At 42.4% G+C, this 288,358-nt stretch overlaps 4 protein-coding genes and 1 non-coding gene across 16 annotated transcripts; 2 read left to right on the top strand and 3 right to left on the bottom strand.

Annotated features, from left to right (window-relative positions):
• The first annotated feature begins 38,731 nt into the window (after positions 1-38,731).
• On the top strand, positions 38,732-38,804 carry TRNAK-UUU (transfer RNA lysine (anticodon UUU)). Its single transcript has one exon. It is a non-coding gene; the product is annotated as a tRNA-Lys (tRNA).
• Positions 38,805-69,368: 30,564 nt separating this feature from the next.
• On the bottom strand, positions 69,369-151,457 carry ZZEF1 (zinc finger ZZ-type and EF-hand domain containing 1). Of its 3 annotated transcripts, none has more exons than XM_077837006.1 (55): positions 151,015-151,457; positions 144,294-144,438; positions 142,310-142,504; positions 141,307-141,478; positions 140,193-140,392; positions 138,811-139,021; positions 134,800-134,916; positions 133,322-133,500; positions 131,649-131,747; positions 129,522-129,613; positions 126,247-126,395; positions 125,623-125,734; positions 124,183-124,395; positions 123,400-123,500; positions 122,032-122,201; positions 120,731-120,864; positions 119,721-119,791; positions 119,120-119,234; positions 118,284-118,443; positions 117,119-117,240; positions 116,888-117,010; positions 114,917-115,083; positions 114,183-114,264; positions 113,310-113,511; positions 111,441-111,589; positions 110,896-111,136; positions 109,410-109,489; positions 107,940-108,033; positions 106,942-107,458; positions 106,035-106,199; positions 104,749-104,868; positions 103,657-103,818; positions 102,782-102,911; positions 102,347-102,485; positions 101,232-101,397; positions 100,420-100,679; positions 99,275-99,447; positions 98,543-98,705; positions 95,836-95,972; positions 94,529-94,806; positions 93,192-93,366; positions 92,469-92,601; positions 90,175-90,371; positions 89,445-89,564; positions 88,246-88,431; positions 87,809-87,909; positions 87,078-87,213; positions 83,900-84,280; positions 82,035-82,178; positions 80,749-80,917; positions 78,575-78,673; positions 77,547-77,712; positions 75,842-75,995; positions 73,917-73,988; positions 69,369-72,556 (listed from the first exon to the last, which is right to left on the bottom strand). In XM_077837006.1, the coding sequence occupies exons 1-55, from the start codon at positions 151,372-151,374 to the stop codon at positions 72,482-72,484; spliced, it is 8,973 nt and encodes a 2,990-aa protein (XP_077693132.1). In that variant the 5' UTR covers positions 151,375-151,457; the 3' UTR covers positions 69,369-72,481. The 3 variants fall into 3 exon arrangements, with proteins under 3 accessions (XP_077693132.1, XP_077693133.1, XP_077693134.1); XM_077837007.1 differs by having other exon boundaries at positions 83,900-84,259; XM_077837008.1 differs by lacking the exons at positions 69,369-72,556; positions 73,917-73,988; positions 75,842-75,995 and adding an exon at positions 76,003-76,674.
• A 179-nt stretch (positions 151,458-151,636) lies between these two features.
• CYB5D2 (cytochrome b5 domain containing 2) lies at positions 151,637-172,222 on the top strand. 6 transcript variants are annotated; one of them, XR_013348307.1, is made up of 6 exons: positions 151,791-152,102; positions 152,435-152,575; positions 154,012-154,195; positions 162,075-162,186; positions 162,307-162,440; positions 171,632-172,222. XR_013348307.1 is itself a non-coding variant. In XM_077837001.1 (5 exons), the coding sequence occupies exons 1-5, from the start codon at positions 151,847-151,849 to the stop codon at positions 171,670-171,672; spliced, it is 756 nt and encodes a 251-aa protein (XP_077693127.1). In that variant the 5' UTR covers positions 151,794-151,846; the 3' UTR covers positions 171,673-172,222. The 6 variants fall into 6 exon arrangements, 5 of the variants coding, with proteins under 5 accessions (XP_077693128.1, XP_077693129.1, XP_077693127.1 ...); XM_077837001.1 differs by lacking the exon at positions 162,075-162,186 and having other exon boundaries at positions 151,794-152,102; XM_077837002.1 differs by lacking the exons at positions 151,791-152,102; positions 162,075-162,186; positions 171,632-172,222 and adding an exon at positions 151,637-151,779 and having other exon boundaries at positions 162,307-163,637.
• ANKFY1 (ankyrin repeat and FYVE domain containing 1) lies at positions 166,171-224,177 on the bottom strand. Of its 4 annotated transcripts, none has more exons than XM_077836998.1 (25): positions 224,136-224,177; positions 209,753-209,945; positions 207,923-208,041; positions 202,827-202,962; positions 200,715-200,838; positions 198,610-198,759; positions 197,420-197,585; positions 194,403-194,607; positions 193,464-193,532; positions 192,191-192,390; positions 191,166-191,263; positions 190,518-190,743; positions 189,097-189,195; positions 186,920-187,073; positions 185,565-185,733; positions 182,663-182,781; positions 181,592-181,748; positions 180,133-180,333; positions 177,985-178,161; positions 176,866-177,013; positions 176,529-176,619; positions 175,963-176,087; positions 174,900-175,046; positions 174,139-174,229; positions 166,171-171,063 (listed from the first exon to the last, which is right to left on the bottom strand). In XM_077836998.1, exons 1-25 carry the CDS (start codon positions 224,143-224,145, stop codon positions 170,931-170,933), a joined length of 3,507 nt encoding a protein of 1,168 aa, XP_077693124.1. In that variant the 5' UTR covers positions 224,146-224,177; the 3' UTR covers positions 166,171-170,930. The 4 variants fall into 4 exon arrangements, 3 of the variants coding, with proteins under 3 accessions (XP_077693124.1, XP_077693126.1, XP_077693125.1); XM_077837000.1 differs by lacking the exon at positions 224,136-224,177 and adding an exon at positions 213,453-213,470; XM_077836999.1 differs by lacking the exon at positions 224,136-224,177 and adding an exon at positions 211,517-211,538.
• Positions 224,178-231,680: 7,503 nt separating this feature from the next.
• Positions 231,681-272,283, bottom strand: UBE2G1 (ubiquitin conjugating enzyme E2 G1). 2 transcript variants are annotated; one of them, XM_077836671.1, is made up of 6 exons: positions 271,979-272,283; positions 249,784-249,886; positions 241,453-241,550; positions 240,052-240,230; positions 235,547-235,671; positions 231,681-232,797 (listed from the first exon to the last, which is right to left on the bottom strand). In XM_077836671.1, exons 1-5 carry the CDS (start codon positions 272,022-272,024, stop codon positions 235,585-235,587), a joined length of 513 nt encoding a protein of 170 aa, XP_077692797.1. In that variant the 5' UTR covers positions 272,025-272,283; the 3' UTR covers positions 231,681-232,797; positions 235,547-235,584. The 2 variants fall into 2 exon arrangements, with proteins under 2 accessions (XP_077692797.1, XP_077692798.1); XM_077836672.1 differs by having other exon boundaries at positions 241,453-241,545; positions 271,979-272,268.
• Between the last annotated feature and the right edge of the window lie 16,075 nt (positions 272,284-288,358).

Genomic DNA, 288,358 nt, shown 5'->3' with positions numbered 1-288,358 from the left:
CTGAGCTCCACCTGCAATTCAGGGAAGTTGTATGTTCTCCTCCCACCCCTTCTATCAAAGAGGAACCCCCATTCCCGATCTATGAAAATTAGGAGGAAACTCACTAATTTTTCAGTCTCTTGCACCAGTTAGTAGCTACACCATTAGAGATGTAAGGGAGGACCACAGACCCTCTATCCTGGTAAAGGCCAATTTGCATTATTATTAATTATTATTATTATTTATTATTTGTATTGTCATAGGACCTAAGTGCCCCAGTCATGGACCAGGACCCCCTGCATCAGGTGCTGTACAAACGCAGAACTAAAAAGGCAGTCCCTGCCCCAAAGAGCTTACAATGAAAGTATAAGACAACAGAAAACAGATGGCTAGAGACAGACCAACAGCAAAGCACAAGGAAACAATAAGACAATAATATCCTTACTCATGTTGAGTGGTACCTTAATCCTCCACAAGCCCTACTGATGTTAATGGACGAGAAAGGTGCTATCAATGCAAGGTAACCTTCACTGGTTATCACTATCTGGCCCTCAGAAAGGATGCCAGGAATAAGATGGAAAGAAGAGCGGGAGGGTGGCAACTAAAATCTTGCCTAGTGTTAAACAGAATTTGCGAAGGGTTTCTTGCCATTGGCAAACATGTCACAAATGAGCCCTAACAGGAAGCTCAGTGGCTTATTTTCAACTGCGGGGCTTAGAGAAATGACCTTTAGCAAACACGGGATCCCCGGCCGAGTGAGCACTGCTATTTTTAACCGTGTATCAAGCCCATTGGTGTCTGCTTCCTTCCTCTTTCTTACGGGCTTGTGTACTGAGCAAAACACAACCAGATAAACTTGCAAAAAACCTCTGTTCCGAGGAAGGGAAGCCCACAGGCAAAAATACAACTCAACCAAGTCGCACTTGTAGTCACCTCTAGGGGAGGATGTTTATTTTACACTGACATACAAAAAACTGTCCATAGGACAACTTTGGATCCAAGATTGATTGTATTCAGTGGTGGGGCAAGCAAGAAAAGACAGACTGGCTAACTTTAAAAGGACTCTTTCAATGCCCACAGGCGTGGTCCTACCAAATAAAAGCCCTAATTCGATTTGCCCCTTTTATGGACTTTAAGTGGAGGAGGAATGTTTATCTAGTTCTTGCTTTAAAACAGCAGGGAACCTTGGTGGCTCAGAGGGTTGGTGATGGGCTATAGAGGGTTCACGGCTGAATCTGGCCCATAGTAACTAAATGTCTTCACCAGCTTCTGGCTCTTCGGGGGACTATATGAAATTAGTCTGATGAATGCTCAGCTGCCCACATTAGAAAGATGTTGCTGCTGGGTCAGTGAAGTCATGGTTCTCTGCAGCAGCTCATGCTACCTTAGGGATAGTAATTCTCAAGCGTGACGTCTTTTGGCTTTGGCTCAGTTTCTGAAAGTCTTCAGGATAACTTACGTGAACAACAACATTGGGGTAGCACGTAGAAACCCAGTCACAATCTAGGATCCCACTGTGTTAGGTGCTGTACAAACACCGAATAAAAAGAGGATCCCTGCAATCAAAATGTAAATGGTCTGTATCTAAATCTGTAGATGGATCTGCTCTCGGCTGCTACTATAATTATAGTGTTCACGTCTTATGAGAGAGAATGTGTGTTGCAGGTAGTCCAGAAAAAACGGAACATTATCACACTCTCGTTCCAAATATATATCTAAAGCTACCCATGCACAACATACAAAATGTGTTGGTTAAAGGCAGAACATACTGATGCTGGTTTCTTTGCTTCTCTTCCCTGCAAAGATTAGATTAAACAAAGGCCAAGTATAGATATAAACTATAAGTATCGGAAAACCTTTTGGCTTCCCAAGTTGAGAACAGGCAAAATTGCTCTGTTCCTTTTGATAATGGTCCTGTTATTGAGCCAAAAAAATGATTGGGGATTAAGATCTACTCTCTATATCCTGATTACTTGGTGGTGTCGATCTGAGTAAGTTCAACTACATGTGAAAGTTAATAAAACATGCAAAGGTCTTCCACCCGCCGAGTAAGTTTCACCACCGTTCACGGTGTCTTTCTTGTTTGAGAACTTGGCCAAGTGACTAGTGTAGTATTGCCAACCCCAAGCATACAGAAATCGTGATCCAGGCTCCCCCAAATCATGATTTTTTTTTAAAAAAGAGTTGGGTTCTTCTTATTCGCCTTGAGTCTTTAAGGTTCATGCTTTTAAGCCTCTATCAGCAACCATGAGGGCTAGAAACTTACCTTTTAAAATAAAGAGGAAAGACGAGATTCTCACATATACTGTAAGCTCTTTGGGGCACGGACAGTTTTTTGTTCAGTGTTTGTACAGCACCTAGCGTAATGGGTCCATGACTGGTGTGCCTAGCTACTCTCACAAAACAAATAACTTAAAGGGTGAGTGCTCAGCACTCACTGATACTCAGGCCCCTTTAAGGTGTCAGGTTCAACATCTAGAATCACCAGCCATTTCTGAAAACCATGATTCTTACCTTTGTAGGCAAATCATATTTATGAAATCCACCTACCATTTTGTATACTCTGTCCGGCTTTGTCACTGGGAATGAATTAAATGTCATTATTCTAAAACGATAAACCATTTTGTTAAAGGCATCGCACTACTGTTGACATGCTGCATGGGCCAGATCCACAGCTGGTGGAAATCAGAGCTACGCTGGTTCACACCAGCTGGGGATCCGGCCGTATGCTTTTAGTCTCAGCAGAGAGACCAAAGAGCCAGGACATGGTGGCTAGATTAACCTTTCAATCCTAGCAGATGGCAGGAATGGCTCTTTAACCTGGATTTAGGATATGCACTATTCATTCACATGTAATACTCGGCATTCCAGGTTAAGTACAGCTGGCAGCTCATGGATTACTGAAAGACATGGGAGGGTGGGGGCACAGAAGGGTGCGGATATTGGGGGCAAAGAGGTCACTGTAGATAGAAAAGAGAATGTACATGATTTTCCCAAGGTATTCAAGGTAGCTCTTCAACTAATGCAAATCTCTGAAATATGCTGTGTAGGCGCATGTATTTTTGAAGGGCCAGTTACGTTGGTGAACACTTACTCACATAAGTCAACCCATTGAAATCAATGCCTCATACGGAGGCTCCATAAATCCAGGTGGAAGTTGACGGGAGTTTCTGACACAAATAAGTGCCCCCCAGCATGTGTGAGAGTTGTTGGATGCTGGAGCCCAAAAGCAGCACAGAAGCTGGTTAGGCTGCCTCGTGGGAAGCGCTCTTTTCCTCACCTAACTTGAGGCTGCTTATTCCACAGTGAATTAAGAAGTACATTCCCGTGATACCGCTGCCTCCAGGCTGCAGTCAGGGTGCCAGGGACCAAGGTTTTGAAAGTAAAAATATAATGTATGACTTCAGCCTTGCTAAAAGGATGATGGATTGGTCAGAGGGAGAGTAGGGGGGAAATCAAACAGGTTGACTCAGCCGTGGCAGTCTGGTGTAGGGACACTCCTGGTTCTACTGCCACACCATTTGTCTCTTCATTTGTAAGGGTGTAAAATGTACGCATCACAACACCTCAGCATGCGGGAACGATAATAAAAACCCTATTCTCACATGACTAATTATCTATTGCTAATTAAACAAGCGTCCACCGTGACATAGAACTTTCCCAGCCGCTCCAGCTCAGGAACAAGATAGCTCTCACACTGCCCTCAAGTCAACTCACTTTGGCTCTAACCATTGGGACTGATAGAGGAACCAAGTTCCAGGATAGAGGGTCTTCCACCAGCAGCGCTCTGCCTCTGCTCGGCTGCGCTCATATTGATGGACGGTCTGCAGAAACATCCTAGCTGAGCTCAATCACTGAAATTATGTTTATTGAGAGAGATGGGTCTCAAGCTGCAGGGAATCAAACTACATGGGACTAACCAGGTTGAAATCAACACCCTGAATTGCCCCCAGAAACAAAGTGGAAGCCATAAGGAACAGATGAAATATGTGGCATGTGAAATGTGTGTGCAGGTGCATTCTGCACTAGCTATAGCTTTCTCAGTGGGAACCCCATATGAAACCCGCTGCAATAATTTACTCTAGAGGTGATAAAGGCGTGAATACCCTTGGCAGGTCCTCATCTGAGTGGAAAAACCTCAAGCTCCTAGTGAACTGCAGAAAGTAAAAGGCACTTCTGGCCATCATCCCTACCTGAGGCTCTAGGAACAGTCAGGGATTCAAAAGCAAACGTGAGCCACGAATGTCATTAACAAAATAACTGAGAAACTAATTCCATAAAGCGAGCACAATCCATGCCTTCAAACCCACTTCCATGCCACTCTCAGCCAGGCAGAGCAAAGGGACCACATCTGATTGTAGGAGGAGTGGGGGGAGAGTGCGAGCTCGGGAGACCAATGACTGCCACACAAACCATCTCCCATAGCAGCTTGTCTCCTTCCTGGGAGCTCTCACAACATGAAGCCTCAACTGGAAAAAGGAGGAAATTCAAAGGCCAAAAAAAAGCATCAATCCCTTGCCAAGCAACATAGGCTTAGGCTCTTTTCTGAAAAATATTGTCAAATTAACCTGGGCTCCTCCAGGTCTGGCTCACTTCAGGAAAGCCTGCTTGGGTTGGGGCTTGGTTCGGTTTTTTTAGTATCTCGGAGCATTATTTATTTACCAAAAGTGAGCCACTGCAAATGGAGCTGGGAGGGAACAAAAACAAGGATACTCCCCTAACTTCCCTTCCCAACAGAGGTGTAGCTAGCAATTTGAAAATGGTGCATTTGCGGACTGAAGCGTTGCTAAGGATGGCAGAACCAGTGATTATATAGTAACGCCACAGAACAACAGCTCCTTAGTTGTCATATTACATTTTATTTACACTCCCCAGTTATAATTGTAATGTAACAATTCTGCTTCCCTTGTTAGATCTGAACTCCCCCTCTGCAGGCTGGATGATATAAGCAGCGGTGCTGTGTGCATTTTGCACAGAATATGGTCTCCCTAGTTACAGTCTTATCAACCTTGCAGGATTTGCAAGGGACAATGAATTTTCCTCCCCAAACCTGAGATAAGGGTGTGGAATACTTGCAGCCCCAATGACAGGGAGGCGCAGATGCCCAGGATGTCAGAGGCTGTGCACTATCCATTCCCGTGTAATACTCTACATGTGAGTAAAGCAGATGATCTTGAAACTCACCTGAACTCTACAAGCAATAAAGGGAGCGTAAAGACTCAGTGTTGCCATCCCTCACGATTTTATGGTGAGTCTCGCAGTGTTTCATGTTTTTCTAAAAGCCCCAGCTACTGGAATCATCCTCTTGCCTGACAACCTTGGCTTTCAATTTAAAAAATAATAAAAAGCCAGTTTCTAGCCAACATGACTGCAGAGCTAAGACTGAAGATGATGATTACTATTATTTGTATTATCATAGCGCCTAGGAGCCACAGACACAGGCCAAGACCCTGTTGTGCTAGGTGCCGTACAAACGGAACAAAGAAACAGAAAGCAAATGCACACCGAAGGCTCAAAAGGCACCAGGTAAATAAAAAGAACCCAATTAAAAAAAACCTCATTATTTTAAGCTAATCTCACAATATTTAGTGGTCTCAGGCTCGTGATATTTGAACACTTGAGGCTGGCAATACTGAAGACTATGAAGTGCATCCCTCATTAATAGCGTGCTTAGTGACCGTTCATGTGTTACTGAATGTGCACATTGGAAAGGATTGGCGTTCTTAACCTTCCCTACACACCACAGAGCTGTCGTTTCTCAGCCTAGAAGCTTAGGTGTGCTGGAAGCTACTGCACCTTTGAGTTATCTGCAAGGAATCTGACTTCACCAGTTTCAGCATTATGGTATTTCTCTCAAAGCCTCTGAGCTGGGTGTCTTTCTTTCTTTCTTTCTCCTTTTCTTGTCCTAAACATCTCCAGATAGGCTAAAAGACAACTGAGATCACTTTCCCTGTTTAACAGCAGAAAACCAGCATCTTGCAATCGCCCAGTGCTGCTCTCACGACACACCCACTAGACAATACCCATAAACCTAGCATTATTTGCATAGTAGGAGAGTCCAGTTTAGGCATAACTGAAGATAATATAGCTCTGTGTCGGCTACATGGCTTATACCACCAGTGTAGATCCTAACAGAATATTTAATTCAATATGGATTTTTTTTTTCTGCTGACCAAACCAAGACTCCTTACAGCCAACCTCAAACATTCAAAAATCCTGAGTCGGGCACCCCAAATCATGCAACTGACAACTGGCAATTGGCATGATTTTACAAATAATAATACATTTGGAATTCCTTTCATTTACTTCCTGGTTTATGAGGCTTACGGGTAAACTTAGATCACACTTTTTATGTAACCACAAAGGCTAGAAACTCACTTTCTTTTTAAAATGAAAGCTCAGATTCTCACATCACATGACTCCACGACCTGAATCGTCAAGTAAAACGAGGGCCAGATTTACAAAAATATTGAAGAACCTAAAGGTGCTAATGCAGATAGTTGGATTTACGAAAGCATCTAAGCAGGTTAAGTGCCTAACTCCCATTGTAAGTTAATGGGAGTTAAGCCCGTAAGTCCCCTATCACAAGTCATGAGATCTGGCAACTCTGTACACTGTTAACAGAAGGTGGACAATACCTAGAAAGAGTCTGCATGACACTCTGTGCACCTGGGAATATTCAAAGGAAGGGAAACAAGAATGAATACTCCACTGTCCAATACTAGGGCTGATATCCTACCATCTTTGATGAGAAAGATATGAAGGAGCAATATCCATTTTGGTACGTGGCTATGATATACTTTCCAGAAGGTCTGTCATGCTGTACAGTTTGAGCAACGATCCATGTTCTGGTGCGGGTTATGCTGGCTTGGGAGGCAGACCTGCAGAGAAACGTAAAACAAACAGTTAAGTAAATTTAATTTTAGCATCATGAGTGGGAGGCTCTTACAGATGGCATCAGTAACAAATTTACTGCCAGCTCCGCAGTGTGTCATCATTTCTGCTAATACTTAAGTGATGCAAATATAGAAAACAATGTAATTGTTGCTAGGGTTTTCATTCTTTAGCTGATAGGCCATGTTGAATGCCTTGCACAGCAGTGTCCAGGGAATCACTTGAAATGAAGATTCTTGAGTATGTAGTTACTTGAGATGAATAAGAGAAAAAGTAACATTTTCAAAGGCTCCTAAGTCATTTAAGAGCTTACGTTGCATTTTCAAAAATGTCTTCAGTACTATTGACTTTCAATAAAACAGGCTACTAAATCACTTTTGAAAATGGGACATGGGCCAAGACTTTCAAAGGTGAACAGTGATTCTGAGAGCCCTACCTGAGACACCGTGAAGGTTTCATCACCCATGCTCTGAAAAAAATCAGGCCTCCTTAAGGCATCTCAATTTTGGCATCCAAAATTTAGGCACTGAAAAATCGTGAGTCACATTTGAAAATGGGACATAAGCTCCTAAATCATTGACCCACTTTTGAAAATGACACCCAATAACTAGCTGATGCTCATATCATTGTGGCATTGAGGCAGTGCTTGGAGGGGGACCCTAATACAAATTCTATCACCCTATCAAGCAGAAGGTTGGGGTACTTTCATTGCTTGTGATGGAGCCACTCCTGCTCTGCTGAACCATTGTGGACAGATATGATGACCTCATCAATATACTTCCAAAGAGCAAGTTAGAATGGACCAGATTGCATCCAAAGCCAGGTATTCTGAAGTTTCCGGGGGGGCAGGGGGTAATGTGACTGGTCTATATCCCCATCCCACTTCACATTATTAACACCGTGCTGAGTTATCTACATAGAGGAGATATTTTTCAGGAACAGAGCGTAACCGTTTCCAGCAAATGCATTTGCTATAAAGCGTGCTTGCCTGGTTGAGTTGCCACATAGACAGCTTTTCTATTTCAACTGGAAAACAAATGAAGAGATTCCCTAGTCTCTATTGCAGCAGTCTTGTCACAATGCATGATCTAAGAGCGGGTGTGTGCGCACGCATGCCCACACACACCCCCCCCTTGCAAAGGGGATGTTGGACTTCACTTAGACTGTCTCTGCTATCTTCCATTAAAATTTCTGCCTCAACATTCCTATTAGTTGACATTGTTTGTTTTAGTATTTAATATGAGTAGACTTCCTAGTCTAGTGATAATTCTTAGTACATAACCCATTTCATGCATTGGTCTCAGACCACTTTACAAAGGAAGGTCAGTATTTATCCCCCTTTTACAGATGGGAAAACTGAGGTACAGAACAGTGAAGCGACTTTCCCAAGGTCACCCAGCAGGTCAGTGGCACAGCTACAAACAGCTCACAGGTCTCCTGAGTGCAGGGCCCTAAAACAATTGGCTGTATACATCAAAAGGCTCTTTATAGACTATTGTTCTGTACTGTCACAAGAGTCGCACCCGACTGCTGTATTATGGCACAGTTAATATCAGGAGTTTATTCATCACTCCACCTTTTGCAGGTGGAAACTTTTCAATGTCACCCGACTATCTGTGTTAACCTTTGCTTGGGATCCCTGTAAAGGGAGAGAGTCAGCTCTGGCAGCCATCCTCTCCCTACCTTTTTCCAGTATGACATCACTTTTCTAAAACATTTAATGTTAATATGCAGCCAGGAGGCCGAAATATTGTTTTTGACTAAATTTCAACAACAGCTGGTGAGAATTTTGCAGAACAGAACGGTGGGGCTTTTTTTTTTCCCCCCATCTGGAGTTCTCTCTTTTTATGGACATTAGCATCTTTCTTAGATAGCAGCTGGGAGACGCGATTCCCAGCTGGGGTAGACGTATACTCGCTAGCTTGAGCGGAGCTAGCATCTAAAAATAGCAATGTAGCTCCAGGGGCACAGGCCAACTCCCGGGCTAATTACCTACATACAATCCCACTTGAGCCACCGCCCCTGCTACTGCAGCCACACCACTATTTTTAGGTGCTAGCTTGAGCAGAGCGAGTGCAGATATGTCTACCCAATTGCTGTGTGGACCCACCCCTAGTTTAAACAAATCCACGTGAAGAAGCCAAGAAGAAGCAAACAGAAAATAAAACACCACACTCACCTTCGCTGAGGACCCAGAACTAGGTCCCTGATCCTTCTGCTCCAAAACCCAAAAGCTTCTGCTACTTGATCTCAATCAGATCTTCAATAATGAGCAGTAGTTGTATATCCTTTATCCTTTCTGTGGGTCAGCTACTAGAGGACAAGAGAGAAAAACTCTAGATTATCTATGTATTGTACTTATATGGCCATCAGCACTGTAGTATCTGAGTGAGTGCCTCACAATCAAATACGTTTATCCTCACTACCCACCTGGGAGGCAGGGCAGTGTTATCTCCATTTTACAGATGGGGAAATGAGGCAGAGAGAGGCTAAGGGCCAGATTTTCAAAGGAATTTGGGGACCTAGAGATGCAGATGGGCACCTAGGCCCAGGTATTTAAAAGCATTCCTGCACTCAATGTTGCAATGCCTAACTCATTTGGGAGCCAAAGTTTCATTTTTCAAAGGGATTTAGGCACTTAGGAGCCAAAATCCCATTGACTGTCAACTAAGTGCCTAAATCCCTTTGGAAAATAAGACTTCAGCTGATAAATCAGTTTGGCATTGCAATGTTGAGTTCAGCAATGCCTAAATACCTATAAAAATCTGGGCCCTTGTGAGATTCTCAGAAATACCTAAGCTTTTGAAAATCCCACTCGGTACTTACCTGTATTTTCAGGCCTCAAAATACCTTTGAAAATCTGTCCCTATGGGACTTGGCTAAGGTCACACATGATGTCCATATCACAGCAAGGAATTGAACCCTGGCTTGCCCTAATCACTGGATCTTTGTCTAACTCACTTGGTGGTGGCAGCAGTACTCATCCAAGGACAGGGAAGGATTTGTGCCTTGGGGAAGTTTTTAACCTAAGCTGGTAGAAATAAGCTTAGGGGGTCTTTCATGCGGGTCCCCACATCTGTACCCCAGAGTTCAGAGTGGGGAGGGAACCCTGACAGCTACAAAACTGAATCCTTTGTTAAATGGATTAGAGAGGGAAAAATGGGAAGTGACTTGCGGATAATGCAGAACTGTCTCTGCTTCCCAATATGGGTCCAAAACCTAACCTCCTCAACTCAGCTGTCACCAAGGCCCACTTCCTATTGAAATCAATTGAGGCTGCTTTGTCTAAGCCCTGATAGAGGAATTCAGAATGTGGCATACACAGAAACACCATTCCAGGTTCACACTGGAGATGCTCTTGTGTTTCAGATCTGGGCTGAGGGAAGGTTTCAGGAATAACAAGTTCAGATAAAGTAAGAATTAACCTGAACTGTTCCCTAGAGCCTGAACTGAAGTTACAAGCTTGTTTGGTTTTTTTAAACTTAAAAAACCAAGGGTTTTTTTTTCATTTTTTCCAAGTCATTTTTTCATTTTCATATTGATTCTGAACTTCCTGATTGTAGCTAGAAGCAGAAGTGCTTAAATTCTCCGGAAGAGGTAGCAGTCATGCACAGACTTCAGGATAACAGCACGAGCGGAAACGGAGGCTAGTAAAAATGCTAGGGTTTGGGGCATTTTGTTACTATGGTTAGATGTACCCATGTATCTCCTGCTTTAAATTGCTAAGGAGTCAAAAGCAGGCTCATTAGGCAACTTCAAAATGCAATTGTATTCTCAGTGCAAAGCTAGCCAATTTTGTTGAACTTGGTAGAAAACAGAAATTTGAGGGCTCACATATCCCCCCGAACTAACGCCCCAATCCTTCAATTAAATAAAATTTTCCCCAAGGTACTTTGCATCTGCTTTGGAACTCTGCTTAACATTCATCGCAGGATCAAGCCCTGCATCTGAACATTGCGGTGTGAAAGCTTGTGGAAATATTGTTTTGTGCACCTCAACTTGTAATATTCCCGGTCGACACTGACATCTCACAAGATGGCCAACCCAATGATGCAGAGGCAAGAGATTCAGACGAACCATTATACACCATCTGAATGGGGTGTTAAGAAGGGAAAGAGAGGAACATTTCTTCTGCAGGGATAAGCAGCAGCAGAATACATTTTCCTTTGGCATTGACACACCAGCTAATGGGTGGGCTCTGACATTGATGGATCGTGCTTGCAGCAGTACCATGGATAGCAGGATATATTGTACTAGGGGCAAGAAGCCTAGATGGGGAGGAAAGGGAAAGAAGACAAGAAAATTACTGTACAGGGAAGACAGTGGGAGTCGAAGTCCAAGTAACTGCCACTTCAGTCACAGTCCAACACGGCTTTTGTACCCAAGAACGTGCAATCAAGTTCTATTTCCAGCCACTGTAAAAGGCATTTAAACCCAATACCTGATAAATGAATACAACACACAAACCATTTCCTCCCTATTTCCTTCCACTAGGACTGAAATGCTTCAGTTAATCATCGATAAAGAAATCAACCCTAAAATGAATGACTAGGGAGCATATTATTCAAATAACTGTCCAGCCCCACCCTATTTCTCATCCTGCAGGCAGCATTGCTTGGTGGTCTAAAGCAGAGACCTGCAATCCAGGAACACCTAGTGTTAATCCTGACTCCACTAAGGAATCCCTTGATGGGTTTTGTGGAAGTCACTTCACCTTTCTCTCTCTAAACCTCACTTTGCCCATCTATAAAATAAAGATATGGCATGCTGTAAGGTCTAGTTAGCTGATGTTCATGCAGCCACGAAAACTCCGAGGCAGATAGGGCAACTTCCGACAATATCTTCGGGAGCCCATATTGTGAATGGTTTATGTATCACTGTGGGCTAGGGACTGTATGCACTCCAGGAGGAAAAGTCTACCACAGCTCCAGCAGGAAGCGAAAACAGAAGGGGATAATTAAAGCAAATCTCTCAGGTTACAGAACACCTCTAGAGAGGTACCACCACATGGGGAGGGTCACGTATTTTGGTTCAAACTGGATTCTCCAGACAGCAAACAGACAAAGAAAGGACTTTTAGGATAAAAAGCCCTGCGGCCTTGGTTCCAGTTCCTGATCTAAAGACTGATATGAACTTGTAACCACAGCGAAAACCCAGTTGCGGGATTTGAAGGACTGACTCCTGCACCTAGGTTGGAATTGGGGTGATCGCTGGTAAGCTTTTTATCATGTGCATAGATGCTTCTTTTGTTTTATCTGCAATCTCTCTCTAATGCTTTTACCTTAAGAATAGATGTGCTTGCTTAGAAGGAGCTGTGTAACCGCTGGCAATACACTGGTCACAGCCCATGGAGAGAAAGCAAAACCCAGATGCTGGCCTTTTAGGAAAACTGGCCTGCTGGGGATATCAGAGTGCAGCTCTGGGAGCTGTGCAGCCTTAAAAACCCCAGCCAGAAGGGAGAGAGATGATGGCTAGGAACTAGAAACCTTTCAGAAGGTGCCCTCAAGGGACCATGGAAAAGAAAATACAGGTGCATTTACCCTTGAAACTATGACATGCACTCAGTATTACTATTTCAAAACAGCCTTAAAATAATGGAAACCAATTTAAGACAGGTGGGATCAAACTTTCAAAAGGGCTATGGTATTGCCAGCCTTTATTTAGGTACCTGAATGGTTTTGAAAATCTAGCTCCATTTGTGGATCCTATGAGCTTCTGAAAATTCTAGCCTCAGATACTAGTTCTTTGTGCTATATACAGGGTCCTTCGGTATGTGTGGGGTCTCATCTGAGTGATCTTGAGCAAATGACTCAGTAAAGTTTTACACCTTCTAAATGGATACGTAAATTGTACACTCAATAGAATATAATGTCCTGGGCCCAACTGTTTATTTGAGCAATTTACACTTTATTAGCTTTTAGACAGAGTCTTTCCCTGACTAATATGTGACTCTGCACTGAAAAATGGTACCTTCTTACTCAACAGATCTGGTCCCTGCATGTATTAATTTCAAATTCCGATCTGCTGATTTATTTCTGTGAAGCTTTTACTGGTTTTCACTCCTGTTAGCCCTGCAGAGTTAACAGATCAATGGGAAAATGAGCTGGGTTCTATTCTTTTTTTTTTTTCTTGTCCATCATCAACAGGATTGTTCACTAAGCTCTAGTTAGTTACATTTGTGCAACATCTCTGAATACAAATGGAGTTGCCCAGATGGCAATGAAGGCCTAATTTGACCTGTCAGTAGCAATGTTGCATGAGAAGGAAGTAGCCCAGCTTGACTTACAGAGCCCAGGTTGAGTCTGCAGGGATGGGATTTAGAGAAGTATCTTTATATTAGGTTTCAGAGTAGCAGCCGTGTTAGTCTGTATTCGCAAAAAGAAAAGGAGTACTTGTGGCACCTTAGAGACTAACCAATTTATTTGAGCATGAGCTTTCGTGAGCTACAGCTCACTTCATCGGATGCATTCCGACGAAGTGAGCTGTAGCTCACAAAAGCTTATGCTCAAATAAATTGGTTAGTCTCTAAGGTGCCACAAGTCCTCCTTTTCTTTATATTAGTAAACTAAGCATATTTGATGCAGAAATCATTGAGAGGCAACAGACATGGAACTCCACAATGTCATTTGCAGTCTCCTCTCAGAGCAGATTCACCATTTAACTGCTTCCTAGTGACACTATGCAAAGTTCTTAGCAGTGCAAATTCCATAGGGGTATTTTTCTTCTTTCAGCCCCAAGAATGTGGGACTTCTCTCTCTTCTTCTACTGCTTACGAAAGGTTCACATGGCTGGTATCTTGGGTTCATGACAAACAAGCAAGGTAAGGAAGGGGGTTATCATCTGATTGGGTGGGAAATGACTCACTTGAATGCTAGCATAACTCACACTAGAAAGGATGCATCTCTGTGCCTCTCTAGGGACTGGTCCCCATCAGAAGTTAATGAGCCTTTTTCCGCTGCTGCTTGCGGGGGCTAGTCCTCCCATTGTGACAGGGAGGACAGTTCAGTGGTTAGGGTGCTGGATTGGGATTCAAGAGAGCCTGGTTCTGTTCCCCAAGGACTTCCCCTATGACCTCAGGCAACTCATTGAGGCTGAGCTCCCAATCTGTAAGATGAGGATGACTCCCTACCTCACAGGGGTGCTTTATGGGGATAAATACTTTAAAGAGCGAGAGATGCTCCGGTACTACAGTGATGGCTCTCAGATAAGTACCTTAATCCTTCAATGTAGGCACAGCAGAGGTTCATGCTTTTAGCACTACAGGTCCCAAGGTTTTATCCTTACCGATGGCCCAGGGTTACACAAGGGTTGTCTACCAAACACCTAGTATGAGACTCGGGTTCTGTCCTCCGGCGGGGCTGTACAGAGCCCAGACAGGAGACGCAGGTGCGTGGAAGGGCTGGGGGCAGTACAGCCATGCTGGAGGAGCTGCTGGCACGGGGAGCTGGCTCCTGGGAGTGACAGCCCCACGTTTTGCTTCTTTTGCCGCTGCGGTTCCCGGGAGAGCCCTGCGGTTCTATCTGCGGATATCTGCATCCGTGGGTATAAATTTGTATCCATGCAGGGCTCTAGTCAAGGAACATTTTTTGTGAGGGAGGAGGGTTGGGTTGGGGGGTGGGGGGTCAGTACGGTACCGGTAAGAGTTAAAATCTACTTGCACCATTGGTTATCCCACTCTCTGGGGATGTTCCCCTGGAGTCCAGGAAGAAGACTGAAAATCAAGCTCTCAATGGCAAATCAGCACTCGCTCTAAGGGAGCCTCCACGCAGTACATGCCTGCACCTGATGCAAAATCAGACAGGGAAATCTGTCCTTATTTGAATATTTTCCTTCTCCTATTGCCATAGTACAAGAGCACAATACAAACAAACAGTGTAATCCACTAAACCACTAATTACTCCCTGCCAGAGGGTAATACCTAGATCTGATAAAGGCTTTGCAGGCCCTGTCTGGCTTGTCATTGTAAAAGCCTCAGAGCTAAAAGGAGAAATACACACAACTCGCTTGACCAACTTCCTGTTCTTGCCTCTTATCTTTTTGGGCCAGACTGCCTCTAGGAAGCAGAACACCCACTTACATAGTTACTTTGTGGCCTATTTCCAGGGAGTATTAATATTTCACATAAACGTTACCAGGTTTGTCATCTGCTGCAACATTATATGTACAGCTGAACCCTACAATCTATGTTTGTTGGGGGGGATGGGAGGAGGGAATCCTGCACGTAAGCCTGTTTCTCTGGGAGAAAACTCCTAGACTTTATTCTGCACTCCATTATACTGCAAGTAAATCCAGAGCATGTCAGCGGATTTTGCAAGGAATGCCCTGAAAGTTGTAGGATTCTGCAAAATAAGAGTGAAATTCATGCCCATTAAAACCTAATTGGAAATCCACCCTCCCCAGCCGAGGACAGGGTTCCACGGCTGCAACATGTTTACCTCCCAGCACTCATTCCTTCTGCTACTGCTGCTCTAGCCTAGGAGCTAGAGCAGCACCTCTCCACCCTCCGCAGCACTTGCACGGGATAGTAGGACAATTGAGTCTGTATAATCTGATCCTGACGCTATCAACAGTCTTGGTCTACATGGAAGTCAGCACAGAGACAGCTCCATGGCATGCGCGCTTCCGAGCGGCCACTGTGCGGGCAGCCTCACTGCACAACAGCCCTGTCATGGGGCTAGCGGTACGGAGAGCTCTCTGCACCAGGCTAAGGAGAGGAAACAAAACTGATCACTAGTAATAAACAACAACGCCCCCGACCACCTTGCTTTTATCTAGTGCTTTTCATCAAGACCTCTCAAAGTGCTTTACAAAGGAGGTAGGGATCATTACCCATTTTACATTCAGGTAAGCACCGAGAGGTAAAGTAACTTGTCCAAGGTCCCTCAGCAGAGCAGTGGCAGAGCCAAGAACAGAATCCAGGTCTCCTGTGTCCCAGTCCAGTGCTTTATCCCTGAAACTGCATTGCCACCATTTCTTTAGACCCTCGTCTCACTTGGCCGGACACCTGAAGGGCAATAGGAAGAAGTGCCCAGAGAGGCTAAATCCTGCTAGCCTTACTGCACCAGCTCTGTGACTTTGAGACCGGCAGGGTTTGGGCCCAGATGTTTCACTGACTGGTGAAACTGCTCCTGCACGGCTGTCACCAAGCACTGGGCTGCCGTGGGGATGCCACAGGGCAGGAAGGGCACCTGCAGCTCCTCTGGCAGGGGAAGCATGGGTGTAGCAGAACAGACCGAACATAAATATTTTTGAGTTGATCTCATTCTTGCATCATTCAACTCTGTATTGATATGTCCTTATCGTGCTCTGGGCGCTACCTAATCCTGTTTACCTAAGAGCCATAGATGTCTCATGGAAAACTCTGAGCAAACATTCTGCTTCAAAACCTTTCTGGCTCACCACCTGCTCCAGGATTTTATGTCAGCTGGGCCTTTTGGGACAAATTGCTGCTTTGTGAATATTTTGCATGATTCTGCTCATGTCTGTGTTATCTTCTCCACTTCCATGGACACTTATCATGCCCTCTGGTTCTCTGGCTATGATGTTAGGACAACAAAAGCAGAGACTGCCCCCCAAATAATCCATCCAGGTTCCACAGTGAACTCAGTTAATACTGGGACAGGACCTTGGGTGCTTAGTCTGGACAGCATGGACTCTCAAGAAGCTCTGAAATGACAGATCAAGCTCGCAGTTATGAATCCAGGATGCACCAGCAGACAAAGATATAAAACTCCGATACTCGTACACAATACAAAAAACTCTTGCCAATGCATCCAACAGTGCTTCCAATTTCCATGTCAGTCACCCTACTACCTGCAGTATATTAGACTCCGTAGTGGGTGGGTGTGCTGGGGGAGGGGTCACCTTACTCAAACTTTAAACGGACAGTACAAGGGACAGGAACTAAGTGTCAAGAGGTTGGAGCATATAACTGGGTGGAGCAGGAGGGGTTAGGAGTTCTGGATTCTATTCCGGGCTCTGTAACCCTCTTTGGATAAATGTATTACAGCATTGATTGAACACTGCAGGGCTTGGGGAGAATACTGGAGAGCTTAGTGTTTTGTGAGGATAAGTATATCGCATAACTCCCTGCCTTGCTTTTCCCTTCTGTAAAATGAGGCTAAATGATGCGGACCCATCTCAGAGAGGGTGTTGTGAGGATACATGTATTAGATGTCTGTGAAGTCCTCTGAGAATCTGGATGAAAGATTCTCTAGAAGGGCAACATTTTACAGATAGGACATAAACCTCAGACTGTTTGGTTCTGCTGGATAATTTCAGACCCTGAGATGGCAGAATAGAGTTGAATTGGACAGGAATGGTTTCCTTTGAAGCTTATAGATATACTTAGAATAATGTGCATTCCTCAGTTTGCAAAATTTCCCAGTAGTGATTTATTTTTTACAAAATCTTTCCAGGCCCTAGAAGTAAAGGGACTTGCTTCTCTCACACAGCACATCAGTACTCAGCTCCAGAAGAGAAGGAGCCAGCGGAAGTGGGAACCATCAAAGGGTTTCAAATGCAAGACCCCCATAGTCCATGAAAAACTGAACAGAGAGTGCAGAAGCAGTTTCTTGCAGTTCCGGAGGACCCTCCGTACTTCATGCTGAAAAATTGGAGGGGCTTAATATGCTGCTGTTTTCTTTAATGAAAGTGTTGCCATGGCGACTGTCTCATCACATTAGTGTGGTGTGCAGATATATGCAGGTGTCTGAACACTCACTAACAGCCTTGACCCAAGGGGATCAGCAAAACACAACAGCCGGAGTAACCAAAAGGTGAGGTGATGCTGGCGATGGGCTTAGGCCTAAGAAATGTAAGTAGCACTGGGGCTAGGACCAAAACAGCACCTGCGGCTATTCCACATGATACTTTACCTTCGGGGGAGGGGGGCGAGGAGGGGGAAGGGAATCGCTCTGCACCTGTCTTGCTGCTTCCTAGGCTGATGTCACCACCCCACTCCTCCCTGCACATTCCCAGAAGCCTCCCCTAGCACTGTACATTTCTGTGATCCACGAGCTACTTGTGCCTTTCTAATGCACCAATTAAACTTGAGCCTTTAAAGTGTCATGGTTGACTAGACAGGGTTGCTGAGTTGCTCACTAAATACATAATGCTGGGGTAGAGAACACCCTGAGCCAAACTCCCACATCTAAATGCTGAGGCATGAAGCGGGGAGTCTGCATTGCCTGTGTGCCAGGCCTTTACATTTTTAAAGAACTGAACCTTGTCTGCAGAGAGAGTGGCCATTTTGTTCTTGGAGCTGCTGTGGTTTACTGGGAGAGGACACTGACCGTTCTCTCTCTCTCTCATATGTAGATTTCAATCTCTGTCTTTAACCTACAGATCAACTAGCTTTGGAAGGATTGGAGTGGGATTCAAGAGACCTAAGCTCACTTCCCAGCTCAGCTACAGACTTCCTGTGGGCCTTGGGGAAGTCACTTAACTTGCTTGGTGCCTCAGTTCCCCATCTGTAAAATGAGATAGTTATTTCCCTATCTCAAAGGTGTTGTAATGATTGTGAGGTGCTCAGGCACTGGAGTGAAGAAGTCCATACAAGTACCGAGACAGATAGCTACTTTTGTATATGGGAAAAGTCTGAGCATTAAAGCTGAGCAAATCATGAAAAAAAATGTTTCCTGTAGTGTTCATTTACATTTTAAAATGAATTCACTCCAATTACATTAGAACCTTCTTTGCATTTGCTTTCTGTAGATATTCTAGCAAACAAGTTAACTGGCAGCAATGTTCATAGAAACTGGCTTTTAAGAGAACATGTACAGAAAGCCAATCTTTAATACAAATACATGAGTGTTTACACCGGAAACCTGAGCATAAGAGTTACGCAGATCCATCTTCAGAACAAGAACTATACCATGTGCCCTATGTATCCAGTCAGAACTAACCAATGCAGCTAGAATTTTGAATTCCAACAATTAACCGTTTGTGCAGTACCTATTTACCAAGAGCTATTCATAGAAGGTATTTGGGATATAACTTTAAGCAACAGTAGAATGAGAAATTAATACACTGGTAGAAGATCAGTGAATTTGTGAATCGAACTGGGAGGAGTTTGCTGAATAAATCATATGCTGGTAATTATTACACTAAACTCTCCTGGAATACGCAAACTTTAGGGGGCAGTGTTTGAAATCCAAATTCAGACCCCCAAGTCTATTATGCAATTTTTAATTATTTTTTTTTAAAGTGAACTGAACCAAACACCTAGGTTTGACACACACAGCCCTAAAACTTTGAGGTGTACAAAATCTTTTTGTGCGTGTGTGTGGGGGGGGCTTTACTTTCTTTCTACATGGAGGGTAAAGGATCCCTGAAAACCACATCCAATTTCTAGAGGAAAAAGATTGGGGTTTAAGAAGTATTTCATGCTATTCCTTAAAGCAAACATTCACCGCATTAATCGTGTCATTATACAGCCACCACAGCATCACTCCCTAGCTATTTAATTATTAAATTCACTGGATTTAAACTGCAATCTGACTGATTTAAAGAGACTTTTCCAAAACTCTGGGCCTACACAGTCTTCTCACTGACCAGATCAATTGCAAGTTTTTAATTAAGAGAAACCATTAACATAAGAATTATTAGAATTTTTGCAATTCTTTTAAAGGATAAACCTGAAATTCATTTGCAAGCCCAGGAACCTTTAGAACAGTGTAGGAGGCTGCTCCCTTCATTAGTGCAGAAACTGCACTTTCTCCTGAGTCACTTTTTTAAAATTCCACTTTTCTGTAAACTTTTAGAGATCATTAAAGTCAGCACCAGCTATTCATATTTATTATTTGCATTACAGTACTACCTAGAAGCCCCAACTGAGAACAGATCCACATTGTGCTATGCCCTATGCAGACACAGAGTAAGAAAGCATCTCTACCCTGAAGAGCTTATAATCAGGTTTGAACATAAGAATGGCCATACTGGGTTAGACCAAAAGTCCATCTAGCCCAGTATCCTGTCTTCCGACAGTGGCCAGTGCCAGGTGCCCCAGAGGGAATGAACAGAACAGGTAATCAAGTGATCCATCCCCTGTCGCTCATTCCCAGTTTGGCAGAATTCCATTTTTTAAAAAAATATATATAATTTTGATGGATAATCTCAATATTTATTTTTAAACTCTCTCTACTTTTAGCTGTTTACATTTTCACAGTTGCAGGAAATTATGGGGAGGTCAGACAATTATTTCATGACAGAAGACACTGAGATTCAAAAAGTGTAAAGCTTTTTAACCATTAACGCACAAATTGTCAACATCACAGGTTAAAATTTACAAAGTCAACCTCCTTAAATCAAACCTTAAGTTCTCAAAAGCAGCATTTTTTTTCTTACTTTCTTATCTTTAAATTTCAATTATATTAAATGGAAATAGTTTTTCCACTGTAAACAGTCAAACCGACAATCTACATTTACAGATAAAAATCTAATCTTTCCAAGTCTACTCTAATGTAAATAAATAAAACAGCAAATGGTGGGAGAAAAGCATGATTCTCATTTTACAGGTGGGAACTGTAAACAGAGAGGATAAGTAACTTGCTTGAGGTCACACAGGAAGGGTGTGGCAGAGGTAGGAATTGAATTTAGATTACCTGAAACCCAATCCAATGTTTTAAGCCCAAATCCATCTGTAGTTGCTTTACAATTCCTGTTAAACTGTTAATTTACTAACATTGGTTAGTAGAAGCTTTGGTAGAAGTAAACAACAGAGAAACACTACATCTAGAAATTCAACTGTAAGTCCTCAGGGCAAAATGAGAATACACAGTAAAACCTTGTGCTGAAGGCAACACTCCCTATCGATGCTGATTTTCTTTGCCGATAGCTGCCTTTGAGGGACTAGATGTGGTAGGTACAGGAAAGTATGACACTGCACATGCAAGCCAGGGAGGACAAGTGATGAGACTGTCTCACAGATGTTTGCATCTGGATCGACAACTGGTATTCTGAGGCTCAGGCCAAAAAGCCAGAAAGCCTGAGTTTGGAACTGAAGGACGATCTCGTCTTTAGGGCATGATGTGGCTGTAAAGCACCTGTTTAACAAGTGCCTTATGTCAAGGCTCTGGCTGGCCAGATGAGTCAGATGACCCAGGGTCAAGGGAAAGCTCAGAGGCAGAACTTCCTATAAGGGTCACGGGAAGGACGAGGATGAGCTCTGCACCAACCAGGTGGAAGGTCTGAGAGGAGATGGGAACAGTGGGAAAAGCCTCAACAGAGAGAAAAGCCAGGCAGCAGGTTCTGGGTTTCAGAAAGGAACTAGAAAGTCCATTACAGTTTTGTTTACAGCTGACATTAAAGTGTTAAATAAAGACCACCCTAAAGGAAGGGACTGGAATGCTTCTGCTGTTGGAGGCTTTGTTCAACATACTGATCCAGGGATAGGGCACTGGCTTAGGATTCAAGAGACCTGGGTTCATGTCCTGGCTCAGCTACAGGTGCATCAGCTTACAAGCACCTTTCTCAACCTCCCAGTGGGCCTGTGCATTGTATGTGCTTATTTTATGGACACCAGCAAGTTTTTGCACGTCGACTTGGTCTAGACAGTCCCGCTAAAGGAGAACGCACTGAATTTCATTGTGCTTCACATACCAGCCACCCAAGAGCTAAGGATGCAACTGCAGAATATTTAAGAGGCAGAAAGAGAAGAGGTGGCTATTAGAGAAACCATCTTCTGATTTGTAACAAGGCAAATTTGATCTGGAAGCCACAAATAAATAGGGAGCCCTCACTGTCTATTCTTAGCTATTTTTCTAATTGCGACTGTACTTAAACTCCAGTAGCCTTATACTAAGCACTGCATTTACCATTTTTCTTAACAGCACAGAGTAGCAGCCGTGTTAGTCTGTATTCGCAAAAAGAAAAGGAGTACTTGTGGCACCTTAGAGACTAACAAATTTATTTGAGCACAAGCTTTCGTGAGCTACAGCTCAAAGTGAGCTGTAGCTCACGAAAGCTTGTGCTCAAATAAATTTGTTAGTCTCTAAGGTGCCACAAGTACTCCTTTTCTTAACAGCACAGTAATCCTTATGCTTAGCTCTTTATGTCTTCAACGTCCTGTGCAAGCCAGGGGTGTTGCAAGCAGCAAAATTCAGAACTCATCTGAATCCCAGGATGTTGAGATCTGAAGTGCTGGTTCAGCCCACTGTAGCGATGGGTCCAAATAGCAAAGCTGTGATCTGGATCAGCGTTCAGGGGAGGGTGATTTGCACCTTACAGTCCAGCTCAGGAACGTCTAAGTCAATCAAATTCAAAAAGAACTTGAGACTGAAAGATACCAGGACTGGCCTGTTTGTTAGTGTTCCCCTTCCTTCCGCAGCCAACTGTTCTAATGGTAACAGATCAGGCAACGGTATGGCAATTAACTACAATGTGGCAAAAGCGGTGTCCTTTGTTGGCAGGGGTGTTGGGGTTTTGTTTTGTTTTTTGTTTTGTCAGCATCATTTTTTCTCCCCCAACCCCCACTTTATTCCCTCTTCCAGCCTGGCTGTAACAAGAATCCATGTCATTTCCTGTGGCTCTCTCTTCCTCCAACAGCCTGGATGAGCTCATGCACAAGACTGTGTAACCGTTACCATTCCTCTGCCACTTCATGATGACTACAGAAGAAAGACCCACTCTACACTGTTAGCCTCACGCTTCACAACTGTCCCCAGCAATGCAGAGGGCACAAAGGTAGAGGTCATTAAGCCAGTCCCCAACACTCTACCTTGCTGGGGCCAAAATAAGAAGGAAATGGCGAAGAGGTCAGAAAAATTGTTTTCAGATAGCTGCTTGATTCACTTCCTGGCACACCATGGGAATAAATACAAATGCAGAGGACTCTGTTCACTATAGGGACAAAGTACTGTAAGAGTGCATGACCCCCAGAGCCCAAGGACCTATACACATACATGGCAGTGTAATGGGGTATGTCTCATGGGCCATTGCCATTTGAAACTAGGGGATGCTACACACAGGACCCACCCTTAATACAAGCCCTGTTCAAGCAACGGCGTTTTGTAGATTGGTCTGTGGCACCTCCTAGGAACTTGCCTGGGTTCAATTTCTCATCAGTTGTTCTGCTATCCAGCTAACCTGCACCAGCTGTCTGTGGTTCTAAAAGGACCACCTGGCTTCTGGGGATTGTCAGAGCACATTGCCCTTTGGCCCCTCCCCTTGTCTGCCCCACCGGGGGGCTGCAGGGAAGGAGGCCCAGCAGCAGGCACAAAGGGGGCAGCACAGGGCTGGAACATGTCCTTTCTTTCCCAAGCTGGGGCTGACAGGGATAGCATAACTCCACGGGCTCATTCCTGACTGCCAATTCTACGCTTTGCGCGGACCTGGGGTACGTCTGGGCAGCTTTGGAGCCGGGCGCGCTTGGAATGAAGAAGTGCCAAGTGCATGTTAGCCTCGATAAGGTCAGTTGGTAGGAAGTCCTGCCGAAGCTTTTTAATTTTATACGTCCCTTCACAATAGAGTGGAGATCTGCCAACTTTCCTTTCACATTGTGAGCAACACAAGAAGTCAGCCTTCATGCACTGCTTAGCCTGGAAAATTTATACCTCCCTCAAAGAACAGGTTTTTTAAAAAAAAAAAAAACAACAAAAAAACCAAAAACAAACAAAAAAAAAACAACCAACCCTGGCTGCTTCTTGCCTGGGACCCAGGAGGCAATTTCTGTGTTTAATCTAGCTGTGACCTTCCCTGCCCCTTCATTAGTTTCAAATGTTATGTTATTTTAGGCCTGAAATGAATTGGCATTGTCCCCCTGAAGGTACAGAGGAACCCGCTCCAGTGCTCGAGGCCGGGCAGTGTCATTCTTAGACTGGCTTACGCAACAGGTGATGCAGGCTTCCCTGGATCTGCTTTTAGTTATTGTGATGGCAGACGGGGGAACTAAAATCGTTCCCCTCGCCTCTCCCTCCACGTCTGAACACTCGGTTCTACCGAGAAGCGAATTCAATAACCCACCGTCTTCTCCCTGCTCCATGTCTGAGTCAGTGCAGCCTGCGGGGCTTCTATATAGTCACAGATGCCACAGGGGAAGATGAGAGAGAAGGATGTTCCATAGACCCTGTCTACAGAAGCACTTCCCCAACTGAGATCAGAGCCCCCTGGTGCTAGGTTTTGTAAAGCCACATGCCCACTGGGGATCCCCCTCCCCAAAGGCATAGGAGAGAATGAGATTGTAAGGGTTATAAAACATCATTAAAAGCACCTCAAGAGGAGCTTTCACCCGTCAGCCAGGACTGGCTACATGTGTCCAAGTGGGTTATTCTCAATACCTACCTCACAAGGGGAGTGGGGCTTCTATACCTGGGCCCAATTTTCGGCATACAAATCCCCACAACGTCTGTGCAAATCAGAACTCTGGCACAAGCCCAGTGCATGAAACTGTGGCCACACTGACATCAAAGGCAAAACTCCTGTTTAGTTCACTGTGGCCAGGATTCCACTCAGCACGCATACACAACCCCTCATTGTGAGCACACTGGAGATCTGCTCACAATCACACCCACACTCTGGCTTGCAGGGGCCAGGGAGGGATTTATCATATCTTTGGCTCTGCCTCCCAGGTTGCGGGATGCTCAGGGGTAATGGGCACCACTGTTTTATGGGAAAAATTACTACAACTGATAAAGAGAACGCCCCGACAGGCTGCAGAGAAGGCAGTTCTGCGCTCCACTGGTGTCCATATTCATTCAGAAGAGAGAATGTTATCTGGATTTGGGGGTTGGGAGGGTATACTGTTTTTTATTTTCAATTCATATTTTTTTTCTACCACAGAAAACCCTGGGGGTAGGCTGGTCAACAGAGGAAAGCTCAGGGTTTTCCATTCTCTGGCATTATAGACAACTATTACCAGAATAAATATTTAGGCTGAGTTATAAACTGCAGAGAAAAGGGACATTTTAAAATGGAAATATCCACAGAGCCATCACACACTGCAGTTCTATGACAATTTAGCTGCTTCTATAATAAATAATAATACTTGGCTCTTACATAGCACTTTTCATCAGTAGATCTCAAAGCACTTCACAATCTAACGCATTTATTCCTGCAACACCGCTGTGAGGCAGGGCAATGCTATTATCCCCATTGTACAGCTGGGGAAACCGAGGCACAGAGACAATAAGTTACTTCCCCAGGGTCACACAGGAAATCTGTGGCAGGGAATTTGAACCGAGGTCACCCAAGTTCTAGGCTAATGCCCTAACCACGGAACCATCCTTCCTCTGGTAATGGATAGGCAAGCCCTGCATTAAGTGTCAAAAACTCACTGATCCTTTTACATTTCAAAGTTGAGATTTTCCAAGCAAATATGGCAGGGAAGCTAAATCCAGACCCCACATCCTGCTATTTCCTTAGTGAACACACACACACACTCACACACTTCATACCTCCAATGGCACTGAGCCTTCAATTTGCCTGTGTGTAAATCACTTTGACCTTCGGTATCCTGCCTACATGTCTCCTGCAACATGCATATTATATATAATTTTTATATTTAAAAAAAAATGGATGGATGGATGGAAAAAAACAGCAAAAGCTACACCCAAGCAGAATAGTGTGAAGAAGCAATTTCTTATTTAATAGGCTGTAAGGGAGTTTGTAACATAAATGGCGAGCGTTAGGTGTCATGTCAGTCAGCATGTTGGGTCCAAATCAGAAAAAGGCAGCATTAGTTTAACTGCAGTGTCTGCATTTAACAGGAGTTAGGGCCAGATTTGCCAAAGAGCTCAGCCCAGCAGGTGCAAGCTGACTGCTGAGTGATTCTGAGGATCTGGCCTTCTCTCAATGGGCGCTGCTGGGTCTTGAGGACTTTGGAAAATCTGGCTCCAACTACAAGTGCTCAGCACTTGAAAAACCTGCCACTTAGAGACCTAACATGCAGAGGATTGCACATAACCATAGCCAGCATGAGTGAGCTCAGTTACACCAAACACAAGGGCAGTGCAATGCAGCAGATAACATCAGCTCAAGCACGTGTACAGACAGCGTGAGAGGAGGAAGAGGCGGACAGTAGGTGCACCACTCACCATTTTCGGAGAAAAAGGTCATAAAATCATTACACTTATGAAGGCAGATGCTGTATCTTGGAGATAAGGATGCAGGAATTTCTTACCTGTCACTCTCGGGATGCAGCCGTGCCTCAGTTTCTCCACTGGTCTATAGTCTGCCTGTCAGTGGCTGGGTAGTTCAGCTCTCTAGTCAAACCCCAAAACTGTTCATCTTCTGGGAGTAAACTAGAGTCCAAGAGAAGTACAAAAATTCATCCCCCCTGGCCCAGGCACTCATAAGCAGTCCTCGACCTATGTGGAGAACTGTACCTTTAAGAAGCTCGTGTTATGTAACACACAGACAGCAGGAACTGAGCCACTGCATGAAGCAGGTCTCTGTCCAGCACCTTGTCTGTGTTCTTCATGAGCACCCCTCTCCGGACTTTTTCCATAGCCCTTTGATGGAGACCCACAAGCAGCTCCAACTCTCCATTTTACCCCTTAGGGTGTCACATACTCATTTTTTCAACATCAGGTGTGGCATGCTTTGGAATGATACCACCGTCCACGTTTAATCCCTGCACCCCATTGGGATAAGTACTAGAATCATGTCCAGGGCATCGTGTGTCTTGTTAACCTGGAAGAAGTGGGGAAATCCTGCAATAAAGTCCTTTCACCCCACAACCTCCGTCATTGATGAGATGATCAATTTGGGCACAAAATGGTCATTGGGACTAGTGGGAATGCAAAGGAATTATCTGCAGAACCCCTGTGTTTCAGGGTAGAAAAGTCACCCTCTGTGACTGCATAACCCCCAGATGGGGCAAGTTAAAGATAGGTATAAACACCTTCCCACTATTGGATGCTCTGACTAGCACAGTGTCCACGTTGCCTAGCATGAGTCCTCTTTGTGCTTTGGTGAGGAACACGAAGAGAAGGGGCATGCCAAAACCAGGGTTTGATGGCTGGCTTATGGACAGTGTTGTGCTGTTCCCCTCAGACCTGTCCTGACTACCTCATTTCCTTTAGCAGCTTTGCCTAGTTAACAGCAGCTCCGGCTCCAGCAATCAACGTAAATGCAAATCACTTGGTGTGCCAAGTGCTTTGCGACATTTGCCCTTGATTAAAATAAAGTGCTATTAAAATAAAGCCATGCCAGTCCCGTAGGATGACACAGCTTCTCCCATGGGCAGGGCAGGTGTGATCGGGCCAGGGACCCATTGTAGAGGGGAAGGAAAGGACCACACGAACTATAAAGGTTATCTGAATTTAAAATTAAGGGGATTTTGTGCGGACAGCCGATTTGTGGGAGGCTGAATTTAAGCCAAAGCTAACACAACATTTTCATTATAATTTGCAGGGCTTGTGGGCTCTTTGTCTTCCTTGCTTCAGCCTGGTATTTGTATATGGAAAACAGAAAGATTAAAGACAACAGAACAGCTCCACCTGGATAAATAGTTAACCAAGTAGTCAAAATAGTGTGTGTGGTAAGAAACAGCTGCTGAACAGGGGAACAGCAGAAGAGAAAAAGGGGAGAGAAGCATCAGTAGGAGAGGCATAGGAGGAAAGAAGAGCTAAAAATGGGGCAGCTGTCAGGAGAAGATGAGGGAATGAGCACTGCATGAACCACCAAAGATTTGGTTCCAATAAGCCATGTACCCTGAAAGGCGCCTGAAAAGTACTGAAAATCCTTGTGGTCTGGATAGCAGGAGAACTAGGCTTTCCACCTGCAATATGGACATTTACTATAACTAACTAAGCCTGTACCCAGGACATAAAAGCCTGTATCTCAGCATGTATATGTACAAAGCGAGAGAGACCTAGTCCCTGCACTTGCTTAGCAGTGATAGCATGGAGGAGGAAATATGGACCAACATGAGGATGTTGGGGAGGGCCCACATACAGGAGCAGAGGGAAATGGACGGACCCCTTTAAGTCAGGTGTGGCTCCCTAAGACAGCAGGCTGTCCCCAAATTCAGCACAGCCACCGTCTGTCACACAGAGAGGACATTCTCTCCTATTTCCTCTTGCAGTTTGCTTATTGTGTGTAAACATTTGTCTTGGTCTAGAGGCTAGATTGATCCAGGCAAACCATGTGTGCACAGAATGCTGACTCTCCAGAGGCATTTCAGAAGCTCCAGGGACAATACTTGAGCGTGCGGCAGCAACTGGCTTGAAAAAAAGACTCCAGAAGCCAGAATGACACCATTTTGTCCAGCCTCAAAATCTGTAAACAGAACAGACTCAATAGAATAGAACTGGCATTTCTAAAGTGCCCGTAGGGCCTAAAGCTCATATTAGAAAACCATGAGCTCTACTGCTAGTGTGGGGTGAATATGTAGCCACTCATGAGATTTTCAAAAGTCCCTACATCGCTTAGGGTGGAATTTTCAAAAGTATATAAGTACTCTGCAAAAGCTCAGAGTCCCTGAAGATGCAAGCACTACAGTACTGTGATAGTGGTTTTGTTTCACAGTGGTACAGGCCAGATCACACCCCCAACATGAAGTTCAAACACAGTATTAGTGAGACCACGGCTAGAATACTGTGTCCATTTCTGGCATCCATGCTTTTAAGAGGAGGTTGACACATTGGAAAGAGTTCAGGAAACAGCTACTAGAATTATCCAAGAGCTGGAAAACCTGCCTTACAGGGAAAGACTTGTCCTCAAGATGGTTAAGAGGACTTGATTATGGTCTATACGTATCTGCATGGGGAAAAGATTGGATAAAGCAGATGAAGGCAAAATGAGAGTCAATGGCTAAAAGCTGAAAGGTAGACAAATTCAGACTAGGAATAAAGGTGCAAATTTTTAACAATAAGGGTAATTTAACTGATGGCACAATTTACCTCAGGATGTGGTAGATTCTCCGCTATATATATATATATATAGCCTCTAACTCAGGACTGGATGTCTTTCTTTCTACAAGGAACTGTTCTAGCTCAGTCCAAAATTATGGGTTTGATGCAGAATGCCTGGGTCTGTGTTATACAGCAGGTCAGACTAGATTCATAGATATTAAGAATCTAGTCTGATGATCACAATGGTCCCTTCTGGCCTCAAAAATCTATGACTCTATGGAAGTCAGGGTGTCAAAGCACAGCTCAGCTAAAGCCATGAAATTTTGCCTGGCTTTGGGATGGAAACTAAAGACAGTTGGGGGGGGGGGGGCGGGGGGTGAGAAAACCTGGATTTGTGCTGGAAATGGCCCAACTTGATGATCACTTTAGATAAGCTATTACCAGCAGGAAAGTGGGGTGGGAGGAGGTATTGTTTCATGGTCTCTGTGTATATAACGTCTTCTGCAGTTTCCACAGTATGCAGCCGATGAAGTGAGCTGTAGCTCACGAAAGCTCATGCTCAAATAAATTGGTTAGTCTCTAAGGTGCCACAAGTACTCCTTTTCTTTTTGCAAATACAGACTAACACGGCTGTTACTCTGAAACCTAAAGACAGACTTGATCTTCATCTTTGAACTCAGACACTCTCTCGTTCTCTCTCTCTCTCACTTTCACAAGCTGCAGCAAAATACCAATTTCAAAACACTCCCAAACCTGGGAGTTCAGATACAAATTCAACCTTGACCAAGTTTTGGAGCATTCAGATTCAGGCCTTTACAGAGAAGCTCAAACTGTGAACTCTGATTGCAACCTGGATCCAAGGATTTGATACAGCCTCTCTCTACTAACAACTACACGGGACTATCACTTATTGCATGCTTTCCACCCTGAACCATTAATCAACCCAGATTCACATGAAATACTCCAAAGCTGGAGAGTTCAGAACTCAGCACAGGCTGACTGAAATATTGATCATTTATTTTTCAGTGGTACCTAGAAGCCTCAAACAACCTATTGTGCTAGAAACACAGTTAGTAAACAACAATCCCTGTCCACAAAGCTTCCAATCTAAAAGACTGTTTATCTGTAACAGGTGGATAAAAAAATAAAGGGCAGATAAACAAAACAGGATGTGGTGGTACAGACTAAACTGCATGGAGAATTCAAATCGGTAGTAGCGATCACTGCTCGCCCCACGCCACCTCTTCTTCAAATGGCAGTTTTCTGAGCCTATTATGGAAGGGATAGGACTTCAAGGAAATGAAGATGGTGGCTTACATATTCTCTTGAATTTTGGGTTCCATTACACAAAAGTTTTGCCTAGCTATGAATAAGGCAGAGTAAAAAATGGGATAGATTTAAAGACCACAAGAGACCATTAAAAATCATCTAGTCTGACCTCCTGTGTAACACAGGCCAGAGCATTCCACCCAGTTACCCCTAGAACGAAGGCACTAGCTTGTGTTTAATTAAGCATATCTTCTAGAGAGGCATCCAGTCTTGATCTGAAGACATCAAGAAATGGAGAATCCACCACTTCCTTTGGTAGTTTGTTCTGATGGTTAATCACCTTGGCCCTGGACAACGGTGTTACCCCCTTTTCTTTCTAAAAGTAACTATGAGGTTTATTTCCAGGTGGACAGCCCACTAGAGATGGGCAAGTAGCACTGGGTTTAAACATTTCTTGCTAAGGAAAGGACGGAATACTGCAGATATGCTGTACTAGAGTAAAGTACTCATGCATCTCTTCATATGCTTCTGGGCATTACACAGGAGCTCTGATGTCAAAATGGTTCACAAAGGCAGATTCCCTTCATGTAACAGCCAGATTTAAGACCACAACCCTGTCGTAAGACTTCTTCATTCTTTTGGGGCTCTTATACCTCTCCTCATGGCTTTGACTAGCCCAAATTAAAGCACCTTTGTCTTACAATAGAGTATGGATGGTTGAGACCAAATTGTGTACAACGAAAAAAACCTAAATCTTCACCCAAAGCTCAGTGTTGTTGCTTTAAAAAAAAAAAAGTGATAAAGTCATGGATTAGGCAGTTTAGAAAAGTTTAGTCGCCTTCACCCCTCATCTCTTCCTCTGCACGTCTAGGATCAAGTTTGGCCTGGAAGCACTGGAAAAGAGACTAATCTTCTTCTGTGCTGTGTTGTTGTAGCCATGTTGGTCTTCTGTTCTGGGATTTCTAATCCAACCCAAACCAGGAAGTGCTAGTAATCACGAAAACCTGTTTCTCATGGGCCTCCCACCCCATTTCTGCAGACCCAAGAGTTTTGGAGACACACCTGAGTGTTTTAGTGCTTAACTGAACCTCCCAACACAAACAAAACCCACTCATTCCCCAGAGTGCACGTGAAGGGAAACTGAGCTCTCTCAGAATGCAGTGCCTCTTGGGTGCCTCATTTGAGGCTGTTTGTTTACTACAACATCATGACTATATGCACCCCCCCCCGACACACACACACACACACACACACAGTTTGCAATTCAAATCTTGTCAGATGAAGGGACAGAGTTTTCCACAATTAGATTCCCATCTTAATCTATGTGAACTAGTCCTAGTAGCAGGCAGATGACAGGTGACCAAAGGTGCTCAGAGGTGGCCTCCATGCAGTAAGGTGAGAGTCAAGGTAGCAGCTATTTCCTGCAGTAGAATAGCAGCAAGGTGAAACGGGCCATCGGAGAGTTCCATCTGGGTACGTTTTTTCCATGAGCAAAACTCAAGGACCAGCTAATAAAACATAAATCAGTCGGCCAAGTAATTTCCACAGGAACTGGGTAGAACCGGCCAGTAGTTCAGGCTTTATTCTCTGCAGTCCCACTTAACAATATAGCATTGTTTGATGTCTGCTGGGTACTGTGGGGCTGCAAAGTGCAAAGCGATGTTTTCTCAAGGAAATTCCTGTGAAGAGGAAGTCTCAAGTGGCTGATAACATGCTTTCAAGCTTTCCTCAAGAGCAGGCTGCCATGAAGCTGGGGCCTTCCCTAGTCACAACATACTTGGGTGTACATATTTGGATACTAAGTACAACAGAGCACTTCTAACTTCTTTCACCAACTGAAGGGACACAAATCCATCATGAAGTCCCCATTTGAGAGTGTTGTCTGCAATTCTCCAAAACGGAGGGCCTCACGGGAGACAGAGTTCTTGGAAAATTAAAGGTGCAGTACACAGAGTCATAGTGTGTACTGCACACAGTACAACCCTGAGCTGGGTGCACCTGGCATTATTTGTGCTACTTTCATTATTTGTATTGGTGCTTGTTAACCTCCTCTTCAGCTTAGTGGTTTCAAAACTTCACCACTATTATTACCACCACACAGATTTCCCTGTCGCAGAGGTGCTGTGAATATTAATTCATGTTTAGAGCACTCAAACAGTGCTAAATATGATTCACTCTCTCTCCAAGTGCTCCCTTTCCTACTAATATCAATCAATCCTTGAAGTCAAGGACCACTGGTAAAATTAGGTAAAGTTCTGTGGTCTGCATCATGTAGGAGGGCAGACCACATGATTAAACATCCACAAAGCCTCTTAGTTGTTCTCCTTCAAATCCCACCTTAAAATTCCCCTTTGCTGTGATGCCTACACAGAACTTAACAGGGAGGCTGCTGATGTGCTGAGACCATTAGGTTAGCAGAACAGTCAATGGTCTCATTGTTTCTTTGTGCTGCTGTCTCTATCCATATTCATCTGTTGTCTCACATCTTACACTTAGATTGTAAGCTCTTTGGGGCAGGGAGCATCTTTTTATCCAATGTTTGTACAATGCCTAGCCCCATGGGATCCTAGCATGTGACTGAGGCACCTAGGTGCTACAATAATGCAAATAATTAATGAATCCTACTACTCAATCGTCCCTTGTCGCCCCAGAATCTATGAAACTAGGAGTTTCCCCCACCCTATGTTCAGAGTAAACACTGCTACAGAAAACAGTATTCCCCCCTCCCACTTCCCGAAACTTCTGTCCTAACAGAGATGGAATGAAATGACAAACATGAGGCCAATGCGATATTCCCTAATACAGATTTGGGGCAGGAAGTACAACAAACCCAACTTCTGCAACTGTAGCAAAGCTCCAGGCATTCTGCAGCCCGGAAAACAGATATGGCATCACTTACTCATAGGTCAGTTGTCGTCAGCTATTCCTTCTCCTCCACCCTGGTTAGTATTTTATGAATTGTGCACATTCGCTTAATTGCTGCATGTGTGTCTGCGATCCAAGTGACTGTTCAACACCAGTGACTACTGCAGAATGATCAGAAAGGCTTCACCTTGCTAGAAATAACAAAAGGTGGCATATGAGGCTCGCTCACACAGCAGGGGAATGAGAAACTGACTCACATTCAGGGGGAGGCAGCTGCAACTCACACAACTCAGGCTTCACAATCACTCCTGGCAATTTCAGATCATTACAATTTGCTTTCTGCTCAGTTCCTCCCACTGTTGTAATTTATATGAAAGCAGCAGCCAAGGGCAATGACTTCATCTGTGTCATGCACTGCTTCTATTGCTGAAGAAACACCACCCCCACGGTAGGATCGTTGAGTGGCTCAGGTGAGCAAAAAACGGGAAAGCACAGGTTCAAATCCAGCACAGACCAGTATCGATGGAGTCAAAGTTACCATCTGATAGGTGTTCTGTGGCTTGTGTGAAATAACCTGCCAACCTTAGCCTTGGATCTTAAAAGCAAAAGTTTCCCTTCCTTTCATTAACTAGCTACCATTTGCCATTCTCAGAGGAAAAAGAAAAGGAGTACTTGTGGCACCTTAGAGACTAACAAATTTATTTGAGCATAAGCTTTCGTGAGCTGTACGAAAGCTCATGCTCAAATAAATTGGTTAGTCTCTAAGGTGCCACAAGTACTCCTTTTCTTTTTGCGAATACAGACTAACATGCCTGCTACTCTGAAACCATTCTCAGAGGGAGGCTAAGGAGTGAATGAACCTAGAGTTATCCCATAGGGAAAATGGGAAGCTGGTAAAACTGCCTGGTTTGGACTCTTTGTGGATGGCCCAGCTTGGTGCAGTCTAGATGAGTGTGAAATACCCACCCAAAAGAGATAACGTCTACTGCACCGGGCAGCACAGCCTGGGTAGGAGGTGACCAGTCCTCTGTGAAGAAAGAAGTGGTTTGGGACTATTTAGAAAAGCTGGATGAGCACAAGTCCATGGGGCCGGATGTGCTGCATCCGAGAGTGCTAAAGGAGTTGGTGGATGTGATTGCAGAGCCATTGGCCGTTATCTTTGAAAACTCATGGTGACATGGGGAGGTCCTGGACGACTGGAAAAAGGCTAATGTAGTGCCCATCTTTAAAAAAGGGAAGCAGGAGGATCTGGGGAACTACAGGCCAGTCAGCCTCACCTCAGTCCCTGGAAAAATCATGGAGCAGGTCCTCAAGGAATCAATTCTGAAGCACTTAGAGGAGAAGAAAGTGATCAGGAACAGTCAGCATGGATTCACCAAGGGCAAGTCATGCCTGACTAATCTAATTGCCTTCTATGACGAGATAACTTGCTCTCTGGATGAGGGGAAAGCAGTGAATGTGTTATTCCTGGTGTAGCGGGGTGGACACCCACTCGGGCCCAGAGGGCTTTAAGATAGCCCTTAGAGAGGGCTGGGGCAGGGGAAGAGCTGGGCTGATTAGCAGAGCAGCCGCAGCTGGGGGCCACACCCCAAACAGACCCAGCGGGCCTTATAAAAGCCAGGGAAGCCAGGAGCAGAAGAGCACTCTCTCTCTAGCTCTGAGAGGGAGGGACCTGGCTGCAAAGACCTGAATAGACGACCTAGTTTGGAGCAGGGCTGGGGAAAGGCCAAGGGAGCCTGGGGAGCTCTGGCCTAGGAAAGCCCCAGGCTGCAGGCCTGGTAAGATCTATTAGGTACAGAGGTTGCAGGGGCAGCCACAGGTAGGCAGAGGCAGCAGGTCCAAATCCAACCTTGCCTGTGATGAGTGGCTCACACTGCAGTCTGCCCCAGGGCGTGGGGGCTAGCTGGTGACTGGCAGGAGCCTACAACTGAGGCAAGATAAGGATAGTGGGTGGGGGGGTTCCCCTGGGAGGGGGAGACCCAGAACTGTGGGGTACTGACAGGAGGCAGCACCCAGTGAAAGGGGCACCGGGGTCCTGGGAGGGACATGGGAGCCAGCAGCAAGGTGGGAAACCAGCCTGAAGAGGGCGCTCCAGAGGCTGGAACGCTAATTCCCAAGGACAACCAGCAGGAGGCGCCGCCGGTGGGTCTGCATCCAGTTACACCTTGACTTTAGCAAAGCTTTTGATACGGGCTCCCACAGTATTCTTGCCAGCAAGTTAAAGTAGTATGAGCTGGGAATAATGGACTATAAGGTGGATAGAAAGCTGGCTAGATCATCGAGCTCAACAGATAATGATCAATGGCTCCATGTCTAGTTGGCAGCCGGTATCAAGTGGAGTGCCCCAAAGGTCAGTCCTGGGGCCAGTTTTGTTCAATATCTTCATTAATGATCTGGAGGATGGCGTGGATTGCACCCTCAGCAAGTTTGCAGATGATACTAAATTGGGAGGAGTGGTAGATATGCTGGAGTGTAGGGATAGGATACAGAGGGACCTAGACAAATTAGAGGATTGGGCCAAAAGAAATCTGAGGTTCAACAAGGACAAGTGCAGAGTCCTGCACTTAGGATGGAAGAATCCCATGCACCGCTACAGACTAGGGACTGAATGGCTAGGCAGCAGTTCTGCAGAAAAGGACCTAGAGGTTACAGTGGATGAGAAGCTGGATATGAGTCAACAGTGTGCCCTTGTTGCCAAAAAGGCTAACAGCATTTTGGGCTGTATAAGTAGGGGCATTGCCAGCAGATCGAGGGACGTGATCATTCCCCTCTATTCAACATTGGTGAGGCCTTATCTGGAGTATTGTGTCCAGTTTTGGGCCCCACACTACAAGAAAGATGTGAAAAAATTGGAAAGTGTCCAGCAGAGGGCAACAAAAATGATTAGCAAAAAGAAAAGGAGTACTTGTGGCACCTTAGAGACTAACAAATTTATTTGAGCATAAGCTTTCGTGAGATACAGCCCACATGCATCCGATGAAGTGAGCTGTAGCTCACAAAAGCTTATGCTCAAATAAATTTGTTAGTCTCTAAGGTGCCACAAGTACTCCTTTTCTTTTTGTGGATACAGACTAACACGGCTGCTACTCTGAAAAATGATTTGGGGGCTGGAGCACATGACTTACGAGGAGAGGCTGAGGGAACTGGGATCGTTTAGTCTGCGGAAGAGAAGAATGAGGGGGGATTTGATAGCTGCTTTCAACTACCTGAAAGGGGATTCCAAAGAGGATGGATCTAGACTGTTCTCAGTGGTACCAGATGACAGAACGAGGAGTAATGGTCTCAAGTTGCAGTGGGGGAGATTTAGGTTGGATATTAGGAAAAACTTTTTCACTAGGAGGATGATGCAGCACTGGAATGGGTTACCTAGGGAGGTGGTGGAATCTCCTTCCTTAGAAGATTTTAAGGTCAGGCTTGACAAAGCCCTGGCTGGGACGATTTAGTTGGGATTGGTCCTGCTTTGAACAGGGGGTTGGACTAGATGACCTCCTGAGGTCCCTTCCAAGCCTGATATTCTATGAACGTTGTGTCCTCTGAGCTCCGATCCCAACTGGTCACTCCCAGCAAGACACGTGCATGAGGTGTAGCTTCAGTGTAGCTGAACTTGCATAAGGTGCACGTATCACACGCAACATTAGCGACCTCTCAGGGTATGTCTACACTGGGGGGAAAGACCCATGGCACTGCCCCAGCTGGCCCAGGTCAGCTGGCCCAGGTCAGCTGACTCAGGCTCATAGGGCTAAAAATTGCTGTGTAACTGTTCGGTCTCGGCCTCCAGCCCACGTTCTGTGACCTTCCACCCGCGAAGGGTCCCAAAGCTCAGGTTCCAGCACAAGTCTGAATGTCCACAGAACTATTTTCCAGCCCTGGGAGCCCCAGTCAGCTGACCCAAGCCAGCCGTGGGTTTTTTATCCTCATGTAGCCATACCCTCAGAGGGCCAGATTCATGGGTGGCATGTGAACCCCCACTTTGGGGAAGCTAGCCCTGTGGTCCCGCCCCTACCATCACCCTCACCCGCCAGAGCCCCGAGCTCCCCCCTGCCATGGCCAGAGGAACCCCATCCAAGCTGCCCCAACCCCTGGCATGCCCACCCTAGTCCACCGGCCAGCCCGACCCCAGCTTTAGGCCGCCGGCTGGCCAAGCCCCAAGCTCCAGGCTGCCAGCCCAAGCTGAGCCCCCGCCAGCTTCAGGGAAGAGGGGGAGTGGCCTGTTATACCCACCACCCATGGCCAGATTCCTGTGCCCTTACTCATGCAGCATAACACCTTACTCCTCAATTAATCACCTTGATTTCAGTGGGGCTACTCAATGAGTAAAACACTAAAACTACTCAATCTAGCCTAAAAGGCATAACAGTAGCCTGGCCACTTTTCTGGACCAGAGATACTAATGGCTCAGTTTCTATTGTTCCGGGCGCTGAGCACTTGTGACAATCTGGTTATTAGGGCTGTCCCTTCAGGGTCTGCCTTCTGACGGTCCATAGAGGAAGACAGACTCGGCAGGTGATAGCACGCACAAGCTTTTATTGCCATGGAGAAGCTCCTTGGAGTGATGTATGGAACCCTGCAGAATTCTAGCATTACCCTGCTTTTTCTGTATGGCAGGGGTTAAGCATTCAGTTCCTGGTGGTGGATACTTTCCCTACTTACTGTAAATTAAGCTATTCTTTGTTCCTTCCTCACTCATTTTTCACTCTTGATGATAGCAACTCAGAGCCTGTGATTTTATTTTGGTCAGTGTTTATTTCCAGACTTAAATGTTCCTTTTTTTTTTTTTTTTTAAACTTTTCTCTTCCCCCCCCCACCCCCCCCAATCAAATAAACAGCAGAGGTTGTTCAGACCAGAACACGTTTTCTCTTCCCTCGGAAAGGAATATCCTCCCATTTGCAGTGTTGTGTAACTTGCAAATGATGGGATGCAAGATGCTGGATATACAGATACTTGTACCTACTGCCAAAGGCCTTGAGAACTATGAATACAGAAGAAGCACTTAGGCAGAGAACGTAAATGACTTGCAAGTATTCTCCTTAAGTACTGTGTGTTACATTCATGGCACATGCAGAGAAGTTAGATAAAAACAAATTCACATGCTGTAAGGTTGCAACATAATGTTATTTCTTAGAATTCAGAATGATATTACACAAGAACCCAAAAAGACAGATACACAAAGCAGGCTGCTCTCCAAAACACAGAAGCAGAACTCACCCGGCACCTAACTATTGGCTGTCTGCAGACTGGCTGCTGCTAGGACCAGACCATACATTTCCCTACAGAGTTCCCTAACCTGCCAACAGGACCAGAAAAACCCTGTTATTTCATCTAGCCTACAATTTGAACAGAGTTTTCAGTACACTGCACCATAAGCTGGTATGTTGAGACAATCTTCAAGGAGCAGGCTCTTGCGTTTAGACAAATCAATTCAACAGGGAAAGAAGGAAGATTTCTGACACACTGAACAAGTGTAATCTACTCAAGTGATGGATAAGTAAACAAACAACCCCCTCCCCCCCAAAGTTATCTGACCATTGATGAGAATTTGAATATGCAGGACCAGATGGATCCCAGGTTATATGACTTTACGATACAAACATTGAAGCAAATCCTGGTCCCATTAAAGTCAGCAAGAGTTTTGCCAGTGACTTTAACAGGCTGCTACCAGTTCTACTAAATAGCTACACTACTATTTATACACATGCTAGCTTGAGGAGAGCTAGTGGATGTGTACACGAGGAGGGAAATTACATTCCTAGCTCGTAGTGTAGATGTAACCTGAGGGAGAGAGATTAGTTGATTCTCCATACACATTCAGTGCTAGTTCTCACCTTCACAACAGAGAGGACAGTGAGATAGTTAAAAGAAAGGGAGTACTTGTGGCACCTGATTTACCTCTCCAACAGGAACCAATCTGGCTGCCAGGAACCAGATGGCTGCCTGGGTAGCTCAGTTGGCAGAGCATCAGACTTTTAATCTGAGGGTCCATGGTTCAAGTCCCTGTTTGGGTGATACCAATGACTTTGGGGGGGAGGGATAGCTCAGTGGTTTGAGCATTGGCCTGCTAAACCCAGGGTTCTGAGTTCAATCCTTGAGGGGGCCATTTAGGGATCTGGGGCAAAACTTGGGAATTGGTCCTGCTTTGAGCAGGGGGTTGGACTAGATGATCTCCTGAGGTCCCTTCCAACCCTGATATTCTATGATTCTATGATTCAATCCAGGCACAGGCACCAACTTTCCAAAGTACTGGGGGATGCTCAACCCCGGCTCAACCCCATGCCCAGCCCCCACTCCACCCCTTCCCCCAAGGCCCCACCCACACCATGCCTCTTCCCGTCCAGTTCCACACCCTCTCCTGAGTGTGCCACGTCCTTGCTCCTTCCCCCTCCCTCCCAGCCTCCTGCAGGCAGCTGAACAGCGGATTGCGGGGAGGGAGAGGGAGGTGCTGACCTGTGGGGCCTGCCAGCAGGTGGGAGGCACTAGGAGGGTGGGGAGGAGCTGATGTGGGGGCTCAGCACCCACCATTTTTTCCCCGTGGATGCTCCACCCCCAGAGTGCCCACAGAGTCGGTGCCTATGAATCCAGGACCACTAAACTCACTTCATACAGGCTACTCATCAGCCATCAGATGGTAACATTTCTCAGTCAGTACTGACCTGGGTTAATCGATTCATAGATTGTAAGGTCAGAAGGGACCACAGTGGTCATCTAGTTTGACATCCTATATACCATAGGCCATAGAACTTCATGGACTTAATTCTGGTTTGAACTAGCTAGAGCTGATCTTTCAGAAAAAGATCTAATCTTGATTTAAAAATGACCAGTGATAGAGAATCCACCACAGCCCTTGATTAGTTGTTCCAATGGTTAACTGCCCTCACTGGTAACAATTTGTTCCTTCTTTCCAGTCTGAATTTGTCTAGCTTCAACTTCCAGCCAATGGGTTGTGTTATGTCTGTCTTTGCTTAAATTATCAAATTTTTGTTTTCCATTGTAGGTACTTATAATCTGTGATCAAGTCATGCCTTAACCGCTTCTTTGTTAAGATTAGATTGAGCTTCTTGACTCTTATCACTATAAGGCATGTTTTCCAATCATATAATCATTCTTGTGGCTCTTCTCTGAATCCTCTCCAATTTACCAATATCCTTCTTGGACTGTGGACACTAGAACTGGACACAGTATTCCAGCAGCAGTCCTGTCAGAAGCAAACAGAAGTAATAGAACTTCCTGATTCCAACTCAATATATTCCGCTGTTTATACCTATAATCTCTCCTGCACTGTACATGGAGAGCCAGTACATATTAAATGATAATGACAGGCACATTTACTGCAAATCAGAGATAGCCAGAAACTCAAATCACAATAACGCAAATTTTAAGGGGATGACAACCAAACCCATATCTACATTCCACAATTTGGGCCTGTCTTTTTAAGGGGCTGAACCAGAACCACAAATCTGATTATACCCAAAAACCCAGAGCTGAACCCAACTTCTGCAGCTCAGGTTCATCTGTACTGTAAATCACATATACAACATTTTGAGCCTTGGTAGGGAGCCTTCAAGGTCCGATAGGTCACTAGACTAGAAACAGCCCACTAGACTAGGCCCTTCATCTCTGCCACTGTTTTGCTATGTGTCCTTGGGCCCTCACCTTTCGATGGAGACAATAATGCTTTACACAAAGGTGGGTAAGTGCTTTGAGACCAACAGATGAAAAGTGGCTATAAGTCTAAGAGGTATTATCACAATGACTTCAGGAAAGGTAGAAGAAATACGCAAAAAAAGGGGTTTGGGTATTGATCTGCCTTTTGTTTCAGATACTAGAGTTGAGAGATGGCTGTTTTAAGAAATCTCCTGTAAGAAAACTTGCGCTAATTAGGGATTTTGTATTCTTGAACCGTATAAGCTGGGTGGTTTTCAGTAAACTGGGGGTGGGGGGTGTTGATCCTTTATTTGCCTAGTGGGAGATTGTTAGTGCTAGAATGAGCCTGATGTCTGAAGGCATTTCTGTAGAAACAATGACAAAACGGTAATGCTACCCTTCATTTTGGCTGCCAAAATAGCTTGCTTTTCCAGAACCTCTCATAATTCAATAGACTGGAATCTGCAGGAGAAACAATTATGTAAACAGGAACTGGTTAAAAGATTCACTGTTAAAAAAAACCTGCTTCTGTTGCAAATGCTGCATAGTGAGAGCCAGAAACAATCAACAACATCACTCCTTGGCGCGCGCGCGTCTGTGTGTGTACACACACATATATCCCAAATGGAAAAATACTACAATAATATATTCTCCACCATAATGTTATTACTAGGCCTCAATAAGGAAAAAGGGATTCATTATGGAAGGCACAAATACATAGGAAGAGACAGTCCCTGCCCTGAAGAGCTTACAAATGAAATTTACACGTCACTATGAATTTAGCTCTAAGCCTTCAACATAAGCCAGCAGTGCACAGATGCAATTTAGATTTCTATTGACATGTACAAACAGGCACTTAGTTCCAAAGACTTTAAAGGCCAGAAGGGACCATTAGATCTAGTCTGATTCCCTGTATAACCCAAGCCTTTATCCTGCACTGTAGGTTCCTTTGATACAAATAAAAATACAAATAAACAAAACACAACCAGGAACAAACGTGTGTCCTGTCTACTCTAGAATTACAATTGTGTTCAACATGTATTAAAATATGAATAAAACTTTAAGTGGAGACACACACACAAAGAGGAACTGGAATCCCAGCAAGGAATTTAAGCAGATGATCCAACCAAAGACCACAGAAACAAAACAGAAAGAAGACATACAGACTCCCACTGGTTTTCTCTGAGTCACCATGTTCACACAGAAAGGATGTTCAGGCCCAAGGCTAGAGAGGGGAGAAGCACAGAAGGAAAGACGAACCTCACACTCTGCCACAACCAGCCGCAGTTCAGAGACCTGAGCAGCCACCACAAATAAATTGGTTAGTCTCTAAGGTGCCACAAGTACAGCAGGAGAGTGGGCTTGTGTGGGGGAGGGAAGGGGGGGGGGTGAGAAAACCTGGATTTGTGCTGGAAATGGCCCAACTTGATTATCATGCACATTGTAAGGAGAGCGATCACTTTAGATAAGCTATTGCCAGCAGGAGAGTGGGGTGGGGGGAGGTATTTTTTCATGCTTTGTGTGTATAAAAGATCTTCTACACTTTCCACAGTATGCATCCGATGAAGTGAGCTGTAGCTCACGAAAGCTTATGCTCAAATAAATTGGTTAGTCTCTAAGGTGCCACAAGTCCTCCTTTTCTTTTTGCGAATACAGACTAACACAGCTGTTACCCTGAAACCAGCCACCACATAGTGAACCAAAACAAGGGCTGGCATTGCACCCGGGTCCAGCATGATGAGGGAGCATTTCAGAAGCAAAGGCTCTGTGAGGAGAGGTGGTGAACAGGAGCAGCTTTGGCAGATCTCAGTAGTAGTTACACAGGAATAGGGAATGACCAGAGGGATTGCACTGCTCTAGACTCAGGCTGTTTTCCAGTGCCCTAGGTGCGTCCTTGGTTTATTTCCCCTTCTGTTTTTCAGACTACCACCCAGGGAAGGAGGGGCTTGGAGCTACCTCCATTCAGGCTAATAATTTAGGCTGAGAGAAAAGTACCAAAAATTCATTCATGACACTGCAAGGAAAAAAAAAAAGAAAACTCTGCAAAAGCTGGGCAATATTGTTTTATCGAGACCCTGTGTCAAACGGCAGGAGGCAGGCACGGGTAGAGCCGCGTCTGCCCATTTGGCACCTGGTTGACTCAGTCATGCCCATGCTGAACTGGAGACACCGGAAGAGGCCTGATATTCAGGAAATGCCAGCCCTCCACCCTGTGGGCCAGGCCCCTTTAAAGCACCTCAGGTTGCGTACCCAAAATTTCAGGCACTGAAAATCACTAGTCGCTTTTGAAAATCTCGGTCCCAGGGTCCGTCCGGCATCCCAGAGCAAGTCAGTGGCGCAGCTGAGCAGGGCAGCCAAGGTTCCCTGACGGCAGGCAAGAGCAACCCCAGTCACCCCGGCAACAGGGTGTCGGGGTTTCCTAAGACGGCGTGCGGTTTATTTGCAGAGCAGGGCCTCTTCCGACATCTCCAGTTCAGCATGGGCATGACTGAGTCAACCAGGTGCCAAATGGGCAGGCGCGGCTCTACCCTGTGCCTGCCTCCTGCCGTTTGACACAGGGACTCGATAAAGCACAAAGGCGGGGAAGAAAGTCTAGGCAGAGAAAGGGAGTGATGCAGCAGCAGGGCAAGAGGGAGGGGACGTGTGCCAGTCAGTTGTTTTTTCACTGGGGACTGAAAAGAGGGGGCAAGATGTGGGGGGGGACGACACAGTCCTGAAGGACGAGGCTCAAGTGCAGCCCCCTAAAAGCCACCTGCAAAATGTGTGTACTAATATTAACGTAAGGAGATTTGCTCAGTGATACGGGGGAGCCAAATTTGCACATTCTCAGACCATAGGATTTTGTTCATATGAAGCTCTGTTTCCCACAGAAATGCCCAGCTTCACGCACTTCAATACGCAAGGTCTAGTTTCAGCTGTAAATACGTACGTGGCGAACTGGCCCACAGCAAAACTGTGACATTTTTTAGGAGTCAGACCAGTGTGCTGTGGCAGGACAGGAAGCAAAAGAAAACTTCCTTCCCCTATGCCATAACATTTGCAGCGTGGTTAACCCTGTGCATCTCCATTCAGTTATGGTTGAGACTCTTGCTCTGGGGAAGTCTCCTGCAATTCCGTGGAGTGAAATTGCTCAGATCTGCATTGAGCTGTCTGTTTCCTTGGTGACAGAGCAGGGGTTAATGCTGTGTGTCCTTAGCTGGTGTCTGCATCTAGTGGGGAGGCTGGGGGTGGCTCCAGGCTCCACAACCTACCTCCTTCCTGGCTGGTGAAAGCCAATAAGGAAGTCCAGGGTTGCTGGTAAAGGGACCTCATTCAGAGAGAAGGGGCAGGGTGCTAGCTGCCCTTGAGGAAATTATTGTAAGGTTTCTGCTCAAGAGAGTACTTGACGTTGACCATCTTGCTAGTGACCAACCGGTATACAGTCTTCCTATTCTAGGATTGGAGAAGATTGTGGTAGGGCAGTGCTGGAGGTATTCTGTGGAGCTTTTTGATTTTTTTACCCCTGTGAATCATGCTTCAGAACTAAACATAGAAACTATGCTGGTTGCATTGGTTATTCTCCCCTTGGGGCAGATGAGGATAAACAGCCCATGCTGAATTTGTTAAGCCTTCCAAGCTGCCTTTGATACTACTAGCCACCAGGAGCTGTGGATTTACTTGCAAACCCTAGCAGAGGGGGATGGAGTCTCTCTCAGTGGATCTGCTCCTTTTCATGTGAAAGGTCCCAGAAGGTAAGTTTTGGGAAGTTACGCATTCACCTCAGGGGTCCCTTCAGTTGAGATGCTGCAGGGTTCTCGTTTGTTGCCACTCCTGTTCATTATGTATGCGAGGCCCTTTGCGGGCTTGGTGAGCAAATGTGGAAAACGGTGTCTTTGCAACGGTGACACCTACCTCTCTGTCCATCATCTACCCCATTTTATTCAGTGGAACAAATTACGCAGTCTGAATGAGAGCAGGGCTTGGATGAGGGCTTGTTGGGTCATGCCAACACTCCCCAGTGCAGTAGAAATGTAGTTACATCATACCCATGTAAACTACAGGGAAACTGAAGCACAAAGAGGGCTACATTTTCAAAGTCACCCTCCAAATTTGGGTAACTCAGTACTCACCATGATCCAGACTCCAATTCGGAAGACAGGATACTGGGCTAGATGGACCTTTGGTCTGACCCAATATGGCCATTCTTATGTTCTCACCGATCACCTCCTACGGCTAGAGGGAAGCAAGGACCTGACATTTCAGATACAGAAACCAGGAAAAACTATGCTCTACTGAAAGGAGTTGAAGCCTTTTCTAAATATAGAGAAGCCACAGGGGAGAAAGAAAAGGAGTACTTGTGGCACTTTAGAGACTAAGAAATTTATTTGAGCATAAGCTTTCGTGAACTACAGCTCATTTCATCGGATGCATTCAGTGGAAAAACGGGGAGGAAGTGTATTGGGATTAATCATATCCCCACAGACTATTGCCTAAAACATGACGCTGTGGGAAGGATACTGTGTATATGAGCACACGGTGCATGAACTTGAGCCCCTGCTCATACTAACAGGAAGCGCTTGTTAAATTCTGCCGCCCGTCCACAGAGTTTAAAGAAATTCACAAATGTGAATTCTACTAAATCTCTATGAAACAAATCCTTGGCATCCTTAGATGGACATCTCCAACTGCAGGGTTCAAAAGCAGCCTCTACCTGTTAACATTTCTTCTCTTGGGGCTTTATCCAAAGCCCATTGAGGCATCTGTCAAGGGAAGTGGTGGATTCTCCATCTCTTGATGTCTCCCGATCAAGACTGGATGCCTTTCTGGAAGATAGGTTTTAGTTATACAAGTTATTGAGCTCAATACAGAAGAAGTAACTGGATGGAATTTTATGGCCTGTATTACCACAGGAGATCAGACTGGATGATTTAATCATCACTTCTGGCTTTAAAAATATATTTAATCAATTGAAAGGCTCCCATTTGATTTCAATAGGCTTTAGATCAGCCTCTTGAAGAGGAAAGCATGGGAAAACCCAACCCTTGGGATACCAGGTGTCTCTGAAGCAGTCTCACATATAGTAACACAGACATTTGTATTTTTCTTATTAACCTGGGTGAGGTTAACCATGCCCACCATCCATCTCCGGGATATTTTCTCAAAGCCTGGTTCCTTCCACCATTTGCTCAATGAAAATTATTTCCTCGGTATTCTGAAGCCACTTGTGAGCTTTAATACCCTCCATCTGTAAGATGGCTCAGTCAGTCACTTGTAGCTATATTCCCATCACTCTCTAGTCGAATCAGTTGCCCACTCACTGCTTAAGTCTATCCATCAAATAAAGAGCAAAAAAGAATTTGAGCTACTCATACACCTTGACTGGTTCTAAATGAAGTGTAACCACTCAGGAAAAAACAGATGTCCTTGTGAACAGACCTCAGTGAAAACACTAAGGAATTTTTTTTTACAGAAATTTATGTGGGAAGATTTTTTTTAAAAGATGCCTGTAAGATTATACTGGTCATATTTTATATTAAGGTTCATTTACTGATGATTTATAAGGGTTTATAAATGTTACGAGCATGTTACAGTCCTGAGCAGCATGAGTTCTAGAGAGTTAAGCCCATCAGTACACAGTGTTACAAATGGCTATGAGCCAGAGTTATCAAGCAACTTATTTGGCCCGCTGGACTCTATAGCACTTGATTTGCCATTTATTAAAACATCTATTAATAATGTATTAACTCTTTGTAAACTATTAATAAATTGACCCTGACTGTAAAGTATGACTGATATATTTGTGAGAAGTTTGGCATCTGATTCAGGTTTCACTCAATGGCAACAGCAGATTGGTTTATTTTACATAGCTATTGTTTCAGGATCATACAATACACGTAACAATTCTCCACTGCAGAGTTGGCCCCTTGCTACTAAAAAGGGTTTTGACCATTACCCTCTTCCCTTCAGAGTTACACTGCAGGAGAGAAGACTACTTGCGTCACCTGCTTTAGATTGAAAAGGCTGCCCAGATGTGTGTGCAATCCAGATGTGTCTTTTTGGTGAACATACTGAACTCCTCATGCATTGCTGGAAATTTTGCATAAATGCAGGACTGTATCTAAGCAAACAGATGTGTTATATTACTGGGTTTATTTTACTGCAGCTGGCAGCTCCGAAGCAGTTAGACTTTTATATAGTATTTGACAGATTTCTATTTAATAGAACACTCCAGGGCATATATTATTGGGGATTAACACGTACCTTGTGGTGGTGTTCAGCACAGGGCTGAGTGCTATATGAGAACCTAGAGGGCTTTCTTAGCCCCAGAGTGCGCACACCCAGGAGTGCTTTATGGAGATAAAACAAACTAATCAAAAATACTATTTTAAACTTGTGAAATATTTAGAAATTACTCTGAGGAAACAAGACAATAAAAAGCAAATGAAATTAATGTTAAACAGGGTTCTAAAAAATTATTTATTTTGGTGCTGATTTGCAGATTTCCAGCAGAAACAGGGCTCAGTTCCTGGAAAATAGGGCCAGACCAAGGCTGTGATCCAGCAAACTGATCCATGCAGGCCAAACCCTGCTTCCATTGATTTCAACTGGGATAAACAAGGTTCCCTTTCTGTGGATCAGCTTGCAGGATGGGGAGCTGAATGAATAAGTTGTGACCAAGTTGCGATCCTGAGTGACAAGGGAAGGAATCCCTCAAGCCCCAGTGGTTTCCCTGGGACAGAATGGTAAGTCCACGTTGTTGCAGACATACCTACCTGTGCCCATGCGAATCCAAACTGAGCCCCTGAGTCCTGCCACATACTAGTGCTGCTGCCCCAGAATTTCCCTCCTTGGTCTGGTCTGCATTTGTCCATATGCAAAGAGCTCAGATATTTCCACTCTGAGTGCCATTTTAGATTAAGGCAAAGAGCAACAGAAAGAAAGAACAAAAATAAAGTCCCCCTATGAGAGCGCTCAGTGTGCCTGTTGCCTCTATGTCGTCTCAGCCTCACAAAATGGCAGCTGCCTCTGCAAAGAGTAGATCCTCAGGTAGAGTAAACTGTCATAGTCCCCGGAAATTTAAGAGATTCCATACACAGAACACAAGATCTCACCCTCGCTACTTGCCCCACATTGATGCTTCTCTCCTTTCCTTTTTAGCATCTGCTACATTCATTTGGAACTTGACCTCATCTGCATTCGTATTAGGCCTTAAAATTTCTACTTGCTGCTCTCCACGAATGCTTTTTCCCCTGTGAAACAAAGGAAATCAAAATGCATTAAGAGGTCCAGATTTACAGAGAGCTTTACCATCTTTTCAAGTCGCTGCTGATAGTCAGGAAGTTGTTGAATTAATGCAGTACATGTAGTGATCAATTTAAGGGGGTCAGACTATTCAGCTTTTGGATTAACTAAGTCAACCTCACAGCACAGCACCTGGTGAATTTCTTTAACCCACTTTGCACATTTCTTTAAAATCTTTGCTTTAATGTGAGTCGATTGGAGAGTATAAAAAAGAGACTAAGAAGTTCCACAAATAAAGGTTCAATATGCAGAATCAAGGTAGGCTAGAGTTGTGGCACAAGAGGGTATAAATATTAGTTACTTCTCGTCAAAAATGGTAAGTTTCACCCCCCTAAAATGTAAACAAGTTTTAATTTAATTTGAAGAAATTTTTCATTGTGTTTTAGCAGGGAAAAAATCCCACTATTTTAAAATTTCTCTCTCCTCCCCCCACTCCCAGACCCCAGAAAAATGGGGGTGTCTGTGAAAAGAAGTGGGATTTTCCACACACCTTTAATATGAAAAAACTTGATTTTGTCAAAAGTTTTCATTGGGAAGTTGTCAAAGAATGAAAAATTCCAACAAAAATGAAGTTTTACCACCAAAAAAACCTGTTGCTGTGGAAACCAATTTTTTCAGGAAATACTTTCTTCATGGGAAGTTTTTTGACCAGATCTGCTACCAATATTATGAGATCCTCTTATGCAAGAGGACAGAGCACTTTTGGATACTTGAATTAAGTGTCACAACATCCCTGTGAGGCAGGTTAGGATCATTATCCCTATTTATAGACAGGGAAATTGAGGCATGGAGAAAACTCATCCAAGCTCATGCAACTGAAGCATAAAGTTAGCCCACATCCTTGCTGAACATTAGACTGTGAAAGGCTTTCATTCTCACATGGAAGTCTTGTTGCAGCCTATAGCAAATTTTCATCTTAACGAACACCTTGCCATTAGCACTATAACCCAAATTTGGTTTCACACTAAAACAGAAGAGAGCTCCTGCTATGGAAGCAGTTCTTTGCTAGCAGACAGCAGATTTACCAAACCAAGGGCTGGTGTGTTTTCAGGGCGTCCTTGTAGAATGGCACCAAAGCTCTAGTGAAAGTTTCACTGCTGGAGAAAAGACTGGTTTCCCAGCAAAGGCTAAAAGGGAAAACACTGGGAAAAATTTAATTCAAGTACAGACACTGTAGGAAGCAGCCTTCCTCCACCAACTCCCCTGTCTTCCTTGTATTTATCACACGATTAGGATACGTCTTTACTACCTGCTGGATTGGCGGGCAGTGATCGATCTATCGGGGATCGATTTATCGCGTCTCGTCTAGACGCGATAAATAGATCCCTGAATCGACGCCTGTACTCCACCTCGGCAGGAGGAGTAAGCGGAGTTGACGGGGGAGCCGCTGCGGTTGACTTGCCGCTGTGAGGACGGCCAGATAAGTCGAACTAAGATACTTCAACTTCAGCTACGCAAATAGCGTAGCTGAAGTTGCGTATCTTAGTTCAAACCCCTCCCTCAGTGTAGCCCATTGGATATCCCTATGACACATGCACATTGTGGCCGTACGCAACATAATGGCAACTGTGGAGAGAACTCAGATCCCTCCTGCTCCAAAAGCTACTTGATCTAAGGGAAAAGGAGTACTTGTGGTACCTTAGAGACTAACCAATTTATTTGAGCATAAGCTTTTGTGAGCTACAGCTCACTTCATCGGATGCATACTGTGGAAAATACAGAAGATGTTTTTATACACACAGACCATGAAAAAATGGGTGTTTAACACTACAAAAGGTTTTCTCTCCCCCCATCCCACTCTCCTGCTGGTAATAGCTTATCTAAAGTGATCACTCTCCTTACAATGTGTATGACAATCAAGGTGCTGGAAATGGCCCACCTTGATTGTCATACACATTGTAAGGAGAGTGATCACTTTAGATAAGCTATTACCACGGGGGGGGGGGGGGGGGGGGAGAAAACCTGGATTTGTGCTGGAAATGGCCCACCTTCATTGTTGAACACATTGTAAGGAGAGTGATCACTTTAGATAAGCTATTACCAGCAGGAGAGTGGGGTGGGGGAAGAGAAAACCTTTTGTAGTGATAAACACTCATTTTTTCATGGTCTGTGTGTATAAAAACATCTTCTGTATTTTCCACAGTATGCATCTGATGAAGTGAGCTGTAGCTCACGAAAGCTTATGCTCAAATAAATTGGTTCGTCTCTAAGGTGCCACAAGTCCTCCTTTTATTTTTGCGAATACAGACTAACACAGCTGTTACTCTGAAACTTGATCTAAAGGACAAACTCTGTTAGCAGCGCATGGCCTGAGAGAGCACAGCAGTTCAGATTCTGTTAGCAGACAACAGGCATGCGCTTACACTTGCTCACACTCCAGCCAGTTCATTACAACTTGTACCTACTGCTACTGCAAACATCTGGTACTGCAGGATTAGACTGAACAGATACTTCAACAAAACGAAAAGGAGGACTTGTGGCACCTTGGAGACTAAAATTTATTTGAGCATAAGCTTTCGTGAGCTACAGCTCACTTCATCGGATGCATCTGATGAAGTGAGCTGTAGCTCACGAAAGCTTATGCTCAAATAAATTTGTTAGTCTCTAAGGTGCCACAAGTCCTCCTTTTCTTTTTGCGGATACAGACTAACACAGCTGCTACTCTAAAACCTTCTACAAAACAGTGACATATATCAGCAGGTTACAGCATGAGACAACGCTGTACTTTAAAGCAAACACCTATCCCAGCAATAGCTAGTAGCACCTGAAACACCTCCTCATCTATTGTTGGGAGTGGACTACATCCACCCTGATCAAATTGGCCCTGTCAACACTGGTTCTCCACTTGTGAGGGAACTCCCTTCTCTTCATGGGTCAGTATATTTATGTCTGCATCTGTAATTTTCACTCCATGCATCTGAAGAAGTGGGGTTTTTACCCACAACAGCTTATGCTCAAATAAAGCTGTTAGTCTTTAAGGTGCCACCAGACTCCGTGTTGTTTTTGTGGATACAGACTAACACGGCTACCCCTCTGATACTTGACACTATGGTGTAGTTAGCATTACGTATCATTCCCACAGAAGAGCTGATCTTTTCAGTGCATGTTCTCTGGCACAAACGGTCCTAGACATTTGGCAATGACTTGTTACTCTTCTGAGCTCTAGCTACTAGTGTATACCCAGTATTTATTCACACCATGCCCAAGGCCCCGCTCTCACATTATACATAGTTGGCTTGTTGGTATAATCATATAAACACCGAACAAGAAAAATAAAGTACATCATCCGTGAGGATTAACCTACCTTCTGTGCTCTGGTTATAACAGAGCATGCACCCATACACCGGCTCACTGTAAATATTTACCAGTTTTCCCTTCACCTCCAGGAAGGATCTGCCCTCGTCATTTGAGACTTCGGCTGTTGTGAGTATCACAAACACATTTAGAAAGAAGGCCTGTTTTTCTCCCCGACTAAGCCCAACTGATGGCTTTTTTCTCCAACAGCATCGCCTCCTAGGAAGTTATAGAATTATTAACGCTTGTTGGATTTCACAAACCATTTACAGGTATTAAATTGGCCCTTGCGACACTCCACATAATAATACTTCGCAAACTACCTTTGTTCTACAAAGGCCCAGAGAGATTACATCACTTGCCTGAGGTCACACATTGAATCAGGGCTTCCTGGCTACTGGACTCAATAGTCTTGGTGAATCTTTCATTAATAGTTGAACTGCAAATGCTGTTCTTCCCCAGAAGGAATCCAGCCAAACCATTCTCTGGGCGATGCCCAGCATGTCAGCACACACTACAGTGGAAGCTGTCAGCCCAAACATTAAGAAGCCCTGAAATATTTTTAGAAAAATTTCCACAAAGGCTTTAGGGAAGGCTAGCTCTCTCCCTCGCCCCAAGGGATATAGCTTCAGAGCAGTGTCCCTGTATTCAACTCTAAACAATGAAATGTGCCAGAAGCTTCTTCCCAAGTGAAGATAGCTGCTTGCACAAACACTGAAACCTTGGCACAAACTTTCCCGACTGTTACTCTAAGAGTTTAGGGTGCACTTGGTTCAAAATAAGGGGGGGGTGGGTGGTACAGAAGATGAGAGCTTTTTAACCCATTCTTCATGGGTCCTCACTGCAGCAAAACATGGTGGCTCCTCAGTGTGACTGAGCTGCTACTCCAGGCACTTTAGGAGTTATTGCTCTTTAAGACTAGCAGAACAAGCCCGGGAGTGGGTGTCAGAAAGTTGATTTCTATTCCTGCCACTGTCTTGCTTGTGATTTCTTGGGCAAGTTGCATCATCTGTAGCTCAGTTTCCCTACCTGTAAAACAGGCATATGGTGATAGCTACCTTCCTTTGTGAAATATTTTGAGAACGATGGATGGGAAAGGACTAAGTGCAAACATGAATGCCCTCCTTCAGGAGATTGTGCCAGCAGAACTCATGAGAGAGCCTCCCCTGAGGCAGTCACTGACTTGGAGTGAAGGATTGAGTACGCATGAGCAGAGAGAAGGCTCTTGAGGTGAACAAGGAAGGATAGTCTTGTGGCTAATGCACTGGACTGGGACTCTGGAGATCTGGGTTCAGTCCCCAGCTCTGACACAACATCCTGGTGTGACCTCAAACAGGTCACTTTCTCTGTGTGTCTCAGTTCCCCACCTGTAAAATGGGGATAACAATCCTTCCTTTGTCTATTTAGATGGTGAGCCCTTTTGGGTAAGGACTATCTCTCACTACATACATTATACACACAGCCCTTTGCACATGGGGGCCCAGATCTCATCTAGGTGCTACTGTAACACAAATAATAATAATCATAGAAAGATATTTAATGGGAGAGTGGCAGGAAAAAAAGCAACAAAGCCTCTGTCTACTTACTCAGCATAAAACATCCACCATGTATGAAATAGGTTATTCTGCTCCCAGGTAGGTGAATACAATGGGAACATTAGTAGAGCTATTTAGTAGAACCTCTACAGCAGTGGTTCCCAGACTTTAACAACCTGTTAACCCCTTTCACGAAAATGTCAAGTCTCGCAAACCCCCTCCTAAACATGAATATTTCCAGGGATTTTCTCCTTTACCTGAGTATAAATTATAAAAGCATTAATCTTGCAAATATAAAATTTGTTTTTATGACATGCTTATTACACACTATTTATTATTTATCATTACAGTATTTTTATTACATTATGAAAACGGCAACACTCTTCCAAGATCTCACTTTCGTAGCTTGTATCACGTTGAATAAGCCTGTTATAAGACAAGGCTCCTATGGTTCATCAAGGAGTATCAGATATGAAACAGCATGAAGGTATTTAAGAAGCCAACTCAAATCATTCCTCCTACACAAGCATTCAGGTCTTGAGCAGTCCAGGCAAACGACACACGGTATAACAAAGCTTAAACTTGGTCTTCATCATAATTTTAAAAACAACACTAGCTACCTATTTAATTTTAAAAACAGCAAAAAATATCCACCTCCCTTTCCATTTCTTATAAGGAGTCTTGAAGTTTAAATCTCCTCAGTGTGATAGATATGCTTGCTTTGATCTGCTTAGCTCTTGGAAGTCCCAGGGCTCCGGGCTGCTGGCCCCGTGCTGCCTGGGGTCTGTAGGGACAGCTCTGTCCGCCATTAGGGAACTTTTCCCCCCCGAGAATCCCCTGTAATATTTCGTGAACCCCAGTTTGGGAACCACTGCTCCACAGGAATGGAGTCATATTAAAAGTTACAGGTAGAAATAAAGGTTTTGGGGTGGGAATAGGGGTTCATTAAAACCCCATTGCTGCATAAGAGACAGGCCCCTTTACGACATGCTGCCTCCATGAACAAAGCAACCAGAAATAGCAGGGGCAGGGAGGCTTCTTTAAAAGGGAACAATCATGAACGTGTACAAAAAAAAGTGGGGGTTTTTTTTTTTTTTTTAGGTGAGCAGGGAAATCTGACAGTAGCAGAAAGAAGCTGGAAAAACAAACAGGTGTGTCCGGCAACAGAGGACGTGGTAGCTATAGCAATGGGACAGTTGATATGGACAAAAGGCTGCCCGCGTGACCTTCTTTACAATGCAGCGTGGCCTATTAAGTGCAGTGCGGTCTATTAACTGGTGACGTTGCCTGCGTGCGCACATGCGCCAGGGGAGGCTGAGGTACAGCGTGTTAAATGGACAGGCCAGCATGTCTATCGGTGCTTGGGGAAGAGGCAGAGGTGGGACCTGAATGTAAGCAAGCACTCTGCAAGCTGGGGCAAAGCAGGAGGGGCCAGGGAGATTGGGATAAGCAACTTTTCAGTTCAGGATCAGTTGCGCTGTCTCTGCCCTTCCGGAGCAGCCACAAAGGCTGCTGGCCGTAGTTACAGGCAAGAAAGGAGAAGCATCAAGAACTGTTCCATCTCCTCCCCTGACCACTTGCCTGCTGGCCTGCAAGCACCCCTGGGAGCCTGCAGTAACAGCAGAAGTGCTGTGCCACTGGCTTTGCCCAGGCGTGAGAAGGGGAGCAACTAGCCTTGGTTGGTGCCATCACACACACACACACTCTCTCTCTCCAAATATACAGGCAGCTGAGAGAGCTGCCACGACCCTCACCCTCTTCTGGGGGCTCCTAAAACAATCACATCGAAGGCCCAAATGAACCAGATGGGTGGGTGGCATCATTCATATTCTCGCGCCTGTGAAAAGCTCCCTTTTGTAACGTCCATGGAGCTGGCATGGAATTTCCAGTCTGCTGCACGTGCAGTGTCACCGACACCCAGGCGTTCCTCCACAAGGGCCTGTGCAAGCCTCCCGTTGACACGAGCAGGAGACGCCATTAGAGGGAACGTGGCCCTAACTTAGTAGCTCAGTTCCATGGACTATTATTTAAAATCAAAGGCAGCCCTCTCCCCAAGAGAGGCACCTCCACACTAAACTGTCCCAAGTCCCGCAGGGCCCATCACCCTGCGTTCTAATCCCAGCTCGGCCACTGACCTGCTATGTAACCTTGGGCAAGTCACTTCCCCGCTCTGTGCTTCTATTTCCCCTCCCACTCTATTGTACTCTCCTTGGGGCAAAATCTTTATTCTGTGTTTGTATAAAGCCCAGACCTTAGCTGAGGATTCTAGGTGCTATTTGCCTGTCTTGGATATTTGTATGCACCCCCCGCACACACCGTACTATTACTGAAGTATCTGAGTGGGGAAACTGAGGCCCAGGGAGACTAAGTGACTTACCGAAGGTCACACAGGAAGCCTGTAGTGGAGCAGGCGATTGGAACCAGGTTTCCCAACTCCTAGGCTAAAGCCCTAACCGTCCTGCCTCTCTTCCTCCCTCGCCACTGCAATACAAAGAGTAGCAGTCATCAGTCCACAAGACATGGAAAATGGCATGGCATTTCTAACCAGGTTGTATCTATTCAGAGATCCTGCCTCCTCAAGTGTTTCCTGGAGAGCTTGGCAGCGAGCCAAGCAAAATAATTAACAATGTTCAGGTCAAATCAATGTTTCAGGACTGTGTGTTGGCTCAGCAAGGATTTGAGGCAGATCGTTTTGCTAGGGGACATTTTGTTTCACTAGGACAGGGAATGGCATATGTTGCTTACTGTTCGCTCCTGTTCTGCGTCAGGGAGCTGAAGCAGATCCAGTAAGTTCTGCTGTCCACACAGTCCAATGTTGCCCTGCTCAGGTCCCCTGAGTCAGGACACAGAGGAAGCGCCGCACCTCAAAGAGGCACTGGAATAAGCAAGTTCGCCACATCCTGTGGAGGGAAGGTGTGCGGGGAGAGGGGGGAGAAAGGGTTACCAATGGAAGTGAAACAGTTGCAACTTGGCTAAGCGATTAGCTCAGGAGCCAGGACAGAGCGTCTCAGAGAATGTGAACAGCATCCATTAACTAGCCAAGCAGAGGCGCCAGAGCACTAAGTACTAGATATTAGCGTGGGTGGGGGCTAATGTGTACCTGCCATGTGGACTGGGACCGACGGCAAAACCATGGAAATTAGAGAGGGAAAAGACTTGTTCCATCCAGTCTCACTCCCCCATCTCCCCTACACTACAGCATCAATTCTAGTTCCTTGTACAGCCTTATATTAATTGCTAACCAATTTATTTGATCATAAGCTTTCGTGAGCTACAGCTCACTTCATCGGATGCATACTGTGGAAAGCGTAGAAGATCTTTTTATATACACACAAAACATGAAACAATACCTCCTCCCACCCCACTCTCCTGCTGGTAATAGCTTATCTAAAGTGACCACTCTCCTTACAATGAGTATGATAATCAAGGTGGGCCATTTCCAGCACAAATCCAGGGTTTAACAAGAACGTCTGAGGAGGGGAGGGGGAGGAAAAAACAAGGGGAAATAGGTTTCAGAGTAACAGCCGTGTTAGTCTGTATTCGCAAAAAGAAAAGGAGTACTTGTGGCACCTTAGAGACTAACCAATTTATTTGAGCATAAGCTTTCGTGAGCTACAGTTTATTAGCACTGTAGTGTCCAGGAAGTGGATCTCTTGTGTGGACTGGACCAGGCTGAGGTTGACGGTGGGATGGAAAATTGTTGAAATCATGGTGGAATACAGTGCTAATAAACAATGGTCACATAAACACCACCGTATACCGGAAACCTACTGACCACTATTCCTACCTACATGCCTCCAGCTTTCACCCTGACCACACTACACGATCCATCATCTACAGCCAAGCTCTGCGATACAACCGCATTTGCTCCAACCCCTCAGACAGAGGCAAACACCTACAAGATCTCTCTCAAGCATTCTTACAACTACAATACCCACCTGCGGAAGTGAAGAAACAGATTGATAGAGCCAGAAGAGTTCCCAGAAGTCACCTACTACAGGACAGGCCTAACAAAGAAAATAACAGAACGCCACTAGCCGTCACCTTCAGCCCCCAACTAAAACCCCTCCAACGCATTATTAAGGATCTACAACCTATCCTGAAGGATGACCCAACACTCTCACAAATCTTGGGAGACAGGCCAGTCCTTGCCTACAGACAGCCCCCCAACCTGAAGCAAATACTCACCAGCAACCACATATCACACAACAGAACCGCTAACCCAGGAACCTATCCTTGCAACAAAGCCCGTTGCCAACTGTGCCCACATATCTATTCAGGGGACACCATCACAGGGCCTAATAAATCAGCCACACTGTCAGAGGCTCGTTCACCTGCACATCCACCAATGTGATATATGCCATCATGTGCCAGCAATGCCCCTCTGCCATGTACATTGGTCAAACCGGACAGTCTCTACGTAAAAGAATAAACGGACACAAATCAGATGTCAAGCATTATAACATTCATAAACCAGTCAGAGAACACTTCAATCTCTCTGGTCACGCGATTACAGACATGAAAGTTGCTATATTACAACAAAAAAAACTTCAAATCCAGACTCCAGCAAGAAACTGTTGAATTGGAATTCATTTGCAAATTGGATACAATTAACTTAGGCTTGAATAGAGACTGGGAGTGGCTAAGTCATTATGCAAGGTAATCTATTTCCCCTTGTTTTTTCCTACCCCCCCCCCCAACGTTCTTGTTAAACCCTGGATTTGTGCTGGAAATGGCCCACCTTGATTATCATACACATTGTAAGGAGAGTGGTCACTTTAGATAAGCTATTACCAGCAGGAGAGTGGGGTGGGAGGAGGTATTTTTTCATGCTTTGTGTGTATATAAAAAGATCTTCTACACTTCACACAGTATGCATCCGATGAAGTGAGCTGTAGCTCACGAAAGGTTATGCTCAAATAAATTGGTTAGTCTCTAAGGTGCCACAAGTACTCCTTTTCTTTTTGCGAATACAGACTAACACGGCTGTTACTCTGAAACCTTATATTAATGCGTCTCAAAGGATGCAGCTCCCTTATGCCAACCATCGCAATAGCTCTATCCCGTTTTTATTATTTGTACTACTGCCTATAGACCGGGAGATCAAGGCCCTATTGGGCCAGGCACCGCATAGACACATTATAACAGACAGTCCCAAAGAGTTTACAAATCTAAATAGACAAGACAAAGAGTGGAAAGGGAAACAGACACAGAGCGGGGAAGTGACTTGGCCAAGGTCACCCAGGAGGTCAGTGGCAGGGGAGGAATAGAACCCAGATGTCTCCTAAGTCCCAGTCCAATCCTCTTAACACTGGACCTTGCTGCCTCCTCCATTTAGTTCATAGCCCAGTGTTAACTTTAGGGTTTGTTTGGGTGTTTTGCCATTACTGCTTTCTACGAGTCGCCCTCCTTTTGAATTTCTGTATTCCAGGAGTATTAAACTAGCATTTTTCCAAGTTCAATCACCTTTCCTCAGTATTTCCAAAGTCCACATGGTTTGGCCCACTCTGTGCAGTTTCAGCTCACCGAAAAAATCAGGTGGGAACATCTGCTGCAGCCAGGCTGGAGAAGCCAGCACTAGGCATTCGATAATCCTGCTTGACATCCCTTCACTCCACAGTCAAAAACATTAGAGGGCCAGGCTCTATTCTCTGTCACAGCAGGAGTAAGGTTACCAGAGTCAGTGGAATTAGCGTGGGTTCACAGCAGCACAGCTGAGAGCAGAATCCGACCCTCTGAATATGAGCTTAAGCAGGGTATACATGGCTCTGAGGGTTCATCTACAGCGCAAACAAACCCCAAAACCCGGCAGCAACAAGTCTCTGAATTAACTGGCTCGGGCTCACGCTGCGGGCTCAGAATAGCAGTGTAGATGCTGGGGCTTGGGCTGGAGCTCAGGCTCTGAGACTCTCCTCCCTGGCCAGGTTTCATAGCCCGGGCTCCAGCCGGAGCAGGAATGTCTACACTGCTACTTTTAGCCTCACAGTGTGAGCCGGAATCCGCTGACCCAGGCTTGGAGACTCACTGCTTCACGTGTTTTTTTGCTGCTTAGACGTAGCCTAAACCAAAAGTTTTCCCTCTAGATATAAATATGTCAACAACAATAGAGATACATGGAAGGAAAGCATCTGAGTTTTGCTGGCGGTGAAACCCCACCATATGGATAATGAATCACACTGCTCACTAGCTGGGCTTGAGCTACAATGATCAACTTTGACCTGACTCATTTGTAATGGAAGTCACAGATCAGGGCTGACAACTGGGGTAGTCTGCATACGTAAACTCATTACTATGCTGGCAACTTCAAGCAGCCTTGGGTAAGCGGATTCAACACTTCAATGTCAAGCATGTTTACTATCACGGGGCTGGTGTTTGAGCCAGCACCGTTACTTCAGAAAATGAAAAAGCAGCAAGGCCAGCCCCAGGGAGGTGGAGACCAAATAATTTAGTGGAGCTGGGCAGTAGTCAACACGCTGTCCAGCTGGACGAAGCAGTAGTTCAGATGGAATGGGATTCTGTGCCAACATTCCTGATGTATGGGCTATCAGACGAATGTCAAGAGAAACAATCCCCAAAATAAAGAGGCCACTGTGTGAAGCTTTAACAGGGGGATGAGGCAGGGATTCACCCTCTGCCAGGAGCGTAACTTCAAAAGAGTCTTGTGGAGGTGGGGAGAGGGGAAATCAAGTGCCAGAAAGTTTTTAAAGTTAGGTATTTGCCCAGCCCTGTTGAGATTTGTTCAGTTCATTTCACCTGGATGCTTCCCTTCTTCACTCTATAGTGCCATGTGCTGGCTCAGGGACTGGCAAAGTGTGGCGAGGACTCTGCTGCCTTTCTTTGGGACTTGAGAGAGCTGCAAATCCTCAGGAGAAACACAGAGTCCCAATCTTGGGAAGATCTCAGATCACACAGGACAGGGAAAGGCCAAGACTCAGTTTGGAGGAGACTGCTGAGAGCCGCAGCTCAGTGTACTTTGGAGAGATCATTGTTACCGTCGCTGTCTGTTTCTTAGCAGGTTGTTGAATAAAAAGGGCTGACAACTTTCTGCAAGCTTCTGTCTGACTCCCTCTCTCCCTCCTCCCCACTGGGGCAGACATGCATTACCAGGTCACTTCCCAGGGCACACACACAGCTAGGAAGTATCCAAGCAAGACAGGCAGAGAATTCAGCTCCAGCAGACTTAGCTCTCCTGCCCTGGAGCACTATTAACCCACTGACTGCTGGCCAGGTTTGGGGGCAGGAAGGTTACAAACAGTAGCAATTGCCGTCTAGCCCAGTTTTCTGTAGACACCGCAGAAGCTCTCTAGGCCCCCCCAAAAGTCAGCCACGTCTCGAGTCAATGAGCACAAAGTCTCTTCTTGAACTGACCACGCTGACCAAACTCCTGAGCAATGTGAGAATAAGCCTCCCCCATGCATGCGGAAAGTAGCTCCCACAAACAAGGGCAGAGAGAACGGCAATATACACACAGCCTTCTCTTGGAGGCTCACAGACAGCAGCTCTGTGGGTGGGAACCCTCTCCGCTGCACTGAGGCTGTATGTCACATTCGTTGAAATTCTGAGAACAGGCGTTCCCAGTCTCTGCATCAGGACAGAGTGTTCTTCACTAGCAAGTCATGGCATTCAGCTGCCTTGATAGAAATTTGGACACACTTGAGCTAATGTATTTACTCTTGTCTGTGCTTCAAGATTCAGGCAGTTTCCAGGTAAGAGTAGCATAAAGTCTCAAGCTAAGGCAATATACATAACAGTCTACTAATGGCTAGGACGATACCTAATCACGTCTAGCATTCATTGTTTTGAGAGAACAGCACTAGCACTGTGGACATTCAGAGATGACCACTGCATCAAGCATACACAAAAAATGGAGAACAGACAAAGATTCTCTAGGAATATATGGAACCAGCAGAGAGCTAACATGCCAAACGGGCACCATCTCCAGCCCTTTGAGTTGCAATATTTGGCAGCAAAAATGAAAGATCACACAAAGAAAAACGGTGCTTTTGACAGTAGCCTATGCACTTCAATCACACAAGTTAAGCCCGAGTTAAGGAGCTTGCCAGGGGCCCTGCAGTTAGGTTTCTAATTCCTTGAGAGCAGGCCCCTTATTATTTATATGACAGTACAACCTAGAAGCCTCAGTTGGGATTGGTGCTATACATACATTTCCTAAGAGAAAGTCCCTCCACTGTGAGCTAAACAGACAAGGCAGACAAGGATGGGAAAGGAAAAGCACAGGACCAGAGAGGAGAATTGAAGGTCACCTAGAGACAGAGGATGTGGAAAAAATCTAATGTACTTAATGCTTTTTTTGCCTCTGTCTTCACGAACAAGGTCAGCTCCCAGACTACTGCACTGGGCAGCACGTGACCAGCCCTCTGGGGAGAAAGAAGTGGTTCGGGACTATTTAGAAAAGCTGGACGTGCACAAGTCCATGGGGCCGGATGCGTTGCATCCGAGAGTGCTAAAGGAGCTGGCGGATGTGATTGCAGAGCCATTGACCATTATCTTTGAAAAATCATGGCGATCGGGGGAACTCCCGGACGACAGGAAAAAGGCTAATGTAGTGCCCATCTTTAAAAAAGGGAAGAAGGAGGATCCTGGGAACTACAGGCCAGTCAGCCTCACCTCAGTCCCTGGAAAAATCATGGAGCAGGTCCTCAAGGAATCAATTCTGAAGCACTTAGAGGAGAGGAAAGTAATCAGGAACAGTCAGCATAGATTCACCAAGGGCAAGTCATGCCTGACTAATCTAATTGCCTTCTATGACGAGATAACTGGCTCTGTGGATGAAGGGAAAGCGGTGGACGTATTGTTCCTTGACTTTAGCAAAGCTTCTGACACTGTCTCCCACAGTATTCTTGCCAGCAAGTTAAAGAAATATGGGCTGGATGAATGGACTATAAGGTGGATAGAAAGCTGGCTAGATGGTTGGGCTCAATGGCCAAGTTGGCAGCCAGTATCAAGTGGAGTGCCCCAACGGTCGGTCCTGGGGCCGGTTTTGTTCAATATCTTCATAAATGATCTGGAGGATGGTGTGGATTGCACCCTCAGCAAGTTTGCAGAGGACACTAATCTGGGAGGAGAGGTAGATACGCTGGAGGGTAGGGATAGGATACAGAGGGACCTAGACAAATTGGAGGATTGGGCCAAAAGAAACCTGATGAGGTTCAACAAGGACAAGTGTAGAGTCCTGCACTTAGGACTAAAGAATCCAATGCACCACTACAGACTAGGGACTGAATGGCTCGGCAGCAGTTCTGCAGAAAAGGACCTAGGGGTTACAGTGGACGAGAAGCTGGATATGAGTCAACAGTGTGCCCTTGTTGCCAAGAAGGCCAATGGCATTTTGGGATGTATAAGTAGGGGCATTGCCAGCAGATCGAGGGACGTGATCGTTCCCCTCTATTCGACATTGGTGAGGCCTCATCTGGAGTACTATGTCCAGTTTTGGGCCCCACACTACAAGAAGGATGTGGAAAAATTGGAAAAAGAGTCCAGCAGAGGGCAACAAAAATGTTTAGGGGACTGGAACACATGAGTTATGAGGAGAGGCTGAGGGAACTGGGGATGTTTAGTCTATGGAAGAGAAGAATGAGGGGGGATTTGATAGCTGCTTTCAGCTACCTGAAAGGGGGTTCCAAAGAGGATGGCTCTTGACTGTTCTCAGTGGTAGCAGATGACAGAACAAGGAGTAATGGTCTCAAGTTGCAGTGGGGGAGATTTAGGTTGGATATTAGGAAAAACTTTTTCCCTAGGAGGGTGGTGAAACACTGGAATGCATTACCTAGGGAGGTGGTGGAATCCCCTTCCTTAGAAGTTTTTAAGGTCAGGCTTGACAAAGCCCTAGCTGGGATGATTTAGTTGGGATTGGTCCTGCTCTGGGCAGGGGGTTGGACTAGATGACCTCCTGAGGTCCCTTCCAACCATGATATTCTATGATTCTATGAAATAGTGGACCGCTTTGCAGAAATTGATTTCCCTAACTGTGGAGGGGCAATAGATGGCACACACATTCCAATTTTGGCACCAGACTGCCTTGCGACAAAGTACATCAATAGGAAGGGATACTTGTCCATGCTGTTGCACAGGTGCTTGTGGATCACCCTGGGCGTTTCACTGACATCAACATGGGGTGGTCCAGGAAGGTGCATGACGCACGCATCTTCAGGAACACCGGCCTGTACAGAAAGCTACAAGCAGGGACTTTCTTTCCAGATCACATTATAGTGGGGGATGTTGAAACGTCAAGAGTGATCCTGGGAGACCCGGTGTACTCATTACAACCATGGCTCATGAAACCTTACACAGGAAACCTGGACAGCAGTAAGGAGTGGTTCAACAAGAGGCTGAGCAGATGCCGAATGACAGTGGAATGTGTCTTTGGCAGATTAAAGGTGTGCTGGCGATCCATTTTGGGAGGTTAGACCTCAATGAGGATAATATTCCCATGGTTATAGCTGCGTGCTGTATGTTGCATAATCTCTGTGAAGCTAAGGGTGAAAGGCATGCTCAGGGGTGGAGTGTTGAGGCAGACTGCTTGGCTGCTGATTTTGAGCAGCCAGATACCAGGGCTATCGGAGGGGGGCAATTCGAATCAGGGAGGCTTTGAGGCAAAACTTTGAAAATGAGAACCAGTCATGTATATCTCTGACGGGTACTGCGAAGTTACAGTACATGTAGTTTTCCTAGGAAAAATGGTGACATTTGGGGCTTTACATTCCAGTAAGCAAATGATTAAACTGCCTGCTATCTCACTTTGTAGAGAGCAAATAAAGATGAGTTACCATTCAAAAATTTGCTTTTATTGCACAAGAAACCACACAAAGATGATTGATGGGAAAGGAGGTATCCAGGAAGCGCAGACTTTCAGAGTTCTGTGTAGGTCCAGCTATTATTTTGAAAGTTGTCCGAGGGGATGGAGTGAAGGTGAAACCGAGAAGTTCCAGAAAGCAGAAAGGACTGTGCGGGCAGAGTTTCGGGGGACATGGAAAAGAGTTCTGAATATCCTGCAGGGGACAGCAGGCACGCATCTGCTCAGTCTACATCATTAAAGACTTCAGAATCTGCGTTTGCTCCTCCATGACTTTAAACATCTGCTTAGTAGCATCCTTAACAAACCTCCTGATTTTCTTTTCTGTCCTGCCTTTCGGCTTCCCTCCACTCCTTGCGTTCCCTCTTCTCTGCATTGGAGAAGTGCAGTACCGCACAGAACACGTCTTCTTTACTCAGTCTTGGGCACTTTCTTATCTAGTGGAGACGCTTGGCCAGTATGTGCGGGTTGTTCATGAAGGCCACATCTGCCAAAGCAGAAGGAACAATACACAGAAGCATGACTGTTAAATTCACACACAGCATTGAAACATTTCAGCAAATCACACCTTTTGTAACATAACAAATCACTTTCTCACTGACCTTTGGCAAGCACACATCTCTGCAAACACCCAAAGCATGGTAAGTGTTGGCTGGGGAGTGGGGGGCACTCTACATGGGGGAAAAAAGCACTCTGCAAGAGTTGCAGTGGAGCCAACTAGGGAAAAAAAATTCTAAAATTCTCCCACACTTTTCCACAGGCAGGGGTCATTGCTGAGGGTAAGCAGGGAAGCGAGGATTCATCTATTACACGTTTGTGGCTTTTGCCCGCATGCCGCTTTGGTCCCTGCACAAGTGATTGACGAATGGCGTGGGAAAGTTTCTTTCAATGGGGGAAGGAACAAAGCAGCTCTGCCAAGGAACCTTCGGCAGAGGATTACCGAGTACCTCCAGGAAACTTTCCTGGAGATCTCTCTGGAGGATTCCCATGAGATCTCGGCATGCATCAACACCCTGTTCCACCATACTGATTAGCTAGACAGGGAAATGTCCAGCTCACAGAAAAACAGCCACCCTTGTACATTTCTATACCCTGAACCCAGCTCCGTACTACACAAACCACAGCCACTTACCAGGCGTCTCCTCTCCTGCTTCTTACTTGATGGAGAGCAACTGCTGAGACTGGCTAAACATCTCTGGAGTGGTGAACAGTTCCTGGCTGCCTGCCCCACCGGGCGACCCTGCCAGGAGCTGCATATCCTCATCTAACTCCACCTCTTCATCAATGACTTCATCCTCTGGGTTTGGTCCTCTTTCCGCCACCTCCAGACCCCCCAAAGTATCCACAGGGTTCTTGATGGTGGAGGTAGAGTCGCCACAGAAGATAGTGTTCAGCTCCTTTAGAACCAGCAGGTCTTAGGTGTAGCACCAGAGCAACGGTTCACCTCCCTTGCCTTATGGTAGGCCTGCCTCAGCTCCTTTATCTTCGGTCTGCACTGCAATGTGTCCTGATCATAGCCCTTTTCGCACAAGCCTCGAGAAATCTGCCCGTAGGTATCAAAATTCCTTAAGCGCAGCTGGGACTGCACAGCCTCCTGTCCCCATATACTGAGCAGATCCAGCAGCTCCACAGTGGACCAAGTGGGAGAGCGTCTGCTGCGATAACCTGCCATGGTCACCTGTGAAGATGCAATGAGACCTCTCCATGTGGAGCAAACAGGAAATGAGAATTTCAAAAATTCCCAGGGCTTCTAAGGGGGAGGGGTGGATGGTTGTTTACCTGGCTGCAAGGCAGTGGAGTTCAAACCCCTCACCAGAGCAGTCAGGATGGGCATTGTGGGACACCTCCTGGAGGCGAATTAAAGCGATAAAATGAAGTGTGGTGCCTACACCGGCACTTTGTCGACAAAAATTTTGCGCAAAAAGCCGATGTCTCTCATTGGAGTGGTTTTATTTTGTCGCCAGACCAGGGCACTTGAGGCCAAAAGTCACAATGCAGTGTGTACATATCCACTCTTTTGTCGACAAAACCCTGTAGTGTAGACAAGACCTAAAAATATGGATTTAACAGACAGCTGGGTTTTATGCCTCATTGTAACACACCCCGTCACCTACTAACTCTCCATTCTCCACTTCATTTTAAGTGTTTCTCCTGCAACATGTGTGAACCCCTAATGCTTAATCTGTACCATCTTGTATTTAGCTTGGACTCTTGTTTCCTTCTCCAGCCCGGAGGAAGTGCTCTGTGAAGCTCAAAAGCTTCTCCCTTCTTGAAATTGGTCTAATAAAAGATATTACCTCATCCACCTTGTGTCTCTTAAACAAATAAAAAGTTGAAAAACAGAATTAGCTCAGTTACATTTTGGTTAATATGAGTTTTACTGTAGCTGGTTTATGTAATGGAAAACGGTAAGAATGTAAGAGAGAGGACCTATTCTTAAGCATTTTGATAAGAACTGAGAATTCCGTGCCTCTCTGCTCTTTTATATAGGAATATTCCTGCTTACAATAGCAGGCCAATCAAAACGTTTAAGCACATGGTTAGGTCCATCTCCAAGACAAGCACTTAAGTATTCAATTAACTTTAGGTATTTGCATAAGGCCTTGCCTTAAGCATGTACCTAAAGTTAAGCATGTGTTTAAATGCTTTCATGAACAGAGAGAGATTCCTAAGGTTGCCAACCCTTCAGGATTGGCCAGAGTCTCCCGGAATCGGCATTGATCTCCCAGTGACTGTTGAAAGCAATCCGGGAGATTTTAATAAGATATTTTAAGAAACTGTCATTACATCATGTTGGGGGGAAAAATCTCCCAGAATAGCTTGCCAGTCAGAGTTGGCAATCCTAGGGACTGCTAAACCAGAGGCCTTGGAAGTTACACACACATTTTGGTGTCTGAGGCTATGGCTACACTACGTAGCTTTTAGCGAGAGAGCAGTGCTGCTACAGCCAGGCAGCTAAAAGCCGCACAGTGAAACTGCTGTTTTTGGCAGGAGAGAGCTCTCCTGCCGACAGAAAACTTCCACCCCAACACGGGCAGCAGCAGCTTTATCGGCAGGAAAGCACTCCTGCCGACAAAGCGCTGTTCACGCTGGTGCTTTTTGTCGGTAAAACTTTTGTCGTTCGGCGTGTGTGGTTTTTTAACACCCCTGAACGACAAAAGTTTTGCCGACGAGGTGCCCGTGTAGACATAAGCCACAAGAGAGAACGGACAACTGACAAAGATTTCAAGTAGCTTCAATCTCACCCTTCGTCAGTTTGCTAACACTTTCTGCTCTTGTTGCACACTATACAGGTTAAGTCTTTCCTCTTACTTGCACGGAAGATGTAAAAAAAAGGCTGAAGCATTGATGGAAGGACAAGCTGTACCATGGGGAAATGGAACAAGAAACCAGGAGAGGGAGGAGGAATGAAGTGAGGCAGGAAGAGCAGGGGAGAAAAACAGCACCAGGAGAACATCCCACAGATTTGATTAAGTAGGGCACGGGGTAGGGAAATCTCTATTCACTAAGACCAACCATTGAAGCCAAGCACTACAGTTTTTCAAGTGCACTGTCTACACTGCCACTTTCCAGCACAGAAACTTGCATCGTGTGTGTGTGTGTGTGTGTTTTCTCAAAGGAAGTTTCGGTGCTGTAAGTGGCAGTGTAGACAAGGCCTTAGACACAGTTATCAGCCTCCCAACTGAGACTGGCCTTTCAATGACTGGCTGGTGTCAGCAGAGGAACTTTGAAAAGCATCCTCTTCAGGAACATGTCATTGTGTGTTTGTTTTTACTTAAAAGGTTTGTTTAAGACTTTTGCCTAAAACCAAACTTGTGCTGTTTAGGACTTCATGTGATTGCGGTACTTGCCTGTCACCTGAAGACAACCCGCCACTTGTGACAGACCCTTTTAAAACAGTCCCTTGTGATAGTTCAGTTGTGTCACAAAGCAGCACAATCCTGATTGCATGAAATACGCTGTTCATAACAAACAAGGGAAACGAAAGTATAGGATCAGAGCACTGGGCTAGACTGTTGTAGATGTGCTCAGGTTTTACACCAGGGCAGTTCCAGTGATTTAAAATGGAGTCATTCCTAATTTATGCTGTTATAACAGACAGCAGATTTAGGCTCAAGGTCTACAACTAGAATTCTGTGCAAGTTGTCCAAAACATGTCAAAGGGTCTTTATATTTGATTCAGACTACAAAGGCTGTTATTCACCACCAAGGAAAATACATTGCCTTTATATAGCACCTGTGACCCAGGAGCTCAAAGCACTTCACAAACATTAAGCCAACCACAATTCATCTGAATTAGATGAATATTGCCCCATTTCACCAATGGAGAAATTGAGCCAACAAGATCGCTCCCAGACAGCAGCAGAGCCTCAACTACAAACCCAGAGCCAGTTCTCAGTCCTATATTTTAACCACTACACTACACTCTCCCTACATACATTAAACATATTTTAAATGCAGCATTCCACTGCCAACGTTTTAAGCTAATGTGTAACCTACAACCACCCCCTCAAAATGACCCCAATCCCTCTTTCACTTTCGCAGCAAGCACCTACCAGCTTCCAGACCTGTGTACTGTCGCATCAGCTTCCTCAATGATGTGTAATGAATTTACAGAAGTAAGGCAGCCTTAATGACTTCTGCTCCATTAGAAACCAGAAAATCCATGTCTGCAAATTGAAGACAGGCAAAACTGGCGGGAGGGGATGGGGGGGAGAGAGGCACTGCTCCATTTTACTAGCAATTCTCCACTGGCAGCTTCTATATTATCAGGGTTTGTCTGCACGCAGAGTTGTCTCACTTTCACTTAGAGTGTGATTTTAAACTAATTTAGTTAAACCAGTGCACAGGCTTATTCTGGTTTATCTTAAATTTATTAGGAACAGACATAAGCTAAATCTATAGAAATCACTTAAAACCAAAATAAGCATGTACCCAGAGATTTGGACCAGTTTAGCAGAGCAAATTTTTGTGGACACGACTTCTAAAGTCAGTCTAACATATTAAAAGGATTTAGTTTCTTAAAGGATTAGACAGAAGAAGCTCAGATGCTATTAACTGGAAGGGGTTGTGGCAACAGACTAAGAGCGTGTAGGTACAGATGCGTGGGAGGGGCAGGAAAGGTCAATGGTATTTGCTTATTTTGCTTTAAGCATGCCATTGAGTTTTGCTCTTAAAAGCAGCAGGGGTGGAAAAGTAGTGCATCCCACAATAAATGAATGAAAACAGCTAGTTTACAGCCTGATCCTGCTCACAATAATGTGAGAGGAACATCCCTGTCCTAGATTCTCCTTGCCCTTAGAGGATCACTCGAGTATAGTGCATCCTACAGTTCAGGTTATCAATATGTATTTAGTAAACACACTCATGACAAATCTCTTTGGCCTTGTACGAAAGGGGAAACCAACTTCCGGACTGGCCAAATGCCAGAGACTCCCAACTTGCCACTCCAGGGAAAAACCCTCGTGTTCCCACCAACCAGCCTCTCAGGAAAAAGCCTGTGTAAATAAATAGGCTTTGTAGCATGCTTAGAAGGCCAACAAACTACAGCTCTAATGGACCAGTGGGGAGAATCACCCTTGCCAGCAACCTCCTCCTATTTACAGTATGGGAGTGGCTATGGCACAGAAGTGTCTCTCAATGTAGCCAAGATTCACACTTGTACAGGAACTCTATAGGTGTGAACCACCACCGTGACACAAATTGTGGCCCAACCCTACAACTGGATCCACACAGACAGACCCCCACTGAAGTCAACGGGCCTCTATATAGGCACAGGGGTCAGTCCACATGGAACCAATTGCAGGATTGGAGCCAAGCCAAGCCTCATGTGATGTTTGTGTGGCAGAGTGTGATATCAGCTATAAAATACTATGGAGGACAAGCAGGTTTACTTACAGTCATCCTGCCCCTAATGATTAACACTCAAAGTAAACCTCTAGCTCTTGCTGCAAATTCAATATTTAATCTTCAGTGAGGGAAAGAAAAACAGAAAACTACAGACACCGTGTTGTACTTTTTATAGAATTTTTACAATATATTTCTCTTCATTTGCATATTTTACCCACATCTATAACTTTCTTGTTACATGTTGAGCTGAACTGGAATAAATCTAAAGGTCTGATCTATTTCAAACAACCAAAAACGATAAAAATTGCAAAGTAGTAAACCCGTAAGAAAAAAAAATTAAAAACCTCTTAAAGTGTTTAATGAAAGCAAGTCACATGTATCATTAGGAACAATGTGATTTGTTTTAAATACATCATCTGTGAATCAGGACACAATCATTTTTTTAATTAGGCACATTTTTTTCTTCAGCATACCTGTTTTCCAGCCAGCTTTGTACTATTCCACAGTATCATCTGCATCCACTTGGAACTGCTGCAAGATTTCAGAGAGCTATTGGTCAGAATTACTCCTCCTCCCCTTTTTACATGATAGAAAAAAAATCAATATTTCTTGCACCCCTAAAAACCCACAATGAACCAGCATGTTGTAAGGCAGTGAAAGACTGACTCAGTGTCAAGCCAGGTGACAGCCCTTCAGTTCCATCTAGTGGTTGGAAAGAATATTTAGCAGCTAATGCCACTCGCAGCCCTTTGAGAGCAAGATGGCTGACTGGCAGACCTGCTGGTAAGGGTAGTAAGTGGTACGCCTAGATAGTAATTTTGGCCACTCCTGTGTCATTCTTACAGCCTTTATGCATATTGTTATATAGAAAGTAAAAATACAGTGCAACAGAAAAAGAACAAGAATGAGGAAACGCCATGATAGGATCAGTGACAGATCTCTATACAGTCTGTAACCCTGATGTAAAAAGAGGAAAAAACCTTCTGTAAATAAACATAGGCAGATCTCAACAGCGCATCACATACCTTACATACAGCACAATCAATCTATCGCATATCTTTACCAATTAGCCAGGGACTCGTTCCGAGACAGTGGGTAGGAAATCCACATTGTCCCAGAGCAGCAGTTTTAAAATGCTCATCTGACCCTTTGATACAATACACACTGTTCATTGAAGTGGACTTCAGAAGATGACCATAGTTTTGGTGTAATAACCCTTGCCCCACCCCAGATTCTCCAGTAGGAGTTCACACTGTCAGAAAGAGACATGCATTTGGTTGATCAGGGAAGCTCCTAGCCTCTCCTGCAGTCAGCTGACAAGTTTAAAGGCATCAGGAAGAGGGAACCAAAGCATAAGACTGCAAATTCCTTTATCTAGGAGTTAAAGGTATGACAAGTAAATCTCATGTTTAGTACTCAAAAGTCTCTCATCCTGGAAAGGGAGAGGGAACTAACTTTCATTATGTAATATTGCAGGCGTGTTTTCAGAGGAGTATGCATTTCTCTGCCTCTTTCCAAACTTGGGCAGAGGACAAGTTCTTCCTCCACTCTAGGATTTGCTTTGACTAAGAGAGCCATCCCATCCCCTGAAGAAGGTGATTGCAACTTCTGGTGCCAATGAGGGTCTTCAGTTTTTAACCTCTTCCAGTTTACTCTTTCCAGTTTAAACTTCTCTCCCACAACAGTACTGGCCTTGCATTCTCCTAATGGAATAGGAGCCAACTTGCTACTTCCAAGGCTGCAGCACCAATGACCACCCAAAAAATGGGGGCACTAAAGCACGCTGCACATTTCCCTCCCAGAGGGAAATAGCACCGCCTTTAAGATACTCCCAGTCCCAGGTGGCTGGAAGAGCACCATTCCACAAACTATTCCCAAATGCAGGGCTCCTATACACATGACAGTGCTACCCACTGGCCTTTTTGGACAAATAAGACCAGTGAACACAACACTCCGTTCCAACACAGTCATTGTCCTTATGCCATTTTGATCAGCTTTCCAGTCTCCACTACAGATGCATCTGGCTCTGCTTTCTTCATAGTTTCATTCTGGAAAAAAAAATCTAAGCAGAATAGAAATTTTGCAGATTTTACATTCAACAAAACCAACCAGGCAATTAGCACACACAAAATGTAGCCCCACAACCCTTTAAGCTCTTTGCAATCTTCTTTGGAAACGGAATAACCAGCAAATTTGGGCAAGATTAAAGCCAATTTATTTCAACACAGGGGTCTGCTATTTATTCCACATTAAGCAGGAGTAATGCAGTTATTGCTATATGAGATAAATTGGGTTAATCACTAACCCCCCCATCATCCCTTGATGCTGGGAATCAGGGTTTCCCAATGTTCACCAGAAGGAGCTCCTGGGCCACCAGTAACAAAGAGTTAAGAAAAAATTATGCCATGAATAATTTCTTGGAAAGATGCCATCTTTGAGAAACATACAAGTTATGCATCACAGCCAGTGCGCCTCAGCTTCTCATACCACATCTTCGAAAGCTTCTCCAAGGGAGCCATTGTGGTTTCTGCATTAAACCAGAACAATGCATTGTACATATTTAAGACAAAGTAGGGTAAGATCAATCGATCAAACCAAAAAGAACAGTAGAGGCTTTCACCTCTCACAAGGGTGCTCTGCCATCGGAATCTTTTAACTGCTCTTTGAATCTCTATATCTGTTTTAAAACCTAAAAGTTTAGTACTGAGTTAGTTGCTGCAGGTTTTTCTCCATGGGTAGCGGCTTTCAAAGCAAAGTGAAACATGGAAGGGTTCAAGTGGGGGCCATTTTTACTCTTACACAGTCCACCAAGATTCTTCTTCACTAATTTTACTTCCAGTGAAAAATGGATGCTACTGGTGGTACCAGCGTAAGTTCAGCAAAACTTTTCAAGCTGTCCCTTCCAGATATAGTCACTCGGTTTTACTGGGAGCAGATAATACAAGAACTGGGCCTTCTCCATTCTCATACTTCAGAAATCTTCGCCCGTTCACTCTCTGAATAAAAAAATACTTTTCTGTTTACTCTAACATGCTACAATATGTGCGTACGTAACTGTAGGTGACGCGTGAGTTACTCCAAAATGTGCTTTTTCTTTGAAGTGCGCTTTTACTTTTACAAATTCTACATCAAAGTGGAAGGAAGGAAGGCTGCAGAGTACCCATATGCTGAAGCTGAAGTAACTTTTCCTGAACGGAGTGAAGATGTTTGTTCCAAGGTTTCTATGGACAAACTATTTTATCCCATGCACTCCAGCCATGAGCCAGTATTAAACATTCCAGAGACTTGTTGATTTGTTTGGATAGTTAATGGCAAGGCTGATAGCAGCAATGTTTTTCAAGGCCTGGAGGGGAGGAAGAAAAGGAAGTTTAGCATCACAAACATTATCACCATCAAGTAATGGTTACTTTAAGTTCTAAAAAGCCACCCTCTGTTGTGTCAGTTTAACAGACATAGGAATAGTCTGTTCTCTATCCATCTGATTATCTTCTGGCAATGAAGTAAACGGTCATGCATCCAACAAGCTCTGGATGCTTAACAAAAAAGCAACTGCATTTCCGATTGCCCAGATGCCTCCATCTGCTAAATCTTTGCTTATGTAGAGGACAAGTCAGTTAAGGTGGATGCACCAGGCAAAGCCCATTGTAGTATCACTTCCAAATGGACAGTGGGTTTTACTAAGATGAAGAAGAAGGAGTCTCATATCAAATGAGTTGACAGTTAAGAAGGAAACTGGTGATGCAACAGAGATGTTGGGAGCGCAAAACTGAACTCAGGAAGTGTCTGGAAAAAATAACTCTTTCGGGGCCAAAGGCTGCTAATATTGAATTCAGTTGGGAAGCTCCCCTGAATTCAGTGGGAGCAGAATCGGGCTCTATGACTTAAGTGATAGGAAAAGGAATGCAGAAAGCCTGATTTGGGACATGAGTTTTGGTTTTGATAACTCTCATCCACTCAACTGCCATTATCTGTAATATTATTCTTGGGTGGCTATCAATAAAGGAGGACACCATTTGTGAGTAGTTTCATTCAGCAGGAGCGCAAAGGGACCCAAACCATGGTGTCAGGAAGGAAGATACAGATAGTGCTGGATCTACACCAATCTTGCAAGACTACTCAAATCATCTGGGGAAGGTAGAACAACTTTAAATAGGAGAGTACTTTTTTTTCCATTGCCAACCACTATACTAATAAGCAGACAACTAAATTTTATGCGTGGGCTTGTAAATTTCCATCAGTTTTGCAAGATTGATACAAAAACTTACAGGGCAGTTTTCTTGCTGATTAAATTCACAGGGTAGACCACTCACTTGACAGACAACACTAAGTTAGGTGACTTGAGTCAGTTTGTAGCTGCCATTTCCTCCCCCAGCTATTTTATATTGATTTTGCGTTTCATGCACTGGGGCTGTAGTGCCATAATCTGAAACTATAAACTCTTTTTTGTAACCAACTACATTGAAATATGAACGTCAGATTGGGGTGGGTGTGAAGAGGGAACAGATGGTGTATGGATCAGGGCACTAGCCTTTCACATCTAAGGAATCATTATTCAAACCAGTGAAATTGAATTTTGGGATCTTGTGCTAATCAGCAGTGACTATATATCTGACAAAAAGCTTATCCCGCAATCAGGAAACTGGCTGTCTCCTGCAGGATGGGGCAGAGGAGATACTTCTGACAGGGATTTTTTGTTTTTTTACCTGTGCTGTGCAACGATGAAGATGCTCTTCAGTATTTAAGGCAAGCAAGTAGTCCTGCAGAGATCCAAGCTCCTGAAGCCAGAAACATGCTCAGTGAGATTGCTTTAGCAAGGTGTTTTTAACCACATTATTCTACAGATCAGCATTACCATTCCACTCTCCACAGGATAGAGCCAATTCATCAACATTTTTACAAACCCATAGAAATATAGGGCTAAAAGGGACGTTGAAAAGTTATCTAGTACAGCCTTCTGCACATACACAGACTATCCCTGACAAGTGTTTGTCAACCTATTCTTACAATCTCAAATGATGGCGATTCCACAACCTTCCTTGGAAGACTATCCCAGAGCTTAACTACTATCGTAGTTAGAAACTTTTTCATAATATCTAACTCCCTTGCTTCTTTATTTACTTCTTGTCCTACCTTCAGCGGATATGGAGAGAAATTTTTATAACAGCACTTAAAATATTTGACAACTGTCATCAAGTCTCCCCTCAGTCTTCTTTTCTCAAGACTAAACATGTACAGTTTCTTTGACCTTTCCTCACAGATCAGGTTTCCTAAACCTCTTATATTTTTTACTCCTCTTTTCTGGACTCTTCACATTTATCAATTTTTATTTATTTGTTAAAGAGTGACGCCCAGAACAGAACATAATACTCCAGCTGAGCCTCACCAGTGCCAACCAGAGTTGGACAATTACCTTCCATTTCTTACATACTACAACCCTATCAATCCACCCCAGAACATTTTATTTTTTTTTGCACCTGCATCATGTTGTTGATTCACATTACATTTGTGATGCACTATATCCCTAAATCCTCTTTGACAGTACTACTGCCTAGCCAGTTGTTCTCCAGTTTGGAGTTGTGCAATTGATTTTTCCTTCTCAAATCCTTTATGCTTGTCTTTATGGAATTTCATCTTGTTTTCAGACCAATTCTCCAATTTGTCAAGGCCGTTGTGAATTCTCATTCTATCCTCCAAAGAACTAGAAACCCGACCCTGCTTAGTGTCATCCGCACATTTTATAAGCACAGTCTCCATTTCATTATCCAAGTCATTAATTAAGACATTGAATAGCACTGGACCCAGACTTGTGCTGGACCTCACTAGATACGTCTCTCCAGTTTGGACAGCAAACCACTGATAACTATTCTTTGAGTGCAGCCTTTCACTAGACCACATTTCCCTAGTTTGCTTAGGAGAATGTCACGTGGGACTGCACCACAAGACTTACTAAAGTCAAGATATAATCACATCTACCTATTCACTAGGCCAGGAACCCTGCCCAAGAAGGAAGTTAGGTTGGTTTGGCATGGCTTGATTTGTTCTCAACAAATTCGTATTGGCTATTACTTATAACCCTATTATCCTCTAGGGGCTTACAAATTGATTGTTCAATAATTTGTTCCAGTATCTTTCCAGATATCTTTCCATATATTGAAGTTCAGTTGATAGGTCTATAGCTCCCCCAGTTGGTCTATAGTTATGCTCAAGGTTACAGGATTTGAGCACAATTTTGACTCTGGGTTTCAGTGTAGATTGGCCTCGTCTATACTGATAGCAATCCAGCTCAGAGAGTGTCACATTTAAACCATGTTTTCAAATGGGTATCAAACCCAGCTCTCCCCTGAGCATAGGCAGAGGCTTAGAATATGCCTCTTTTAGTACCTTAGGAAGAAATATGCCCATTATTTAAGGTTGTATAATTAATAAGGAGGTAGCATAATATAGGTATATGTCCCTGTATTAGAATCTGACATTGAACTCCACAAGAGAAAATGCTCCCAACCTATCTGATGCCTATGAAATCCTGACGTATTTGTGCTGAGGAGCCAGAAAGCAGTCTAACAGTGCATTCTATATGCTGTGCCCATTGCTGGAGAAAGGGTAACATACGAGTAAATGGATTGCTTACATTCACTCTGTTCTCTGTAACGAAGAAAAGTTCCGTAAGTGCACGATGAAGAGGAAGAAGAAGAACACCAGGCTTGGTCATGTCATAGCACAGGTTATTTTCCATGTGGGTGAAAAGCTGCCAGAGTGGCTTTAACAAGGTGAGGTCACAGTCCCTTAAAAAACAAACAAACAAACCAACAACAGTCATTTAAGCAGAATGAGGGTAACTCATATTAATGACCCTATTTCTGACTAAAAGAACAATATTTTCAAGGGAGCAGAAACCTAATGATAATTGCCCGACAGCGCTATGAAGCATGTAACAAGAAGCTGATTACGAAGGTAGACTTGGGTTTCAAAGTACTTGGTTACAAAAATGTAGCAGCATAATTAAAACTCTATCCTAAAAGCTTGCAAGGCCCCTAACTTTTTTTGATCCAAGGTCAAAACATTTAAGCACATGCCTAAATTTCTTTCCCCTATGCAGCAACGCACTTATGCCCCTGCATCACATTAGGCATTTTCATGGACTTAAGCAAGTCCAAAGCACTTGCTGAATAAGGCTGAATTGCCGAATTGAGGTCTTTGAAATAAATGAATGCAGCACTTCATTAAATGTCTTGATTCCACTGGTTAGAACTTTGCAAGTCTAAGCTATAAACAGAAAGGGTATCCTAATTTTTTTTACATAGGTATAGGTAATTAGTATCACTTTCCAAGTAACAGGGTTTTCAACCCTGCTTCTCCTCACATTCCCATTCAAACATTGCTGTATTGTATAGTCTCTTCTACACATACGTAAAGTAGGCATCATCAAAAGAGAACTCCACTTCAGAGGCCTTGATCAGAGTACTACAGAAGAAAATTTGAAGTATTATTAGGACATTTCCAAAATGAAGATTTTACCCTATGTTAAATTGTTGCCCACAGACAAAGGCACAAGTGTTTTTGAGCACAAAATGTAAGAAGAAATTAGATACACATTCAGTAATAAATAACTCTGAACAATGGCTATGTACCTTTTAGCAAAGTTGCAGCTGTTCAGACTTGAATGTGGGCTAAAGTATCAAAATTCACAATGATTCATACGAATTTTGTACGTCATTGTCTGAAATTGCTGCAAAAATATTTTTATATATACAGATCAATACAACACTTCTGCATCCTTTGAGCAAGAAAAAGCAGGAGGTTGCTGACGCCTTGAGGATTTTACTGAACTGAACATTATAACTGAAGTGAGGGTCCATATATTGACCAACTGTCTACTTCTGCCCAGCACAATCACCTCTGCCACCCAGAATCAAGCATTAACTCACCGTAAGCTATAGCTCCATTTATAAAGCTTGCCCTGACACAAGTCAAAGAAAGTTACCACCCTTATTGCAATATTGAATCTGGCAATGTTTTGTCTGCACTTTTTTCTTGAGCTCCTCATTTTAACTAAGAGGAGGAGACTCACCCTTGGATCCTTAAATTTATTTTAATAGAATCAACATGGAATCTGACTTATTCTGACTACAGGATTTGTTCCATAGAATCTTTTAAAAAAGCCATCTAGAAAAAGAAAAAAAATGATTTTCAGAACATCACTTCTTCAACAGGTTTTGGCTAGCAAGCCACTGCGAATATCCATCAGCAAGCCACTATAGTGCCTGCTTTAAATTATGATTCTCTGCCTCTCCACAGAGGCAGGTGTAGTGGACAATGTGGAGCAATGGGCTTACCTGTGGCTGCTGCCCTGCACTATCTTCAGGAGTAGGTGGATGGCCTTTAAACGCTGATGCCCAATCTGGCAGCATGCGACTCCTACCTGCCATTCCCAGATTTTGGCTAGTGGGAGATGTGGAACCACCCTTTCCTTCGACAGCATTTGCTTCAGAATCTCAAACCCTGGAATTGAAGAGAATTGTTGTTATTTCTGGAGGCAGACATTCTACTCACCTGCAAAACTGTCTTCTCCCCATAGATTTAGAATTGTTACGACAAACAAAGATAAAGATATAAAAACCAAAACTTGATCTGTAGAAAGAGAATAAGGGCCAACTCCTGTCATGCTTAGTCCTTTCTTGGGCAAAAATTAATGGGAGTTACGTGGCTAAATTCCTTACACCTATATTTGAAAATCCTAACCCTAATATTTGCAATGAGAGTTTTGCCCAGGGAAGGACAACAGAATTTGAGCCCTAGTTAATATCGGAGGGACAGTAGGCCTAAGATAACTGCAAAGCATTCACAATCCAGATGCATATTTCAAAAGACTATTAAAAATATCATTAATCTGTTAAATAAACCAGCAAAGCCTTTCACACTGCATCTGCAAATGAAAACCAGAAGCAGTCCATCATAACCGATATAATTATTCTTTAAACACAACTTAAATTACCTCCATTTACGTTTATCATTATTATGACAACTCTGAAGTGGCCTGTTAAACCCAGGGCATAAATTATGACAAGTATCCTGGAGATTGTGTGTGTGACTGGTCTCTGTGTTTTCAAGCTTCAGTATTTAGATACTACTGTCAGTGTTGAGCCAGTGTGACTAGAAGTCACTCATCAAAACCCAAGTCACACAATGAATCAAGTCACAACGCTAGATCATCTTTTAAGAACACTTGAGGGGAAAAAAAAAGCCTACGCTAAGCAACCTAAAAAAGTATATGCCAAGGAATATTTAGACAAAAAAAATTGTGAAAGCATGGATCAAAATAATTATAATAAGTCCCTTTGGTCACACTCTGAACGGAGCTTACCTGTCTGGAACCTTCCAAGGTGACCTGCTGTCACTGTAAACTTATAACCCCATTCAGTATTACTCATGTCAGAGGTAAACCGATAATACAGTGTATCTCCTGTGCAGCAGGGAAGGAAAAAACCATCCACATTAGAAAAAACAATAACTCAATAAGGTACTATAACAAAGAATAGAATACAGCAGAAAAGATTATTAAAATAATTTGCTTCTAGATGAAATCATCTTTTATTCTTCTGGTAATTCCAAAGTGAACAGAACATAAGACAAATGGGAGACTGATCCACAATGCAAAACAGCTGCCACCAGTGTATAAAAATACACACACAGAGATTAATGCTTTCTATATTTTTGTCAGATAGTTGCTTCAGACAAGTGGGGAGATTATAAAGGAAACTGTAGTGCACATTAATAAACCTTTTTTTCTGACTGTACTGAGAACGATTAATGATTTAGGAGATATTTATGAGATAACCAAAACCCTTATATGTCCAGCAGAATTTCCAGTACATTAACAAGAAAACATAGTAAGTTACTAAAGCAGGGATCACTGCTTTTAATTACCAGATGGGAGTCCTTAAGCTTCTGAAACCTCTTTTCTGTACAAAGGATGTTTTTCAAGAGGCTCCTTTCCAGGAAGCTCTCTTTTTTCCTTCTCTTTTGTGTACTGCCTATGGAAGGCAGTACATAAAACAACATGTCTATGGCTGTTCATTTCAATGTCAGTAGCCCTTGTTTCCATGGCATGTCCATAAGCTGGCACATGACACTTAGCTATTCACGTAACTTCTGGGATGATGCTCTGAAATGACTTGTCAGAAAAGCAGTGCAGAATTGCAGACTTCCACTACAGGAATTAAACTGTTGTATCTGGTCACTCAACATTGGTGACAAGTAAACCCTTCAATTCAAGAAGAGTTTTCAAAAAGTTTAACAGTTTTATGATCAGGCTGTGGAGCAATCCAAGAAGTCCTTGCTGTTTTTATATTCAAGCTATGACTTTCTGAAAGGGCAAGGTAGCTATCAAACTATGAATTCCAAAACACAAAATACCTCTATCCACTTGGTTACTTATAGCTGCCACCAGCGCTCCAAATCAGAAAGCCCTTGCAATGCTGCCTCAGAAATCTATGCTAGGACATGCAATAAGTTAATAGTCAAGTTAGTGCATAACTTGCAAAATGAGTCCAATCACAGAATCATAGAAATGTAGGACTGGAACGGACCTTGAGAGAGGTCATTTAGTCCAGCCCTGTGTACTGAGGCGGGTCAAATATACCTAGACCATCCTTGACAGGTGTTGGTCTAACTTGTTCTTGGAAACCTCTAGTGATGGGAATTCCACAACCTCCCTTGGTAACCTGTTCCAGTGTTTAACTATACTTCTAGTTAGAAAGTTTTTCTTAATATCTAACCTAAATCTCCCTTGCTGCAGATTAAGTCAATTACTTCTTGTCCTACCTTCAGCAGACACAGAATAATTTATCACTGTCCTCTTTGTAACAGCTCTTAACATATCTGAAGATTATAATTAAGTCCCCTCTCAGTCTTCTTTTCTCAACACTAAACATGCCCTCCTTCCCCCTTTTTTTAAACCTTTCCACATAGATCAGTTTTTTAAAACCTTTTTTTAAATTTTTGTTGCTCTCCTCTGGACTCCAACCAATTTGTGGGAGCCCAGATTTGGACACAGTACTCCAGCTGAGACCTCACCAGTGCCAAGCAGAGTGGAACAATTACCTCCTGCATTTTACACAATGCTTCTGTTAATACACCCCAGAACGATATTAGTCTTTGGCACAACTGTATTACATTGTGGGCTTGTATTGAATTTGTGATTCATTGTAACCCCCAAATCTTTCTCAGCAGTACTATGCTTAGCCAGTTATTACACATTTTGTATTTGCATATTTTATTTTTCCTTCTTAAGTGTAGTACTTTGCACTTGTCTTTATTGAATTTCATCCCTGTTGCTTTCAGGCTAGTTCTACAAAGCAAATGGAGAACACAAAATGTATTTGAGCAAAGAGGAGATGGGGTAAGAGCAGAAGTTTTGCCACGAACATCAGGGGAATAACTGACACTAAGATCTCAGTCTCTCACATCACAGGCTATCAGTAGCTCTCTACACTTGTTTGTACTCACATTCATTGTGGATTTACACGGTCCACTTACCTGGAAGCTCAAAATCAGTCCACTTCTGCAGAGACCCACTGAAACTGTGCCGATCCTGTTGAAAATCACTGCTGCTGGACATGATTAATTCATCACAACCTTCTTCTGTATTACACTGAGAGTCAAATTTGATTGAGAGATAGATAGCACCAGGGATGTGAACTTTATCCTGAGGAAGGCAAACAGATAACACCCACACCATTGCACTGTATCTGTATACAAATACTCAAAAGGCAGATTTCAAATAAGGTATAACAAAGATTACGACATTCTATTTAAGAGTCTTCATTAGTTTGGTTGTGGGCTAGTTCAAAGAGTGCTGTCGACACTGCCAACTACACATAAAAGAGTCTGCAAAATCTAATTTCTAGAAGTGCTCATGTTTAAATGAGCACAGTAATACTGTATGCCTCTAAACTGATGCACTAATCCAGAAAGCCAGTTTCCAAGATACTGACCTCCAGGGCACATCTTAAACGATAGTATTGCGTATACTAAAAAACCCTCACAACAGAATTCCTACTACATACAAAAGCTAAGAAAACTCCCAGGGTTGCCATGAGAATTTCTGGTTCCAGGGGACATTCCTCTTTATTCTATCCACGTGCCCCCTTTCTTTGCTTCATCTCTTTGCCCAATATGGGACACTGGGGAGATGTCACTCATGGTGCTGTTGAGTGCTCTCCTAGAACAGATGACTGCCTTTTACTCTCTAAACTAGTACGGTGCTGCCAACTAATATCATGAAAAGAGAATCATTAAGACTGTGTGTAGAGGAAAGGTAGCCCAAAACTAAAAACACAGGAAGAAGTTTCATACTTAATTTTCCACTGATGTCTCAAGAATTTGAGATGCTTGTTGAAACAGGCCCTTGGATGAAAGTACGATTTGTTGCCTATTAAACCCATAAAATTCAGCCAGGTACTTCAGCATAGGTTTAGTTTTAAACACATGAGTAGTCCCAATGAAGTTAATGGGACTACTCGCATGCTTAAATGAGGCACACACTTAAGTACCTCATTGAGTGGGACCCTTACTTATATATTCTTGTACAAGGTGAAACTTCAATTATCGGGAACGTCCTGCTAACTGAAAGGTCATGAGTGAGATTTTTCCAGGGAGTGCCTCAACAGGTTAGGAACACAAGTACCATTGTCTGAACCCAGTGGAAGGCAACAGGACTTGGGCTCCATAAGCCACCAAGGTGCTTTTGAGAATCCCACCCAATCTATTCAATTCATGCACAACCCATGCATACTCACTGCACTGTAACATATGTAAATTACCTCAAAGTTAGTATTGTTGTTATAAGGATGTTTGGATTCCCGCACTTGGATTGCCATTCCAGGTTCCTCCATAAACTGACAGGCAGTCAGTGCCATTGTTCCCAACATGCTCTCACTGCATCCATGCAGCACTTTCTGCAAGATCTGAGGAAATACAACACATCATGCAAGGTCAATTTGCTATCAAATCAGCATTTGTAGTCGGATTTGACAAGGATTGACAAAAAAGTTGTTTTAGCAACACGGCCCTCAGAAGTGGGAAAACAAGCCACTGATAGGAAGTAAAAGAGAAACTCATAAATGAAATTGCCAACTGGCCTTACTAGGTGTGTGTATTGTCTCCTGTAAATGTGGAAGGTTTAATTTAGTCCTTGGACTGCGTTTCAAATCCTGCGTGTTACTTTAAAGAGATTCTTGTGTATTGAGACAACTTTGGAAGGCCAGAAATTGTCTAACCACACTGCACAGATGTTGGCATAAAAGGCTAATCCCACAATACCACAATAGATTGAGATAGGTAAATAAAGCCTAAGACAAATAAGGCAGGTAATTTTGATCCAGAGAATTTTGTTAACATACCAGATAGACCCTTTACCTTCCATATCTGCAAGGAGTTTCAGTTTTAAGAAACAATGTCAAATACTTCAGGTTTCATATTGCACAATCCTACCTACAAAAATGAGTCTTATCAAATATCCCCCTACCACGGTTATAAAAGTACTAGTGTTTTATTTTAAAATTAGTCTTCTGCTGTAATGAATGTCACAATTAATATAGGTCCTATCCATAAACAAAGTGGTGATAGTGGAAGCAGAGTCTGAAATGCAGACTCTAGACTAAATGGTATTTATTTGGATTTTTAAGACGGATACTCAAAGTTGATATTTAAAACCATATTGATATAACCAGGATGTTTACTAGCAAACAACCTTTGGTTTTAGAAAAATATATGGAGAATTCCTTCAGCAATGTTCTTATATATGTTTACTTTAAAAAAAAATAAAGACAAAGTTTAAAACGCTACTTCTTTCTTCCAGTATCTGGGAAGTCTGAACATATCTATGGCAATGGATGATTCTGACTTAACTCAGGAAGCCAAAAATTAAGACTACGTGAAGACAAAATGGACTCAAATTCCTGTACGTAAATTAATGAGGAAGTCCGGATATTTCAATTTTCTTTTTGATTAACAACCAGTTCTTAACCTAAGCTCTAAGCATGTGTGCAACAGAGGCCAGGGCTGAGATGAGGCATGGTGAAACAGCCAGCTGAATAATGCAAGAAAAGATATTGGAGGAGTATTTGTTTCCTGGATATGCACATACACTTTATTAGTTATATTCCAGTAGCGTCCAAAAGCCCTAATCTGGAGACACAACTACGTTAGGTGCTGTATGGATAGCTAGGTAGTTATTACTTGTCTTCAGCTACAATTCTGAGACCTTGTTTGCTGGTAACAAACTTTTATTTTTTAATACACAGAAGATTTTTAAAATACATACTGAAACCAAGCTAAAAACAGCACTCAAATTTGGCTCCTTATCTCATTGACTTCTATGCAGAACAGAATTTTCCCCATCCTAATTGCTCATTTATTTGAAATGCTGCATCCAAAAGAAGTATGTTTTTCAGTTTTCTGTTGGTCACAAAGTCCTTCTGTAAAAATATTGTCAAACCCCATTGTTTCTGGCTGAGAACGGAGTTTTTATTATAGAAGAAATATATGATTTGAAGCTTAAAGTCTTTGAAGGTTTTGTATTTATTTTTTTTAAAAAGAATCACAAGTATCTCTGGGAGTTTGCTAATCAGCTGGAAGTTTATGTACATATCGGATTGACTCAGACATACAAATGCAGCCCAATTACCTTCTCCCATCGCTGCTTCTCCTCTAGCTGCATAAGCATGTCCAAAATGTAAGTCATGTGCGCTGGGCCACTGAGCTCCAGGATTTCTTCATTTACTGCCATGTCATCAGGCCATTCAGCCAACAACGAGGCAAGTACATGCCTGGCATAAAGAACAGCAGTAGCCTCGTTCACCCGATACAGGTAATCCCGCACAGCTTTTTTGCTCCTGGAATCCAGCTCTTTGTGTAAGAGTATGGAACTCTTGGTGCGACGCTGTTTGGCATAGCTAAGCTGGAGATCACTCTCCGTGTTGGTTATCAGTTTCTGGGTAATGGGATTGGATTCCTCAGTGGCTTTATCACAGAGTACAGGTTTTGACTGTAAAAGACAAGCACAAGCCTGAAAACAGATTCAGAGCAATTTACTTCTTCATGTCTACAAATCTATGACCAAAAGTTTAATTAGCTGTTTACAGGTTGATAGACTCATCAAAAATTACAAGCTCCAATCTTTCATAGAGAACACAACTAAGTCTGCCTGTGGACAATTTACCTTAAGTTTGCCCCTGGTATTAATGTATATCATTACAAATTATATACCACTGATATTAAATGCAGGCAAGAACCAACTGATTCTGAACACTGAGAGCTTAAACTTAAGCTGAATTGTACAGGTGAAGCACTAGTGATAATGCTCCACACCTTTTTTGTGGTTCTCCTGTTAGATGTATTGTAACTACTGATTATCCCAGTAATCACAGCCACTGAAGAGGGACTAAGAAATTAGCAGCTTTATTTCCTTCCTGACCCTTTGGTGAAGATCTAGCTGGCATTTCTGTCAAATACCACGGTGTTCCACAAGCCATGCTAGTCTACTAAGGAACTCAAATGCCCAGTACCAAACACGGATCTATCTTCATTCTTGTTTAGTGGAAAATGGGCCCATTTTTCAATGTCATTTTAGATAAGCCATAAATGTACTAAGGTATCAAATATGCAAAGAATACAAAGATGCAATTTCTTTTTTTTTTTTTTTAAACTGAAGGTAAGTTTAGTACTGGAACAGATTACCAATATATGTGGTTAATTCTCCATCCCTTGGAGTCTTTAAAATCAAGACTGGATGTTTTTCTAAAAGATACGTGCACTTCAAGCACAAATCAGTGGGGTAGATACTGGAATGACTGGATGAAATTCTATGACCCATACAATGTGAAAGGTCATACTAGATTATGATATGTCCTCAGGCCTTAAAATACTATGAATCCATGCTTAATCTTTTTGTGGATGGTCATTAAATGAGAACATCCATAAATTACCATGACACTATATTGTAGATCTTCGCAATATCAAATACAGATTTATCATAGAATCATAGAATATCAGAGTTGGAAGGGACCTCTGGAGGTAATCTAGTCCAACCCCCTGCCCAGAGCAGGACCAATCCCAACTAAATCATCCCAGCTAGGGCTTTGTCAAGCCTGACCTTAAAAACTTCTAAGGAAGGGGATTCCACCACCTCCCTAGGTAACGCATTCCAGTGTTTCACCACCCTCCTAGGGAAAAAGTTTTTCCTAATATCCAACCTAAATCTCCTCCACTGCAACTTGAGACCATTACTCCTTGTTCTGTCATCTGCTATCACTGAGAATAGTCTAGATCCATCCTCTTTGGTTCCACCTTTCAGGTAGTTAAAAGCAGCTATCAAATCCCCCCTCATTCTTCTCTTCCGTAGACTAAACAATCCCAGTTCCCTCAGCCTCTCCTCATAAGTCATGTGTTCCAAACCCCTAATCATTTTTGTTGCCCTTCGCTGGACTCTCTCCAATTTCTCCACATCCTTCTTGTAGCCTTCTTCTCCACATCCTTTTGGAGCCCAAAACTGGACGCAGTACTCCAGATGAGGCCTCACCAATGTCGAATAGAGGGCAACGATCACGTCCCTCGATCTGCTGGCAATGCCCCTACTTATATACCCCAAAATGCCATTGGCCTTTTTGGCAACAAGGGCACACTGTTGACTCATATCCAGCTTCTCGTCCACTGTCACCCCTAAGTCCTTCTCTGCAGAACTGCTGCCTAGCCATTCGGTCCCTAATCTGTAGCGGTGCATGGGATTCTTCTGTCCTAAGTGCAGGAATCTGCACTTGTCCTTGTTGAACCTCATCGGATTTCTTTTGGCCCAATCCTCCAATTTGTCTAGGTTCCTCTGTATCCTATCCCTACCCTCCAGCATATCTACCACTCCTCCCAGTTTAGTGTCATCCGCAAACTTGCTGAGGGTGCAATCTACACCATCCTCCAGATCATTATCCATTTGTAGAAGCCAGTAAGTATTAAATAAGCTGTTTTTTAAAAGAAATTAATGTTTTAAATATATGTTTCCTGTAAGTGAAGATTAGTGATGCCCATAAATACCTGAGCTTCTCCATGGATCCATGTTGGGCCTGCATTTTAGATTCAAGATTTCCTGCATTTTAGTTGCATCCCAATATACGGTTAATTGACACTTGCTACCTAGTTATATATTCACTTAACTTCTCTTTTGCTACTAGAGTCATGCTGTCCATTTTGGCAAAACAGATTCACCATTCTTTGGTATTACTGAAGTTATTCACATGGTTACATTGCAGTGAGGTGGTCAGTGTACATGTTTATAGTTGTATATTAGGTCAAATCTCTCTTGTATGAGATAAGGAATTCATAGCATTCCAATAAAGCCATAATTTGTTCTCCTGATCGAAAATCTAGTTCTTCTAAATCTTCAAGAGAAGCTGCAGAGAAGAAAGCTAAGTTCTTGCTGATATCTTGCCTATTCTTTTTAACACAATAAAACAGATTAATCTCAGGAGCTTTAACAACAATCTTAAATTCGGACCTTCTAAATTATTTGAATCACTAAGTCTTGTTTCAGAGTAGCAGCCATGTTAGTCTGTATTCGCAAAAAGAAAAGGAGTACTTGTGGCACCTTAGAGACTAACCAATTTATTTGAGCATAAGCTTTCGTGAGCTGTAGCGCACATGCATCCGATGAAGTGAGCTGTAGCTCACGAAAGCTTATGCCCAAATAAACTGGTTAGTCTCTAAGGTGCCACAAGTATTGCTTTTCTTTTTACCAAGTCTTGTGATATCAAATTTTCTTTTCTTCCCCTCCCCCTTTTTCTTTCTTTTTTTTTTTTTAAAAAGAGAGCACACACCAAACATGGCAAGATGATCATGTCTGTATCCACTGCTTTCGAACTCTGCTCTTCCAATCTCAAACGCTTGCTGGGTTGCCATTTCTGGGCCAGTGTTCGGATCCTTTCATCTGTTGTAATTACATCTCCATCAAACCTTAAAAGTGACAAATTTTGCAGTCAGTCAATAAACTTTAAAAAAAAAAAAAAAAAAGATATATTTGCATGTAAAGCTTCCCTGACTTGCATTTAGAAAGCTCTTATCCAAGTACTGCCTTACTCTTTTGTGAGGTCAGATCAAATAACATTCTCGTTTGATCTTATTAACTGAAAAATACGTTCATGTCTTCCAACTTGATTTGGTAAGAAGCAGATGGTACCAGAAGCTGCTCTGAGTGCCAGTAAGTCTATGCACATCACTCTTCCTCAGTTAGGAGGACATTTGAGAAATACTGGTATCTTGCTGACTTTCCATCCATAAAAGCAGTTTCTTCTACAGAGATATACTGTGCATGTGAGTAAAGCTATCCAAAGGAACATACAACATACTTCAAAAATGTTAGCTTCTGTCCTCACATCTACAGTTCCAAATGTAACAGGAGTCAATTTTCCAATTACATTTTAGGAAACACTACAAAGCAGTTCCATATCCTTTTCTTTACAGCAGTTTCTGCTTAGCTTCCCTGTTAACTGAGTAAAAGTTACCTTTCACATTCAATGACTTTTTCTGCTGGATTCAATAGTTCACTTACCTCTTTTGAACTTCCAGGAAGAAAGAATCTGTTCTTTTCATCTGCAGCTCATACATGGCACGAAGAATATGCAATGGTGCATTGAGTGCGTCATGCGTCATCTGAAATAAAACTGAGGTAAGGTTAGGCGAGGAAAGATGAATTTCAATTGGGGTTATCTACACACACATTTTTCCTGTTCAGCACATGAATAAAGGACTTATGAATTTCATAATCTCTACAGCAATAATTTACTAAAAACATTAGAAATATTTATTATTGCAGTCCAAGCATAAAATTATACTTAATTTAAGCAATAATACCAGAATCAGTTTACGAATAACTAAAAATTAAAAGTAAAATCTGTATTAAAGACCAACATATGGATACAATTTTGTGTAATCCAAATGAGGCACAATATCTTCAGAAATGGGAAAAACAGTTAGTCTAATAAGTACCAAGAAACATATTTTGGTTGCTTCATCCAAGCCCTCTAGAGGATCAAGTTTGCTCTGATCCAGATCAATGGGACTGATGGATGGGTCCACGTTCTGATCTCGGTCCCTTTCCTCTAGTTCTGTATCCTCACGTTCAGCCAGGGAGCTGATCTCCTTCTTTGAGGAGTACAGCATTATTGACAAAATCTGCATGGAGAAAGGCAACATATGGTATAACACCTGTAGGCAGTATTAGTGTAGCTGCAACTGGCACTTGTAAGAACATTATAAACACCGGGACTACGTTTATTAACGCATGCTTTTCTAAAGAGGAACAGCACTTAAACAGCATTTCCCATTCCATAAGTGCTTTACGTTTTACAGGCTTCTATGAAGACGTCTCAAATAATTAACCATACATTTAAAAAAAACAGAGAAAAAACATTAATTCTTAAACAAGTTTGAGTATATTAATATTCAAGCACTCCAAGATGGGAACATAATAGAGTTAGCTGTAATCATCATCTACAGGCAAAATGGTGTTTTTTAGCCACCAGTTCCTTTCCTGAAAAAAAATAAGTTAGATATTTGGCTCCAGTATGCCCAGTAACATTAACTACTCATTATTAGGAAGAGCAGCAGGGTAACACATCACCTTGGTCTTGCCAATTTAGATCAACTGTAAGCATCAAGGCCAGTACAGACACCATGAGAAAAACCTCACAGAGCTTTGTCTGTTGCCATAACATAGAAAAGCACACTGCCAATTCTCCCTGCAATAACAGATGTTCAAAAGAAGCAAGTGTCCAAGTGTATGTTGGATCTCCCACCAGTTACACTATTGTAATGATTCATGTGTATCTGCTTAAGTACTGTGTACAGCATCAGTATCGAATAGGTCTCTTGGAGATCTACGGATACGATTTTTGAAGTTAAAAGCTGGGATTTTCAAAAGGGCTAAAAGGAATTGGAAAAAAAAATTGCATGGAGACTTTGGCTCCGACCCCCAATAAGCCCCTTCAAAAATCTCAGATTATATCAGTTCAACACTAGCAGTACTCAAAAGGCATTCTCCATCATGTTCTGGGAACAAAATGGTAAATATATTTAATACGTAAACAATAATGCTTCAAAAGTTTAACGTGCGGTGAAAATGCGATGCCTTGAGCTTTTATGCCAATGGCTACACTGACTGTCACAAAATGTTATTATTCTCTTACTTCCAAGTCTCTGAGAAGCCATGTCTTACTGAAACCAGTTCCTTTGCTGCACTTCTTCACCAGCAGCTTAAGTAAGCCCGACTGAAGAAAGGCTGCTTGGATTTCCTCAAAACTATGAGTCTGTCAAAGAGAGAGAAAAGTTACCGTGAGAGCTGCCTGAAAATACACAATTCTAACTGAGCAGGACCTTCTTTATGAGAAAAATAATTTTTATTTTTTTTAAATTCCAGCAAAACTATAGAGTTTCTCACTACTCAAGTCTTTAACAGTACTCGCAATGAGATGTGTAATACCACTACTACCTCGTTGTTGTTAGAGTAAAACTAATTGTACTCCGCACAACAAAAAAGGCCAGATGAACTCAAATGCATAATTTTTTCCTCAGAGTTTTGAGAATTCCCCCACCCATATTTCCTCCACTCTGACCAAAATCTACCATTATGGTCCAGCATCTTCACAGTCAGCCTTATCACAGAGGAAAATTGATCAAACACATGTCAACAATATTCCTTAATCTACTCTTTTGAGCTACGCTCTCAGACTCTTTATGCAGAGGATGCAAGGGGCCAAGTCTGAAAAATGACCTTGGCTATTACAAGAACCCCTCAAGGATCAGGTCCCCATGACATGAGGTGCTGCATACATAGGATGGCCCCTGACCCAGACAGCTCACAGTCTTCACTCCAAACTTTTATGTAGCTAGTAAGACATTTAAAAAAAAAAAAATCACCTTAAGTGTTCTGTACAATCCTTTCAGAGCAAGAGACAAGACCCAGGTGGCTTCCACTGCCTCTGCATAGCTACTGTCCATGCTGGTCTGCAAAAGGTGGCTGGTTATAAAAGCAAAATGCTGGAGATACTGTCTCAGCTGGGTTTGGGATTCAGTGCTCTCTTGTTCACATTTCTGAGCCAACTGGTAGTCTTTTACTAGAAGAAAAAAAACCTGTCATGTTGGAATTTTCCTCTAGGCTCAGTTTATTATACTTATCATTTGTATTAATGTAGCGTCTGGGAGACCCAGTCATGGACCAGGGTCCAATTGTGCCAGGCTGCACAAACACAGAACCTGCCCCCAAAGAATTTATAATCTAAAGTATAAAACAAAAGGCAACATGTGGCCAGACACACAGACCAGCAAGAGAGTACAAGGGAGACAATACAGATCAGTAGGATACGCCGCGGTCTAAGCACACTAGCAGCCTAACTGTTAAGTTTTTTATAGGAATCACAGCAAAAGAGATGCTGGCAAGTCCTCTCCTAACACTAAGCATTAAGTTAAAACTAGACAAGTATATTCAAGTCAATAATTAAAGTGGGAATTAAATTCCAATAAAGCAGAATCACATTTAAAACTGGTGACATGAATTCCTTCATGAGGGCATACAGTTTTGCTACAGCTACACATTTTCCTCATTTTTGTTGGAGCGTATTGATAAAAATGTTCTCTTCCCTTTTAGTACAGAATAAAAATGCTTGGATAGTGAGCTGTCTTCTTACCACTTCCTTTGTACTGAATATAATCGCAAGTATAGTTAAAAATAGCACATACTTCTGTTTAGCACTAGACAGAGAGTCAGTGGGCACAGAAGTACAAGTGTTATCTCACGGAACAGACAAAATGAGGGAAAACTAATGACCCAAAACTGATCTGGTGAATTAAATTATTATGTCCTCCTTTCACTATTCCTGCTAATGCCTGATCCATTTTTGACTCAACCAATGAGAAAACAAGAGAGTCCACACCTATATGTCTGAACCTTCCTGATTATCAAAGTGAAGCTTCTTAACTAGATAATCCTTCGCTTTCCACCTACTTTTAAGTACTACAATAATTTCAATGTTGCTGGCATGCATAATAGTATTTGTTTTATTAGTTTCAAAATCTTAGTGCACTGGTAGAGTTATGTGTTGCCACTAAACACTATATGCTAAGACTGAAAAGATCAACTTTCATAATTTGTTTTGTTTACTATGCAATTTCTATTTGGGCTTTACCTTGTGATTTTTCTGAACAAGGTAAAATTAAATTTTAAAAAGTCTTTATTTTGGATTTTGCTTGCAATACAACTACAGTATGCAGAGTGTCCAGTACAAACAAAAGACACCCTTTAAAGCATATTTAAAGGTTACACTAGCAAGCCCATTCTACTGCCATGCCCCAGAATGCATCATTCTAAGATGTCAGAGATAACACATCCTCCCTAGACTACAGATCAGCACATCTGGTACATAACAATCATTTTTGCATTGAATGTAGCATGACTGTCAAAGTTTCTTGTTTAGTCTTATTTCATAACTTCCAGGGGAGATTTCACAGACTTGAAATTGTGTAGTATTAAAAAAGTAGGGTTTATCTGACTACATAGCCTCATTCTTTGCAATGGGACAGGAAAAACCTGGTTGGGTCACAGCTAACACTGGTCCCTTTACTGACAATTAGCATATTTCATAGGGCCTTTCTCCCCCGCCCCCCAGACTCCATCTGCTAGTAGGTGCTCATGTCATATTTACTGTCAGAATGGCCATTAAGATATTTGAAGATTCATTTCTGGGCAGCAGAGTGAACTGACCAGCATATATTTATGCTGTGCATGCTCCTTTGGGTGGCGGGGTTAAGTATATGCCGGAGGAGTAAGTATTTTTAAATTTGCAATTAATTAAAACCTTTTAAACACTCGCAAATAAAGGACAAGACAGCAGCAATGACCAAATAAACAACTGTCATGTTAACTTCAGATACAAGGACTGTTTTGTGAAGTCTCTGCAACAACAATAGGAAGTGTCATATTCTGAGTACATTTATAAAAGCAAAAATTCTTGTACCAAGTGATGTTATATTAGTTTAGCAGAAACCTAAAAAATTTGTTCTGCTTTATGGGTGGAAATCAGATATATTTTCTAAAAGGAATCCAGCTCATAAAGCTCTGTATAAAATCATTTACTAAAACTTCAGGTTTTGGGTACTCATAAGAGATACTGTAAGGAAATATCACATGATTCTTAGATATAAGAATGTCAAGGAACCTGTTTTCCTTTTCCGGGTTTTGATGTCTACAACAACCGCCCTGTTTTTCTCAGTAAAGTGCTTTAGGATGATAACATTATGAGGCTCGTTGGCATTATCCATGTACACGGAGCGAGTTCCCATACACAGCACCTGCATTAGCAAAACAAAGGGAGACAAAGGACTTCAGTTACCAGTCTAACTTCGTATAATACTTATAACTTTTATTTTTTACATTATCTTATATATGTGGCTGCATTTTGGTTACAGTTAATACCATACTTATTATTTAAACAATTGTCCATTGCCAAATATGTGCTGGTATTTAGACATATGAAGTAGATTTTTGTAACAAAATACCTCAGGTGCATATTAACAACTTAATGGTACTCTGGTGATATATCAGAGATACCAATATTAAGAATAATGGCTTATTTTATACTGGTATAAAGCCCTTTTTTGATGTTCAATGTTATGCTATTCTGGATTTCAAGTTGCTGGTTACAAGTTGCCCACAATGAAATGTATCCAAGCAAAACCAGAGCTATGTAATTATATTGTTTTCCATTAGACAAAGACTACAACCAACTGTGCAAGAGACGAAGGATGAAGTCTCAGACATATCTCTGAGTTTTGTGGCTTTTGTCAATTTATGGCATGAAAGTGTAGTTTTTAGTGTTTAAAAGTAGAATTTGTAATTATCATAGCTCAAATCATTATGTATTGATCAGTATTCCAATTACCTCTGGAAATCCAACAAGTACCAATAAGGTGAAGATATTGGTGTGTTTTAACTGGAAGGGCAGCTGCTTAATACAATGGTCTGTGAAAGCTGCAATCACACTATGCCACTGTGCAGAGGAGTTCAAAGCTCGAAGAATATCCGCCATGGAGCATGCCCAGTCCAGACCTATGCGGCTGGAAAACAAGGTTCGACTGTATTAGGTGGTTTGACTACACACTGTTACACAACTATTTTCCCTCAAAACACAAAATCATTTCCAAACGTCAGAAGATCTTACTTTTTCATAGCATCGCTTGAGGATTTGAATTCAGATATATGAATGCTATTAATTCCACTCATCATTAAATCATTAAAAAAAAAAAAATCACATTGGCCTGCCATCTTAAATAGGATTGAAGGCCACAATGAATAAAAAAAGTTGATAGAAATTCAAGGCAACACATGGTCTCGCTAACTTTAGTTTAGGACTGGAAATTTTCTTTCCTTCCTTTGCTTCTCCTTGCAGATGAGTAAGACAGGCTTGGGAAATCTGTTTTAGAGATTTAATTTGCTGACTTAATATTTTGATATAATTGGATGCCAAAATAGCTTCACATAATACAAAGGATTGTGTATTTCCTTGATTCATGAATCTCTTTATAAGACCAGTAGATTCTCTGTGTATTCTATCTTTATATCTGCATGCTTTTCTAATTGGTTTATTAACCTGTCCAATTCCTCTTCCCAAATAAAAACAACCTAGAGTGAAGAATAATACTTAACACAGTATTTAACAAAGCATGCTATTAACCTTCACTCTTCAAGAGAGTGTTCTACTTCCACTTAAGGTACTGAAGACTGTACCTTCAAAGCAACTTTATTATCTCTCCCTGAATGCAAGACTTCTTTCTACCTTTCTAGACTCCTCTACAAAGACAGCTCCCTCTATCCTTCACTATAGGCCTTGCCTCCCCATGTTGGTTCTTTCCAGCTTGACCTTTTGATATGACCTACCTTCTTCTGGACTGAGGTACATGTTGGAATTAGGAGGATAGGGAAACAGGTCACATCAAACGTTTAGGTAGTAGGACTGGCCCTTGCTCTTCTCTAAACCCCAAAATCCTACCTCTTCCACAACAGTGTCCTATATTAGCCTCTGAAAATTACCCATCTCCCAGTTGATAGCATCACGTGGCATGACCCTAAGAGATGTTGACTTCAATGGGAGCTATGGCTAATATGCACTTCACAGGACTGGGCTCAAGAATTAACCCAAATCAGGTTACACTCCTCCCCTCCTCCTGTTGAGCATATAAAATCAAGAATTCTCTTAAAGATTAACATTAAAAAAAGCACCTGTCTAAGCATACGGCTCCCAGACTGAACAAAAGATGAGTAGTCTTCCAGCCTTCTGGCACTGTAGACCCATCTCCTGCTGCAAACAGGCTGTGTTTGGCTGAAAGGACCTTTGTCACTGCAGCATCGACTTCTGCAGGCATAAGTCTCAGAATTAACTGGCCCAGAAGACCCAGGGTTAAATGATAGGTTTCATTTAAGTGGCCAGCATTGGAGATTACAACCTGAAACATCAGTGGGAGGATCTGTTCCAGGTTAATCAAAGACATTGTGCATCCCTATAAATAAGAAAGAAAAATCTCATTAGAACAGAAAATATAGCAAAGCCTTTAGTCATAGTTATACAGTATAATGAGGGTTCGAGTAACTTATTAGTTACTCAATGCTCAGAAACCTTCACCTTTTTGGCTGAACTTTTCCAGCCTTGTATCTACATAAAGGGGGAAAATGTGAGGGAAAATTATTCAACCACTTCTCAGCATGAGGAAGTAAACAAAAACACAATTTTTAAAAAAGTTTAAGAACTTCTGGCATGTAGAAAGTGAAGTCTGGCATGGAAATAGCTCTGGCTGAGAAGATACTTCCATTGCTAAAGAAAAAATTGCTTTTGATTTGAGAGATAAGCGCCCGTAAAAGTCATACTGGATACAGGATGAATACTGTAACGGTCATACTGGATACAGTGAATTTTTTCTAGCTAAGCTTACCAAGTGTGCACCCAGAAAAGAACTGAGACACAAATTAACTGCATAGTGATAAGCCTACTCATTGGTGCAAAATCAATAGGGACAACCAGAACTGAGGGAAAACAACTCCTGTGGCCCTTGCAAGATGTTTAGGGGATGGGGGAAGAGGGCCTGTGGCCTTTTCAAGCTGCTTTCAGTTATGTTTCTTTTATATTGGAAATACTTTTCCCACAAAATAGGATGGGGGGGGGACAAGGAGAGGAATTTACTCTGTGGTAAAACCTGGTGCATAAGCCCAGAGCAAAAATGTTAGTATCACATTTAGTTGGGCTGATTTAAAGTTAGACAACAAACAAATGTGAACTTTACCTGATGGTTGGTGGTTAATTAATAATGTAACTACATAATGTAATAAAACACTTCAACATCAGCATTTTGACATAAGCTAGCAAAAAGGAAGAACAAGAATAGCTCTTCCCTGCCCGCACCTTCCCAGCCTCTCCTTCTCCCATTACATCATTTGTTTCAGCTTGAATTTTCCCCATTTTTCTCATCAGTGTGTGTCACAAATCAACTAGTTTCCTGAGGGGTAGGGTAGAAGGGGTTGTACTTCATTCTTACAGATCTGAAAGGTGGTAACATAGCTGCCAGCAAGCCAAGAATCCTCTTCTGAGAGCATTCAGCAAAGACTTGCTCCTGGCTAGGCATTAGAGCCTTCTCTGCCTGCTTTTGGGATGAATCTTCTGAATTTTCAACATCTGTGTTTTAAATAAATATGAATTTAAAAACAGTAAAACTGTAGAACATAAGTGAAAATTTGACATTTAAAGTCTGAAATAGTAAGTATAAATAGACAAATATAAAGATGATGTGCTTGTCTACACAGTGCGTTAGTGCACACCAGCAGGCTGTCAATTCTAGACCACACTAGCATGAGGTACACCCTCCGTGGACCCTGCTGGCTTGCACTACAAGTTCCTTAGTGTGCGTTAATGTATAGTCTCATTTCAAACAATACTACATTAATGCATCTTTATAACAAACCCTACACCTAGTAAGCTGGCTCACATCATTTAAAGTCACATCATTCTGATTACCATCTTGTGTCTCCTCTTCCAACTTTATCAAACCTTATTTCAGAAGCTTGTGTGTCTCGGACTACTAGAATTAGAACCACTGCTGCGTATACAATATGAATGGGTGGAATCCCAGCTTTTAAATACTGCAAAAAACATTTAACTTCCAACTTCATGGGTTCTCAGAAATACTGACTGCTAAACCTATACCTGATTTGAAATGAGTGGGTGAGTATAGCTAGAAAAGACAGACTAAATCAAAAAGCTTTGCTTTTAAGGCATGGGTTGTGATGAAGCAGGATTTTTTTGGAAGTATTTTTATGTATCCTCTGTGTGCTTCAGTTTCCCCCTATACTGTGCACTGCTACCCAGTGTAGGAAATATGATTAAGACTGCTTTCAGGGCAGACCGAGAGACACAGGAGAGAGACAGATGTGTGTCTAACTATCTGAGTGGACTGAATGGGTCACTAAAAGGATTTACCAAGGCCAGCCCATATAAACGGAAAACCCTAGAAGACAATGGAAAGCCCCAATCACCAGAACATTTGACACCTAGCAACCAATAACCCAGAGGAAGGAGCTTTTCTCTGCCTTTCAGCAGCGTCTGTGAACTCCTTATGGCCCTGCCCAAAGAACAAAGCACAGAGATGACCTCCAGGAGACAAAGAGTTGGTTTCTGGAGGTGGCTGGCTGCTCTCCCCTGGAACTGACTCAGGAGGTCTGAGAGAGACAGAGCCTGACATGGAGTTCACTACAGCATGGCTAGTGAACTGCTTAGTATTGACCAGAATGCACTACGTTTCATCCTTTATTTCTCTAGGCTAACCCAAGGACTTCCAATACTGTGTTCCAGTTGACTAATAAATCCTACTCTGTTTTGAAAATGTAGCTTGGGTGCCACTGCAAATACTTGCCGAGGTGCATTCTTGAAGTGTACACAAATCTCTACAGGAGTCTACCTCAATGGGACTTGCTGGGCAGAGCTCACAGTATTGAAGCAGGAGTACCGGAGCTCAGAGACTTGAGTCGGGGAGGCAAGGAGACTGGGAGCCTACCCTGAAGGAAGAAGTGGGACTCCCTGGGGATCTGCCACACTGAAGAGGTTCCTCCAAGAGACACTGTTTAAAAGCTGGGGTGTAGCACTAAGCCTGTTAATCCATGATATGGTGGTCTCCCAACTTGTCATCTATGGGCAGACTTGATTCCACAATTGTCCCCATTTCCTTCTCACTGATGCGAAGATGTCAACAGCAATCCAAAAGGAGTGAGAAATGGGTTTGCAGAGATAAATGAAGTTACAGTACTGTTAAGTCATCTTTCTTTCTCTTTTGAGAATTGCCTCTACATATTTTCACCCTAGGAAACCCTTCATTTCTGGCTTAGGGAGGAAAAACTGACATTATGAGAACATTGGCTTGTAATTAGATTCTCCAGTCCCTTGTGAATACAGCCACACATGGATAATACTGTGCATGGGATCTTAAATCTTGTTTAAATATCATTAAAATTATGTCTGACAAATAACTTGTATTATACAAGGGTACTATTAAACCATTATTTCATTTTACTAACCACTATTTAGTTTTTTTAAAAATGTAAGCAGTACTTTCTATTATATACCTTAATCAATAAAGGCATCTCTATAAAACCTGCAATTTTATACGAAAAATTTAAAAAAAGACAAGATCATAGGCACAGCACAGCTTTTGACATACACTTTGAAGAGAACACAAAGGGAAGGAATGGACTTTAAAATAGTAGAAAAATGAAAACGAAGAACACAGAGAGGGGAAGGAAGAGAAAAAGATTTAAATCATCTCTGCAACTTAATACACGGCAAGCAGATAATGATTATATTGACTATATTCACTTGAGTAATGTAGAGAAATGGGTTTGAAATGCCAGGGAGAAATTTACTAAGCAAGAAAGCATGCTTAATCTTTGTAATGTATTAGATCCAATAGCACTATAATTGGTAATATACTTTACCGAAATCACATAACGTATGCAATTCAGGTTGATCTTTCAAACCTACTGCTAGCTGTGTGGCAATCTGTACAAATTGAAATCCAGGTAAAATGCTCTACGTATGGGTATTCCAAAGCAATAAGATGATCAGGTCTTGATGTAGTAGACTGTTTACTGAAACGGAATCTATTTACACATGTACAAGATAAGGATGGACACAAAAATACAGCTGTGTATATGTTTGGAGTATGTGTATGTTGGATGAAATGGGAAATCTCTTACCTGGAAGATGTGAAGATATGCTATCATCTACAGAATTAAGAGTCAGTGTCTCTGAATCCTGGCTCAAAACATCTTTCTTTGATAAAGGAGCACTAGGAGGATTGCTTTGGCTATCTTGTTTTTCTATAGAAGACTGAATTTCATCACAAACATCTCCTTTCCCCTAAAAATAAAACAAAAATATACAAACCAAGAGACTGAAGAATTTAATTCACCGAGTTAAAGCCACAGAAAGAAACTGAGTCAATAAATTTTCACTTGACAAAAAAAGTTATTTTAAATTATAAAAACCCTTCATTGATATATTTCATGCTATGTTCAGGCCTTAAGATTCCATATACAAAATGAAAATTACACTTTTTCCTATGTTATATGTAATATTACATCCACAAACAAGTTTCTCTTACGTGAGAAACTATTTGGCCTATGAAATCAAATTGTAACAGAATTGGAAGCCCTGGGGAGGGGCACTACATCCCTGAAAACTAATTTAGGCACCCACGGCCCATTCAGAGGGAAAATGTTGTTTTGTCTTTCTCACACACAGCTTTCGGAATCAAAGTCAACTTTAGAAATGTGAGGTGACCCAGCAATGCAGGTATAACGTGCCAGTTCACTTACTGTACCCCAGATCACTGGAGCAAAGAATGGAAATATTTATCACTGTTGAGGATCATACAAGAATGGGCATCAACTGAACTGTACTTTGGAATTTCGTAAAGCAGTACTTACATTGCAATATACAAAAGAGCCTGTCCTTGGCTTTTTATTCATTCTGTTGGCTGCTTTATCACCAGCATGGCCCTCTATAGCGCCACCTTTTGGAGGGCTCACAGAAGTGGTCTCATTCCCTGAGAAAGATTCACCTTCTGGCAACATGCAGAGGAGAGCTAAAGCTTTCAAACCTGAGGGGAAAAGATTACAAACATCTATTTAAGGATTGAATACTAAGACATGTGGCGTTTCACAACCAAAATTTGGTAGCTGCTAGCAAGAGACTCAGATTTTGATGAAGTGAGCTGTAGTTCACGAAGCTTATGCTCAAATAAATTTGTTAGTCTCTAAGGTGCCACAAGTACTCCTTTTCTTTTTGCGGATACAGATTAACACGGCTGCTACTCTGATTCCAGGATTGTAACCCTGAAGTGGCCAGAACCAGCTACAAGCACAGTTGAGAGCTTAGAATATCACCAGGTTCACTCATCACTGGTACTCACAGTCTGTTACCATCCAATTTAGGTTCTCAGCCATTTCCGGCTTTTTTACACTTTATAAATTAGACCTGCATGACAGAACAAGCTTTTTCCAACTTTTAAAGAAAACCTTTAACTTTCAAAACACATTTTACATAGAGCTGTATTCTGCCATCCTATGTCACACGGAATAGAATCTTACTCTGCGAGAAAGTCTCAGTGAAGTCAATGGGACTGTTTCTGCAGCACCTTATTCCACATCATGAATAAGATTAAAACTATCTGGCCAACAGTGAAGGTCAAGAAACACTTTTAACCATGTCGTTTTTTTTCTTCCTCAGGGCCCCTGTAAACAAGATAACTGCTTCCACATCTAGGGACAGTGTGTCGTCTTAAACTGAAAATTTATGAGAAGTTGTCCCAGTATATTACTCTAATTTTCTTAAGTCTTCTGTTTTTCCATCACATGTTCCATTATCACTGAGAATATTGTTACTCTAATAATAGGACTTCTAAATGGTCAGTTATAAAACATTCTCTGTACTATTAGTGAAATGTAGCTTCCCTCTGATATTACGCTAGGCTTTTCTTTCCTTGGAAAACTGCAAAGTGATTAATCAGAGGCTTTGCACCAGGGTCACTCTAACAACTATTGTGTTTCAATAAAGAGAGGATTTGGGTCACCTTTTCCATGCTGTGCTTTCATCAGGCAGTCTCCAATGAGCTGTATACATTGATGTTGCAGAACTCTAGCATGACTGAGAATCTGCGAATCAAGTTTCTCTCCTACTTCATCCCCACTTGCCAAGTCTGCACAGTAGAGAGTCAAGGCAGCAAACAGTAGCCAAGAATAGTTGTGGATATAAGGCTGGATGAGTCTCTGTCGGTCACTGATTCGAATGGTCACCATCGGATATATTGTGATGCTGTGCGTGGGAAGGTGACTGAAAGAAAAGTGTTTACAGTTTAGAACTTAAGTTTAAATGCAAGTTTTCTTTCTGAAAAAGGAAGAATAGAAAGCATGTTTCAAACTTCCAAACTGCAGATCCTTACAAGGCTCAAAGGAGCACTGATGATTTACACTAGTTGAAGATCTGCCCCTAGAACTCCAGCTCTGCAAATCAAGTTTATGTGAACAACATTGGTAGCAAACTTGGAGTAGTGGAGGTAATAAGAAAGTAAATATTCATATGTGTAAGGAGGGTCTTTCATGCTCACCAACTCTATCTCAATATTCTCATACTTCTGGGCAGTGAACACTTATAACTAAAAGGTGTGAAAGATTTATAACCAAGCTACTATGAAGGTTGGGGTAGGATTTAGAGCTGAAAACTTTTGCTGAACATTTGCTAATTTTCTCCTAAGGATGGTAATTAGATGTTCTGGAGTCAGACACAGGCTCCCAAGGAGTGACATTAGAGCGACTGTCTGTAGGAGGTGTTAATTACTGTTGTTCTTGCCTACAAGCTGGTGAGTATGGAATCGTAGACCAATACCTGTCCGAGTATTTCTTTGCAGAATAACACCCATAGCAAAGATCAAAGTCATCACACACATTGCAGTTCATCCGGCGACCTATAATAACCCCTTGGCAATGATCACAGGCATATTCCATGTTAACCATTTCATGGTCATCCTCATGACCTTTAGGTTTAACGCCACCTATGCAGAATTAAAAAAATAAAAAAGTTTGCATCTGCAATGACCTTTAGGTACAGTATCTGTATCTTCCTATTCTTTTCATAACGTAATGCCAGTATATGCTTATGTCATTTTTCTGTTCTTTTATGGTTATTGATTAGAGGAGTACGTATGACTAGAGAACTCTAAACCTCTAAGTAGAGAGCTTGATCTACAAGCAGCATTAGATACTCAATGGTAGTCAACACCTAATTTGTAAGTTCTGGACACCAAAGTTCTGCTAGCAGTTCGCTGAAAAAAGAGTCTCTAGGAGTTGTGAAGGTATGTCCAAATTGCAGCCAGTGATCAGATATGCCATATTAGAGAAACTTATTTTACTATATAAATTAACCTTACCATAGGATCTACAGTATATTGTGCTTTATGAACTGAATGATCAATGTCATTCACAACACTTATATTCTCTCTTTTCCAGCTCACCATGATCCTTTTGTAGGATATTGCAATATGACTAGTTCGAGTACAACCCATTGAATTAACTCCAAAAGAAATCCACACTAATCAAATATGGTTACATTTTTGTTTGGGAGACAAAAAAATCAAAGATAAAAGGAAGGAGAAAAGACAAAGGAGAAATTTTATGTTCAGAATTCCATGCCAAATTCAAGTTCAGATGACACTGGCAACTTGCAAGTTTGAATCTTACAAGCACTTGTGAATTCAAAGTCACTTCTCTAGTTGTACTTATGTTAGCGTGTCCATTAAAAAGCACATGATTCAGATATATATTGAAAATGTAGGCAGGTGACATTCAGATTAGAAAACACAGGAAAAACTAGAAGTGTTAAGATCTTGGGAAGTTTCCAAAAGAAAAATCTTTCCCTTCACTCATTTCATAGAAAGCTTTCTAATGTACGATCTGGAAAGACACTGTTTTGGCTCCAGAAGTATTTTCTGACAAGATCCTTACCTAGGAAACAAGTTTTACATAGATCCATGTCATTGCACTGCAAACAACGGTAGCGATGCCAGGGTGCAATCTCATCACAACCATCACATGATATGTCCACATTCAATAGGTCACAGTAACGAGCAACAAACATGTGCATCTGAAACAATAAATGGACACAAAACTTACATGTTGAATCTTCCTTGGTTTTGAGAAAGCCCTTTCTAAACACAAAGCAGAATGTTCCCTTCTGCAAGAAAGTATGATGAGATATCTACATGTGCATTTCCAAGGAGATTTTCCAAGGCACAAAGGGGAGTTTGGTGCCCAACTCCCAGAAAACCAGTGGGAGCTCCTAGTCTCTTTCTTTGTGCCTTTGAAAAAAAATCTCCTATTTAACCCCTTCCTCAAACAAGCAAGGAGCATGAAAAAATAAAAAACAAATCATGAGGTCACCTTTCTCTGCTTCTCTGGATCAGCTTGGGCTATCTTTTCATACCAGGTCTCAAACATTACATCCTGACATTCATCCATCCACTCGGAGTTTTGCTTGTAGTCTGCAATTTCATCTTCTTCACTCCACTGACTAAAAAAAGCTCAAAATTAAAGTTTGAATGCAAACAGGCTTCCTAATAATGCACTTTGGGATAGTTTATTTTAAAAACTAAAATTCAGACACAATGTGCTAATAAAACAAGACCATGTATTTCACCTAAAAATTAAAACACCGCCACAATATTCCAGAGACCTTTCCCCCACACAAAGGAGGTTGTTGGTTTTTTTGTTTTGTTTAAAACAAACAAACAAACAAACAAAGTGTGCACACACTGGGGAGAACGCACATCACCTGGGAAATCCAAGCTCATAGAACTGCTGTTGGGTAACTATGACAGAATATAGGCATATGAAGATTATTTCCTTATAGAACAAACAAGCCACGGGCAAAAGGGTAAGGTTAAATTGAACGCACTCTGGGAGACATGCAGATGTGATGCTCCCGGCCAGAGGAGTAAGATGATGACTATCTTGCTGGTAACTTGCCAGTAGCATGACACTGCTTGGCAATAGTCAGTTTAAAAACAACTTTCTGCTAGTGCAGAAATTACTACTCTTCACATCTCTGTAAAGTTTTCAAAAGCACTTAAGACAATGCGACTTAGGAGCCTAAATGATTTTGAAGCTTTTGAAAAATGGGACATAGGTGCTTTTGAAAATTTTTCCTCACCTGTCTTCAGCATCTTCACTACTTGTTTCAAAGTTCAGAGTTCATTCTTGCCAAAAACTGTACAAAAACTTAGTTCTATATAAAAATGATAGTCTTACTGACTTACCAAATCACACTGTCATGAACACTTATGTTTTCTTGTGACATAGTCATAAGGAGAAGTGGTAACTGTATATCAACAAAAAAGGAAAGATCACTTGGTTCCCAGCTCATATCCAAGAGGTGAAGGAGGGATGTCTGCACGCAGGATAAGGCAGGGAGCAATGATCTAAACAAATTGGAAAAACCATGACAGCTTTAATCTGAAGTTGAAACAGTATGATTTTGGGGGAAAAGAATAAAGGATTTATGACTAAAGCCTTAAATAATAAGTTATTGTGTGTTAAATTAAATGAACAGTAGAACCTTACTTTACTAACCCACAAGCTTTCAAAATTCCAATAGTTCTCGTCAAAAAGTTGATTGTCTCACTGTGCAGTTTTAACAGCAGTGTGTGCTGTGGTGCTGTCTCCTGTCACTAATGCTTTGTTGTTCTTGCCAAATATGCTACAGTACATTTACTATTACCGATACTTCAAAGTGTATACTAAGAGGCAAAAGTTACATTACATACATCAAAATAAACGAACAAAGTGATCCAGTACTGTTGAATTTTATCCTTGTCCTTTTTAATTAGCAAAATTAAGTAAAAAGTGATTTTCTGCATTACAGTAGCACCAAAAGGCCCCAATAATAATTACAGCTAAGGCTAAGATTTTGTCACACATATTTTAAGTAAAAATCAGGGACAGGTCACGAGCAATAAGGAAAAACTCACGGAAGCCTGTGACCTATCTGTGACTTTTACTAAAAATATGCATGACAAAATGGGGAGCTATAGGCTCCCCACACCACCCAGGGGGGTTCCCGCGGAGGCCCGGAGCTCAGTCCCTGCAGTTCCCAGCTACCAGGGGTGGCGGGGGACCCTATAGCTCCCAAGCGCTGCAGGGCTCAAGTCAGAAAGATCTCTGGAAGTCATGGACCCGTGACCTCCGTGACAAAATCGTACCCTAATTAGAGCTACATACAAACAGAGGAATTTACACTCTTCTTTGATGCAAGACAATAAAAGTAACTAATAATAGGAGGGAAGGTGTGAGGGAGGACAAAGGTAACAAAAATAACATTCCATGTTATATAGGTAGGCTATTTTCTGTACCTGTCATTAATGCTGTTAAATCCCTTCACGGCATTGACCAAAAAGAGAACAAGCTGATAGTAGGACTCTCGAATTTCTTTGTGCAGTTCAGCACCACAACCTTCCAAGTGTCCAAAATAACTAAAAGTTAAAAAGTCAGTTTAGCAGATGTAGAATCCACCACTTTACTTCACATAGCACGCTTTGTTCAAATACAAGTAGCAATTTAATAAAAACCATCATGAATAAAGAGGACTTTAGCTCAGTTTTAAAAACCACAAAACAGATGATGCGCTATTCCAAAAAAAGAGTTAGAAGTGAGGTGCAAAACAGGACACCAAATGCAGATTGTTCCTATGGAACTGTCAAAAGTATCAAGATGACTCATAACATTTGGCCACTGGGGCCTGAAAAGCCCAACTCAAATAAATTTAAAAAAGCAAGAAAGCAGCTAACAATTCTTACACTCTATAATGAGAACTCATTTGGGCAGCAAGTCACAGGCAATCAGCTTCAGAATCTATGTAGACTAACATTATAACCACCATCTTTTAAGAGTTATGTTGAACACCTATCAGTCATATTTAAAATAAATGTATCTTTTCAAATCCCAACGTTCATGGCGAAGCAACTGTATGACTAAAAAATGTGCCTTACTTGACTCCTCGAGAGTTGGTAAAATACTAGTCACAGGACATTGCCAGAGGAAGCTAGTTCCATAACAAAGTATCTAACTGCAGATTAGCTAATACATTAATTTATGGAGAAAAGTCACAAAAGGGAAAAGAACTCTCCCAAACAAGTATTGCTGACAGAGCAACTAAAATTAATCTAACCCAGCTAGCCGAGCTCCAGCTTAAATTCTTATAGAAGGAATAAGATAACTGATCCTATTTAGGCAACAGTTTAAACTGAAATAATAAACAAAGCTGAAGAGTGTGAATGTCTGAAGACTAGTCTAGTCTCATTTTCTGTGTTTTCGGTCATCCAGTTAGATAACTGGGAACATTTTAATAGCTATATGCTGCGGGTAAGCTGCTGACCCCTGTTGGTATAAATAGGAATACCGCAACTAATTCTCCAAGTACCACGATGAAAATGTAAACGATCAAAATGCACCATAGGAAGTGTGCACACAAACTTAAATATTGATCTCAGCACAAAATATGCACTTGCTCTTGTATCTGTATTCACAAGAGCGTCACTTCTCATATTCTTTTCACCCTGGGTAATCAGTATTGAGTCAGGGCGTGCAGACATGTTATACAGAATAGTGTTAGCTCCAATTTTCTAAGAAAGATACTTACTTTGTAAAATCTTTCTGGCAGGCCAGAAGTTCCAAGAGAAAGAGTACACAGGGTGGATGGAAACAGTGAGGCTGCCCAAGAGATTCTAAACACTGGCGGATTGTCTTCAGCACTTCTAGGATACTTTGGGCTTGAGCTTTTCTCAAAACAAGGACCTTTAAAATACTAGGAAAAACACAAACTCCCAATGACGACTTCAAAACACCCGTTCTTCAGTACCTCATAATGCAATCAACACTTGAGAAGTTAAACAAGTTTGATGAGTTGGCACCTAAATTAACTGTACTGTATATTGCCTTGAACACCTTGGTAATAATAATGGGTTATTTACAAATATTTTACCCAAAGTCGCAGGGTGGGTGGCAGAGCCAGGAACAGAACCCAGGATTCCCAACTCCCTGTTCCAACCTCTAAACCTTTGGCTGGTTCTGGAAGAATGTCCTCCAGTTAAAATTTGCATATTGGCCCTTTGAAGATCCCTTCTCTAACTGTTCTAGATCTGTTATCCAAGACCCACTAACTCAGCTAGGCAGTTGTGATTTCCAGAAGCAGTTCTTTCCCCATTCAACCACAGACAGGACACAACAACACCACCTCACAAGCAGATTTGATGAAGCAGGGCAAACTACAGCATAGGGACAGTAAGGGAATGTAATCACTATTCATAATCCTGAAATTCTATGTGAGTTAAATGAGTCAGATTAAATATTCTTTGGGAGCCTAAAGTAGGTTGTGAGCCATAAGTTTGATGCTTTGATATCAAAATATAATGGACTGTTTTTCAAGAACCTGAAATTAGAGAAATATTACTAAAGTAAGATAAAAATATGCTTTATCCCATCACCTGAAACCTTTGAAATCTCTCAACCTTAAATATAACGGACTGCAAATTTTCAAGTTTGCTCACCTTTCATGAGAAAGTGATTGATCCTTAATAAAGTCTAATATATTTTTCAGTACAGGATATTTCTCCTTCACAGTGGGCACTGATTTAGGCTCTTCTATTGATCTAAAAGATAACAGCCTTAGTCTTCCACGGCTGAACTGAGATTTGCGAGTTGGAGTGGAGGGAGGAGATGCTGTGTCCTCTTGCTGTGAAACTGTATTTTCAAGGAGCTTACTTTGAGATTCAGAGGCTACTTCGGATTGGGGTGGGTCTGGCACTTGCTTAATCTTTGTGTCAGAGTCTACCACTCGACCCCTTTCTGCAGAAGCAGGATGAGTTACTCCATTCGAAGACAATGAGTTTGCTGCTTGAAAATCTGCTTCTACGATAGAACTAGTCCTTTGACGTTTACCGTCGTGGTACTGTTCGACATCCTCTACTTCTGAAGCAACCCAGTTATCAGAAGCAAGATCTTTTGCCTTTGCTCTCACAGGCAAAAATTTTAACAACAATAAGCTCTTCTGAATACAGTGTTTTGCTGCAGCATAAAAATTGAGGGGAAAAAGGCAAGTTAGTAGAATCACCATATCACATATTGTGTAATACCTTTCTTATGTAATTTAAGTAAAAATTGGCTCTTAATTTTTTATCTTCTGGCCAGAAAGTCCTGAAAGTATGGTTTCCTGCCCCTTGATAGTGAGTCTGGATCACCCAACATCAAGTGCCTATTCAAAATATTCACACCAACTATACAAAGCAGCGACATGTGAAGTGTCATTACAAAAAAGTTTTTAAAATGACAGTTCAATCATCAGTCAGACGATCCAGTGCACTGGTTGTTTTCTCATTCTTTAGGAAAAATCTCTGGAGACAGTGCACATTAAATCAGCTAATTTATCCCGGTCCACAAAGTTTTAAACATAAGATAGCCTAAATTGCTAATTAATTTCCTTGCGCACAGAAAAAATTAGAAGAGCTACATAAGAAAGTTAGGCTAAGCCATCAGGAAAGACACTTACCAAGGATTTCTGGGTTCACTTCACTTATTTCTACATTCTGTTTCTCTGCTGTATCATTTCCTTTACCCATCAGGAACTTCTGCTTCATTTCTAACTGTAGACAGGATATTAATTAAATTAATTAAAGACGTGAAATCCTGCCTATCCAGATGGCATGGCAGCACAAAGACTGCACCACAATTAGAGAATCTCATTAGTCCACTCCTGAGATTCTTAAGACATGCTAAGTCTCCAATACAGGACTAGTCCTTTATGGTCTAGCACAGGGGCTGGCAGCCTTTCAGAAGTGGTGCGCCGTGTCTTCATTTATTCACTCTAATTAAAATGTATTACTGGCACGCGAAACCTTAAATGTTTTTAGAAGGTCTCTTTCTATAAGTCTGTAATATATAACTAAACTATTGTTGTATGTAAAGTAAGTAAGGTTTTTAAAATGTTTAAGAAGATTCATTTAAAATTAAATTAAAATGCAGAGCCCCCCGGACTGGTGGCCAGGACCCGGGCAGTGAGAGTGCCACTGAAAATCTGCTTGCGCCCCGCCTTTGGCACGCGTGCCAAAGGTTGCCTACCCTTGGTCTAGAATGTCTTGCTGGTCAGCCTGTGGCACAACCCAGTGAAATCCACTGAAAAGCTTGACTCTTTCAAGCCAAAAGAAAGCTAAGCTGATGATCCCAGTTCTTTCAGACATGTCGTGCACAAGCGTTAAATCAGGTAAAAGTAAGTGTGTGTGTGTGTGTTCTCTTTTCAGTGAAGAGATCTGATCCCTGTGCATATCTTCAACCACAGCTGGTGATTTAAATGACAAAAAACCCACAATTATTTTACTACTCTTTCCTCTCCTCCGTTTAGCACAGTAGAGCCAAAATAACTATGTGAGGGAGATATTTCTTTCTGGCTGATTCATAAGCTCTGGAATAGGCTTCCAGGGGTGATTGTGAACTCCCTGTCATTGTAGGTTTTTAAGAACAGGTTAGACAAATACCTGTCAATATCATAGAAATGTAGGGCTGTCATTATGGAAACTCTGCCTCAGCACAACAGGCTGAACCTGATAACTTCTCGAGGTGCATTCCAGCCCTCCATTTCTAGGATACTATAATCAAAAATTCCAATTGCCAGTCAAAATTCTACCCCTGCACCTTCATTGAAAAGCCTAGGGAAGAGCTTGGCTTGCAGAATCTTTAAAGACTGGTAATGATGCATGACATGAAAGGCCTAAAAGCTGGACTATTAAAGCCAAAATTGACTGCAGGGCTGGCAGTCAGGAAAAATATGTTTTTACTTTTAAGATGAACAAATCTGATCTGCAATCATTGAGAGAAAATAAAAACAGACCCCTCCCCACAACAAAACCATTTTTAAAAGGCATTTCAAGTTACAGTGACACAGACTCTGCACTGGGACACAGGAGCAAAAATATATGTGAAAGAAGAAAACCCAAATAGAAATAATCATCCTGAATAACCTTACCATCCATATTCTAATCCCATCAGCCAGAGAATATACTTGTGCAAACTCTTCATTCAGAGGCATCTTGCCTCCACTGATGACTGTGAAAACAAAAAGAAAGAGGAAAGTCCTTTTATTCACTGCTTCAGTTTCACATCACTTAAGGATTTAAAATAAAATAAGATACCTGCAAAAGGCTGTGATAGACCCTATCAACTACCTCTTAAGGCGATGCCGGGCAGGTTTTGTTCCCTGTTGTTCTTACAGATATACTATAAAGGCTGGTAATGCATTAAAACCATCTATTGTACCCTGACTGCAGACCTATTTGCAAAGTTGAATAATGAATGAGTATGTACAGTTACGGTCAATACATATGGGTCCTGCAAATGTACAGGCAGGACAAACAGAGGCTATTCCTAGGACTTCAATGGGAGTTGCATGTGCTCAGTACCCCTCAGAATCAGGCCCTGAGAGTCCAAATAGCACATTTTTATTCAACAGATGAGAACTTACTTCAGATAGCATGTTGTGACATAGAAGTAATGTATTGCACATTAGAAGAAAAGTTGGCAACCCTACTCTCTGGAAAGGTACAAGTTGAAATACCGAGAGCCAACTGCATGAGTTAGGAGCAGAATATTAACTTAAAAACCACAGTGGGTTGCAAGCTCACTTTCCATAGCGTGACAATATTTAGCGGATTAATATGCATTTCCTCCCCAAACAGTATTGTTAAAATATAAATACTTTGTTCCTTGCTGTTTAGGAAACATTTAACGAGAGCTGAAAATGGCTGAATTAGAGAGTTGTGTTCTAGTGGCACAACTGGTGGGAAGATAGATACCTTTGAGTTACAATCCCCGTGCAAAAACCAATGTCCCTGTGGACTTGGTTAAATCACAACATCTCTGGCTTAGAATCACAGAATATGAGGGTTGGAAGCGACCTCAGGAGGTCATCGAGTCCAACTCCCTGCTCAAAGCAGGACCTAATCCTCAACCAAATCATCCCAGCCAGGGCTTTGTCAAGCCTGACCTTAGGAGGGAGATTCCACCACCTCCCCAGGTAATCCATTCCAGTGCTTCACCACCCTGCTAGTGAAAAAGTTTTTCCTAATATTCAACCTCAATCTCTCCCACTGCAACTAGAGACCATTACTCCTTGTTCTATGAAAAGACTTAGTTTACTCATGTTTAAAACAAGGATAACCTTATTTGCCTATCCTACTCAGAGGATTTGTGATGATTAGCTAACCTTTGTAAAGAGCTGTGATGATGAAAAACACTAACAAAGCATTATAATCTTATTACAGTCTATTGTGGCAAGGTCTGCCTAGTTGGTGAGTGCAGCACTGTAATATCTTCTTTGTACAGGATGAAACCTCTAACCTTCTGAATATTTATGAAACTAAATTCATTTTTCAAGTTTTACAACTGAATTATAATAGGATTTCTTACAAAGTATCAGCCTTCATTATTGATATATTCACTAATAGAAGAGTTACCATATTTTTGTAGCTTCCCGTATAAATCTGGAGTGAGATACACCAAAGCAGCAAATGTGGCGTTCACAGCTTGATCAACAGTGGAACCAGCAACTATATCTGTCTTTGGGGCCTGTTTTTTACATGCCTGTATAAGTCCTTTGAAAAGCTCAGAATTTTGCCCACAAAAATCCTGGGAAGGATCTGATTTTGCAAAGTCGAGAAGAAAGTTACGGCAGTCATCTGCATGAGAGTTCTTCATCTAGAAAGAGTATTTAAGCATTTACTTAATATTGGTTTAAAAACGCTCACATCTCATTTATATATTTGAACAACCCGCACCTCAGAAAGACATTACAGTCAAAATGACAATATAAAGGGTACAGAACAAAAATTTCTCTTCTTTGACAATTCATGAGATGACAGCCTCATGACAAAGCCCATGAGATGGCAGCCTCAGCCTAGCAGTGTACAGTTAGGGATGTGTCAGCTCATTAAGCCTGAACAAAACCACTCTCATGCATAGTGTTTTCCTACCCATAAAACAGAAACAGTGGCCTAAATACCTCTTTTTTATTTTGGTGCACTTGTCTGGGTTCATTTGCTTCCAAAGTCGCCTCAGGACACATCTGATGCCTGAAGACAGGTTTCCATAAAGGAGAATTAAGAACTGATGTCACTTTTGAAGGAGGCAACTCTGCTTCACTACCTAGCTCTGCAAAAACAGCAAGACAGATGTGGATTTATGTTCAATACTAAATATTTTTGTTCAATTTTATATGATAGCAAAAATGCACAATTTTAAAAACCTGCCACAAAAGGGAAAAAAAAGGAAATGGCATGTTGAACAAAAAAGTCTTAGATTAACAGTTACTCATCATGTTTAGTGCCACATACGCAACAGACATCACACCGCTCCTGCACCGTCTTACTGCTGGCATTAATGCAGATTAACCAATGCAATGCTACAGCATGTTACTATTGTAAAAGGCCCTACATTTAAACATCTATACTGTACTCATGACCACAGTATCGAACTACTCATTAAAAAAGGTTCTCAAAGCACTTTACAAGCTACAGACACAGGGTTATTACTTCATCCATCACTGACTTGCCATAAGCCCTAGCATGCAACAAAATGCATTAAAACATATACATTGAGGTACAGATTTTCAAAAATAGAAACCCTAAACGTAAGTTCCCAAACTGAAAGCTAGGCCTCTGCCTGACTTTCTGGAGTCCTGACAACTTAAAAGCTCCTGTTGACCTCAATGAGAACTACAGGATGCTCAGCACTTTTGAAAAATAAAGCACATGTCTAAATACAGACATGGGTTCCTATCTTTGGGCTCCATTTTTTGAAAATCTTAATTCATATATGAAACATACATATACGATTTTAATACCTGTGGCCAACCCTTTGCATGCTGTCTATCTTCACAGGCCTAAATCCCCGCAAACACATACATTCTTAGCTTTACTTATGTGTGTAGCCCGATTGAATTCACTGCTCATATGACTAAAGTTAAATATGTGCATAAGAGATTGTGGCACCAGGGCCTTAAATAGCAAGCTCTCTGGGGCAGGGATTGCACTTCCCTGTGTGTGTAGACAGAGCTTAATATATTGTGGGTGATACCAGAATACATGTAAACAATCAAACATAGAATTGTGACTGAAAACTTCAGGGAAAGTTTAGGTAGACAGAACAGAAATCTGGCCAAATCACATGGACAGATTCTACACTACAAAGCACTCATGAAGCTTCATACTGACCCCTCAACACACACAAGCAGAAGTTAATATCAGAATGAATTTTGCATTATGGTTCAGAGGTCTAGTAAATAAACTACAGATTATGGTGACATATGGTGCTCCAATACAAGAACTGAAATAAGTGTTCCCCCAGCTGCTTTTAGATTTAAGAAATTCCAAATGATCAAACGGAACATTTTAAAGTCAGCATAAATTATGTGCTATAAATTTTTACTTTTTCCGTTTTCTGGCGTAAATGTAATGCTGCCAAACCATGGAGAACGAAATCCTCATGAAATCCAGAGAAAAGACACAGCATATGCAATGGCAATGAAAACTTCCCCCCTCCACAATGTGCTTTAACACTTAACATGACCACCTCCAGGGGTCAGAGTAGTTCTGTCTCCAAGTCCATTCTACTCCTGGCCTCTTAAGACTGCAAAGGGTGCCAGTAGTGATGGAGTTTTTTTGTAACGTTCCCAGAGAAAAGGTTAAAGAGTTATAAATTTGGTCATTACCAACTTGGTCTGTAACTGGCAACCTTGTTAGGACATTCTGTTTTCAAATATGAGTGGGCTGGAACAATCTGTATTCCTTTTAAGAACATAATATATTAGATTCTTGCACCTCGTCCCTATCATGGAAACATGACTGCTAGAGAAACTAATTCAAAAACTTACCCAGTTGGGATTTCAGTGCCATACTCCGCGAAGCCAAGCGCCCCATCAACCTGGACACAAGAAGCTGCAAATCCAAGCCCCAAGTAACTGCGACATCGTGTAGGCCATAAGCAGTGATGGAGAACTTGTAGCCCCACTCATTATTACTGCTGTCAGAGTGAAAGAGAAACTGCAGCCGTGGGCCAGCCTGAAAGGTCACTTTCTACAGAGCAACAAAACAATCATTTTGCCAAATGTACATGACAGGAAGACATTTTGGGGTCATGAATTTCCTTCAGCAATTGTGTTTGTCAATATTCTCATGTTTTCTCTGTAATATGCGCTAGCACCCCATCAGATGACTCAAAAGCCTACAGCAATTAAAGTTTCAACTTTCTATTCACAAGAATAATTGAAAGTTTCAGCCCACAAAACAGCTTTTGATGTTAAAAAAATATAATGGCAGAGAAAGATTACACTGGGGTAGCTATGAAGTGGTCACAAGAAAATAATAAATGAATTCAACTTGCCATCTCAAGATTTATTTAAAATTAATGAGGTACAAGGGGATCAGAAAACAATTTCAACTGTATGTTTAACAGTGATACATGGTTTTCTACATACTAATCATACTAATACTGGAAAGGACCTTCTGGGTCATTCATTCTATTCATTTGCATCACTGTGGAATTACAGGATTTCCCATCACCACCACCCCCCTCCCTCTGAGAATTAGAGGTAGGTGTGGGCACACACCCACACCAAAGATAAGAAGTTATCAGATTACAAGGTCTCTGCAGAACCTCTTACCTATGACGCTAAAACACCACAGAGTTCCAGGATACCCTAATATTAACATATGTTTATTTTGCACAATATTTTAAAGTCACTCACCTTGGGCCACTTCTCAGTGCCAACCTTTGTATCATAACGAGTTTTTGCACCTCTGGCATCAGTAAACTCCAGGTAATCATATCTGTGGAGAGTGCAACTCATTACTTACTCATTTTTATTTTTAAAATTTTTGGGCTAGTTTACTTTGGAATTTCTCATACTTCCCTAACCACCCCACTCTGGAGACTCAGCAATGTAGACACATTCCCTTCAGAGACATTTACTGCTTTAGAAGATTATATAAACATTTCATTACTTCATACAGCACATACGGTCATTTCTACAACAGAGCTCCCTGATCCTTAATATCAAGTTAAAATATTAAGCATTTCTAAGTGGCAAGCCCGAAAGAAACAGAGGTAACTTACAGAAAGGACTGAACTTTGGCATAGTTGTGCTCAAGTAAGGTAAAGTGAATGCTGGGAACATGCAATGATAGCCACAGGTTTTTCAAGCGCTAATACCAGATCAATCAACGGAAAGCACAGTTCCACTGTCTGAGGGAGCAGAGCCTTGACACTCAGGGCCTGTGCAAAGAGTTTGCCTGCACCCTTTCAAGTCGGAGCTCAGCTGCATCAAGAATCTTTAAGCACTGGTGCAAAGAAGAGTACAGGGTGGGTCGTGCATGCTGAGGGAGAAGTTGGTGCAGTAGGTAATGATTCTCTGCACACAGTGCAGGATTTGCCCCTTTGTGAATAGTTTTTGGAGTCAGAGATGGCACACTATTAAGTTACCTCCTTTCTGTTTCACATTTTTCATCAAATTCCACCTCAAAGTAAGTTGCCCCAGGACAAAGGAAGACGGAGACCTCATGGCAATTATTTTCATAGTTGTGAGGAGATTCCATTGTCCATGTTCGCAGCACCACGGGTTGTTCTTGCTGCCAGCTTTCCATGGCCACCTGTATAATTAAATACAACAACTTGCATCTTACAGGGTACAAATGCAAAGCATTCAGTAGGAGGATTACAGCACTACATTATTTCACACTTGAGTCCATGGCTTAAAGTAGCCATATACACACATACATGTACCATAAGCACTTATCCCTCTACTTACATCACTATAAAGAATGACGCTAAATAAGACTATGAAGCATGTAGTAGAATTTTATTAACTTTTTATTTTTCCTCTTTTATCTCTCTCCTGTCTTCAATCCTTCTCCACTGTCCTATGTATTTTACAGGCTCATCATCTCAGTGTCATCATCTACTTATCTCTCCTCCTCCCATACCCAGGCTCTCAAGAAACCTTATCTTCCCTTCCTTTTTATCACCTCCAAAACCCAGTCTTTCCTATCTATTCAAACTACCAGAACCCTCATACAAGCTTTGGTTAACTATAAATCATCTCTTCTCTGGACTCCCAGTCACTCATCTCTTCCAGAATCAGTCTATACAGAATGCTGACACTGAAACAATCTTCCTCTGTTGCCATATCAATTGCATCACTACTCCTCAAAATCTTTCACCACCTTGTTTAACTAAATCACGTGCAAGCTCTTCATTCCCACCTTCAGAACAAAAGCATATTTTCACCCTTAAATATATTTTTGCTCTTATTTTTCCTCTTACTCTCCTCCAACTCCATCCCTTGCAGTCCACTCTCCCCTTCCCTTTCTCCACTTTCATAAACTCACATACCGCAATGACTGGTGTGGTATAAGAACCAGAACAGATATACATTTCCCACTCTTGGCTCTGCGTTTCATCATGCAGCTCCATATACTTGGAAGTAGGGTCCCAACCTTGTTTCAAACTTTACAGTAACCTTTAAAAAACTTCCACTCTCTCCTTTAAACCAATGTATCCCATTAATTTTCCCAACATAGAGCTATGTGTTATATTGTAAGCTCCCAGGACAAGGGTCCTCTCTTTTGTTATATATTTATGATGCAATCCACAGTATTAATTCACATTAACTTCTTAATCTAGGAAGCGATTCTATTTTTATCACATTGTGACTGACTTAAATTCTAAGTCAGTGGTTCTCAACCAGGGATATGCATACCCCTGGGGGCACACAGAGGTCTTCCAGGGAGTACATAAACTCATCTAAATAGCTACCTAGTTTTACAACAGGTTACATAAAAAGCACTAGCAAAGTCAGTACAAAGTAAAATTTCATACAGAGTGACTTGTTTTATACTGTTCTATATACTATATTCTGAAATTTAAGTACAGTATTTATATTCCAATCAATTTATTTTATAATTATATGGCAAAAATGAGAAAGTAAGCAATTCTTCAGTAATAGTGAGCTGTGACACTTTTGTATTTTTATGTCTGATTTTGTAAGCAAGTAGTTTTTAAGTGAGGTGAAACTTGAGGTACACAAGACAAATCAGACTCCTGAAAGGGGTGCAATAGTCTGCAAAAGGTTGAGAACCACTGAACTAAGTGACCATAGCATTTTCATTTGATCTACAACACATTTTACGTAAGTAAATGTGATCTTTTGAAATAAGGTGATGTGAATGCATAGTCCCTTTAAGGGTAGTATGTTCTGAACAATTTTCTTACGTAACCTGGTTGCATACTTGTAGATGTGACTTCTCAGCGAAAAAACTGCTCAAAAATCACTTTAGAGAGATCCTGAAGGGACAGGAGCTCATCGGATACACTGATGGTGGGCAAAGGAGATTCAGAATTCAAAAGGTTACAGAGAATCAGAGGTGTAAAGTATCTATATCTATCTTAGGCTACCTTATTAAGACTTTCTCCAGGTTCACTACAAAGGTTCTTCAGCAGTTGTGTCAGGGTACTGAAACCCTGAAGTAGGGTACAGTGTGGAATGTCTAAAGTGCAGAAATCCAACAAGAAAGTCACCTAAGGGGGGGGAGAGGGGAAAAAAACAAACAACCTAAAAGTTACAAAGCCTTCTTAAATATATTCACATAGAAGGAAAACGGTAGGACATTCCAGTCATTCACCTACCAGTTGACGGGTTGCCATGGCAAAAACAGAGTTACTTAATTTTTCTACTATATATTTTCCATTGTATTGGGACAAAAGTGATTCTAAAATTGTTCTGATATTTGACAGGAACTGGCCCACATCTAAAAAAGAAAGAGAAAAACATTAGGTAATAGAAAGTTAGCCAAATGGAGGATTCACTACTGGAGTCTGTGTTTTTACTGTGCAGCTCTAGTGGGGTTGATGTTGTGCAAAATAGAGAAAGACGGGTGTTGCCCCAAAACAAGGCAGTTGGGACACAATTTTATGCACGTATCCACTGCTGGCAATAGGACACTCTGTCACTAACACCACCAAAAGCACAATTCATAGAGAAGCTAGCACTGTAATCAAACTACATCTCCTTGAGCTAAAACCCCTGTTTCAATAACCCTACTCTGATTTCCTGGATTATTGTTACACTAAGGAATGAAACATGAATTATGAGCAAGGCCAGCAACTTTTAGGTATTCAGTCAGTCAATCTAAAGTGTTCAGTTAACTAGTATAAAAATAAAAACTATAGAATATAATCCAGGTTTGAATTTAGAAATAGCTCAACATTACAAAATACAAATTTAATACCACTCAACCATTACATTTATGGCCCAAGTAATTATTCAAGTAACTTTGGGATCCTGTGCTGAGACAAAGCATGCTATGGTGATATGCGCCTGAAAAATACCTACATTAATAGGTCGTACTACAGACAAAATGAGTTCAGCTTTTCTTGTGATTACCCAGATCTACCAAAACCACATGCTGCCTCAGCCAGGGGGGATATTACTTTTGAGGGAGATGGAGGGAAGATGCCCTAATAACGGACAACTAAAGAAAAATATCGAAAATGGAAGCCTGTAACTAAATTTTGTTTCTTCATAGGTTCAATAGCCAGTGAAATTTTTGGTTCAAATTAGTTTCTCATGCATAACAATAATCCAACAACTTTAACCATAGTGATTACTGTAAATTGGTCCAGACGGCTCTGGGCCAATTTTGAAATTTGTTCGGAGCACTAGAATTATAAGGATGCTTCAGATACCATGATAAGTGTCTGGAGATAAAAATGCTAATCAGCTTCTTGAGATCATATTTTAAAGTCATGTAATATTGTGTACACTAGGCACTGACTCCACTCTGGAACTTACATTTTTTAAGTATTTCTATGGCAAGACTCTTGGCTGTATTATCATTGCCCTTAAGTTGTATGTAGCACCATGAAAGGAGGCTTCCCTGTACAGACCAGAATAAGGATGACAGTACTGTGCCACTCTCCTTCTGGGCAACATCCAGCATCATCATTTCACACTGAAAAGCAATAATACAACAATGATATCCCATGCACTGCAGTGTGACAGATTATGCGATACACCACCCTCCTCCCCACCGCACACCACCAGCCACAAAAAAAGATGAAAAGCAAGAGACCAGTCATATATGAACTGCTAGTGATTAAAAAAATTCATAAAGAAGCAATATTTGAAAGCTGTTTCAGTAACTCAGTAAGATGAACGGCAAACAGGTCTAAGTCATTACAACTACATTGGGGGCAATCAATTAAGGCTTTCAGCACATTCTGTAACATAGGCTAATTATTTTCACATGTGAAAAGTCCTTACTTTCCCAAGCACAAGTCTTTACCCTATGGTACCATGAATGGTTCCCACCCTTCAATCTGGTTTAATTAGCTCAATTCTTTTACAGCTTCAAGGCAGTTACTATGGAACTCTATGGAAAAACTCCCTAAGGCAACCTATTCAGTATGTTGCCTTGCTTCTTAATATTAAAACGTTGTTACTGCTTAACATATAATATTTAAATTAGTGGGGGCCCGATCCTACAATCATACATAATTAATTTTACTCATATGAATAGTCCTGTTAACTACTGGCTTCAAGCTCTTCATGTGCAACATGCCTTTGAGAGCATACCACATACTTTAGAAAAGGAGAAGTGAGAATAGACAATCTCAAAAGATAGCTACCTCTCTCGCCGCCACCAACAGAAGGGTATCCATGACTGACAGCACTTGGCTGATGTCAAAGTCCTCAGAAACTTCCTTATCTGGCAACAATAAAAGTCCACCTGGATCCTGATCACTGCAAAAAATAGAGCTTACTGAGTAACAGCTAATGACAGAAGTCTGAAACAGATGCCCTGTTGTGATGATAATCTGCAGAGATCATTTGCACATCATTTCTGAAGGAAAAATCAAGTGTTCTATAAAATACCTCCACACTGATAAATTTAAAGATATAAACAATACCAACTGTTTCCAAGGACAACAGTAGTTTGAAAAAAATTGATCAAGGATAAAACAGTAAACAATGCTGCTCAGAGACTCTGGGCAATATACCATAACCTCAGTAATTATTTTTACCCTTGGGCAATCTTTTGTTATTGCCTTTTGAGCCAGTCAATATTAGTAAGATGTATAGATTTTTATTCTCTGAAAGAGAAAGTGCATTAACAATTTTGCTGACTTGCATCTCTTTTTTCAGAAGAATGTGGAATTATTGAAAAGGATCAGTAGAATGAAGATAATCAGAGAAAAAAAGTTCTTTTTCAATATCAAAGAGCCTTACCTGAAGTATATACACAGGGATTTGAAGGTGAGATGCACTGATTGCTTATGTTCCTGCTCTGTGATGTTTTTCTAAGAAATGGAAGAGGTTTATGTTTAAAAAACCGTTTTTTATAATAGCAAAGAATTACAAAGAATGACAGGACCAGGAAATACTTTTTGTGGACTACAGAAGGATTAGTATTTACACAACTCCAAGAGATGTTTGGTCTGCATTTTCATTATGAAAAATACCCATTTTCTGAGCTTTATCCTTGGTTTGTAAAAATGTTTTAAACAAAATTCAGTCACCATTGAAATTGGATCTGTAAGTTCTCTGCCACTAAGCAAATCTTGATTTTAAAATGGCATTTAAATCACTTTTCCTCGCATCTCCTAATTGTGTCTTTTCTAAATGCTACTGTGCTTACCCAAAATTTTATTTTTATACTATAAATGTAGTATCCCATCACACATAAGAAATCCTACAGATCCATATGCACATGCAAGAGTTAAAAAAAACACAGCACGTGAATTTTATACTGTCAGTATTCCAATAGGTGCTAAATCATGAGGAAAAATAGGACATAAAATATTTTAACAGTCTTCTTTTAAGTTCTCACACAGACTTGGACACTAGAACATATGTAAAGTCACTGCATCCTGTGCCTCTGGTTTCCTCCTATATAAAATAGGGGTTATTATATGTACAAGGTTTATTTGTAAAGTGAGCAGAGCCTATCACTTAAAGACCACGAATATGTAACTTCACAAAGCCATGTTCCCTGGTTAATTTTTGAGACTATAAGAGAGCCTTCCTTTGACAGCTGACATTCTAAGACAGACCATCTGAACTGAAACTACTACTTTATGGAAAGGTAAAGGCAAGCTCTCCTCATCTGGAAGGAAGTGATTGTGGAGAAAAAGAGAGGAATAAACAGATACCTGCTTTCTTTTCTGCATGAAGATAAGATACCTTAGAAAATAATTCTAACAAAACCAAAAGCAATCATTTCTCATTGCATGGTTTACCATCATGGCGAAGAGCTGGTCCTGTCTGGTCTGTCTATCTGGGAAAAAGATAGCTGCTCCGTTGAGCAATGTGTTCTTAACTTCCTGCTTTAGCGTTGTCATGGGTGTGAAGTTGCTATCACTCATGTCCACTACTGTTCATAAAAAAAAGGAAACTGTGTTACAATTTCAAATCAGTAACCAAGTATATATCTTTAATACACTATACAATTTCATTTCTTTTCCATGACACTAGTCTTTCCAAAGCACATAAAATACTCATCACACATACACACACGTAAGGATTGATCTTCAAGAACATTAATCTTGCAACATGCTGGGATGTAAATTTACATTGAGGTAGTCTGCTGCACAACAACTGTCCATATGGACCCTGTTAACATGCTCTAACAGTTCCTTAGTCCACTCTGATCTACCCCACTTTGATAAGGGAGTAGGATCAAAAGGCGCAGTGAGGAACTATTAGTGTGTATCAGCAGAGTCCACATGGACAGCACACTCAAAAAGGACAGATTTCAACCCAGCTTACTGCAAACTAAATGTTACTTAAGGCTTGTCTACACAAACATGTGAGAAAGCCTTTTGAATTCGAGCAAGAAAGATCTTATGACGAGAAGACCTCTGATTCAAATGACTTGATTCACTTCAGGACCTTCAATGTTATATTTATTTATAAGACCAACTATCAAAACTGGGGGGGGGGGGGGACTTCCGAAACGTACCACACTCAGTACAAAGTCATTCATCTATTCCTTGGTTTTCATAATTTCTTACTACGTATACTAGTTACTGAAAACATTGTTCTTAAATATATAAGGCAAAATACTGGCTCCAAAGAAATCTATGATAATATTCCCATCGACTTCAATGAGGCCAGGATTTCACTTGTACTTTTCCGACCATGTGGATTCATTCTAGCACAGTGATGAGGTTAGAAACACTCAATATAAACCAATCTAATCCTTCTACTTATTCCAATACTGAAGTCAAAGGACCAAATTCTCCACTGGTGCAAGTAGATACAGCTCCACTGAAATAAAATTTGCCATTGCAACCACTTTCAGGCAACATATTAACAGGACAGATTCAAGATCACTTCTTCAGAGGCTCAAAGAAAGTACAGAAGCAAGCTCTCAGCTAAACCCATTGATCTAAAATAGCAATAAAGCACAACAATCTGAAACAGCAGCTGGCTTGGGTTTTGGAAAATTCTTTTTCCAAGTTCACACTAGTATAAACTCCTTCTTTAAAACAAAACAATAATAACAAAGTTAGTAAGTGACAGCATAATATTAACGAACCTTCACACAAATGCTTGTAGAGCTGTACTGCAGCTTCTGTTTGGCCAGAAGTTTTGCTTTGAGAAACTTCCTGAGATTTAATAGATTTATTGTTTCCAGTAAGTACAGAGAAGCAGCTTTGAAGAAGCTGCAGTAGCACAGTCTGGGCAGAGAGACACTCTTCCCTTGGGCTAAAAGGAAAACAAAAAAACAAACAGGAGTAAAATCTTCACAGGAAGAGCTCATTTCCAGCACACAGTGCTATGCTAAAGCAAGCATCACTGTCTCTATTCTAGGAGACACTGACACTAAGACAGGGGTGGGCAAACTTTTTGGCCCGAGCGCCACATCGGGGTGCAAAACGGTATGGAGAGCCAGGTAGGGAAGGCTGTGCCTCCCCAAACAGCCTGGCCCCTGCCCCCTATCCGCCCCCTCCCACTTCCTGCCCCTTGACTGCCCCCCTCAGAACCCCTGACCCATCCAACCCCCCTGCTCCCGGGACCCTCTGCCCCTAACCCCCCCGCGCCCCTGCTCCCTGTCCCCTGACTGCCCCGACCCTTATCCACGCCCCCCCCCGCGCCCCTGCTCCCTGTCCCCTGACTGCCCCGACCCCCGTCCCATCCACACTCCCTCCCCCCCACCGCTCCCTCCCGGGACCCCCATCCCATCCAACCTCCCCCCCCACCGCTCCCTCCCAGGACCCCCGTCCCTAACTACCTCCCCCCCAGGACCCCACCTCCTATCCAACCCCCCCTGCTTCCTGTTCCCACCCGACCCCCTGGGACCCCACCCCAGTCCCCATGCTCTCTCTCCTGACACCCCCCCCGAACCTCTGCCCCATCCAAATCGCCCCCTGTCCTCAGACTGCCCCCCGGGACCTCCTGCCCCTTATCCGACCCACCCTCCCCACCACCCCCTTACCATGCTGCTCAGAGCCGCAGGACAGGCTTATTGGATAGCCTGGGAGGTGGGCGGGCACGCACAAGCCATGCTGCCTGCGCAGCAACAACATAACTGCAGGGGAGGGGCCGGGGACCAGCCTCCCCGGCTGGGAGCTCAGGGGCCGGGCAGGACGGTCCTGCAGGCCAGATGTGGCCCACAGGCCGTAGTTTGCCCACCTCTGCACTAAGAGATCCTCTGAGTAAAGAAAACACAGCCCAGAACTCAAAAAGAACAAACCCTAACACCTAAACAGGAATCAAACTCACTGTACCGGAACTTAAAGGTTACAAACATCATTAATGTTATATCTAAAAAAAACCAGACGACAAAACAGAGAGAAAGGAAAATATCGACTACTTCAGCTTAATGGCAGAAAACATCAGCTGAATAAAATGCACTTTTTGTAAACATATTTATGGCTAACTTTGTGATGGAGGAGGGCCCTACTTTTGGTGTAGTTTATTGTAAAAATTCCAGAAAAGCTGCAAGTCAAGGCCTGTGAAGTCCAAGAATGATCTGTACTTTAATCCACTTTCTTTTTGATGAACCTAAAAGAGGCAAAGAACATATAGGATTGAAGAATTCACTCTACACAATGCATGTTTACAAAAACACAGTGAAAACTGCAACATATGGGAGTATGAAAGAAATATCAAGCTGCATCTGAAATGCCACTGCAGCTCAGGACACAACATGGTCAGGCTCCCATTAGGATGAACCAACTAGATCTTCTTTTTGTTGTGTCAGACTAACAATTTTCACTTCCTTTTGTACGTTTCAACTTTCTCACAGACCTATCTCACTCAAATAGTGGAGAACAAGTTCTAGTCTATACACCTGTTCTAATCCTCCTGTATGCTTCCGAGAGATGCAGCAGGGCTATTTAAAAGGATGCACAACTTTTATATATGTTGCATTAATCACACTAAGCACTTTATCATAATGTGTGAGATATGGAAATGCAGTTCAGTTCTGGTTTCCCTAAAGAAGACATATTCCTAACTTAAAGTGCCCTCTTAGAAGGCATCATAGTATACTAAAAGTCATTTTCCAGACACTTCAAGTTTCATGACTTGCATATTATTACCACTGAATGTAGTTACAGCTTGCTTCTTTGGCCACTACATTATTTTATAATGCCTCTTAGGTTCATCTTTAGTGTACCACCATTTATTTTTGTAACATGACCACATGCTTTAAAGAAGTAAACAAATGTGGAGAGAAACATACCAGGTCCTGTGCAACTTGTTGGATGAAATGAAGCGTCTTCAGGAGAAGGGTTGTTCCACAAATGCCATCATCTGTTGCTTTGCATTTCAGACAGTTCATGCTTCTGTTGGGCTCCCCTACCACAGGCCGAAGATACCCCAGAACATTCAGGCCTTGAACTCCTAGGCGCTCTGCTGTGTCTTGCCTTGTGCACAAGAACTTCACCATTAAATACTGGATAGAGACATAAAAATAGCACAAGTGCTGTTCATAAATCCTGATTTCAAGAGTCTCACATCTTGTGCAGGTTATGTGTATTTTCCTTCATACTTTGCTTGCCCATGCAGCACCGCTTCATTATTAAAGGTCAACATTAGCAAAATCCACAGTTAGAACAGCATTACAGAATACCAAGGTTTTATATGAGCTACATACTAGGAGGTTCTGTGACTGCCATGTTCACCTGCAAACTCAGTCGTTTCATTACCAATCTAACTCATTTTGTAAACCGTGTTCTATTTCTTAATCTTATAGCGCCAGGTTTCCTTGCAAGTGGAAAATCATTAGCTTAATATAAAAACCAAGTAGAGGATAAACATTCAATGTAAATTATATTTATTTAATTTATATAAATAATATACACACATATACACATACACATGCACACACATTTAACTTGCAATTCTTTCCACATTAGTATAAAGAACCTGAAGCCGAGAGTATCCATTAAGGAATGCATCCCCAGAGTCCAAAAGGTATTTTTTTAATCCTGTTATCACAAAATTTGGGGAACGAATATGTACAGTACATGCATAACAGTTTAGACAGCTACTGAATAAGGAAATGGCATGTTCCGGATTCCATTATGCAATGAGGACTTTTCACTTTTGTCCCTGGGCAGGCACCTCTGGTATTTTCTCCCCCCTGGAAGAAGAGATTTGGGATCCCGAAACCAAATTAAAATTGAACCCAAAACAACTGGAAGACAACAAGTTTCACTTTTAATTGCTGCAAATTAAGATGTTGAGTAGTGCAGTACTCAATTAGTTCCATTCAAATCCATGGAATTACTCAAGGAACAAGGTGCTACTTATCATGAATAAGGGTTGCAGAATCTAGTCTTTATTCTGTAGTAATTAAAAGTGAGCAAATTAGAATACAGAAGAACTGTGATTGCACAGCTTGTTTCATGTTCTAATCATTAGGCTTACAGTGGAACTCACCCTCTTGACACAATAAAGTGAGTGGAAACTTTCTATACTTTTTAGACAGTAATGTCCATGCTAAATATATATAAACTGTGGCCTTAGCACACATGGCTTTCACTGACTTTTTAGCTCTAGTCAAGGCCTCTTCTTGGGTAACAGAAACTGGATAATTATTTAGCTGGTCTTCAAGAAAGCAGGAAGATAATCATTTCCTCATTCACACCTGAGTCAGTCTGTTCTAATTATTTCTTACTTGGGAAATTCTGCACTGCTGCATTTTGATAGCCACTTCATCCCAATCTTCTTCCACCTCAAACCAGCCAACAGGATCATCCTCTCCCAGCTCATCACATGAACAATCATTTCTTCAGATAAAAGCAGATTAACCAAAGTTATAATTAAAAAAAACATAGGGATTGCCCCACTGCTATGTTACCCAACTATTTTTACCTGTTAGAAAAATTAAAGATTCAGGAAAAGGCAGCAGAAACATTTTACATGCACAGACTCCAGCAAATGCATATCTGCCATAAATTTATTTTATTTTTAAAGTCAATAATTTTATAGCATACTTGTAGAGAAAGGCAACAATACAGCTACTAGGAATCAGCACTCTGTATAGACACAGCTTCTCAAAAACATCAAATTGAGATTTTCATTCAGACTGGGCTGATCATGATTAAGTTTTAAATGTAGACCTTTAGGTGATCAGAGGCAAGTGACTTTATTTGCAGCTACAGCAGAAGGCACAAAGAAATATTACTTAAAGACTACTTCTCCCACCTCATCCACAACTCTGAATTTCATAACAGGGTAGAAAAGGTTTGCTGCAACATTAATCTTAAAAAATTTTCATTGCCACCCTGCCCACCTTTACCTGTTTTTTAAAAATTGCCTGAATTCTTGTAGCTTCCACTTGTCATAGCTTTCAAATTTTTTAAAATGTTCCTCTGCATGAAATTTTTCTGAAGAGCTGTTATAAGCAAACACCAACCCACACTGGGCTCCAATAGCACCTTTCCGAACCTGAAAGGAGAACATAATGCTAGAGCAACACAGAGAAAATGAGGATAATGACAAAACAATGTTTCTCCTTGTAAGGAAGAGTTACTCAAATCAAACCAGAGACTGGCAAAATTGATCTGTGATTCTTTGGAATCATATTATGTATTTATTTAAAGGAACATGACACAGAAAACGGTTACCCATCTTCTCGTAACTCTTGTTCTTCGAGATGTGATGTTCATGTCCATTCCAATCAGGTGTGTGCGCACGCACATGCATGATGGCCGGAAGATTTTTCCTTAGCAGTATCCGTCAGGTCGGCCTGGGCACCCCATGGAGTCGTGCCCTTATGGCGCCTAATATACAGCCCTGCCAATCCGTCACCTGTTCAGTTCCTTCTTGCCAGCTACTCCAACAGAGGGGTAGGAGGGCGGGTATTGGAATGGACATGAACACCACATCTCGAAGAACAACAGTTACGAGAAGGTGAGTAACCGTTTTTTCTTCTTTGAGTGCTTGTTCATGTTGATTCCAATCAGGTGACTCCCAAGCAAAATTAGGAGGCGGTGTGGTAAGACCTGTCCACTGACTGGAGTACTGCTCTACCAAAGGCTGCATCATCTCTGGCCTGTCTAGTAATTCCATAGTGTGCGGCGAAAGTGTGTATCAATGACCAGGTCGCTGCCCTGCAGATTTCCTGGGTAGGGACTTGGACCAGGAAGGCTGTTGATGAAGCTTGTGCTCTTGTAGAGTGCACCATTATCGGGGGCGCTGGGATCCCTGCTAGAATGTAGCACTCGGTAATGCAGGCCACGATCCATGATGAAATGCGCTGTGCCGAAACAGGCTGGCCCTTCGTTCTGTCCAGTACTGCGACAAAAAGCTGTACCAACTTCCTGAACGGTTTCATCCTTTCTATGTAAAAGGCCAGCACTCTGAGGATGTTGTGAGCATGGAGTCTCTACTCCCTGCTACTTGCATGAGACTTGGGGTAGAACACTGGGAGGAAAAATGTCCTGGTTGATGTGGAACTGCAATACCACCTTCGGGAGGAAGGCCAGATGGGATCTGAGCTGCACCTTGCCCTTAAAAAAACACTGTGTAGGGCAGCTCTGACATTAGAGCCCTAAGCTCAGACACCCTCCGGGCTGAAGTTAATGCCACCAAGAACAGGACCTTGTAGGAGAGGTAGAGCAGGGAGCATGTTGCTAGAGGCTAAAAGGGATTTCCCATAAGCTTAGAGAGGACCAGGTTAAGGTCCCAAGCAGGAACCGGTTGGCGGATGTGTGGGTACAACCTGTCAAGGCCCTTCAGGAAGCGACTGATCAGGGGGTTAGTGAAAACTGAGCGGCCCTGTACCCCTGGGTGGAAAGCTGAGATGGCACCCAGGTGTACTCTTATAGAAGACAAGGAGAGACCTTCTTGCTTTAGGTGGAAAAGATAATCCAAAATCTGGGGCACTGAGGCTAGCGCTGGGGGAAAGTCGCGCTGAGTTGACCAGATTGAAAATATCTTCCACTTGGCCAGGTACGTGGTTTTAGTGGAGGGTTTCCTGCTTCCCAGGAGAACCTGTCTGACTTGTTCTGATTCAGCCATGGAGCCTCCATGCTGTGAGATGTAGCGACTGCAGGTTTGGGTGCTGGAGCTGCCCATGATCCTGCATGAGAAGGTCCGGGAAAAGCGGCAGGGTCGCTGAAGGCGCGGGGTGCTCTGCGTCGAGGACGACACCATCGGGTTTGGATGTCTCAAGCCCATATCAGAGTGGGGGCGCAAGGCTGCCTCCATGAGAATCACCTTCAGCCGCGGTTCCCAGTCTTTAAGTTCTCTGGCAGAACTCGTGGCAGATCTTGCAACGATCTTTCTGATCAGTCTTCTCCGGGCACCGAAGACACGATGAGTGGGGATCACTCTTAGGCATGCACTTGGCGCAAGCCACACAGTTCTTAAATCCCATGCCACGACACCGGGGCCAGAATGGGGGGAACCGCCAACAACTATGCTATACTAAACTTTAAACTGGTACTACTAACAACTAACTATAACAGAATGACAAAGAATGACAAATGACAGAATGTCAAAGAAAACTTGCTGAGCAAGAGCCAACGGAAGTTCCAGCCACTGTCCCTGGTGGTAAGAAGGAACTGAAGGGGTGGTGGGTCAGCAGGGCTATATATTAGGTGCCATAAGGGCACAACTCCAGGGGGCACCCAGGCCGACCCAACGGATGCTGCTAAGGGAAAATCTTCCAGCCATCATTTACGTACCCGCCTGATTGGAATAGACATGAACAAGCACTTGAAGAAGAAATGTTTCAGAAAGATTAAACATCTCTGAAAGAATAAGGATCAAATTCACAGCGAAGTTTCATTTTAGCCACCATCTCGCCTGGAGCCAAGCAAGAAATAATAACCTCCAACTTAACTTTGAGTCAATTTGCTTTTCTGCTGTTTTATACAAAAAGTGGTGGCAAATTTTTTTTTTTTTAAATTATAACCAGGTATCATTGCACTATAATTTTTAAACAGTTGAGATATTGGCCTCTCCTCCATCCCCAACTGATGAGAACGTATAAGCACAAGAGTCTAGTCAACCTCAATTCAGGTGGGCACTACAAAGCATGTATACATGCTTTGGTAAAGTAAGCTACAGGTTTTTTTTAAAAAGCTAATAAAAAAATTAAACAATGGAAAAGCAAGCTGTAGAAACCTCATCACAGCTTCTGTCCTGCTATGAGATTCTACCAACGTTTGGGGCATAAGATTTTAATTCCACACCAAAGTAATGTTGCTGTTTAAATACATTGCAAGCATTATACTACATGCACAAGAACTAGAAATACCTCATTGGCCTGAATAAGATATAGACAAAAGCAACATAAAATAGATGGAACGCTCTACAGAGTACACTTGTGGCAGCATTCTGTAACCAGATGAAATTTCTATTTTCCTTTTTCTGCAGTTTCCTGTGACTCATGCAAACACAAAACAAAACCCAAACTGCTGTCACTCCATGAGGAGGCTCAAATTTCTTGCAAATTAATCACAAAGCTGTACATTCAATCAAAGGTGAATAATTGTCTAAATTCCACCACCAAGAAAAAAGCATTAATCCAAGAATCTGCTCGAATAATGCAAACAAGTTCCTTACCTTTATTTTAATTTGTGTCACCTGGAATGTAGATTCAGTTCCTGCAGAAAGAATGATACTTGCTCTGGTCTTTCCAGTCTCAGTAAGGAAACCTAAAGGAACAATGAAAATAGGATGAGGTTTAGAGGACTGTCACCTTAAAGTAAATGGATACAGAATTATAATGAGAGGAGTAAAACAAAACCCAGTATTCTGTTCTATAACAAAGATTCAGCCAGTGAATGAGACTTGAGAGTCCAAATGAAATAGTAAATTATAATGCTGGCATTCGTAATTCTGCTTATAAAAGATGATGCTGTATCAAAAGGTGTCCGTACAACACAGTGTTGTGTTAGTATATCCTTCCTCAGGACCCTGTCTTCACAGCCACAGTCTCTCCTGGGACTGTACTATTAGTAACAGGAAAATTCTTACAACTGCTAAGTTTATTGAGAAGTCACTCCCATTGAATGTTACTGGGATCACTGAATGACCGTGTTTACTTATCTAAATGACAGCTTTTCTGAAGCCAGAATAACACTGTCAAGACCATTCTACCTCCTCCCTTTCCTCTTAAATGAAAGAAAAACCTCAGAAGAACATGAGCTATAAATCACTCCTTTTGTTACAATATCCTGAATTTTAATCTGTGGCATCAAGAGCAAAATACCAGGACAATGTTACCTGTTTACTTCAGCTAGAAGCTGAAGAAACAAAACTTTTCAATGCAAACACCCCCAAACTTTGACTGCAAACTACCCAAGAAAGACAAACCAATTTCCAGTGTGCATGCCACCTCTGCAATGCACAACTTACATGCCCCCCAGTATGTTGTGTGCTAAGCCCCTCAAAAGGCGTTCTAGAGAAGTGCACGTTGCTTTGACTTGCAGAGCCATTATTTACTGCCTCATTTATACTGTTATTTCTGATTTTTAAGAATATTTTGACTAAGAGACATCAACAATTAAAAGGATTGTTGACTCTTGAAAGCAAATATTCAGCCACCCAAGGATATTCTATATCATATTCTCTTCCATCCCTCCATCAGTGTTTGGGAAGCCCCTAGTGATTCAGAGCAAAATGCTGCTCTGCTGTGCACTTCTTCACACCAGCCTGCTATTCACTTTCAGCCAATGCACCAATAACCCGACCTAAGATACCAAACTTGTTTTACAAAAAGAAAAGGAATACTTGTGACGCCTCAGAGACTAACCAATTTATTTGAGCATAAGCTTTCGTGAGCTACAGCTCACTTCATCGGATGCATACTGTGGAAAATACAGAAGATGTTCTTATACATACAAACCATGAAAAAATGGGTGTTTACCACTACAAAAGGTTTTCTCTCCCCCCACCCCACTTTCCTGCTGGTAATAGCCTTTTGCACAGTATGCATCCGATGAAGTGAGCTGTAGCTCAAATAAATTGGTTAGTCTCTAAGGTGCCACAAGTACTCCTTTTCTTTTTGTAAAACAAGTTTGGTATCTTAGGTCGGGTTATTGGTGCATTGGCTGAAAGTGAATAGCAGGCTGGTGTGAAGAAGTGCACAGCAGAGCAGCATTTTGCTCTGAATCACTAGGGGCTTCCCAAACACTGATGGAGGGATGGAAGAGAATATGATATAGAATATCCTTGGGTGGCTGAATATTTGCTTTCAAGAGTCAACAATCCTTTAATTGTTGATGTCTCTTAGTCAAAATATTCTTAAAAATCAGAAATAACAGTATAAATGAGGCAGTAAATAATTACCAGCAGGAGAGCGGGGTGGGGGGAGAGAAAACCTTTTGTAGTGGTAAACGCCCACTTTTTCATGGTTTGTATGTATAAGAACATCTTCTGTATTTTCCACAGTATGCATCCGATGAAGTGAGCTGTAGCTCACGAAAGCTTATGCTCAAATAAATTGGTTAGTCTCTGAGGCGTCACAAGTACTCCTTTTCTTTTTGCGAATACAGACCAACACGGCTGTTACTCTGAAACTTGTTTTAGGAGAAGGAACAGTTCCTAAGAGAAATTCCCTGTGAGTGAGAATTACAATTTAGAAGCGCTATGTCCACCGTAGTTCCTTTTTTCTAGCTGTCAAGCAGTGTGAAAATGTACAGATCTGAACCACTACAAGAAACCATAAACAAAAGACTATACACTTACCATCCCCTGTCCATGGCTCAACCAGGAGGTTTTCAGGCCCTGATTTATCTTCCTTTCCTTTTACGTCACATGCCTGAACAGTCAGCTGTAGCGGCTTTCCTGAACAAGCAAATCAACAGGTTTATCAGAACTATAAAACAAACAATATAGAGCCTGTTTGCCAATGGCATTCTAAATTCTTTACACAGAGAGAAGGTAAAAAATTAAGAAAAAAAATTAGAGAATCACACCACCACAGGATCTTTTTACCTTGTATAAAGGAAACAAATGCAAAATCCATGTTACTGCAACATTACAGTTGAAATTTTAAGTGTACAAAGACAAGAAATTAAGAATTGTTACAGCTGAAGGACCCATAACTGTCAAAATACACACATTTTGAATTAAAGAGTTCACAGCACATGAAATAATACTAAATACCACTTTTATTATGAGGAGCCAGAGTTACAGTTGCTGTGGGAAACAGAAGTGACTTTCCAGAATTCTGAGCATAATGTTGTAGTAACAATATTTTATGCATAACATATTTACATTTGTCACACACCAGAACCAGCGGTTGAGTCTGGTAAATGTATTTCTCTACATTAGGTTCACACCCACATGCCTGCTACGAATGTCCAGTAATTCAGGACTGGAAAAAAATGGTTAAAGTGATACTATCAACCTGAGATGAAGTCAATTTTAAAAAACTGATTAAAAATTATTTTTGGTACTACACCTGTTGCTAAGTCTGCATGCTAATTGTGGTTTTGCAATCACATTTTCCTACTAAAAATTTTTTTCCTATGTTGCTGAGTGAAAATCCAAACAAACAGACAAAATGGAACCTGACTACACAGAAGGAAATGGTGATATTGACCATACACAAAATACTGTTAAATGAGCAAAGTATACAAACTGAAAACTCCAAAAAAACAAAAAACCATCACTTTCAGTCATATTAACCTTATTTGTAGCTACAGAGGCTAAAACATGTCTGACAGAAGTAAAGCTTAAGTTAAGTTGATACCCACAGAAAGACATTTTACTGCCTTTTGCTAGACCAGGTTCATGTTTAAACCTACAAACAACATCCAGACAAGTTTATTTATTGAAAGCGAAAACAAAAGAATTAGACCTAGGTCTGAGTTACACTACATGATACAGCTATGACAAAAACGTTAACAAAAATTAAAAATGTCATTCTACTCTCAGTAAAACTGGACAGAAAAAAATTCAGGAACTTTTTGTAGGAAGAAAAAGACTAATACCACTAGATAAAAAACTTAATAAAGATGCAAACACCTTTACTATTTTACTACAGAGCCAACTGCCCATGCAGTTCTTGAGCGCAGGATTACAGAATTCCTTCTCCAAGGTGACATCACCTTTGGTTCTTGGAAGGATCACAAGGATCTCAAATTCTACTACTAGCACTGCTCTGATGCAAGTACTGTTTTAGGAGACATACCTTTCTTTTCAGCTTGGTAATATTCATTAAAATAATATCCTTTTATACCCTGATTAAAAGATCAAACAACCACTTTACAAACAAAGACAATTTAGAAAGCTGTCTGTGATCGATTGATCTCTCTCTCTTGCGTGCACGCGCACACTCACGCTCTCTCTCATTCTCTGAAGGATGCAGTAACTATTCATCCGAGTAGCTTTAAAGATGTCCCTGAAATATTTACCGTATTTATAAAGCAAGTTTTGTCTAACAGTTGCCATGGAAGAGATGAGTGAAGAAGCCTTGTATAGTGTGTCCAGATGATCAGCGATAGTACAAAGTGAACTTATCACTTTAGCAACACTCCCTCTGGCTAGGGCAAAAGCCAACAATGTAAGTTCAACCTCTGGAGTGGCACAACAACTAGGAGATAAAAAGACCATGTATAAATATATAAGAAAGGAAACCTCCAGTTTCATAATCAAGTACATGAAATGTTACATCAATAATTTCAATTAATACCAGTGACTTATGATATGGCCTATTTATATAGCAATTTAAGCCATCTGTTTATAAAAACTTGATAGCTAATCATCCTGTTCCAGTTGCTGAAATCAACACTGGATGAATCATCCACTCTTTTATACAGAATCATTGAAAATGTTTTATTATCTAGTTAAAAGCTAGAAGATAAAAAAGGCAATTTAGCTTTATCACAGGAATTCAGTATTTGAGGTTTTGGGATATAGTTCTTTTAAAGGAGTACGCTCCTACTAGTACACGCTACTTCAAACATTATCAGTCTAGAGCCTCCATTTGGCACCCTTATTTCATTCCCTTATATTTTCTCTCTTTATTTCTTCCAATAGTTCTCTCTACTTTCTGTACACCCACATAGCTAGGAAGCACAAAAAAGTTCACATCCCAATAACCTGGTGTAGGCAGACCCGATAACCTGAAGTTTTGTTTTACTATGTCTCTAAGTACACTCGTATGGGAAATGTGTTTATACCTAACAGTTGAGGGGTTTTTATGTAAATATATTGCAAACATATTATTTGTTCGATCTTTCTCTTATAACTTAAGACCTGGTTGACTAGTCCCTGATCACATGTAAACATTTCTAATAAAGTAAAGTACATTAAACAAAAGGAAGCCAGTAGCAAAACTTCAAATTGATTGCAGTGGGAGCAGGATAGGGCCAGTCACATTGGTCTGTATACCAAAGTAATTCCTTAAAAGCTATTCATGAGGGCAATATACTTCCTTATTACAACAGCAGTTAAGGTACAAAAAAAAAAAAATAGGCTGAACGATGGTACCTCATGACTGCTTTTGGGACCAGATTTTCACTATTTCTAGCACACACATTTTGGATTAATCACTTAGAATTTATTCTCAATGGAAGAAAGGAGAAAAATGTTATTATCTCCTCCGAAGGTCCATAAACAGTTTTCACTGCAGATCTAATGTCACGCCAACTTAACATTAAATATACCTCAGCACTATGCCAAAGACGGAGGAATGAGCTTTTGGCTTCTAGGTCAGCTAAATGCTTAAATTGAAGAGCTGAGGAAACAATTTTTCATATTTATCTTTGAATTTGTCAATGTATGAACAAACAACAACAACAAATAAGGACTATGACAAATGGAATCTATTTTTGCAGTACCCATTTACTCTATCATTTGCTTACCATACAAGTACACTAATGAAATTTACCTGGTTATTCTTATAAGAAAACTATCTACTTCCTCCAAAACATTGGGAGACAAGAACCTTGAGAAGTCTATAGAACCCGACGTCAAAGACAGTGGCGGCATGTGCTGCAATGCCTTCCTACAAAGGGAAAAGAGCAAGACATTAGAAATAAACTCAAGTCAGACAGAACTGAAGAGACACAAGCTTCAAAAAAGGAAGAACCACTCAGAATCTTTATGCTTATGTGGCTGGATCTCTGTGTTTAGGGTAGATGTTCTCTACTGTGTGAGGTGCATTATTAATGCTCTTCCTGCATTAGAAATGCAAAGCATTTGGCTTCTAGATGGAGAAAGTAGGGCATGGAATTTTTTTAATAAAAGAGGCTGTGCAAATATCACACAAACCTCAACCGTGCAATTGAATACTTGCAGGCAGACTCTAGTTTAGTGAGATAGAGCACAACAAAACCATTTGATGAAAAATTCTATGAACTTCTACCTAAAAAGAAGTCTTTACACTAAGTAATTCCTTGTTTGAAACATATTTTAAAACAAAGTAGCAGTCCCTTATTAAGAACTAATGATGTGCACGCATTCATTTAAAAATGTAAAAATAGCTTCTCTCTTTCAAAACAGCAATACAAAATAACCCTTCAAAACTTTAATAAAAATCTATTTATTTGCTTCCATAAGTCAAGCTTCCACACCAGAGAGGATAATTTTTTCTGCTTACTCTTTAGTTCCACACAAAAGGAGCACTTTCTGGTCCAGGCCAAAATGAATTCTTATGGCAGAGTTATAAGACCCTGAAAATTGGAAGTTTAGAAAGGACAGGCTGCCAGAGTCTTAATTATTAATACTATACTAAAACTTCTCAGTACTTAGGGTTTGTCTACACTATCAAAACTATACTGGTGTAACTATGTTGTGCTAATTATTATGGCATAACCCTGAAGTGTAGACTCAGCCTTCACTGATGGAAGGGTTTTTTTCCCTATTGGTATAGGAACACCACTTCCCTGAATGACCGTAACTACGTTGATGAAAGCATAGCTGTATCTAAACTGGAAGGTAGGTTGGCATAGCTATTTGGGTCAGGGTTGAGGTTTTTTTTCCCACACCTCTGACCTAAGTTGCTAGGTTGACTTAACTTTTAAGTGTAGAATAGGCCTTAGTTTCATGATCATTTTATTTTTTATATAGAATTATTTTCTGATTGTACAGTGTCTAGCTCAGGGTTTATGCTACACAGAAAAGTCGTTTTGTACAAAACACTTCACAGGGTGTCATTTTCTGAATATCTAAAAGGTAGTAAACGCAAGGCTCCAATCCCAGAAATGTTTGTGCTCGAGGAATTTCTTCAATGGAACTGCTGACATGCATAAAAGTTACTCAGATGTATAACACAGCTTTCAAAGTCTGTGCATAGGATAAACTAGGCAAATTAGAGATAAAGTTTTCAAGGATTTTGTCATGTGAAGTAGTGGTGTTTTTTAAAAAACACATGAAAATTGAATACCATAAAGCTGTTGTGGTTGTGTTATGATTTTAGTAAGATTTCAAACTTTGTGAAGTCATTGAGCAGATGACAGTTTGACAGTTATTCAAGGAAACATTATGCAGCAAAACAACCAGTCACCACAAAAGGAATGCCTGCACTGAAATACTGTAAATACCCTACCACAGCCCAGAAATATTCTGCACTATATTAATGGAAAGAAACCTTTTTTGGGAGATAGGCATTTGGAAGAGAAACAAAACTGAAAATCATTTCTGAAGATAAGGTGGGACAGGCCACCACACTGATGAGAAACAAGGCACCTACAGATTTTTGCCTGTCACGTGCCTGGCAAAATGTGTTTAGTTCCTTTTTGCCACTGTATAAAAACCTGTTCATCAGCACGGAAGAATTTTAATACTTTGCTATGTTGCCTCTTTGATATGAGAGCAGGGATGGAGGGGCTGCTTATCACTAACTGCAGTGTTTCAGGGGGTCTTCTCCACATATTTTCACTCATGGGATCAAGGCATTTACGTAGACACTTACACATCAGAGCAGATACCATCTATCCATGAAAATGGCATAACTGCAGACTGCTCATTCCATATACCACATGGGTCGCAGTGCCTTTTTAGTGCCTGAAATATCTGGATATGTTCAAAGAATATTCAAGATTTTTAATGGCTATTAGGATAGTAAAGGCATAAAAATTTGGAAGCCTTTTCTCCCATGAAAGGAGATGCTTTAATAAACTATTAAAATCTTATATAGGTATTGGCTATTTTGAGAATAATTAATATATCAATATGCACTGGGTATTAGGGAAATGAAGAATATAAGAAAGAAAAAGAATATACTTGTAGAGTTAAGCAGTCTACATTAACACAGTTAAAAGCTACAAAAATATTTGAATTGATGTGAAGCAACCACTATATGCTCTTTGAGACTACAATAGAATCTCAGAGTTATGAACACAAAAGTAACAAACTGACCAGTCAACCACACACCTCATCTGGAACCAGAAGTACGTAACCAGACAGCAGAGACACCCCCACCCCCCAAAAAAGAGCAAATACAGTACATTTAACCCAGTACTGTACTGTGTAAACTACTAAAAACAAGTTTAACAAAAGATTTGACAAGGTAAGGAAACTGTTTCTGTGCTTGTTTCATTTAAATTAAGATGGTTAAAGCAGCATTTTTCTTCTGCATGGCAAAGTTTCAAAGCTGTATTAAGTCAATGTTCAGTTGTAAACTTTTGAAAGAACCACGGTAAAATTTTGTTCAGAATTACAAACATTTCAGAGTTACGAACAACCTCCATTCCCGAAGTGATCCCTAACTGACTTTCTACTGTACTTTTTAAGCTAACATGTCCGTGAATAATTATTAGCTTGAGTGGACTGAAAGGATACTGTCAGGAATGAGAGTCCAAATATCTCACCTATTCTATACTACAAATTACAATCCAATGGAAAAAATCCCTGGGATTTTAACTGTATTCTTTTATTTTAAGAACTACTCCGTTCCTGAGAAATTACAACTCTGTTGGCTTGAAAGCAGACTTTTACTTGCAAATGCAATTCCCAAAGCTGTGCTGGCATTAATTGCTGGTGCATAAACAGACATTTTGGCATGATATGGCTCTACATGACTGAGGGTTATTAAAAAAAAAACAACAACTAAACTAAATTAAGCTCCATTCATAAAGAAAATGCAACAAATAAATATGCACAGATATACATCCAAATCCTTTTAATTTATTTATTGCTAGCAATAAGTCTGTTGGAAAAGTGATAATAAATATACAACTATCACTTTTCACAGCAGACTAACTCAGCCCAGCAAGCCAGGGGACAAATTAAGCCTTAGATAGGGGGTTGGGGGGAGGCAGCAGGCGCCAGGGACGATGGGGGAAGGGGGGAGGCAGGGAGGGGGTTGATGGCCTGGGGAGGCAGCAGGAGGCTGGAACCTGAAGCCCCACAGCTGGGGGACATAGCCCGAATCCATGCAGTCGGAGCCTGGGGCCTGCCACTGCACAGCCATAGCCCAGGGCTGAAGCCCCAACGCCCCACCCCAGGGCTGAAGCCCCAACCCTGAGCTCCACCACCCCTGGGGAGGTAGGGAACTCACTGTCTGCCTGCTCCTTCAGTGTTGTGCCCCAGATGTCTCCAGAGGGGGGCAGGGCCCATCCCCTGCTGGCGGCCCCAGCAACCAAGGCAGTGCATTTAGGAGCACCAGGGAGGGGAAGGGGCTGCTGCTCCTCCCCCCACGGTCACAGCCCAGAAGGCTGCGTCCACAAGAAAGGTCCCTGGTAGCCGCATTTGAGAAACGCTGGGCTAAGCAGATTACGTCTGGGTACTGGCCATGTATTACAGTGCACAGGAATGACCATTTGTAAATTTAACAAACTGGTAACCAAGGGGATGTTTAAATATCCTAATGGAGGGACTGGAAACCAGTTATACAAGACTGTGTTTCTGTCATTTATAAACTTTTTATATCAAAAAGCAATGAAAGTTTGGTACTTACTGAGTATTTTGTAGGATAGTGTGAACAAATGCTGGATTGGTTTCCATGGAAGCCGTTACCAATGAGGTCAGCAAAGACCAGTACCAGATAGCTGAAGCATCACACACTGAGATGCCAACTTTCTTAACTCTTTGACAGCCAACAGCCCTGAGCCCATGTATTCTAGTATCACATCCATCACTAAGGCAACGCTTGATGTTTATCTGTACATCTGTTGGTAAGATCAAACAAGAAAAAAAATAGGTAATTTCTTCCAGCCACTACTAACAATAATAACAGACATAAGAGAATCACTAAGTTCAAAAGAAGAACTTCCCATAAAGATCTATCTGCATTACAAAAATGTATAACTAAAGAACCTAGTATGAATGTGACCGTGTGTGCATATACTACTGCACTCCTGAGCGTACACATGAACAGACTGATTTGGAAAATTTAGGCTTCAGTGGACTCACATGACCAACTACCTGAAATAGTAGCTTCTGTAACACAAAACGTGAGGTTACCTGGGCTCACAAATTATAAGTGAAAAAAGTAAACAAAATACTCCCCAAAATGCAAATAATCAATGTATTTTACCAAATAGCTACACCTCAAAGGAAAATTGAGACTCTCTGGCACTTCCATCATATGACCGTGAAATGCTAATTATTTCAAAATCAGAATATAAGTATTTAAACATGCTGTCTTAGTTCCTTTGCATAGACAATATACTTTCAGAGTTAGTTTTGAGAAAGGAGGTCCCTCTGTGGGCACGTCAGGAAGCTACAAAAAATTATTTTTTTAAAAATGGAAAACACCCATTTGAACAAAACCATTGTTCAGCTAAGATTTTAAAGCTTCAGAAATTGTCATTGCGGTCTACTCCAAAAAGGCAGCCACAGATCTGTCATGCTTAAGATGACAACACTAAATATAGTTTGTTAACATAAAAATATTTGACTTTTTGTTTAACACTTTACAAAAGTCATCTCACTCCTGTACTGACATAGGTGTGAGATATAACACTTGAATTACGTTAATTTATTTTTTGGGTATGTTTTTTAAGCAGAAGTGGGATTTTTGCTACATGCTAGCATCTAGCATATTGTGGCACTGCATAAAAGGAAATATATATTTCAGCATGCCCTCATATCTTCAAAGTGAGATGCTGGAACTGCATCCAGAATTATTTCAGTAGTCTACCTTTAACAAAAATTAAAACCAGATGCTATGCAAAAAGTTTTTGCAAAGCGAGCCAGGAACCACAATCAAAACTCTTTTGGAATCATGGGCTTAGCCAGAAGCCTCAGCATGAACAACACAAATTTCAGCAAGCTACCCAGCCTTTCACTTTCAGAAAACCAAAAAAGAAAACACCAATTGTGTCTTTATTGACTCACACATCTGACTAATGTTAGCGTTTTCCAACAATGTCACGTAGCCAGTGATATTGCTGGGAATGTGAACATCTCGGACCTCCCGGAGACTGTTGGCATTCCTTCCAACTGTTACCGTAACCTGCTGCGGCATATAACTCTGGTCATTAGCTGCCACTGCAATGGACAGATGTCTCAGAACAACATCTGGTTTCATCTTTAAACTGTAAGATGGAGAGAGAGAGAGAGAAAAAGACATATATATTTTCTTCTCTTTAGGAGCTAAGGACCCAATTTTCAGCCTAGCCTCTGCCAACCTCCACTTCTACAAGCATAAGCAACTGCAATGGCATTTATCAGTCTAGGTACTCGTACCTCATCACCATAGCATGTGAGTGCTTCAACTGCAGGTGCAATCAGGTATTGTTTAACTTCTACTGTTTGAGCCCGTAAATACAAAAAAGTCACCTCTGAGAATCAGGTCCTGAAACTTTACATCATTCAACACAATCTTTACTGTGCTATCTTGGCCATCACAGGAGTGTGAAAGCAGAACAGCACGATAATAGGACTGTCAGGTTTTGTTTCCACAGTACACTAGTACCAAATAGAATGTAATAACTGACTTACACGACAGTTCAACATGGATGATATTTGTTCTTATAAAAACTTATCTTCCACTCTATATTAAATGTCATGTCCATGTTTACAGAAGCAGCGTTACATTTTACTTCAAGACTGTGACATAATGAGGTTACCTTTAAGCACTAACAAGTACAGGTATATTAACATTCATATTACAGCTCAAAAACTTTTAAAAAATCCCAGAGATGCAAAAAAAATTTAAAAAGCAACAACCCCTCTTCCCCCCAGCCCATTCCCGCATACCCAAAAACAAATGGAGAATACATATAAAACCCAAAGGTTTAACTTCAGGTCTTTTTAGCCAGTTCAAATCAAAGTGAATGCTTTTCATCCCAGCGTAAAGATTAAGATGATGTAGCCGATCTCCAGAAATCATGTGTTTGCGCCAGACTACTCAAAGTTACAGTCCAGTGACAGCAAAATAATCTCTTCCCACTGTAAATCCTAAGGGCTGAAACCCTAAAATCCAGGGGCCTACTACTATGCTACTCACCGTATCCAATGTGAGCGAGCACTCCCATCTGACTGCCAGAAGGATGAGGTTTCTCCATTCGTCATCTTGTCAATGTCAGCAGAGTTTGATGAGCTTTCTATGTAAATATAGCACTTTGTGACAATTTTGAGTTTGTCCATTTCTTGGTTACCATTCAGATCACTAGGGCATTCTGTAAAGACACGGAAAAAATAAGTCACTGATAAGGACTTTTAAAAACAAATACTGTGCACAAAAAGAAATCAAATATCCCAAAACAGGTAGTATTGAGGGTATAATTCACAGCTCCTGTAAAACATTCTCTGCAAGTGTGTTCCATATTTAAACAGAAGATAGCAAAGCACTTTAGTAGTACACTGAGTGTGCTCCAAGGCTTAATCTTAATCTACCATTCTCGATGTGAAGTATTTCTATATTTTGCCTGGAGATCTGCAGACATTACCTTTTACCATAGTCTTTTACACTGAAATAAAAATGGTCAGATGTTTTTTTATTATTACACATGATTGCAAATGGTGAGAAAAAAAGCAAACTAACAAAATGAGGAAAACCTAGCCAGTCATTCTAGAGAGGGAACGGAGCTCATTGCTTCCCTGCACAAATTCTACCTGATTTTTTCAACTTGGAGAAAATAATCAAGTATGGAAGACTAGAAAATGTATAAAGTCAAGACAAAAATTTAGGAAGTGAAGTAAGCTTTTTATTTAAAATGTCAAACACCTATTAACATAGTGCCAGTCTTACTCAAATTCTCATACAATATGCCACTTGTGTAACCACAGAAAACACGTAGCCAACAAGTTAACAGACTTCTTTTCTACTTGACAATTTGCTTTAGAAAACATTGACGCACATTTCCATGTGTGTCAGCCTCAGAAGTCGCTTCCAGTAGAAATTTAGAAACAGCTTAGGGGGATTTGTTGCTGCTGTTGTTTTTAATTCCTACTTCAAGCCCTAGTTACACCAACCACATCATTAGAGATATTTTAGCAAGTTCACATACCCTTTTCTTTTAGTAGAAGCCTATCTAAAGAATCCTTCAGTACTGAAGACCGCATAGTACAAATATTATTGAAGTACTCCAACACTGGGTATGGGATGACAGTACTGGAAATGCGGTTCCGATGCAAGAATCTCAGTATCATTGAAGCATGAAGACCAAGCTGCTCTTTCGATTCAGAAAATATGTCAATAAAACCTGAAGAGACATAAAAGTTACTTCTGTTTCCTGTACCACCTACCTCACCCTACAGCAACCAAACATCACCCTCTCCCTCACCACAATATCTTATCACGATCAGCTGCATTTAAATCAGCTAATGAATCAGCTTGTAGAAGAGTTTTCCAAAAGAAATGGTGCAAGCTTAAGACATTTAAAACTTGACTAAGAAAAGCATAAACACACAAATATGTTTCCAGTCACTGGAACGATTTGGATGGGTTGACAAGTGTTATGATTCTAAATTCTCTATTTTGATGTCTCAGATTAAAAAGAACAGTTAAAAAGTTATTCAGTGACCAGCATTATGACTTTAACAGGGCTCCAGTGCATTTATTTTAATACTGATCTATCAGATTCGAATGCTAACTTGACTTGAACAGTGTGCTACATTGGTGGACAGAATCAGACACTCTCACTCTTCTGTTAGCCAGCATAAAAAGCCGCTTGTCTAGTCCTATTAATTACATCTACATTGAGCACTTCCTGAGAAAGATAATTACAATTATGAAGAAAATTAAGTGACTGATACATATTCCATTAAAGCCTTAGGAGGCTAAAGTCTGGAAAGTGACAGATGTTTCAAACATCTGAAATTTGGAAGATATGCAGAAGAAATTGTGATATACGTTATTCTTTTTACTTCCTCCAATGGATTACACATTAGAACATTAACTACCAGAACTCCAAACTCTTGCATATTAAAGTTTATAATGAATAGTTCAATTTTTTAGACACTTAACAGGATATGGCAGTTTGAGTTCTATCTCTCTCTAATACCTTTACTATATTTACTTTAGGTGTGTACAAACTGAGCTACTATAAGCAGTATGAAAGCTAAAATTACTCATGAGTCATGATTATCTTTGAAGTAACTCAGGAAAATAAAACAAAGTAGAACCTCAGAGTTATGAACTGCAGAGTTCCGAACTCATCAGTTAACCATACACCTCATTTGGAACTGCAAGTACACAATCAGGCAGCAGCAAAGACACACAAAAAAAAGCAAATACAGTACTGCGTTTAATGTAAACTACTAAAAAAAGGGAAAGCAGCATTTTTTCCTCTATATAGTCAAGTTTCAAGCTGTATTAGGTCAACGTTCAATTGTAAACTTTTGAAACAACCACCATAACGTTTTGTTCGGAGTTCCGAACATTTCAGAATTACGAACAACCTCCATTCCTGAGATGTTCGTAACTCTGAGGTTCTACTGTATGCAAATGATGCACATCAATCAGGACTGAAAACAAAAATCAGAGAGTCAATGATAGTAGTTAATGGGTCCTTTTACTGCCTGTTATACAAAGAGGGTTGGGTGGTGAAAGCATGGATGACATGACTGCGGACCTAGTCAGATGGAGTGATAGATGAGGATATCTCAATTACCAAGTGTGATGCTGGCATTGCCAACTACATGACATTAGTCAGAAAAATCACTCTGTGATGGCCAAGTTCAATGAGGAACTTGTTTTCTATCTGTGATTTAAACCATATAGATTAAGAAATTTCCCACTCACAATGAGGAAAAAAATGTATTAATGCAAGCTAGCTTGCTGGTAATTCTGGGAAATCATGAGTCTTCAAAAACTTCACTTCCATGTCTCATTTGAGGAAATGTTAACTACTTGGAGTGAAAACAGTTCAGGGAGAAGGATTTAGGACAAAAACCACTAAATTACATTGTTTATTGCAATAGCCTCCGTGGTGGTGGTGGTGGCAGCGGGGAAATGGGGAGGACATAAGAGGATGAGGAAACCACTCTCACCTGGAACAAGAGAGCAAGCCTGCAGCTGTCTGATTACATGACTAAGTTCCCCTTGAAGATTGGCTCCACTGGAATTCTTGAGGGCCTCCAGCATGTTCTCCACATCCACAGTGCCATCTCCCTCAGCATCAAACTGTGCAAAGGCCTGCAAGAAAGAAGAATGAAGCAAGACTGGTATTTATTCCAAACAGAAAAAGAATGGCCGTATGCGATATACTGAACAAAAGAACATTCTAAAAGGATTTAAAAAAAAAAAAAAAAATCAACATTTCCTGCAAAACTAAATTCATGGCAACAGGAAATGTGACTTAGCTGATTACAGATGTCAATTAACTCTATGGCATGTGTGCGCCTCTCCCACAAAATCAATTAATGAGTTATATCTTAGGGCGATAACAGGCCATTTGCAACAGAGAGTCAGCAGGACAATTTAACATCTCCCAGCATCTCCTCCTAATAGGGTGGGTTCACAGGAAAACTCTGTCAATCTGTTACGAATAGGAGATCAAGTCAGCTCCCCACGGCCACAAAAATCCACCACTCACTATCACCACACCCAATTTACAGTTGGTGCCCTTCAAACCAGAAGGAACTTCTTGCGATAGTAAAGGTCTCAGAGATGTTCCCTATATTTAAGAAGGGAAATATTATTAGAACCAGAAGAAACTTTTTAAACTTCCACTATACACTGTGCTCCTAAACTAAGCATTACATCCAAATAAAGTTCGCAAAAATATCCAGAAACAAGAAGATAATAGGTGTTTAGAAGATTCCATTTCTTATTCAAGCGACTTCCAGTCTCCCAGTATGTTGACCTTAGTGTACATGTATGCAAATTATAAATGTTTACATTAAATACTGTTCTTTATACACTTAAAACAAATCTTTATAACATATTAAACGCTCATCTCCAGCTTTTATTCTTCCCCAAAACACCAAAAAGCAGTTGTGTTCAACAAGGCGGCCTATAAAAAATAACAAATGCGGAATGTCTAAACTAAGCCATTTTAGAGACATAACAAACCAAAAAAAAAAAAAAGTTCTCTCCCTCTGCAAAAATCCAAACTATAGTTGCATTTTCATAAAATTAGAGCTTTAGAACTCTAACTGCCCCCCAAAAGAACTAAACAAAAATAAAACCCAACTACTATGACTGGAAATGCAGCATGCAAAATGTCAGGAAGATCTGTTTCTCTTGAAATATGTAGAGGATTACCCTAACCTTAACTATGAAGAACTTAGCTGGGAGACCTACATATTTCAAAGTCAGTCAAAGCCAGTTTACACAAGTCTCCAGGTGCTTGTCTTATTTTTACAGTGTAGGAAATACAAGAAATCAAATTTAATGGGGGAGAGGATGTTTGTGTATGAATCCCTTGTTTTGTTGTTTGAATATCAAACTTAATATGCCTTTAAAAATAACATTAGAGCAGTGGTCACCAACCCATCCATCGAAATTGACTGGTCGATCCTGGAGCCTCTGCCAGTTGATCTTGATCTCCGGCCACTAAAAGTTCGACAGCACAGCGGGGCTCAGGCCAGGAACTGGCCAATGGGAACTGCGGGGGAGGCACTTGTGGGCGCAGGCAGAGCACGGAGACCGGATGGCCCCATTCCCCCAAGGGGCCGCAGAGGCATGCCATCAGCCAGCTGCTTTCAGGAGCGGCATGATGCCGGGACCAGGGCAGGCAAACTGGGAGCCACCTGTAGTAAGTGCCTCCCAGCCGGAGCCTGCACCTCGTACCCCCCTCCTGCATCCCAACCCTCAGCCCCAGTCCAGAGCCCCCTCCTGCATCAAATTCCCTCCCAGAGCCCACACCCCCTCATGGACCCTAACCCCCTCCCCAGCCCGGAACCCCCTCCTGCACCAAACTTCCTCCCAGAGCCCACACCCCTCACCTTCTCCTGCACCCCAACACTCTGTCCCAGCCTGGAGCCCCCTCCTGCACCCAAACTCCCTCCCAGAGCTTGCACCCCTCACTCCTGCACCCCAATCCCCTGCCCCAGGCTCAGCCAATGCACACCCAACAGTTGAGACCATTACAGTGATTTGTGACCAATCCCTGAAGGATTTCGGATCTATAAACCAGAAATGACACTAATAAAAAGTAAAACTCATGAAATGTCCAATGGATTCTATGAGATTAGGTGCAGTGTGACCATATGACCCCTGCACCCAAACTCCCTCCCAGACCTTGCACTCCAACCCACTGCCCCAGGCTCAGCTGAGAGCTCCCTGCCCACACTCCAAACCCCTTGGCCCCAGCCCAGAGCCTGCACCCCCTCCCGCACCCTAACCAGCTGCCCCAGCCTGGTGAAAGTGAGTGAGGGGGGAATGGAGTGAGTGGAGTGGGGCCTCGGGGAGGGGGCAGGGTAGATGCTGGGTTGATCTTAAATTCAAAAAGTGATCTTGAGTGTAAAAATGTTGGAGACCACTGCATTAGAGAGAGGTCACTTGAAATAACTAGTTAGCTCAAGCTAGCTAGCCAAGTAACCATTACCTACTTAAACTAGGTAAAAAGAAAAGGAGTACTTGTGGCACCTTGGAGACTAACCAATTTATTTGAGCATAAGCTTCCGTGAGCTACAGCTCACTTCATCGTAGCTCACGAAAGCTTATACTCAAATAAATTGGTTAGTCTCTAAGGTGCCACAAGTACTCCTTTTCTTTTTGCGAATACAGACTAACACTGCTGTTACTCTGAAACCTGTCATTAAACTAGGTAGACTCCAGAAGACGAAGCCTAAAATAAGGAGCCTAAAAGCCTTGACAGCATCTCTATGGCACATAGCCCAGTTTCAGTTGGAGTGTTAGAGATTTCAGTTTTTCCTACAGCTGAGAATGTGTTAGCAACAATGATCAAACACTGTTGCTAGCACAGTTTCAGTGCTAGTGAGGTTATGGCATTAAGTGCAACAGCAAAGCAAGAAACTTAGAACTTTGTTGCTGAGTGGAACAATACAGTGGGAATTAACTTTATCAAACATTACTCAGGTTGTCAAAACAGAGTTCAAAGTACAGTTCAGAGTCAACCAACTGTTATCTTAATAAGACTTTTTCTCCTGACCTTTGAAGTCAAAAGATAGTGTATCCTTATTAATACTGGGAGCAAGCAGTTTTTATGCTGTTAACAGGGCATGCCCTGAATATGAAGAATCAAACACACACCCTGAAATCACTTAATGACTCTTCCACCCAGCAGTAAACCTGGAATTATATTTGTAGCTTCCAGAATCCCATATAAGAATATGTTTAGCCCACTACTGTTTAAGTAGACACTTACAGCTCCTGAGAGTAATAGGCTTGATTTGCTGACAGCTATTCTATCCTAATTGCTTAGGGTAACAATATATAGTTGAGATTTTTAAATATACTTCTTGACGCTCTGATTTTTTTTTTTACATCCTGCAGTCAGGTAATTTATTTCCATACAGACAACAAAAAAGATTCCCCCAGGAGTAGAGTTAAAGCAACCTTCTGTGTCCACATGGATCCTCATTTCAGGATCAAGGTATAAGTACCCTGAAGTAGGAGAGATGGGGAGGAAGACAGAGAGCAGATTAGTCAGTTGAGAGTATGCATTAGCTTAATCTGTCCCTGGTCTTTTCTCAGGAAGAGGTGAGGGTGCTCCCTACTTCTCTGAGGGCAAACAGACCCCAAGACTCACTTAGTTGCTCCTAGCTTCCCATCCTTCTTCAGCTCCCCCTCCCTTGGGACCCTTGCCCCAGGAACTGTGCCCCCTCAGCTGCTCCTCCCACACTCACTGTCCCCTCCCTCAGGGCATAGCCCTATGCCCACACCTCTCCCTTCCCCTGGAAACTGGCTCCCTTTCCCACTGGCACCCCCAGACTCCAATACCTCCCACCACTGGGGACCCTCTGCTTTCCCCCCGCCCCACCAACCATTGGGGCTCCTGTGCTCCCTTGTGACCCACCACAAGCACAGGTTACCCTATGCTTCCCCCACCCACTAGAGGGTACCCTATGTTCCCCCCTCTCACCCTGAATCCTTGCCTGCCCCTCCCCCAGAGGCCCTAACACAGCAGAGGAAACTAACCATGAGAGACATAGTCAGAGAACCCCGGCTCCTGGAGGAGAGGAACCTGCCTGTGCAGTGCTGCAAGTAAGAACTCTGCCTGGGGCATGCGCCACAAGAAGACCTCTGGTACAAAACTGGAGGGGGATAGGTGCCCCCCTGCCCTCCCTAAATGGCACCCTGGCCAAGGCTCACAGCGGCTTCCCCACTGCTGTTTGTGTCAGCCCCATGCCTCTGCAGGGTGTGCATAGCAATGGAGGCAAGGGGTGTGCACTGAAACTGCCTCCCAGTGGGGAGTGCAGGCAACCGGCTGCACAGAGGTGGGGAGACCACCCTGTAGCCCACCCCCTGGGACACAGACTGGGCAGTGAGGCTGCACCTGACCTGCCTATCCCAGTAACACCCCGGGGCCTGCCCCTCCACGGCAGGTGCACCGCGATAGCAAGCAAGAGGGACAAAGTCTCGCACGCACGCCCAGCCCTGCCTCCTCCTCAGACAGTGATTTACATCTCTCCCAGCTGCCCGAACCGACATGCCCACTCAGAATGGCTGCCAGGGAGAGGCGCATGACTCCTCTCGTGGCTTATCTTTGCTTCCCCATCAGAATCTATTATTTTGCAAGGAAACAAACAAACAAAAAAATATCTTTGGGGGACATGAATTCTGTGCATGCGCAGTGGTGCAGAATTCCCACAGGAATAGCACTAGGCATTCTTCCAATAATTTCCTATCTTTGCTACCACCAATTCCTCTCCACTAGAGATAGCAGCAACAAAAGTCCTAGTGTAAGTAGAGTACCCAGCAGTCGAAAGTGATTTAAATATCATCCATCTAACCTTGCTCAATACAGGTCTAAAAAAAAGGGAAAATATCATGACAACCTGTCTACACTTGTGCTACCATCATTGATAACAATACCAGATTTATATATTTGCAAAAAACAAACAAAAAAAACTTAGTGTAAACAAGGCCTAAGAACGGAGCAACTGCCGAAGAGGTCTCTGTTACTCACCAGATAAATTTCACTATTGGTTAGTAATTATATTTCTCAAGCCCTCTGTCAGTTCATTTACATTTAGAACATACAATACTTTCCAGTTAAAACTCCAGAGATGTGCCCAAAGCTGTACAGACTAGAAAGACTAGCTAGTTTCCACAGCCTAAGAGAAACCATTATTTCTAAAAAAAATCATATGATATAATTGTTTTGCCATTTTGGGTGGAGAGAAAGCATGACAACATCAGGAAGAAAGGCCACAGTGAGTGCTTGGCAGACCCACCTACTACACAGCTGGCTAGATGTATAAAGGTGGTGCTACAAATATCTGTGCAGCATTTCCTCTTATACCACTTCCTATTCTTCTCTGGCCTCTTCTGATCCTCCCAATCCCTACACTCCATAGTTCCTTATATGCTCCTCCGATTCTTCTCCCTCATCCCAGTGCCCTCATTGTCCCACCTGTTCCCTCCCATCACAGCTCCTCTAGCCCACACATAACCCCCAAATGCATCTGATGATCCCTAGCCCCTGGAACTACCTCTAATCCTACTGGCTCCCATAGTTACCCTAATGTTCCTACAATCCCCCATTGTCCGAACTCTTTCACTGCCTTTAATCCCTTCAACTCCTATTCCTCAGCCCCAGTCCTTCCGCCCACCACAACCTCCACTCAGCTAACATCCTCTGTATCCCCAGTGTCACCACAACTTCCCCATTTCCCTCACTAACCCCAATCATCACATGACTCCCCCCCATCCCTGTACAACTCCCATCCCCGCTCCTGTGCACTCAGCTAGCTCCCAATGCCCCAAGCACCACTTTGTTACATAAACCTCTTCAGCCTTCCTCCATTCCTATTTCTCTCAGCCTATCCTGATGCTCCCACTGCCTGCACCTCTCTCTAGCTCATCTCCCCCACTGCAGCACCCTCAACACTGATCTCCATCTGGTTACTTCAGACCCCCCCCCATCAGTCACTCCCTCCCCAACCCTCCCTCATCCCACCCCCACATCCATCCCTGCCTTCCCACCGCACCCTCCTCACCCGTCCCTGCCTTCCCACCCACCCCGGAACAGTCACTCCCTCCCCACCTACCCCCTCATCCTGCCCCTTCAATCAGTCACTCCCTCCCCCCTCACCCCACCCCCACATCCGTCCCTGCCTTCCCACCCCTCCGATCAGTCACTTCCTCCCCACCTACCCCCTCATCCCACCCTCCCAGTCACTCTGTCCCCCCTCATCCCACCCCCACATCCGTCCCTGCCTTCCCACCCCTCCCCCCGATCAGTCACTCCCTCCCGCCTCATCCTACCCCCACATCCGTCCCTGCCTTCCCACCCCACCCCTCCCTCACCCTCCTCACCCCCCCTGCCTTCCCACCCCCCCGCTCAGTCACTCCCTCCCCACCTACCCCCTCCGCTCAGTCACTGCCTCCTCACCTACCCCCTCATCCCCCCCAGTCACTCCGTCCCCCCTCATCCCGCCCCCACACCCGTCCCTGCCTTCCCACCCCACCCCTCCCCCCCGATCAGTCACTCCCTCCCCACCTACCCTTCATCCCGCCCCCCCAGTCACTTCATCCCCCCTCATCCCGCCCCCACACCCGTCCCTGCCTTCCCACCCCACCCTTCCCCCCGATCTCCCTCCCCACCTACCCCCTCATCCCGCCCTTCCCCGCCCTCACCTCCTCGCTCTCGCTGCGGGCCCCGGCCGCCGGCCCCGAGGCGCGGCTCTCCAGCACCTCGCAGAACTGCTCCAGGCTGACGGCCTCCTCGCCGCGGCCCAGCCGCTCCTCCAGCCAGCGCACCAGGGTGCTGTGGCGGCGGGACACCAGCGACTCGGGCAGGGCGGCCTCCCGCAGCCGGGCCGTGGCCTCCCGCAGCCGGGCCTGCTCCAGCAGCACCGGGGCCGGCGGCAGCGGAGGGTGCGGGCCCAGCCCAGCCCCGGGGGCAGCCCCGGGCTGCTCGCCTGCCGCCGTCCCTTCCATCTCCTCCTCGGCCGCCTCCTCCCACATCTCGCTGCTGTGGCTCGCCACGTTCCCCATGGACCAGGAGCGCTGTTGCCGGCGGCGCCCTCAGGCCTCGCGCAGCCGCCGCCTCTGACCGACCCGGCTTAGTCAGCAACCTCCCCCGGCCGCCCGACACCTGTCAATCCCGGAGGGAGGGGAGTCACACAGCCGCCAAGCGACAGTCGGCGTCGTAAAACCACCACCCCGTCGGCGTTTTTACCAAATTACCGTAAAGCGAGGGGTGTCCTCGGGGTGAAGGCGGCGCCGTTGCCACACTGCCGTAATTTGACGAGTGCGGTCGTCGTAACATAACCAGCGACAACGCGCTGCTGTTCTTTTTGGCCGCGCCACCGTAAAGCGACACAAGCGTCGTAAAAGCTAAGGCAAAAAGTACTGGCCCGCGGGCAAAATGGCGGCTGAACGCACCCTTGAAGAAACGGGGTGAGGCCAGCTGCCATTCCCGCCATTTTGTTTATGGGCGGCTACAGCCCTTTCAAGGCAGGCTTCGATGGGGCTAGGGGGGCTCGTGGTTCCCGCGCTGGGCGTGGCTGCCGCCTGGCTGCTAGCTCTCGGGCTCGATCCCAGCTCCTGGCCGCTCCCTTTCTTCTCCGGGCGGGGCCGGCTGCTAAGCCCCGCCGAGCTCGCGCGTTACACGGGCGCGCCGGGCGGCCCCGGCCTCTACCTGGCGGTGCTGGGGCAGGTGTTCGACGTGCGCCGGGGGCACAAGCACTACGGGCCGGGGGGGGCCTACAGTGTCTTCGCAGGTATCCCCTGTCGGCGCGGGATCCCGGGGAGAGCACCCCATGCCACTGGGTTTTGTCCCCGTCGTCCCCCCCCCCCCGCCTCCCTGTGGGGCAGGGCCAGAGCCCCGCTGCTCCTGCTGGCGGCAGGGTTGGAGCCAGCTCACCCCCCGCAGTCCCGTATGGATCCCGTAGCCGGGGGCAGGTAGGTTGTTGGCCTCTTTGGCTGAAACGGGGGGCAAGGGGCGCGCTGTGGATTACAGAGCGGATCCTTAGCTAGTCTCGGGGGGGGTCCGTCTGCGCACCCACGAGCCGAAGCCTATCCCAGCTGGATGCTCATCATGCCTGTCCTACAGGGAAAGATGCCTCCAGGGCTTTTGTGACGGGAGATTTCACCCCCACCGGCCTTGTGGATGATGTTTCTGGGTTATCTCCATCAGAAATGTTGACGATACAAAACTGGCTCTCTTTCTACGGCGAGAACTACGTTTGTGTTGGTACGTGATCTGTAGCATAGCAGAGTAAAGTAATATAGCAGCATACCTGGCTTAATCCTCAGAAGCCTTGTTTGGTTTATATAATCAACGCGTAATACTGTAGCAGATGAGCAGGGACACACTTGCATCCATACAGTAATGGGCCGGCCAATTGTCTCGCTTCTCTAGCTGTGTTGTTATTCCAAGGAAAGCATTCTTTTAGTATTGCAAAGTTACAGTTTGGGCTACCACATGCAAAGCAACAAAAAATTCCCTTTGAAGCAGGTAGGACAGTAATGTGGTCCATATCAGTAGTGAATACAGAGAGCTAAAAGCTGCACCAAACTCTTTTAATTCCTGAATTGTAACATGCCACAGAAAGTAGAAGAGAGTGATGTACCAAAAGTCTGTTTGTAGTTTAGAAGAATATACCAAATTTGCTGATTATTCCTCCTAAGAAGCTTGTAACAGGTGGGAGAGAGAGAGTTGAAGGAAAATGGGTATGTTTGAGTCCCAGTCTTATAAACATGCATCTGAATAATCCTGTTGAGTTCAGTGAGACTGTTTGCTCACAGCAAACATATTTTATCTCGGACCTGTTTACACTTAGCCAGGAATACATGATGGAACTCAACCATGACTCTTGTATTTGTGACTAAAGGAATTAGGCAAGAGGATTGACCTTTTCATTTAGATAAACTAGAGCTTCCCTGAGCTGTTGGCTGAAAATGTAGACTGACTTCTGTAACCTTACCTTCACACACAACAATTGTAAACCTGGTTTTTATTTCTGATCAATTCATCTTTTTTCACACTGGACATAGTGACTAATTTTCTCAAAGTATCTGAAATTTCCTGTGTTCCAGAAATTTGTCCCATTGACACCAGGATCCATTATGTGTACATTCATCTTACTCTGTACATTAGCCAAGTAATTGGGTTTGGGGAGCATTGCAACAAGAGGGGAATTAAATGAGGAGTGTAAATTTTGTTTTCTACTGCTACACAAATGTGATAAAATTGCAACCGTAAGAATAGTCTGACAGAAATCTATTTGGCATTTCAGGAGCAGTATTGTGAGAAAAGACTGTACAATGTGGGAAGCAGTGTTGTCTAGTGGTTAGATAAGAGGACTGATTGTTAAGACTCTTGGATTCTATTGCTGATCTTCAGTGTGTGATTTAACATCTGTGCCAGTTTCTCCATCTGTAAAATAGGCTTAATTCATCATCTCCATCATGTCTATATGTTAATGTTTGTAAAATGTTTTGAGATTCCTGGTCAGAAGGGACTAAGTTGTGGACACTTTATGTTATTTCTAAAACAATATATGTGGGATTTCCCAAAGCAGCACTTACATAATACAGTATGCTGGTTTTGATAGGGTTCCTAGAGCTTTTTGAGGCATTTTTAAAAAAATGCTACGGTCTTAGTGGCTCTTTTTGTTCCCTCAAAAGGCAAACTGGTAGGAAGATTCTATGATAAAAATGGGGCCCCCACAAAAGCTCTGGAACAGGCCAAGGCTGTCATGAAAGAAGTGCTGAAGTTCAATGGACAAAACGATGAGAAGAAGCAGTTCCCTCCCTGTAACTCTGAATGGAGCTCAACCAGTGGCAGCAGATTCTGGTGTTCCAAACAAAGGTAAACATTGCCTTCCTGCTGGTGTGGTCGGACTCTGCAGCGCCAAGCACCTTCACATCTCTGATCTGAGATCTTATCTACGCTGGTCTAAGTACCACAGACAGTTTTGGCACAGATCCAGCGGAAATCATTTTTGGTGTGGTTTGGCCAGGCAGCAAAGATGATGGTTTTGTATAAGTGTGTGGCCTTGGGTAAGCCACTTAACCTCTTATCCCCATCCGACAGATGAGATAGGTAAGTAAACTATAGCAGAGGGAGAACTCTGCTATAGCTAAGAACTCCTTTCTGTTTGCAGGTTGATGCTAAGTGCTCTAAAACCTGCAAGGGGTTACTTGGATCCTCCCTACATTCTCCCCTCCCCTGTTCCTTGAGGTGGGGGGTCTGAGCCCCTTTCCCTGCTCCGTTCATGTGAGTTGAGACCAGCGGGTCCCTATGCCTCTTGGGGAAGTGGGCTGAGCCTCTTTCCTTGAAACTTGAAATAGCTTAACTCGTCCATTCCTAATTCTAGGAAGTTTGAGTTTTGCTGAACTCCCATTCTGGATGGGCTGAGATAACACAGAATTAAGGGTGCCCAATTGTAGCAAAGCTTTTTTGTCAGTGAATTATATCTAACACGCAGGAGTGTTGCAAGTATTGCTCAGCAAGGCCCTCGTACAGCACTGTGGAAGTCAGAGCCTTCTAAGTACTTGCTCACTCTGGCAAGCCTCAGCTTAGTAGAATGGGTAGGAATTCTGTATTACCACTTCCCAGGCTATGTTAATGCTATCTTCAGAAACCATAAACTTAGAAAGTACAGAAGCTAACCTTAAGATTCTACTGTGTAGTATGTAAAATGCTGTTTATACTAACTACTATTCTGTTGGGGCTTTTTACCTAAAGATAGCGGTCTGAGTAGGTGAGTTGATACCTGTGCGTGAGCAGCAATTCCGACAACTGAAACCAGTTGCAAGGATCTGATGGAAGCATTAGTACAAAATAAAGATTGCAGTTTCCCAGCAGTTCTGCCCATGTAGTGAATGTTGGAGACAGTATCTGTCTGATAAAATTCATTTGAAGTTTGGCAGATGTAACCAGCATGAACTGCATTCTAATAAAAATCAGCAGAGAAACAAACACTGCCACAGATACCAGAGCCAAAGGGCAAGACACATTTTTCTCTATTTACAGAAATGTACACATGGCCCTTAAGCACTTGATTTTTAAATTAAAAAAAACAACAAAAAAACCAATTCTTAGTTGGTGACAGTACTCTACTATGGCCCTGATCCAACAGCACATTTAAGTACGTGCTTAACTTTAAGCATATGAGAACATAAGAATGGCCATACTAGGTCAGACCAAAGATCCATCTAGCCCAGTGTCCTGTCTTCTGACAATGGCCAATGCCAGGTGCCTGAGATGGAATGAATAGAATGGGTAATTATCAAGTGATCCATCTCCTGTCACCCATTTCCAGCTTCTGGCAAACAGAGGTTAGGGACAGCATCCCTGCCCATCCTGGCTCATAGCTATTGATGGACCTATCCTCCATGAATTTATCTAGTTCTTTTTTGAACCCTGTTATAGTCTTTGCCTACGCAACATCCTCTGGCAAGTAGTTTCACAGATTGACTGTGTGTTGTGTGAAAAAATACTTAGTTTTGTTTTAAACTTGCTGCCTGTTAATTTCATTGGGTGACCCCTAGTTTTTGTGTTATGAGAGAGTAAATAACACTTTTTCTTTTAAATTTACTTTCTCCACACCAGTCATGCTTTTATAGACCTCTATCCTATTCCCCCCCTTAGTCGTCTCTTTTCCACACTGAAAAGTCCCAGTCTTATTAATCTGTCCTCATATGGAAGCCATTCCATACCCCTAATCATTTTTGTTGCCCCTTTTCTGAACCTTTTCCAATTCCAATCTACCTTTTTTTTTTTTGAGATGTGGTGACCACATCTGCATGCAATATTCAAGATGTGGGCGTACCATGGATTTATATAGCAGCAATATGATATTTTCTGTCTTATTATCTATCCCTTTCTTAATGGTTCCCAACATTCTGTCTGCTTTTTTGATTGCACATTGAGTGGATGATTTCAGAGAACTATCCACAATAACTCCAAGATCTTTCTTGAGTGGTAACAGCTAATTTAGACCATCATTTTATATGTATAGTTGGGATTATGTTTTCCAATGTGCATTCCTTTGCATTTATCAACATTGAATGTCATCTGCCATTTTGTTGCCCATTCACCCAGTTTTGTGAGATCCTTCTGTAGCTCTTCACAGTCTACTTGGGACTTAACTATCTTGAGTAGTTTTGTATCATCTGCAAATTTTACCCCCTCACTATTTACCCCTCACTAAGACTGGTCCCAGTACAGACCCATAGGGGACACCACTATTTACCTCTCTCCATTCTGAAAACTGGACCATTTCTTCCTACTCTTTGTTTCCTATCTTTTAACCAGTTACCAGTTCATGAGAGGACCTTCCTTCTTATCCCATGACAGCTTACTTTGCTTAACAACCTTTGTTGAAGGACCTCGTCAAAGGCTTTCTGAAAATCTAAGTACACTGGATCCCCCTTGTCCAGATGCTTGTTGACCCCCTCAAAGAATTCTAGTAGATTGATGAGGCATGATTTCCCTTTACAAAAACTGTTATCTCCTCCCCAACAAATTATGTTCATCTACGTGTCTGACAATTTTGTTCTTTACTTTTGTTCTTTACAGTTTGCCCAGTACTGAAGTGAGGCTTACCGGCCTGTAATTGGGGATCATCTCTGGAGCCCTTTTAAAAAATTGGCATCACATTAGCTAGCATCCAGTCATTCGGTACAGAAGCTGATTTAAATGATAGGTTACAAATAAGGCTACAAGTTTGTCACGGAGATCACGGGTTCTGTACCTTTCCGTGACTTCTGCAGCGGGCGGCGTGCCTGGCTCAGGGGAAGCTCAGGCAGCCCCTGTGCCAGGCGCGCTAGCCGCCGCTGGGGCAGTCTCGTGCCCCCAGCGCCCACCCCCTCAGCCAGCAGCAGAGTTTGGGTGTGGCAGGGGGTTGGAGCACAGGACAGGGTGAGGTGGGCTCTTGGTGGTGCTTACCTGGGGCGGGGGGGGCTCCTCAGAAGCAGCGACATCCCCCTCGCTCAGCTGTGAGCTGCCTCTGCCCAAAGCGCTGGCTTCACAGCTCCCACTGGCCAGGAACCAGAACCAATGGGAATTGCTGGGGTGGTGCCTGCAGGCAGAGGCAGCACACAGAGCTGCTTGGCCATGTCTCTGCCTAGCAGTTGAGCGAGGGGGATGTCACCCCTTCTGGAGAGCCCCTCAGGTAAGCACTGCCCAGAGCCCACCTCAACTGGTCCCATGCCCCAACCCTCTGCCCCTCCCAAACCCAAACTCTGTTGCTGCTGCAGGGGGGAGGCATGGAGCTAGGTAGGGAGCCTGCTGGGCCTGCCATCCTTGCCCTAGCACTAGTGGGGGGGGCCCTGGCTATGCGCTGCTGCCCATCGTCCCCCAGCACCCGCTGGGCCCCTGGGAAGCTGTTCCTGCCTCCAATTTTTATTCATTGGTATTTTTAGTAAAAGTCATAGATAGGTCACGGGCCGGGAATTTTTGTTTACTGCCCGTGATCTGTCCGTGACTTTTACTAAAAATACCTGTGACTAAACATAGCTTTAGTTACAGACTAGTTAGTAGTTCTGCAATTTCACATTTGGGTTCCTTCAGAACTCTTGGGTGAATACCATCTCGTCCTGGTGACTTATTACTGTTTAGTTCATCAGTTTGTTCCAAAACTCCTCTAATGACACTTCAGTCTGGGACAGTTCCTCAGATTTGTCACCAAAAAGAATGGCTCAGGTTTAGGAATCTTCCTCTCAGCCTCATCTGTGAAGACGGATGCGAAGAATTGATTTAGTTTCTCCACAATGGCCTTATTGTCCTTGAGTGCTCCTTTAGCATTTTGATGGTCCAGTGGCCCTACTGGTTGTTTAGCAGGTTTCCTGCTTCTGCTGTATTTTTTTAAAAAAACCCTGCTATTACTTTTTGAGTCTTTGGCTAGCTGTTCTTCAAATTCTTTTTTGGCCTTCCTAATTATATTTTTACACTTCATTTGCCAGAGTTTATGCTCCTTCCTATTTTCCTCACTAGGATTTAATTTCCACTTTTTAAAGGATGCCTTTTTGCCTCACTGCTTTTTTTACTCTGATGTTTAGCCACGGTGGCACTTCTTTGGTTCTCTTACTATGTTTTTTAATTTGGGGTATTTATTGAAGTTGAGCCTCTACTATGGTGTCTTTAAAGTTTCCATTCAACTTGTAGGGATTTCACTTTTGGCACTTTACCTTTTAATTTCTGTTTCACTAACTTCCTCATTTTTGTGTAGTCCCCCTTTCTGAAAATAAATGCTAGTGTTGAGTTGCTGTGGTGTTTTCCCTGCCACAGGGATGTTAAATTTAATTATATTATAGTCCAGCTATATTCACCTCTTGGATCAGATCCTGTGCTCCACTAAAGACTTAATCAAGAATTGCCTCTCTTGTGGGCTCCAGGACTAGCTGCTCCAAGAAGCAGTCATTTAAGGTGTCAAGAAACTTTATCTGCATCCTGTCCTGAGATGACATGTATGCAGGCAATATGGGATAGTTGATTTTTTTTTTTTTAAATTTATAGCCTCCCTCATCTCCCTGAGCATTTCACAGTCACTATCACCATCCTGGTCAGGTGGTCAGTAATATAGCTCTACTGCTATATTCTTATTATTAGAGCATGGAATTACTATCCATAGAGATTCTGTGGTACAGTTCGGTTCATTTAAGATTACTTCATGTGATTCTACGCTTTCTTTCACATATAGTACCACTCCCCCACCAGCACAACCTGTTCTGTCCTTCTGATGTATTTTGTACCTTGGTATTACTGTGTCCCGTGGATTATCCTCATTCCACCAAGTTTCTGTGATGCCTATTAGATCAATATCCTCATTTAATAGGAGGTACTCTAGTTCACCCATCTTGGTATTTAGACTTCTACCATTTGTATATATGCACTTTAAAAACTTGTCACTTTTTAGCTGTCTGCCATTACATGATGATATTGAACGGGGTTCTCTTTAATATGACTATTTCTCATCAGATCCTACCCATATTTTATCATCTTCCATCCTCTCCTCCTTCCTAGGACACAGAGAATCTCCATTCTAGAACCTCCCCTAAGGGATGTCTCTGTCTGAACCATGTGCCTCCTCCACACCTCTTGGCTTTCTCCCAGCCCTTAGTTTAAAAACTGTTTTACAACCTTTTTAATTAAGTGCCAGCAATCTGGTTCCCTTTTGGTTTAGGTGGAGCCTATTCTTCTTGTATCAGCTCTCCCTTTCCCAACATTTCCCTCAGTTTCTATTAAATCTAAACCCTTCCTCCCTATACCATCGTGTCTCATCCATGCATGGAGTAGTTTGAGACTTCAGTAGAATAGGTTGTATGCTTAAAAGTTAAGCTAGGAGGAGTTGCAAGCACTTCAGAAAATAGGATTAGCATTCAAAATCATCTCGACAAACTGGAGAAACGTCTGAATTAAATAGGATGAAATTCAGTAAGGACAAATGCAAAGTACTCCACATAATTATCAATTGCACAAATACAAAATGGGAAATGACTGCCTAGGAAAGAGTATTGCAGAAAAGAGTCTGGTGGTTACAGTAGATTAAACTAAATATAAATCAACAATGTAACAGGGTTGGGGGGGAAAAAAAAACTATAATTCTGGGATGTATTAGCAGCAGTGTCTTTAGCAAGACATAAGAAGTAATTCTTCTGCTTCACTCCACACTGATATGGCCTCAACTGGAGTACTAAGTCCAGTTCAGAAAAAATGGACAAATTGGAGAAAGTTCTGTGGAGAGCAACAAAAATTATTAGAGGTCTATATGAGGAAATATTGAAAAGAAGGGGTTTGTTTAGCCTGGAGGAGAGAAGACTGAGGGGGACATAAGTCTTCAAGTATGTAAAAGTTTTTAACAAGAGGAGGATAATTGTCCTGTCCTCGGTAGTCAAGGAAAACAAGAAGTAATAGGCTTAAATTGCAGCAAGGGAGATTTAACGTAGACATTAGGGAAAACTTCCTAACTGTAAGGGTAGTTAAGAATTGGAACATATTACCTAGGGATGTTATGTAATCTCAGTCCCACTGGAGATTTTTAAGAACATAAAAAGAAAAGGAGTACTTGTGGCACCTTAGAGACTAACCAATTTATTTGAGCATGAGCTTTCGTGAGCTACAGCTCACTTCATCAGATGCATACCGTGGAAACTGCAGCAGACTTTATATATACACAGAGAATATGAAACAATACCTCCTCCCATGAATGTTTCATATTCTCTGTGTATGTATAAAGTCTGCTGCAGTTTCCACGGTATGCATCTGATGAAGTGAGCTGTAGCTCACGAAAGCTCATGCTCAAATAAATTGGTTAGTCTCTAAGGTGCCACAAGTACTCCTTTCCTTTTTGCGAATACAGACTAACACGGCTGTTACTCTGAAACCTGTCTTTTAAGAACATGTTATCTAGATCATCCCGGATGAGTGTTTGTCTAATACTTCAGGCCTGTCTACACTAAAAATTAAGTCAACTTAAGTTGACGTACAGCTACTACAGTAATTAAAACCATGGCTCGTGCACACTGTGCTGCTTCTGTCAGCTGTGTGCATCCCCACCAGGAGTGCTTCCACTGACTGAAGTGGGGCATTGTGGGGCACTGACAGCCGGAGCCCTACCTAGGGACTGACAGCTAACAAGCAATGGAAGTAACATGGACCCTGTTGCCCTAATTCCATTGGCCTAAGTCATAGAACTTTTTCAGAAGTGGAGTCATGTTGATGTTCTGGGTGACTTACAGTAGCAGGAGCACCATTGTAGTGTAGACAGTTAGGTAGATGTAAGCTGCCTTATGTTGACCTAGCTCTGGAGTGTAGAGTAGGCTTCAGTCCCATATTAGTGCTGGGGCCTGAACTAGATGACCTATTGAGGTCCTTTCCCCATCCTACATTTCTAGGATTCTCTATATACCAGTGTGCTGTTGAATTGAGGCCCATAGCATTTTCCTGTGGGTAATGTTTAGACACAGTACTGATGGTGTACACTGCATTCAGCTCCTGTTTAAAAAAACACAGCTGTTAAGGAACTATGCATCTTGCAGTACCAGGCCTGAGAAGAGGCAATAGTATATTAAGTTGACCTTTTCTTTAGTAACTTCAGCACTAGTCCTACAGGAGTCCATGGTATACATAATAAAAGGCATTGTTTTATTGCAAGGGAGTTTATCCACAAGAATATGAAAGGTGGGGAGGGTGTCTGCTGTTTTATGAAATGATAGAAGTATATAAAATCTTAAGTGGTGTGGCGAAAATGAATAAGGAAAAGTTATGTACTCGTTCCCATAATATAACTAGGGGCCACCAAATGAAATTAATGGGTAACTGGTTTAAAACAACTAAAAGGAAGTTCTTCACTCAACCTGTGGAACGTCTTGCAGGAGGAGATTGTGAAGGCTAGGACTATAATGGGTTTAAAAGAGAACTGGATAAATTCATGGAGGTTAAGTCCATTAATGGCTATTAGCCAGGATAGGTAAGGAATGGTATCCCTAGCCTCTGTTTGTCAGAGGGTAGAGATGGATGGCAGGAGAGAGATCACTAGATCATTACTTGTTAAGTTCACTCCCTCTGGGGCACCTGGCATTGGCCACTGTCAGGAGACAGGATACTGGGCTGGATGGACCTTTGGTCTGACCCAGTATGGCTATTCTTGTGGTGTTTGGGGGGATTTTAAGAAATAAAGGATGAATGTTAGTCATTTGCTCTTCGCTGGGTGAGAGTACCCAGAGTGAAACTTACTTTACAGGGTCCAGCCAACAACTTGTTGCTCAGGAGGTCCAACAAAAGTTACCAGAAAGCTTGTGGATGCTGGATAATAAGGTTGCTGGCTTCTGGAAACGCTTAGCCCAGGTTTCACTGTATGTGTAATTGCCCCCCACCCCTCCTTCAGAAGGGTCTCCCACTCAGCTGAGGGTGGGAAATAATATAGGTTGATTTAAGCTGTTAGCTTGTATTTGATCATATTCTTCTGTCCCTAGTGGGGGAGTGAACAGAGACTGGATTGGAGTCCCCAGGAAGCTGTACAAGCCTGGTTCCAGGGACAGTCAGTGTGTGTGTGTAAGAACTACTGGACCTCCCTCTGGACAATTGGATTCTGAGCACAGTGACAGAGGTGACTTGGACAATCCTAACTTGCAAGAATACAAGGGATGCTATACACTAGCTGAGTGGTGTGTGTTAAAAGATTAAGGGAATAGCCACGTTGGACTAGATATGCATTTATTGTCCTAAAATGAAATAGTTGATTAGGTACAATAAAAAAATGCATGTTTTGAGCTTCACGGTGGATTCTCTGGTATCTAAGACTGGGGATACTTAAACAGGAATCAGTTTGTATAAATTATACTTCAGTATATATAAACACCATGCAAAAATGCCAGTATAAGCAATGGAAATGTGAGAGAGGGAGTATGGTAAGGAAAATGTTAAAGCAGAAAATCATCTTTGCTGATAGCTGTTTCTGTAGCTTGTTGGTGGTGCATTGGTACTTTTGTCAAGGAAAATTTTTCTTCTGCAATCAAGAAGTAGACGTATGTAGGGAAGGGTGCTGGTGGGTGTAGTAGCTCGTGTGTGGAGAGTTCTGAGCTAGCACACCACTACGCTGCAGACCCATTGTCACTGACAAGCAGACAAACCAGCCCACCTCTTCTGTCCCATCACAACAGGGCTGCTCTTACACCAGAGTTGTGCTAATACTCACTAATCTTCACATACCACCACCAACTTGCTGAGAAATGACTTAGCACTATAAAGGCTTCAGTTACTTCTGTAGTCATGCTATTAAACATCTACTAGCCTGTATGATTTAAACTATCCAAAAGCTACGCTTGTCAAATGAACCCAGGACACTAGGTGATGTGTTATCAGTGTTTCTTCAATTAGTGTTTCCACCATCCTTTGGGTATAGGAAACATTAAGGTATACCCAGACCTTCTCTATCCTCTCCCTCCAAATGCTTCTTATAACTTGCTATTTCCATAATACTTACAAGCCATGAGTCACCTGTTCTAACTGAGCCATGAAAGTGATCCACAGGTAGGTAACTGATTTTACTACTATAATCCATCTTTCCTCCTCCTCCCTTACTCTCATTTACTACCTCTACATGTTGCATTGTCTCTAATTAGATTGTAAAGTCTTTAGGGCAGAAATCAGGTCTTTGAAAAGACCCAACCCATGTAGTGTTCTAATTTGCAAAATCCAATAGTGTTGTGTGTTGCCTAAATACTAATGCAAATTACTACTGTTATTCTGTGCAGGGCTACTCTGTACAAATTAGTGCATTAAACTGTTTTACAAAAGAAGAAAACTTCCTGTCTCCCTTGCCCAGTTCTTTCCCCTCCACCACAAAATAGTTAACTAGTGCACGTCACTGCTGACTGAGCAGAAGACAGCAAAGCAGTATTCAAGAACTCACTTAAGGAACATGCTATGTACCCCCCCCCCCCCCCCAATTTAGAGCTAGCGTACCAGGTTCACTATAGGCTGGCTTTTTTTAAATGGTGTACAGCAACAAATATGGTTGTGGTTTATAAATTTATTAAAGGTTGTTTTTCTAGTTGTGTTGCCTCTAAGTTTTATGGTACTTCTGTCTCCTAGACTTGAAGCTTCCAATAAGCTTCTTGCCACCTACCAAAGCTTCTATTAGGAAACTGAAGTTACTACACCTTCAGTCTGCTGGACTGGAAACAAGTAGCTGAAACTACCTTGTTTATCTGATACAGGGGCAAAACTCTTAGGATATGGCTCTGAAACATCTTATGGTGCTGAATGTAGCCCTAGATTTTTAAATTTATGATGTGCCCAAATTAGACTTCAGTAGAACAAGCTTTGCAAAATCTTCACTAAACAGCAAATGACAATAGACAGTCATGGTCCTTGTAGTGATGAGTACTATGATGCAGTCTCCCTGAAAATGGCAGTCTACCATTGGAAAAAAAAAGATTGCCATTGTCCCCTTGAAGCAGGATAATCCTCTTTACTTGGCCTAGGACAGTAACGCAAAATGAAAACAAAATGCTTCAAAAGGAATTTCCACATTCTGCATTTTCTGCCATTTGTGATACAAGATTTCTGGTGCACATTTCAAACAAAGGACACTTCAGATGTTGGGGGACTGAAGGTAACTTTAGATTGTAATGTCCAGATAAGGGTAATTCATTTTCTCCCATGACCCACAGAATGTGAACTGTATATAGTGGACAACTGAAATACAGACAGGCTATCCAAAACATTACATACCGTAACAGTGAGTTACTTACATTGCTTGCCTTTTTCATGGTAGCTGTACTGAGGTGTCTAATGGCAGACTGTTATACTGAGATTTTCATTTCAGTCTCAAGGAAATGTTTTGCAGAAGTTAAGCAGCTCAAGCTGATGGGGTGAAATAAACCTGCAAGCCTCTCCCTGGGTTGACTGATAGCAGCAGGTCCCAATGGGGACTAGGTTATTAACTCAGTGCAGTATAATTGCATGCTAGGAAGCCTATGGCATTTCATTATATCATTACCCAAAAAAAAAAAAAGCAGGGGGGGAGAGTTGGTTTGCAGCAGAAAGCCACTTCTTACACCCCAGTAGAACTGTGTTAATCTTTGCCCCACCCCCAGGGGCAACTAACAAGAAACAGGACTGGAGATAGTTTGGAAGCAGGCTTCCAAAAAGGTACAGCTAGAGGACAGATCTGTTCAACAAAATGAACAAGGCAGACAGTAAATCCCTAATGGTGAACACCTGACTAAACCTTGAAACCTACACATTACTGTAGGAGTCCTCAGCTGTACAGCCCTTCCTGCTTTTAGAGAGCAGAAATAATCAGATTCCTTAAGAGCTTTAGTATTATATCCTAGTGACAACTGAGGACAGGAGTGAGATTAATAACCAGTTAATTAAGTGCCACAAAAGAAAAGGAATTGTATAAAGAAAGGAAGCAGTAAGATCCTTTCAAGTACTTGTGCAATAGTTCTTCAGGGGAAAACTGTGGCCTAAGGCTGAGTTGATCAATTAAAAACAAAAAACCCACAGATTTTAATTAGAGAGACAGACATTTCATCTGAGTGTAGGTTGTAGGCTGCTGAGTGCACTATGAAATCCATAATAGCTAGCTTAGAAATTGCATCATGAATCAGACATCTGGTTTTCAACCAGACAACAGTCTAAAAGGGACCCTCCCCCAGCCTGGTGAAAGTGAGCACAGGTGGGGGAGAGTGAGCAACAGAGGGAGGGGATGGAGTGAGTGGGGTAGGGCAAAGGTGTCAGTTAGAAAGTTGGCAACCCTAATGATACATACCAAAAATCAGATAGCCATTCAAGACAGAGTGTTCATATTGGAGGTGAAAGGAGTAACATTATACTCTTGGGAACCAATGCTCAGCTACTGTAAAGTGGCAGAACACCAACAGTGAGCAAGAATTCACTAGATGAAGGTGGTTAGTAGTCATTGAATATCCTCCACTCTCGGGGGTGGGGAGAGGAAGAGGGAGGTATTAAGAATAGCACTTTCACTTCAGTTATGCACATACTATTTACAACAAGGAAGGTTTAGTATTTGCAGTGTTCTACCCATCTGAATTATCTAGCCTGATGCTTGGACTACAGCAAACAAAGTTAGCTTAACAGGTTACTTCCGTGGAGGCTGTAGCATTCTACAGCTGAGGGCTTGGTTAACATTCCAGGAAGGATAATGGGAATTCATCAGGATGATAAAGCAAGGAGCACTTAGATACACTCTATATATTATATTATTCTGCAGGGTACCATATAGTTCAGGGAATTACTTCCATAATCAGATGGATCAATGGTAACAAGGTATAGTTCTTCAATGAAGTTCATAACATCTCAATTAGTGATTTTTAGCAAATATTTATTGTTAAAACATATGCATCACAAATAATCCTAGCAAAATGCTTTTGGCTGGTTTTACAGGTACTCCGGAGCTTCCCTTTTTGAAGTAAAGCTGCACAGATTAGACGACACTTAAAAGTGGCATCTGCTAAGTGTAACAGGACTTTGCACTCATGGTTTTGCTTATTTCCTTTCAATTAACTTCCAACTCTACTACATTTAATGCATCTGAAGTTAAAAATTGGTTTGGGAAAAACACTGATTGAAGGTCCAGACCTGGGCAGTACAGGAAATAAGAACTACACAGGAATGACTGCAGCCAAGCCTATTGAAAGGGGTTTGATGAGTGCATAATTTGATATCAGTTAGGAGTACAGCAGAGTCAGTCTGCCAAAATAATGCTAGTTAAGCAATTATACAAGAATTTTACAATACATGATGTCTGGAATAATCACTATTTGGTTAAGATAATCATTTACAAAACAGAAGGTAAGTGGAAATAATTAAATCTTTCTCCCAGGGTTTACTGGTAATAAACATTTTCCTTCTTGCTTGGAAACTAACTTAGGGTATAAGACTTCTCTTACTACACTTTGTCATTACTGATGCAATAGAGGATGTATTTTTGTATCCAGGTTTATAGCCCTGGATGTATTTTATCTAGTTATCCTCAGTTTACTACAAGGATTCATTAGAGTAGGAATATTGCAAAGATACATTTTTAGAATGGACTGAACAGAAAATGCCATTGTTCTAAGACTTTATTTCAGAAACAGCAAAAAGTTTCACAGTATAGTTTGACCACCAGTAAACTTCGAATGATTTTACTTTTACACCTCAGTAAGACACGCAACAGTAAATTTGTTGCAATATCCAGGTCTGCAGCAAATTGTTGTTAAGAGGGGAAATTCATCAAAATATAAACTACACTTGGTCTACAAAAAAACTCCCTATGTTCATTTGTTATACTGCGGATCTTATATATGCTACGTGACAAGGAAGTTGTAGAAGCCACTGGTCTCCATACAGGAAGTCTTTAAGGCATCTGTAAACTTGTAGCAAGTTAATTAGTAATGCTTTGTTAGTACCTTTAACACCAGTAATTTCAAAACACATTCTCATTTACTAGAGTGAAACAGGTTATTCCCCACCCCCCAGACTTTTACTTCGATTGCTAATTTTAAATTAGAATGAGTTTTGTGCTTGGATGAGGGGCTGGATTGACCATGCTGGAGACTGAATTCCTCTTCACTACAGAACAGGCACCACAAATTTTCCCCATTCAGCCATAAGTGCCTGAAACTCTAACCTAACAAAAAATTGCATGTAGGGCCAAGAAGGGAGCTCAATCTCATGCTCACCAAACCCTTGACATCTGCAAGCAGACTGATTTAACATTTTTTAAGTTGTGAGTATCCAAAAAACAGCAGGGGTGGCAGGGTTTTTTTGGTCACAGTCATAAATATACCACATAAAGGAAGAAGTGCATTATTTGTTTGCCAAGTTAGAAATGTACTGACTACCACCAGAGATCTTCAGGAGCTTTAACTTGATTTGTGCCCTTTCAGAGTATTACTACCAACCCTAACACGAAGAGCTGTGAGGAAAAAAATGCACACCAGGTAGATCGGGTTCCCAGGAATTGAAGCTGAGGTGTGGTAAACACCCCCTTCAAAAAAAAGATTGTAAACAGGGTTTTACTTATGAGGTAAAAGATGGGGGGGATACTAGGTAGTTTGGGCTGGCTTTTGCTCAACTGTTTTTGTGGGGAGTTAATCTGACAGAGAACAATGTTTATAAATTTGTTTAATAATTTCTAAGCTAGTTGCCAAGAAAACTCACAGCAAAGGCACTTTAAATTTGTCAAATTTCCGTTGAGAATGTAGTTACTTTGAATTTGCTCTCAGATGCATATTTCAGGTTGTACATGTAAGGGCTATTAATACTCATACCTACCTTTAAATTCCAATGAGGAAGAGAGGACAGTTTCAGAACGAATGCTGGTGTAATTTAAAAGTGCTAGGTAGGATTTATCAGTGGATTTAGGATTGTTGCATTTTTAAAGCCACCATTAATTTCTATTCCACCCCTTGAAAGTGAGTTTGCAACACAGTAGCATAGGCTAGTATAAGAAACTGAACCTGCTCTGGATCTACTCTAAAGACTGCCAAGCACTTCTCAGAGGCCTTCCCAAAGTGAAGTAAAACTGGAAGTCAAATCTGCCTTAGTGGATTAAAAAAAGCCTGTTGATAATGGTACAGGGCCAAAACTCAATTCTACAAGTCAAATATTCTAATCCTTGAGACTAATTGCTGTAAAGCACTAGACAGATCAAGTCTTGTCAGCTTTCTAACAAAGTCCATTTATGAATCACTATGCAAATGACTCTGGAATAACCACTCCTATCCTCTAGTGCTGCATCTTTCCTCCTCTGGACAGGTTTTAAGTGGGAAAGACAGCAAGCAAACGTGAAAAGTTACACTTCATCACTGGATGTGGTTAGTCAACCAGTTAAACTAACAAGACAATCATTTCTTTTATCCATTTGCAATTTTACCACAGTAAATGGGAATTTAACTTATGCAAACCCATGATGGACTGACTGACATTTTAAAACATGATCAGAAGTGATACATGATTATTCTTAGATTGTCCAGGATTTCTTGATAATTACAAAACATGATAGTTTAAACTAAGTGCTTTTGGAGACTCATTCATGCCATCCCTCTCAAGTGTCTCAGAACAAGTCTGCTCCAAGTTGATGTTCAAAAAGTTAGTTATGCTGAAGGTACATGCTCTTTACATTAGAGAAGAATACCACCTTCTAAGAAAGTGCTAGTACTTGTCATTTCTTGAAAGAACAGGGCTACTGACATTACAACCAACATGATTTGCACTGATAAAGAATGAAAATTAAGTTGGTCCATTATTTCACTCTAGTGTTACTAAGTTCAGGGTTCCAGTTTTTGCCCCATATGTTGGAAGACTGATCAGTGAACTAAGATTCCATCTAAAATGTACTAGATGGGTGTCAGGTCTTTGTTTTAATGCACAAGCCCGGATTTTGCCTAGCAAAGCAAATATCCTATAAATAACAAATATAAAAAAGTAGCACTCTGGTTTATCAGCTCATTTTACATATATAGGCAATAGGTACTGGACATGTCACTAGTCCAGAAGACAGGGAAACTGAAGTTATGAATATCTGCACCCCTGTTGCACACACTGTATCACGTAAAAGTAGTGGTTAATGAACACAAAAAATATATACACAACTGATTTGTTTGTGGAGCAGAGATGAGAATGCTGCATTTAGTCTGATCTACATTTATCTCCCAGGGCTTAAAAAACAACTAACAAGGCAAGACATTTTAATTAAGTACAAATTAAACTGACTGACATCTTTGCCTATCATACAACAGTCAGTTCACCAGAGTAAGTAAGTGCTTACTAGCAGCTAAGTGATTTATGGGCTACTTTGGGGGCAGAGGAGGATGGGGGGGGACCTGTGTCATTGTTTCATAGGTTCAACCTATTTAAGAGGGGACCGCAGCCAGGCCAGAAAAAACCCACTGCAGTTAAAGTGTGCCAAGGTCAGGCTGTTTCACAGTGCAGTCAGAACTCCCTGCAACCCCAACCGCCTACCATTTGATAGTGAACCTCCAAATACTGCCAGTAACTGGCCATTCTGCTGGATTTGGAGTCCTGTTCTGACAGTCGAGAAGTGCAGAAGCACCACGCTTTGTATCAGTGGAGTGGCTGGTTCCCTCGTGCCCTGATTAACCATAGTCTTTAGAGCCAAGAAAAAATGCTAATAGTAACCAGCGTCTCTTGTAGGATTCACAATGCAGCCCCAGCACTATTCCTCTGCAGCAAGTACAGCGACCCAATCTGTTCTCCTTTAGTGTGTCTTCAATTAGTGTAAGCTTAGATCTGTTCTTGGAGCACTTAAATTACACAAGAATTGTTTTGAAGCCAGAAAGACCACTGATGCAAATAGTACAACAAAAAAGTGGACTTAATCAGTTCTAGCAGCCATGAAGAAGGTCTGCCAATTAAAAGGATCCTGCATTTCCTCTTGAGCATGCTGGCGCTAATGAGACATTTACTAAGGAGGTATCAATATGCGCAACTGCAATTCTGAGTCCTTTATAATCAGAGATATTGTAAAGCTCTCTCTTGTAAGGCCACGATTCTTCAGCTATGCCCCTTTAAACCCTGTTTAAAGATTTAACTCAAAATGGGTCACGGCTGTCATAGCACAGTCCAGTTTTATAAAAAGAGCCTTCTATGGAGAAAGGGAACACCTATCTTTGAAGACAATGCAAAAAGTTACTATTTACCCCTGAAGCTTAGTGCCATTTCTTAATAGCCTAAAATGGCAAGACTTTAGAGTCACTCAATGCAATACATCAGGGCAAGCACAGACCTGTGTTATTTTGATCAGCACTGGACAGCAGGCTGATGCAATTTTAATGTCCATGCCTGTGGCAACTAGGAGGGTCTAACTCAATTCAGGTTTATCACAATTTTAGATGATCCGCTCCAATTCATTTACCAGTGAAGTCTATCACAGCCCAACACATTTATAGTCATACAAAATCATTTATACTGGAATATATCATAACATGGTCCTTAATTAGTTCAGTCTATTGCCAAAGGAAGGCATGTATAGGCCCCCCCCTTTCCTGTGTACAGGGCTTGCTAGCAGAGCTGCTGTCTGAAGAGCACTGACCGAGAATCCCCCTAATCCCACAACATACTAGGAGACTCCTCCCAGAGTCAAGACATCAAAGCAGATGTTGCAAACTCGAACAGGCTTGTTTAAGTCAAATTTTATGATGGGAATCTCCTTTGTTGAGCATCTATGGCAGAGCAGACGTCCACAGTGCCGGCTGCGGGGGAAGGGAGAAAAGCATGAGAAAGTTAGTTGTTTATAATCTCAACATCAAACAATGAAGACCATGTTGTATGCTCAGACACCCTAGTGAGAGTGAAGAGTCAATGTTTTAGTGTTTGAGAGGTTACAAAAAGAAGAGTCATCCTTCATAGTAAGTGGCAGTTTTTATTAAAAAAAGCAACCCCAGTGTCTGGTGGCAGAAAACTGCTTCCACTATAGTTATTTACCAACCATGGGTGGATTGTGGAGCCATCCTCCTGCTAAAAACACTTATTACATGAGCAGAGTTAATAGCTCCAGGTCTTCCCATACCAATACTGTTCTAGAATCCAATTGCATTTTCTGTATGAAACACGAACTAGAATCAGTTCTATCTTAGAGAAACATTCCAGCCTAATCGGAGGAGAGTTAATACTAAGTGAGTGAGGAAGTCCTCCCATTTTTGGAGTCTGTTCCTAATTCCTGAGATCACGGATATTGATCCTTAAACACTGGAAACCGTTCTGCTAGTCCCACCGAGAGAGCTACAGCTGTTAACACCAACTTTTCATTTCCCCATCTAGGTGACGTTTGTCCCTCACATGCATCTTGGCTGTATGACTGATCAGTCCCTACTGAAAGGCCTAATAGCAGCCAACCTATGCAAGCCTGGATTACGACTAGGTTTCTACTACAGCTTCCCTGATGAGCGTGGACATAGAAGCTCTCACTTTGAACCCAATGAAAAATATTAGCCAAGAGCAGCCTACATCAGCTTTGCAGATTAGTTCAGAAAAAGCATCTATGGCCACATAGGTCAAAGAAACCGTGGTGGACTCCTGCTAGAAACACCTGCATTTCAAGCACTTTTCACACAGTCGAACCTCAGTTACAAACATCTTGAGAAAGGAGGTTGTAACTGAAATGTTTGTAGCTCTTGAAAGAACCATAAACGTTTTGTTCAGTTTACAAGAAAAATGCTGCTTTCCCTTTGTTCTTTAGAGTTTACATAGAGTACTGTACTGTATTTGCTTTCCCCCCTCCCCACTCGTCTCTGCTGCTGCCTGATTGTATACTTCCGGTTCCAAATGCGGTGTGTGGTTGATGGGTAAGTTCGTAACTGAGGTTCTACAAAAATGTGTACGGGACCACAATCCAATAAACTGTCAGACTGCTTTCAGAGTCCCTATGGTTTTCCTTCTTTGGTACAGCTTGTGAGCCCTGCTGTAACTGACAGCAGGTTCCCAAGGCAGTGTGGGTGAGGTAATATCTTTTATTGGCCCAACCTCTGTTGGTGAGGGACAAGAAGTTGTTCCAGTAAAAGATATTCCTCACCTACCTGGTCTCATATCCTGGGACCACCATGGCTACAACTACACATCTTACAGCAGATTTCCCTCTCCAACAAACACAGCAAGTGGCTTCTTGCCCCAATGAAAAAGGAGTTCCCTTGACAGGCAACCTCCTTCCTTACATGCAACTCCAGGCAGCTTACTGCCCAGCAGCTAGTCATTCAGATGGTAACCTGCACCTGTGTAGCCAGACAGCCAGCCCCCCCTCAGACCAGCATTGCTGGAAACACAGGAGGAAGCCGGAACAGGGCACTTAACATATATTCCAGCACAGCCTTTGAAGCTGTGAAAGCACAGGTGTGCCTCTGGGGGCAGATACAACGATTAAGCTCACAGCAGGCAGAGGCCCTGTGACAGACATGGCTTTTAGCCCCTACTAACTAGCGTGATGCACACACACCAACATCCTAGTTGGGAAAATATTTACCCTGATAAAAGAAATGTCCAGTAGTCAACACTTATTGTTTCTCTCCCTTGCAAGTGTAAACTACTCTTGCGAAAGCTGGCGTCACCCAGACAGACCAGCCTCAATTTGGCATAAGAAAGGAGAAAGAGAATAAAGGAGTACAGAGGTATAAGTAGGGGACCTACAGCACCATGATTTTTGAGTGCTTTTCACTATCTATCTGCTGGTCAGATAAGTGACAGCCTCCCAAGGCTTCTGCAGCTAAGAGGGTCCCTACGCCTTGTCCCTTATTCGTCTTTCCGCGGAATTGAGTGACCGATCCTGGCTTGGCACCGCTGGAATCGAGAGATGCAAGGAGGGTAAGAAGCACCCACACCTGATCTCCTATCTTTAGTGTACACATATTTTGAAATAGAGCTCTATACTTTGTTTTCTTTCTTTGGGATTGTGGCTTCAGTTTTGTAACTTGTTTGTGTGTGTAACATCTCTACATTTAAATAAGTAGGCACTAGCAATTTTGTAACCACATGATTAGAATCTAGCTTAATAAATTTTGGTAACCATTTATGCATAAGCCTGACTTGTTTTCTCTGGTTTACTGTAAAGCAGCCAACACAATTAAAGAACCTCAGCCGTTTTGGCTCTAAAGCCTGGCCATTAGGTGAGAGTACTAAGAGCCTAGCGTTGAGTTGTGCCGCCTCCACGGGGCAAACTCTTGGGGCACCTGTCAGTCAATCCTGGCTGCCCGCTGCGAAGGAGCTGTGAGCTCTAGCAGTTAAAGTCACGGGTGTGGAGAGGCTCTTAGTGCTGCCATTGGGGCACCTGTCAGTCAGTATTGACTGCCCGCTGCGAAGGAGCTCTGAGCTCTAGCAGTTAAAGTCACGGGTGGTTAGGACCTTGGGGCATCCGTCAGCCTAGCCCGGGCTGCCCGCCGCGAAGGGACAGTGCGTCCTAGCGGTTAAAGTCACGGATGGTATAAACGGGCATAGCTGGCACCTCACCAAACATCCTTGGCCGTCAGCTAACAACCTGAGAGCTGTTTCAGCCAGGCCATGGGGCTCTGAAAAAGCCCTCTTCTACCTAGCAATTGAAGTAGGAGATGGAAGAGGGCTTTAATTCAGAGGGATCAAGTACTCATTTATCCACATGTATTTTATAGCACTACAGAAGATTATGCTTCTTCCAAGATTGCTTAAACTAAGCCAGTTATATTCTGAAAATTAGCTGGGGTTTGTTTTTTTTTTGGTTTTTGGGGGTTTTCTTTTTTTTTTTGGGGGGGGGGGAGGAGGAGCGGCGCTACTTCTGTAGTAATATGTTTAATACATTTAGTTACCAATGATGCTTCCTTGTTGTGACTCCAAACTTGGCAGTGCATTCATAGCAGTTGGAGCCATCACACCAGGGAGGTTCTTTTGACAGCATATCTGTAAGGAAGGCAAGAAATCCTTAAAGTACCTGTATGTCTCTTGAAACAAGTCTCTCCCCCTTCATAGCTCAAACATTTTTATGACTACATTTAGAATGGTCACCTTGCCCCTGCTTTCAGAGGTTAGATCGCTGCCATCACAGACTCAAACAGCTGAACAACTGCCCACCAACCTTAATGAAACTGTATTTAGCATATTTGGTGCCGAAGTTCAGAATGTTTAGTAGAATTTTCTGAAGTAAATGGAAGCTGGACCCTCCCGAAAATGTTTGCAACTAGAGTGCAACATTAAATGAGAACCAGAAAGACAGTTGTTCTCATTGCCCAAGACATGTGCAAAGAGCATGCTGCAAGTGGTCAAGGGGTATATTTAACAAATGTTCCATTTTGAAAACCAATGTGATGTTAGTAGATAAAATATCCCCCTTTTAAGAAAGGGAAGGTAAAGAGTTATGGCCAGAGTTTAAGCCCAAGTGCCTGAAGTGAAGCACAGATCCACTGAAGAGGTTGAGCAAAGGTATGAGCACTTGCAACGCTCAGTGAAATCTGTATGAGCCCAGGTCCCCTCAAAGTCAGACCACTAATTTAGGGTCTCAACTTTAAGCAGGTCTCACTGATTAAAAAAAGGCCGAGGCTTTTGTTATGCCTTGAGTGCCAAATGTACTTACCCAAGAGTCTAAAGAGAAGCTGTTTTGTAGCAACTTGGTAGTTGAAGATATTGACTCCTTGGTTATTGTTAACCCCAAGACGAGCCCCAGCTCTCACAATAGCACGGCACAAGTTCGCATTTCCCTTCATATAGGCCAACAGAAGCACTGAAAAGCAGAGGCAGACATTTTCCCACACTTACAGATGCAACATGTGGAGATACTTGTGTAACAGACAGTATGGACACATGGAATATTCAAGGACTACTGCATCAACTTAAGTGTTATATGGGCTAGTGATTGTATTCTTAACTCAATGGGGGAGATACAAGGTTTCCTGCAGGAACTGAAGTTACTACGGAATAAATTAGTGCAAATCCCTAGACAGGTAACAACTCTGGAGAAAAAAAGTCTCAATCCTTGGGGGAAAATTGGAGAGACTAGTTTTACCTGGTTCAAGAGGCCCGGCAAGCAAAGAACAAATGTATGACGTAGAGAGGTCACATACACTGCATCCAAGAACTGATATGGAACTATGACCAAGAGAGACAAACCTTGCACTACTTTAATCCTATCAGAATCCCTAGGAAGAAGACAGGTAACTGGCTGATAAACTAGGCCTGCTCTTTATTCAGAGAAAAGTATTTACAGAGAAGATGGATCTTTACAAATAGTATTTCACTTTTTGAAACCGGGGTGGTCACTGGTTAACCCTCTCATTATCCTTGAAAGCCCAGGAGTACTGGTGCAGAACTGAAGTCATACCTGCTGATATAATCAATGAATTGCAGGAGTTTGCAGCCTAAATCTCTGGAGAGAGGTGGTCCTGATAGCTAAAGGTCTGGAGTGTAAGGGAGGCACCCTGTAAGAGCCCATAAAGTGTTCACAGGTACAGTTACCTTGAAACTGTGAAAACTTTTAGTTTGGTCTTGCAAAGTAGTAGATTTAAAATTTATTAACTGAATATGTGCATCTCAGTTTTACAAGTGTAATGCTAACTAGTCTTGCTTTTCTCAGTTCACATCCATTGTATAGTATTTAAAACAGCAACATTCAGATTCTAGACATACTACATTCTGGTTACCTGTGTTTCCTTCAGCATCAGGTTTGTCTAGGGGATATTCTGGCATACATTCTAAGAAGAGCTCACAGATGGCTGCTGCATTATCTTTCCCATAATGTCCCAGAATGTGCATTGGTGACTGACCTCTGACAACACAAAAGACACTCAGATATTGGAACAGATCTGCATGTAATGCAGACCAAGATGTGTTTATACTATATTTACTTCAGTCAGCGTCAGACTGACTTGTCCATAAAGCAGTGTGGGAGCCAGTTTTAAAGCGCATCATGGGTAAATAAAGTTTACATTGTTTTCTTGAATCAGTGATTTAGAGTTCAATGCATGTGATTTAAGTGGTTAATTCATGCTGAGAAAAGATAGTGAAAGAATTAAGAGGTGTTTGAATAAAGTGAATTTTGAACATTTGCTTTGTGCACTTTCAAAGTGCATCAATTGTCAACTTCTAAGCTAGATCTACAGAATTAAAACTTTTGATGCAGTCATTTATATATACACAATTACTAGATCATAAGCAACTTTTAAAAAGTCTGTGTTCATGCAGAGTAGTATGCAACAGCAGTATTTACCGAAGATTAAAGGCTTCGGCATCCACATTACATTCCGTCAGGAGGATACGGATATTGTTTAGACGACCATGCATCACGGCCAGATGAAGAGCTGGGGAGGGGGAAAAGACAAATCCAAGGTTCAAGTGGCATTCCTGACATCCCAGAATAGTTAGGAAGCCTGGCAAAGTCACATACCCACACTTTTTAAGTTGTATTTCTAGGACTTAGCCTGTCCCTTTCATACCCTTGAAAAAATTGGAATCCACTCAGCAGCCAGCTCCCAAACCAGAGGATACCAAGAGCTGGATTGCTAAACTGCAAAGATTTGCAAAAGTTTAGAAGTAGATACATTTACCATTATTTCCATTTTCATCCACAGCTGCAAAGTCCACTCCATTCTCTAGAAGGACGGAGCAAATTGTGGGCAGGTCCTGCTGAGCCGCTAGGTGGAGAGCAGTCTGGCGGTGCTTAGTCAGCTCATTCACCTTTGCACCTGCAAGAAGCTGTTAGAAAACATGAGAATGAAGAGATCCCTAAAATGTCTCCTTTGAGAACATTAGCAGCCAGTACACTAGATAATTTCCACTTCAATGTATTACATAAATGCTTTCCAATTAGTTCTTACACCACCTCTAGGTGTGAGGCAAATATTATACAGAGATGAACTGAGACAGAGATTAAGTGGTCATATGAAGTTTGACCAAGACTTAGTACTATGACACATGGATCTCAACTCCCAGTTTAATGTTGTAGACTGGGGCGGGCAAACTTTTTGGCCTAAGGGCCGCATTGGGTTTCTGAAATTGTATGGGGGGGGCCAGTTAGAGGAGGCTGTGTCTCCCCAAACAGCCAGGTGTGGCCCAGCCCCCACCCCCATCCAACCCCCGCTGCTTCTCTCCCCCCAGGACCCCTGCCCTATCCATGCCCCTCGCCCCGTCTCTGTCCCCTGACCGCCCCCAGAACCCCTGCCTGACTGCCCCCCCATCCCACCCCCCCTCCTTCCTGACCACCCCCATTCACCCCCGTTCCCTGCCCTCTGGCCACCCCACAAACTTCCCTTCTCTCTATCCAACCCTCCCTGCCCCCCGACAGGCAGCCGCACCGCCCTCCCTGCCCCCCAACAGGCAGCCGCACCGCACAGACGACTGGGTCAGGCCGCTCTGCTGCCCCACCCCAGGAGCTCACAGCCCTGATACCCAGAGAATTATGCCGGTGGTGCAGTGAGCTGAGGCTGTGGGGGAAGGGGAACAGCAGGGGAGGGGCCAGGGGCTAGCCTCCCTGGCCAGGAGCTCAGGGGCCGGGCAGAATGGTCCCACGGGCCAGATGTGGGCCGCGGGCTGTAGTTTGCCCACCTCTGCTGTAGACTCTAGGTGACTCTTGAGCTATTTTAGAAAGGTTTATAATCTGCATTGAGACACTTGAAGAAAGTCAAGTACATTAAGCTTTTATCATTTGAATCCTCTCGAGTACATACCAGATTGCGCACAATGATTTCTGAGCCCGCTTGTACAGCTAGATGTAAAGGTGTCAGCTTAGAAGCATCCTGGACTCTAGAATTCACATTTGCTTGGACACTGATCAGGAAGAGCACACTCTCAATATCAGAGTTCTGAACAGCTACATGGAGGAAGTTCCGACCTTTGTTATCCACCTGAAGCAGTGAGAGAGCGCATGCATGTATACAATGAAGCTTTACATAAAGGCCTTCCTGAAGAGCAGGACAGACCAAGTTTATTGTTGGATGATCACTGAGCTCTGTTTTTAACTAGACGTATGTTCCAAGGCACAATGTCTCAATTATTGAATCATCCTTTTCTCTGGCTTTGAGAAATGCAGTCTTGCCCCACTCACGTCCTTTCAGAATGCTACTGCAAAGATCATTTTCCTACCCTGTCACTTTGACCACATCACCCTTCTCTATGCATCCCTCTACTGGTTCCCTTTCTATCATACCAAACACAAGCTACTTGTTTTCACCTACGAGGCCCTTCACAGCCTATCGTCTCATTCAGTATAAAAAGGTCAGCCTCTCCCTGAAATGGCCAGTGATGCCAGCCTCCATTACCTACTTGTTAAGCTTCCAAACAAGAACGGTTTTCTCCCATGCTGGAGTTCCCTGTAAACATTTACAAAAACTCATTATCCTTCTTCACATCTCTCCTTAAAGAGAACTGAGCTGTGCTGCCCACAAATAAAACTTGACAATCTTTTAGGCTGCTGGTGTACTGAGACATCTGCCCATCATGCTCACCAATAATGCCCCATTGTTTCCTTGTGTTGTCTGTCTATATCCACATCTTTTCTCTGGTCTTATATTTAGACTAAGCTCCACAGAGAAAAGGGACTGTCTTTGTTCTGTTTGTACAGAACGTGGTCAACAATCAGAGCTCCTAGATGTTACAATAATACAAATACAAGCAACCTGCTGCCCTCATCTCAGTCATTACCTGCAAGCACAGAGCCAGTTCTCATTCTTTCCACTATTAAATCAGAAGTTAGAGATGGAGGAGACCTACTGGATAGATCAATTCCCTGCAACTGATACAAAGTTGCCAAGAAATATGGTTGAATGCATTTGCTAGCTCTTAAAAAGGTCCTCCATTTTCAAACCAGTATTTTACAAGCTTGTATTCTTTCATATTTTTGTATCTTTCTACATCTCATATCTTGTAATTTCTAGGTGTAATTGCAAGATGGATAATATTTTAATGAAATAGGCAAAACAGGTTAACAGTTCTGTTATTTGTGGAACACAAAATTATTTTGGTTAAATGTATTTACAGGAGTATAACCGTTAATGCAAGGGAAGGCAACATACAATCCTCACACACTAATGCAAGATGTGCTTACATGATTATTCTTCATGGGGCAGAGGGGAAAACCACTGTCCACATGTGCCTTAAAGGTAGAATTAACTAGTGCACCACAGATTTTAGGATGAGGTTATACTTCACAGAAAACAAGGTTTTTAGATAGTGCAGGTAACAGATTTAACTATGCACCCAAAATACTTAATAGGTAGTTAACTTACACAAGGTAGGAGGAGAAGACTGCTGAACAGATGTCCGAAATTTCCACCAAGAAGCCTGACAATACAGGTGAAGGTTCCACAGTTTTACATTGCATTGCTAAGTCATAATTAGGAGTGGTGTTTTCCTGCTTCAGAACAAGCTGTCCAAATGCCAGTACTTGACCAACGAAAGAGTTTAATTTTAAGAACCATTTATAACACTGTTCTAGCATGTTTACTTCAGTAGAAGTCCATAACATAAGACAGCTTGAAACAAGTTTTATTTCACTACAAAGACTTAACGCACTGCTTCTCTTGGCTTTTTTTTTTTTTTTTAATCTGTCTGGGCTCACCCTTCAATTTATGCTGAGGAAGATGTTGAGATAACATGGCTATAGGGACTGACAAGACACTATACAGAACAATGTGGACACCAAGGCTCAGCACACCACTTCAACACAGGCAGCCTTTGGTTTCCCAGCAGACCTTGCTTGCATGCCACACTGGATTAATATCTGGAATAAACCAGTTAAGAGCAAAATAAAGCATGAATACACCTGTGCATCTAGTACAGTTAAAGAACCCAGTATGAATATCATGTCCCCACCTTACCTGCTCAGCAGCTCCTGCCTCCCGCTTCAGGATTGCCTCTGCTGCTTTGTTATTCTTGTAGGTCATAGCACATGCAAATGGCGTCATGCCCCGCCGATCACGCATATTCAATCTGATTTCTGGATGTGAAATCATCAGCTGAATGATGACATTATGCTGGTTGCTAATGGCAACGTGGATTGGAGTCCTTCCCTCTGCATCCTACAAAGAGGCCATCAAGTTCACATTGCATATCAAAGATACAGTAATAGGCAGAAGTTTCCTCTTGTCTCCAAGCAGACAAAAGCAGTACAGCAAGAGTGGGATATAGAGTCTCCTGATGGGGAGATTTAAAGGTACTAAATGATTTAAGAAAACAGTTAAATCCTCTGTTATTTTAACAGTAACACAGATTGAGTCTTATTTGTTATTTGGCTTTGTCTTTGGGAAATAGTCCAGATTATTAAGGTCTATCTGTTCAAACAAACCAATTCACATTCTCAAATACTGCTTCTCCCTCTCCTCTAAGAGCCACACATTTTTGGAGTAATGAGTATTTAGCAGTTGTGTCCACAATATGTGGCCACTAAAGAAACCATCAAGCAAATACCAGTAAGACTTACTATTTCAGCTATGGACTACTTGAACATTCCCCTCCCCACACTTCCCACCTGCCTATTTCAAGTTAAAAAGTGGTTTCTTTGCACTTCCTGCATCATGCAAGCACATTGATAATTACTTTAGGGTCTTAGTTACCTGTTATTTTTATCTACTCTATTTGTGTTAGATATTGAGGCATTTAGGACTTCGTTTCTGGAGGAGAAATAAGCACTGAAATACCAGAAAATTCCATGGATCAAGCAAACAATGCTTTAAAAAGTTGATCTAAAAGGGTCTTAATTGATGCAACATATAAACAGATACTTTCAGGATTACCTGACATGCATACTATGATGCGTTTTCAGATTGGTGGAAGTTTTGGAATCGATCACTACCTACATGCATGTAGGTACATATGGGATTGCAGTTCTAACAAACCAATGCCACACATCTAGTCAAACAGAACATTTTGGATAGTCAGGCAGGACCTTTAGGGCATATGTGCACTCTAAGTTAAGGGTTTTGTTTTTTTAAAAGAATTCTTAATGGTTTATTATTTTTTAAAAAGTCAGTTTCTATAATCCAGAGAGGGATGACAATATATGGAAAGAGATAAACATCTCTGTTATGAAGTTGAACACACACGTATGACAGTTGAGTAGATCCCCCCAGTCCAATCAGACAAAATCCCTTCCTACCCATACATTTGGAAGGCTGAGCACTGAATATTCTGTTTTATTTTAAAGATGCAACATATGGACACCAAAATAGTGACAAAAAAGATCCATGTTAAATCAAAAGTCTCAAGCTAACTGAAGAGAGAGCTTACAATAGAGAGTGTTTTTACTTTTTGGAAAAAAACCTACACATTTCTACATACCTGTGCATTTACATTGGCACCAAACTCTAGAAGGCACTGTACCACCTCTTCCAGCCCCCAGCAAGCTGCCAAATGCAGAGGTGTCTGTCCATCACGAGCTTCCTCTTCTCCTTCTCCATTAGCACCTGGCTGTCTAGGACTATTTACATCACAACCACTAAAAGGAAAGCAGCAACGTACCAATCAAATATACTTCCATAGATGAATTGATACTAGCAGCTCCAAACCAATATGGAAAGCTCTTTCCTTACAAGCCCTTCACTAGCAGCTTTTGCATGTGCATGTGTTAATGAACCTCTCGCAAGAGTTCATTTTACCCTCATCTATGGTTACAGTAGCAACAATAGTGAGAATTTATACATTAACATTCATCTTGGGGAAAAGCACTTTTACTACAAAAGTGTTGAGCTTTTCATTGTTTGACTACTGAAGGAAACTGACAATTCAAAACAGCAACTGTGCGAGCTACCATGCAGTGTGTACCTGGTAGCTTTGATCAGTGCTTCATAAATAAAGCTTGTTCCACACTAAAGAGTAAAATCTAAACAAAAGAAAGACAGTTTAATGAGAATGATCAATCCATTAAGATTAGTGACATGTGCATACCCACTGTTAGCTCGAAACAAAATTAAGATGTACAGTTACCCTCTGCCAGTGCACCTATGCTTTGTTTGCAGACATTAAAAGCATCTTTTCTGGAGTACATTAAAAAAAGTTACCAAACTGATACATTGGGTAATGCTGAACACAGCATCCACTGGGAAAGCACCACTCTCCAGTATGATGGACAGTGCTGTCTGAAGGTTCTAAACAAGAAATATGTACACAAACAAAAAGTTTCCTTTGTAGCGCAATAAGGTGAGTGAGGTAATCTTTTATTGGACTAACTTCTGTTGGAGAGAGATACATGCTTCTGAGCTACACCAACCTGAAGAACTCTGTGTGGCTCAAAAACTTGTCTGTCTCACCAACAGAAGTTGGTCCAATAAAAGATATTGCCCTCACCCACCTTGTCTAATATCCCAGGACTGACATGGCTACACCACTTTGTAAAACAGACTCATATCTGACCTGCGAATAAGGAAGCATGCTATTTGTTCACTGTTTTCATCAATAGCTCTGTGCAGAAGGGTCTGTAAGCATCCACCTGGTCCTGGGCCCCAGCAAGTTGCATCACAGCCATGTCTTACCTGAATTAACAATGAAGCACAATAAGCTAAGATGCCTGCATCTCAGTTATACAGTCACTTGGCTATTTTTTTTTTTTTTTTTTTTAAAAAGAGTAGCAATGAAACGCCTCCCTCCCCACCATGATGGTGCTATCACAATATAGGTTTTTAAAATTTTTTTATTCCTTCATTAGTTCTTGGCTTTTGTAATATATTTCCCTTGTGAAAAGGTAGATTAGGAACTGCTGTCTCTAGTCTTGTGAAATATTTGTAGGAGACTGCCATAAGGGGAACAAGTTTCAGATTTGTTTGGGACCAGATGGGTCATCCATCCAGTAAGCGGAAGATGGTTTGTAACTCCAGCTCATCAGATCCATGGTAACTCTCACCACACACAGCAGTAAGTGGGAGATCCAAGACATCTAATACCACTTCCTATAACCCCATTCACAAGGAAATTAGCTGTATGTCAAACTTTACTAGTCATGCTCAATGAAAAGGGACCTAGAGCAGGATGAGGAACCAAATGTAAGTGCACCCTTCTAGGCAAGAATGGAAGAAGTAGTCAGTTAAAAATCATTCGGAACTATAAATGACATTGCTAGAGGACACTCATTCTTTACAGAAAGATGACATCACTCTGCCCCAAATCTTTTATGCATGTAGAAAGTAATCTACAATTCTGTCTGAACTTAAAATCGCTACATCAAACCCCATTTGTTTGGGAACAAGATCTTCTGGAATAGGGGAAAAAAAACTTGAAGATAAAGCTCCTTTGAACCTCTGGCTTAAAAAAATTCAAAAAAAAAAAAGTGTGGCGGGGGGGGAAGACGAGGAGAGAAGCTGGCCAGCCAGTTCTCTCAGGAGGTATTTTGAGATGTGCTCATAAGTGCTCATAAGCTTCCAACAAGAAGCAAGAAAGCCTTTTTAACACCACAGGAACATACCTAAGCTAAAATTAAAGTAAGCTCACTGGAATAATGTAGTCTTGTTATGAATAATGTTGTTGCACTTCCATTTGTTAAGGAGTTAACTTTGGCTATAAAAACTGCTTCAAGCTGGAGTTTGACATAAGTAATTTTTAAATTAAATGGCTATTACGATTTATTAAAAGTGATCTGCTTGCTAAGTAATATTGTAGCAAAAGCGATCAAGTTATGCAACTACAAAGGTGTCTAAAGAATAGTTCTGGCAATTGAGACAACTTGGAGACATTGCTATTTAACAACTGGCTGCATAAAAACTTGCAGAATATTTACCTTTCCTAACTTCACATACATATACAGCAAGACGACTGGCATAAAAACTGGTCCAAAGTTCCCCATTGTATCATTGGGTCAGTAATGAGAGTAACTAATTGACTTGCAGGAATAATTCTAAAAAAGCTGCAGCTGAATATTCCTAATATAGCCTCAAATTCCATGCACATTTAGGGCACTGTTTTCCCCAAGAAAATAGTAAAAACAGGACTAATTAAATTTCAGTGACCATTTACCATATATTTTAGATTAATGGGTATTTGGAATCTTGCTCTGCTAGGCAAGCATGAACACAAGACAATGCTTAAATTTCAGAAAAATCACATCTCATAATCTGAAGGAGGCGGATAGAAAATTTTAAATTTTCAAATGTAGGGACTTAAAAAGTGACATTAGCTTCCCTTAGAGTTGGGGGTGCTCACTCTATCAGGAAAGTAATGAGAGTTGGAGGGGTCAACACCGTTGATGGTCAGGCCACTTGCATTTCAGAGTTTTGAAAATTTTACATTTCCAGTTTTGACCCATATATTTATGGTTCTACATTTTATCTTCATATACTGGAACCCTTTAGAACAAGCTTTTAGATCCTTCCAGATAAGTTGCATTGATTTTAGTAGTGCTGTACTGCAGATATATTCGCTAATACTCACTGCCATTTCATCATATGCCTTATGTTTAGGCCATTCTCTACAGTAATAACCAAGTATTTTACTTATTTGAAAGTTAGTCTTCCCATCTTAATATAGTATGTATTGGTCCCACACAAAAAATTATAGACTTAAAAGAAGCATCCTTATGGAGAACAGTTATGAAGCCAAAATTTCTCAACTTGTCAGCTTTTTAAAAAACCCTCTAATTTAGAGTTACAGTTCTTTTCCTCTTTCTATTTCCAGGTCCCTTGCGGAAGTAACCTCTGAAATACCCTCATGTCTCCAACAAAGAGGACCTAATAGCAATAAGAGCATTGCTAGATCCCCTAATGGTTGCATGAGATCTTGTTGGCGGGGGGGGACGACAAGTTGAAGCCTGTTAAACTTTATAAAACACCAAACATGTTAAAAACCTGATGCAGCAGTAAGAGTTACATGAGAGTATGTATAAGCTTTAGTGCACCTTTACAGACTAGATCCCATACAGAAAGATGAGCATGTGGTCCAGCAAATACTTAATTCCTGCAGTACCACATTTTTGTTGGTTCTTGACATTTTCCAACAAGTTCAAGGAACCTAAAAACACTAGGGAGGGCAAAGGATGATATAGATTCAAGAGTCATGAAAGCTTGGGAGGTGTGTGCTGGTAGGGGGCATTTAAGTTTTGACTAGAAACAAAACCAAGAGTTTGAAGAAGAAGTCTTCCAAAAAAGTTTAAAAGCCTACTTCAGTACCAGATTTGACAATGCTATAGAAGCCATATGTTGCTATTGATTCTTACACCATTAGCATACTAGAAATTAATTTGTCTTCTCAACAGCATTTGATGACTTGTGAACCACAAAATCTGACAAACGTAAACAATTTAAGGACACAGTGAAAATGCTTGTCTTACCAGAGTCGATGCAATGTCTTCCAAATTATTTTCCAGGGCAAGCCATAGTGGAGGATTCCCTTTCTCATCTGGCACAGACATGTCTGCCCCTCTGGTACAAATAGCATCAACCACAAGGGGAAGCTGGTTTTTTATAGCTAGCTGAAGAGCTGTCTCTCCATCCTGAGTTCTGTAATATGCACAGTTGCTGTATAAGGTCTATTGTTACCTCATTAAAAATAGACATTCTGTTGCAACGATTTATTGGCAGACCAATGAGTATCAGCTCTTGATTCATATACTTGGGTTTTAAACTCCTTGGTTTAAAAAAACATGTAGATTAAGACACTTAGGAAGGGCATATCAACACATTTAGTCACTATCCACAAGCTTACTGTGTCTTTTCATTGTTTTTTGCAACAAATTATCACTGCCATAATGTTAAAATTGCTCTATTAATGAACAGCATCAAGATGCTGTTGGGCATGTCTGTCTCCGGTACACTTAGATAACAAGATCTGTTGAAACCAAAGATTGCTTTTTAGGGAAGTTACTGCCAGGGAGCAGAGTCATCCATAATGAACCACTACGTCAGAGAAAAGGTGAACCAGAGGCACTGGATTGACAGGGAGGTTTGGCATTAGTCCAGCCGTGTCACTTGGCCTGTTGACTGGCTCCCACCCATGAGGTGTTTATCTTACATTTCATTATCTTATGTTTCTGGCCATAATGATTTGGAAGAATGTCTTCCAAGGATGAATCAAGTGTAAACCAATGCTAAGTGGTCTTCCCGAGTATGCAGACATTAACAGCTCTAAAGACCCGAGGTGCTTCCATTCCTCTTACTGGGGTGAAAATTTTGAAACCTATTGCTGAAGACTGGATTCTCAGATTTAAGGATTCACACAATTTTGTAAAGTTACTAGACCTGGGCACCTGCACACACAAGTTTCAACAGAGAGCAGATATAGCACTGAAAGAATTTCATGACCCTCTCTCCCCATATCACTACACTGAGTGACTCAAAGTACAAACACCGATAGTAACTAAAAAGTTGAGTTAATGCTAAGGTCATGTTCTAACCCTTATCTTTGGGCAAGCCTCCCTTTGCTATCTGTAGGAAATCTGACATGGATAGAGGATAGTATGTGTTACCAACTTTGTAGGTTGTCCATCAACCATAATTAAAAATATAACAGCTTCTCCCACAATGAGAAACTCCCAATATCTTTGAATTGAGATCAAGAATTTGGCACTTTTTACTCTTGAGCTGTTCATTTAGAGGCAGCTTAATTCAACCACTTTTCCTATGTATTCTTCCAATTCAGAGCTACATCAACAGATATAAAAAATAAAAAAAACCACAAACATCTTACCTGACATTTATATCTGCTTGATGTTCCAGCAAGAAGAGAGCACTCTTGCTATCCTGTCTCTGTATTGCCATATGTAACAGAGTCTGTCCATCTGACATGGTGTCATTGATGGATGCACCAGACCCAAGTAGCTGAGCTGCTATCGTGTGCATGCCTGGAAAGTGACAGCTTGTTAATATTTATCCCTACAGAAACTGAGTTACAATAAGGATCCTCTGTAAAGCTTTACCCATGAAGATATTAGTATCAAGACCTTTCAATTTTTAATATAGTGAAAAAATTAGCCTGAAACTTGCTTCAAATTGAAATGAAAATCTTTATTTTGATATAAAGCAATAGGTAAAACTCAGTCTCTACCTGTAAACCATCACTAGCTAATTTTAACATTAGTACAATTATCTTCACAAGTACGTGAGGTGGTTAATTTTTCATCAGCCACACTTCTAATGCCCCTGTTTAAGGTTGTTTGTCTGTCTTAAATGGAAAGTGGATTTAGTATTCATGAATATTAGAACACTTGGAGCCAGGTATAGCCAGGGGCTTCCAGCATAGCTCTGACGATACTTCTTTAGCTTGACCTTCATCACCATGGCTAGTCTAACTCTAGGCCTCTCCTGATCAGAGGGTGACAACAGCTAAACTGTAATGATTTATGTTGTGAATAAAAATGTAGCTAGAATGAGACCATTGTTTTTCCCTCTAACTGAAGACAGGATTTGAATTTGGCTAAAAAAAAGCTTAGTGCACCAGCTTTACATCTCACTTTGACATTTCATCTTTGGCACTCCTAGAATCCTAAGTGTCCGTCACTATAGTATTTAGGTGCCTAACCTATTGCACTGCCATAGTTCCAGAACCGCACTTAAAAATGCCAAGCTAGAAGAAAGATACATAGAATCTATTTGGCTATCACCCTTTTGCTTTTAAGATAATTAAATTGATCCAAAATAGGACACTCAATATAATGCATAAATATCCCAGCTATTACATGATCTCAAGTGGCTGTGTACCAAAATGTCTGACTGCAAGAAAAATTAAGCATATTGGCTTGTCTTTGATGAAGTTCAGATCTCACTGACAAAGAGCCAGAAAGCTATCTTACAGTACACGGAGGCAACACAAATGAAGTGATGGCTATATACAAGTGTCAGAGCCAGGAGTTATGGACTTGTCGAATTCATTTAAGGGGAAAGTAGCTTTGGAAAAAGAGGAAAGGGAACATATCTACATATCCACCCCTAGATTGAGGAAAGGGTAAGTATTCCTTTTACATGTACAGCACTATGCCTTCCATGTGCCTGAAAAGGGGGGAGGGGGTAGTCTTTCCATCTGCTGGCTCATTACTCTCAGTGTACGAAGCAAGCCAAAAGACAGATCTGTCATGCAAAGTAGATACAGGGCTTTAAAAAGTGGCTATAAACTTAACCCTAAGTGTTCTCTGAACTTTGCACCATGGAACTACAGTGAATTTCCATTAATTCCTCGGATAAACTAAAGGAAATAAAATCTTAAACAAGGTTTCTTAAAAAAAAACCTTCCTCCCCAACAATGAAGAATATACTAAGTCTCTGAAGCCTGGAGTTGGACAGTTACTGTACTATAAGGCCCTTAGTTTTTACCCAAAGTATTCCTCAGTTTTACAAAAGCTGTTTGTTACTGATTTTTCACCCAAATTTTGGGCCACTCGAGTAAATGACAATATTTATTATGTTAAGAAAATCCAATATGTTAGGTTTACTCCCCTTAAAAAATTAGGTTAAGTGTAAATGCAATATAAATGTAAGTGTTAAATAAAAGTTAGTGTAGTGGAAGATATCCGTGCATGTATACGTGCACTATTAATGAACAGTTCAAGAATTAAAACCAGAGCATTAAACTGCTTTTACTTTCAACATGTAGTTCTGTTAGTTTTTTCTTTCTGTCTTCTTGTCCCAATGTTAACCCTGATATTTACTCAGAAAACTGAAATGTTTTGCACCAGTTTTACCCACTTTTCTATCCATTCCTGCAAAGTTTTAAACAAAATGAACAAAAACACGAAGGGCCTTGACTATACAGTAGTTCCATAAACGGAAAAGAGTGATTGTCAATACGGTTCCCCTCCTGACTTGTGTGTAGGATTCACATTAAGTCTCAATTATTTTTCCCACAAAGACTGAGAATTTATAAATCCTTACCAGTCCATAATGCCAGTCCCAATACTGTCTGGTCTCTAGAGTCCTTGAGACTGAAGTCAGGAATGATTTGCAAGTTGTTGGTAGCATGAAGGGCATTAGCTGAAAGACAACACCACAGAATTTGAACCAAGGTTAAAAAAGCGTTCCTGTATTTTTAAGCATCAATCTCAAAACCTGTTTGCTATACTTGGATTTCAACGGACCCAAATGACCAAGTCACTTTTTGGAAGCGTTACAAAAATTTTCCCCAAGTTAAGTAGCTCTTAGGATATTTAAGGGAAATTTGTTGGCAATTCTCAATGCTCGACATCCTTCACCCATAATGTAAAAAATAATATGATGCCAATAACTTTCCAGGATTTTAATCAAGTCCTGCCTCCCAAGGAAGAGCAGAAATATCCATCCACTGTCCTTATGTATTTGCTACAACTAGACATCTAGACGTAAGTCAAAGGTGAGCAAACTACAGCCTGCAGGCCACATTCCTGCCCAGCCCCTGAGGGGGAGGCCGGGCAGGGCAGCAGCATGGCTGTGAGCTCCTGCCAACCTGAGTGGCGTGGTAAGGGGGCGGGGAGGGGTTGGATAAGGGGCAGGGGATCCCGGGGGGCAGTCAGGGGACAGGGAGTGGTTGGATGGGGCAGAGGTTGGGGGGGTGGCAGTTAGAGGTCGGGGCAGTCAGGGGACAGGGAGTGGTTGGATGGGGCAGAGGTTGGGGGGGTGGCAGTTAGAGGTCGGGGCAGTCAGGGAGCAGGGGGGTTGGATAGGGGGTGAGGTCCTGGGGGACGGTTGGGGCAGGAGTACCATGGGGGGCAGTCAGGTGAAAAGGAGCGGGGCGGGGGGGGTTGGATGGGGCAGATAAGGGGCGGGCTCCAGGCTGTTTGGGGAGGCACAGCCTTCCCTACCCGGACCTCCATAAAGTTTTGCAATCCCAAAGTGGCCCTTGGGCCAAAAAGTTTGCAAACCCCTGTGATACGTAGTTACAAAGATCCTAGCCTGGAGTCCTGCCATCCACCTGAACTGAATATTTTTCTTCTTGGTGACACGAGTTTACAATTTTCTATTGTTAGTCTGAAACACGGGGCAAGAAAGAAACTGAAGGAGTCAGTATTTGTGTGGGTGTCTTCCACCTCCCACATTCTAAGTCCAGCCTCCAAGACTACAGATCTATCCTGGCACTCCCTTTACACAGCAGGGGAATATATTAAATTATGGGAAAATACAGAACTAGACATTCCAAAGTTTCAGCTTGTGCTAAACAAGCAACTGAGAAGTTACTCTTGGAAAACAGTGAAACTAAATATAACTCAGCCTACAGGGAGATAGAGAAGACTCATGTAATAGGACTCATAGCTTGCCATGGTATGCAGGTTGCTGTAATCACTCCATCTAGTAGCAGCAGTACAGTTTGAACAAAGGCCCACCTTTTTGCTCCAGTATGACTGACACCACATCAGGGTGGTTATATGCTATAGCCATATGAAGGGGAGTTTGCAGATACACATTCTCTGATGCAGGTGGTGAGGATGCATCCTTCTGACTAGACACTGCTTCTTCAGTCTGGATATTAGGATTGGCTCCTTGTTGTAGAAGCTCTGCCGTAAGATTTGATAGGCCATGCCGACAAGATGTATGCAATGGAGTTTCTCCCTTTAAACAGAAAAAAAAAGGTTTAGGAGTTCTGAAACCAACCGTTAAATCAGGAAGCCCCCCTCAATTAGAATGGTGTACAGCAGCTTCCAAGACTGCTTTCTGTTTATTGTGTACTAGTAAACACTATACTCAACTAGCCTAATTTTAACTGAATTTCAGCATTTCTCAACATGGACTGTTGAAGGCATTATTAGGAGAGACGTGTTAACACATCACTGCAGTATGTAATGCCATGGGAACAGAGCACAATTGTCCGTACACCATAATGTGGTCATCACCACTCTAGCATTCCAGATTTTCATCAATTGGTTTAAAAAACCACCCACACACCACATACAGTATGGTGGGGTTAGTTACACCTGGATTCTGCGTGGCGGGGCGGGGGGGGAGGAGGGCAATAAAATCTACATTTCTCTTACCCATTTGTTTCTATGGTTCACTTTTGCCCCATGGGTTGCCAGGAAGAGAGCAGCTGCCTCATTTCCTGCTCCAGCTGCTCTCTGCAATAAGCAATTTCCTAAAAGGGAATATGAAAATGCATGCAGTGTTAGAGTACTATCCACTGATTTAAAGTTATAATTTGGAACATCTCTAGTATCCTACCCCCAAGAGATTTAGAACTTGGAAGACCTGTAGCAGAGATGCTGCTTATTGAAGGATATGCATGTCTGATCAGCCCCTTCAACATTACATTTGTTTCCAAGCTGCCACTAAAGAATAAGCGACACATTTTGGAAAGGAAGGGAGGACAACTCCAGGACTTGAACAGCATGGAATATTCCTGACTTCATGCACCATCTCAGGATTTTCCACCCATTCTATAAGCCTCCCCCTGTGACAGCATCTAATTCTCATCAGGGAGCATATACATGAACTCCTTTCAAAGTTTTATTTAGCCATTTATGGTTTAAGTTATTTTAGCTTAAGTGTGCAGCTATGAATCTGCATTCTAGACAATATATAGCAGGGTTTAGAGTCACTGTGCCTTCCAAGTCTATCCTCTAAAGATCTTGGACCAATTCTACCCTATTAAGGTTACAATAATAGGGCCTGTGGCACTTCAGACCTCAGTAGAACCAACCGCCCCTTCCCCCCCACCTTACTTTGAAGCAAGATGCTATAGATAAATTCATGGAGGATAGGTCCATCAATGGCTATTAGCCAGGATGGGCATAGAGGGTATCCCTACCCACTGTTTGCCAGAAACTAGGAATGAGCGACAGGGGATGAATCACTTGATGATTACCTGTTCTATTCATTCCCTCTGGGGCACCTGGCACTGGCCACTGTTGGAAGACAGGATACTGGGCTAGATGGACCTTTGGTCTGACCCAGTAAGGCCACTCTTATGTTCTTATTAAACGAGCTTTTATTCTAACTGCTGCATTTGTGATCTGGTCATCCAAACCTTTTGCCTAACTATGAATACAAACCTCTCTTTTACCTGTTACTATGTCAGGTGCATCTGTATTGCTGCCTCGCTGGATTAGTCTTGCTGCAAAGCTATTCTCATCAAAGGAGGTTCCATTTACAACAGGGACATCGTCAAAAGGGTTTATAGACAGGTCAGAAGACACTTTGATATACTGAACTGCAAGCCACAGAGCTGTGCTTCCCTCATGATCCTTCAATTCTAAGTCTAATCTAACAAAAAAAAAGTTAGATTTTTAGATAGCCTCTAAAAAAATTTTAAAGCCCCCCCCCCCCCACACACACTGCACCAAGGAACACCTTCCAAGAATCTGATAAGTAAGACTCCATTAAAAAGAACCACCATTACATAGTTTTATAACCACAACTGCTAAGGTCTTACTAAGACCACTATTCCTTAGACCTGTATTTACAGGCTTTTAAACCCAATGGTGAAATTAAACTGCACAAAGGAAAAAAATTCTGAGGCTACAGTGAAGCCTGTCTTACGACCACTCTAAGATAGTCACTTAAAAGGGGCAGGTTTCTGTTGGAGATATAGCACTAAAGACTCCGTTGTAGATTCTATACACATGTAACTACACATTTTACCTAGAGCATGCATGAAGGGACTGCTCTCCCTAAGGCATCTGAAGGGCCCTATTAGTCTCCCAAGGTTAATGGGAGTCACTCCCCATAGAGTTGAACTGGACCCAAGAAGGATTTCAGACTAGCTATTTCAAGAGCTTGATAATTGCTCATCCATTTTGCAATTCTAGTTCAGAGTAGTACTGCTTTATTTTACCTACCCCCAAAGACATTGCTGTGCACTTCACTTCTTTGCAAACTAAGGTAGTATTAGAGGGGGAAAAAGCTTTTTTGCCTCCTCTATACCAAGCCAGAAGACCAACTTCCTTAGCAATACAAGTTTCCATTTGAAACTTTGTAATAGCTAGCTCTTATATAGCTCTTATCAGTAGACCTCCATAACGCCTTCCAGAAGGAGGTCAGTAAGAATATCCCCATTTTTACAGATGGGGAAAATGAAGGCACAGAAAAGGTGAAGTGACTTGCCTAAGGTCACCCAGCAACAAAGCTAGAAATAGAACCAAAGTGTCATAGGCCTCATTACCTCATGCAGACTTGCACAATTTCGCATCCAGAGAATCTGGCATCTAAGGAATGCTGAATGGCTGGGATTATTGTTTAACAAAAGAAATAGCTTACAGCTATACATTCCTCTCCACTGTATGATGTGGTTTGGAGTACCCTATTCAAATTAAAACCTAAAAAATAAACAGACTTACTGTTTGCACTGGAGAAGCTGACTGAATACAGGATCATTCCTAACAACAATTGATGCATGTAATGGGGTCCTGCAGAGAGAGAGAGAGTCAGCTACAGTTAGGAAGACATTTTTCTGACATCAAAATCTAATTTCACATTTCCATACAAGTTTGGAGACTCAGGTCAGACTTTGCTCCTCCAGCACCTGCCCACTGACTTTCAAAGTCAAAGGGCAAGTACAAATATGTCTCAACAGAAAAGAGGTACCAGAAGCCTGTTTGGATTGGTGAAGACCCAAGCAGTTTAGCTCTGTCAATCTTAGGCAGCACCCTGAAGATTTAACTTCCCCTAATGGTAAATTTGGGTCTTTCAGACTGTTACCTTAGTCCATTTCCTAGTACTCAGATCTAGCAGTCTTGCACATTCCACAGCCTACTACTGTTCTTTGATATGACATTTGTTACCTTACCAAAAGAAAGCTTCAAAATGTTTTTGCATATAGGACTCAAAAGTGTGGCTGTGCCCAGAGTACCTAGCAAAAACTGTATCTTTGTTAGCAAGCTAAGCTGATATCCAGGGGATCCCAAACACTTTGTGACAACTGTTTGATGTTTTGTCTCACCTCTTATTTCCATTGCTTAACTATATATTGCTGATAGTCAGTAAAGTGTACAATTGTTCTCCATGTATTTCACCAGCCAGTTCCCCACTTCACCTCCTTTCCAAGGCATTGCCTCCAGTTCAGTAATGCCTGACAGAAGAATGCTACTTACTAAAATACCACTGTCTACCAGTGAGATGAGGGTATCTGCAGGTCTCCCATTGAAATAATCCAGCTTGATCTTTGAGACATCTCCTGGTCTATTCCCTTGAAGGTACAGAGCCTTCTCAGTAAGCTGCAGCACACTGATTAGATAGACATGGTTACCAAAGCTAGACACTGCTACCAATATATTCACCTTCCTTTGCAGTCTTGCATGTTTGGATTGGCTCCAGCCTGTAAGAGGGACTCTGCAATCTGTGCCATCTCTGACATCACATCTGGCAAGTGCTTCTTGGGGCTATACGATGCAACAAGGTGTAGAGGAGTCTCCTGGTCTCCCAGCGTAGCAGCATTCACACGGGCACCATTTTTAATGAGAAAATTGGCAGCAAACTTATCTCCTTTTGGGACGGGCAAAAGGGAGAGATTACACATCTGATTTTAAGATTCATTATATGCTCTACATAAGCTATTTTCAGCAGGTTGCAATCTGTGTTAGTTCCATAGGCATCATGAAATGTGTTCTTGTATAAAAGTGCTGCTTGATATTAAGTTCCTCCCTGCTAGAAGCCAACAGCTGCAATGTACACTGTAAAGCTTATGTCAGGCTGGCCCCTCCAAAAGATACTAAGGGGGAAAATGTAAGGGGCTTCCTTAGAAAGCTAGTGTTTGCTACCGGAAGGTTAACTTAAGTCTGTTTGAACTAGAATGTAATTACTTGGCCAAAACATTTTAGGGTATACTGGAGCGGGTTCCTTAGTGCCTATGCCAAAATTGTGTCGTGTCAGTTAGAGAAAAAGGTTCTTCTCCCCATTGTCCTGCTATGGCAATGATCCTTTATGGAGTCATAGGACAACAGCAACAGATAGGAGTGGTTTACACAAGTTAAAGTTTGTTATATAAAGCAATAGGAAAGTCTCATTCTAGCTATTCTTAAGCTTTTCAGAGTGTAAGTCTGTATGACAGGCTATAGCTATACGTCATTTCGGTTCACACTTCCCTCTAGTTCAGAAGCTATCAGTCTGGGTGACACCGACAGGTATCAGAGGCTGCTAGCATCATGTTGCTAAACTGGAGAGAGTCTGGGTATGTGGAACAGCTTGAGCCACTACTCTAGTTATTTAAGGTATTTACATTACACTGTAGTGCCTACAGAAATCAGGGCCCTATCATGGTAGGTACTGTACCTAAACATTTTAAGAGATTTCCTGCCCAAAGAATTTAAAAACTGCCCAGACAAGCCAGAGAAAAGTAGTATCCCCATTTTACAGAGAGATGAAGTAACTTTCCACAGTCAGAGACTATTTGTGTGAGACCTGGGAATTGACCCATAAATACCAGGTCCCAGTCCAGTGCCTTAAAACCATCCTTCCTTCCCCTGCCATGTTTGGTTAAGTACAAGAATGCACTTCCAGAAGTTACTTGTCTTTAAAAACATTTTTCCTCTGCATGCTTCTAAAAAAGGTTCACAGGTAGCAGTTTTGATATGGCAGCAAATCTTACATCAGCAGCTTTGTATGCTCTCTTTATAGTTAAGGTCCCATTAAAAAAGTGTAATTTTTCAGGAATCTGAGTAACTTCCCTCTCAGTCAGGAGAAGTTAGGCTGATCCTGGAAATAAAGTCAGATCATTGGTTTGACTCACAGTCTGTTCCACCAGAACACAACTAAAGTCAAACAGGATGCTATAGTAATACAAATAAAACAGTAACTACTTGATTGCATGTTCAAGTACCAGGAAGTAGTCAACTGCAAGACTGAAAGATCGGTTTCAAAGTAACTGGCAAGAAAATACAATTTAAGTATTCATGTTTAAATGCTAAAATTAAGAAGTTTGACAGTGGTGAAGCCCTGAGAGAGTTACCCTTCTGCAAGGTTTACACGTGGGAAGGCAGCATTTAATAAAACCACAAAAAGCCAGTTCCTAGAAGGCCTTGGCAGTGGGAGTCAAGAGTAATCAGCTCTCTTGCAAGTCATGCTTGGCATTTCCTAGGATCATGCCTCCCCGCCATGCTCTACTGGTAGAGTTAGTGTGACTAGCCTTAGGTTAATTGCAGTTAGCTAATGAAGGAGCTTTGCTTGGCCTTTTGAGCTCCTAAACTTCAGATGTAGATAAGCTGTTTATACGAAAACTGAGAAACATCCTTGTGGGAAGCATTAATTTACTGTTCACCAAGTGAACACGCAAGCAGCAACAGCAGCATCCTACTGCAGCCAGTCAAAGCAAAGAAATAATGACTGCAACAACAAAAGGCTAAGTAACATACAATGAGGTCACTAGGGTTTATACTGGAGACTCATGCAGCCCTATCTGGTCAGGAAAGATGTAAGCCAAGAAGGTGTTTCTCTATTCTTAAGCCTCCTGAGCATTACTGCCATGGCAACTGCTTCCTACTGGGTTCTGTGAATACTCACACTATCTGCTTTCCTTCTTCTCGTGTTGATAGCAGCTCAAGAGTCTTCAAGTACCAATGATACTTTATTGCCCACTGGAACTTGAAGTTAGTCACCTATACAAACATCTTCCTACTATTGACTGTCATAAAAGACTAGGGTCCTCCTCTGACCAGCTGATTGGGGGGCAGGCCACTACTGTCTGCAGGAAGGGTGAGAAGCTACTCTCCCTATTAGCTATGCAATCCTGAAAGGGGGGTGGTGGGGGAGGGAGAAAATAAAACAAATTAAAAAAATAGGGAAGAGACTCTTCTCACCTCTCCTAGATATATCTGCATGAGCTATTGAGGTTTTAGCCAGTCTAAACAACTTAGTAGGCACTGAGAGTCACTTCTCCATTAAATGGAATTAGGATTTGAACATCCAGGTTTGGAATTCTCTGCCCCCTCAACCCCACCCCACTATTTCTAGGACAACACCAAAGTAGTTTGTATGAGAAACTAGCAGTTTCATTTCAGTTGCCAACCCAGCAAGCAAGGTGTTTACTTCCAAAAAGAATCCTTTTCATGAAGCTTAATGTTGTCATTTTATTCATGTTCATATATTTATATGAACCTAAGTCTGGGACTTCAGCTGCCTTCTTTTGCCAAGGAACTTTTGAAACTAAAATTGAGTCATTGGCAGAAGATATTAAGAGATGCATTAAAAAAAAAAAGCAAACACACACCAGTCTCAATTAGGATATACTTACTACTGGAAAAAGTTGCAAAAGCAAGTTACCATTACAGTATAGGATAACTTTTGTATTCAATATCCTTACCTCTTTGGATGGCTTTGTGTAACAGACTCCAGCCTTTCTTGTCCACCATATCCACATCAGCCTTGTAATTGACCAGTGTGGTTGCAATACTTTCCAATCTTCGAGAGAGGGCTAAATCTAAAGCAAGGTCTCCATTGTGATCCAGTTCATTGAGCTTCCCAGGCAGCTACCAAAAAAACCCACACACAAACAAAAAAAACACCCCACAATTTAGTGGGCTGACAAATATATGCAGGGGAGCATTCAGAATATGCAACTTAAAGTTGCATATTGGATAACGATGATTACTGTTAAAGGAAAGTTTCAATGTAACAAACGCTAGTACTATATCAAATTAAATCTCTTTAGAGACTTATCTTACATACACAGAGTAAACAAAGAGACTATCTTGAGACTGAATTAAAGAACAACTGAGAGCAAGTCCTCTCTAATTGGAAAGCTGATCCTGAAGTTAGTTTTGAAACAATTAATTAGTTTTGAAATTTGGTCTTCAAGTTTATGAGAAGGCAGAATCTGTCCCTCAGGGATTCTCTACTGGTCAGAGCTGTATAAGTGGAGATACTGAATTAGATTTTCAACAGCTCTCAAGCCATACATTTATACTGAATCACATAAGGAAACTAATGTGTTTTGTGACTTCAGAAGAGACTTAGCAGTACATGTTATTTCTTCAGAGGTAATGGTTTCAAAGAAAGTGGCAAATATACAATAGAAAGAAACTGAGCAAGCATTTAAAAAAATTAACTAAAAGGTAGGTCACACTATTACCATAGTCATAATGGCAAGAAAAATACAAGTTATATTATCGTGTAAAGGATATTAAAGGTACTGGATTTATACTGGTTTTGTCCATGGATGTCATTTCAACACCTGTAGCTGAAGTGCTTGTATCATGCCAGACAAGCACACTCCATCCTCATTCCTATTAATACATGGTATTTTTATACAGCACTTTGCAAACATTACCTAGTGAATTCAGTACCTTTGAGATAGGTAGCTAAACATTATGTGCTTTCTAAACAACTCTCAGTATGTTTCTTTTCTTAACACTTCTATGATTTCCTTCACAGTATGTCACTCTCCAGTCCTTCAATTCAAGTTGACAGTTAAAATGCCCAAGCACAAACCTAGCAAAGAAAAATAAGTCTAGTTCACTCCATTTCAAACAGATACAGTAAAGCTCACCATACCTGTGAATCCATTTCAATAAGATACAGGAAAACAACATCTTCTCTCTCCACTTTAATAGCTTTATGTAAAGGATATTCAGTCTTGGATTTGAACATTTTATACAACAGCTGAGCACTCATACTGCTGAAGTCTTCTTTCCGCAAGTCATCCTGTGAGTAACAAGAAGAAATCAAAGTGAAATTGGCTTGTTTCCATATTGATGCTCGTACTTTGTATTAAGCAGCGTTTTGGTTGTTTGCCCTTCACAGTAATGTAGTACGGAACGCTGAAGATAACTGATTTCAACGCTCCATTTGGCTCTGCTTTGGAGAGGTGTGTGACATGTACAAAGGGCTCACGGGAATTGTCTTAACAGATTTCTGCCATCCAGTGGTAATCCAACAAGTCTGTAAATCTGGGAAGAGATAGTTGTGAATGTTCTGATTTTACATCTACCTACTTTGAAATTTCAACTATTAGTTCTAATGGAAGTTGCTTAAATTCGCACACTTACAGAAAGACCTAAAAATGCATTTTTAAATCCTCCTTCTGAGAAATAAGGGCACTTTATAAAAAAAAAACACACACCAAAACATGTAAAGGTATTACAGATTGAACTAGTAAGAGTTCCACAATTGTTAGAGGCCTTCCTCCAAAAAGTTTGTCTGCTTAAGACAGCCTTTGCACACCTATCTAGTGGAGCATAGTTTGCTACTTCACACTTCCCATCTACTCACACAATTGTAAAACACTCATTTTTCCAAAGTAGATAATGAATGAACATCACTCCTTTTCTGTATTTAATATTTGGAGAAAGTATATACCCTGAAATCTAAATACCAGAAGGTCTTTCTAGTAACTGGGACTATTCTAAAGACACAGGTCCATTTGGCCACTGAAGAATGATGGTTTTCATGGAGAGATTCGGATCCTGCCCTCAGGATTGATAAGCAAGTCTATTTACTTGAAAGCAGAGGTGAACAGTTCACTTTTGGAAAGTAATAGTGAACAGCCCAGTGTGTTCTAGGATGAAAGAAGTGCCACCCTGAAGCTCAGATAATATTATGTATCAAGAGTTGCTCTTTGTTTCTGGCCCATAAATGCTGCCAACAGCTGTACTGCATGGTTAAATACAAAAGCCTTCAGCATCTAAGGTAGTGAAGATTAACCTCTGCCAAAAATGCACTCACTATTGATGGTATTTTCAGACAGAAAATAAAAATCCAGATAAATCTGATTTCCAGAAGTTACACTGAAGGTTACTGTAAGTCTTGTAAATCCATATATAGGAGCCTGCTGTTAGCAGATAAAATAAGACTTCCAGTTATGAACAATCCTTTGTCACTTGGTTAGACAAACTTTCATAACCTGACCTTGGAGAGAAGAAAAGTAGAAGTTTGTATATCAAAAATGCAAAATTGCCTAGAACTCCTGTGTTGGAAAAGAAATTGGAAGCTAAGTATGTAGCTTTTTATGGCTTGGCTACTACTTCTGATGGCAATTTTAAGAGGGGAAATCTGTTTATGTAAAAGCAAGAATCCCAAATTCCCCACAGTCCAACGATGGGCAAATCTCAGACTGTTCAGAATTCGCTATACTTATACCAGTCTGAACTGGTGGGACCCATTAAACTTGGCTGAAAACTGAATCTTGCTGGAAAGCCATTTCAATAGCTAGCTTCTTGCCATAGTTTCATTTCTACTAAATCAGTTTCAGCACTTTTGATCCCAGAAGAGAACAGGCACAGGAAGATAAAAACTGGACAGAATTTTTTGGGTTGCTTTCTACAAACGGTCAAACTTTCAGGGAAGAGGTTTGGTTGAAAACAAAGGCACAAAGAGGGTCCGTCTCCTCTCTTCCCCTTCTCCCCCACAACAAGGTATGCCTGTTCCAGGGAGGCACTGGATGTGATAAAGAGGCAATCTTTTCCGAGACAGAAAAGCAAGTCTTAAAACAGTGTGGGTTTGGATCCATTAACACAGTACTAGCATTTAATGCTATTATGAAGTTTGAAAGTGGTATAGATCAATACAATCCAACACTAAAATTTAAAGTTTCAAATCTTTACAAAGTTTTTCAGCCTACAGGCTATTCTTTCCCATGTCCCGTCTATTACAGTACTTACCCAGTGACTAGCTATTATTTCAGCACAGTAGTTCAATAAAGTGCTAGCATTTAGCTCCTCCGCAGTCTGATAGAAACGAATGCAGTTCCTGACGTTTACTAGTGACATGACTCCTTTTTCACACCTGCCAGAATGAAAAAATGGAGTTTGCATCAGTTATCAGGAAAGAAAGATTTTTCCTGAAAGGTCAGATTCCCGTTTCCAACAAAAGCTGGTCATTCAGATACAGGAACATCTGAAGGCTAGCAGTGAAGCAATGTCACGTTTACCAGTACTATACAAATTCTTGTTATTTATACAACTGCCTCCTTAGAAAAGCTTCAACAGAAATGGCTTTATGAAACGGACCAACCTAGAGACTCCCATAATAGTGTATTTCACAGCACTGTGGAGAGAGCAGCATGTTAAAGAGTTCCCTCCAAAGTAAGGGAGGGCACCCTCAATCTTCCCATTGAGGTAGGCTGAAATACATTTGCTGTTGTAAGGACAGTAGTTGCAACAGTCTCACATCACCGAGTTTGACACCCAGTGGACCTGCTCCAGCTTTCACACTTAAGAATGAACACTGTAAAAGGTACTGTAAAATGCAGATTTGTGAGGAAGACAGGAAAGTGAAGACTTATCCTTGGGAAGAGGTCATTCCCTTCACACTTTTTGGGCGTACAAGAACATGCATGTTTGCAAATCCTACAAACTTACAAAATAGCATGTTGTATACACCAAGGAGACTGAAAGTAGTTTTCACATAGTCAAGAGATCTAGTTATTTTGGACCCACCATTAATGGCTATCAGCATACTTGTATAATTATACCATTGCCTCCCATCAGTTACTGAAAGTTTACCTAGCAAAATGGAGAAGCATGGTAGAAGACACCAGAAAGTACCTGCAGTTCTGCTAAGGCTGTAGTAAGACACTGGATATCAATCATTAGTATACTGGATTTTTTTAGTACTATAAAAAACCCAATTACAATAAAAGGCTTAAATGTTTAAAATTTTGGCTTGTGTTCGCCACAATGAAGAAAAAGTGCCAAGATGAGGTTAAGTGCTAGACTTAAGACACCACTCAGTAACAGGGCCAAAAGCAATGGAAGATCACTAGGTACAAACTGCAGTTTGTTAATTGACAGGATATACGACTTGGAAGTTAGATCAGGGAAGATTGCTCCTGTGGATTGAGCCAGTGATCTCTGTTTTCCAGGAAAATGTTCACCGTATGCTGCCAATGCCTGCTAGCAGGTTAAAAAAAAAAAAGGAAGAAACTGAGAGGCCATTTCAGCAATAACTGACAGAAGTCCAGAATAAGACGATGCTTTATTTACTGACCTTTAGGGTCATTTCATAAGGAAGGTCCAGACCTCTTTATATAGTCTTTGGAAGAGTGGGTGAGGAACAACATTAATCCCTGTGGTCATTTTGCCCTGCCTCCCTCCTACTCTCCATTCTCCCCAAGCATGTCATTTAGCAATATTATTTTTAGTTTTAAAAATCTGAAGAAATTTATAATTAAGAGGATGACCCAAACTTGGCATTTAAAATAGCCAATATGTTCAAGATATATTGCTACTATTGATAAGGTTGCATTTTCATTTTAGCCAGTCACTGAACCAGCAGAAAGAAAAAAAAAAAAGAGCTAGAGTGAAGCTTTCATGTCTAGTAACTCAAAAGCCATTTCTTGTCAATACTGTAAAAGATTTGCTTTGTTATAGGAAAAAAATGTCAGGAAAGGTAACTAACTCAACAGTAACACTCACTCAGGTTTTCTAGTCATGTCACATTAGAGGCGTGGGCTTATGGGTAATTGGTGAGTTGGGGGAATATACAGGAATAGTTCACTCTTTAATCAAGGGAGTGGCTTGTGTAACTGTGTAAGGACAAGCTTGATTTTTCTGCTTATGACCAGCTGAAATTCTTGTTCTACAATTTAAAAACAAAATCATTTTCTTTTAATTATACCTCTCATCTTAACTCACACCCATGAGTTATATCTGCTAGCAATAGAATGTAATGTAACAGTTATTTACATTAGCACAAATAGATTTCCAAGAGCCTGGCTAATTAGAGCCCAGCCACAACATTCTAGAAGCTTGAACGTATTCACAGCAACTTGCCTTTCCCTGAGGAGTTGTAGTTGAAACCGATTAGCTAATTTCATCAGTTCTGTCAAGAATACATCATCTTCTCTCAGTTCTAGCTCATCTGTGTAGATCCAACGCAACATTGCCATGGTCACCTCAGGGTCAGCATCTGGTGAAAAAATGTGACCAGGTGAAAAATCCAGCTACTTAAGTCTCCAATATTTGCAGTTCAACAGAAATCACTGTAATTTTACCACCCAAAATCAAGTGTTTCTAAAAGGACACAATAGGTCTGTTGTCATACCATCTATCTTAGACCTCCAACTATGCAGGGAAAAGGTAGGTCAACAGTGACCTGAGGGATCAAAGAAAACCCAAGGTGCTGTAAGCAGTGTTATTGCAAGTCAGAAGGTGGCACACTTCCTTCCTTGTCAGTACTGATCCAACTCAATGTTATGTGATACTATCGCTCAAAGTTACCCTATTAAGACAGCAGTTGACCTTACTGCACGAGAGCCAACATCTCTTCTCTAAAAGAGGATATTAGCCCTGATGTCCTAGTCAAATTCCAACATGAATAATTACTTTCTGCCAACTTATGTCCCCACATGGCAGTTTCACTTGTATAAATTGCTCTTCCTGCCCCATACTGTGCTATAGTGTTGCTGCATGCTATTAATAGCTGCTTATTACCACCCAGAGGTGGTTGCAGCTATTCTTATATCTAGTTTACAATGCTGTTTGTGATCCTTCCATAAGAAAGGTGCTTGAGAAAGGCAAGATATTTTAATTTATCTTTAAATGGTTAGATTAGTAGAAGACATTTGATTTAAATTTCTTAACTCTGCAGGACTCTTACAGTGCGTGCACTCCAGTATATGAAACCCATTGCCACAAGAGGCCAGAGGTATCAATTCTTGTAACACTGCAAACTGCTACCTATTCTAAAAAGAGTTGTAATAGGAAGCTGTCTAAGCTAGGTTTAAACTTGCTCCCGATAACAAGACATTAATACAGGTGTAGACAGGAGCTTGATGAGTAGTAACATGCATGCCCTCATAATTGGAGCAATAAAGATACTATTAGCAATGTTCCATCAACTGAGTGGCTTTTAAAAAAAATAGGCAAGACACTTAATAAATTACTTCTGTGTTGAATAAGCAAATGTTTTAAAAATCAGGTTTGTTGGGCATAAGTAGGGAAATCCCAGAGTTTCCATACAGTGTTAAGATTTTCACATAGGATGTTTTAAATAGATGTATCCTGTAGACCCAAGTCGTATTTACAGGCCATGCATTAAGTATTCTTCCAGATGCCACCTGGTACAGAACTCTCTAAGCAACAGCGCTCTGTGCCAGAACAGTAAGGTAAACACCTCAAGCAGAACAGGCCAAGCTATTTTAAAGTAGCTGAAGACACAAGGAGGATGAGGTAATGTATCTTTTCATGGACCAGCTTCTGCTGGAGAGAGACAAGCTTTTGAGCTGAGAGAGAAGCTTTCAGTCTTACACAGAACTGCGTAAGTTCAAAAGCTTCTCTCTATCACCAACAGAAGCTGGTCCATAAAAAGGTATTATCTCATCCACCTTGTGTCTCTAACATCCTGGGACCAACAAAGCAAGCAGCTAGCGAGTAAGTTTTATACAGCTCTTTAGTTTGGACATTGTCATTTAGCATCTCCTTTTCCAAAAAAGGAAAACCTAAACTATGTTTAAGCCTCAATATTTCATCTTGAGGTTTTACAGATATTTACCATATAGACTATGGAACTGTACTATTAGACAAGTTCAGTAGGCTTTTATGAAATTTAACCAATAGACTCAGAAACAGATGAGAGACTAATTTCACATGCACATTCCAACCATTGGGTGCATAAGTCTCTCTCTCGCTCTCAAAGACAGACTAACAAAGATTCTGGATCACCTAGTGTAATAGTCCTAATGAGCATCATGACCATGTACAATTGACTCAAGACACTTAATAAAGAGGACTCTGTCCAGAGGGAAAGCGCTTCCTTTTATTACAGTTTCAACTTAAATGTTAACTGGATATTCCGTATTTGAATGTTACAATTCTTGAAGTGAGGATACAAAACTGCTATGCCTTAATCTCTCAGTGGCTAAATTTGAGACTTCCCAATAAAGTGTTAACGCAAGTTATCCTAACATTTTGTATCAGGAGCTTTGGAACACTAGCACTAAGGTTCTCACAACCAGAAGTACAGTAACTGGCATGAAGAGCAGTTTATGTAATACAATATCTTCCGACCTATTTCTTGGCATCAGTGATCTTCGGGCTGTTTGAATAGCAGGAAGGTGTGGTAACTTTTCTGAAGTGAAGCTTCTGCAAAGAAGCTTATTTGCTATGGCTTGCTTCTTCCCAAAATATGGATTGTTTCTAGGATTCATGATTAATCAAAGGCTTTGATAGCAGTGCCTGAAGTTTAGTCTTGCAGACTGACAAGCCATACTTTAAATTTTTCTCTCATTTCCATCTGCAAGTTGCTCTTGCTCAAAGGATAAAATTATCCTTTCTTCTACTAGATCAGGTTGGGGCCAAGACATCCTGGTAAGAAGTGCACAAACTTTTCTAAACAGCCGTCAGGGACCACCATGGCAACAGAACAGAGGAACTATGTACAATCCCTGAACCAAGGTACTATCTTTAACAGGTAAGATTAGTTCAATAGATGTGGTATCATTCTAGTCACATCTACTCATACTGTGAAATGGACGCTGCCCAGCCTTCCCTTAAGTTTCAGTTCTCTAGAGAGTTTATCAAAGTTTTCATCCAGTTAGTAAGCTAGAAGTTAAGAAAATTACTTACTCAGTCCAGCATTGAATATGAAGCACTTTTCATCATGAAAAAGCTACATTTAAGAAAGCTTGTGTCAGTTGGCAATTCCAAGACTTGCGTTGATTGTACCAGTGTTGCTGAAAAGTGGTTTCATGCAACACTGTCACTGAGCATCACAAAGAGGTAGTCAAACAAGTTTCTAGTGTTTTGATGAAACACCTAAAAACCTGCTTGATCAATATTAGTCCTTCAGATATTGAAAGCAAAACAGCAGAGGAAGGAAGTTTTCAAGGAGCTAATTCCCAATGTTCACTCTCAGCCCTGGTCTACACTAGGACTTTAGGTCAAATTTAGCAGCATTAAATCTATGTAAACCTGCACCCGTCCACACGATGAAGCCCTTTATTTCGACTTAAAGGGCTCTTAAAATAGATTTCCTTACTCCACCCCGACAAGTGGATTAGCGCTTAAATCGGCCTTGCTGGCTCGAATTTGGGGTACTGTGGATGCAATTCGACGGTATTGGCCTCCGGGAGATATCCCAGAGTGCTCCATTGTGACCGCACTGGACAGCACTCTCAACTCAGATGCACGATTGTTTGCCGTTGCTCTGACGCAGGGAGGGGCGATTGAGGACACGGCTTACAGGGTTGGCTTCAGGGAGCTAAAATCAACAAAGGGGGTGGCTTTACATCAAGGAGTATTTCAGGCAGGACTTCACGGAGGATTCCAATAAGAAATGGTGCACCTAAGTTATTGTTCTTATTGGAACAAGGAGGTTAGCCTGGCCTCTGATACATGGCTAGATTTACCTCGCTGCACCTTCTCTGTGAGTGACTGCAGTGTGACCTAGAGGAATGAGTTCCCTAGAGAGGGGAGGGGGGGAAGCAAATGAGTACAAAACAAGTCTGGTCTATTTCTTGTTTTGATCCACTCCATCTATCTTTTACATCTTTGGCTGGCAGCAGACGGTGCAGAAGGACTGCATGCCATCCACATCTCATGGCTGCTCGGCAGAAGATGGTACAGTACGACTGCTAGCAATCTGTATCGCCTGCCTGCTCACCATAAGACGGTTCAATAGGACTGACTGCAGGACTAAAGAGAATGACCTGGTCAAGTCACTCCAAATTTAGTCCCTGTGCCCAGGTCTGCCCAGGCGCACCCAGCCAACGTGGCCAGGAGCACCTCGGACACGACGAGGACGGCTACCAGTCGTATTGCACCGTCTGCTGCCAGAAGACAATGGGTTGCTGCTACAGTGTAGCAATGCCATACCACGTCTGCCAGCACCCAGGAGACATACGGTGACGGTTACCTGAGCAGGCTCCATGCTTGCCGTGGTATGGCGTCTGCACAGGTAATTCAGGAAAAAAGGCGCAAAACGATTGTCTGCCCTTCCTTTCACGGAGAGAGGGAGGGAGGGAAGGGGGGCCTGACGATATGTACCCAGAACCACCCACGACAATGTTTTAGCCCCATCAGGCATTGGGATCTCAACCCAGAATTCCAATGGACAGCGGAGACTGCGGGAACTGTGGGATAGCCACCCACAGTGCAAGGCTCCGGAAGTCGACGCTAGCCTTGGTACTGTGGAAGCACTCTGCCGAGTTAATGCACTTAGAGCATTTTCTGTGGGGACACACACTCGAATATATAAAACCGATTTCTAAAAAACCGACTTCTATAAATTCGACCTTATTCCGTAGTGTAGACATACCCTCAGAGGTATTATAAGTAGTACCCCGTCACTGTACAAGCACATGAAATGAAAAGCCTGCTATATCCAGCATTAAACTCAGAAATGTTATTGTGAATGGCAAGGTGATTACTCCCTTTTTAACCAGAACTAGGGAGAGTGCATCTCAGAGAAAATTCACAAGCCATTTGGGTTGAGCAGTAAGTGCTGTTTTTGCAGCCTGGGTAAGCTATTTGACCATAGGTCTCTAAAGACAATGTGCAAGGGCACACGTCCTCAAAGATATCAAACAGGCTAAATTCATAGAATACTTTAAGCAAAGGAGTAATCTGGCTCTTTCAGACAGCTTTGTTTCACCCCACCCCCGCACTATATTTAATTCCCTATCAAGAAAGGGAGTGAATCACTGCACTTACCTTCCACATCATTAAAATGGAGAGGATGGGTTATTGATTTAACTAACATTAAATTTGCAAGTCTGTTACAGAGAGTCTAAGCTTCATAATTAATGGAAAAAAACTCTGTAGTCAGAATAGTATTGTGAATGATGAGATGTAACCTTTTCCCAAAGGGCCTTTTCATTAGTTGTTTCACAGACATTCAAAGCATCACACACCGACAAGCAGCAACTAACCTGACAGATCCAGTTCCTCAGTTGACACTAGGCTGGCTAGACTCCAAGTCTCACTGCGGGCTGCCAACACAAATTTGTGAGCTCTGATGTGCTTGTCCCCAACCTTTATCTTCAGATCACTGATAGATGAAAAAGCACACATGTATATACAAACATACCCCTTGTGCTTAGGCACTTATGGACTCTGCATCTCTCAAATATCTACAATGTAATAACATTTAAGTATCTAATTTTACACTGAATTGTTTACTATTAGGTAAAAGTCTCTTGCATTAATATATTAAAGGCAAAACAGTAGGTTCATTCTTTCAACGAGTTAAGAAAGAAATTTTCAAGAGTAACCCAACTGTTATCACCACAAGGAAAATGCAAGCTCAGCCCTGTGATGAACGTTCATTAAAAAAATATATTCATTCAGTAAGTAGTTCATACAGCACAGACCAACATCAGTAATTGACAAGATGGGGAGTGTGTAGACCCACAATTCAGCCCAGAGACAGGCTCAGGCAAGATTAAAGGACTATCAAAGCACATCTGACAGAACAGTCAACCTGTATAAAAGTAAAAACCCAGAAATACCCCATTTCCAGTACAGCTGCTGTCAGGGAACACTGATCGCACAGATCATTTTTAGTCAGAGCATTCTTTTTATTCAGAAACAGTACACAGACTGATCATTTTCCTCCATCTAACATTATATAGTTAAGGTGTTATGTTCTTAAACACGTTGGATTATTTTTCATCCACTTGTTCTTGCTAACTAAAGCTATATACTTTAACCTTCACCACCATTACTCCCCACCCCACCCCAAAACAAACAAAGCCTTACTTGGGAACTTAAATGCTTATTCCCAAAAGAAACCATTTCTTTTTGGAGCTAATATTTGGACCACTACCCTATTCCTATTTAAAAAAGGCTATGAAATCCTGAACACTCAAAGCAGAGCAGATCTAGGTTCGGATTCTTTTTTGTGTATCAGTGCTTTCATACAAACTCTTTTGGCTATCACACTTGCATAAATTTGTACAATATACATGGCAAGATATAATGAAGACTACTTTGCAAATTTGATTCTACTAGTTTCCCCATATTGTCTTTAAAAAAAACCCACAACACACACAAAAAACACCTCCCCTCCCAAAAAAAAAAAACCGGCAAGGAATGCTCTCTCAGGATCACCCAAGTCTCAGATAAGAGACTATCTACCAAGTGCCAGCAAAGCGCACTAGAGGGATGTGATTTGTGAAGTGCTCTAACTGCCCCGTGTAAATCCTGTTGGCTCCCTCTAAAAGGGTATTTTCACATTAAATGGTCAAATTAGATACCATTTACGGAGGGCCAGAGGACACCAGCAGGGTCAATGGCGGGGTAAAACGGGGGCAGGGGGGCGGGGAAGAACAGTTAAAGCACACCACATTCAGGTGCTTTACAAAAATCATACTCCTTTTGCATTGCTATGCCATACAGACAAGCCTAAAGAGAGATGGTTGGTTTTAAGAACACTTTGTAAAAATAAAGCAGGTGTTATCTGAACAAAAAGAAGAGACGCCAGCATCAAACTTCACACAGTAAGTTCCCCATTAAATTATCCTGAAGCATACCATGTTTGAAGACAACTGGTTGATTAGATTTAGCTTTGTCACCAAAATTGGCAGGAAAAAAAAAATAAGACAGGCTGATACTATACTTAATTTTAGCCACACCAAAAAAAGCCACATACTAAGTACAGACAGTCTCTCCCCCTTAGAGCTCAGAATCTGAAATAGCTGGTGAGGAAGAGATTTACAGTTTCATCAATATAGCTTCTATTTCCAGGATGCATTTCTTACCTATACTGTTCCTGCTCATAAAGCTCAGCTACAATGGTGAGAAGTCGACTGATGAAGGAGTCACTGGCATTCTCTTTGTTAGACTGGGCAGCCAACAGAGTACACCTCCTCTCTGTATCGGCTAGCTTCTTCTGCAGTTTTACATACTCCTGGCGGAGAAGCATTAGGTGCTTCTCCAATTTGGCCACCTCCTCTGCAAAATAGAAACATGCAGTTCAGTTGAAAGGCTGAACAAAAGCCTTAATACACTTCTTTTGGAAATTCTGTGATACCATCCCCTCCCCCAATTTACTATTTCTATTTCAGCAAATCTGTTCGCCTTAATTTGCTCACTAGCATTATCTACCTGTAATCATCACTAAACTCTCATTTTTATACGGCTGGTCAAATGGAAGTTTACCAGTCATGCCCTGTCCCTTAGAGTGAATGCTTACACCAGAGGTTCTCAAACTGTGGTCAGCAGACCACTGCTCCATTCAGGTGGTCTGGGGATAGTTCCTTCTAAGGTGCGTGCCTGAGTGGCTGCAAACAAGAGAATGAAGGGCCACCCACCTAATTAGCGGAACCACACAGGCGTGACTCCACTAATTAGGTGCCTGGACCCTGGAGAAGACATGTAAGATGAGGTGGTGGCCTTGTGGGGGAAAATAGGGGATAGGTGGGAGACGGTGAGGGGAATTTGGGACATGCAGGGCTGTGGCAGCCAGAGAAAAGAGGCAACTTTCCCCAGCTCCAGGGCTGCGGCTGCCGGCCCTCCTTCCCAGCCCCAGCGTGGGGCTGCTGTGGCAGGGGAGAGGGCACACCCATCGCACTAGAAAGTTAAGACTACTAATATTAAAATATGAGTTGTGTGCTTTTATTTGTAGAACAAAAAAGTTAAGTGTTCTTTTAATATAGTGCTTTTATCCAAAGCACTTTACAATAGTTATCCAACAGTACAAACATTTGGAAAGATTAAGTGGTCCACTGAGACCCTCACCAACTTTCAAGTGGTCCATGGGGAAAAAAAAAATTGAGAACCACTGGCCTACACAGTGTTATACCAATTTAATGGTAATACCAGGGTGGATAAAAATGCTTTTTTTAAAATCAATTTTTATTTAAGTCGGAAGTTTTTGATAAAATGCTTTTAAAGGAAGACACCTATCTAAAGATAGTTTTAGATCAAGATACATTATATAGCTCAAAGATAGCTCATTATGGAATAGGGATTATAAATCCTAATTCTAGAGTAGGAGACTGTATATTCATGTAATGTTTATATGTTTTGTAAAGGAGTTCCAATAGTTCATGGATTAGGGACCTAATCTTATGGGGTTCCAGGAGCTTCTGTATAGATTTAGGCTAATCCTTCTATCTACCCAATGGGACTCAGTGCTCAGTCTAGAAGGTACCATCCGAGATGCTTAGTTTTGCAGTTCTCAAAAACGGTGGATGTGTGTCTCCAAAGATAACATGCTTGTTAACAGCAAAAATATTTTTAAAATATAAAGAGATGAGAAATAAGACCTCAACCCTATTTTCCCTCTGCAAATTTGTGTACAGTCAGTCCCTGACCTCTCTCTGAAAGTGCAAATTTTCAAAAAGTTCAATGAATTGTTGGGGGTGGAATAGATCTCGACAAGGGGAAGGAGTCTGGAGATAAATGTGAGAAGGGAGGGACAGGAAGCAGAAACAGAAGTGAAACTGTTTGAGCAGCATATTCCAGAAGTCTTGAGGTCTTTCTGAGCGTAGCCTTCATTGACTGGAGGAGATCTACAATACCTTTCTCTCATGAGAAGGGAAAAATCTATCATGGCAGCAGGTTGTAAGAGACCCCCAGTTTGTGTCTCATCTATCTCCGAGTTGTGAAGAATATGTATTAAGGTTATAACAACCAACAAGAATGCACTTTTATGTAGAAATCCATGCTTAAATAGAGTCTTCCTGACTAGTGATTTAAATCAAATTAATTTAAATCAAATCCACCCTGAGTAACACTTTCCAAACCAATAGTTCAATTGGTTAAACACTAATTAGACAAAATCCCAACAAGCTTAAAAAAACAAAACAAAACTATACCACATCTTTTATAGACAGAAAGCAAAAGCAGACATTTGAAATTTTTGCAAGTCTGATGCTCTGGGGAGCACTGGGGTTAGTACAAGCTCAGTTTGATCACTTCTCCCCTACTGGGGATTAGTGGTTCAAACCTTCCCCTTATCTCCCCCCCCAAAAGCCAAAGATCTAGATGTTTCTACTGCAGCCACCATGATATGAGACTAAAAAAGGCTCAATAGTACCTCTCTTCAGGATCCCACAATCAATCATGCTGAGGGAGTATTGCACAAAAACAGAAGTCACTAAAAGATGCATATATCCCACTTTAAAACTTCTCCAGTGTTACTATCACCTAATTGCCTAGGAACAGAAGGCCGAAATTTTGTTCCCTGCCTGTCAGCTATTATAATTTAACTTAACAGAAGTCCCATCTCCCAGCCTGGGCAAAATGGAGGAGTTAGATTGTGAATGTGCCTATATCCAGAAAGAAAAGGAGTACTTGTGGCACCTTAGAGACTAATCAATTTATTTGAGCATAAGTTCCACAGTATGCATCCGATGAAGTGAGCTGTAGCTCACGAAAGGTTATGATCAAATAAATTGGTTAGTCTCTAAGGTGCCACAAGTTCTCCTTTTCTTTTTGCAAATACAGACTAACACAGCTGTTACTCTGAAATACATCCAGAAAGTTTCTAGCTAAGGCCATTTTTTTAATGGGATTCTGTATTTTTAAGACCATGTATGTTGTTTCTGGAATTAAAAAGACTACTATGTCTCTTCCATATCTGGACGGAGCACTGACAAAGACATTATAAACCAAACATATAAAAAAAACCAATGAGAAACAATCCATCCCATACTGACAGGGGAAGAGATTAGATGACCAAGGTCTTCTCTAATTATAGTTTAAGATGCTACAATAGCATTTCACTCAGACTAGTTTGCATGGACAAACATGCAGATATTGACACTTTCGTACAAATATTCTAAATAGCTTTTAACAAGCACCATGGCTTGAATGGTCCCCATGATCCTTGTCCTAAAGAGAACATTCCTTTTTAATGAACGAAAAGACAGGTGGGTTAATCATTAATATGCTTGTTAACGAACCTGGGACAACTTTAGGAAGTTTCCTTTGAACACACTAGTTCAGGGGTGGTCAACCTGAGGCTCCAGCACCACATGGAGCTCTTCAGAGGTTAATATGCGGCTCCTTGTACAAGCACCAACTCTGGGGCTGGAGTTACAGGCGCCAACTTTCTAGTGCGTCTGGGGGTGCTCACTGCTCAACCCCTGGCTCTGTCTCAGGCCCTGCCCGCACTCCACCCCTTCACCTGAGCCTGCCATGCCCTTGCTCCCCACATAGAACCTCCTGCACACCACAAAACAGCCGATGGGGAGGCACTGATCAGCAGGGCTGCCGGTGGGTGGGAGAGCTGATGGGCTGCTGATGTACTCCTGGGGCTTTTTCCAATGAACATTGGTAAATTCTGGCTCCTCCTCAGGCTCAGGTTAGCCACCCCGGGCTAAATGCTCTTATCTGTTCAACCTTACCTCTGTCTTATCAGCCACAGGCTCACATTACTTGCTCTCACTTGCCATGTAAAGTTTAGATAAAAGCAGAGCTGTTTGTTTTTTTTTAAAGTCTAAATAGCCTTACCGTGCGTTTAATATAGAGCCTTCCATGAGATAGTCTCACGTGACTTAAACCTAGAAGAGATGCAAGACTTAATGTTCTGTACAGTTGGGTAAATAGAGATAAGTGACTTGTCCAAAGTCACATAGCCAAGCACGAATTTGGGTTCTGTTTCCAGAGTTACCAGCTCCAATCACTAGACAAAACTTCTCCAAGAATACAGATAGAAAAAAATTTCCAAAAATGCCATTTTCTCCTCTAATATGTAGATATCTTACATGGAGAGCAAAAGTCGCTTAATAGAACGCATGGAAAGAACTCAAGAATAACGCCGACCCTTATACCACAGAGGATAATACAAGACTGTTTGCTCTACTTGGATTTGATTTTAACATGAGGAGGCGCGGATGTTTACTGTGACAGCTTTGTTCTAGAAAGCACATCATGAGATATTCCAAGAAAAGTCTTCAATTTCCATTGCCCTGTCGCTCTGTGGTAAGACAGTGCCTATCAGCAATGTCTGAGAGCTTTACAGCTCTTATATTTGTCTTAGCAAGGATGTATGCTTAGTTTTGAAAGTAGATTTTGTGCATTGGCATTGCACAATGCAGCCATCACCCACAGAGAAATGCATGCCTTTTTTTTTTAAAAGCATAAATACACAGAACCATTTATCTAGCAGACCAAAGATTCCTACCAAACATACATCTGTTACAGTAGTACCTAAAAAAGTAGTACTTGTGGCACCTTAGAGATGAATAAATTTGAGCTCACTTCATCTGATGCATGCAGTGGAAAATACAGTGGGGGATTTTATATCCACAGAGACCATGAAACAATGGGTGTTACCATACACTCTCAAATGACAGTGATCAGGTAAAGTGAGCTATTACCAGCAGGAGAGGGAAAAAAAGCCTTTTGTAGCAATAATCGAGGTGGGCCATTTCCAGAAGTTGACAAGAATGTGTGAGGAACAGTAAGGGGGAAAAATAAACATGGGGAAATAGTTTTACTTTGTGTAATGACATCCATCCCCAGTCTTCATTCAAGCCTAATGTAATGGTGTCCAGTTTGCAAATTAATTCCAATTCAGCTGTCTCTCATTGGAGTCTGTTTTTGAAGTTTTTTTGTTGTAATATTGCAACTTTTAGGTCTGTAATCAAGTGACCAGAGAGACTGAAGTCTTCTCCGACTGGTTTTTGAAAGTTACAATTCCTGATGTCAGATTTGTGTCTATTTATTCTTTTGCGTAGAGACTGTCCAGTTTGGCCAATGTACATGGCAGAAGGGCGTTGCTGGCACATGATGGCATATATTACATTGGTAGATGTGCAGGTGAACAAGCCTCTGATAGTGTGGCTGACGTGATTAGGCCCTATGATGGTGTCCCCTGAATAGATATGTGGGAACAGTTGACAACAGGCTTTGTTGCAAGGATAGGTTCCTGGGTTAGTGTTTTTGTTGTGTGGTGTGGCGTGGCGTTGCTGGTGAGTATTTGCTTCAGGTTGTCTGTAAGCAAAGACTGGCCTGTCTCCCAAGATCTGAGAGAGTGCTAGTTCCCCCCCCACATCCCTCCCCCCATGTTACTCACACCTTCTTGTCAACTGCTTGAAATGGGCCATCCCAATTATCACTACAAAAGTTATTTTCCCTCCTGCTGATAATAGCCCACCTTAATTGATTTGTCTTGTTAGAGTTGGTCTGGCAACCCACAACTTTTCATGTTCTCTATCTATATCTTCCTACTGTATTTTCCACTCCATGCATCTGATAAAATGGGTTTTAGCCCATGAAAGCTTATGCCCAAATAAATTTTAGTCTTTAAGGTGCCGCAAGTACTCCTCGTTCTTTTTGCTGATACAGACTAACACAGCTACCACTCTGAAACCCGTTTCTAAATAAGATACACGCATAACACTCCATCTTTTGAGGATATACAGTATATTTTCCATTGCATAAATGCCAAAGAAACTGTTAAATGGATTTTAGTACTTCTACAAGCTTTAACTTGTAGGACGAGTCACACTCAAAGATGCCAAATGTTTTCAGCCTAGAAGATAACAGGAATTCACTTTTACTCTATCCCTTACAACCACAGAGCCATCGATCAGTACAAAGGGACAATTAGCATCAAGAGGAAGTGTATTTTGGAAATACTGTTTCATCAATATCTAAGTTATCACTACAAGCAGGGATCAACAGAACTGAATTCTATTACGTAGTATTTAGACCTAGACAGATAGGAACTCAGCTGAGCTTTTGAGAATCCTGCAAGGCACGGCTCTTAGGGCAAATCATCCCCCTATCTAGGTTGACTGCAGATAGAATGCATCATTTAGAGATCATGTCAACATTCAGTCTTTGCCCAGGGACCGTTTGACTAATGCTGCTTTAAGAGTTCTTTAAATAGGACATAACCTTTCATCCAATAAGGCAATTGTTTACACCAATATTTTGCCATGAAGAGTAAAACGCAAACTACAGAGCAGGCTCACTGGGGGCACTGCCAAGTTTAGCTATGCCATTAGAACTAGGTAGAGTGAGATTTGTAGCTGTAACTAAAAACCTTAGCCTTTACGATCACTTGTTTTACAAAGTACAGTACAAGCTTAAGTGTCTGCTAGGTAACAAGCAGTATCTGGAGTGACCTTTCTTTAAAGAAGATCATAAATTGTTTTATTCTTTAACAAGGAAAGCTCATTTCACAACACAGGCAGCAGCTACCTATGTTGCTGTACTTCAATATGTTAGCTATTTTACTTCATTAGTTACTTTCAGTGGATCTTCCTTTGTTTTGTTGAAGTAGATTGAACTGGAATGTATTAAGGTCTTTCAGAAAGCTGCAACCTACACTTACATCCTTAAGGATGTATCATTAAGAACAAGCTTCCAGCCTTTTTTGGATCATCTTTGCATGTAATTCATAAGCAAGCAGTTTGTGTGTTGTCGGAAACATGACTGTATTGGTCTGTTACTAGATGGAAATGGCAGACTTAATAATGCACAAAAGGCAGAAGTGTTCAATAGTATTTCAGGGAAAAAAACATAACACTTTCATTTCCTCTAGTATCTCAGGAGGATGCTGAACAGCAGTTACTAAAGTCAGACACTTAAGTCAGCAGGCCCAGTTAACCTGTGTCCAACATTTTTAAAAGAGCTAGCTGAGGAGCTCATGGACAGTTAATGTTGATTTTCAGTAAGTTCCAGAAGACTGGAATAAAGCTGATGTGACAAAATTTAAAAAGGATTACTAACTTTTTTTTTGTATAAGAGGTTTGGCTGATAAAGATAATTGTATTACAGTAACACTTTCACAAGGCATTTGACTTGGTACTGCAGGACAGTGGTTAAAAACTAAAGATATAAAACTAACATGTAATGTGTGCCATAGATTAAAAGCTGGCTAATGGATAGGTCTCAAAATATAATTGTAAATGGGGAATCAAATGGGTGTTTCTAGTGGGTTCCTGCAATCGTCAGTTCTTGGCCCTACACTATTTAAAGATATTAATGACCTGGAGAAAAACAATTGCTGATAAAGTTTGCAGATGACAAAAATGGGCCGAGTAGTAAATAACAAAGACAACAGTTCTCTGATCCAGAGCAATCTGAATTGCTTGGTAATCTGGGGATAACCCAACAATATGCATTTTAAATATGGCTAAATGTAAAGTGTATACATCTAGGGACAAAGAATGTAGGCCATACTTATAGGATGAGGGACTTTAATCCTGGAAAGCAGTGACTGAAAAAGATCTCGGGGGGCATGGCAGATAGTTAGCTGAACATGAACTTCTTGTGTGAGAGACTGCAGCCAAAAGGGCTAATGGAATCCTTGGATGCATAAACAAGGGAATCTCAAGTAGGAATAGAGGTTATTTTCCCTCTGTATTTAGTACTGCTAACGTTGCTGGAATATGGTGTCCACACTCAAGAAGGATGTGGATAAGAGATAAGGACATTGGTTTCCAGGAGAGCCTCGAGAATGACCCAAGGATTAGAAAATATGCCCTATAGTGATAAGCTAAATGGATTAGGCTCCTGGAGCCTAATAAAGAGAAGGTTAAGGGGTGACTTTATTACAGTCTATAAATAGGTACATGGGATATAAATATTTAACATCTCTCTCTGCTAGACTGAAGAGAGCAACTGTCAAGCTTCAGCTTCCAGCCACTGAACTTATTTTCCAGTCTGAATTAAGGCATAATTTTTTTAACAGTGTAATTAGCCATTGCAACAACATACTAATGATCATGGTGGATTCTCCATCACTGACCATTTTAAAAATCAAGATTGAATGCTTTACTAAAAGATTCATGCTAGGAATTATCTTGGGTAATTTCTATGGCCTATGTTGTATAGATCAGATCACCACAGCAGTCCCTTCCGGCTTTGGAATCTATTGACACTGACACATCCACAGGCAACAAGAGACCTATTGATTACTTAAACCACAGAACAGCAGAATTAGGTAGGAAGCAATGTATGTCAGTCATTTTAGGTCAGTTAAAAATAAGACTAGACGTTACAATGTCTACAGTAGTCGTGTTAGGAGCAAGAAAAGACTGAACCGGAAGTATTAAAAGGCAAGAGTACAAACAAGAGTTCTTCAAATGTTTGACACCTCATAGCACATATTCTATTTATAACCCCTCTCACCATGAGGTAAGTTTCAAAAACAGCACACACATACTTTCATTTTTCAAGTATGGCCTAAACTTTTATGAAGGGCAGACAGACACAGAAGCCAGGAATCTCTTCACATCCTGTTTGACAGATTTCTCTGGCCTTGGAAAAGTCATTTACCCTATCTACCTCAAATTCATCACCTATAAATTGAAACACTTATTGACAAACACGTCTCAATAAACTGACTAATAGATGTTTGCAGAACCACTTAGAGGAGGAGGAGTGCTTAAGCATTAAGTTGCTACTATTACCTAAAAAAAGCCTCATGTCAAAAGCAAACCACCTCAAACTAGTATGGTATATTAACAGGTAAAGACTTCTATATACAATAATCAAAACTTGTCCTTCTCCTCTCCTACCTGAAGTCTCTTAAAATCAAACTCAAAGATAGATTGAACTTGGATAAGTATACAATACAAGGAGAGACTGCCATAACAGTTACTACTGGCAGCTTTTGAAAGTTTATCTGAGACTACTGGGCCAAGCTAGAGACCGAGGGATGGAGATTGCCCTTTTTTAGGTTCAAGGGCAACACATTTGTGAAAAACCCACCCCCTTGCCATGTCTGGCTGCCAAGAAAGATACTGTTTACTACAATGTTGTCCCTGAACTATACATGAGGGCCATCTTTCATATTGACTTCTGGCTGGTGGTCATAAGTGTCAATGCACTCCACCTCCTTCTAGCTGCTGATATTTTTTTGTATCTTCTATTCTCTCTTCCCCCCCGCCCCCACACACACACACACAAACCCTCTGCAATCAGGAGACTAGGAGGGATGGGGAAAGAGAAATCCCAGGATTTCCCTGACCATCACCAGGAGAAGGGAAACCCAACATTTGCTACTTCCTCTACCTCCCCCTTCCCAAACACACATGCCCAATTCTCCTCCCCTTTGAATAATTTAATTGGTACTTTCATGCAGCTCAGGGCATCCCCCCCTGCCCCAGCAGAAGCATGAAATTAGTAAGCTTGATACAGTCACCATTGTCCACAAGATTCTGAATAAAACCTGAAACTGACCAGAGTCTTTCTAGTCTCCCTCAGCTTGGGAGACCACTCTACCTGTGGCTTACAGTGGTTAGTTATTTTCACGCCCTAAAAAAGGGTTTGGTTTGTGTTTTTAAACTGAAACCTTAAATTCTTATAAATCAACAGTTTATATCTCCTCACTCACCAGGGACAAGAGAACTAGTCAAGCCTTGACAGGCCACTATTATTTCTCATTGTTTGCTACAAATTCACCAGAATATTTGCACAGCAAAAGCTAGGCATTCACTTATCTTGCATGCATGGATGTGTGCATCCTATATGTTTGTAAAAGTCAGCTACTGCACATTCACAGGCATACACAGTATTAATCTTGTGAGTTGTATGGAGTAGTACACAGCTGCTTTTAATATGAAAATGAAGCCCTGAATATCCAGCCACTAATGATAATGGCAATCTAGAAATATAAACTTCACAAAAGTTTGTCACAAAAATGCTACTTTGGTCCATGGTGAGACTGCCAATTTCCACCATATAGTTATTTCACTAGTAATTTTTCAGAAAGCACATAGTAGCATTCAAATGTTGACAGCATCAATTCTGTACATTAATCTCCTTACAGCTATACATTAGTATGAAGTTTCTCCTGCATCCAATTTCCAGGATAGTTGTGGAACACGCTTTCATACAATTTATGGTTAGTACCATTTTGCAGAAGTAGGACAGTCAAAGTCACAATAAGAAAGCAAGAAGAGTACTACTGAGTTTCACAGATACATTTAAGGACCTATAGAAAAACATTAACTAGAGTTACGTGAACATTTTAATACTAATGTTGATACTGTGCGCATTTCTGGCCCTTTTGTTGAGATGTAACAAAGGATACTATGATTCTTGGACTACTCGGAGTCTGGTGTTTGGTGCTTGGATAATGAAAATGTAAGCAAGCTTCACTTTCAGATTCTGAATGGTTCAATTGTTCAGGCTTTAAACATGACAGGGAAAACTTGTTTAGAAAGCTTTCACCTGGAATGTGTGAAGTCAGGAAAATTTCTATTACTCTTTGGTTTAAAAAACCAATTGTATAAAAAAACTTGATGTTTCAGCCAGCTCTGAGTTGACCATGTCCTTTTAAGTATGCCAAATACACAGCACACTGATATTTAAGCATGAAGCCAGAAATTAAAGGAAAATTTCCAGTAAGGGAGCTTCAAATTACACTGTCAAAACTGAAGTTTAAGGAATGATTAGCTGTTACTACCACAGTAAGCAATAAAGCTTAGCGCAATAGAGCTGAACTGCAATTCAGACAGTGAGGGGGAAGGACCTAGTTGGTATCAGCCATAGAAGTAACTCCTTGGGAGAAGCAAGTGGGACCAAGAAATTCACTCCTGAGCATGGCTGAGGTCAAGCCTCATTCCAAGTACGTTCTGTTCGGGGAGAGGAAAAGTTCGGGCTGGTCAGCTAGTCAACTATCTCAAAGGCAGTCATTTCTGATAGAAAAGCAAGCAGTTTAATTTTCCAGATAAGTCACAGTAGCCTTACAAAAGTAAGCTACAATTTGATTACTTCTTGTTTCAGAACAATTTGATTGCAGGAGGAAGATTGTATCTTGGTTGAATAAAAATATTTTGAAAGTGTATAGAACACAAGCCACCCTGTTTTTGTATCCCAATCCTTGAATCAGCAGAGGGCATTATTAAAGACCATGGGGACAAGCAAGCACAAAGCACGTGGTACCATTAAACACAAGAAATGCACTAATATATTTTCCAAGATTCATGGTAACCTAAATATCAATAGTTTTCATGACAGATGAAGCTGTTTAAGTCACAGGAAGTACAAGAAGCCTTGGATAAGGCCAGTTCTTTTGTGAGAACCAATTTTCACATAAGAGCAGAGCAATCACATACATGTAAAGAAGGACAGAAACCATGTGTCCCTTGCCCACAAGGGTGATATCACTAAATTGGATCTCCTTGTATTGTCTTATGGAGCAAAGTTTTACCAGTGCTCCCATCTGCTAAACTGGATTGCAGAGACATTGGTAACTCTACAGCTTGCAGGAGGAAAAAGTGGCTTTAATCATGGATCAATTTTATCACTCATGGAGTGGAAGACCTTCCCAAGGCAGGTTTCTTAGAGTAGCATCTCAAATGCTCACAGAAAGCTAGACTTATTACTATGCTCTCTGATGAAGGGACTGATAAATCTATAACCAAACAAGAATCTGTGTACATCTGAGTAGGATTGGCAAACTTGTACTATTTGCGGATAGACTTGAAACTGAACTGAGTATCAGTTACCTCTTCCCTCAAAACTCAGCTCTCTACACAAGGCTTGTTCTCATTTGCAATGTCATCTGGGTTCCCACTCCGCCATCCTTTGTCCAGTACTCCTTCCTCCTATTCCCATCTCCTCTTTATCCAGGATTTCTCCACCCTCATGTGCTAGTCCAACAGCAGCTGTAGTGTTGCACATCCTCATGTCTCATCTAGCTCCCCCTGGTGGTGCTGGGTTCTATCAAAGGGGACAACACATTTCTTTGACAGAGCAGCCACAGAACCAAGTGTAAGTCTTGTCTACATTAGAGACATGGATTGTAGCATCTCAATCAACTGGACTGCACCTTGAAATAATCTTTCATGTGGATGCAATCAACTGAAGTTACCAATAACCTGTAGGGAAAAGTGTTGATCAGCTTCTGCTCAGATGACTATGTGCTAGCTGATAGCCCCCTCAGTCAACAAGTCTCCTTAAATTGCCAGCTGAGTCTTGAAATGCTAGAAACCCACTGACAATCAAGTGGGAGGTGTTGCTCCAACAGAGCATCACCCTAATGAGGCAAAGTGAGTCTCTTAATCTGGCCTTGTAGAGGGCACACTTAGGATAATGGAGCCAGTCTGCCTCCTACCATCAGCCTGCACCATGGCCCTTGCTTTACCTTATTATAAACTGACTGCAATCCAATTGCAAATCACTGGCTTTGTGCTTTTGGGTCAAAGCTAAAGGGAATTCACTCATTCAGGGAGGTCCTTTGAGGAGCATGAATCTCTCCTTACTAGCAGAAACTAGTGAGTGCAGTCTCAGCCAACAATACACATCTGGCTCACTGGTCAAAAAACCTGAAGCACAGAAGAGGCATTTCAGAGCCTACTGGGGACATGGTATCATGGCAGCACTCGCTTGGACAACTAAGCAACTGTATCTTTGGCAACCACTTCACCTGACTCCACAAAAGGCAGCCCTACTGGGGACACACCTAACAAAGAACAAGGGTTGGTAGGCTGGACACACTCAAATCAATTACCTTCAGGTGGTGTAATAACAATTGCTTCAAAAAAATACACTTGCCTACCATTTAAGTCACAAACCAAATTGGAAGTCTTAGCTGCCCATAGATAAAAGATAGGAATTTGTTCCCCGGGACTATTTTAAAACACCCACATTTGTCTGAAAATAGTGCTTACTTAAAACAAACCTAAGTTTATCAAAACCGAAAAGTTAACCAAAAGAAACTTTATTCCGTTTACTTTGTGCACTTAACAGCTCTTTGTACTGAGTCAGTTTTCTGTATGTAGGAATACAGAAAGGTTCTCCCTTGCTGAAAACATCAGCAAAATCCCTAAACGCCAACATAAGATCAGTAGAACCCTTATAAATATTTTTAAATAAAAAGTTCCAGGATACACTATTTAAAGGTGCTCTCAAAGTGGATTTTATTAAAAGTTAAAGTTCTAAAAGTATCAGGTTGTGTCTTTAAAAAAGACGACTGAATTTTTAACTAGGCTCACAAAAAATTAACACTGTGTTTTTAGAAATTGCAAAGCCTAACAAGGGCTAAATTTGAGGCTACTCTACTGCCTCTTACAAGATTAGATTTTCTTCCAATAAAAATAAAATAATTGTGGATTGTTGTGGCTCTAAAAGATCATATCAAACTTCTCTTTCCACAGAAGGCCTGATAAATGAGAGCACCACTCCATTAAGTTTTACTGAATTTGTTATAACTACACACTTTTTGGTATAAATGATTCATCAGTGAGTTTGAAACTGGGTGCCTTTCACAGCAACATCTCACCTGTACCATGCCAGCAGCCACCACATTAAATTATCTGAATCTTACATCTGTGGAAAGCTTCCCAACCAGAATCAACTGTGTCGATATCACACACCCTGACTCAGGAAAAGAGAGATGCATGCGAACCCCAGTATCACCGCCACCTCCTCCAGAGAGGGAGGGAAAGAAAACCGGGAAACTGACACTATCCTGTATTCTCTCCTTCCTTGGAGAAGGGAAAGGAGCAAGGTAAGGCAATGCTAGTTACCATCCAAGTGTTGGAGGAAGGGACTAGGGAGAGGCACGCCACAGTTGCCTGACACACAGAGCAAATGGAAATAAGACAGAGAAGGCAACTGAACCCCTGTAACAGCTCAATGGAAGCAGTGTGAGACAGACACACAGCAGAGAGGTTTCTAATCCTAATCCCTTCCCACCCACCCCCCTCTCACTTTAGAAGTGACTTGACGGTCCCCAAGGCACGGGGGGGAGACGACAGTCTCTTCCTCACTACCAGGTGGAGGGAAAGAGCAGCTCAGCCCGAATGAGGAGCTGGGATGCAGAGCAGGGGCTGGCAAAGCACCAGCCAGACGTGTACACCGCCCCCCCCGCCCCATAGAGACAGGGGAAGGAGCCCCCCTCTTTCCCGGCTGGCGAGATGCTCCCTCCACCCAGAGAAACGGGAAGGGGTGGGGGGAACACCTGCTTGCTCCCCCCTCCCCGGACACGGCTGGGGAAAGCGGTCCCCCTCCAGGCTGAGGAGAGACTTCGCCCCTCTGGGCTGACAGGGGACAGGGACGCCCCCCAGGCTGGCGGGAGCCCACCGCAGAGGAGACGCCCCCTCCCCCTCGGGAGAAGCCGCGTCCTCTCCCCACGTAACGGCCGGGAGCTGGCAGGGCACAGGCCAGTCGCGGGGCAAGCGGCGGCAGCCCCAGCCCAGGGCTTCCGCCCCCCTCCCCCGCGCCTACCTTCCGCCATGTTGGGTCCGGCCGCCTGCGCTTCTCGCGAGAGCCGCCACGCAGGGCCCCTTGGCCAGGCACTCTCGCGAGACTGAAACCCGACCTCGCCCTCCCCGCGCGGGCCGGGAGCCTACGTCTGGCGTCTAGAGCCCGCTGGGGCTGGGCAGCTCCCGGCCTGCCCCTTTATGCAGCGGGCGCTGCAGCGTCGCCGGGGGACCGAAGGGAACCTCCAGGGACACTCCCCATCCCCCTCCCCACCCCCCCCTGCGGGGGGGCACTATCCCCATTCCCCCCCCGGGGGACACACTCCCCATCCCCCCCTGCTGGGGGGACTATCCCCATCCCCCCCTGCTGCCCCCACCTCGGGCACTATCCCCATCCCCCGACCTGGGGCACTATCCCCCTCCGGGGGGACACTCCACTCATCCCCCCTCCAGGGACACTCCCCATCCCGCTCCCCACCCCCCCTGCGGGGGGGCACTATCCTCATTCCCCCCCCGGGGGACACACTCCCCATCCCCCACCTCGGGCACTATCCCCCTCCGGGGGGACACTCCACTCATCCCCACTCCAGGGACACTCCCCATCCCCCACCTCGGGCACTATCCCCATCTCCCCCGGGGGACGACGACACTCCCCATCCCCCCCTGCGGGGGCTCACTATCCCCATCTCCCCCGGGGGGGGACGACACTCCCCATCCCCCCCTGCGGGGGCTCACTATCCCCATCCCTCTCCGGGGGGGACACTCCCCATCCCCCACCTCGGGCACTATCCCCATCCCCCCCTGGGGGACACTCCCCATTCCCCCCCCCCCACATGGCCACCTGGAAAGATGCACTGAGACCACTGCATGCATCACCAAGCAAACAGGAAGGGGACTTTCAAATTTGCAAAGGAATGTATGGGGTGAGGAAGACGGTTGGTCACCTGAGGGCAGGGCAGTAGAGTTCAAACCAATGACCAGAGAGGCAAGAACGGACATTGTAGGACACCTCCCGGAGTCCAATCGCAGTGCAGTAATTGCCACGGTGTCTACACTGGCACCACAGTACTGTAGCCCCAGCGCAGAAGGCTGTACTCCTCTCCTTGGGATGGTTTTTTTAGAGCACTACAACTGCGCAGTTTCTGCACACAGAGTGGCTTGGCCGTGTGTACACCTCAGGAGTTACAGCGCAGAAACTTGCCAGTGTAGACAAGGCCTTAGAAAATGCTTCTCGTGTTCTTGGTTCCTGCTGCATTTGGAGACACAAGACTTTGTACATTTCTTTTAAAAGACAGCGTCAAAGAAAATACCAGACTCCATCAGTTACTTCCTAGTGGAACGTGCCCCCAGGCCCTGAACTTTAACTAGCTGCCCTGATTGAAAAGGGGCAACAATATGTATTTGTATTCCAGCAGTGTCATTGTTTCAGATGCTGAACAAACTGAGTAAAAATGCAGCTCCTATCTCAGGGATCTTATAATCCTGGTAAATGACAAGACACAACAGATGGGTGAAATAAACAAATGTCTGAGAGTGGAAGACAGGGAGGATGAGGTAACAGTAATATGAACATGTTTTTGAGCAGACGAGCAATGCAACTCTAGCTCGCTACCTACCCTTTTTATTTCCAAAGGATCATTTGGAAATAAAATAACATTTCTACAGGTCTTTGCAGCCTCCAGAATGATAATATAATATGTTGTGCATGTATGGCACCTTCTATCCACTGATTTCAAAGCACTTTGCAAATAATTAATTAAGATTCACAACACCCTATTAGTATTGTCTTTGCTTTACAGATAGGGAAATGGAGGCACAGAAAGGGTAAGTGACCTGCCCAGGGTCATACAGGAAAATTGTGTGGTGAGGTTGGGCATACAAATCAAATCTCCAGACCCCCACACTCCCTATGCCTTTACTTCTTTACTATATGTACAGGTATCACTACAGATAACTACTGGGGTTGGGATATGACAACTCTGGCAATGCTACACAACATTCTATTGAGAGAATGAGCTAAACCCACCTGCACAAGAGAAGACTGTGTTTTTAATACTGATGGCTTCTGGTGATAATATGGAAGGAAGCTCACTGAGCCCAGGTCTACACTAAAAAGTTAGGTTGACCCAGCTATACCACGGGTGTGAAAAATCCATACCCTTTAGCAATGTAATTAAGCTGACCTAACCCCCAGTGTAGACAGTGCTAGGTTGACAGAAGAATTTTTCAGCAATGTGTCTAATGCAGACAGCCTGAGATTATACATGTCACCCAAAGACGCTGATAAAAATCCAGGCACATAATAACAGTTTACATCTATACAGAGAGCATTTCATCTGCAAAGATTTGAAAATCCTTTAGAAATCTGACAAACTGATACAATGGTTTTATAAAGTAATTTTTCCAGACATAATGAAATCCATCCACGTCTGGGATGTAACATGACAACAATTTAATAGTGCATAGGACCAGTAAACATCACAGTTTAGTTTAGGACACGATGTGTATACTTTCCAAATACTTCATATTTTCCACTGTTGTATATGCTGCCCTGGAGGTCAGCAGTCTCAGGCTATGTTAGGAGGCTAATTCTAGAAGTGAGGACTTAGGACATGGGCTTCAATCTTCAGATCCTAACTTCTAGAGACTGGTAGCAAGAGCACCTTTCCTGATCTCCACTGTCAGGGCAGTCCACCTGGAGAGAGCAGCCTGATCTAGTGGATAGGCCCCTGTACTGGATATTGGGTGTTATGGGTTTTCTTTGTGGCTCAGCGACTGATCTGCTGGCTGACCTTTGGTAAGTCACTTCACCTCTCTGCCTTTGTTTCCCCTCCCACTTTGTATTATCTATCTAAGGGAGGAGGTCTAGACTAGTAGAGAGGCATTGGAATTGGACTTGAGGACTGGATTCAATTCCCTGCTCAGCCACAGACTTCCTGTGTGTGATTTTGGGCATGTCACTTAAGCTACCCTGTACTTCAGTTTCCCATATGTAAAAATAGGAATACTGTAGTACTTCTCTACATCACATGAATGATGTGATAAAATCCATTCATAAGTGTGAGGTGCTTATGACAAGGGATATATAAGTATCCAGAGAATAACAGAGAAGGTCTGTCGTCTATATGGTGATATCCAAGTGACTTTCCTTGCTACATCTCCTTTGGTTCTCTGGGTGTAAGTTACACTTGTTTTACACCCCAATTGTATGCCAAAGGGGTGCAGGTTACACAGCTTTGCTATTTACATAATTTACAATGCACACAACATACATCACCCTGCTTTATGCATATCACTAACTGATTGGTTGATGTAGCTGTGAAAAATGGTCACTATGTGGCCACTTTTGGTCTCATTAGTTTATTAATAATCACTAAACAGGTCACTTTGGTTGTGCATGATTATATGTTATATATGTTATACATTAGGAAGGAGTGCGGTCAGCAATCCTGTCTCTTCGCTTTCACAGGGCACAATGCAGGGAGATAGGAGAAATATTTGTATTTTAGATTTCCTCATTCCTGAAATCCCAAGGTCCTTCCCTTTTTGGAGTGCACCACCAGTGCAACCCTCTATGGAGATACAATATCACACAACATGGGACGCTGCACTATTTGTATTCCAATCGCACCTATGTGCTTCAGCCCTATTATGCCAAGCACTTTACACATACAACGAAGACCAGTCCCTTTTCTAGGGAAACTTACATTCTAAGGTTTTAGAGTAGCAGCCGTGTTAGTCTGTATCCGCAAAAAGAAAAGGAGGACTTGTGGCACCTTAGAGACTAACAAATTTGTCAGTCTCTAAGATGCCACAAGTACTCCTTTTATTTTTTTTATATGCTAAGGGTACATCTACACTTAAACAAGTACAAAGGCACAGCTGCAGTGAAATAGCTGTGCCACTGTAGCACTTCAGTACAGATGCTCCTTATGCGACAGGAGGGGTTCTCCTGTCAGCATAGGTAATTCACCTCCCCCAGAGGTGATAGCTAGGTTAACAGAAGAATTCTTCTATCATCCTAGTGTTGTTTTATGCTGGAGGTAAAGTCAGCCTAACTATGTCTCTCAGGGCTGCAGATTCACCCTGAGACATAGCTATTCTCCTGTAAGTTCCCAGTGTAGACCAGAGGTGGATACAACACAGTATACTTATCCTAACTATCTCCCTGTTACTATTCTCCAGCCACTATTTACCAATTGCCTAGCCCTTGGTGAACATTTTCTAGGCATTGCAGCAAAGGACAGATTTATAGGAGAGCAGTGCAGTGGCCTCAGAGATTTTTACAGCAAGCTCCTCTGATGTCTAAGGGGCAGCCTGGTGGAAAGTGTAAAGTGTGGTTACCACATTTTGAGGAAATCGAAACAGTTAAAATACCTATTAAAATGTCCCCAATGCTCATGCTTTTTGTATTTTCCAGTCATGTCTCTACATCTCATTAGAAAGGAAACAGAAGCACTATAAATAACTAGGACTCTTTCCCACTCCAAAACCCAAAGAAAGGTGTAGTTAAATAACAAATGCCTAATTCAGTGGAGATCCATGTAAAATTTGTACTGGTTGCCAGATTTCACAAGTGGCAATAACTGTGAGCCACAGATTACTTTAGTAATTCACCTTGCGCTCACTGATAGCATGGCATTATTCTGTAAAGATGACAATGTCTGTAATTACTGTAGCTGTTTACAGTAGGGCATGGTGTCACAAGGTCACCCACTGGCATCTACATCAGTGATACTCACTAGATCTGGCAGCAGTGTCTACAGCCCCTATTACACTTCTCCCTGCGAGCGTAGGTGGAAGACAAAGCTGAGGGAGTAAGTTTTTACTGTTCTTGACCAGGCCAAACTGACCATTTCCATTCACCTATCAAGGCAGACTCAAGTACAAGCAAATATTGATTTTTATTCAAAATATACATAGTGACCCACCTTACTAATAACTTCTTAACTCGGATACATCATTGGGATGCACATCTGCTGTAGTGTCTCACATCTACACAGCAGCAGATGTCACAGTAGTAATAGTTCTGTTTCAGCATTTAGGGAATTTAAGAATAAAACCTATGGTGGATCACTAGTTTAAAAATTCTGGATGCCCCAGAACGTAACAAGAGCATTACCAGGATTCCCAACAAGCTCCTAGTACCAGTCTTGGTATTTGCTAGATTTAAGTAGCCCAAGGTAAGTGCTCAGATGCTACCTTGGAGAGAGCCATACAAGAAGCTGGATGAGCCAACTATTGGAAATTTCATATTTGAAATATTTATTGAGGTAAGGGCAGTGTTATCTCTAGTAATTAACTAACATCACCCCAGACAAGGCCAACCTCCCAGAAACTTAGCAGTTATCCAGATTTCTGTGCAACCTTGCTCTAGGCCAGTAAAACTGAGAACTATTGCCATATAGTGCAGCCTCTAAATTGCAAGGGACATTTAATTTCTCCTTTAATTGTGGTAGGATAGCTTACTTAAGCATTTAACTCATATTTTACCAAGTATGGATGACCTTCTTAGCTCCAATAGGGGTGAGGGCAGACTCTCTTTTTTTAAGTCATTTAAAGATAAAAGTTGTTTTTCTGGGCAGATAATAGATGTACACAAACATTCTACTTGGCCCCTGTTCATGTTTTTTGCACTTATGCACTATAATCCACAAAAGAACTCATTGTCTTGTTTCTCTTTCTGATGTTGCTGGATATTACAATGGTTCAACATGCCAGCTACCCAAGGCAAGGTTGTCCTAGCTCTCCCTCTTCAAAAAGCAAGCAGCTCTGGTATGTGGAGCATAGGTTCTAAAAGTTAGCTTGAGCTTAAACTGATTGACTCAGTTGTTTGTGAACGTAGTTATGATTATATGTACGCATTTGTTTTTAAATGGGCAACCGCCTTGTAGGAACATAGAGCTCAACCTGCTATAACAGCAGTTATTTGGCTAATTCTGGGTGCAGCTGGCTTTCTGGAGACACCTCTCTTTTAGGTCACAATAGTTGTCCTAGAAACAGTGGATTTTTCTTAATGCTTTAATTATGGAATAGATGGCACCATGCTGCTGGGATGCAGTACAATCCTGAGCCTTCTTACGTAAGTGAAAGGGAGCAAATGGTAGCCAGCTGGCTGGCATGAAGCCTCATCCCCCTCAGCAGGAGCCAAGCAATTTTGGTTCTCATTTGCTTATGTCTAAAAATCAGCTATTGTGTCTGGGCACTAACAGCTCTGAAGCACCAGATACATCTGTCTTCCTACCAGAAGAGGCCACTTAATTAAAAACAGTTGAATTCATGCTTTGCTAAAGTATTTTTAAAGACCCAATATAGAAATGTAGATAATATCGTAAGTACTTCTACATTTATCTAAAGCCATAGGAAGAACCTTCCATTTTACGTTTTAATTAGTGTTTGCTAATTGGCTTTTTACAGTGTGGTTGCTGTAGCACTACTAATTAGTGCAGTAACTACCCCCTGACCTCCATCTCCTCTCCAGAAGCTTGCCATATGCTTTTTTTGGTGCTTACTTTTGTGAAGCTACAATCTAGAATTAAGTCCAACCAACTGTTCAGTCCAATGATTATTCAAGGAGTTGTTGCAGGATGACTACTAGTCAAACTGAAAGTGTGGCTTATCAATTAACACATCACAGCTATTATACTAGAAAGACTTCTAGTGGAAAGAGTGTGCCAACACTTTTACTCAGCTGTCACGTCTTAAATACTAAAGGTTTATCTTGGTAGAGAGATATTTAAGTAACATTGTGTGGTAGTATGTATTACTGCTCATCGGAGGCCTACTGCTCATCGGAGGCCTACAATTGGCTGTATAAAAGGAGAGATTGCATTTTTTACTTCAGTTTATAAAGCATGCTTCGTTGCACCTTAGGTCACATGTGACAGAGCATGAAAAGACCTATTACCTCTGAAGAGGGTCACAGGGTTCCATAGTTTGACTTGGAAATTCTTCCCTTTCTGATCTAGTAAAGTCCAACTAAAAGGCTCTGAACTAACACCACTTTGGCACCAGACCTCAGCCAACTGTATCTAGGGAACATATTCTATGTCTCGCAGCGTATACCTCACAGTATAGAGCCTTCTGTGCACATCTCCCTCCACCCATCACACACCTTCTACTTACTGTCCTTCTGTAAGGGATTAGAGAGGAACTGGCTTTGATGTTCTAGTGCCTTGTTACATTTCCTCCTTTACTGAATCTCTAGTGTTAGTTTCCTCTCCGTGGTTTTAATAATTTGATAGTAACAAGTCTCTCCTTACTGGAGGATGTACTGAGTGCTCTGAACCTTGAAGCAGAACCTATTTTTTGCTTCTTTGAGATTGTCCATGCTAGTATTGAATCTTCAGAGCAGATGCCACGCCCACTGGGCTGTATGATGGCTTTTGGGTTCTACTACAAACATTTAGTAGAATATAGACAGCACCCAATATGGTCTTAAAAAAAAAAGAAAAGAAAAAACACTTGATCTCATTACAACGGAAGTAAAGAACCTACTCAGGCCATGACCTGTTTGAAGCTTCTCTAACTACACTTCTCAAATACTAAAAAAAGCCAGCTTGACACAGAATTATTGGAAAAAATTATATTTTGGAAGAACTCACTACAGAAGGTGACAGAATTCCAAAATCAAATTACATGAAAATATACATCGCAATTCTCTTTGTACATTAGGTGAGGAAAATCTGCAGTAGAAGAATAGAAGGCAAAAATATGAAGGACCACAGGAGAGAGAATAGGGATAAGAAGGGAAATGGTATTTCCAATACCAAACCCAGAATTTACTAATTTGAAAGCTTACAAGTGTGCATACCTTTTAAATCCAAAACTTAAAAACAAAGGCAAGAGGCAAAAAACCAGAGAAAGCAGCTTATCCTATCTTGAGCTTAGTCAACTGATCACTTTCAAACCAAAGCTCTCAGCCCTTTGAAAAAATAGCAGGCTCAAGGGTGCTCCATAGCCAGAAGTTTTATTGCTACACCCAATCCAGGAACTGTGTGCAACGGAGTCCAAAAAAAAAAGGTGGGGGGGGAGAAGAGAGCAGAAAAATGACTTTCGTTGTCAAAAGTCATTAGAGTCAGATACTTGCTTATAGATCCTTTCAGTGTTTGATTAGGAAAAATCTGAACCTTTGAAGAGATACAGGGTAAGGAAGGAGTGTTTTTTTCCAAATAGATACTAATCTTTAATAAGTGAAAATTTTTAATTAAGCCTCAATTGTTCAAAGAAAAATAAAATGGAAAAAGCTTTAATTCTAATTGGTTTTAGTTTGACATGCTTCAAGAGGTTTTGTTTTTAAAAAAACTGATAAGAAAAAACAATGAATAGGGAAAGAATTTGCTAAAATCTTTTAGAATGTACACGATTCTTATCCTAACTACAAGACAGCATTATTTGGTACAATGTGTATTTGTGGATGTACATGAACAGTATATATATTATCCGGATCATGTTGTGCTATGTACACATCTTTACAATTCTTCCTGAAGGTTAAAGCAGTTCATTAGATTTCAAAATGCGTAATCATCTTTTTATGTTGGCACTTGTTAGGCTCGTCAGCATTGATAACTGGCATGTTTTATTGCAGCCCAGTTCCAGCCAGTGTTTGCCAACATGTTACAACAGAAGTCCAGCAATAGGTGGGTAGAGTGCAGGAAAAAACAGTGCCATGTTTCTCAACTGGAGACCTACAATACAGAAGATAAAGCCATATTACCATATTGAGCAACTAAAGATCTTGCATTTCATCAAAGATGGGAAACAGTGTTTGTAGCCCAACAGAAAGTTATTTATGGCTGTCTGTGCTCAAAACCAGTTTACTTGAATGTATATGTCTTTTGCTTGGTGTTTAGCATTAACTATACAGTCATCTCAAGGAGAGGAGTCTAACCAGTGCAATGCTGTAACACTGGTGGTAAATTTGAGCCCAAAACCTCTGTCAGATTTTAATAAAAATGTCTTAAGCATTTGCATATATTATATATGTAGGTTTCTCATATGCATCCAGGACTAGGCTATAGTTGAGTATTTTGTATAGCAAACATTTTAGCTATTGAATGACTGAAGTCTAGTATAGTAGTATTTTACAGAACCGAGCATGAGCTGCAACATAAAGCATCACTCTTATAAAAGTGAGTGTGCTTATTTTAGGTCCATCATTGGAGCCAGGCTCTTAGTCATCACAGTGCTATAACTCAATGTTAAAGAACTTGCCTTCCATAAGCAAGATGGCCAGCTTACTATTTCCTTCTACTTTTGGACATCATTCATGCCAAGTTGCACTACTGCACTTGTTCAATATGGCAACATGCTTTTAAAGTGAATTGGGGCTACTATGGTACCTTGGAAGCAGCACACTGCCTTGTTTGCTATACCCACTCCAGTTAGAGAATTCCCATGCTCTAGGTCTGTTCCCCTTATCTCCTGAGGGAGAAATATATCAGTGTAAGTTATTGATGTGTTTCCCATCTATCTCCTTTAGATTTTACTAGAAGGAACAGTCCACTTGCTCTTAAGCCCACACTTTAAAATTTAAGTTCAATCCTGTCTGTTTGCTATGGACAGCACCAGTATCAAGTGGGACTGACTTGAGTAATTGTGAAGCTAGAGTACATGAAACCTTTAGAAAAGATTTGCTAATGTTAAAAGCAGTATGTCAAGAAACAAAAACTAGCACAAGTTGTTCCAAGTTGTGAAAGCTTCCTTGAAAGGTTAGTTAAGACTATTCCTTCCCATAGTGAAGGCATTCAGCAGCCCTATTTTTCCATGCAACTTTGTTCAGGGTACTGAATGCAAGGAATACAGGTTTATTGTGGTGGATAAGATGTGGCTTACAGACTGGAAAGAATATTTGTGCCAAATCAGCCATTTAAACACAAGACTTCTAAGTAAGTGACATCTCACTCTGGAAATCAACTGACCTAGCTGAATGCAGAAGTTACTCCTGAGCATGCTGCAATTCAAGTTAAAAGGCTTAAAACCCTTTTCAGGTGAAGATACAATTCAACAGCAGTGAAGAACAGGAAAGTTTTAGTCACCTTACTGACCTAGAGACTAGTTACAAAGTACTGAGAGTATAGTACTTTGACAATTAGTCATGGTTATATAGGTTGTAACACAATTTGTCCTTTTATAGCATTAGGTCTTGCAGCCTGCCACAGTTTACATTTTAAATGGAAGCTTCCAGTTCAGCATTCCCCTTGCTATCAGAAGTAGGTTGCTTAAGGGCAATGGTCTAACTACCTCTCCATCCTGAGGTTTCTGATCTCAGGGTGTAAGAGTTACAGAAGGAAAAGGTCTTAAAAAAACCTCATTTGGTACTCAGTAGTCTAGCCTCTGTTCTGCAGAGAAGTTACTGTAGGAGTAAAAATCATTGAGACATCTCTAAAAGCATTAGAATTCTTTGTTTCAAGTTACACTGAAGAACTCTTAAGTCAAAAATCAAAAGTTGTTGGGAGGGGGGTGTGGAAAGAGACTTTTTTCAGTCTTCAGCCTGTGGTTGTTGGCAATAAATATTTGACAAGTGGTATTAAGCCCGGAGTTAAAGCTTGGAGAGAAATTCAAGGGTGTTATAAAGTTCAGCTCCCAAGCAGAATTACTGCTGACTACCACGAGGAGTTGTCAAGTGGATTTATTTTCCCTGAGGAGCTACTAAAATTAAGCATCTTGTATTACTACTATGGGGCAATGCAAGACACTTTCTTGGTGCCATATGTTGAGATTGACTAGGGGGAGATATATATAAAAATTTTTTTCCAATCAATCCTAGAAGTATTATAAGATCTTTAACTCAAGAGAAAGCTTAAAAAAGGCTGACATGTCTTCCCAACCACTGACTGATCCTAAGACCCTAAAAATAGATGGAGCCTGCAAGTGGCCTTGCTATCAGCATCTGTGCACAGATTGACACCACATGTACATTTGCAGTTTTGGGCTGGCAACGGACATCTGAATTTTAAAGCTTGTTGGGAAGCCTGCTTGGGCAGGAAGCTATAGTGGATGTCCACTTTTGATGCTAAATATATTACAAGTGTATTTGTCGCCACTAATGAGATTAGTGAACTGGTATAAAATACTGCTAAACCAAATCTAATCTCAGGCTTTGGGCAGTGTATTGAAGACATGCTAATAAAATAATGCAAGTTTACTAAATTCTTTGTCTGGGTTGGTAGACAGTAATGCATGAAGGAAAAAAAAAAGTTACATTCAGTGTCTCCATAGCCTTGTAGTCTTTGGCAGTGCTGGTCTACAGACATGAGGCTGTGGAGATATTGCCACTGAAACAGAGTAATTGGGAGAAAAAGAGCCAAGTTTTTTGGAAAGATGAGGGGGAAGGTATTTATGCCTGAATCCAGACTGTGTTGTACTGTTAGTTTGTCCTTCAAGCCTCCTACTAATGGAGGTGAAGGGTCTTTCTTTGAAGAAATTACTACTTACCCTGAAAAAAAGTGAAGCTACTAGCTGCTGAATAAGTGTCACTCAAAAGCAGTCTCTTGGCTTTTTCTTACACAGCGGGCAACTTTCCTTTTGAATTCTCCGTTTCTGTCTTCTCTCCATTCTTTCTGTAAAGAAGTAAGACAACTTTGAGTTTAGCGCTGTGATAAGCTTATTCTAGCAAGAAGTTTCATATTTAAGTTTACAGTACCTAGGTGTTCTGAGTCCAAGAGATTTTCTTAAAAGGTATTTAAAGCTAGTGAACCTGTTCCTGGAAGTACATGGCATTCGAGGCTTGGAGAATGCAAGATCACCCTAGGCTCCTGGAAAGCTTGTCCCTAAAACTATGGACACCTAGGCCATTCTACAGTCTGAGCTTTCATCAGTAGAAGTTTTTAGCCCTTGTGGTTGCAAACCCTTCTCTCCACCTAGTTTCTTCCAAACAGGAGCCAGATTCCAAGAGACTATAGTGAGTTGTTTGGTCTGTTCCAAAGCATCTGCAAAGCAACAGCAGATTCATAGATAAGGCCAGAAAGACCATTATGATCATCTCATCTGATCTCCTGCTTAACATAAGCTATAGGATTTCCCTGAATTCATTCTTGTTTCAACTACAGCATAGCTATCTCTTTTAGAAAAATATAATCTTAATTTAATTGCTCATGATGGAGAATCCACTACAACCTTTGCAGTTACCCTCACAGTTGGAAATTTGCTTTTTTATTATGAAAGAGTGAGTTGGTCTTGCTTCAACTTCCTGCCATTAGCTCATTAAACATTTGTTAGATTGATATAGGGCTTCTCAAATTTCTGTTTTCCATGTAAGTACTTACAGAATGATCAAGTCGGCCCTTAATTTCTCTTCAAGCTAAAGAGACTAAGCTGCTTTAAGACAAGTTTTCCCAATCCTTCACTCCCTCTCATAGCTCTTCTCTGAATCCTCTCCAATTTATCAAATATCCCCCAAATTATTAACTTCAGTCTTCCAGTTCTGGTGTCAACACCACACTTGCTATTCAGAATCTCATGGGCAGTTGTGAAACAAGTCATTTGTCCAATGGTGCTTAGCAAAAACTACAAGCCGAAGCTGGTACTATCGATATCCACGTGGAAGTTATGCCCATTATCCTGCCACTTAAAGGGGTACTCAAGGGGTATAGTAAGGAAAGGAAAAAGCCTATTTCCTTATGGCATTTAGAGGATGCAGGAAGTTAAGAGATACATAATAGCCAGACATGGACAAGAATGCGCACATACAAAATTCCATTAGAAATCTGAGCATCCTGAGGTGGCAAGGTGACCTGGACTTTGTGCCAGGACAACTCTATTCCTCACCTATGCAGCCCTTTCCAAGACAAGACAAAAGGTAAAGAGGAAGTTAAGTAAGCAAGAAGTTTGAGCCTGGTATTTGTACAGCATGATGCCACTGCAAACATATGTACAAATGCATCGTTACTGGCTTGATCTTGTGCCTATTTGGAAAGTGCTTTTCATGAAGAAAAGCCACACACACGTACATTTTAAAAAACAGAAAAAAGAGTTAGATACAGGGGAGCAAGGCACCATGGGTTGCTAGTTCAAGCCATGTTTCATAGAAGGTGAAGAGAGCAGAAACTTGACCTATAATTGGACACTAATTAGTGAGTGATCGATATTGAATGGCCCACTCCCTCATAAGTTTGAGTCTGTGGAGAGGGGTTAGTTTAGATTTCCAAACCTTGCTTATACTGCATGTGTACAGTGTTGATAACTGCTCTGTACAGACACCATGTAGGCCAGGCATGCAGGAGACCGCTCCATTCTTTCCAATTGCAAGTGTTTGAGGTATTTCTGTGTAAGATATTTACAAAGTCTCACTACTGTTACTGCACTCCCGCTGGTCAAGCCATCAGCTAGTGGCTCTTTGAAGGGGCTTCATGTTTCCCTCTCTTTTGGGGTAAGAAAGGGAAACAAAAACGTAAGAGCTGTTAAATATGACATAGAGGAATTGAAATTAAGACCCAGAATGAAGAGATGACAGGCAATAGACTGTACAGCAAATGCACACTCCCAAGGAGGCAGGCATTTGCTGTGTGGCCTCCTGTGTGTTCAACTGCAAAATTACACACAGAATTCCATCTTTCTAAGGAGTTGTGCTCCAAAATCTTAGCTAAAAAAAGTGTTTTCTAATCCTTATGGGTGCAGAGACCTCATAAACATTAGAGCATCAACTGAAGCAGGAATGCCTTCCAAAGTCAGAGGACCTGAAACAAGAGCTCTGAAAGGCATCAACTGCCTCAAACATAGCAGGCAGGACCCTTTGGACTCCTCCTCACCTCCCCCAGATGTGTGGCAAATTAAGCAACAAATGCAACATGGATTTCAGACACTGCTTTTTCATTCCCACCATGCCAGCCATCAGGCATCTCTTGTCTGTAGCCATCTGTTCTCTAGATTCCCCAATAGGAAGATACACTAATCTAGTGATCAGGAAATCAGGGAGCCAGATGTTGAGTCTTGCCTGTAGCCAGTAAGCTGGGCAAACCAAAAGCAGAAGTTAAACAGAAGACACCAGTGTAGCAGAGACCTAAGGAGATGAGCTGTTTAAGCGATCTATAAGCTCCCTTCTCTGGGGTACACTGGCCAAGGGGTAAAAGCAAAGAAAGTGAGACAAGATCCAGTGAGAAATGCTGGGCTTCCTGGACAGCAGAATAAAATCCCACTATCTTGAAGGGAGGGGAGAAGTTTCACATCAATGAGTATTTTGACTATGCACTAAAGTTTCGCATGTTTGTGTGTGGATGGGAATTCAGGGTATTAGCAGTAGCATTTGGTCCTATTACACTAGGCCATGCAAAATGCCTATATTTAAGGACTAGACTCCAGGAGGGTATTTTCTAGAGACACAGCATGTTTACAAACCCAGCTCAAAGAGTTAAGAGACCTGACAAACCCACACTACTTGTTTGGAAATTAATATGAAGCATACCACAGGATGAAACTTGAAGCCTTTCAACTTCTTGCCAGCAATTTTCTCCCTACCTTTGGAATAACTTCCACAAGTTTGCACATTTAGTCTAGCATGTGCTTTTATACATATGCAAAAGGAGTGTCCCTTTCACAAAATACCTACTGGGAAAGCAGTAGCACACTTTTCAAAGAAGCTACTTACTGGAAGTTTTGGTGAAAGATCACCAGATGTAGTGTGTAAAAATAAGTATGTAGAAACCAGAAAATGTCAGCTACAGATTAGTGTTAAATAGTCATTAGAGAACTAAAATGTACTACACACTATTGGGCATTTAAGCCCAGTTTGCTCCTCCATAGGATTCAAGTTTGCTGTATGAAAGATCTGTGTCTCCTTGATACTCAAGTCTCCAATGGTAACATGCACAGCATGAGTGGTTGGATGTGTACAGAAAAATAACCAAGAACTGCTTTCTTTGATAGCTATTTTGTATTGGGAAAAGACTGTTTCCACCACTGATTTGAGGACAAGTCTACTAATCAAGACTGACCCTCATACTGTACCACTAGCTTTCCCAGACTTGGGAAAGCTGAGCTCCCACTTCAGCAGAGTGACACTAGACACACATCCCTACAGCCTCCTGCATTATTAAAGACCTTCTCGTCTTAATTTAGATATCTTCTGCACCCTCCTGGGTAGTCCTTTCTCCCCCTCCACCTCTCCCAACTTTAAGTGGCAATTCCTCCACTATTTAAAGTCTGTAAAAGAAGGCATTAACTCCCATGTATATGCTGTTTAACTCTATACTCATGACACTGACATAGGCTGACGTTTTCGGGGCAAGAGGAAGAACAGATACATTTTTATCACTAACTTTTCCTGCTGAGATCCCTGCATCAGTTTCTATGGTTAGTCTCATCCAAGACACAAAAGATTCCCTAAACAAACCTTTTCTGCACTACATGCTAAGTAGCATATGAACCATCAGAAAGGGTTTCCAGCATAGACTGAAAGACACAGGAGTTGTGAGCTACAAGAGTTGTATTTTACATCTTCAGATCACTGGTTGACACTGGTTGGCAAGTTGTATCTAGTCATAGCCATAGCCACTTACATCAAGTTTCATGTCTATGGAGACAGCTGAAATTTTGCTATTACATTTGAGCAACCAAGCCTCAAAATTTAATGCAGAAAGTCTCTACCCTGCCTGTTTCTGTATCCTGTGTAAGTTGCTATCTGACAAGTCGGCTTCAGTGTCTGCCTTGTTCAGCCTATGAAGCAGGAGGATTTTGTCTGTAGTTAGCAACAAATACTTGTTTACCAAGAAAAAGTAATCCACAAAGCAATTCTGGGGCTGAATTTCAGACGCTAGCCTTTAAGACTAGCTCTTAAGCTTCATTACACGTACATTTTTACTGGGCAAGAGTACAGTCTTTGCTTACCAGTCATCTAATACCATGCTTACCAAGTCATAAAATATGCCCTTCAGGTTTTTGCATTTACAATAATTAAGCTATCTGCTACACATAGCACCACTGTATTTACGAACCAGGAGTCTTACCGCTGCATCAACATTAGCAGGAGAGTCACCATTGGGATCTGCCAGCATAGAAATGACACTAATCATTATAGTTTCCACTGTGTGGATGGGAAGCCAGCGTTCCTCAGGTTTTTCATAGCCATATTTGTCTTCTCCAGGCTCATGAAGAATGGAAATGCAGACATCACCGTTCTTGTCAACTACAAAGTCAAGCAGTCACATTAGGTATATTTTAGTGTTGATTAAATTGCTGGCTTCAAGGTATTATATGGGGATGCTATTCTCCATCCAAACAAGCGTTCTATCCAAGTATCTTCAAAACAGTTAGCTGTGGGAAGTTTCAGGGAAGACACTTTCTTTCAAGACACTGTCAAGTTTATATCACTGTTCAAGGACTTTACAAAGAAACTGCAAAAACTGAAATTTGGCAAGACAGCAGGCTTGCCCTAGTCTACTTTAATTTATTTAAAGCAAATATCTGCCTTAATATGGGTACGCTGAGTACTTTGACAGTTTAAGTGTTCAGTTTAATTGTAGCCCTTTCATATTTCTACAAAATCAGATCTTCACCTTTTTCATACCAAAAAGGTTACAGTAGAACTGTAGACTATTCACATCACTGATCTGATCCATCCAAGAACACATGGAAAACTAATGGCCCTGTGGACCATTTTGATACCTCCATTTTCAGTTTAGTGGCTACTTCCCCCCCGACTTGTGAATGCATAAATCTGAGTTCAGAGAGTCTTCGATGTACAGCCAGCAAGCTCCCCTGGCAGGGCAGGTGATCAGTACCTTAAGGAGTGGGTATAAAGCTGTGTCTTCCCTGTGGATGTCAGTCAATGTATGTGAAAGTTGGGATTTGACTTGATGTCACTATTAGGCCTCCGTCTCTTCCCCCTCTCCCCCTATTACGGAAGCGCTTTGTGCTGGTTTGCTGCTAAGCTTTACTACAGATTTATGGAACTCAGTAAAGTTCTTCAGCCCAATATAGGTGTGACTATAGAAACTGTCTTCAGAAGACGGAAGGGAAGAGTCACTTCTTTTCACCTTCCAGCTTGTATCTGCCAAGCCAGTGATGTAAAGTTAACCCAAGGACCCAGTTTTTTTCTTTTCCCAGACCAAAGACTTACATTAAGGAGAAGGCCCCACCTGTTTCTCTGGGCCAGACACAGCTCATCAATACATGCTGCCTAAACCCTGGGAGGGCTGATGCAGATGCTTGGAAAGCAGACCTCTAGACCCCTGAAGTGTCAAGTATGGAGAGGAGAAATAGTATATAACAAGATCTGGCAGTTAGCTAAACAGTGGGGTTGTTACAGGTTTCTTATAACAGGACATGTCAACTCTGGCTAATTTTTTTTAGACACACCTTCAAATTCATTTACAAGTACAGAAAACTAAAACTGTAGCAATTCTTACCATTTGGATGCCAGATTTCTGTGATGAACTTCATTTTCGGCGGCCTGAGAGGATAGTCTTTTGGAAAAGTGAGATGAGCCTTGAAGACGCCACCTTCACTGGGGAATTAAAGAATTATCAGTAAGTGGTTCTTTGCAAGGCCAACACTAGAAAATTGAGTCAGATGACACTAACCTATATTAGGCTTAAACATTTTGTAACACTGGCACTCATGGTAATAGCATTAGCTTACACAATGGATGGATAAGAACTTTTTACAAGCTACTTGCCATCCCCTCCAAATACTCAGACTACAATGTTTACGAGTATTTTATTTTTCCAGAGGACAAAGTGTCATTTTAACTCAAAATTCCACAGAGCTCTCAGCTAGCTAAGTGAACAACTGAACATTTAGACTCACTGCTTAGAAGTCACCTGCCAGGCTCCCACTGCCTTCTCATGACTGGGGATCCCATCAACACCCCCAGTTCAACTCCCAGAAGAAAAGCAAGCACACAACCCAGATACCTGTTCATGTTCCCCATGTGGGTCACCTCATCAGTTGACAGGCCTGCTCTATAGCTAGGTTTACTGGTGCAGTACTAGATTTAGGAGTACCTACTAAGTCAAGGAATCTCAGGAACACTTGCCAAATCAATAGTCTAAACAGCGTTCTCAGGACCCTTAGTACCATCATTCTTGACCAATACTTCCAATATCAGATTTCTGCACTCTGATATCAAGGGGCTCATTACCAGCCCAGCCAAGTTATTTTCTAGCATTAACAGAGATAATTATATTTTGACCAATCTAACTGGGTTGGAGTTAAACAGGAGAGAGGTCCCATTTTAGCACAGATTAGGTACAAATGCACCTAGACTCAAAACTTAACTGATCTGGTGGTTTAAGTATGGCGGTTTGAAGCCAAGGAAGATACAGTCTTGGTAAGTGTGAATCCCTATATAGATAGAAAAGCGAGAAACAAGCAAACATGTCAAGTTAAAAAGTTTATTTCCCCTCTTACCACACACTGCCCTTATTCCTACTACTTCATGGAGTAGATGTAGAGTTTCAGTAGAGAAGGCCTGGCATTGGAAGTTGGGAGAGAGGTTGTGGAGACTCTAGTGCTATGAGTAGAATACTATGGCAACTGCAGAGGAGCTTGCCATCGCTGTCAGCTACAGCTTAAAGAGGCTTGGACTTCTAACAAAGAAGACACTACAATTTGAAGAGGAGACATTGATTGGATGTTGGACACATGATAGGCAAGTTACTGCCTCAATATAAAAAGAAAGACTGAAGCAGCAGAGTGGTGTTCAGGAAGAGATGGCTAAATACTTGATGGCATGCTAATATAAAACTAGTGCAGAGGCATCAAGAAATCCCAAATCCTGAGAGGAAAAGAAAATTGAATTACGGGCTTGGGTACTGTAAATTGTAGAGCCTTTTAAAGCTCAATACCCTCAGTAAATTTTTTGCAACATTGATGGTTTAAAAGAAAAAAAAGTTATATATCTAGAACGGAAGTCCCTAAAGGAGAATGCAGTATTTTGAGTCATACACTAAGCCAACAATAAGCCTTTAATCCTTTCAATTAGAAAGGCTATTGCCATATACAAGCTGATGTACCTTTATAAACTACACCTTTGCAGTTTATACTTATTGCCCTGTTAAATGTTGTGACTCATAATAGGCGTTTCCCATTTCATACTGGGCATAGTGAACAGCACTGACAAGACAGGACTCTGGCTGCTGAATCCAGATGCTTACAGGAGCAAGCTAGAAAGATAATTACTTTGCTCATACAGAACTTAAGTTGCAGTCTAATGATTATAGCAGAAGAATGAGTCAAGCACTCAGGGTTCATTTAGTTTGATCCAGACAGACTCACTTAGACCTTAAACAAGCTGTTCAGTTCCCATCTGAAGTCAGCCAAGTTGAGTCAGAATAGGACATTTCTGGAGATCAGGAAATTGAACCAAGTGCAGCAGTGAAATTAAGCCAGTGGCGTCCAACCTGGGTGTTAAGTTGCAAAGTGACAGAATCTTATTGTAAGCTCATCATTCTGAGCCCTGAAATTTAGAGAGTTGCTTGAATCAGTCAAGTAGGGGCAATGCCTCCCTCACTGAAGCAGCTACTATCCTCTCCCTGCTGCAGATGCTCAGCAATCCCTTGCAGCAGGCAAATCAGTACTATAGGCAAGGGATGAGTCCTGGCGGCTCCACTGCTAGGCTGGGATAGGGGCAGGAAGCATCTCAGGGAAAGCAGGACACTACTTCGTTTGAATCTGCCCGAGCATAAGGCAGCATTTCTCAAACTGTGGATCCTGACTCAAAAGGGGGTCACAAGGCCAGAGTGTGTGTGTGTGTGTGTGTGTGTGTGTGTGTGTGGGGATGGATTACAGTATTGCCACCATTACTTCTGTGCTGCCTTTAGAGCTAGGCAATCAGAGATCAGCAGCTGCTGGCTAGGTGCCCAGCTTTAAAGGCAGCGCCACTGCCAGAAGTAAGGGTGGCCTGATATTGGAGGTGTCAACTGCCTGAAATATTTTCAAAGGGGACCCCAGCAAAAAAGTTTGAGAACCCCTGGCCAAGGGAATATCTAGCAGAAGGTGGTTACCCTTCTCCCACAGGAGAAGGAGGAAAGAAAACAAAGGTGAGACCCTAACAAGTTACAGCTCCCAGATTTCTGCCTTAACGGTAGTTATAAGCAAATCAACAGCTACAAAGTGCCACCCTGAACTATGATTTACATATGGCTGTTTGCTACTGTGAAGATTATGTCATGGCATCTTGTGCTCTCACATCTGTGTAATTCGATTTGCAAGCAGCAAGATTGCAAACGGATGTCCTACTGGCATGCTCCCACTGGAGACAAAGCACAATGCTTGGTCCTTCCTTCTCACCTCCCCCCGCCCCCCAAATTCCCCCCCTTCCCCCACAACAGTCACTCAAAATGTTTACAACCTTCAATAGTTGTCCCCCATTCAGGTCTGTCCCTGGCTCTGTTTGCAAAGAGAAATACTTATGCCACACGAGTTGAGATGCTGCTCAAGGGTGGCAGAGGCATTTACACTGACCACCCCTTGCTGCGTTTGAGATTCAGCTCATCTTATATGCCCCCAAAAAGTCCAGCACCCCCACTTCTGATGTGACCTGTCAATCAAAGCTGAGCTTCTGATAACCATTGTCTCAGTGTGGTTTGTTCCATTCCCCTCCCCCCCAGATGAAAAGTTTGATACTTGGTCTTGCCAGCAGACCTTCAGAAGAGAGCAAAGACAGCATTTCTCTCACCTGTATAAAGGGATGCTACACTGAATATCAGTTTTGATGACAGTGATGATCTGCTGATAGAGTATCCTATGATGAATGATTCAAAAAGCCTGGCTTGCCTTTATTTTGTGTTTGGTATTTCTTGAATCAGGGAACTATCACTTGAGATGGTACTACCACAATGTGAAGTGTTTGACATTCTTTTTATACCATTGAGGAGGATGTTTGCGCAGTGGTTGATGGGACTGGTTAGAAAAGGATTTCATTTTTTGCCCCCGGTTGATGGTGAATCCAAATTGTTTAGGTTTCAGAGTAGCAGCCATTGTAGTCTGTATTCGCAAAAAGAAAAAGGAGTACTTGTGGCACCTTAGAGACTAACCAATTTGAGCGTAAGCTTTGTTTAGCTGCCTCTGAAAACCTGTCCAGAATAAGCTGTAGATCACTTACACTATGACTAAGTAGAGCACAATGATCCACAAAAAGGATTAAACATACTAGTTCCTCAAGGACTTTTGTTGTAAGCTTTTTGAGACTGACGAGTTTTCTCTCAGTTTTGCCTTATGTACAGGGCCCTACCCAATTCATCGTCCATTTTGGTCAATCTCACAGTCAGGGGATCTCAAAAATTGTAAATTTCATCATTTCAGCTATTTAAATCTGGAATTTCCCAGTGTTTCAATTGTAGGGGTCCTGACCCACAAAGGAGATGGGGGTTCACAAGGGCACTGTAAGGGGGGTTACAATACTGCTACTCTTATTTCTGTGCTGCTGCTAGCGGCGGTGCTGCCTTTACAGCCTGGCCGCTAGAGAGCGGTGGCTGCTGGTTGGGAGCGCAGCTCTGAAGACAGACCGACCGCCAGCAGCAGCACAGAAATAAGGATGGCATGATATGGCATTACCACCCTTACTTCTGCCTGCAGAGCTGGGCCCTCAGCAGCTGCTACTCTCTGGCTGCCCAGCTCTGAAGACAGCAACACAGAACTAAGGTGGCCTTGTCTGGTATTGCCACCCTTACTTCTGCACTGCTGCTGGTGGGGTGCTGCCTTCAGAGCTGGGTGCCCAGCCAACAGCCACCACTCTTTGGCTGCCCAGCTCTGAAGGAAGTGTAGAAGTAAGGGTGGCAATACCATGACCCCTATAAAATAACCTTGTAATCTTCCTGCAGCTTCCTTTTGGATCAGGACCCCCAGTTTGAGAAACCACTGGTCTCCTGCCCCGAAGTAGAGTAAAAGCACACAAAAAAACCACAGGGGGAGGCCAAATTTCATTAACTAGGACACAATATTCCATGGCTGTGAATTTGGTACGGCCCTACTTACGTAAATGCCCTTTTGAAGGTTGTCCGTTGCATAATTCAGAATGGCTATGAAGGAGACTCAAGAGGACTGATGCCAGCATGCAGCTGGTTTCACCCCATTAGATATGGGGGGAAAATGGTTTGAGAGGCCACTATCAGATTTTGATTATATGGGTATAGAAGGAGAAGCAGTACTTCTGAAAATCAGGACAGTTGCACTCAGTTTCTTTTTAAACTGATCCTTACTTTGCAGCCAGCTCTCACATAATAATGGCCACACTGGGTCAGACCAATGGCCCATTTAGCCCACTATCACATCTTCTGAAAGTGACTAGTGCCAGATGCTTCAGAGGGAATGAACAGAACAGGGCAATTTATTGAGCAATCCATCTCCTGTCATCCAGTCTCAGATTCTGGAGGTCAGAGGTTTAAGGGATGTCCAAAACATGGGGTGTGCATCCCTGACCATCTTGGCTAATAACCATTGTGTGTACTTACCATAACATGCAGTCAACCTATAGAACTCTTTGCCAGCGGATGTTGTAAAGGTCTAAGAATTAGATAAATACATGGAGGACAGGTCCATCAATGGCTATTGACCAAGATGGTCAGGGATGCAACCACACCACTACGGTTGTGGCTCAGTGGATGGATCTCTCAATAACTGCCTTGTTCTGTTCATTTTCCTGAGGCATAGGATAGTAGCTACTGTCAGAAGATGGGATACTGACCCATTATGACCATTTTTATGTCAGAGTTTGGTGCAAAAAAAAAAAAAAAAAAGATGAATGAAAAATATGACTGTCCTGACTTTGAGGTACTACCTCTTTTACACCCCAAGTAGCTGCCAGTAGGCAGCAGTAGCAGTCATGCCCCATGACACTGGTTCAACTGGCAGGCTAAACCAGGTACAGGGTTGCCATGCAGGGAAATGCCTTTCTTTAGCCGACTTTGGAAAGACACTAAATACAGTATGAAATACATAAGGCTTGACAAGGCACAAAGGACATCAGTGGCTATCTGCTGCAGCTAACCAAGTTACCAGTTGTCTCAACCTTTTGTGCCACTGGTCTTTGATATTCTATGAATGATATACTTATTACGATTAGAGCCAAGTAATTTTTGTAGCACTCAAAAGGCTTCAGTCAGCTATTGACACTGCTTAATTTATCTGGTCAAAATTTCACTTGGTTAAATGAAGTACCATCAATTAAAAGTGCATGCTCCAACAACCCTTTGAAGCAAGAGTAATGGCAAGACAGTGGTTTAATTCTTCAATACAGCTTCTACTTCCATAAACAAAGATTTAGGACTTGCCATAAGGGCATCTTAGTAGTCTTAAGGGCAAAGGCTTGACTATCTTGACAACTGTTACCCATCCATTTATATCAGTACATTCAGACTGCTTCTAAGTGTTACTTTATAAGCATGTTCTAGGTTGAGCGATTCCAGGCACTGGAAAGAGGAGCAAGTATTTTGAATTTGGGTCCCCAAGATTCATGGGCAGGGAGCACCTTGCATTACACAAGTCAACTGTCCTCTAGCCCCACCCCCGAATCCTTAAGTGAGTTATTTGGAGCCCTGTTGGGCATTGGAGGGAGGGAACATATAGCTCCAGAGATCTGCTGTAGACGAAGGGCTACATGCACACGGGTGACTGGGCAACAAAATGGCAGATGAAATTCAATCTTGATAAATGCAAAGGAATGCACCCTAGAAAACAATTCCAACTATAATTATAAAATGAGGGTCTAAATTAGCTGTTACCACTCAAGGAAGATTTGAGGCATTGCAGATAGTTTTCTGAAAGCATCCACTCAATGTGCAGCAGCAGTCAAAAAAAAGGATAATGTTGGGAACCATTAAGAAAGGGATAGATAAGACGCCAGAACATATCATATTGCTTCTATATAAATCCATGGTATGCCCACATCTTTAATACTGCATGCAGACGTGATCACCCCATCTCAAAAAAAGATATATTGGAACTGGAAAAGGTTCAGAAAAAGGGCAACAAAAATGATTAAGGTATGGAACAGCTTCCATATGAGAAGCAATTAATAAGACTGGGAGTTTTCAGCTTGGAAAAAGATGACTGGGGGAAATATGATAGAGTCTATAAAATCATGATGGATGTGGAGAAAGTAAATAAGGACGTGTTATTTACTCCTTCTCATAACATAAGATCTAGGCGTCACCAAACAACATTATAGACAGCAGGGTTTTTTTTTAAAAACTATTTCTTCACACAATGCATAGTCAACCTGTGGAACTCTTTGCCAGAGGATTTGTGAAGGACAAGACTAACAGGGTTCAAAAAAGAACTAGATGAATTCATGGAGGATAGGTCCATCAACAGCTATTAGCCAGCTTGGGCATGGATGGTAACCATAAGTTTGTTTGCCAGAAGCTGGGAATGGGTGACAGGGGATGGATCACTTGATTACCTGTTCTGTTCATTCCCTCTGGGGCACCTGGCACTGGCCACTGACAGAAGACAGGATACTGGGCTAGATGGACCTTTGGTTTGACCCAGTATGACCATTCTTATGAGCAAGTAGAGGATCCCAGAAGTTCCTCTATTCCCTCCCCAAAGAGAAGTCAAATAAATGCACAACGAAGGATCATTTTTCATGTTCCACAGAGAAATTAACCTGTTTAGAACTTGCAAATAGTTTTGCTATGAGAGGTATTTGCAATGTAAGACGCAGCACACATTCAGTAACGCAGCTATGTCTGCTGTAAAATGAGCACCAAGTCATTAAAGCCTTACTCTTAAATTAGGGTTAATGTGAACACTACTGTTAGGATACAGATATTCAGGTCTGTCTGCAAAGGCCTATACTTTAGCTCAATGATAAACGTATGTACCTAAATTCTCAGTTAGATGTACAAAACAAGAATCAAAATCACTCTGCCTGCTTATAGGCCTTCTCTCCCTAGGATAGTCTGAGGCCTTGTTCTTAGGCTAAGGTCTTTGGCTAAGCAGCAGAGGTAGCCATAAGCTAGGAAGCGAATGATCATGTCTTCACCAGTCACACTGAATTAAGGCAGTTTTGGGCTGTTAAAAAAAGTGATCCAATTTATCACTTTCAGAGAAAGAAGAGCCTAGAAGATTTAAATAAAATTTAGTTTGATAGCATCCTGTCTGGCAGGAACTCACTTATCAATAGCTGGGGTGTGAAATCCTTATTTCTTTGTTGTTCCATCACGGTCATCCCCATTTCCCTATTGTTTGTCTGTATAATCTGTCTGGTTCTGGGATTGTTTCTGTCTGCTGTATAATTAATTTTGTTGGGTTTAAACCAATTAAGGTGGTGGGATATAATTAGTTAGATAATCATGTTACAATGTTAGGATTGGTTAGTTTAACAAATCATTTTACTGAAATTTAAGTATAGCTAAGCAGAATTCAAGTTACACTATAGTCTGCAGTCTATCAGGAAGTAACGGGGGGTTGGGAACAGGGGTGGGGGAAATTGGAATCATATTTTGCTAAGGAGGGGAGAATGGGAACAGGGACACAGGCAAGGCTCTGTGGCATCAGAGCTGGGAAGGGGAACACTGAGGAAGGAAATTGGAATCGTTGCTTGTTGGAAGTTCATCCCAACAAACACTGAATTGTTTGCACCTTCAGGTATTGCTGCTCTCTGTTCATGCGAGAAGGACCAGGGAAGAGAGAGGGTGAAGGAATAGGCTCTAACTACACATTGCGATTAAAATCTCAGCAAGAAGTTTTAACAAGCCAGGGTACACTGTTTTACTAGGATTGCTAGTACTTACTACAATGTATCTGGAGGACCAATAATGAGGACTTCCCATCGGTAAAGATCATTGTCGTCTATTAAACCTGCTGAAAAACCTTCCACTGGATTTTTGTTGAGCTCTGTTTAAAAAAAAAGAAAAAACAAACTTGTGAACCTTTGTGCACTTTAATATAATCTGCATACTTAACTAGCATACAGAGGTTGGGAGGAGGACTGGTTATAAAAATAAATAGTCACTGGTCAGGGTCTGGTGTCCCTTAACTCATCATCCTCATCACCACCTGCAAAAAAATTTTACAACTCACTTTATATGTAGTACGTCCCTAGGCTCAGTCCAGTAACTAATAGGGACTAAATTCCTATCATGATCCCTAATTTGCCTGCTTCAGAAGAGAAGCCAAAGATCCAGGAGGGAAATCCTGAGAAGGTAAGTGCCAGAACAAGTTTGAGGCTCAACAGGCAATGCCAGAGGACTTGTAATTCAGTAGTCAGTCTTGCAGACCTCAAAATTGACACAATAGCAAGGGTACTTACTATGTAGTGTGGTATCCTGAGTGTTGGAGGGTACATTTTAGTTTTATGAGCCAGAGCACAGGAGCAAGATGGGGAGACTATTCTTGATGTATTTGAAAAGTCAGTATTTTTAACCAGTATTTTTTCTTTTGAAGGAACTGAAAAGTCTTTCAGGATCCAGAAGAGTAGCAGAAACAAGTAAGTGTCCCTACAACTTAGTCACAAGGTAGTGGTTCACAAGGACCAAAAGTAGTCTAGTGGGATTAGGGTTGGGAAAAAGACTAGAAGAAACTAGTGCCAGGGGTTCTATTTTATGTCCCCCTCATCGACTGGGAGGCTATTTGTATCTTGCTTGTTGTGCTTCCAGGCTGGTCATATACATTATGGCAGCAGTTCTCAAACTGTGGGTCAGAACCCGGAAGTGGGTCATGACCCCATTTAAATGGGGTTGCCAGGGCTGGCTTAGACTTGCTGGGGCTCAGGGCTGAATCCCAAGCCCCACCGCCCAGGGTGGAAGCTGAAGCCTGAGGGATTCAGCTGTCAGGTTACAGGCCCCCTGGCTGGGGCTGAAGCCCTTGGGCTTTGACCCCTTCCCTACCCACAGCAGTGGGGCTTGGGCTTTGGCTCCCCACCCAGGGCAGTGGGAGTCAGACAGACTCATGACCCCAGGTGGGAGAACTGAACCTATAGTAATTTATCTTGTCAGAAGGAGGTCAGGGGTGCAGGAGGATGCTCAAAGTCCCCTTGTTTCCAGAGAAATGGTTAAGTGAAGTACATTCAGATAACCCTGGCAAGTGACCTGTACCCACATTCTGCAGAGAAGGTGAAAACCTCAATGTCACTACCCATCTGACCTAGGGGAAAAATTCCTTCCCCAACCCCACATCGTGATCAATTTGACCCAAACATGAGAGCACAAACCAAGTATGAGACAGATAGGACTCTAGGTGGGGTGGGCCAGAGCTCTATCTCCAGCCATGGCCATTCCTGATGCTCCAGGGCAAGGAGATAGCTTCCCAGAACTTTTTTTTGGAGGGGGAAGAAAGAATCCCCTCCTGATCGAAACCCCAGAGCCTGAACTTTAGGAATGTAAGAAACTAGAACTGAGCCCCAAGGCTGTTGAGCCCTGCCCTCTACCATCACAAGCAACCCTGTAATTCAATTGCATCTTATTTGTCCAGTGGCCTTAAAAAGCTAAGCAAGTTGTCTGCCCCCACAACTTACTGGGAGTCTGTTCCAGAACCTCACCCCTCTGATAGTTAGAAACCTTCTGTTAAATTCCAGCCTTAATATATTAATGGCCAGTTTATACTCATTTGTTCTTGCGGTCATACTGTCCTTTAGCTTAAGCAGCTCTTCACCCTCCCTGGTACTTACCCCTCTTAATATATTTATAAAGAACAATCATATCCCCTCTCAGCATTCTTTTTGCCAGCCTGAACAAGCCAAGCTCTTCCAGACTTCCTCTCATAAGATAGGTCCTCCATTTACCTAATCATCCTACTAGCTTTCTGTACCAGTTCATTTGTTTTTCCTTGAACATGGATGACCAGAATTTTACATAGTATTTCAAATGAGGTCTTCCCAATGTCTTGTACAACAGCATTCATACTTTTCTCTACTGGAAATGCCTTTCCTAATGCAATCCTAAAACTGCACTTGCCTTTTCAGCCACACCACACTGGTTGCTCATGGTTATTTGAGATTGACCTACATATCCAGGTGTGTCTCCTCCTCTGTTGCTTCCAACTGATGAGACCCAAGCTTGTAGTAGAAATTAGAACTTAAGTACATGACCTTGTACTCTGTACTATTGTGGACTGGAGAGAAATGGGGTGAAGTTTTGATGTCATCCAGATCTTCCTGTATAATATTCCCATCCTCCTCTGTACTGACAATGCCTCCCAACTGGGTATCAGCAAGTTTCATTAGCACACCTACTTTTTGTGCCAAGGTCATAAGTATTTTCACTAAAGATCTGTACTTGAGGAACTCTACTACTACTGACCATCAGTCTAACATGCCAGATTTCAGTATTCTGGGAGGTGGAAGAAAAAAAAAATTTATATATAAAAGAGCTTGGTTTCCATTTCTAGACACTCATTTCCATCGGCTGCACTGCCTTCATGCTCCATATTATTGAAAACTGACGCATTTAGGTTTTGGACCACATCTAGTTTATCTTTAATCTCCTTCTCATCCACACAGCATAGCAGCTTAACGTCATCCATCCTTGTTCATACAACTAAAAAAAAACCACCACCATTTTAATTTCCTCAATAAACACTAATCCATCTTGACTTTTAGCAAACCTTACTTTATTCCCATATTTTCTAGCTTCTGCAATGTAGTTTTCTTTGCAGATCAATTATTTTCTGTTCCCTATGGGCTCTCTGCTTACTCCTAAACTTCTGAGGTGGTCATTCATTCAGTGGGGTCTGGAGCCTTTCCCTACAAATTTCCCCTCTTGCTTGGGATGAAAATTTCAGATTGAGTTTCTTCAAACCAGATATACAAAAACTAAACCTCCTTCACATTTAAGTCACCGAGCTCCTCAGCCCAATTGACTTCTTTAATTCATTCCCTTGATTTCCCCAAGTCTGCTCTTTTGAAGTAAAAAAACGAACCACCAGTTGATGACATGGTTTTGATTAGCCCTCTATTTCATTCTTACCAAATTGGCTCTTGATCCAAGGTTATTTCTGACAGCCAGCTCTAAGATGTTCTCACTCTGAAACCTGTCACTACTTACTAAAACCAGGTCTAAAACGGCACCACCTCGTTAGCATTTATTCTCCATCCCTATCCAGGAAATTAAAGTCTCCCATTATGGCATAATCCCCCAAAGTATTCCTTTAATATTAAAGAAATCACTATCCATATATGAAGTTTTGCCCCTTGAAATGAAAGCATAAATATGTATTGCTCAGGTGAAAGCGTAAGACCTTGCCTAACAGTTGTTTCAAAGTTGTCCTTGCAACACACAGAGCAGAATGATCACCACCACCCCGGCTTGAATCTCACTCAATCCTGCAAGCTGAACTGGTGGCTACTCAGAAAATAGTGTTGCCAACCTGATGCTAGGAGTTCCCTCATCTCATCCTGCCAAAGGACTCTGGGAATTAGTGGAGATGGTGGGAAGGCCTATATGAAGTGGCTGTCCCAGTGAATCAGAAGAGCATCTTAGCCGGAGCTTGACTCATTCATCCAAGCAGAAGAGGTCATATTTTGCCTTCTAGATTGTCAAAGATATCCATGAGTGGGAACCCCAATAGGATATGGCTCTCAAGTCCATTTGTGCATTAGAGAAGCTATTTCTTCTGATATGAACCAGATTGTTGTGTCCCCCAATATATAGACCTAAAAGGTTGATGTAGTTCTGAAGACACTGTTCCTACAGAAGAATTGCTTCCTGACAGGTGTTGATCATGCCCCTCCTTAGCATCATAGAAATGTAGGGCTGGAAGGGACCTCAGAGGTCATCTACTCCAGCCCCCAATGCTAAGACAACACCAGGTATGCCTGGACCATCCCTGACAGGTGTTTGTCTAACTTGTTCTTAAAACCCACCAATGTTAGGGATTCCACAGCCTCCCTTGGAAGCCTATTCCAGAGTTTAGCTAGCCTTATAGTTAGAAAGTTGTAAGTCTCCCTTACTGCAAATTAAGCCCACTACTTCTTGTCCTACTCTCAGTGGACATGCCAAATAACTGTTCACAGACCTCTTTACAGCCACCCTTAATATATTAACCTGGGTTCTCCCCTCCCACCAGTTCTGTCTTGAGACAGAACAGGACACTTTTTTTAGCCTTCCCTCATACATTAGGTTTTCTAAACCTTTTGTTGCGTGTTGCTGTCCTCTGGACTTTACGCTTTAGGAAAAATGTGGACAAATTTGAAGACAATTCTGGGCACCACAGTACCTCAAACTGAGGTCTCATCAGTGCTGAGCAGAGCAGGACGATTACCTCCTGTGTCTTACATACAGCACTCCTGTTAACACGTGAAAAAGGACTAGTATTCTTTGTCAAGTGCACCACATTGTTGACTCTTATTCAAGTTGTGATCCACTATAACCCCCAGATCCTTTTCATAAGTTATTCCCCATTTTGTAGTAGTGCAGTTGATTTTTCCTTTCTGAAGTACTTTGTGCTTGTTTTTGTTCAATTTTATCTTGTTGAATGAAGACCAGGTCTCCAGTTTGTCAGGAGCCTGCTGAATTCTAATCCTGTCCTCTAAAGTGCTTGCAGCCCCTCCCAGCTTAGGCTCATCTGCCAATTTTAAAAGCATACTCCTCACCTGTCGATATACACTGCTGCAGTATTGCCTGTCAGGATCTGACTAGTTGCTCCCTTCACAAGGGGTAGAAGCTATCTGCAGGTCTTATTTCAAAAGATAGTTGTAAGACTGAGTCCACAGGGGACCCCATAGCCTGAGTCAGAGAGAGGTGCACGTTTGCTCCCCAACTTTTCCTTCAGGAGTCAAACTCCTACAACCCCCTATAATTTCATACTGTATCTGCTTGGTTGAAAGACAGTGGTCTGAAGTGAACTCAGACATTTGATGTCAAGAAAGCCATGTGCCCGAGTCATTTGAGGCAGACTTAAGTTATTGGATGAGCCTGGAGATCTGATGATTTGTCAAAAAAAAAAAAAAAACAAAAACAAAACTTGTCATAAGAAAAGCTTTTGCCACTGTTGAGTAGGTGATTGCTCCTATGAGCGCCACTAACTGGGTGGGAATGTACACCTAAGTAGGTATCACTTCTAGTTTGGCATCAACTCTGCCCCTGTCATTTGCTGACAGTTGACAACCTGTGGTACCATCAATCCTGGTACCCTCTATTGCATCTGGCTTGGTACTGAACAGAGGAGAATTTCCTTTTGCTACTTTTGACATTGCTGCATGAGTCTGCAGTATCACTCTACCCTGGCACAAATCACCTCATTTCCACCCATCTTTACAACATCTAGGCATTTGAGGATCTCTTCTGAGCCCTGTCTCCTTTCCTAGATGTTTCACTCCTATCTGTAGGCTCTAAATCCAGTTGAGTATAAAACTTTGGTTACTGGCCATGGAAAAATTACACCCCTCTTTGCTGGAACTGACTTCTCATGGAGTCCTGCTACTCCATAGGGCATAGCACCACCCATAGGCAAGTTTTATTGTTTATCTTAACCTGCAGCTTCTAGAAGCTGCTACTTTATCACCCAAGACACACAGGGAGGAGAGCTGAGGAAAAGTGACATCCCATTCTATCTAATCATAAGCATGAGGTGGACAGAGCTCAACTCCTGTGGATGCCTCCTCCTTCACCCGACGTGCCTCAATATAGGACGCAATCCTGGCCACCTTGGGCATCTCATTCTCACTTTGTGGTTCCATATAGCTTGGGACATCTTGCTCCTATGCATAAATCCCTTATGTCACCGGAACCTCAAAACAATTCAGCTACCTCAACCTAAAGTTGCTCAAGTTGAGGATCAGGACATGGAGGGTAAATGAACAAAAAATACTGATGCATAGCTCTTTTGATGCTTAAAGTCTCTAATCCCCACAGCCTGGGGTTACCTTTAATATCTGGAGCATTTGCTGACTGTTTAAGGAGTGCACAACAGACTTGCCGGAACAGTTAGAGTCAAATGGTCCCTTCATAAGCTTTTTTAAATTCACCTCAAACTGAGTGTACTTGGAAGGAGAACACCGAGACTGTTCCATCTCATTGTCATGGGTGGTAAGAAACTGAGTGGCATCTGGATTGCTCCACCCTTTATGCCCTTGAGAGGCATGAGGGTGTGTAAGGTACAGCTACTGCCTTCACAGATACTGCTGGTTAGATTCATTCTGAACTCATGCACATCGTGTGCGTATGCACCGGGGGTGGGAATCTATGTGGATACTTAAAAAGGCAGTTCCTTAAAGCTCACCGCATGAACTGAAATGCCTGCATCTCTTAAAAATAATGGAGACACAAAGTTGGATTTACGTCCTTCGTTTTGTGTTGTATGAACAAGGCCTTAATCTTTCCTTGAAAGAAAGAGGTGGCTATCAAATTTAAATATGTTTTTGCTAACCAGGAGTTGCTTCCTAGATATCTGATGCAAGGCTTAGTATTTTCCAAAGGTAGGAAAAAAAAAAAAACACCATGTAAGTCCAATGTAAAAAGCCAAGCAGGATTTTAAATAAGGATATTCATGCCTTTGACTTCTACAGAAGAGGTCAACCCCACTTTCTCTTCCTTTCAAGGTCATCTTTAGGATTCCATTATGTGTAGTGGAGTATCTTAAATGAAGTTGTGATTACAGCTTTTCTGTAAATATTAGTCCATTGTATCTCTGGAGGCTTGCGGGATTGCATGTCCAGTGCCAAACCTACAACAATTCTAGAGACGTTACAAATGGGTCTTCTTGAGCATCAAGTTACAGTTCTAGATGTTTGGACCTCCAGCCCATAAAAACCACATGCAGCTTCAGTTTCTTTATTGCCTTCCACTAGCACAAAGAAGCCACAGGATTCAAACGTAGAAGGGATGGACAAGATGTGGTTTGGCACCAATATTACAGAGGACTAACTTCCTTTACAGAGGAGTTAGTAACACTGCCACCACCACAACTCAAGCATGGGCTGATTAAATTCAGAACTGTTCCCCAAATAATCAAACCAGGATACTAAGCCAAGAAATTATGCTGCATTAATAGGTAATAACATCATGACATGATATTTTTACTGTGCTTGTAAAAAGCTGTCTCAAAAAGGGCTTTAGACCTAGTAGTCCCAGCATGTTCGTGGGCAGTACGATAATGTGAAAGGTGTGGTCATAACCAAATTCATTGGGACCAACATACCAAAATGGCTTTTCCTCCATTACTTATCCCACAAAGATACTGTTAGTACTCCTGGGGGAATTCTGTACAGAGTGTTTTAGAGTTCTGCATATTTTATTTGTCATATCACACCAGTTTCCAATTATTTTGGAAAAATTCAAAATACCTGTGAGCAAATATGTCTAACAATACAGACAACAAAAAGATTCCCCCAGGAGTAGAGAGTTAAAAGGAACACTTAAGACAACCCAGTTCCTCTTTCCTCTGTTATGCTTTTGTTGGTCCCTTCAGTCTGGGTGTGTCACATGTGCCAGCTGGGCATGTCTTGGGGAAAAAAAACTCTATCCCTCCAGTCTCAGGCACCCTCACTCCCCAGAGCCCAGCCATGCTCTCCCCCTCCACCGCCCAAAGTCCAGGGATTCAGATAGAGAAACTGACTGAGGCTGGGTCCTGGGCTTGTACGGAGTTTCCTGCACACCACCTCTTTCCTTCAGGACATGCTGGGAACTGCAGCTGCCCAGAACCCTCAGCTCCCCATCTTTCTCCCCCCCTCCTCCTGCCAAGTGTCTTATATTTGCAAGCTGAAGAGCTGGGCCCTGCTGGGTCCAGTGGCCCCTAGTGGCAGCCAGCAGCTCTGCAGCACCAATTATGCATAGGAAAATGAAATTCTATGCAGATCATTAATTCTGCACAAATTCTGCATTGCAAAGTCATGCAGAATTCCCTGAAGCAAGCAAGCAGTAAACTGCTTCACAGCAATCTCATCCACCTCACTATTAGAGATTTGTCTTCAGTGTTAGGCATTATAGAAACTGCCATATTAAGTAGAAATGTGTGTATTGCTCTCCTTTCTGCATGTGGTGTCATCCACTTACATTGTTTATCACTTCTTAGGAGGATGACTTCTCCATCCTAGCTTCTTTCCTATATCACCTCTTGTATTGTAAGGCAGAGATGGACCATGTAGAAGTAAATTAAGGAATTCTCTCCTATTTCCTACTCTCTCCTTTTCTGAGACATTGACATTTCTATCCTCCCAATTGCTTATGGATTGATTTTTAGGAGGTACTGAAGACAATGCTAACTGAAATCTAGGCAGGATGGATTTTTAAAAAAGTTTTAGACCAAAAAAAGATTTGAGAAAATAAACCTATTAAATTAAAATAGGAATCAGCCTATGATGGGCCTAAACTTAACATAAAAAAAAAAAATTTAAACTCAGTATAGAAACCCACAAGGCAGCATGTTTCCTGCTGAAGTTTTAAACTAGTGGAAGTCACTGGATAGGCACCTGGAACCAGTGTGTTGAAATGTTTTTGATAGCAGTAGCCTCTTCTGCAGGTGCAGAAAATATTTTCTTCATTTTAGTCTATTCGTCTAGTTTGGTTCAATGACTAGTTAAAGTTACGAAAACAAGTGGGAGTTGAAAAGGCAGAAAAGCTGGTTTTTCTTTTCCAATCTATGAAGAAAAAGGAGATAAGAGACTGAGATAACTAGTTCAAAAATACTGAAGTTTGTGACCAGACACAATAAGTACAATTCACTATAAATACAGCTGTTTCAAATACAAAATGGTTTTAGTAGACTCAAGTATCCAGCACATTCACAGTAGAATATATATAAGTTCGTATTTAACTGAATTTGGATCTATATACAAATAGTGCTGAACACAATTAGTTAAACCATCCAATAAATAATGCATAGTTCACCTATCTGAATATAAACGCAAGTGAAGCTATAGACTTGTTTAAATAAGTGTGTATAGATATACTGTATCCTCCTGATTAGCAAAACAAAAATACAACTTTAGTCTAAAGGCTATGTTTATTTGCAAATCAAGGTGTCTTAATAGTTCAAAGCCAATGAGAATCAACCTTGCCACCACCCCCTGAAGACCATGTACAAAACAATACAATTAAAATAGATTTAAATCAAGGTTTTCTACTAACTTAAATTATTCAAATTGGAGATTTAAATTAATGCCCCCATGAACTGCCTAAACGAACTACAAGGGCTCAGCATTTCTGAACTATCAGGCCCTTAGGCTTACAAGCTTAAAACTTACTCATTCTTTCACAATCAAGCACTTGCATCTCTACATCCTCATTGATGAGATGCTTCATGTCATGGGTCTCATGTGACCTGCTGGACTCCTCTCAAGCCTTTATCAATCTACCCTACCAACATCCTATTCCCCCTCCCCGACTCTCTTTAAGCATCAGATTCAGACTCCTTTCCTTTCAGGTGAGCCTTGAGCACTGCTGTTGCTTAAGCTAGTAATGCAGTGGGGATACACCACCTCTTTTCTGCTAATTCAGCTACTGTGCTGATCAGGTGTTATTCTGCACTGTGATCACTCTCTAGTTAAGCTAGCCTGAACTAACTCTGCAAGAGAGACAAGTCCTTGGTCTAACCTTTTCTTCAGGCATTAACTTTGGTCCTACAGGCTATGGAAGCAATAGCTTGATTTTATTTATCAGTGAGTGGGTGGATGTGTTGTGCACGATGAGACTGAGGGAGAGCAAGTCAGAAAAATTTAAATTGTGTTTGGTTCTGGAAGTGGTGTTGTCCTTGGTCACTCACTTTGCAGGAGTCCAATGTCTAGTCCAGGGGTAGGCAACCTGTAGCCCACATGCAAAAGGCGGCGCGCAAGCTGATTTTCAGGGGTACTCACACTGCCTGGGTCCTGGCCACCGGTCCAGGAAACTCTGCATTTTATTTTAATTTTAAATGAAGCTTCTTAAACATTTTAAAAACTTTACTTTACATACAATAGTTTAGTTATATATTACAGACTTTTAGAAAGACCTTCTAAAATGTTAAAATGTATTACTGGCATGCAAAACCTTACATTAAGAGTGAATAAATGAAGACTTGGCACACCACTTCTGAAAGGTTGCCGACCCCTGGTCTAGTCTATAACCAGTTAGAAGAGCTGGCTCCAACACTCGTGAGCCATCATGGAGGACTAGGCAGTCCCAGATAGCTAGAGCCAGTCCCATGGAGGACTTTGAGTATCAGGCTCTCTTGACTCATCTCTGAATTAACTCCCCACTGAACAGAGCAAAGCAACTGCAAGGAGAAGGGAGCATGCACAGAGTGTTCATAGCAAGCTCTAATGCTATGCATATGGGCTGCTGTGTCTTGTACTGGCTGGAACCTTTAGCGATTGAAGGACTCTGCATTTAAAGGCACCAGATGAAGACAACATACCTGTTTTACAGTGATTTATAAGTATGTCAATTCCCACCTGAAGTAGTTACTGCTTACAGATGGAGTAAGCTGTTCCTAAGTATAGATGCATGGGAGTTAGAGGAACTCCCATGAAACAGGGCCCAGTAGTGACATGAACTAATTAAGAAAAAGAAAAAAAAAAAAAAAAGAGAGAGGGCTCCAATGCCTGAAGCCTCCCTGTACCACTAGGCAGCAGGAGTCAACCAATAATTGGTTTTAAGCACCTCACTTGTCTTCCTTGGCCTCTTGATTTGATTAGTTTTCTGTATTTAAGTTTCTGAAATTAAAGTTTGCAATTCTGTTTTAAATATATTCATAATCTTTATGCCTCAGTTAAGATGCAATTTACGTCTTTTGTCGGTATCTCAGCCTTCAGTTCTGCAGTACAAAGTGTTTTTGGTTTGTGCTGCACCTATGGAATCAGCCAGAAAGAAGCCTTTAATACAAGTATTACATGGGCTGTGGCTTTAGTTCAAGTGTTAATTAAATGCACACCAAACTACAAGCATTCCCCTACCTTTATATAGGCCTAGAGCCCTTTAGACAGGCCTAGAGCCCTTTAGACAAAACCAAAAGCAAGGCAGAGGTATCAAAGTGACTAAGCAGAAAGAGCCCCATGGCTAAATGCAGCAGCTATGTATGGTATTTAAACTTTTCAACTTCTACTCAGACAACCCACCACTGCACATGAATACTTCAGTCAGAGTACTCTGCACTACGTTAAAGAGTCATTACTCTGCTTAATACTAGATTTAAGAGTGTAGTTTGATTATTGAACAAGTCGTCTTAAGATCTCATTAAGAGGTTCAGTGGATTAAACCCAGGGCGAGAGATACCAGTCTACAGCTACCTATACAGCACTGTTGAAGACTAGGGCTCAGACTACTGAAGTCTCATTTTCTAGCAGCTTGTATTTCCCATATCAAGCTGGGACTATTACCACCAGAGTAGTTCTCAATTACAGTAGGATATAACTAAGAGTTGAGTCTTCTGTTGCATCCCTTCTTTGTCTCCCCCCCCCCCCATGACACAGCTACTGGTTCTCATTCTGAGTAGCTTTAGATTCTTAAGTGCCACACGCTTAAGTAGTTTCCTGCTGCCACTAAAGCGTTCCTGGAACATGCCAGGCTGTCTATATCCACCTTGTGCTGGCTCAATCCACAGACTGCAGAGATCTGGTCCAGTCAACACTGTCCTGTTAAATATAGTCTTTTGGAACAGTGTGCGCTACCCACTGTCCTGGGGACCTTTTCTGACCTGGTCCTCCGCTTGAGGAGTTTACCTTAAGCTAGTTGCTTGCCTGGGAGTCCCTTCCAGTGCCTCACTCCTCAATTCAGGGACTGGAATAATGTTTATCTGCCTCAGTAGAGTGTTTTGAGTTCTCATACTCAGATTTGATTAGTACTTTTAATCCCTGGATTCTTCAAGATATTTGAATTTTATTTGACCAGCAATTGAAAGTTCAAGCCAACGGTGGTGCAAATGTACTTTTATACTGCTTTGAAGAAGTTACTTCAGACTCTTCTCATACCCCTTTCTACACTGTTTCTGCAAAATATAGTTGGTTCAACAGCAGATCGTATCAGGTTTTACTTCAGTAAGCAAGTCCTTATGCAGGTTTAGATTTAGGTACACCACTATTACTACACTATCAGTAATCGGTTTGGTTTAAGTGAGATTTTATCTGTAAAGAGACTTGAGCTTGGAAGACCTGAGCTCTTTCAAGCTCACTGTTCTTCAACTGGTAAGATGCTAGACAAGTTATTACTGATTCACTAATAAAAATTCAGATAGTTCCCAATTAAGTCACAAAACAGGTATATATAATGCTCTACATATATGCCTGTCATAAAGGGAAGGGTAACCACCTTTCTGTATACAGTGCCATAAAATCCCTCCTGGCCAGAGGCAACATCCTGTTACTTGTAAAGCGTTAAGAAGCTCAGCTAACCTGGCTGGCACCTGACCTAAAGGACCAATAAGGGAACAAGATACTTTCAAATGGGGGGGGGGGCACAGGGTGGAGGCTTTTATTTGTGCTCTTTAAGTTTTGTTCTCTCTTGGGACAGAGATAGGCCAGACAGAAATCCATCTTCTCCAACCCATCCTAATCCAAGTCTCCAATATTGCAACCAGTATAGGTAAGCCAGGCAAGGCGGATTAGTTTATTTTTTGTTTTATGTGATTTTTCCCTGTGTTAAGAGGCAGTTTTATTCCTGTTTTCTGTAACTTTTAGGTTTTGCCCAGAGGGGGATCCTCTGTGTTTTGAATCTGAATACTCTAAAATATTTTCCATCCTGATTTTAGAGATGATTTTTTTTAAAAAAAAATCAAAACCCTTCTTTTAAGAACCTGATAGATTTTTCATTGTTCTTAAGATCCAACGGTTTGGGTCTGTGTTCACCTGTATGAATTGGTGAGGATTATCATCAAGCCTTCCCCAGGAAAGGGGGTATAGGGCTTGAGGGGATTTTTTGGGAAAGACGCAGGACCATTTTAATGATACAAACTAGGCTACAACACTGTATTGCACAACCCTTATTTCACTAGTTGGGAGGAGCAGCTTTAACCTAAAGCCACCAGGCAAGCAATTAGCAGGTAGGTGCTCTCATCACAACACAAGCAACTCATGCAAGACCAGGGTGTATTTAAAAAAAATTCCATGATTAAAAATCAAGGCTCCCTGACTAGTGATTTAAATCAATTTCTGACAGTTGGCTGCTTATCGGCTTGGAGACAAAGCAACCATTACTGTGGAATGCTGGGGGGGGGGGGGGGAAGGCGGGTCTGCTGCTGTCTGAACTTAGAAGACAGCATGCTCACATACTCTCAGCCCTCCAAAAACCCACTCTCCCCCACATACAACACACTCCTGTCACACTCCACCCCACCCCTATTTGGGAAGCACCTTGCAGTCACTTGCATGCGGAGATACCTGCCCACAATGCACCGCTCCCAATGCTACTGCAAGTGTGGCCACACCAGTGCACTTGAAGCAGTCAGTGTGGACAGACTGCAGTGCTTTCTCTACTGCGCTCTCCGAAGACTGGTTTAACTCAAAGCATTCTACAGCTGCAAGTGTAGCCATGCCTTAAGTTGATCTACAAAGGGGCAGTTAGAGATTCCTTGAGTAACTCAGGAACACAGAAGGCTTGCAGGCCAAGAGCCACCCAATAAACACCACAATGTTCTTTGAGTGTACTAGTAGATAAGACAGACCCATGTTAGAAGACAAGCAGTGGAATCCAGAACAGAACAGAACTGATCCACTGTACGACAAAGGAAAGGTAGTATTATCACAGTAAATTAGTTAATGTAGCACCTACTGCAGAAGTTGAAGACTTAAGCCAACCTTGGTTTTACCTCACTGCATTTAGTTGGTGTTTCTGTACAGTACTAGTTTCTGAATGCGGAAATGTGGCCAGGAAAGCTTTCAACTAATCCTAAATGTCCTGTTATGGTGATACTTTTCTGTGGCTTAGTCTAGTCAAGTCCCAAAACAGCTAAATGATCAGGCTGTTGTAAAGCTTGCCTTGAAGCACTGCTCTTTATATTTCCATCCTCAATACACCCCCCCCCCATCATCTTATATTTCTTATTTGAGAAAATCCTTTAAGTGTGAAGAATGGCATAGGACCACTACTGTTGAGTTTCCTCTTCTATCTTCCTTTAGGAGAAAATAGCATCAAAAATTAAAGGGGAGATTTTATAATTACCCCCTCCCTTCCATCTTGGAAGGAGTACAAGTTGACAGATTATGCCCCCCAAATCAGAGAGCAAACTGGGGGATTAGCAAAGGAGTTAGGATACCCATGAACCTCTGAAGGCCTTCATCACATGTAAGCATTCTAGGTTCAAAACAGCCATTTGAACTATCTGGTCTTGTTTTCCCAGAAAGCAAGATAATTCACTTGACCACATCATTTCCACAAGGTTTACTACCAGTAATAACCAAGTCTGACATTTTAGTTCATTTGCCTGCAAGGAGGAAACAGGCACAAGTTACAGCAAATTGCAACTGGTACATTTAGGAAACAGATTAAGGTAGTCACAAATTCAAATCCTTAGAAGTTGCAAAAGTAATTGTCTCGCTTACTATCTCAGATTATCTGAGGTCTTTGGTGTGAACCCATAACATACTCGTTATGAAAGTGGTCGAACCCACTGATTTTCAGAGTATGAAACTTGAGCCAGCATCCCTTTATGCTGTTCTACATAATAGCAGCATGCATTCCAGGGAATCCACCCATCAGAAGCGGGATGACAGCACACAGGAATATGCCATATAGAGATGTTAACAGTCTAGCACTCTGCCCCAAAATACCAAAAACAAAAGCCACACAACCATAGCACCAGCAACATTTCCCATAACATGCACAAGAGAACTCAAAGGCACCTTTTCAGCTTCTTTTCCCTTGCTAACAGCAAAACGCTAAACCTGTTATTCATAGTTCTAGACTGCATTGTTATTCAGAACTGCTGTAAGACAAGTTGGTTCTCTCTTCAAGCAACTCTTCAGAATACAGTTTGTGAATACCAGGTTTGAGTCACTGCAGCTAGCTTGACTATCCAGTTTTAGCTCTCAAGTATTTAGTTGATTTCCTACAGGAAATCACATTACAGCCTTCTTGTTCAGAAGATATAAACTACCTTTACCAATTCTACCAAGGCCAGGAAAAGCATTACTATCATTTGAGTAATTTGTTATTAGGAGATCCAGTTATTTCTATGGAATCCTATTACATTTAGATAGCTATACTTAGCATTCTTACAGAGGCTAGACATCTGATCAGTGCTCCAGTTGATCTACCCTGGACTCAAAGAGCACAGGGAAATTTATGCCTAAAAAGCATGAGTGTTGCAGGGTGGCTTAGATCACCAAATCAGAAGGTCCTGCCTTTGGCAATATCAAATGGATCTTGCCAAAGCTCAGTCTGAGGGAAGGTCTACATTACCACTTTAAGTTGATCTAATTTACATCACCTAGGTGTGTGGGGCACGGGGGGGGGGGGAGAAGAAGAGGAGGAAAGACACCCCTGAGCGACAAAAGTTAGTGACTTAAGTGCTGTCTGCACCAGCGCAATGTCAGCAGGAGATGCTTTCACGTCAGTATAGAGCATCTTCACCAGACATGCTGAAGCTGCACCAATGTAGTGCTTCTAGTGTAGACCTGCCCTAAGAAAGCATGAATTCCACTGGCATGGTGGCCTATTCCTGCCATTACCTGAAAGTATGTACAAGTGGAAGCAAAGTTACAGTATGAAAAAAAAAAAAGCAGTGGAGATAGATCGGTAGGACTGATATTAAATCGCTACACAAACTGGTTAAACATAATTAGTTTACACATCAATTCTAAGATCAAGCATAAGATATGAGAATTCTCCTTCCCACTATTTTCTAGATTTTTACTTATTTTCATATTTAGTCTGGTTGACATTTGTATTATCCCACTAACCCTGCCACTCTGAAAGGCCTTTCAGAGTGGCAAGCAAAAGTTACTTCTTCCAGTTTCAATTTAACTATACTGGGTCCTCAATACCAGCAATAGTGACAAAGTTGCATCAAGAGGATCTGGCATGAGTTAAGATGAGTGCATAAAGAGTTAGTGTTATTCCTGCAGAAATAGTTCTGACATGCTTTAGAACCATGATTTCAAGGCTAAGTTAAGACCCTGAAAATGTCCCAGCAAGGGTGCCTAGATCAAGAGATGAGAGTTTGAAGTAGCCATTCTACAAGAAGGAAAGTGATCCAGAACACTGGTATTTCTGGCAGAGAAGAGTTTAATTTATGAGGAACAGTTATTTTCAGTTGGGATGTTTACAGCTGTAGAACTACAGCTTTGAAAGAAAAAAAGCTTAAAACAAATGCCTATTTAATCCTTTCTGAACTGGAGATGTAGTTATGTTTTCCATTAGAAAGACACAAGACAGCACAAGCAGAAGGCAGTCTTGGTTAGTTATAAAAAAGTAGCTTTTTTTCAAATGAGGATTAAGGAAAGATGGACCAAGCACAATGAAGTTATATTCAAAAAGAAACTATGATACAAGTTAGTCTATTTCCTGTGAAGCACATTTCTGAATCAGTTAGCTGTTTTAGAAATAAAGAGGAGACTGAATTTTTGCCATCATCATGAACAGGTAGGTACCTGGAAGTCAGGCTCTCTCCTCAAGGAATTTGGGTGAAAACACACCCAAAAATTGATCTGCCTAATAGTATCAAAACAAAAAGTTTCTTCATTGTGGGCACCGAGAAGGCACTATGATTGTTCCTCATTCCACAGTATCCCTTGTTACTACTTCATCACTTGAGATTACCTGTTCTGACAGTGGCCAATACCAAGTGCTCCAGAGGGAAGGAACAAAAGACAGGATACTGGGCTAGATGACCTTTGGTCTGACCCAGTACGTCCGGTATGTTCTTAGTGAGATGTCTTGTACAAGCCTTAGATACGGTCATATTTTTCCATCTAGTCATGTAGTTTTCCAACTTCTGCTATTCTCCAGGAGCAGGCAAAGACATCACCACCATCAGAAATCTAGAGTTATTCATACTTCAGGTATTACAACTCAAAAGAAAAGGGTAATTATGCTTCTGACAGTTTTTTGTGGTGTGAAGAGGAAGAGAAAAAGAGTTCTTAATGGTCACCTTGGTTACTGTCACCACCAGAAATTAGAAAATCCAACTAGAACATTGTTGAGTTGGCTGTGTTGATGTCTGGCCACTTAGCTTCCCCTTCCTCTCCTTCCAACAAGGTAAATTACTAGCGTTAATTAAGTTATATTCCCGGACAAAGGATTTGCTGGGGAGGAAAGGCCACTGGAGTCAAAAAGCCCATCCATTAAAGTTTAGTTCCTATTTTGTCACTACTCGCTCTCTGGTACAGCTGTCCCAGAAATACTGCTGCTCTGGTGACGATAGTAATTAATGCTTCCCCTTCAAAAAACAAAATCAAAGTTGGACACCACCAACTAATTACCAGCTAAATGTGAATCTTATATCTGACTGTCCCATCTAAAGTAAGGCTTTTCATGTTAAGTTTGACTATTAATATTCTGTTACACAACAGGTCTCCTTTAGTCAAGATTTGACAGCTTCTTGTATTAGTCCAGGATCTAGTTGATATACTGAAAGTACATGCACTTTATAACACTGACAGTGTCTGTAATTTGATATGTGAAATGTGAAAAGTTATATTCCTTCTGTCAATGCATCCTTTACAAAAAACAGGACTGTCTAGTCTACATTGAAGAGAGACAGACAAGATCTATTAGCATCTTAGAGAAGAAAGTTGGATATGAAATCAGATATATTCACATCTGAAGTCAGGTTGAGAAATTAGGCTCAACACATATATAGCTTTAGATGTTAGTGTTATCCAGGACAAGAAAAGGGTTAGCACTTTGACTAAGACTACTACTTTCATACAGGCAAGAGGATCGCCCTTTCAGCTGACAGGAGCATTGACAGCAGCTCAAGTTACAGCACTACTGGGAACCAGCATTCTGGTAGCTAGACTTCTCACAACGCAAAAGATAACCATGGTAGTATATTTTTGCCAATTGTACGTGAAGAGTGCCTACAGCTTTCCCTATTGTCCTTACATCACCAAGGTTAAAGATTTAATTAAAGGTTCTGCTCAAGTTTGTATTTTCTTTTAGAAAAAGTTACATTTCTAGCTAGTGGGGAAGATGGCTTACTTTAAAGCTAGTGATACCCTTGTCTAAAGCAGCTCTTGGATACATACAGCATGAACCAGCTTCTGTTGCAGTCTATGGTACTTTGCCACAGATCGGGGGGTGGGAGGAGGGAAACAATTTCATATACACCAAGTACTTTGCTGCCAGTAGAAGGAAAATGGGATGGGTACTAAGAAGAATCCTAGGGGCTTATAATTGCTATCTAGGACCTCACTTCTCTCTCGCCTAACTACATTGGAGAACACAGTTAATCTCTATCCCACTCCTTGCCCTACTAATGGCTCTTAGATCCACTAATTGTTTCTCTACCTTCAGTTCTCCTACCTCACTCACCCCTTGCTCCAAGTTTAACAGCTCTGATTCAGACCTCCTGTGCTCAGGTACCACTACTTAAAAGGATACGAGTATGATCTAGAGCTACTTTAATCAAACTTTGATCACAAAAAGCATCTCAGACATGTATTTGCTGTCTTTACTCAGCCCCTGCCCTTAATCCCATCCTGTGACTCACCAGCCTTCCTACTATGCATAGCACTGAGTGTGAAGTATTAGTCCCACCAGAAGCAAACAGTAATATCAGAACATTAGTATGTTACATTTTGTTTGGAGGTACAGCAAATATTGTGGTGTGAAAAAATGAAACTGAGACTTGGAAGGAGGCAGCCAACAGTGGGTCAGATGACAGACAAATAAAGTCCAACCTCTCTGCATTAGGATTTCAAGTGGCCTGCTATCAAAGAGCACTGTCTGAGAGTCTCAAGTTTCTGCTCAATTTGCTTTTTAGAAATCCCATCCATGCTATCAAAAATGTGGAGAAGTGTCCTACTTGTCAAAATGATAATCACCCAAAGTAGTAGTACTTCGAAGACTCCAAGGTTCCTTTACCTCCCCCTTCTACCTCCCGAAGATTTAGACATTTACCATAGGTTCAGCGCCACAGAATCCTACAGTGGGAACCCATGTGGGGAAGAGCTACCAGCTGTATCATAACACTGTGGGTTAGATCTGTTCCAAGTACCATTACAGAGAATTTGCAGTTACTCCCAATACTGTTGAATTAGTGATGGCAATGGTGACAAGTTTTAAAGTTGTCTCCCTAGCCATCTTTTTAAAGACGGAAGTTTCAAATAAGCAGGAGTTCATCAACAGAAAGGGCATGAAAGCGAAGCCCAAAGCACTGAAACCAATTCTACCTGTATGCTCAAGTGTCCATTCTCTGAAGTTACCCAAACTTTTTCTTGTTAGCCTTATGCTGGAGCGACCCAGGATTTCAGAGACTCCTTACAGAAATCAAATCTACATAGTTTCTTTACCATTCTTTCAAGAAATCCAATATCAAATTATGCAACCTTCAGGAGTAATGCCATCAAAATAGTAAGGTACTGTGTCTATTGATTTAGGCCATCATTTGGTCTTGTAACTCTTAAGTTACATAATATAGAACCAAGAAATTTTGGTTTGTGATCATAAGCCATGTTTGAGGCATTTGATTATTCATTTTGTCAGGTAAGCATCAGTGACTCGAAGCAGAAAGTTGGAGAATTCTCAACCTAACAAGTTTTTATTGCAGTTACTGAGCTTCGCAATTACTACAAAATAGACCACTTTCACTGCATACACTCAATGCCTATACACAAAAAGATAGGAACTACTAAGCCCTTCTAAGGAGCTATAGGACTTCTGGACAAGTCTATACCTATCAAGATTAATGTATCTCAGCAGGCACTCACACTGAGTGTAGACACCGTAAGATTTTCAGTACCACGAAAGGGAACAGATACACATTTAACATTGCTATTGCTAACACTTAGTTTTAGCCACATTATGCACTGGACACCTTCCTTACAACTTTTTTTTCACACCGTCTTTTAGAAATTATATACTAGTTTACACTGTTACACATGTGTAGTTTACCAGACAGACAGGATTCATTAAATCAGTGAACACACAGGAACTTGGTTTTTAATCTGCTTAGCAGCTGGAGTTCAAACTTTAGAGGAGCCAGGGGTTGAACTCTAGTTGCTAACCTGAATTAAAAGCCTGGTTTTCACTGTTATTTTAACTTGGATGACCAGACATGCCAATATTATTGGGACTCTCCCAATATTAGGGGCTTTGTCATACATGCAACTAAACCCCTCCGGCCCATCCCCCAAAAAAGTTGCCCGATTTTCCACACTTGCTATCTGGTCACCCTAGTTTTAGTTCACATTAGCTAACCCGAATTCACACATTCTTTTGCAACTTAGACATACCCACTAAAAGCTAGACACACCAAGCAGGAAGTTGCATTTTAAAAATTTTTATATAAAACAACGTTCTAAAAATTGTTTAATGTCACAAGCTAGGCATTAATACTGGAAGAAAGCTACAGGTCATCTTGCTCCCTCATTCTGCTAAAGAAGGACTGCCCTGGTACACTATGATTTCTACTGCTTTTTCTCCCCCAAGTCTAATTCCAGTAATTCCTCTGACACTAGAGCTACACTTTGGTTTCCATTGTCACTGAATGACTCCTTCCCCTGTGCAACTCCTCCACTCTCTAAAGCCTCCTTTGTCAGAGTTTAGTTATACTTAGTGCCATATATTTCCTTATGATGTGAAGCAATTTTTTTTTTTTTTTGCACAAGACAAGAGGAAGGCCATTAGGTCTGACTAACACCTTAGTCAAATACCGGGTAAATCTGTTTTTAAAGATGATTACTTCATTCTGGTAGCAGGAAACTAGAAAGGGGGAGCCTGTGCTCCGTAAGGGAGGGAGAAGAGCGAAAATGACACGCTGCTTGCTGCAGCCGACACAGCCACAACTGCTGGATCATTTCTCTTTAAATCTGGCAGCGAGCTGCACATGGAGCTGCATTGTGAGGCCAGCCGCCCGGGCGGCCCCGCGCATGCTCGGCGCTGCCGCCGGGACAGGCCGAGCCGAGCCAGGTCCCCTTGTATCAGCAGCAGTGGCTGAGGCACACTGGGCTAGCCATGCAAGGCTGGTCAGGCCAGGGACAAAGGAAGGGGGAGGGGAGATCCAGACGCGAGTCAGAAAGTGAATCAAGCAGCGACCCCGACCTTTTCTATCGTCTCCCCTCCCCCAAGACACCTGGGGCAGAGCCGGAGCTCGCTATCTTCTTCCATCCCGCGCCCCCAACCCTCACTTGGCACCCACACGCCTCCAGCCCAGACCCCGGCTTGTCAGATCCATCCCACCCCCCACCCCCGCTTTCCCCCGAGCCTCCTACTTTAGAGCTTAAGACAAAAGAAGGGAGGAGGAAGATGCCCACCCTTCCCCGCAGCGGGGGGAGAGCCATGCCCGCTGCTCCGGGGGAAAGAGGGGCTGTGACAGCTGCAGCCCCTCAGATCCTCCCCGTAAGGGGTGGGGGGGGGAGGAACGGGGACTCAGCCCCACACAGACAAGCCAAGCGATCGCCTCCTGGAGCTTTGTTGCCGAGCAGCACCCCAACCTAGCAGGGGGGGGAGACCCTGGGTACGTTCACAGGGGGGAGCAGAAGGGAATCCCTCAAATCCTCTTTAGGCCCCGCCCCGAGAGAGCACAAGGAGACACCCCCCCCATCCGCCTACCACCTGGGGGGGGAAGATTCCAACGCGCCCGACAGCGACCTCCAGCCCCCCCAAGCACCCCAGTCTGAGCCCCTCCCCCGCTTCCACCACGCAGCTCCCCTCCGCTGGATCCCCACGCAGCTCCCCTCCTCCTCCCGGCGGCCTACTTCCCTCAGCTCCCGGCGTGGGGAGGGGGGGGGAAGGGGTGCCCCAATCTGCCCTCCTCCCCCCCCCACGCCTGTCCACACAGGCGGCCCGTAACTTACCCCTCCCCTCCTCACCCGCCGCCCTCATACTCCCGCCCCCCACCGCCAGCTCCCGTCCGCCCCAGGCCCGCCGCAGCTTGCCCCCCTGAGCAGGGCTCCCGGCCCGCCGCCCCCAGCCCGGCTACCTGCTAGTTGCCTCCGCAGTAGCAGGGCGGACTGGAGCTCCGTCATTCTCCCCCTCTCTGCCCGGGGAGGGAGTCCGAGCGGCGGCGAGGCTGCGGCGGCGAACGAACTGGCCGGCGGCGGCGAGTCCCCCTCACGCCGCCCGCTCCTGGCCCCCCCGGGGTCTGGCTCCGCGTCGGGCGCCGCCGTAGCACACAGGGTCCCTAACCGGGGCTTAAGCCCGTCGCTCCGTGTCTGCCGCTCACTCGCCACCTCCCCCCGCCCTCCCGGAATTTCACTGCACTCCAGGCCCCGGCGCGCAAGCGCACTCCCCACAACCGGGCTCCGGCGGCCGGCCGCCCCGCGTCGCCATCTTGGGGAGGGGGTCCAGGTGGATCCACCCCCGCCGCCATTTTGAGAAGGTCAGGCGATGGCCCTCACTGTAACCCTGAAGAAGGAGAAGGCCCACGCTTCGTGCTGCTGTTGGCCTTGGCAGTGGCCCGCAGCCAGGAGGACTCCCAGTTCCTCCCCTCGTGGAGCGGGGTCTTTCGCTCCTGCATCTTCCTGATAGGACGTCTGGGGGACACAACTCTCCTGAGTGAAGCCTGGCCCAGCAGCCTCCTGAGGCCATGTGTGCCTGGCAGTGGGGAGCTGGGTCCCAGCGGAGCTACCTCAGCAGCTCAAGGGAACGGGACAGGACAGTTACTCTGCATTTCCACAAGCACTGATTTATTCAAAGGGGTGCAGCAAAAAAGGGCTGCCCCTAGATAATTATCCACCAAACCCCTGCAGCCCTGGGCCTACCCAAGTACCACCTCCTCCAAAGCCCCAGAAAATAACATGGGTTTTCAACGTGAGGCCAGGCGAGGGCCAACGCCTAGGGAAATGGCTGCGGCTAGAAGAAAACTCTTCTTCCTCTCTACCCTGTGTGGGAGCGCTGCAAAGTGTATGTACTTTCGCTTATTGATTGTGTGATGTGAGCTTTCTCTGAATGAGCTCAAGGAAATGAAGTAGCACAGGACAAGCTCAGTCACCAGCTCTGGCTCTCTCTGAGCTACACAAAAGCGTATGCTCAGATAAATTTGTTAGTCTCTAAGGTGCCACGAGTACGCCTTTTCTTTTTGCGAATACAGACTAACATGGCTGCTACTCTGAAATAAAATCTATTGTGTTGCTTTGTAGTTGAAGGGAATAGGGATGGTTGTAGGGTCTCTATATGAAACATCTAGGAACAGATTTAAAACAACAATTAAAGGGCTGAGGAAAGGGCCTTGGGAGTATGGAAGTTGTCTGAAGGGAAGTGATTTAAGCTAGAAATCCAGTAAATAATCTGGAAAAAGTAAGAGCTGCTTGTGTGATTGTCTCAAAGGGTTGTTTGAGCCCTTAGAAGAGGTGCAGGCCTCTATGCTGAATAGTGAAATGTTTTGTTGGATTCTTATTATTTATATTGTTTATTTAATCCTGTAAGAAGTAGAGTCTTTGGTTAGAGGACTGAATTACACAACTAATGAGGAGAAACTGAGGAAGTAGCTGTCTTTCTACAAAGATAAGGCAAACTACATTTGCAAAGGGCTTTACTTTGTGATGGCTCTCTAAAATAAATAAATAGGTCCTTTTCCCCCCAAAAAAGTCTCCTAGTACTATGGAAAATACTTTTCTTATTGATGGAAGGGCACTAGAATTGGGGTTGGCCACAGAGTGTGAATCAGTAATTTACTAAGGGAAAGCCACATCAGAGGGGGAGATCTTGCATTGAGTTCTGAAAGTGGAAAGGCGTGCAGCGAGTTTCATTACTATTGCTTCCTATCTCATCACTCTGCCTCACTGAAGTTCTAGGGCTTATGTGGCATTAGCTCAAATCATCTATATCCAAGGTAACTTCTCTTGAGGTAGTCTAGTGAGACCAGTCAAATTGCACAGAGTGGTTATATTAGCTGCACAGAGTAGCTGAATCCTGGCTGCTTTACTAGCTCAAGATTCAGAAGCATTCAAACTTCAACCCATGCCCCCAGTGAGCCAATTAGAGCAAATTTAAAGCACCTCTTCAGTTGAGCTAGAAATGTCTGTGTGTGTGGATGGGAGTCTGGTTAGGGGCATCCCTGGACTTACTCCTCAAGCTAATGCTGCAGTGAAGCTAACCCCACATGTGGCCTGAAAGCTGGCAATTCAGCTACTCTAATGCATTGGTCATTCTAGCACTACCCCTCCTCCCCCTGTTACTTCTGCTATTGCTCTACTGATCATTTTGATCAAGGCTTGGTCCTCTTATGTAGTTCAACTGAGATAACACAAGAATTTCCAACACAGATGAAATATACCCTCTTTCTTCCCTTCACCAATATTGTTATCATTAGAGGGAATCACACTGAGGGGATGGAGAGCTGAGACCTATTGTGAGGGGTGGAAATGGCCACCCATTCATTGGGATGTAGACTCTGATTCCAAAACTTATTTCACACAGCTCCCAACCTGCAACGCTTTGTCAGTTTCATTCAGTTCTTTTTAATTTTTATGTTAAAAGTCTCTAGTGTGGGAGTTCATTTTGCACTTTATAGTGCTAAGCAATGAGATACTTTTGAGGAGCTATGATGGGAATTGGGATAGGGATCCAGAATGCAGTGATACTGCAACAGTTGCAGGGAATACTTTTTATGAGCCTGCTATACTGGTAACCCTGAAACATAATAGGTAATGTGGATGTGCTGGTATAATTCTTAAATGTAGAAAGGACTTCAGCAAACCCATTATTAAGCAGGACCATTGTTGTAGGCTTACTCCAGACTAGCCAATCCAGACTGTGGTATTGAATGTTTCTCAGGTCAGTGGGTTAATAGTTAAAAATGTGGTAAGATATGTATTAAATCTTTAATGAAAAAATCTCAAACTCTAAAGGTAAGGAGGATTTTTGATAGAGTAGATCAGAAATATGTCAATAATAGTCAGGGCTATTCTAAATTTTAGTTATATAATTCGTGTCATAAAGTTAATTGAAAGAGAATTTCAAGATTCTGACAAGAAGATAAAGACAAAAGTCAGAACTTGTCTCATACACAAACACCAGTGAATCATAGAATCATAGAATCATAGAATATCAGGGTTGGAAGGGACCCCTGAAGGTCATCTAGTCCAACCCCCTGCTCGAAGCAGGACCAATTCCCAGTTAAATCATCCCAGCCAGGGCTTTGTCAAGCCTGACCTTAAAAACTTCCAAGGAAGGAGATTCCACCACCTCCCTAGGCAACGCATTCCAGTGTTTCACCACCCTCTTAGTGAAAAAGTTTTTCCTAATATCCAATCTAAACCTCCCCCACTGCAACTTGAGGCCATTACTCCTCGTTCTGTCATCTGCTACCATTGAGAACAGTCTAGAGCCATCCTCTTTGGAACCCCCTTTCAGGTAGTTGAAAGCAGCTATCAAATCCCCCCTCATTCTTCTCTTCTGCAGGCTAAACAATCCCAGCTCCCTCAGCCTCTCCTCATAAGTCATGTGTTCTAGACCCCTAATCATTTTTGTTGCCCTTCGCTGGACTCTCTCCAATTTATCCACATCCTTCTTGTAGTGTGGGGCCCAAAACTGGACACAGTACTCCAGATGAGGCCTCACCGATGTCGAATAGAGGGGGACGATCACGTCCCTCGATCTGCTCGCTATGCCCCTACGTATACATCCCAAAATGCCATTGGCCTTCTTGGCAACAAGGGCACACTGCTGACTCATATCCAGCTTCTCGTCCACTGTCACCCCTAGGTCCTTTTCCGCAGAACTGCTGCCTAGCCATTCGGTCCCTAGTCTGTAGCGGTGCATTGGATTCTTCCGTCCTAAGTGCAGGACCCTGCACTTATCCTTATTGAACCTCATCAGATTTCTTTTGGCCCAATCCTCCAATTTGTCTAGGTCCTTCTGTATCCTATCCCTCCCCTCCAGCGTATCTACCACTCCTCCCAGTTTAGTATCGTCCGCAAATTTGCTGAGAGTGCAATCCACACCATCCTCCAGATCATTTATGAAGATATTGAACAAAACCGGCCCCAGGACCGACCCCTGGGGCACTCCACTTGACACCGGCTGCCAACTAGACATGGAGCCATTGATCACTACCCGTTGAGCCCGACAATCTAGCCAGCTTTCTACCCACCCTATAGTGCATTCATCCAGCCCATACTTCCTTAACTTGCTGACAAGAATACTGTGGGAGACCGTGTCAAAAGCTTTGCTAAAGTCAAGAAACAATACATCCACTGCTTTCCCTTCATCCACAGAACCAGTAATCTCATGATAAAAGGCGATTAGATTAGTCAGGCATGACCTTCCCTTGGTGAATCCATGCTGGCTGTTCCTGATCACTTTCCTTTCATGCAAGTACTTCAAGATTGATTCTTTGAGGACCTGCTCCATGATTTTTCCAGGGACTGAGGTGAGGCTGACTGGCCTGTAGTTCCCAGGATCCTCCTTCTTCCCTTTTTTAAAGATTGGCACTACATTAGCCTTTTTCCAGTCATCCGGGACTTCCCCGGTTCGCCACGAGTTTTCAAAGATAATGGCCAATGGCTCTGCAATCACAGCCGCCAATTCCTTCAGCACTCTCGGATGCAACTCGTCCGGCCCCATGGACTTGTGCACGTCCAGCTTTTCTAAATAGTCCCTAACCACCTCTATCTCCACAGAGGGCTGGCCATCTCTTCCCCATTTTGTGATGCCCAGCGTAGCAGTCTGGGAGCTGACCTTGTTAGTGAAAACAGAGGCAAAAAAAGCATTGAGTACATTAGCTTTTTCCACATCCTCTGTCACTAGGTTGCCTCCCTCATTCAGTAAGGGTCCCACACTTTCCTTGGCTTTCTTCTTGTTGCCAACATACCTGAAGAAACCCTTCTTGTTACTCTTGACATCTCTCGCTAGCTGCAGCTCCAGGTGCGATTTGGCCCTCCTGATTTCATTCCTACATGCCCGAGCAATATTTTTATACTCTTCCCTGGTCATATGTCCAACCTTCCACTTCTTGTAAGCTTCTTTTTTATGTTTAAGATCCGCTAGGATTTCACCGTTAAGCCAAGCCGGTCGCCTGCCATATTTACTATTCTTTCGACTCATCGGGATGGTTTGTCCCTGTGGTTTGACCCAAAGCAGTGTGTATGGGAAACCTTTTGCTTGATGTTAAATGTTGCTGGATTTCGGGGGGGTGGGGTGACTGGATGGCTCAGGTGAGTGGTAATAGGAGATGGTGCTTTTACCCAACAGGTGGTTGTTTTTAAACTCTGTTTGAGTTAGCATTATGATGGCTGGTGGTACACAATATGCAAAATGAGTTGGTGGTGTGAGAGCAGTTCAAATTTCAGCTGTCCTTATCATGAGAAACCATCACCACAGTGAGCACATACTGACACTGTTGTTAGCAGACTTGGAGACAGTGTGTTGTGAACTACCCACTTGCACTGAGAAGTGGTCACTCCAACTCAGAGATAGGGCATGTTTGTGGGGAGCATAAGTGAAGCTTGTATGGATTCTATATATGTCCTGTGCATAAAAGGAAGCTTTAATTCTCAGTGCCAGTCAAGCCAGTACTAAATTAATTCAAGTTTCTGTTCTAGCTGTCAATCCAGACATGAGTACATATTTCTGACAAGTCTATTACTAGATTGCAGTTCCAAGAACAGTTCTGTAGCCTATTACAATATAACCCAAATCATACTGTACCTAGCCATGAGGTCAGTTGTTGGCAAAGTCTTCTTTCTTAACCATGGGGAGTTTCATGGGGATGACTTGTGATACGGGCTCTCAGTGCCGGGCAGCACAGTGCCTACACAGGCACTGCGCCACCCTAACTACATTGACCTAAACACTATGCCTCTCGTGGAGGTGGACTTATTAGGTGGGTATAGTGGGGGACTTACACTGCTGGAAGCAATGCTGTAGTGTAGATACCTCGACTTGGGTCGACCTCAGCTGCCTTACGTCGACCTAACTCTGTAATAAGAACAGGAGTACTTGTGGCACCTTAGAGACTAACAAATTTATTAGAGCATAAGCTTTCGTGGGCTACAGCCCACTTCATTGGATGCATAGAATGGAACATATAGTAAAAAGATGCCATACAAACTGTAAGAGGCTAATTAATTAAGATGAGCTATTATCAGCAGGAGAAAAAAAACTTTTGTAGTGATAATCAAGATGGCCCACTGTAATATAGACCTGGCCTTAGTAGAAGTAACAAGGATTGTTTGGTCAGAAGCTGAGGGTAATGATCTTTCCCTTGCACCATGATAACTATCTGCAGGGGGCAGATTAGGGAAAAGTGGTGTGCTTACCACACCTAACTTCTGTATACTCATGACACCAAATGACACTCTACTCTTAGTAGATAGCATAGATCTCTGTAATGCAAATGTATTTCATGCATGCTGAGATCAATGAAATGAAATTTAAATTGCATAATTGATAACTATAATTAGGCTTAAAACTTAATCCCACTAAGACAAATGAGAGGATGTCATACCTCTTATTGTTTCAGACTGTTTGCAGATTTGAGGAGTCACCACTGAGTCAGTTTACATCCAGCTCACAATCTGAAGTTTTTGTTACATAAATAGTAAACAAACAAACAAAAAACCCCTGTAGTCCTTATGGTTAGAAAGGCTTAGGTTCTCGTACCCAAGCAGTCACCGGGGAAAGGACCATTTTGCTGCACTGCTGTAAGCATGCCCACTCTACGCCTTTACCTTTTTATAGTGCATTCCTTAGCACTGGTATCTGAGTGACTAAACCTGAATGAGCTTGTGTGTGTGATAAGGGCCAAATTTTCTTCTGAGAGATAGTATGAGGGCAGCATTTGGCCTCAACCTTGCAAGCATACTCAGCTTCATGCCAAAAGCAAGTATTCTGCAAACTCTTCAGTCAGTGAGGGCTCAGGGGAAAAGAATAGAGCCAAGCACTGGGTTCTTCCATATACAACACCCTGTTTCAGGGATTTATACATGGCTTGAATAACAGCACAGCAAGGTCTAAAAGCTGTGTTATTTTTCTGCTTAAACTTGATCTATAAATAAAGTGGGAAGCTGGACCCTAGGACCAGTACTAAGTATGGTCAGAACTATTTTATCTAAGTTCAAACCCACTCCTGCATAACAGGTTCAAAAGTTCAACTCCTACTCAAATGTTGCTGGGTTCATGTTCCACTGGGAAGAGCAGGAGAAGTATCCAATGAAAAATAGAGCAGAGAGCAGGCACAGTGGCAAACTGTAAGGGAAAAAAGTGTGCATCTACCACAGCACATCCCTTAATAGAGTGAACCTCACTGAAATATCTGTTGTTTATTTGTATCACCCTAGTGCTTAGATGCCCCAACTAAGATCAGAGCCCTGTTGAGCTAATCCTGCATAAACATGTACTAAGACGTTTCCCTGTAGAGTTTAGAGTCCTAACAGATGACATAGACAAAGGGTTTCAGAGTAACAGCCGTGTTAGTCTGTATTCGCAAAAAGAAAAGGAGTACTTGTGGCACCTTAGAGACTAACCAATTTATTGGAACATAAGCTTTCGTGAGCTACAGCTCACTTCATCCGATGCATACTGTGGAAACTGCAGAAGACGTTATATATACAGAGACCATGAAACAATACCTCCTCCCACCCCACTCTCCTGCTGGTAATAGCTTATCTAAAGTGATCACTCTCCTTACAATGTGTATGATAATCAAGTTGGGCCATTTCCAGCACAAATCCAGGTTTTCTCACCCTCGGCCCCCCCCCCCCCACAAACTCACTCTCCTGCTGGTAATAGCCCATCCAAAGTGACCACTCTCTTTACAATGTGTATGATAATCAAGGTGGGCCATTTCCAGCACAAATCCAGGTTTTCTCACCCCCCCCTTTTTTTTTTTTTTTCAAAAACCACACACACAAACTCACTCTACTGCTGGTAATAGCTTATCCAAAGTGACCACTCTCCTTACAATGTGTATGAAAATCAAGGTGGGCCATTTCCAGCACAAATCCAGGTTTTCTCACCACCCCCCACCCCCATACACACACAAACTCACTCTCCTGCTGGTAATAGCTCATCCAAACTGACCACTCTCCTTACAATGTGTATGATAATCAAGGTGGGCCATTTCCAGCATAAATCCAAGTTTAACCAGAACGTCTGGGGGAGGGTAGGAAAAAACAAGGGGAAATAGGCTGCCTTGCATAATGACTTAGCCACTCCCAGTCTCTATTTAAGCCTAAATTAATAGTATCCAATTTGCAAATGAATTCCAGTTCAGCAGTTTCTCTCTGGAGTCTGGATTTGAAGTTTTTTCCCACCATCAACCTCAGCCTGGTCCAGTCCACACAAGAGATCCACTTCCTGGACACTACAGTGCTAATAAACAATGGTCACATAAGCACCACCCTATATCAGAAACCTACTGACCGCTATTCCTACCTACATGCCTCCGGCTTTCACCCTGACCACACCACACGATCCATCATCTACAGCCAAGCTCTGCGATACAACCGTATTTGCTCCAACCCCTCAGACAGAGACAAATACCTACAAGATCTCTCTCAAGCATTCTTACAACTACAATACCCACCTGCGGAAGTGAAGAAACAGATTGATAGAGCCAGAAGAGTTCCCAGAAGTCACCTACTACAGGACAGGCCTAACAAAGAAAATAACAGAATGCCACTAGCCGTCACCTTCAGCCCCCAACTAAAACCCCTCCAACGCATTATTAAGGATCTACAACCTATCCTGAAGGATGACCCAACGCTCTCACAAATCTTGGGAGACAGGCCAGTCCTTGCTTACAGACAGCCCCACAACCTGAAGCAAATACTCACCAGCAACCACATACCACACAACAGAACCACTAACCCAGGAACCTATCCTTGCAACAAAGCCCGTTGCCAACTGTGCCCACATATCTATTCAGGGGACACCATCACAGGGCCTAATAACATCAGCCACACTATCAGAGGCTCGTTCACCTGCACATCCACCAATGTGATATATGCCATCATGTGCCAGCAATGCCCCTCTGCCATGTACATTGGTCAAACTGGACAGTCTCTACGTAAAAGAATAAATGGACACAAATCAGATGTCAAGAATTATAACATTCATAAACCAGTCGGAGAATACTTCAATCTCTCTGGTAACGCAATTACAGACATGAAGGTCGCTATCTTAAAACAAAAAAACTTCAAATCCAGACTCCAGCGAGAAACTGCTGAATTGGAATTCATTTGCAAATTGGATACTATTAATTTAGGCTTAAATAGAGACTGGGAGTGGCTAAGTCATTATGCAAGTCATTAGCCTATTTCCCCTTGTTTTTTCCTACCCCCCCTCCCCCCGACATTCTGGTTAAACTTGGATTTATGCTGGAAATGGCCCACCTTGATTATCATACACATTGTAAGGAGAGTGGTCAGTTTGGATGAGCTATTACCAGCAGGAGAGTGAGTTTGTGTGGGGGGGGGGGGGGTGAGAAAACCTGGATTTGTGCTGGAAATGGCCCGCCTTGATTATCATGCACATTGTAGGGAGAGTGGTCACTTTGGATGAACTATTACCGACAGGAGAGTGAGTTTGTGTGTGTATGGGGGTGGGGGATGAGAAAACCTGGATTTGTGCTGGAAATGGCCCACCTTGATTTTCATACACATTGTAAGGAGAGTGGTCACTTTGGATAAGCTATTACCAGCAGTAGAGTGAGTTTGTGTGTGTGGTTTTTGAAAAAAAAAAAAAAAAAGCGGGGGGGTGAGAAAACCTGGATTTGTGCTGGAAATGGCCCACCTTGATTATCATACACATTGTAAAGAGAGTGGTCACTTTGAATGGGCTATTACCAGCGGGAGAGTGAGTTTGTGGGGGAGGGAGGGGGCGCGGAGGGTGAGAAAACCTGGATTTGTGCTGGAAATGGCCCAACTTGATTATCATACACATTGTAAGGAGAGTGGTCACTTTAGATAAGCTATTACCAGCAGGAGAGTGGGGTGGGAGGAGGTATTGTTTCATGGTCTCTGTGTATATAATGTCTTTTGCAGTTTCCACAGTATGCATCGGATGAAGTGAGCTGTAGCTCACGAAAGCTTATGCTCAAATAAATTGGTTAGTCTCTAAGGTGCCACAAGTACTCCTTTTCTTTTTATAGACAAAGGGTGGGAAGAGAAACAATCACAATGTGCTGAAGCGATTTGCCCAAGATCTTACAGCAGCCTGTGTTGGAGCAAGAAATAGAAGCTGGGTCTGACTCCCAATCCAGTGCCCCACTGGCTCTTGTCTTACGCCCGGGCCTCAACACACACAGGGCACATCTACACAATAACAAAAAACAATCCTGTGGCAGCAAGTCTCAGAGTCTGGTTCAACTGACTCAAGCTCACATTGTGGGGCTAAAAATAGAAGTGTAGATGTTTGGGCTCAGGCTGGAGCCTGGGCTTCAAGACTCTCCCCCTTGCCAAGTTTCAGACACTGACTCCAGCCTAAGCACGAATGTTTACACTGCTCCTTTTAGCCCCACAGCACAAGCTCTAAGAGCCTGAGCCAGTTGACCCGGGCTCTGAGACTCACAGGTTTTTTTGCTGTGTAGACATACCCACGGAATATTGACTTCTGTCTTACATTTAATGTAATTGGCACCAGTCTGTTATGCCTTAATGAGCATAGCAGTGTTCCATACTGCTCAAGTTCTTCTGGTTCTCTGGCAGAATAACATTTGGGGGAGGGGAAGAGTAGAGTGGAGTGACTTGGGTTGGGAGGAAGAGCAACAAGATGATGATGGGTTGGGAGGGAGGCAATACAGCAGTCTTAGTCCTTTCATAAAATTCCCATTGCAATCAATAAGAAAGGAGTGTAGGATTAGGTCATAATTAAAGCAGTCTTCTCTCTATTGCTCCTGTGGCCACAACCCACAAAGGGATTATCAGTATTTGTCTGGCTCCCAGCCCTGCCGTCTAGTATTCTGCTAAAGCAAAATTACTCAGCCACTTATAACAAGGTCCTTATCTGATGCCAGAAGTGAACCATTTCACAGATTCTTGAAGTGCCCCCTTTGAAGTGGGAGTCTGAACTTCCAGAGCAGGGGTTGACAAACATTTTGGCCCGAGGGCCACATCTGCATATGGAAATTGTATGGCGGGCCATGAATTCTCACAAAATTGGGGGTTGGGGTGTCGGAGGGGATGAGGGCACTGGCTGGGGGTGCAGGATCCGGGGTGGGGCCAGAAATGAGGAGTTCAGGGTGAGGGAGGGGGATCAGGGCTACAGCAGGGGGTTGGGACACGGGGGTGGGGCTGGGGATGAGGAGTTTGCGGTGCAGAAGGGTGCTCCTGGCTGGACCGAGGGGTTCGGAGGGTGGGAGGGGGATCAGGGCTGGAGTGGGGAGTGGCTCAGGGGTGCAGGCTCCAGGCGGCGCTTACCTCAAGCGGCTCCCAGAGCAGCAGCATGTCCCCCCCTCTGGCTCCTACACGGAGGTGCGGCCTGGTGGGTCTGCTGCGCGCTGACCCGTCCACAGGCACCGCCCCTGCAGCTGTCATTGGCTGTGGTTCCCAGCCAATGGGAGCTGTTGGGGCGGTGCTTGGGGCAGGGGTGGCATGCGGAGTGGAGTCCGCTGGCTGCCCCTATGTGTAAGATCCAGAGGAGGGACATGCCGCTGCTTCTGAGAGCCGCACGGAGTGGCCCCCGACCCTGCTCCCCGGCTGGAGTGCCGGAGCGGGGCAAGCCCCAGACCACACTCCCCAGCGGGAGCTCAAGGGCCAGATTAAAATGGCTGACGGGCTGGATGTGGCACATGGGTTGTAGTTTGCCCATCCCTGTTCTAGAGCCCTGTGCAGATACAAAATCTGTATCCGCGTCTGATCCATGATCCCCAAACATGGGTAGCCGCATCTGCATCCACAGATATAAAGCAGATAACTGGAGATTTGGAGGGCTCTGGCTATAAAATTTATCCATTCGTAATCTGCAAACATGGTCTGCGGATATCGACAGATTTGCAGGGCTCTTACCTACTTCAAAGAGCCATGGAAGCCTCTACATAAGATTCTGGGGAACATCTAAGCACGATTGCTGGCAAATAGCTGAATGTGTGGGCTGTGTTATGGAAATTATGGATGTATTATGTGATTATGGTTGGCAGACCTGCTGAATTAGCAAAACAGATAGATTTGGGAGTCATCAGTAGCTGTGGACCCGATTCTCCTCTCAGTTACCGGTGAACTCTATTGTCTTCTGGAGGATTTGGCCTTGTGAGTGGGTTTTTGTTGCTACTTCCACTAGACTTATTTAAAAACCTGCTCATGTCCTTACATGGAGAAAAGTATAAAACCTAGAGCATTTTGGCCCTTCCTTTCCCAGTCTACAAGATTATTTTTGACAATAAAAGCACTTACAACAAAGAACTATTCTGGCCTGAAATTCTGTATGGCAAAATCTTGCTCCTGTCTGAAGTCAATGGAAAAACTTTACTGACTTCAGTGAAGCAGGATTGAGCTCTGAATCTGCAGCATAACTCCACTGAATTCAACATTTCTTGGGGGGTGAATTTGTTTTCATATGTACTCCTGTCTATATACGAGGTATAACTAAAGCAGCTATCGCTTTGGAATTTTAGCTTTTCTTCTGTTCCTCTGATCCTTGTTTTGATGAGGTTTGAACAATGTTGGTAAGTGTGTAACAGTAACTACAGATGAGCTGTTCTACAGAGAAACAGTTTCAAAACAGATAGGAATCAATTAAACATCTGAATCTTAAACAACCATTTGGTTTTAAGCAGCCTAAAGCCCTTTAAAAGGCTGATGTAACTGTAAATGTGCCCTTAGGAAAAACACAATTTTAAAGTTGGTGAAAGGGGGAAAGTCCATTGTATTCCTGGAAACTGATGCAAAATGTTTCAAAAGCTGCCGTATTTTGGGTGCATCAATATTTGGGTGCTAGGTGCTTGAGGCATGGGCCGTGAAGCCTTATCTCTTTAAGGCCAGTAATTCTGGGGAATGTAGTCTTGGAGTTATATTACTGATCATGGGAGCAAGGCCAGATATAAAAGGAAAAACCTGATGCTTACTCTGGGAGAGACTTGGATAGAATAGGTGTTGTGTTTGGGTTAATCTATGGAGAATGCCTTGGAAGGAGCAGTGATTTTTGGAGCTGAGGAAAAAGAGGCATAAATATAGTCTGGAGAAGAATTCCAAGAAGGAGTAAATGATGTGCAAATGTAGTCTTGGGCTTAGGCTTTGTGGACAGATTCCTGGTGAGAAGGAGCCTTGAGGGGAAGAACTGGAAGGTAATTGGAAGATAGTCTGAAGAACTGCTAGAGATTTTATGGTGGTGGCAGAGGTGAAAGTAAGCCGGTCCAGTATGCTGTGCTGGACCGGACCAGCTTCCCCAGCTGTGATTTAAAGGCCCCGGGGCTCTGGCAGCTGGGCTCCAGCTGCTGTCAGGAGCCCTGGGCCCTTTAAAGTGCCGCCGGAGCTCCGACAGCGGGGCTTTAAATCCCTGCCCGAGCCCGGGTGCCAGAGCCCCGGGGTAGCGGCGGCAGGGCTCCTGCGGTGATTTAAAGGGCCCAAAGCTCTGTGGCAGCTGGAGCCCCAGGCCCTTTAATTCGCCCCTGAGCCCTGGGGCTCTCAGACACCTCTGCAGCTGGTAGCTCCGGGGTGATTTAAAGGCCCGGGGGCTCCCAGCCACAGCCGGAGCCACGGGGCCTTTAAATCTTGATTGGCCTCAACTGGAAGAGAAAGGGCCTTTAAATCTTTAAATCGCTTCTTTCAGTTGAGGCCACGCCCCCTCAGGACTCCAATTTACCGTTAAATCCTTCAAGTTATTTTCACCCCTGGGTGGTGGTGAATCACACTCTAAGAGCGGTAGCTCTGTTTGAGACGTCATTAAACCAGAATGATCTTATCTTGAAACTGGTAAGTTTGTGCAATTACACCAAAAGCACTAACAGATGGGGAAACTGAGACATGGTCCACCCAGGAATGTCAGGACCAGGATAAGCTGACTGTGTGACAGATGTCCAACTTGATACAGCCTGGTCTTGATTCTTCAGAAATGCTGTGTCCCCAGTTCCATTTGGTATTCTATTGTTCAACAGTGCAATTAATCGTGATTAAATTTTTATCGCGATTAATTTTTTTGAGTTAATCGTGTGAGTTAACTGTGATTAATCGACAACCCTAGTATAATGCCACTGAAGTTAGTGGTTATATCAGTGTAAAACTGGGGTACATTAGAGGGGAATAGCCACAAGAAATTTTGTGTTTGACTCTTTTGATGTCCTTGGACCTGCCATTACATCTCATCATATCCTCATGTCTAAAAGGGGGTACTAAAGTGTGTTGTGAGAATTAATTAATCAATGGGTGTAACCTTGTGATTTTTTTTTTTTTTTTAGGTGAGTTGGAAGATTTTTGCTTCCTCACTTACAGAGTCTGGTCTAACTAAAAAAAAATCCAGTTTTGTAGCACTTTGCAATCTATCAAGTGAATTTCAGGAGAAGAAATATGGAGTAGTCAGTGTTTAGATTTGGCTTGTCTGAGGTTGGTATGTTGTCAGAAGGACACAAATTTAAGTATTCTCATTTTAAGAAAATAAGAGGCTACACTTCTGTAAATGAGAATATGGCATGGTCTCATGATTTGACGAGAGGGCCGGGAGCCAGGAGTTAAAATACTGGCTTTGGTACTGACTCCTTTTCTGGTCATTGGCTGGTCACTTAACAGCTCTTCCTCAGTTTCCTCAACTGTGTAATGGGATTATTATCTAGCTCGTGGGGGTTTTGTGTAGATTAAAGGACTTTTGTTAAAATATTTTGCATTCTTCAAGTCTCTGTAGAATGGGGATGTTGCTGTATATTCATGTGATCAGGAAAGACACCAAATTTGAGGCAGTAGTTTCCTGTAAATGTCATAAGTGGAAAAGTTATAGAAAGAGAAGACTATACTAGTGCGCTAGGTAGTTAGGACTGTTGTCCTCTTTTAATCTGAAGTAATTTGTTACCCATTATCTCCTCCAAAAATGCACTCTAGAGATAACTGTACTTACAGCCCTAGTGCTTGTCTTCCTTGTACATTACAGGCATAAATTGTGAAGCTTTTAAAATGATAGATGGCCAAAATTAACTGCAGTGATAGAGAATCTTCTGTCTGAATGACATTTGACTACATAACACTAAAAAACGGTAATATGTGTTGCATCTTCTATTGCAGTAGCACAGAGCCTTGGAGAAACAAAAATATTTTTAAAAAGTACACACATTATTGTCAACAGTTTATCTCAAACTTGGTGCACAAAACAAAAGCCAGCTTCTATGCATGGCAAGTAACTTTTTTCCCTGGTATTTGTTAGTATCTTTCAATCTGTAACCAAGGAGTATTCCTACAGAGACCAATGGGAGCAATGGCTCTGGGTATGACTTTGTATAGCAGAGCTCTAAGAGGTCATCAGCAAGCAGTGAGGCCTTGTCTATGCTAGAAAAGATTTTGCACTTTAACAATACTGGTATAGTTAAATCTGCAAAGCCCCCTACTGTGGATGCAGTTATACCAGCATAAAAGTGCTTATTCCAGGCTGGGAAGCAAAATAAGCTACACTAGTTTAACTGCTTCCACTCTTGCACTTACATTGGTATAACTATATAGGTAAAAAATTGCATCCCTAACCAAAGGTTAAATCAGTATAAATTTTTCTAGTGTAGACGAGACCTAGTAACTCCTGACTCAGTTTTCACAGATGCCCGAGGGAAGGAAACGCTATAAAGTCAGCTACTGGGGAGAGTGCAAGGGGCTGAACTAAAGGGAGAATGCCTTGTGGAGGAAGGTTTGCTATCTGGCCACTTTGGTGCTCAGGTCATGCTCAAGTGTTGGGTTCTTCTTGGCTTGATTTCTGGTCATGTAAAATTAGTGTTTTTGTTTTCGCAGCTATTGTGCTCTGAAGGGGGAAGAGAAACACAGGTGGCTTGAGTTATATTTGTCTGTTCAACCAGTTGAATCACTCCACCAGCTTACATTTGTTTCCTTAACTTCTGTTTTTTCCAGGAGCATCTTCATGCAATGGGCCTGAACACATTTCACCAACACAAGTGAAGTAAGCCACAGGAGTACAAGCCCTGTAAGGTAAGGAAAATCACTATATTACAGACTGGAATATTGAAGCATGGAGGCCAAGTGACTTACCCAGGATCAGAGTATTCCTAAATTGGAATTTTCATCTTCTGTGACTGTCCAGGGCTTTATAAACGAAGTCCTACTCAACTCCATTTAACATGTCATTTACATTGGTAAATCCTTATAGCTTTTATTCAGAAAGGTAGTCCCACTGTAGTCAATACCGTAGTCACTATGTAAAGCTGTAGGATCAAGCATATGGATCGCTTTCAGCTTTAGAACATCTTTAGCTTATGAAACAACAAGGTTGCTTCACA

Source organism: Eretmochelys imbricata, chromosome 17, assembly GCF_965152235.1.
Source record: "Eretmochelys imbricata isolate rEreImb1 chromosome 17, rEreImb1.hap1, whole genome shotgun sequence".
NCBI lineage: Eukaryota > Metazoa > Chordata > Testudines > Cheloniidae > Eretmochelys > Eretmochelys imbricata.
Note: the sequence above shows the minus strand (reverse complement) of the source record. Positions and strands in the feature narration are given on the sequence as shown.

What these genes read in the sequence shown, in the direction of transcription:
- ZZEF1 (XM_077837006.1), bottom strand. Translation starts at nt 151,374, where the DNA reads ATGGGGAACGTGGCGAGCCACAGCAGCGAGATGTGGGAGGAGGCGGCC. An exon ending in AAACTTGCTTTATAAATACG is followed by an intron (nt 131,748 to 133,321) that starts GTAAATATTTCA and finishes TTGCTTGTTCAG; the next exon opens with GAAAGCCGCTACAGCTGACT. An exon ending in GAAAGCACAGCATGGAAAAG is followed by an intron (nt 99,448 to 100,419) that starts GTGACCCAAATC and finishes TTTTCCCCTCAG; the next exon opens with GTTTGAAAGCTTTAGCTCTC.
- CYB5D2 (XM_077837005.1), top strand. Translation starts at nt 151,847, where the DNA reads ATGGGGCTAGGGGGGCTCGTGGTTCCCGCGCTGGGCGTGGCTGCCGCC. An exon ending in GGCCTACAGTGTCTTCGCAG is followed by an intron (nt 152,103 to 152,434) that starts GTATCCCCTGTC and finishes CCTGTCCTACAG; the next exon opens with GGAAAGATGCCTCCAGGGCT. An exon ending in TTCTGGTGTTCCAAACAAAG is followed by an intron (nt 154,196 to 162,306) that starts GTAAACATTGCC and finishes TTCTGTCCCTAG; the next exon opens with TGGGGGAGTGAACAGAGACT.
- ANKFY1 (XM_077836998.1), bottom strand. An exon ending in AAATAATAGCTAGTCACTGG is followed by an intron (nt 198,760 to 200,714) that starts GTAAGTACTGTA and finishes TGTTACTCACAG; the next exon opens with GATGACTTGCGGAAAGAAGA. An exon ending in GCATGCTTCCTTATTCGCAG is followed by an intron (nt 181,749 to 182,662) that starts GTCAGATATGAG and finishes CTTTCCTTTTAG; the next exon opens with TGGTTGTGATGTAAATAGTC.
- UBE2G1 (XM_077836671.1), bottom strand. Translation starts at nt 272,024, where the DNA reads ATGACGGAGCTCCAGTCCGCCCTGCTACTGCGGAGGCAACTAGCAG. An exon ending in GGTCCTCCAGATACATTGTA is followed by an intron (nt 241,551 to 249,783) that starts GTAAGTACTAGC and finishes TTAATTCCCCAG; the next exon opens with TGAAGGTGGCGTCTTCAAGG. An exon ending in AGAAATCTGGCATCCAAATG is followed by an intron (nt 240,231 to 241,452) that starts GTAAGAATTGCT and finishes TTGACTTTGTAG; the next exon opens with TTGACAAGAACGGTGATGTC.